Source organism: Pelophylax lessonae (genome assembly GCF_965119305.1).
Source record: "Pelophylax lessonae genome assembly, chromosome: 5".
NCBI lineage: Eukaryota > Metazoa > Chordata > Amphibia > Anura > Ranidae > Pelophylax > Pelophylax lessonae.
Window position 1 is genome coordinate 316,995,383 of NC_138772.1, and position 257,685 is coordinate 317,253,067.

At 42.4% G+C, this 257,685-nt stretch overlaps 2 protein-coding genes across 2 annotated transcripts; both read left to right on the forward strand.

Moving 5' to 3' along the window:
- The first annotated feature begins 13,853 nt into the window (after positions 1-13,853).
- On the forward strand, positions 13,854-58,957 carry LOC309555957 (leukocyte elastase inhibitor-like). Its single transcript, XM_082258184.1, has 6 exons — positions 13,854-14,029; positions 21,240-21,377; positions 28,274-28,391; positions 32,586-32,722; positions 43,729-43,896; positions 58,230-58,957. The coding sequence occupies exons 1-6, from the start codon at positions 13,862-13,864 to the stop codon at positions 58,623-58,625; spliced, it is 1,125 nt and encodes a 374-aa protein (XP_082114310.1). The 5' UTR covers positions 13,854-13,861; the 3' UTR covers positions 58,626-58,957.
- A 9,820-nt stretch (positions 58,958-68,777) lies between these two features.
- Positions 68,778-216,095, forward strand: LOC309556501 (uncharacterized protein). The gene is made up of 14 exons (XM_082258951.1): positions 68,778-68,910; positions 113,316-113,493; positions 119,615-119,752; positions 122,118-122,235; positions 124,234-124,376; positions 126,957-127,124; positions 130,019-130,414; positions 135,975-136,227; positions 167,557-167,732; positions 174,854-174,994; positions 180,379-180,496; positions 182,362-182,504; positions 190,018-190,185; positions 215,546-216,095. The coding sequence occupies exons 2-14, from the start codon at positions 113,326-113,328 to the stop codon at positions 215,948-215,950; spliced, it is 2,535 nt and encodes an 844-aa protein (XP_082115077.1). The 5' UTR covers positions 68,778-68,910; positions 113,316-113,325; the 3' UTR covers positions 215,951-216,095.
- Positions 216,096-257,685: the final 41,590 nt, after the last annotated feature.

Below are 257,685 nucleotides of genomic sequence, written 5' to 3' on the forward strand. Positions count from 1 at the left end.
CCTTAATGATACTAATATATCGCAGTGTAGCAGGTTTTCCAGGCATTGAGCCTGATGTGGGTCTGCCATTGTTACCGTTTTTTTCTCTGCAGCCCATGTGAGCTACGACCCCGGGTGTGAGAACTGCGACATCTATTGTAGATAAGGAGATGGGAGAAGGGAATGAGTGGGATACTCCTTAGGCTCAACTAAATACACTTGGGACTTTATACAAGAAAAATGTCTTTTAGCGCTCCCTTGACGCCAGCCGATGCTAGCCAACGCTCACTGACTCTCAGAACACACTGTAACTTGATAGAAGTGCTGAATCCTCGACTTTAACCTCCCTGGCGGTATGATTATGTCTGGAAGTTCATACCAAAAGCGGTACAATTATTTTCATGGAAATTTGGTGTTATGTATTATAGGCCTACAATTCTTAGTAATTACTGACTTAAACCTGAGCAAAACAAGACTCTAGTAGACATCCCAGATGTGATACATTTTGAAACACAAAATCATGAATTATAATCTCATAAATAATGTAATTTTATTCAATAATGCAGTAAATAAGGAAATTTGTCAAAGAAAGAAAATTCAATACAAATGCTGCGTGTGATAAATCTTGAAACAAGAAACTACACAAAGTCCAACGTCACAGTCAGGACAAAGGAACCTAGTTTCCTTTCGGACTTTCTTTCCATTTCTATCGCGTTTCGAGCAGCAAACAACACACATCCTGGTTGGTGCTGCCTTTTTTGCAGTTGGCGGAATATAGTCTGCAAAGTGACGGCCGGTCAGACGCTCTGGGTTGACCACGTCAACAGCGCGACGTCCAGGTCTATTTTCAACTCCTGATGGTGTCTGGTACTTTGCAAAAATCTGCTCAGCCACCTTCCAGACAAACTCGGAATGAGCAAGAGGGTTTTCACTGTTGGCTTTGTGCAGGATGTAAGCGTTCCATAGACATTGTTCCAGAAGATGTCTAAATATTTTTTTATAGTATTTTTTTTGCTGTTTTCGTACAGCGGGATAGAAGGTCATGGCCTGATCGGCTCTGTCCACACCTCCCATTGTTTTGTTATAGTCAATTACGACCTGTGGTTTCAGCACATCAGTCCCACGTTTTGTATGGACCGTGGCAGTGGAGGTAGTGTGAACAGTGCTCAGAAGACACACATCCTTCTTGTCTCTCCATCTCATTGCCATCATCTTTCCCTTCTGCCAGGCAACCATTTCTCTGGTTTTTAGTTTTTTTTTGGCAAAAAAAGATGGCATGTCTCGACGGTTAGGCCGAACGGTACCATATGCGTCGGTTCTATTTTGTAGCAAAACATCATATAGTTCCGGGGAGGTATAGAAGTTGTCCGTCGTCAAACAATATCCCTGGTTCAGCAAGGGGTCAAGAAGTGTCAGGACGGATGATGTGGCAATCCCATAGTCGCTGTACCTGGGGTTGAATTTAGTGCCTTTGCCGGTGTAAATTATGGAATTCCATATGTACCCCGTGGATGACTCGCAGAGCATATATGTTTTGATGCCAAACCGCGCTCTTTTTGATGCGATGTACTGAATCCAACTTAGGCGACCCTTGTAGGCCATCAAACTCTCATCCACGCTGATGTCCCTTTCTGGCACGTAGGTCCGCTGGAAATTTCCCACAATAAGTTGCCATACCTCCCAGATCTTTTTCAGTTTGGGCGCAGGATGCGTGGCCTCATCAAATTCCTCATTGTTTGTGAAGTGGAAATACTTCATAATCAGGGAGAAGCGATACTCAGACATCACGGTCCCAAAGAACGGTGTGGCCAGTAACCTGTTGGTGGTCCAGTACCATTTTTGGAACGGTTTCCCCACCAACCCCTGAAGAAAGAGGAGTCCCATAAACAGCCACATGTCCTCTTTCGTTACCGGTTCCCACCTTCTGCTTCGGGAAAGCCTGGCATGCAGCGTTGCCGATTGCTGCTGTTGGTAGCGATTAGTCTCGGGGAAAATTAATTCAATTACCTCCTCAGTGAGGAATAATTGCAGGTAGGCCAGAGGATTGTCACGCTCGACATCTACCTTCATCCCAGGTGATCCGGTGAAGGGAAATCTTGGGGGCGCTACCTGGTCCGCATCGCAATCAATAGCGCACCAAGTGCGCACATCGCTGAGGTCAGGGTCATCGCCGTTCTCACTTGCCAGATCCGTGTCAGTGTCAGTGTCAGACGACAAATCACCGCATGACTCGCTATCGCTCACTTCCGCGAGCACCTCTGGGTCGCTGCCGCTGTCACTCAGCTGGTCCAAAAGCGGTTTAGACTGGCGCTTTTTTGATGCCATAATATATATTTTTTTTTTGGGCACAAATCACAAGTTTACTGAAGAGAGGGGCACTGTAATGTCAGATCTGAGGTGATCTGTGGTGATACAGTGTAATCCTATCAGATTAGAGTGTATCACCTCTTTTATTTTGTTTCATTTTCAAAACTCCCGCCCAGTTCCGCTCCCGTGCGCCGCCTCTGCTCGCAGGGAACGGAACCAGGAAGTCAGATGCCGGTCACCCGGCGATCGGAGCGAAGGACATCGCTGGATCGCCGGGACAAGGTAAGTGGAATGCTTCTGGGAGCCAAGGGAGGCTCCGCTGGCACTCTGCAACTCTACCCCGAGCGTGACTCGGGGTTACCGCTCTTGATATGAAAATTCAACCCAGAGTCACGCTCGGGATTACCGCCTAGGAGGTTAAGTCCAGAAGATCCAGGACTGTAGATTGTAGAACTACTGACACTGCTGCACTGCAAAGTCACTGGCTACTTCCCCAGCCTTGCACTGGCTTGAGGTAGTTTGCTGCAGGTTCCTGTGTGGCTGCAACTCTCAACTGACACTCTGTACAATACAGGACCCAAACTGCAGGTGCCCCCTTTAACCTTGAACTCTTCAGGGTTCACTGACTATGTACCCCCTCGTTAACTTCAGGGTCCTCAACCTAGGTACCCCCTTTCCTCAGCTAGCTGGCACTGGATCCTAGAACCTCTTCCGGAGTGGTCCGCTCAGACCCCCATGGGCAATCCTCAGTACTCCCGACCTGTGTAGGCTTTCCTGGGACTGAACCCCTCTCACTCTCCGCAGGTTCTCGGCACACCGGATCTCCTCAGCTTAACTCAGCACTCTCTGGATTCTCAGGCGACACCCCGAGACATCCACTTTCCTCAGACAGGAGAAGAGACAGCCGCACTCTCCCTCCTGGGACACTGCTCCTACCAAAGAAACCATGTCACGCACTTCCCCCAAACTTATACCCACTCCCAGAATCCTTTGCAGCATAATCTGCCTTCTGATGTAGTTACAAGCTTGGATGTGTCCCCTGATTGGGCTTCCTCCACTGCCCTATGAGAAGCCTCTCATAGGAGCCAGTGGGGAGACTCCCCCCTCAGCAGGCACATCTGGAAGCCATGACACCCTAACTAAATAAATCATGGCCCTGCTGTTAGGCAGACAAGGCCCACTATACATTTGCCTAGGCTAGCACCTACCTGAAGGGTGCTACACCAGTATAAAGAGACTCTTGGATACAGTAAGTATCTCCCTCAGATGGTCATCAGTCACTAGGTCCCCTTTATAGTGCACGACTGGGTCCTCAGCACACTCCACTAATATACCCCTCCGCTCATGTAACAATAATGAAGGACATCCACATAGTGTAGTATGAAGGTAAAAAGGCAATTTATTGAAAAACGTAGCAACTTACATAAAAGTTGAATGCAAACAGTATGGATAGTATACCGCTGGTGTATATTATTTATCATCCTTGAATGGACACTGCTTGAGGCACAACTGACACTTTTTGTACCTTATGGTTTATTTGCTATATACCCTTGGTTTATATTTGTATTAGCGCGTTTTTTTATATAATTTTTTGCTATATATGTGCACCCTTTTTTATATACTGTATATTGGCATATACTTATTGCATGAATTCCTTGCTTCAGCACGTAGTCACTTTATATATTATTTTCCATTATTGATGGACACTGGTTGAGTCACAACAGACACTTTATGTACCTATGGTTTGCTGAATATATATTTTTACTGTTTACCTTTCTATAATTTATTTTTTACAAGGACTTATCCGAAACGTCCTGTTGTATATGCACATCAATTTTTTATTGGTATACACTCAGTACATTCTTTTTTTCCACTTAGCACCTTATCTACACATATGTGAGTCATTTTCTACCTTATCTTGCACCTTGAAATGCATTAATTTATGACTTACATTTTTTTCTGCGGTTGCAATATCTTTTATTATTTGTAATACTGTTTGTAATAGCACCTATCCACTCATTTGATTTATCATTCAGTATAGAGCCTCGGCTGACTGAGTCTGATAGCTGACAGCAAAGGCCTCTTGCACAGTGCAGCTTAAAAAAGGTCAGCACAGCGGAGCTAAAATGTAGCCCATTATCCACAAATATGCCTTTACACACAGGCACATAAACAAGCGCCCCGTATTCCCCAGCGATCCCAGTCAGTATTTTGCACCGGTGCATAGGAGCATAAATATGAATGAATTTTCCCTAGGCAGGCATTGTGCACGCAAATGCGTGAATGCGCATATATACATGCAAATACGCGCAAAACAAACACTTAATATTACGTCCAAAAAAGCAGAGGCTCAAACATCAGTACTGTGTGGAAAGAGGCCAAAGGCAGTGAATATACATTAGATCAAATGGACTTTTCTATCTCAGTGTGTCCATTTAACTATTTAGGCCTCTTGCACATGATACTCCTGTTTGAGCATCTACTTTTTCAGATGTAATCTAAGGCGTTTTTTTTTTTTTTCGTATGTATATGCGTGCATTTTCGCGTACATATGGTGACGCGCATTTACATGCAAACTTATTCTCAGGTTCTCGTTTCATACAATATTCACGCACATAAGGCGTAAGTTACTAACGAAAAATGCTTTTTTTTTTATACTGAAGAACGTGCAGCGCTCATTTACATGCCTGCGTGTGTATAAGCACATTACAAATAATGGGTTGTATTTTAGCTCACAAAAAAAAAAAAAAAAAAAGCTGTACTGAACTTTTTCAAGCTGCATTGTGCAAGAGGCCTTACTGTTGTCTTTGCCTTCTGAAATGCCTAAGGCCTGTGACACACTTAAAGTTTTTACAGCTGCCGTTTGGCTTCAGGCGTATTTTTCTGCAGCCAGTAAACTCCCCTACATGTTATCCTATGTGTACATGCACAAATAGGCTTTTACCAATGTTTTGTGACAGGGGCATTTTCTGGCTAGAAAAAAAAAAAACCCAGAGCTAGTAGGTTTAAGGAGTTATTTTAGCTGTAAAAATGCTCTAACTCTGAAGGATGCTAACAAAAAAAAAAAAACTAGACTATTCACCATTTATGAGCGTCTTTGAGCCATAAAGGTTTTGTAGGGGCTTTTTTTGTAATGGCCAGTGTGCATGAGGCCTAAGAGTGTGTGCTGGCGCAGTGAATGATATGCCTGCCCCTGTGGAAGTATCTTCAAATGTGCCTGCTATTGTTAATGTGCCAAGGTATTGCTAATGACTTAGGTAATACTAACACTGCTCTAACATCTGTTGCTAAGCCTAAACAGGGTGATGGTTTTTCTAGTGAAGTTTTCAGCAACCCCGTTCGCTATTCAGCTGCCCTAAGGGGCTCTTCAGGTCCAATGAGACCACAGGAACAGTGGGAAATGGCAGTGCCCATTTCAGGGGCTACTTTCAAAAGAAGAAATTTGGTGCAGTTGAGGTGGGTGGGCGGGTGAGGAAAGGGAGGTGGTCGATAGAATTTTAAAGGTTTTTTAATAGGCTTTATTTTTAATAGGCTTTAAAGCTGAAAAAATCTTTGCTTTTGTGGGGTTCTATGAGTATCACATGTTTGTTAAAAAAAAAAAAACACCTTTGCCCTTAATATCATTTTAAAACAAAATGTATTACTATTCCACATTCATTTGCGCCACATTGAGCATAAAGCAAAGTGAAAATCACACACTCGCTGACGTTGCAGAGGTTCTTTATACAGTAGCTCACTCACTACACTCACTACTTTACATTGTAGCAAAGTATCATTTCCTCAGTGTTGTCACATTAAAAGATATAATAAAATATTTACAAAAATGTGAGGGGTGTACTCACTTTTGTAAGATAATGTGTGTACATATATATATATATATATATATATATATTTACACACACACACGCACACAGTGCCTTGAAAAAGTATTCATACCCCTTAAAATTTTCCAAGTTTTGTCATGTTACAACTAAAAAACGTAAATGTATTTTATTGGGATTTTATGTGATAGACCAATACAAAGTGGCACATAATTGTGAAGTGGAAGGAAAATGATTTTCAAAATGTTTTGCAAATAAATATATGAAAAGTTTGGAATGCATTTGTATTCAGCCCCCTTTACTCCGATACCCCTAACTAAAACTGAGTGCATTCAGAAGTCACCTAATTAGTAAATAGAGTCCACCTGTGTGTAATTTAATCTCAGTATAAATACAGCTGTTCTGTGAAACCCTCAGAGGTTTGTTAGAGAACCTTAGTAAACAAATAGCCTCATGAAGGCCAAGTAACACACTAGACAGATCAGGGATAAAGTTGTGCAGAAGTTTAAAGCAGGGTTAGCTTATAAAAAAAATATCCTAAGCTTTGAACATCTTATGAAGCACTGTTCAATCTATCATCTGAATAGAAAGAGTATGGCACAGCTGCAAATCTACCAAGACATGACTGTCCACCAAAACTGATAGCCGGGCAAGGAGAGCAATAATCAGAGAAGCAGCCAAGAGGCTCATGGTCTCTTTGGAGGAGCTGCAGAGATCCAAAGCTCAGGTGGGAGAATCTGTCCACAGGACAACTATTAGTCGTGCATTTAACAAATGTGGCCTTTATGAAAGAGTGGCAAGAAGAAAGCCATTGTTAAAAGAAAGCCATAAGAAGTCCTCTTTGCAGTTTGAGAGAAGCCATGAGTGGGACACAGCAAACATGTGGAAGAAGGTGCTCTGGTCAGATGAGACCAAAATTGTACTTGTTGGCCTAAAAGCAAATGCTATGTGTGGCGGAAAATGAACACTGCGCATCACACTGAACACACCATACCCACCGTGAAACATGGTGGTGGCAGCATCATGTTGTGGGAATGCTTTTCTTCAGCAGGGACAAGAAAGCTGGTCAGGGTTGATGGGAAGATGGATGGAGCCAAATACAGACCAAACTTAGAAGGAAACCTGGTAAAGTCTGCAAAAGACTTGAGACTGGGATGGAGGTTCAGGAGGACAACGACCCTAAACATACAACCAGAGCTACAATGGCATGGTTTAGATCAAAGCAAATTCATGTAATAGAATGGCCCAATGTCCAGACCTAAATCCAATTGAGAATCTGTGGAAAGACTTGAAAATTGCTGTTCACAGACAATCTCCATCCAATCTGACAGAGCTTGAGCTATTTTGCAAAGAAGAATGGGCAAAAATGTCCCTCTCTAGATGTGCAAAGCTGGTAGAGAAATATCCAAAAAGACTTGCAGCTGTACTTGTAGTGAGAAGTGGTTCTACAAAGTATTGATTCAGGGGGGCTGAATACAAATGCACGTCACACTTTTCAGATATTTGTTTGTAAAAGATTTTGAAAATCACTATAATAACATATAATATATATATATATATACACATACACACACACTTTAATGATTTTTTTTAAAGCTTGCTAGCCTGTGCTACAAAAAATCAGTGCTTGTATCTATCTTTGTGCTGCTCTAGTGATTTGCCTTCTGTATACTAAAAACAGGTTCGATCACTTATCACCTCCATCTTTCACTATGCACATGTACGAAAAGATAAGTACCTGGGTGCAAAAAAGCAGTTAGTTAAGGCAGCTCTAGTGGCTTATAGTGTAAATGAAACAAATAAAATGAAAAACGACCTTTATTAAAGTTTTTTTTTTTTAAGTATAGACTTAGTATTTAAATTGAAAAAAATCCCCACACAGCACCCTTATACGCAATATTTAAACATCTAAACACAATATATCAAAGTGCTTGGATATACAAATCATAAAACCCAATGGTGGTGCTATGAATACTTAAAATTGCTTAAGTAAATTAGTGCCTCAAAAGCATATGTAATATATAGTTACATAGTTACATAGTAGGTGAGGTTGAATAAAGACAATAGTCCATCCACTTCAACCTGTGTAGGTGTGTGTGGCTGTAATCATCTCACATACCCCTAAATGTTCTGTTCCTTGAGATGTACGTCTAATAGTCTTTTGAAAGCCACCATACTACCCGCAGAAACCACTTCTTGTGGTAGAGAATTCCACAATCTTGTAGCCCTAACAGTAAAGAACCCCCCACGTTGCCTGAGGTTAAAACGCTTCTCCTCTAATCGCATTGTGTGCCCCCGAGTCCTCATGCAATCCCTTCAACTGAACAGCTTTTTTTCTAAGCTGAGATCCCCATTGAGATATTTAAAAATTGCTATCATGTCCCCCCTCAGGCGTCTCTTCTCCAGGGAGAATAAATCAAGCGATTGGAGACGCTCTTCATAATCAAGGTCCTCCAGTCCTAAATATTACCGCACAACCATTAAAGGCCCCCCATAATTGCAATACAAAACAGCAGCTAAAAAGAATAGCAATAATAATAATAGACAACGATCGGATCTATATCTGCTGCTGCAGTCACTGGTTTAAAATTAGCACATCAGTGGGTTATGTCATCAACATTGCCATATTAGGTTGATGTACAATATTAAAGACAGATGTAAGGGGTTCTTTACTAATGTTCAAAAGTAGTGGCACATATGACATCAACTTTCGCAAATGTATATCTTCAAAAGAAAAGCTGTGCTATTGTGATGTGGCCACCAGTAGATAATTATCTAATATATAAAAACTAATTTATATATGCATCCATATATAAAAGCAAATTCACTATATATGAATTGCAGATTATAAATGTCCAGTCAATAGTCATGTAGATGAGTAATATACAAAACATTATCCGAAATTAATCAGGATAGTTCCATACAAGGCATTATTGCATACAAGTAGACTGTAATAACAAATTGGTGCTGAAATACTAATAAATTGCATCATATGAAAGAGCAATCAAATGGATGTAAGGACACAGTTCAGCAAGTAGCAAAAATACAGGCAGTCAATGCAAGCTGAGCCATTGTGGCTACATATATGTAGGTTATCAAATATGCCAGTTAGCAGACAGTTAATGTGATGAAAGCAGCTTGCTGCATTACATAGCGCTGAAGAAACACTTATATGTCAGCCACTGTATAAGCTCTGTAATCAAGGGGATCCAGGTATTACTTGCAGTGCCGCTCTAAGCTGAGACAAATATCTCCCCGCCGGTTGCGCTTAAGGTGCCCATGCACCATTCAGGGGTGTAACAGAAGAAAAGGAACACCACTCACCGACCTAGTGCATGAATATGTGAATGAATGTGGCCTCCAGTGCTTCTCCAGCCATGCCCTCTGATATGTTTAGCCCTGCACACCGGGGCTTGATCAGAGGTTGGGAAAACAGCCAAGCACAGGTTTATATAAGCATCATTGGCCGTGAATGGAATCAATGCAGGTGTGTGTAATGCATATTGACGAAGACTGTGAAATGGTTGTGTGGAAGTGGAGAAAAGAGGGAAGAAAACCAACTAAATCATGGGAAAAGATCCGGTGATGAAATAGTAAAGAAAGTGATAAAAATGGATGTAGCACCCTACAAGGTAGGGGCTAGGTAAAGTATAGTGGGCCTTGGCTGCCTAACAGCAGGGCCATGATTTCAGCTAGGCTGTCATGTCTCCCAGGTGTGTCTGCTGAGGGGGGAGTCTCCCCACTGGCTCCATGAGCGGATTCTCATAGGGCAGTGGAGGAAACCCAATCAGAGACACATTCAGGCCTGTATCTAGACCAGAAGGCAGATTCTGCCTCAAAGGATTCTGGGAGTGGGTATAAGTTTGAAGGGAACGCATGACGCAGCGTCTTTGGTGGGAAGCAGAGTCCCGGGAGGGAGAGTATGGCTGTCTCTCCTCCTATCAAAAGAATCGGGTGTCTCGGGCGGCTTGCCTGAGAGTGCAGAGAGAGAGTTGAGCTGAGCTGCAGAAGGGATCCAGTGTGCTGAGGACCAGCGGAGCAATAGGGGCCTAGTTCCAGGAAAGCATTACAAGTTGGTGAGTACTGTGAACTACCCCTGGGGGTCTGCCTAGCTGTGAGGGGACCACTCCGGTGAAGGTCTGAGGGATCCAGGAGCTAGCTAGCGGTAAAGGGGGTGCCTAGTCAGAAGACCCTGAAGTGTCAGAGGAGGTGCCTAGTCAGAGGACCCTGAAGTGTCAGAGGGGTGCCTAGTCAGAGGACCCTGAAGTGTTAGAGTGGGTGCATAGATAGAGGACCCTGCAGTGCAGGAGTTGGTCCCTGAAGAGATAATGTGTACAATGTACAGTGTGAAGTGCACAGTGTTAAGAGTTGCAGCAGCACAAGCAATTACAAGGAGCTACCTCAGTCAGTGAAGGGTTGGAGGGAGCTGTTCACCGGACTTTTGAGCTAAACGGGGTGTCAGAAGTCAAATGTCCTACAGTCCTGGATCTTCTGAGTTAACCAGTGAGTTGAAGTTCTAGCACAGTTCAGCAGAACAGTATCTTCAAGCGCCAGGGAGCGTTGGCCAGCATTCAGTTGGTGTCAAGACAGTGTTAACAGGCATTTTTCTGTACAGTGTCCCAGTTGAACCTAGTTGAGCCAGAGGAGTATCCCACTCATTCCCTTCTCCCATCCCCATTACAAAAAAACAAAACAAAGATGGCAGAATGGTCATTATCTCATTTCTCACACTTGGGTTCACAACTTAAATGTGTTGGAAGTGTCACCGGTAACAATGGCAGACCCACCTCATGCCCAAATGCCTGGAAATATTGCTACATGGGCAATAAAAATAAATGTGAAAAGGGAAAAATGTGATGTGAAAGAAGGTTTTTTTTTTTTATATATATAAAAACATATTCACAGCCGATGATGCTCATATAAATCTATGTTTAGCTCTGTAATCAAGTTATACCTCGTAGAAAAGATTAGGATCATATACAGGATCCTTGCTGACATATACATATAACATAGAGCAGGCAAAGCTGAAAGGTAGGCAATATTAGTATGATGATAGAGATAAATATCACATATGTTATGCTGCATAAGATTCATGGATAAGACCATATGTCAAATTGTCCTGATTAGGGATGATCGAACGGTTCGGGTCCACCATCGGTTCGGCCCGAACATTGGGTGTTCGAGGTTCGGCCGAATTTAGAACTTTTTGCCCAAAAAGTTCGGAATTTGGCAACCAGAACCGACCAAAATGCAATGCTTCAGGAAATGGGCTTTACAGGTACACCTTTTAGACCCCCCAGATACGAAATCACACAAAAAAAGTTCTTAAAAATTGTAATTTTTGATAAAAAAAAGCCAATTATTGAAAAAATTAAAAAAAAAAAAAAAAAAAAAAGAGATTTGGATTTCAGATCTGGGGGGTCTAAAACGTGTACATGTGAAGTTTCAGCTCTGTAGCATGTCCAGAACCATAAAAAAAAAAACATTGTTTGTATTAGAACACTTTCAGCTCAGGGGGTTGGCTTCTCTTCTTGGTTTTCACACCTTGCCGGTTTCAAAGCAGGCATTTTTTTGGGTTCTTTGCAGTCAGGAAAAACATCTGAACTTGTGTATAGTGGTACTGTGCACAAGTTCTGATGTTTTGCCTGCCTAAATATATATAAATATATGTATGTGTGTATATACACCACTATACACAAGTTCAGATGTTTTGCCTGCCTCAAAAGAACCCCAAAAAATGCCCAAAAAAACGCTAGCGTCAAAAAAAAAAAAAAAAATGCCCAGGTGTGTTTTTGCTGGCATTTTTTGGGGGTTTTTGGAGGCAGGCAAAACATCAGAACTTGTGCACAGTACCACTATACACAAGTTCAGATGTTTTTCCTGACTGCAAAGAACCCAAAAAAATGCCTGCTATTAAACCAGCAAGGTGTGAAAACTCCTGTGCTGAAAGTGTTCTAATACAAACAATCTTTTTTTTATGGTTCTGGACATGCTACAGAGCTGAAACTTCACATGTACACTTTTTAGACCCCCCAGATACGAAATACAAAGTAAAAATCAAAAAATCTATTTTTTTTCTCTACAGCTTCATTCATTTAGGGATGAGTTATCCCCTGATCTAGTCTCCACAAGTACACATTTTTTCTAGCTAAGGATGTCCAATAGATTCTATTTTATATTATATTAATCGTTTTAATCTATGAATGTAATGACAACCAAGATATGACACATCTTAAAGAAATGGGGTTTATGAAAAGAACCAGTGGCCTTTTTAGACATCCTGCAGCTCTGCCATCCTATTACTCATCTACATGACTATGTGGGGGATTGACTGGACATTTATATACTGCAATTCATATATGGTGAATTTGTTTTTATTTATGGTCCCTTGAATAATTATATTCTGGTGGCCATATCACAATAACACAGCTCTTGGTTTGAAGATATATAATTGTTAAGCAGATGTCATATGTCCCACTACTTTTGAACATTAGTAAGGAACCCCTTAGATCCGCCTTCAACATGGCAATAATGAACATCAAGCTAATATGGGAATGTTAATGACATAAGCCACTGATGTGCTAATTTTTAAGCAATCACTGCACTGGTGGTGCTGTAAGATTGCAAATGCTTTTGAGCCACTAATGCCTCGTTTCCACTGAGTGGTACGGTACGGTTCGGTTCAGTACGGTACGGTTCAGTACGGTACACATTGCGTTTCCACTGCCAATAGTACCCTTTTCATGATAGGCGTGGTGTAGCTGGTCACAGCAGGAAAGCTGTGATAGACGATTCTCTGTCAACCAATCAAAGTTCTGCAGAGTGTAGCTCCACCCAGTTGGTACGGTACTAATGTTCTTGGTACCCCAACGAAAGGGTACCAAAAAGTGGTACGGTACGGTTCGGAATTAGGGTACCATTCATAATGGAAATGGCATAAATAGCATACCATACCGAACCAAACCAGAAAGCTCAGTGGAAACGGGCCATAAATTACTTGTGCAATTTTAAGTATCCATAGCGCCACCACTGGGATGTCCAAATATTTTGTTATATTGTTATTATGGTAGTTGTTTTTATTATTGGGCATAAGGGTGCTCTGGGGTAATTTTTTTGCAATTGAAATACTAAGTCTATACCTAAAAGCTTTAATAAAAGGTAAATTTTCATTTTTGTTATAATATTTGTTTAGTTTACACTATAGGCCACTAGAGCCGCTTAAAGTAACTGCTTTTTGCACCCAGGTACTAATCCTAGGGTAAATATGTAAAGAGATTCTTTTGGTTACAACGACTACATATAATCTGTGAGTTGGCGATTGAAACCCTGATGTTTGAATATTCTTATATGTGCGTAACCTCCGCCTTTCAGAAAAGGTGTTCCCTGATTTAGAGGAGGCAGAGAGGAGGGGCGGGTGACATTACAATCTCCAAGACATTCTCTGAATGGAGAAGGTGAGGAACAAGAAACCCCCTGTGTTCCATATACAAATGGCAAGTTGCTCGATCAGTACCCAGAAAAGACCAGTGCTGACTGTTTGTAGCACAGGTTTCTTCTTAAGTTAATTTCTGCATCCCCAATGACCCACCAGATGTGAGATATGAAGAATTAGATGCAACTAACCTGAACCAATGCAGGTTTTAAAAAACAATATTTCTGGTTTTCAGCTTTGCGAATTAAATTTAAAGTTGTTTAGCTTGAATTGATATATTATGTCATCATTGATTTTTCATTAATTCTACAGGCTTGAAAAAATGGATTCTCTCAGTGTAGCAAATGGCTCCTTCGCTATTGATTTCTTTAAGAAGCTGAATGAAAATGACAGAAAATGCAACTTGTTCTTCTCCCCATTGAGCATATCCTCAGCTCTGGCAATGGTTCATTTGGGAGCCAGAGGAAATACGGCAGCTCAGATGTCTAAGGTCTGTATATAATTTTTAAATAATATACCCAACAACAGATAATTGTCTGTTACAGAGTACAGAAACACATACACTAGTCACATTGGACATACTGGTTAGTAATTACAGAGTGCTTGTATTGGATTGTGTTTGTTTGGTTTTTTTTTTTTTTAAGTCTGTGTGTTCAGTCTGGATCCATGTGTCAGTTTTTTAGATGGATCCATGCTGAACCACATTGTATGTCTATGAGAAGGCAGATGTAAATCAGCAAACATCTCTTTTTTATTGTAAAATGTTAATAAAAGGGTATTATTAAAATAGTAATAACATGTGTAAAACTTGGGTTTTTTTGTTCTTCAAAGTATATTCAATTTAACTTTTACCTTTATATTGTTGCTCTTCTTTTTCTTTGTATAGCATTATGCAATCAATGAATGAAAAATACAAGATAGATCAGATAAGTCACTAGCAAGAATATGAGTCAATTTGACAAACTGAGTTTGGTCAATAGTACCCAAAGTGAGGTCTATTTTCGATAGAGTTATAGAAATTTTAATAGCAGGTGGACTGAGTTGACATGGTGTGTAACGACTGCCACAAGTCCTAAAGACTAAGTTCAGTACACATCTTACCAAATGAAGTAATTGATTGAGGAAGTCAAATGCCGCCCACGAGGTACATATCTATCTATTGAATTGTCATTAAAGTTGCCAAAATCCCCAACCATCAGTGTGGGGATGGGGAGTTTGTCAGAGAAAAAAGTGGCTAGCAATTTGATTACCTTGTTAGAGTAAGATAGTGCAATATATGCAATGGTAAATGATGCAGTTAGACTAATGCCCCATACACACCTGCAGATTATCTGCAGACTTTTGTCTGCAGACTTACCTTTTCTATGTAGTGCAAGGGCCTGCCGGATTGCATACAAATTGAAAGTGTTTAGGTTTGACCTCATATTATATGGTTTTGGTAAGTCTGCAGACAAAAGTCTGCAGATAATCTGCACGTGTGTATGGGGCATAAGTGGACAAATTGATCTTTCTGGACCTGCTTGCAGGAAAACGCACAATCTCTTGAGATCTGGATGCTCACCCCTCTAGCATAAGATGAGAACACATTATAATACATAGCTTGACTGCTGCATTTAGAATTTAGAAGAATATTGCATGTATTTGCACTAAGATGCATTTCCTGCAAGCAGCTTACAGAGGGACAGTGATGATTTAGGTGCTCAAATACAGTCTTTTGTCTGGTAACATCATTTAAATCCGTAAAACACTCCATGACAATACCTTAACAATATTAACCCTCACACTATGAGGACACTAGAGATAAGAATTATATCCCCTAAAAAACATTGCATAGAAATCGCAAAATATATGTCCACAGCCAGGGTGTTTAGCAAAAATTAAATGAACAGTTTGATGGAAAGAAGAAACAGAAAAAACTAGACCAATGTAGTGTAGCACCCTCCTAGGTAGGTGCTAGTGAGAGAGTATATTTTTTGGCTCTGTCTGCCTTTCAGAGGAGCAGCAGGCAAATCTATTCTGCTTTCTGCCTACCAGAGAGCAGGATCTGTGAGTTAGGTCTGCTCAGTATGCTCAGTATGTGATTCATTGGGTCTAGAGAGTGTTCTCACACTGGTCCAATTGGGAGGCATATTGGACAGTGGGAGGAAACCTGACCAATGGATACATAGGCTTTGATACAGTCCTGATGATTGGTAGAGACAGGCTGTCTCAGTGCATTCTGGGATACTGTATAAAAACCAGGAGCACATGTGCTGCAGGGTCTTTGACTGGTGAGCAGAGTCCTGGAGGGAGGGTGGCGGCTGCCTCCTCCTCTGTAGTGGTGGCACGTGGTCGCCGGCAGTCGGCCTGGAGAGCAAAGGAGCAGAACTGAACCCAGAGGTCAGGGAGAACTGACTAGAGGGAAAGAGACACTGGAGACTCTCGAAAAACAGTATCCTGAGTACAGGGGATTGTGTCAAGAGGCCTGACCTGAGGGGGGCCACCTCAGAGTAGGATATTCATAGGACGGGTGTCAGTGTGTCAAGTGAAAGGGGATACTAGGAGAGTATCCTGAAGAGAATTAGTTCGTCAAGTCTTCTGGATAGAGACTTAACCCAAATTCACCTAGTGGCAGGGTGAAATCAGCAGCCTGGCTGCATCATCAGACAGGAGTCCTCATATCATGTAATTCGTTAATCTGGAGTATCCCATTATTCCCTTCTCCCATCCCTTTTTAAAATAGAACACCAAAAACAACTGCAAACCCCTGGACTGATCATTGACTGAGCCAAGAAGTAAAGTGTTAAATTGTGAATACTAGAGTTGCCAACAGTAACCCAGGGGGACCCGAAAATGTGTGTTCCTCAAGGAGGCAGTGCTACAGTAGAAATACCAAACATCCCAGGGACCGGAATCTTCCAAACCCCAAGAATCAGCCAAAGAAACAGAATGCATCACCATGCAGAAGTGGAACTGGAGTGTTTTAATGCATGACAGATCATGTAAGCAATCAAAGCTGTATAATAGTCCAGACACGGTTGTTATAGTCCCACAACCTGCAATATTTCAGGGTTCGAAGAGCCATACAGCAACTGACACACAGAAGAAAGGATTTAAAAAAAATGTCAAGGCATGGCATGGTACTCCCAGGGATGATAGATTATAGAAAAAAAAAAGATCAATACTTTACTGCTCCAACAAGTCAGATGCCACCATACTCACAGGTGATCAGAGTGGAAATGCATATTAAAATTTAAAAAAAAATGTAAATGACATCTGTTTCAATAGAGAACCGGAAATAAAAAATCATAGTCACATAGTAATCCCACAACATAAAAATGGGAAAGTGCAGAGCCAAATGATATCCCTACAGGAAACAAATGGACAAAGACATTATGGATGTTGTCGCCTGCCAAACATGTCTATCCAGTCAATGGTCGCTTATGGCTTATCAAACAAATGTGTGTCCTCATTTGGAATGACTTCTAATTTTGGTATTTTGGGTATTGTGTATATAGCCAAGTGCTTGCTATGTTATTACCTTCACTCAGGGACACTCCTTCCTGTGCTATACATGGAGCTCCTTCCCCTAGTGCTGAACATGGGGGAATAATCACATCAAAACCATTCACTGATAGCAGAGGATTGTAGGACATTTGGGATGGTCACCTGGATTTACACAAGACTTAGTACTGTTTGAAACTACAAGTTCCAGAGTGCTAAAAGACCAAAGGAATTCTGGACAAGCAGATACATTTGACTGTCCTGAGCGGGCTCACTTGCACTCTCTTGGGACACAGGCTTCAGAGCTGTAAGAGCAGGAGGCTGTCAATCCAGGTGCCATTGCCGGGCACTAGGATGAGCTGGGACCTCTCATCCTGAGGACTGCATCGCTGGCGCAGGGTGGCTGTGGCTGCCACCGCGTCTGCTGTATTGCTGATCGGGTTCATATCCTCTGCACACCCATGCAATCATTGCTGGATCCTTGGTACTACAGATTGCCAGTCAGGCACCACACAACTTGCACCAGATATGCAAGAGCCTGCACAAGGTCATCCTGCCTCTCAGGACCAGTGTATTGGCCGAATTGGTGAGCGGGCAGAGGCCCATCTTATCTCTCACACTTTACCTAAAAAACACTGCACAAAGACACCTTTACACCTGACCAGTTGGAGGGTTTTTGCTGGGGAAAATGCAACATCCAGCCTCATTGGCTTGCTACTACACAGAAACATCTCTGGGCCGCACCATACCTAGCTGAAGATCAAGGTTAACCACACACCAAGGACCTCCTTTTAACAAAAAGATTCTGCTTATGAACCTGCGGCAGATTACAACCACCTCATTGATATACAACCTTTTTTTAAAGGGAAACTCCTACACAAACCTTAAATATTGTTTACTTCATATTTTTTGTGGCATCAGGGCCTAGAGGGAGTGGACTGACTAAAAGTCTTCTCTTCCCCCTCTTGTTTCTGGGGTTATAAATCTGTTACAACCTATTTATTATTTAAATTTGACTTATTGTTATTGCTATTACACTGTGTCTTCTGGTGATCTCATTGTACTGCAATATCACTCAGATTGGGTTATGCCTGTAACTTTTATAGTCCTGTTGACGTAACCTCCCAGTAAAGTGTTGACTTGCCAATCTTACTAATTATTGGTGTATTTGCATTTTATGTTTGCTTAATGTATGTCAGAACCCAGGGTGTCAGAGGTCTAAACTGTAAAGGCCTGCAAGGCCAGGGCAACCAATGGGGACAAGCAACTTCCAACGGCCCCGTGAGGGGGTAGTGCTATGTAGAATATCACATATTAATTTTTATGTCAGTTTTTTTTAATATCTTGAAATTTGGCCCCCTGTCTTTGCCCATCTTGTGAAAACTCAGGAAACAGCATGATCATGGAGCCATTCATAAAATGTCTTTCAATTTTCTGGCCCTTTGCAAAACAAAACCAGGAAAATTCCTGCTCAATTTACTGATCAGCCTGCAAACAGTTTGCGTTAAAAACAGGTGTTTAGCCTGCAAGCATTAGCAAACACATGCTTAAGGTACAGAGCCCCATCAAGGTACCCCGTTATTTTCTGTAGTCCTAACTCTAAATTTTGAGAGCCTCCACAATGAAAGCACATGCATTATAATGGATATATATAAAAGAAACCAGTGCTCTTGAAAATCCCAGGGGAAAAAATATCGTGCTGTTTTTCCAACACAAATCAGCGTTTAAAAGTGCTTCAAACAATTGCCTTCACTACATATATTCATGCCTCTTACCGGACAATGAGGATCTCAGGTTATAAAGATCAATCACGCTATGATACACATCCAACCAATGGAACCAGATCAGATCAAAGCGAATCTCCTCAGCTGTATCATCCAAAATACAGGATATAGAAATACCAGCTCACTGTGGTTCTCAAGCAGACATGGATAGAGGAGGACACTTCATAGTTCAGTATGTTTAAACCATGTGTTTAATTTGGTAAAAAATACACTTACACCTAGAAGATACAACAAAAGCGATTTCAGTACAAACACAGCCGAGGTCCTCACCCACCTGCTTCTGCATGATGACATCACATCACTTGACGCATTTCTCTGTACCAGGCGTCAACTGGGAAAGGAGGTTTGCCTGGGGGGACGTCAATAGCTCGATCTTATATTCGGGGCGGGCAAGAGCAGCACTGGAAGTTAGATACATCTATATGACCCGAATCGTGTCACCCAACACGTGTCATTGTTGGGTGACACAGCTCGGGACATATAGATGTATCTAACTTCTGGTGTGGCTCTTGCCCATCCCGAATATAAGATTGAGCTAGTTTCGTCCCAAGCGAGCTTCCTTTCCTAGTTGACGTCTCTTACGGAGAAAGGGTGGAGCCGCATATGTGACATCATCACGCAAGAGCAGGCAGGTGAAGACTGCGGCTGTGTTTGTACTGAAATCGCCTTCGATGTATCTTCTAAGTGTAAGTGTATTTTGTTACCATATTAAACACATGGTTTAAACATACTGAACTATGAAGTGTCCTCCTCTTTCCATGTCTGCTTGAGAACCACAGTGAGCTGGTATTTCTATATCCTGTATTTTGGATGCTACGGGTGAGGAGATTCGCTTTGGGCTGATCTTGTTTTATTGGTTGGATGTGTTTAATAGCGTAATTGATCTCTATAACCTCTATATAACTGTAGAACTCCTGACACTGTTGTACTGTGAAAGTCACTGAATACTTTCCTCCGCCTTGCCTGGCTTGAGGTAGTATATAATAGGATTCTGTACAGTGGTAACTTTAACTGGCACACTCTGTACAATTCAGGGCCCAAACTGCAGGTGCCCCCTTTGACCTAGAACTCTTCAGGGTCCACTGAATATGTACCCCCTCTTTAGCTTCAGGGTCCTCAACCCAGGTACCCCCTTTTACCACTAGCTGACACTGGATACCAGAACCTCTTTTCCGGAGTGGTCCCCTCTTTCTGCAGGCAGACCCCCAGGGGCAATCCTCAGTTTTCACAACCTGTGTAGGCTTTCCTGGGACTGGATCCCCTCAGCTCAACTCAGCACTCTCTGGACGCTCAGGTGACACCCCGAGACATCCGCCTTCCTATGACAGGAGGAGAGACAGCCACACTCTCCTTCCTGGGACTCTGCTCCTGCCAAAGACACCGTGCCACGCACTTCCCCCCAAACTTATATCCACTCCCAGAATCCTTTGCAGCATAATCTGCCTTCTGGGGTAGTTACAAGATGGGATGTGTCCCCTGATTGGGCTTCCCACACTGCCCTATGAGTAGCCTCTCACAGGAGCCAATGGGGATACTTCTTCTCTCAGCAGGCACATTGGAAGCCCTGAAACCCTATCTAAACAAATTACAGCCCTGCTGCTAGGCAGACAAGGCCCACTTTACATTTACCTAGCACCTACCTGTAGGGTGCTACACCATGATCAACTTTTAATTCCTTTATGTAAAACTAAAACTGCTTATAAAGTAGTAGCAGGAGATTGGCTTTAATTTGTTAGTAAATTTAAATCTACTAGTACATCTAACATTCCCCTCCCCCCAAGACTGACAGTGCTGCTGTCCAAAGATGCCCCTGTGCTCCTTCATCCAGAATTGGGATACTGTAATACAGGAGGTGTTACTTGCCAGATCACCAGGTGAAAGCAGAGGAAAAGAAGCCAAAAAAAAAAAAAAAATGAATGCAGCCGCTACATCTAATGATTGGTAAGCTACTATATATTACGTGTTGATTTTGGGATTGATAGCACTTTATTGTTGTTCTGTAGTTTAGAAGTAACTCGGAAAACTGTAGTTTATGTAATACGGTAGTAAAGCTGACTAAACACTGGTAGATATTCGAAAAATTTGTCCTATGAATATTTGTACGAACCTTTATATGCATATTGCTTGTATATTTTAATGCTTGGATGAGTGTTGTTCTAAAGTACTTCAACATTTAATTAATTTGCTTTTAACATTCGATTTTGAAATGAACTGTTATGTATGTAAATTCACTGTTAGAAACTTGCTCATTCAAGCAAAAATTTTCCTCCTGCTCCTTTAAATTTTCTCGTTACTGTAGTTGAAAACAAACCTCAAAATGGCCCTACTAACATTTAGAAAATTTGACGTTCTTAAAACGCAAAATTTCTAACAGTACAAATAATATTATGTAGTTTCCATGCTTTTGATGGTAACTTCTGTTTTTTTTTTCAGGTTCTTCAGTTTGAAAAGGCAAAACATGTCCATTCATCATTTCAGTCTCTTATCTCTGAAATCAACAAGCCAGGCACTAAATACATTTTGAGAACCGCCAATCGTCTTTATGGACAAAAGTCATATAACTTCTTTGACGTAAGTTTATCTTTAGGTAGTGTAATATTAAAGAAGTCCACCCTAACACTAAAATCCCTGCATCTACACACCTCCACGATCTAACACTAACCTATCTAGCCCTGTGAAGAAGAAATCAGTATACATACCTTTTTTGAATCCGATTCGACTCGATTCCATGCTGAGCTGTCAGCCACAGCTTCGCTGTGGAGGCGGGTGCAGAGGACACATCCGACAATGGAAGCCCCATAGTAAGTCTATGGGCAGTGGTGTATTTAGGTTTAGGTATTTCGGATTTAGGTTTGTGCTGCCCTATGCCTGACTAAACTCGTGCACCCCCTAATTTAAATATGACCCACCCCTTCCTGTCAAGGCCATGCCCCCTTCCCGTTTAAGACCCACCCTGCCATCTGTAAACCACACCCCTTGATCTTTAGGCTCCACCTTTTGTAACATGCAGGATGAGCCTTTAAATGGCTATATTCTCTACAATCTGATTGTACAATCTCCTTTTGAGCTACCATCAAATGTGTAGTACAAGGGCCTGCCTGATTTGATAAAGAGTGAATGTATGTTTAGCTATGTCCTTTTATTACATGTGTTTGGTAAATATAAAGGAGAATATCCAATCTGATTTTTTTTTTTGTGTTTGGTCAGCTTTATGGATATTGTTGGAGAAAGGGAAGAAGGGGTGGATGGATAGAGGGATTAATGGATGGATGGAAGTAGGGGTAAAGGAATGGAAGAATGGACAGATTTATGGATGGAGGAATGAATGGAAGGACAGATGGATGGATGAATGGAAGGAGGGAAAGGTGGATGGGGGGGGGGGGACAGATGTACGGAGGGATAGATGGAGTGAAGGTAGCTGTCACGCACTGACCTGGTTTTCTCTGGATCGGCTTCTTCCCATCCACTGCAGAAGCGGACTTTAGTTAACACCCCCAGACATGTCTCTCACACAGGGACCAGTCGTCCTTGCTGGGGGCTGCTGCGTCTCTTGGAGGTACAAACCCGGTCACTGTTGGATTCCCTTGCCTGTCTCTTCTGTCGGATGAGAGAGCTGGCTATAGCCATAGTCCGTGTGGGGAAGGCTGCAGGTGTGCTGAGTCCTCCCTCTTCTCCAGGATGATGGAGGGGAGAGAGATCAGAACTTTCTCATCACTCCCAGTCCTGGAAGATCCCAGCAGGTCACCAAAGCCTGGAAGACATCCTGGAAGATCCAGGAGAGAGGGATCGTCATAGGGTGGCAGAGGAGAGCCCATGTAATACGGCGGCACATCCCTGAGCCAGGAATCCTACATTCTTCTCCTATGGGGGGGACACATCCTGGGTCACCCAGATAGGAGCCCCCTGAGATCCATGTCAGCGGTGTCAATGTCAGATGAGGAGGACTGATGGAGCGGGTCCCAGGTAGGGAGCCGGGAGGATCGTCCACTGTGTACACAGCACAACCCTCCCCTCCCCTGCCGTCCTTGGATCTCAGCATGACATTAAAGCCTAAGTTCACTGGACAACCTCCCCTCCCCCCCCCCATTCCCCCTGTTTCAATATCCTGCGATCCCCCACTGTCAGGACCCCACTTCACAAGTCCGATGATTTGAAAACCCCACGGCATCGCCTACATCTGTAACTCTCAGCAGAAGAGGCATTCTGATTGGTCAGCACCATCACATGGACGGCGCTGGCCAATCAGATTCTATCTAGCCTGTCCTGTCAACATGCCGATGGCCCCCTCAGCGCTGGTGACACACACCACAACCAGTGGTTAGGACATGCAGATGGGTGTCACCCCTCTGGTGGGTGCCACCCGGGTGCTATCCACACCCCCCACACCCCCATAGCAACGCCACTGCTGGCACTACACTAAAAGTGTAGCGCAACCTGGTAGGGACTATTTTCGTTCAGGAGCAGGCTGTTTTTTCGTGCTGGGGAGCTTTTTTGCTGCCCCCCTGCAAAGTGCCGGCCTACATTGGTCATTTACAACTGTTTACAACTGTTGTCGGCTGTGTCCTCTGCAGAGCTTCTGTCGCTGGAGACCGGATCGAATCGCCTTCAAAAAAGATATGTCTACTGATTTCTTCTTTACAGGACTAGATAGGTTAGTGTTAGATCATTGAGGTCTATAGATGCAGTGATTTTAGTTTTAGGGTGGATTTACACTTCAAACTTTATCTGAGAATAACATAAGTGATTTAGTAAATGGTGCTTTTTGTTCCTATTTGGCCTTCAGACAGATTAAATTATCTAAAGTATATATTGTAATTTCCTTCTTATATTTTGTTTATTCAGACATTGTGCTATGTTTAGGCTGGCCATAGATTATGCAATTTCTTTCCTTCAGCCATGGGTTGAAGGAAAAATAATTACTCAATTCCCTGATCAGCACAGTCAGTGTTAATGGCAGAATCCCTCCATCTGCACTATTGTATTCTGAGAGCGGGAAGTTTCCCAACCGTCAGAATACAATGAGCACTGCTTGTGACTATAGCTGCAATGATCATACAAAAAACCCAACAGACTGGCTGTACTGAGAATGATCCATAGAATGACTTCAGTATGGCCAGCTTACCCATAGATTGCCATCCAACAGGCAACCAGGAGAGACAGCACTATCCTGATGTTGCTACTATCATGGCAGTTCTCAGGTAACGAATAGGCCGGTGGATACAATCATCCACCTTGTTTGTTTATTAACTAAGAACTGCCATGATAGTACCAACATCCGGATAGTGCAGTCTCTCCTGGTTGCCTGTTGGATAGTCATTTTCTACTGATTTTGACAGCCACACCAGATTGGTTTGTGACAATACACAGTGTGGCCCCCACAGAGTTCAGGGCTCAGAACTTTTGTTGTTTACATTGCCCATAGATGGATCAAAATTCAGCCATTTCCTCCTGAACCAGACAAATTTTGATTTGTCTATGGCCGGCTTTGGATTACATGCATGGACAGTTTGTATTCTCTGGAAATAATCTTAACAGACTTAAAAGCCCCATACACACTATGAGAAAATTGGGCAAATAATCAGCCGCCTTTCCTTGATGCTTCACAGCACGGTGGAACCAAGGATAGAAGTTTTCAATGAAAAATCTCAAATAACAAAGGCTTTTTTTGTTATTTGTTGTTTCTGAGTATGTGCAGTCTTTCATATTTATCGTATGCAAACAGTACACATTAAACGAAAATCCTTCATTCTGTTCCCGTACGAGAAAAAATTTGGAGTTGGTCTCTTCAGAAATTTTCATTCAGAAGGTCGGAATCAGCTGTTGAAAGTTGTGCACATTATCAGAAAATCGCACAATCATTCCTTAGGCAAAAATGTTCGTCTGATTTTCTCATAATGTGTACAGGCCATAAAACATAACTGAGCATCCCATTTCTGTAGTTATTGTAAAGGATCAATATAGGAAGTAAAATGGAGATCATGTTTTCCCCTAAACCTGCCTTACATACAGACTGTATCTCCCAAAGTGTCAACAAATGTTTTCAAAATGTGCACTACATGTATAAAAAAATGCTTTTGTTGTACTGACTTTTTGGAAGTTTTCGGTATAGACAACGACCTCTGAAGTTTATTTGTTACAATGAATTGTTTTGCACAGGCTTGAACAATGAAGTGCTGGCCAGGGGCATGTGCAATGTAATTTTTTCATTGCAATGCCAGACATTTTTGCAGAGGTAATACAAATAAAATTATGGTCGCACATCAGCATCAGCATCTGTGCAGTAGACACTTCAAGCTCTGTTTTTGTAAATGCTCTGGTCTCTACCAATATGCTACTGATCTCCAGGAAAATAGCAGAACTGCCATGCATGCCTGGTAGAAGCTTCTAGGATGATCATGTAGACATGCACATAGGTGCAAACGATCTCTCTGAATATTAGAAATATAACACCTCATTCCCTCATCCTCAATAGGTTCAGGGCAGGATTTACCTCAGGAGCCTATAGGCAGAAAAATATGAAGCACCCCCCACCCCCAACAAAAAAAAACAAAAAAAAAAACAGCACTAATCAACACACTCACCCCTAAGCTTAAATTCCTTCAGCAAGTTAAAATTCTTCCCAAACAAAAATCCAAAAAGTCCCCATCCTTAAAGTCCAAAACCCCCTTCCAGTTTAACCCCCCCCCCCTCCAAATCCCCACTCCTAGCACAAATCCTCTACCCCAAATACCTCCTCCTAGCTTAAATCCTTCCATCAAATCCCTACTCCTAGTGTAAGCTCTCCCCCCTAAATCCCTCCTCCTAGTAAAAATCCTCTCCCCCAATCTCCCCTCCTAGCACACATCTTCTCCCCAAATCCCCACTCCTAGCTTAAATACTTCCCAAATCCCCACTCTTAGAGTAAACCATCCCCTCAAATCCCCACTCCTCGTGTAAATCCTCCCCTAAAATCCCCTCTCCAAAAGTAAGTTATCTCCCCAAATCCCCTCTCTTAGTAAAAATACAATCGCTCTTCCTAGCACAAATCCTCTCCCCCAAAAACTCCCACCTAGCTTTATTCCTCCCCCTAAATCCCCACTGCAAGTGTAAATTCTAATGGAAGAATGGTTAAACATTCCCATAGACACACTCCTAAACCTTGTGGATAGCCTTCCCAGAAGAGTTGAAGCTGTTAGAGCTCCAAAGGGTGGGCCAACTCAATATTGAACCCTACGGACTAAGACTGGGATACCATTAAAGTTCATGTGGAACTGGCGGAACCTGGATTATGTTTGTTGTCTATATTGGATAGAAATAGGATTGCGGAAAATACTTTGGTTCTGATAGTCTTGCCCGTAAACTTATTGCACAAAAATGGATGGCACCACAACAGTTGAGGGTGGATAAAACAAGTTAAGGAGAATATACTTAAAGAGAAAATGACTTTTCTGCATAGAGGTTGTCCAGAGAAGTTTGTTAGAATATGGAAGAAATGGGTGGATAAATTGGATATCTCCACGAATTGAGGAAGGGGAGGGGTGGGGACAGAGAGGGTTTGTGATTTGTGTTTTTTTTTTTTTTTCTTTGTTTCCTGATGATATTATTTGGGGATGGGGGGTAACCTCATTATTATGTACATGAGATTGTGTTGGCGTGTTGTTGTATAGAATTAAATGTGCTGTATGTATGAATTTAAAAAAGGTTTAAAAAAATTACGTGATTTAACCACTTGCCTACTAGGCCTATTTTTGACATTTGGTGTTTGTAAGCTAAAATCTGTTGTTTTTGCTAGAAAACTACTTAGAACCCCCAAACATTATATATTTTTTTAGCAGAGACCCTAGAGAATAAAATGGAGATTATTGTAATATTTTTTATCACACCGTATTTGCGCAGCGGTCTTCCAAACGCAATTGTTTTGGAAAAAATTCACTTTTTTTAATTAAAAAATAAGAATCCAGTAAAGTTAGCCCAATTTTTTTTCCATAATGTGAAAGATAATGTTACGCCGAGTAAATAGATACCCAACATGTCATGCTTCAAAATTGCGCACGCTCACGGAATGGCGGCGAACTTTGGTACTTAAAAATCCCCATAGGCGACACTTTATAAAAATTTCTACAGGTTGCCATCTTAGAGTTACAGAGGAGGTCTAGGGCTCAAATTATTGCTCTCGCTCTAACGATCGCGGCGATACCTCACATTTGTGGTTTAAACACCGTTCACATATGTGGGCGGGGTTTCCGTGTGCGTTCGCTTCTGCGTGCGAGCTAACGGGGACAGGGCGCTTTAATTTTTTTTTTTTTTTTTTTACTATTTATTTTATTTATTATTTTTTATTTTTACACCGTTTTTTTTTTTTTTTTAAATAATTGATCATTTTTATTTCTAATACAAGGAATGTAAACATTCCTTGTAATAGAAATAGGCACGACAGGACCTCTTTTTTGTGAGATCTGTGGTCAAAAAGTCCTCAGATCTCACAAGTACACTAATAAAGATAGAAAGGAAAAAAAAATAAAAAATGACAAAAAAAAAAAAGGGACCATTAAGCCGGTTGCTCGGCAACGACATTTGCCGTTGCTCCGGTCCTCCAAGACAATGGAGTCGAGCAAGCTTGCCCTCACTCGACATCCTGTCTGTGAGGATCCGGGACCCGATCGTTTTCCCCGCTGCCGGCGGGTCCGGTAAGCGGGGAAAAGTACCGGGACGCGGTGGGAGGGGGGGGCACCCCTTCCGCCATTCCGGAGGGTGATTTCGCTGCGAATCCGCCGCTGGGACCACCCTTATCGGAAAGCCGATCGCCTGCAGTTTAAAAAAATACCAGGGTTATGGCAGCTATCTGCTGCCATAACACCGGTATTTAGCTTTAAACTCAGGACGTATATATACTATGGGCCGGTAGGAGGTGGTTAAAAAAAACGTTCATGTGCGTGTAAAGGCAGGTGTCTCAATACTTTTGACAATATAGTGTACTTTAAGCCAAAGCATAACAGTTTTGACCGTATAACAAAAATGAGTAGGTTTTTTTGGTTAAGTAGAAACAGTAACACGTTGAGAATATTGGACGAACGATTTGCATGCTAGACTCATATCGAAAAAATGAAGAGGTTACTAAAGTTACAAAATTGATGTAATCTGTTGTATTGTATTGTAATGTATTCTTTCATTTCCGAATCCGAGCATGCGTGGTCTTGCTCGGACAAATGCTGTACTGCTTAAAACGAAAATCATACGATCTGGTATTGTCCAAGAACAATTTTCATGTTTGTCCCTTCAGATGAACTGTTGTGATCGGCTCTCAATCTGTGTACTAACAATCAGATTATCGTACAATTGATTCGAAAGCTGTATTTTTCATCTGATTTTCTGATCGTGTGTACTAGGCAATACTTTTATTCTTGCTAGCTTTGCCTGGCAAACTATGACAATCTACAATAGTTTTTCTAATTCTGCTGTGTTGCCATTAACGCTGTTTCATCTTTCAGGATTTTCTGAGATCAACTAAGAAACACTATTATGCAGATTTACAGGCTTTAGACTTTTCTGGAAAGGCTGAGGACTGTACAAAAGAAATTAACACCTGGGTGGAAGAAAAGACAGAAGGTGGCAAAAAATACTTTTTTATATACATACATGGTTTTTTTTTTTTGCAACTCACCAATCCCCAAATGTTATGGCTGCATTTGTTTTTTTTAGGCTTTTTTTGCTTTCTCTCTCCTTGTTGATTCAGCCATTAAGTCTGTTAATTTTCAACCATCTTTAACAGACCAAGCTGTGCAGCAAAAGTGGCAGTTAGAGGGTTGAGACAAACCATTTACCAATGACATGTGCACTGAGAATGGTCAGCTTTTAATCATTTATATAAAACCTTTATCCTAAAGGGTAATACATTGTTGCTGTAACTGCTTAAAGTGTTAGCTGGAGTTCAGCTTCAATGTGTTAACCAAGTCCATCTAAATCTGCTAGTATATTTAATACTACCCTCTCCCCAGACTGACAATGCTGCTGTTCAAAGGTGTCTTCATTGCTCCTCCCTCTGGAATGGAAACACCCCAACACAGGAAGTGTATTACTGGCTGGTTTACTAGGTGAAAATAAGGGAGTAAAAGCCTACAAATACAAACAAATGCAATCACCACATTTAAAGCAGTAGTAAGCCGCTGTGTGTTTTTTTTTTATTTGTAACCTGCTAAGTAAATCCATAATGTGCTAGTATGCATCACATACTAGCACATTATGTGAAAATTACCTGAAAACAAAGCCATCCAGCACCACGCTGTCACTGCTAATACGGCTTACATCTTTACCTTGTCTTCCTTCCAGGTTTGTGGACTATGGCTGTGTGGGTGGCCAGGGCCAGTGCATGAATTTTTGTCTACTTAGGCAAAGGTGCATTTTAGCGCCCCCCCCCCCCCCCCCATCCTGCAGAGCCAGCTGTTTTGCTCTATTGGCAGCTGGGTGTAAACTGACTCCATTGTCTATTTACACCCAACTGCCCTCCGATCTGATGAGATGGAGGGGAACAGTTCCCCTTTCATTTGCTTTTAGCAGATCTGAACGGATTGGAGGTAGATGGGTGTAAATAGACACAAGCCTGTTTAAATCCACTGCTCCATTGAGGAGAATGGAGGGTCCAATTGGTTTTGTCTGAAAAATGGACAGGTGAACTTGATCAGACTGATCGTGTAAAAGGAGCCTAATGGGTTAATGATCATATAATGGAGAGTCAGCAGTTGTGTTGCGCTTCGTTATATGGAGGTGATACGAATGTGTAGAATCAGCATTCCTAGGCACGGATACATGGTGTATGTTGTTCCTCCTGTCCCCTGATGTCTCCCTGTTTAATCCTCTCCCCCTCCTGTTTTCCTTCTATGATGTGTGTGCCTGGGAAGCTGTCCCTTGTCTGCCCTGTGAAGAGCTCTCTAGCGGGCAAACTTTCAGTTTCAGGTGTGAGAAAGAGAGGGGGGGGGGTGACAGAGAGAGAGAGGGAGGATCAGAGAGATGAGGGGGTGGGAGGGGGGATGAGAGAGAGGGGTAAAAGGGAGAGAGAGGAGGGGTGACAGAGAGAGGGGATGAGAGGGTGGGAGAGGGGTGAGACAGCGGGTGAGAGAAAGGGGGGGACAGAGCAAGGGTTGACAGAGAGAGGGGGGATGATAGAGAGGGGGGTGAGAGAGGGGAGAATGGTGAGAGAGAGGAAGGGGTAAAAGGGAGAGATAGAAAGAGAGAGAGGTAACAGAGAGAGAGAGGGAGTGACAGAGAGAGGGGAGTGTCCGATAGAGGGGTGAGAGAGAGCGGGTGATAGAGAGAGAGGGAGTGACAGTGACTGAGGAGTAAGGGAAAAGGGGGGGTGACAGAGAGAGAGGGGGTGACAGAGAGAGGAAGAGGGGGGTCAGAGAGAGAGTGAAAGAGGGGGGTCAGAGAGAGAGAGAGAGAGAAGGTCAGAGAGAGGAGAGGGATGGGGGAGAGAGAGAGGTGGGTGACAGAGAGAGAGAGGGAGGTGGGCTGAGAGAGATAGAGAGGTGGGCTGAGAGAGATAGAGAGAGAACAGGGGGTGAGAGAGAGATAGAGAGAGGGGGTGAGAGAGAGCAGGGGGTGAGAGAGAGAGAGATAGAGAGGTGGGAGAGAGAGAGGGGGAGGGAGTGCAAGAGGGGGCTGAGAGAGGGGGAGAGAGAGGGGGGAGAGTGAGAGAGGGAGCGTGGCAGAGAGAGAGGGAGCGTGGCAGAGAGACAGAGAGAGATGGGCGACAGAGACAGATGGGTGACAGAAAGAGCGGGTGTGAGAGAAGATCAGAGAGGGGGGGTGAGAGAGAGGGGGTGACAAAAAGAGAGAGTGGGAGGAGTAAGAGAGAGGGCGCAGGTGACAGAGAAAGGGGTGACAAAGAGAGGGGTGAGAGAGAAAGGGGGTGACAAAGAGAGAGAGAGAGAGGAAGGGGTAAGAGAGAGGGGGCGGGGGACAGAGAGAGAGGGGGGTGAGAGAGAGGGTCAGAGAGAGAGAGGGGTGACAGAGAAAGAGGGGTGACAGAGAGAAGATGAGAGAGAGAGATAGGGGGTTAGAGAGAGGGGGTGAGAGAGAGGGACAGAGAGAGAAAGGGGGGGTGAGAGAGAGAGGGTCAGAGAGAGGGGGGGTAAGAGAAAGAGAGGGGAGGTGACAGAGAGAGGGTCAGCGAGAGGGAGGGTGAGAGAGCGAGCGGGTGACAGAGAGGTACGAGAGAGAGAGACAGAGAGCAAGGGGGTAAGAGAGTGAGGGGTATGAGAGAAAGAGGGTCAGAGAGAGGGGGTGAGAAAGAGAGAGGGGAGGTGACAGAGAGATAGTCAGAGAGGGGGGGGTGAGAGAGAGAGCAAGGGGGTGAGAGAAGGACAGAGAGAGAGAGAGGGTGAGAGAGGGACAGAGACAGAGAGAAGGGGGTGAGAGGGACAGGGAGAGCGGGGGGGGAGGGGGGAAGTACACAGACAGTGAGGGGGTGAGAGAAAGAGGGTCAGAGAGAGGGGGTGAGAGAAAGAGAGAGGGGGGCTGAGAGAGAGAGCACAAGGGAAGTGAAAGAGGGACAGAGAGAATGAGGGTGTTAGAGAGAGAGAGAGAGGGTGAGAGAGGGACAGAGAGAGAGAGAGAGAGAGGGTGAGAGAGGGACAGAGAGAGAGAGAGGGTGAGAGAGGGACAGAGAGGGAGGGTGAGATAAGAGGGATGAGAGAAAGAGAGAGGGAAGGTGACAGAGAGAGGGGGGCTGAGAGAGAGAGCACAAGGGAAGTGAAAGAGGGACAGAGAGAGTGAGGGGGTTAGAGAGAGAGAGAGAGAGAGAGAGAGAGAGAGAGGGTGAGAGAGGGATGAGACAAAGAGAAAGGGGAGGTGAAAGAGAGAGGGGGCTGAGAGAGAGAGCACAAGGGAAGGGAAAGAGGGACAGAGAGAATGAGGGGGTTAGAGAGAGAGAGGGGGTGAGAGAGGGTGAGAGAGGGACATAGAGAGAGAGAGAGGGTGAGAGAGGAGGGATGAGAGAAAGAGAGAGAGGAGGTGACAGAGAGAGAGGGTCAGAGAGAGGGGGGTCTGAGAGAGAGGCCAAGGGAGGTGAGAGAGAGACAGAGAGAGTGAGTGGATGAGAGAGAGAGAGGGGGTGACAGAGGGACAGAGAGAGGGGGGTGAGAGAGGGACAGAGAGAGCGAGGGGGTGAGAGAGAGGGGGGTGATAAAAAGAGAGGGGGGGTGAGTTAGAGAGAGACCCCTAGCCCTGTCTGCAGTTCCTCTTGTGCCCCCATGTCCCAGTCCCTGTCTGCCGGTAGGTGTGTGATGGTCAGTACAGTACCTTCAATGCCAGCAGGATGTTCATTTTTGTAGAGGTGCTCTGCTCCTCCTCCAGCAGATCTATGTGAGGTGGAGTGGTCCCTGACTCTGACTGCCTGCGCCTCCTGCACATCCTTATTCTCTGGTCAGCCTGTCCTTCTGAGCCTGTATGGTGCTATCGGTGCATACCTTCACTGCTCTTCTTCCTTGCAGCCTCCTGGACCGCCCGCTCGCACTGTGGAGCTGGTAGCTTGAGCCGGGTGATGGCATCCAGTCTGCACCTTGCTGCCTTCACTGTCCCGCTCCTCGCCCCTGCTGTCCCCAGACTGGGCCCCTCCAGAACCATTCTATTCGCTTCTATTGGCCCTGAGCCCTCGCTCAGTGCCCTGCAGCTCCATGAGCCCCCATGTTAATCCAGCTCTGGTGAAGGGGCATTTTATCATTATAATAACTATGTAGAAATACTGCACACCTTCTCTTAATGTACAATACTGATTTTGTTCCACTATTTTCAAATCCTATTTAGGTAAAATCAAGGACCTATTACCGCGTGTGGATTCAGCTACTATACTTGTACTAGTGAATGCAATCTACTTCAAAGGAAATTGGGCAAACCAGTTTGACAAGCTAAGTACATCAGAAAAGCCCTTCAAATTGAATAAGGTATGCATTTTTAAGCATAGATTATAGATGCTTTGTAACCCCAAGGAACTACTTGGAATTTCATTAATAAAAGCAGCTTAGGAAAGAATTGTTTTACTTTCCATTGCACCAATGGGAACTGGCCTAGGGCGCAGCCAGAGATGTAGCAAGGGAGGGGCAGCTGGGATGGTTGCTGAAGGGCACAGCAATTAGTCCCATGCCGTTGTGAGTGGGCTGGGTCCAATGCCCCCAGCCCTCCTGGTAAATTAAAGTAATTTTTAAGGAGCAGCAGCCGTGCTTAACAACCAGCTGGTTGTTAAGGAGGGGGCGGGCAAGCCAGCTGATACGTCCTTAACAGGGGAGTCATGATGAGAGTGTAAACAAAACAATTGGCAGCAATGAAAACTTTAGAAGAAAAAACAGTCTGGGAGCCGGTATGAATTTTTAAGGGGAACTCTATGCCAATTTTTTTTTTTTAATTGGTGTGAGGGTTTCTTCCAGAATTTATATCAGACCCTTATCTGAACATGCAGCCTGGCAGAAAAGGGGGGAGGGGACAAGCGAGTGCAATCCTCCCTCCAGAACCATACCAGGCCACATGTCCGTAACATGGGGGGGGGGGGTGCTTTGGAGTGGGGGGAGCAAGGGCCGCCAAGGGTTGTGGGGTCTACGAGCAGGGGGGCTTATCAGAATCTGGAAGCCCTTTTTCACAAAGATCCCAGATCCTGGCCCCCCATCTAAGTATGGGGTTCATTGTACCCCTAACTCATTCACCAAAAAAACCTGTCAAAAATAAATAAAAAACAGATAGCTTCTGACAATTCCTTTATTTTAAATAACATTGTCCCCCCCCAAGTAAATACAGCCCCGCTGACGACCCATTAAAATAAAAAAAACAGCTCTGCGCCCGACGTCCTTGCGCTGTTTCAATAACAACACAGAGACAGTTTTTGACATGTCCTTAATAAAAAAAAAAAGTACATTTGGCATTAATTTCGATGAATGTCGTCACCGGTTGGCCCTGCCCCTTCATTTATTTAGCGGCGGGAGGCAGAGAAGTTATCAGATGACAGGAGCAGCGTCGGGTGCAGGCCTTCTTTTTTTTTTTTGGATTGACGCTGATGCTGGGTTTACTTCAAGGACCTTTTTTTTTTTTTTTTTTTTCTTTTTTTTTTTTCGAAAACTGTTTGTTTTTATAGATTTTTGACACTTTTTTTGGTGACATTCTATACTCATTCAAATGGAGGGGCCAGGATCTGGGATCTTTGTAAAAGGGGCTTCCAGATTCTGATAAGCGCTCCCGCTTGTAGACCCCACAACCCTGGGCAGCCCTTGCCCCCCCCCCCCCACTATTCCAAAACACCTCCCCCTCTTGCCATGTTAAGGGTATGTGGCCTTGTATGGTTCGGGAGGGTGGATGCACTCGTTAGTCCCCTCCCCCCTTTTCTGGCCTGCCAGGCTGCATGTTCAGATAAGGGTATGATATAAATTTTGGAAGAAACCCCCACGCCACAATTCTGACATTCTGATGTCTTTCTGGCACATAGCTCCGTTGGAAATTCTGAAGAATCATTTGATAGACTTCCCAAATTCCACAAGCTATGTGCCAGAAAGAGACATCAGAATCATCTCTATCATCACCTACCTGATGACGAATTTTCACACGAATCGCTATCGCTCAGTTCTTCAAGTAACTCTGTTACGCTGTCACTGTTTTCCAGATCGTCTGAAAGTGCTTTTGCGCAAAAAAACGCTTTTTGGAAGCCATGGTCGTTAAAAATTTTCCAGGCATAAAGCAGTGGAAAAGCACAGGCAGGGCACTGGAAAAGTCATCAGGCGAAATCCTGTGCTAAAATGGTATTATACAGGTTGATCCGTTAGGATCACAGATTTGTATCATGTCATTTACTGTTTTTTTTTTTTTTATTTGCCGCCAGTTCCCCCCCCCCCCCCCTCCGTCAGAACGCTCGCAGGGAGGGAACCGGAAGGCAAGTGCCGACAACCTGCCCTGCACAGAGCGGGGAGAGACTGTGAGGAGGACGGCGGGGAGGGCAGCGGGGGAGCGCAGGAAAGGTGAGTAACGTTCTGGGGAAATCCCGGGTGTGGCTTGGGGTTACCGCTTTTGGTACTGAAAATTACCCCGAGCCACACTTGGGAATACCGCCAGGGAGGTTAAGAGCCCTACTAATGGCGAATAAGGCTGTGCAAGATGTGAGCTGGCTGTTTCTCTTTAAGCTCAGATCCTAGATCTAAAGAATCAGGTGGCAACAAGAAGCATCAACAACCTGGAAAGGAGTTTGGACATTGGTGCTGGCAGGGGCCATTATAGAGGGAGGTGGAGATATGGAGGTACAGGATGCAGAGGTAGGTAGCTGGATGACAGTTAGGAGGGGTAGAGGGAAGAGCCCTAGGGAGGCTAGTCCTGAGTTGGTACATCCCAACAAATACCATATGGAATGTTGAGGATATCAGCTCAGGTGTGGCACTGCTAGAGCAGCCTCTCTCCCGTAGCTGCCAGGGGACTGACTGCTCGGGAAAGGATACAGGCAAGGTAAGGCAGGTATTGGTGGTAGGGGACTCAACTATTGGGACAGATAGGGCAATCTGTCACAAAGACCGTGATCGCCAAATGATATGTTGTTAACCAGGTGCTCTGGTTCGACACATCGTGGATCAGATGGACAGATTATTGCAAGGGCTTGGGAGGACCTTGCTGTCATGGTACACGTTGGTACCAATGAAAAAGTAGGTGGAAGCTGGAGCATCTTAAAAAATGACTTCAGGGACTTAGGAGCTGCATTAAAGAGAAGGACCTCCAAGGTGGTATTCTCACAAATCGAATCATAGAACCCTTGCGCTATCATTATAGTGAAATTGATAAATGTAAAACAGACGGCAAACACCAATATAGCAAACCCTAGGCTATTCAATAATGTGCAAATAAATACACTGTTCAAATAAATTAAAGGAACACTTTTTAATCAGAGTATAGCATCAAGTCAATTAAACTCCTGAGATATTGGTCTGGTCAGTTAAGTAGCAGAGGGGGTTGTTAATCAGTTTCAGCTGCTTTGGTGTTAATGAAATTAACCACATGTGCAGTAGATGGGCAACAATGAGACAACCTCCAAAACAGGAATGTTTTACAGGAAGAGGCCAATGGCATTTTTTTCCCTACTTATCTTTTCTGACTTTCACTAGTTTTTCTTTTCGCTAGAGTCAGTGTCACCACTGGTAGCATTAGGCGATAACTGGACCCTATAGAGGTTGCACAGGCTGTCCAACTCCTCCAGGATGGATCAATACATGCCATTGCCAGAAGGTTTGCTGTGTCTCCCAGCAAAGTCTCAAGAGCATGGGGGAGATTCCAGGAGACAGGCAGTTACTCTAGGAGAGATGGACAGGTTAAGGACCTTCTACGGCCCTATCAGCAGGACCAGTATCTACTTCTTTGTGCAAGGACGAACAGAATGAACACTACCAAAGCCCTCCAAAATGACCTCTAGCATGTCACAGGAGTTAATGTCTCTGGCCAAGCAATCAGAAATAGACTTCATGAAGGTGACCTGAGGGCCCAATATCCTCTAGTGGGCCCTGTGCTCACTGCCACTGAACACCAGAATTGGCAGGTCCACCATTGGCGCCCTGTACTTTTCACAGATGAGAGCAGGTTCACCCTGAACACATGTGACAGATGTGAAAGGGTCTGGAGTGGCTGTGGAAAGTGTTATGCTGCCTGTAACATCATGCAGTATGACCAGTTTGGTGGTGGGTCAATGATGGTCTGAGGAGGCATATCCATACAGGGATGCACAGACCTCTACAGGCTAGACAATGGCACCCTGACTGCCATTAGGTATCAGGATGAATTCATTGGACCCATTGTCAGACTCTATGCTGGACCAGTGGGTCCTGGGTTCCTCCTGGTGCATGACAATGCCCGGCCTCATGTGGCGAGAGTATGCAGCCAGTTCCTGGAGGGGCAAGGCATTGATGCCATTTCATGACCCCCACGCTCACCTGACCTAAATCCAAAAGAACACATCTGGGACATTGTGTTTCGGTCCATCTGACGCCGCCAGGTTGCACCTTAGTCTGTTCAGAAGCTCAGTGATGACCTGGTCCAAATCTGGGAAAAAATACCCCAGGACACCATCCGTCGTCTCAATAGGAGCAGGCCCCGACCTTGTCAGGCATGCATACAAGCATGTGGGGGCCATACAAACATTACCATTTAGAGTTGCTGCAATGAAATTTCAGCACAATGGACTAGCCTGCAGCATTATTGTTTCACTTTGATTTTCGGGTTGTCTTTGAATTCAGTACCCTGTAGGTTGATAATTTTAATTTTCATCAAACGTTGTGGCATCCTTTAATTCCTACATAAAACAAGAAAGATAAACGGTACTTCCTGATCAGTTTACTGAAAAAAATAACTTCAGCAAAATTGTGAATGACCGACACACCGTGCTGGTGGTGCCCGCCCCTTCAAACTCCAGAACATAAACCAAACTGAAAAAGAAACGGGGAAAGGCCCCGGCAAAAGGAGTTCTAGTTAGGAGGGAGGGGACAAGGCACATTCAAAAAATACTTTATTGTTGCATAAATGTAAAAATTCCACACATCAAAATCATAACATAAGCAGACTACACATAAAGGGAAAAAAATTACAATGTTGCCATTTAAAGTGCACCTAAACCCAAGCATACAAGCACCAAATAGATACAATGAATGTGAAGAGAACAAGTGAAGTTCACATGTACTGATTTGGCTCCGGCAAGCTGCAGGTAACCTGAGTGGAGTGGTGTCAGCTGTGCATCAGCTGTACAGACACACCGAGGACATGCGCACCTGTCATATTGCCAGTAAACGAATCAAATATAAATTGCCATATATGTAACAATAAATGATCATTCCCTTGATAGAAATGTCTAGTCTGGATAACAGTTATATGCAATTACAAAAAATGGAATCCTCAGCAGGGTTGGACAGATGGCTGGAGCCGCCACCTCCACAGGAGAATAGCCATGAGTTGCGAGACCAAGGGCTAGTTAAACAGTTGGATACTCACATGTCCAGGGTGAAATCATTGAATCTGGAGTGGAGGTACAGCAAATAGGCTCAAGAAACACAAGATCCATGGGAAGTGGAGACAGATGAAGAGTGAAGAACTGAGGGGCGGGATAGCTCAGATCGGAACCGATGGGCTCCTTCGGTCAGCTGGGATCCCGTGGCATGCGCCGTCAATCTAAACTGGTGTCTCTCACACAGGAATCCCACACATGCTGAAAATGCTGGAGCCTCAAACGTATCAGAGGGTAGCCTCGGTAGAAACCAAATCCAAAAGTCATCAATATTGGGGGCCAGACAGTTGTGTAGGTATAGCCAGATTCCTTAAAGGTACAGGATAGCGTCCACAGGAAAATTCCTGAAGGGTGACTCCAGAATGACGAATCAAAAAAAAAAAAACGGATCCAGAAAAGGGATAGCAAAGGGTGCAGGGATGAATCTTGGGGTGCAGGGGGCACACACACCAGTGCGTTTCGTCCACCAGGTAGCATGGACTTCTTGAGGGTGTCATGCTCACTTGGCTATCCAGTTTATATAGCCTCATGGGGTCTCAAAAAACAGGAAGGGCTCTGAGGTCACTTCCTCCCAGGTAATAGGTAATTGAAAAATTAACCCCTTCATGGACCAAAGAGAGCAATGTGTGTGTGGACCAAGGAATCTGTGAATAGCTTGTGCATAAAAATAAAAATACAACATCACAGATAATTTAATACATATTATTCTCTCAGTACCCAATTTAAGTAATTGTGTACACATAAGTTTCACTATATCACCACTTGATGTGAAATGCATTTTTCAACATATTTACTTTATTAGGGAGAAAGAAAAAGTCATTTGACCAAGCACGTACGTTCATATCAAAGAATGTGTAGAAACACATTTAATAAGGGTGTTAGAAATACCTGAAGATTTAGTTAATTATTGAGTCCCTTTGGCACCATCGTTCCCAACCGAAAAATCCACCCCTTTTCTCTCTGGAGGAGAACGGTGTTGAAGTCACCTCTTCTATCTGAGAGTTTAAGGGCAAAAAAAACCCTTGACTTTAAGGCCTTGAGGGTTCCTATTTTGGTACCTGGCCAAGTGCTGTGCAATAGGTGTATCTTCATCCTTTTTACTCCTGATACTCGCTAGGTGCTCGCCAATGTGGATTTTCAAAGGGCGCTTTGTTTTGCCCACATATAATTTATGGCATGGGCATTCCAATATATATATAGTACCCTGGTCGTGTTACAATTAATAAATTGTGTTATAGGGTATGTTTTCAGTCCATCAGCATTAGTGAAGTTCGCAGACATTTACCACAGGGAAACATTACGCAAAGTGGAGGAAGATCGGCAAGCCAATTGCGGGGTGTAGATTTAATGAATTCTGATCTTACTAGTTCATCAGCTAGGTTTTTGGCTCTTCTGGCCACTAGAAGGGGTCTAGGGCACAAGATCTTGGCCAGTTGAGCTGAACAGGTTAGCAAATGCCAGTGCTTATTAAGAACACTACGCACTTCCTCCCACTGAGATCCATAGGTGGCAATAATCCTGACCAGATCTATGATAGCTTGTGTAGCCTGGTTGTTAGAAACTTCAGTTTTTAAGAGGTCAGTTCTAGTTCTTAATAATGCCTGTCTCTTAGATCTTCTCAGGGTTCTGTGAGGGTAGTTGCGCTCTCTGAATCTGGCATATAGCTGTGTTGCTTCAGTTTGATAATCTGAGTATAAAGTACAGTTCCAGGGTATCCGAATGAATTGTCCTGTCGGGATACCCTTAATAATTCACCGTTGTTTCTTTCCTATATGTCTTGGTGATTAGTTTACCCTGTTCAATTCTGATCAGGAGGTCAAGGAAGAAAATTTGAAAGTAGTCATAGTTGAAGGTGAGGTGAATATTACGGCTATTGACGTTGAGTTCCTCAATTAAACATTCAAGTGTTTCAGGGGTCCCCTTCCAGATTACCAAAACACATCATCTATAAATCTTAGCCATAAAAAGGACATGGTCATGGTATAGCTCTGAGCAATACACTACCTCCTCCTCTCGCCAGCCTAGATGTAAGCATGCATATGCCGGTGTCCATGGAGCTCCCATGGAAGTGCCAAGTATTTGTTAAAGTTTGTTCCCATAAACTGGAAACAGTTATTAATTAACGCAAATTGCAGAAGTTCCAGCATACATTAATCTTGGGCTCACATGGAAGGAAAATTGGAGTCTAGGAAGTATGCAATTGCTGATAGACCACAGAGATGGGGTATAGAGAGACTCTACGTCAATGCTGTCATTATGTCTGGAGGCAGCATCAAGTTATCAATTTTCATAAGTACATGTCTAGTGTCTTGCACAAAGGAAGGTAGATTGGTAACCATTTGCTTAAGAAGACCATCCAAGTATTTCCCAATTCTTTCCAGTGGACCCTGACCCTGAAATAATAGGTCTACCTGGGAGGTTTTCAATGGACTGATGAATTTTGGGAATGATGTAGATAGTGGGTGTATTATACTCTGTATAATATGCCAGATTCAGTTTGAAGTTTAACTCCTTTACTATGGTGGGAAAAGGGTTAATGTCAAGTCTCTCATATGTAGATCTGTCCTCAAGTTGTCGTCTAATCTCACCTTCATAATAGATTTCTGATAGAAATACTATTTATACACATACAATTTATCACTTTTTTTAATGATCAGGTTCGGTGCTTCTTTAAGTTCTCGAAGGGCAGTGCGTTCTTCACGATTCAAATTATCATCCTTCCATTTATCCCAATCCAATTGTGACAAGTCCTCCTGAACCAGATCTAGAAACACTCCCAGTCACTTCTTGCGAAATGGGGGCATCTTGGTGGATTTAATCTGGAGATTCGATTCTTGTCTCCAGGGATCGTGCATGATTGTTGAGGATGGACTTATGTCATCTTCTTCCTCTCTACACCAAAGTGCAGCCAGAGTTTCCAAGGCTAGCTGATCTTGGTTTTCATAGATATCCATGTCATTTTCTTCAGTAGTTGGTCAAGAGTGTACCAACTTAAGATAGACTTTCCTCAAGAACAAATGTACAGTATGTCTTTATAAACCTCAAATCATAGAGTTTGTGGGAGAAAAAGAGAGTCCCTTTTGTAGGAGTTTCACATGTCTGTCCTGAAGAGGAAAATCAGATAAGTTAATAATGGTATTATTTCTGAAATCTGGAGGAGTGATATCAATATTAGATCCGTCATTTAATTTTTTTTGGTTAATTGCAATTCGAGGTCCTTGTCATCTCTCATCTGACCATCTTGTCTTTTCTTTTTCCTTTTTCTTTTGTTTGATCTTGTTCCGCATTTTTTAATATTCCTTTCATTAGTGCAGTTGTCTCATTGGGCATTTGCTCTTCCCATAAAAAAGTAACATGGCGGTCTTCCCCCTAAAAAAGTAACATGACGGACTGACACTCTGATCCATTTTCTATCAAGGGAATGATCATTTATTGTTACATATATGGCAATTTATATTTGATTAGTTTACTGGCAATATGACAGGTGCGCACGTCCTCGGTGTGTCTGTACAGCTGATGCACAGCTGACACCACTCAGGTTACCTGCAGCTTGCCGAAGCCAGATCAGTATATGTGAACTTCACCTGTTATCATTACATTCATTGTATCTATTTGGTGTATGCTTGGTTTTAGGTGCATTTTAAAAGGCAACATTGTCATTTTTACCCTTTATGTGTAGTCTGCATATGTTATGGTTTTGATGTGTGGAAATTTTAAATTTTTGCAACAATAAAGTATTTTTTGAATATACCGCAATATGCCTTGTCCCCTTCCTCCTAAATAGAACTCTTTTTGCCAGGGCCTTTCCCCGTTTCTTTTTCCTAACACATTACCCAGTCCATATCAGTATAGATATCCAGCATGAGTTTTTTTTCCCTGTTCAGATCTGATGTGTTTTCAAAGTGTTCCTTTAAATTTTTGAGCAGTGTATATATAAGGTGCAGCACTGTGAAAATGATAATGAGCATAAACCAATAAATAAATCAATACATGTGAAAAACAAATTAATCAGACTAAATTGAGGAATCTATTAAGCTCCAAATAATAGTGATAAATTCCCATAAGGTGACTCAGTATATAGAAAGACTGAGATTAACATAAAAGCAAATAACTTTGTAAGACATGCATGAGATCATACATCAAAACGTGTCCTTCACCATGTGACAAAGAACTCAGTCAGGTTATAGCCAGACTGCCTTAATATTTTTTTTGGACAGCATACTGATAGGAATGCTACCAGCTGATTGGCGAAGGAACAACGTGGTACCAGTTTTTAAGGGCCGAAACATATACTACAGACCAGTCAATAGAACATCGAAACTATTGGAGTGGATGATAAGGGACTATATACAAGAATTTGCTGATGAAAACAGTATCATTAATAGTAATCAGCATGGGTTTATGAAAGATTGTTCTTGCCAAACCAATCTGTTAACATTCTATGAGGAAGTGAGCTGCCATCTAGATAAGGGAAGATCTGGTGGATCTGGATTTTGCAAAAGCATTCGTTACAGTCCCCCATAGATACTTAATTCACAAACTGTGGTCTGTAGACATGGACCATAGGGTTTGTACATGGATAGAAAACTGGTTACAGAGCAGGGTTCAAAGGGTGGTGATAAATAGCAAATACTCAGAATGGTCTGCAGTGGTAAGCGGGAAAACCCAAGGCTCTGTCCTGGGACCAATTCTGTTACATTTTTTCATAAAGGATATAGAGGTTGGCATAAATAGCTCAATCTAAGAGCCCGTTCACACTGGGGCGACCTGTCAGGCGACCTGGTCGCCTGACAGGTCGCCGTAGGTCGCATTCCATAGAGAAGCTGTGGACCCGTTGTAATAGGAGCGACACAAGTCGCTCCGACTTAGAAAAAGGGTCCGGAGCTTCTTTGGGGCGATCTGGAGTGACCTGCATTGACTTCAATGATATGAAGTCTGTTCCGGCCGCTCCGAGGTCGCGGTGCGAGCAGCGCACCACGACTTCACAGGTCGCCCCGGGAAGTAGCGTCGCCCCAGTGTGAACGGGGCCTCAGTGTTTGCGGACGATACAAAGCTAAGTAGGGAAATAACAACAAAGAAAACAATAAACAAAAAATAACAACAAACAAAACAAACAAACACAGCAAAATATAGTAACCTTACAAGAGGACCTCAATAAAATAATGGGGTGGGTACCTACATGGCAAATGAGGTTTAATGTCGAAAAATGTAAAGTAATGCACTTGGGGGCTAAAAATGGGAATGGAAGTTACTCGCTAGGTAGAGAACCTCTGGGGGAATCCAGGACGGAAAAAAGATCTGGGGGTCCTACTAGATCAGACTTAGCAATGGCATGCAATGGCAAGCTGCAGCAAGCAAAGCTAGCATAATATTAGCATGCATGAAAAAGGGACTTTACTCCAGAGATAAAATAATAATCCCGCCAAAAAACTCGTTCTGGTCAGCAATCCTCAGGAGGGAGGTGCAGGGAACTGGAGAGAGTCCAGAGAAGAGCAACCAAGGTAATAAGGGGACGGGAGGACCTAGTTACACGAAACGACTACAAACAATAAACGTATTCTCTCTGGAGAAGAGAAACTTGAGAGGTGATAAGATAGTAATAAACAAATACCTCAATGGTGATTCTGGCATAGGGAATAAACTATTCAGTCTACGGGGGTTACTCAATGGAATTGGAGAAGCGGTTTAACCTTAAACTGCGTAGGGGTTTTTTCACTGTAAGGATGTGGAATTCACTTCCACAATTGGTGGTGTAAGCGGGAAGTATTGATAGTTTTTAAAAACTCTTGGATGGGTATCCTAGCAAACACAGTATACAGGTATACGGGAAATGATTTTGAACACACGTACCTATACAGGTTGAGCTGGATAGACTGGTGTCTTTATTTAACCTTACCACTTATGTAACTGAGTTTTAATGTAATCTTGGCTTTCTGTTGTTAGAATGAAACCAAGCCTGTGCAGATGATGCAAAAAGAAGCTGAATTTCCAATGGCCCATGTGCGAGATTTGTTGACAAAAGTTATTGAACTGCCCTATGTGAATAATGAGTTGAGTATGTTTATACTGCTTCCTGATGAAATTCAAGATGGAACCACTGGCTTGGAAAAGGTAAGACACTTCTCCAGTGTAACCTCTGTTGAGGTGATTGACTTTCTATGAAGGTTTAAGGAGCACCTTCTAAGATTACATTTCTATTGGTTGTTCTGATAGGACCAAGTTAAAACTTTTTGGTTTTGGATAGAGTGCAGAGGAATTAGAACGCTTGTCGGTCTTTATTGCTGTCTGTGTCCCCGTTAGGGAGATTTCCCCCCACTCTATTTGTCCTGTTTACCATTATCTTTGAAAAGGAAAGTAAAAGGCAATAGAAAAGTAATAGAGAGGATTTCTTCCAATGGAGACACTAGTTCTGGTGACCTGGGGGTCCCCAAGGAATTCCCTTAAAGGGGTTGTAAAGGTTTTTTTTTTTTAGTTATACTTACCTGCTTTGTGCAAGGGTTTTGCACAGAGCTGCCCCGTTCCTCCTCTTCTGGGGTGCCCCACTGGCACTTCTGGTTCCTCGCTTTCATCAGGTGCCCCCACAGAAAGCTGCTTTCCATGGGGACACCCGTGCAGGAGCTGTTCTGAGTCCCACTGACACAGACTTGGCCCTGCCCCTCACTCCCATGTCACTGGATTTGATTGACAGAAGTGGGAGCCAATGGCTCCTGCTGCTATCAATCTGTCCATTGAGGAGCGAAACAGCGGCTGGAGCTGCTTATTGCTGGATCTGATCGGGCTCAGGTAAGAAAAAGGGAGGGTAGCAGCTGCAGCAAAGAAGGTTTTTCACCTTAATACATAGAATGCATTAAGGTAAAAAACCTTGAGACTTTACAACCACTTTCATTTGCAGGGATTTCCCCTCCCTTCCTGTTTGGCTATGGGACAAGAAGTGAAGGGAAATCTCCCCAATGGGACACAGATGGCGAAAAAAAAATCAGACAGGGGTTATAACCCTCCTTTGCTCTATCCAAAAAAAACCAAAATGTATCTATAGTTCTATTTTAAAGTAAAAGCCTAAAGGTTCCATATTAAATGATGTGCTTGTAAAACAACAAGGGCTGGTATCTGTATACAATTATACTATGCATATTCGGCTTCCTTTAATGTATCTTGTTGTACTGTGTGTGTTTCTATTGCTGTATATTTGCAGAGTTTGCTTTATGTTATGTCAAAGGTGTAGCTTGTCCTTTCATTTTACTAAATACCTACAATACTTTTTGTAATGACTCTAGCTCGTATAGACATTACTATTAAAAGAATGTAGATCGTGTTTAAACATTTAGAAAAATAACAGATAAATAAAGGAGAAGCATGTAATATATTATATGTCAGGATTGCTATATGCAGAAGGAGTCACTCATAAGAACATGCTGTCAACAGCAGTTTTGTAGTTAGCGAAGGATTATCCAGGTGGTGGGCTTTCCTCCATATGTAGCTGATCACACATGGTTGAACAATTGTCAGGTTAGTAAGCAGCTAAGGTACAATTACAGTGTGTTCAAAGTTTCAATTAACTATAGCAACAAATTAGTATTTATCTCAATATACATTCTAAATTGTTACCGCATCTAATACTTAGCACTTAAAGTGGAAGCAAACAGCTGCAGAATAAAAAAAAAAAGAGCTGTTAGACAATGGCATAATGTGCTAGTATGCATCGCATACTAGCACATTATGAAATACTTACCCCAGAACAAAGCCTTTCCAGTGGTGCCCGGTGACCATTGAGAGGACCGACACCTTCCCCCTGCCTTTTTTCTGGGTTTGCGGGCTCCAGCGCTGTGAGTAGCCAGATCCATGATATCACTCCTGTATGCCGGACCTGCAGGGCGCATGCGCCGGTGAAAGTTTAGGAGATATTCATTTTACCTACAGGTAAGCCTTATTATAGGCTTACCTGTAGGTAAAAATAACAGAGCAGGCTTTACTACCGCTTTAAGTATAAAAAGTGTTTATTATGATAAGACTGGAATTGTAGTAATGAACACTGATTTATATTGTGTAGGCCAATCAGTGAGATCTATTATTTTACAATGCAGCTGGCGGTGATAGAGAAATCTATGTGCAATGCTTCCCACTTGCTTCACCTGGAGAAACTGCACATTCCAGTCCTTGCTCAGTCATCATAGGCTATGCTAGATTATCACATTACAAAGATTACAAAAACGTGCTATTTTTTTAGTTGGTTGGAAAGCAATTATACGTTTGCCCTTTGGTTTTAATATTTCCCATGTGTTCTATACAGGGCTTTTTTTCATTATCAATTTGTGGTGCTAATTAATTTGTAAGGAATTTGGTAATGATACTAAGTAAAGCAGTAAAATAGATCCCCTGCAGCCAGTAACAATATAGCCCCACTACCAGCAACAATAGATCCCCCTAACAACAATAGACCGCCCACAACAAATTTTCCCCCCTAGCAACAATAGACTTCCGGAACATCTCCCTACATGTGTAGACTACCCATCAGCAAGCAACAATAGATCCCTCCCTCAACAGAAGACATATCCCAGCAACAACTGACCCCCAGCAATATAAGACCCATCCCCAACAACTGTAGGTCCCCCAACAGCAACAATAGACCTCCTCAGCAACAATATACCCCCCTGCAAAAATAAATCCCCTCCACCTTAAATAAATCTCCCAGCAGCCAGCATCAATTGATCCTGCAGCACACCCTAGCACCCCTTGCTATTACATACAGTCAGTGCTGGAGGCGCCAGGACTGCGTTCTGCCGCATTCCCGCTGAAAAAAATGTCCTGGTTTTATAGGAATCCCCTGAAACAAAAGATACCCTGTCATATACTCCCTCAGAATTTATTGCCCATCCCAGGATGCATTGTGGCAATGTCCGCCCACTGGGACAGCCATAAACCCTAGTGTGCTACTGGTCAGGTTTTCTCCACTGTCCAACAAGCTTCCTTATTGGATACAGTGGGGAGACTCCCTTAGACCCAAATAAATCACACCTGGAAACATGTGACAGACCAAACTAACAGATCAGGCTCCCCTGAGAAGCAGAAAAGAGCCACCAAATGTGTTTTCCTAGCACCTACCTAGGAGGGTGCTACACACCCATAAGCAGAGCCGAAGCATTTTGTTTTGTGGCCGGTTCAGTTCACTTTGAGAAACTGCATTTCGATCACTGAAATACTGAGGATGACTAAACCTAAAAAGGCCAATCTGGTTAAAAATCTTCTTGCTACAATCTCAAATATGTTTGAAAAACATAAGTCCATGTAATTGAGACAACATTAAACATTGGTCGCTAAACTTGTGAAAGATCTTTGAAAGACATCAAAAATATAGTTTTTTCATAAAATATTTCTGATGGCACTGGATAAAATATAAATGATTCCAAGCACAGGAAATGCATGTTTATGTTGCTGGAAATCATATATTTATCTTATGATGGAAAAAAAGACATAAGATAGGACTGGAAGTCTACAAAAGATCTTTCGTAAACCAGTCTTTAAACCATTTATATCTTCAGACTGCTGTCTAAGGTCTATGCGTACATTTACTTTTAAGGCCCCATGCACACGGGGCGTTAGAAAAAACGTGCGTCAAAGTTAGTTCTGACGCCGGAAAAAGCAGCTGTAAAAACGTGCTTTCAGTAGCTTTTTCCATTGGCGTTATTGCATGTTTTGCCACGTTGCTTTTAGCAGCGTTTTTTTCTGCCTCCATTCAAAATCAATGGTTCCCTATGGGAGCCTATTGATTTGAATGGAAGTCGCACCGCAAGTCGGATCAGGATGATCCGACTTGCGGCGCGACTTCCGCTGTGAGAATCTTGAGGGGGAACTCCACGCCAAAATGGGGAAAAAAAACAGCGTGTGGGTCCCCTCCAGGTTCCAAACCAGGCCCTTCGGGTCTGGTATGGAATTTCAGGGTAGCCCCACGCCGAAAAAGCCACCAATCAAGCAATAATTCTGAATGGGATAATGATTTAAAACCACTTTAGCAATGCTATGAATTGGATGAATTAGGGTCATTGACATACTAAGAAATGTGGAATTCATGCATTTAGTGCCTGAAAGTTCTGTCTGCAATGAATTACTTGACTAGGGTATAAAAACGGAAAATTCCTATCAAATACTTACCGTAATTTTCCTTTCCTGATAGTCTCCATGGCAGCCTATGTGTGGGTTAACCCCGCCTCCACTCCAAGGGTATAGGACCCCCCTCCCATAAATTTCAGCTCTCAGGTACAGCAGGTGTTCCATATCTTAGCCGAATCCAAGACGAGAGGGTGGGAACTCCGGCTGCCATGGAGACTATCAGGAAAGGAAAATTACGGTAAGTATTTGATAGGAATTTTCCAGACCCTCAGCTCTATAGGCCTGTTGGATAGCTGCCACTATCCATGATGCGATAGTTCTGGATGAAGCAGGTTTACCTCTGTTCTTCCCCCAGAACAGGACAAAGAGGTTGTCAGACTGCCTGAATGGTGCAGTTGCTTGAAGATAGACTTTTAAGGACTCTCCTACATCCAACGGATGAGGATTGGACTCATCAGAGGACCGGAAAGTAGGCAGGACGATCTCCTGATCCTGGTGAAACACTGAGGTGACTTTCGGATTTGAATTCAGCATGGGTATCAGTACTACCCGATCTGGGAAGAAAGTCAGAAATGGTTCTCTACAGCCGAGGGAACTTAACTCAGAGACCCTTTTAGCCGAAGTAATGGCCACCAGGAAGACAGTCTGGATGGTCAGATCCTTGATAGAAGAAGAGGATTCTATGCCCGTTTTTGAGAGGGCATTTAGGACAAGGGGTAGATCCCATTTTGGAAACCTAAGTCTTCTTTGAGGATTGAGCCTGACTGCTCCTTTAAAGAACTGTTGAATAAGTGGGTGTTGGGTCCACATGACCCCAGAGAAGGCAGACAATGCCGAAACTTGGACTCTTAGAGTTGCCACTGAAAGGGGCATATCCAGACCAGCCTGAAGAAAACTTAGTATTTCTTGAATCCCAGGGACTGAGGAAGACATACCTTCTGGATATGCAGACTTCATGAATCTTGACCAGATTCTGCAGTATACTTTATTTGTACTTAGCCGTCTAGCTTTTCATCAAGGTGGAAATGGCTGTAGATGGGCAGCCGAGCGATTCCAACCTTTCCCTCTCAAGAACCAGACCGTCAACCGGAGAATTGCAGGACAGGGGTGCACTGATGTTCCCTGAAGAAGCAAGTCTGGTCTGAGGGGAAGAGGGACCGGGTCCCGGTAACTCAGCTGTAGGAGCAGCGGAAACCATGGCCTGTTTGGCCAGAAAGGCGCCACCATCACTACTTCTACATCTTCCGCTTGAAGTCTCTGCAGAAATTTGAGAATGATGGGTACTGGAGGAAAGGCATATGCCCTGCTGAACTCCCACCTGTCGGTTAGTGCATCTGTCCCGTAGGCTTGATGGCATTTGCCTCTCGTGACATACTTCTCCAACTTGTGGTTGCAAGGAGAGGCGAACAGGTCGACTTCGGGAGATACTCCCAGCGACAGGATCTATTTGAACGACTCCACATGGAGAGACCACTCGTTGTGGTTCAACTGGACCCTGGACAGAAAATCTGCTTGAACATTCTGTGAACCTGGAATGTAGACTGCCGAGATATCGACTAGGTGAGCCTGGGCCCAAGACATAATTGGGTCTAACTCTCGTAGTAGAGAGAGACTCCGTGTCCCACCTTGTCTCTTTACATAAGACACTGCCGTGGTGTTGTCCATCCGAATCATTACAGATTTCCCTTCCACCAGGTGTTGGAAAGATCGAAGAGCCTGGTAGGCTGCTCGGAGCTCCAGTATATTGGAGACTGGTGTGTGTCTCTGAAAAGACCACTTTCCTTGTGTCATCTCCGACAGACAATGAGCCCCCCAACCTAAGTTGCTGGCGTCTGTTGTGATTATAGTCCATGAGACTGGAATCAGAGAGTGACAATTGAGCAGATTCCTGCGTTGCAGCCCCCAAAGAAGACTGGATCTCATGCTGGAGGAGATATGAATGTATTGATCCCTCTCTTCTGGGTTCCACTGTTGTAGGAACCCTTTCTGGAAGGGTCTCATACGCCAAAGAGCCCATTTGACCATTGGAGCCGTGGACACCATGGTGCCAATGATTTTGAGGCACTGAGAGGCTTTCAGCCGAGGAGAAGAAAGAGCTGGAAGGATTCTCTCCCTCACTATCGGTATCTTTTCTAATGGGAGAGAGATTGAATTCTCGACTGTGTCGAATTGCGCCCCAAGATAAACTAGGCGCTGAGTGGGCTCCAGCTGACTTTTTTGTAGGTTTAACAGCCAGCCAAACTCTTTGAGGGTCGAAATGACCTGATCTCTGTGTGTCAATAACTGATCTTTCTCTTGAGACAGCAGCAGAAGATCGTCCAAGTAATGATGTAGACGTATTCCTTTCAATCTTATGAGGGCCACTACAGTCAGGAGAACTTTGGAGAATACTCTGGGCGAGTTAGACAGGCCGAAGGGTAGGCAAATGAATTGAAGATGTCGATTCAGAACACAGAAGCGGAGATATTTGTGAAAGTCGGTTGCCGCGGGTACATGAAAGTATGCATCTTTCAAGTCTATTGAGGCGAGCCAGTCTCCTGGCAGTACTGCCTTCTGAATAGTTGAGAGTGTTTCCATCTTGAATTTTTCGTTCTTTATGAACTTGTTCAGGTATGTAAGATCTATAACGGGCCTCCAGGCTCCGTTCTTCTTCTGGACTAGGAAGAGGGGTGAATAAACACCTTGAAATTTTTCCTGTTCTGGAACCGGAACTACTGCTCCTTGAGCCACCAAAGCATCTACATAGGCGAGCAAGATTTCTCTTCTCTCTTCTAGACAGGGCAAGTGAGTTGGAATGAATCGTGGAACCGGATCTGCCAGAAATGACCATTTGTGGCCTATAGAGACCGTCCTTACGGTCCAAAAGTCCGTGATTGAGGCCGTCCAGACACGCTGAAAATGCAGAAGACGTGCCCCCGCCTGGCATGTCTGAACGGGCCCTATCTCAAAAAGATTTAGTGGATTCTTGTCCAGCAGGCGCTGGATTTTTGGATGATCTCCTAGTAGAAGATTGACCACCTCTCCAATTTCTCCGGAAATGTCTCTATTAGGTTTGTAAGAGCGGGCATCTCTCGATCTCTGTGTATTGCCTCCTAGATTGAGGCTTCTTCTGACCAAATAAACATTTATCCTGCGGGAGGAAGCCTGACTTTCCGCCAGTAGCCTTTGCAATGGCGCTGTCTAATTTATTCCCGAAAAGGGAAGTACCCTCGAAAGGGATCTTACACCATGCCTGCTTAGAGGCTGGATCCGCAAGGCCCTTTTTGCCGTCACTGAAGATAACATTGATCTGGACAGAAGGCGCAGAACATCAATAGATGCTTCTCCTAAAAATACTGTAGCCAACTTGAGTTCATGAATAGGAGAGCTCTCAACAGCTTCTTCCGAGATGCTTCCAAGTTTAGTCTCAATATCAGACACCCAGACTTCCAAGGCTTTAGACATCATTGCTAATGCCATAACGGGCTTGCAGGCCGCTCCGGCCGTCACATAGATCCTCTTTAAGTCTAGATCTATTTTTCTGTCCAAGGGATCTCTGAAGGAAACCACGTCATCCAGGGGCAAAGTAACATGCTTTGCTAATCTTGTAACTGCAGCATCCACAAGGGGAGCAGATTCCAGACGGGCGACATCTTCAGGTTTGAAGGGATATAATTTCCCAAGTTTGGAAGATAGGGAAGACTTACTATCCCCTTTACTCCACTCTTCAGTAATCACTTCTTGTAATTCAGAGAGGGAAGGGAAGTTGACACGCTCCTTGCCGAGGTGCTTGAAGAACTTCCGCTGCTTTTTCTGGGGAGACACAGCATCTTAGAGCTTCCTTAATGGCTCTGATCAGGGGAGAAACCAGGGCAAACTCAAAGCCGCCTACTGCCCCTTCTTCTTCCGAATCACTGTCACATGATTTTGCAGAAGTAATGCTCGGTTGAGAGGGGCCTTGATCTTCCTGCACTTCCGCTGGAGAACTGGACGTAGTGGGACCAAGTGCTTGGACCGTACCCCATTCTTTCAGGGACTGTTGCACTATTCTCTTCACTAGAGATTCCAATCCATGGTCCTCGTGCACCCTCTCACCGGCTGCTTGAGAAAAAACATAGCTCACATAGAGACTTGTCCTCCGGGACATGCGCCCCACAACCCCAACAGGCTCTCTGGTATGTGTGGTGACTCTGGTATTGTTTGTGGTGTCTGGGGGAGGAATTAGAGCGTCTCCCCTGCTGCCTACTCCCTGATGGAGATTCATGGCGCTTTGATCTGGAGGATGAACTCCCACGAGGTCTGACAGGGTCTCTTTCTTGGGATAAATCAGGCCTGGAAGAGCTGATGGAAAAAGAGAAAATCGGGGAGACACTGGATTTAGCCATGAAACAGGGACCAGCTAGCCCTCCCCCGCCCCCCCCCCCCCCTGAAAAATGCCAGCACCCACCTGTTGTGAGAGGGCTGGCCACAGGAGGGCAGTGACGCAGGATCCATACTTCAGGCCAACAACCAGACTGATAAAGAAAGGTAATACACATCAGACACCAAGATAGTGATACATTGTGAGGTAGCAAACCATCCGCCCCCCCCCTCCCCCTCTGCAGTCAAATATCCATTGCACATACCTGTAGCAAGGAATCCAGAGACACATGGAAGCTGCCGCAACGCCCACAGTACTTCCCGAAGTACAGGGGAACCGTCAGCTGCTTAAATCTCCCGCCGGAATGACGCCAGCGGTGATGCGGCCGTGATTGCTAGTGCGCATGCGCGAACCAAGCCTCGGCTTCGTTCGCGACGCAGTGCGCATGTGCGGGACTACGAAACGTCCACCGATTGGTCGCAGGAGGCAGAGGAGGAAGAGGAAGGGTTGCTGGAACGCAGGAAGCGTTCCAGCGACATTGGGGCCAAACAAAACGCTGCATAGTGACAGAAAAGGATACAAACAAGGTATACATAAATAACAAATACCGCTGCCATGAAGAGATGTAATGAGAATCTTCAGACCCATGTCAGAAAACGCCGGCCAGGCTTCAGTCAACCGCAGAGAGCAGGGGAATTTAAATGTCACTCACCCGCCCGTGGCTGGGCCCTGGACATGCAGACACCATCCAAAGTATCCTGAGGTAAGCCGGACAATAGTAAGACATCAGAATTGTAGGTCCTTGGAGGAGGACAAAAAAGGAACACCTGCTGTACCTGAGAGCTGAAATTTATGGGAGGGGGGTCCTATACCCTTGGAGTGGAGGCGGGGTTAACCCACACGTAGGCTGCCATGGAGACTGACAGGAAAGATGATTTTGTCTCTGTGAACTGCTTGACTAACCTCTCCCTTATTTCTTTACCCAAGTAAAATACTGGACACCATAATTGGAGTTTAATGGCCAAAGCAGCCTTTTATTAACCACCTGCCGATAGACGGCTACAGCGCGGACTCGAATTTCTGGGAGGCCGTCTTTAAACGGCCTCCCAGAGACAGGCTCCCCACGCGCTCCCACGAGCGCGCATTGGGGAAAATCTGTGTTGGCCATGTCCCTTGGACACAGCCAATCACAGATCGTGGTAAATGGCCAATCACAGCGGCCATTTACCACGTGATCGGACCGTGCAATGAGAGATGACTCATATGTAAACATATGAGATCATCTCTCATCGCCAGCTCTCTTCCTCACATAGAGACTGCAGTGTGAGGAAGAGGAGAGCCGTCAGCGGTAAGGGGAACACAGAGGAATGTAATCAGGGCCTGATTACACAAGAGAAAAAAAATGCCATTACTGCCCACAGTGCCCGCCATCAGTGCCCCCCATCAGTGCCCATAGTGCTGCCAGTCAGTGCCCATCAGTGCCTGCTCATCTAGGCACTGATGGGCACTGACTAGCAGCACTATGGTCACTGAGTGTGGGCACTGATGGTGCTGCCCATCAGTGCTCATCAGTGCCACCTGTCAGTATCCATCAGTGCCACCCATCAGTGTCCATCAGTGCCGCCTCTCAGTGCCCATCAGTGCCGCCCATCAGTGCCGCCTCTCAGTGCCCATCAGTGCCACCTCATCAGTGCACATCAGTGAAGGAGAAAAAATTATTTATTTTCAAAATTTACAAAATAGGAAAAACTGTTTTTTTTTCAGAAGTTTCTGTCTTTTTTCTTTTTTTTAGTAAGTAATAAAAAACCCAGAGGTTATTAAATACAACCAAAAGAAAGCTCTATTTGTGTGAAAAAAAAAATGATAAAAATTTCATATGGGTACAGTGTAGCATGACTGCGCAATTGTCATTCAAAGTGTGAGAGCGCTGAAAGCTGAAAATTGGCCTGGGCAGGAAGGGAGTATAAGTGCCCAGTAGGCAAGTGGTTAAATCAAATTGTATAAATAACATATATAAATCATACCAGCAACAGTAAGTACATTCTGAAATTTGTAGCCCCCAATGTCCTTGTAGGCACCACTATTTCACGTACCTGCTTAACCAAACTTAGGCCTCCAGACGCAAAACACTGACTCAGAGACAACACGACTATTGGCAGGTACAAACCAGACAAACCACAGGGAGCCGTACCCAAGACTGGTTCCTACCAATTTTTATTTATCAAATAGAGCACATACAAGGACCTTGTACCCCACCAGCTGCCTTTGACATACCACCCAGGAAAACAGCCCAAAATCACACAAGAACGTAACCACCAAACAAAAAGGGAAGTTGTTTCAGCGTTGTCTCTCTCATGACTGAAGACCTCTCCAGGACCCTCCTAGTGTTTGACCCCTAAAGCCCCACCTATTCCCTACGCTCCACCAATCCAGTAGGTTTACCTTACTATTTCCGTTTTCCCTCCTTAAATTGCCACTCCAAACCCCCTTTTAACCCTGTCATGTCAGCCCTCCGTCTAGGTTTTTCTTCCCTTACTCCGGGCCTTGCTTTCTTTCTTTATTGATGCTAGGGAAGGTAAGAAAATCAAAAGTCTTTGCATTTGATGTGCATAGAGTTTGGGGTGACCCTGAAGACCAGAGCTGAGAAAAGTCCTTTAAAATTAGGGACAGTTGGGAGCTATGCTTTATGGGCTGATGCACACTGGCCCACTGAGCCCTTTCATCTTTGCTGAACTGTCCTCCATTTTGGCCACAGTGTTAATCTTGCTAACAGTTGTGACGCAAAGAAACGCCTGAAAAACTCCTATTTGAAAACTTCCTTTGAATTCTATGGGGCCAAATACCTGTGAATCTGTTCAAAAAGAATCTCTTTTAATTCTTCCTGCAACAGTCAACATGCCACAAGAGACTTTGCGTACTTATGTGATCAGATGCAATTTAAATAAATAGATTTCTACTTGTTAAGCATTGTCGCTCATAGGCATACAACTTGCTGAGGTGTGAAAGGGGCCTAAATTAATTTGGCAGATATCACATTAGGTTGTATGTCTTACAAAATAAAATGTTTAATTATGTTTAAAGCAGTACTAATGACAAAATGTTTTTACCTTATTGCATTCACAGCATTGAGGTAAAAAAAATCCTCAGTACATTCACCCCATCCCCAAAAATAATCCTCCTGCCCTGGTCACGGCTGCCAGGTCCTCCATGATCCAAACAATTTCCCAGAAGTTCTGGGTTGCAGAGGGGATCAATTGGTTCCTGCAAGCTATCTATCAGGAGCTGAAAAAAGGAAGCAGGGTAAGGCTTGCCGGGCACTGTGTGTTTCAATAGATGCACATAGCCCCAGACAGGAGTGCGTACACACAGGTATCTTTCTTAAGGAGCAGCTAGCTCAAAGACACCTACAGGCAGGAGAGCAGGCACATTGGCTCTTGAACCAGCCAGAAAAAAATACAAGTTTTTAAGGAAGCAGAATATACATGATATGTAAGTCCAGACTTCCTTCAATGGAATGTAATAAAGTAAACATAAAAAATAGGGTTTATTATCACTTTTAACTGTACTGTACAAAAATTAAAAATTGTTTTGGTTCTAAAGACATTAAACTTATTGAGAGTAAATGAAGCAATGCATTGTTTGTACCTTCCCCATCATTGCCTGCTATGGCAGGGAGAGGAAGAATAGCCCCTGTTTTAAAAAAAATATTTTACATATATTTGAATCCCTTAACCACTTGCACTTTTACTGCAGCAAGTTTGCTATATTGCGCAAAAAAAGAAGTACATGTACGTAATTTTGTGTAATAGCCAGTGGGGGCGTGCACACTGATTGGCCAGAGGGGGAGCCAATCAGCAGGTCCAGCGAAAACAATGGCCACCGACCACCCGTGTTCACTCCCCATAGAGACAGAACGGCTGTCTGCCTATGTAAACAAGGCAGACCGCCGTTCTGTCACAGATGAACATGGGTGATCCTGTGTTCCTGCTATTCAAGAACACAGATTTCTAATGTTCATCTAATGAGTCCATCCCCTATGCAGTTAGAAAGCATTCCCTAGGGACACACTTAACCCTTTGATTGCCCCTGGTGTAAACAAATAGACTTATCGGGATTTTTTTTTTTACCAAAAATATGTAGCAGAATACATAATGGCCTAAAATTATGAAAAAAATTGATTTTTAAATTTTTTATATTGGCTGCTGTTTATAGCCCAAAAAATAAAAACTGCACAGCTGATTAAATAGCACCAAAATAAAGCTCTATTTGTGGGAAAAAAGGACATCAATTTTAGTTGGGTGCATCGTCGCACGACAGTGCAATTGTCAGTTAAAGTAACGCAGTGCCGTATCGCAAAAAATGGCCTGGTCATTAAGGGGGTAAAACCCTTCTGGTCCAGAAGTAGTTAAAGTGTATACAAATGGTAAAAAAGAAACAAAAAAAAACCCACATATACTACATGTCTGCAATACATGCATTCTGTTCCTAATTTTTTTGGTGTGTGCTGACAAAACATAAAATTTTTTTGGACTGAGTGGTGTCATCCCCGCCCAGTTGTCTTTTACTAAACTAATCAAATGTTGCCCCTGTCCTATTCTTTACAACATAAAGACGAATTGTTATGTAGTCCAGAGTTAAAAGCTAAGAGGGCTACTTAGACTCCTTGGGATGACAGAGGACAGCTCTAAATTTTTTAACCACACCAAAATATGGAGTATTTTAATAGGTACAGTAATGTTTGCTGTGTTACAGTCCATTGGAGTTACGATAATGCAATTGCAGTTTAGATGCAAATAGGGCTTAGCAGAGTTTCCTTAACCACTTGCCGACCGCCCACAGTATATTTACTGCGGCAGTCAGCCCCTCACAGGCAAAGTGACGTAGGACTACGTCGCTAGCCTGTGAGGCTCTAGGGGATGTGCTCGTTCCTGCACATCCCGAGCGTGTGACCGGCGTGTGACCGCCGGCCACTCGCGATCTCCCAGTGGAGAGGGAGAAAGGCAGGCGGCTAATGTAGACAAAGCCGCCTGTCATTCTCCTCTGTGTAAGAACAGAGATCATACGATCCTGCTATGTAGGATCGTATGTCTCTGTTGCTACATCACTAGCCACACCCCTGTACAGTTAGAATCACGCCCCTAGAGGCACACTTAACCCCTGCATCACCAATAAAGTGAACCCCTTCCCTGCCAGTGTCATTTTTACAGTAACAGTGCATATGTATAGCACTGACTACTGTAGTAATGTCACTGGTACCCCCAAAAGTGTCAAAAATGTCAGTCAAGGGTCCGATCTGTCCGCCACAATGTCGCAGTCCCGCAAAAAAAATCGCAGATCGCCGCCATTACTCGTTAAAAAAAAAGAACAACAAAAATGACAAAAATCTTTCCCTTAGTTAGTAAACACAATAACTTTTGCACAAACCAAACAAAATACGCTTATTGCAATTTTTTTTACCAAACATATGTAGCAGAAAACAAATTGGCCTAAAATGTTAAACAATTTTGATTTTTAAATTTTTTTGGGGGAATTTCATATAAAAAAAATGTGAAAAATATTGTTATTTTTGCAAAATTTACGCTCTTTTTTTGTTTATAGCGCAAAAAGTAAAAATCACACCAAAAGAAAGCTCTGTTTGTGGGGAAAAAAAGGACGTTAATTTTGTTTAGGTACAGCGTCGCACGACCGTGCAATTGTCCGTTAAAGTCACGCAGTGCCGAATCGCAAAATATGGCCTGGTCAGGAAGGGGGTAAAATCTTCCGGGGCTTAAGTGGTTAATTCATGAAAATAGGCACCTTTATAACCTTGTCTGTTCACATCAGCCAAGCTGACCTCACATAGCATAAAAAAAGCTAGTATTTTATCAGCTTGAGTCTCTACAGCAGGTTTTTAGATATGCTAATAATTGAATTTTATCTGCATTCTCACTGTGCTTGATCTGTTGAAATGCATGTTCTTCTCCTGATCAACTTCTGATGACATAATTCTGTTTGCTTCCAGCTTGAACGGGAACTAACCTATGAGAAGTTTGCTGACATGATAAATCCATCTAATTTGCATAAATCTAAAGTGAATCTCCACTTGCCAAAATTCAAGCTAGAAAACGACATTGACCTAAAATCTGTACTTGGCAGTCTCGGGATGACTGATGCCTTTGATTGCGCCAGATGTGATCTCTCTGGCATGTCTGTAAATCGTAACCTATTTTTATCCAAAGCCGTACATAAATCATTTGTAGAGGTGAATGAAGAAGGTACTGAAGCAACAGGAGGCACTGCTATTGTTGTTAGCAATAGTCCTGTACAACATTTTGTTTGTGATCATCCTTTCCTCTTCTTCATTGTACACAAACAGAGCTGCAGCATCTTGTTCTTTGGCAGATTCACTTCACCTTAAAGAAAAAAAAAAAAAACCTGCACACTACATTTTGATTATTATAGCACCAGAAATATAGCATCCTAGGGCATAAAATAATGAGTAATGCCACTGGTATTTTTCTAGTAGTATTTCTGGTAATGGTAAAACCAGACAGATATTACACTTAAGGCCTCATGTACACTAATCTTAAAAAACACATCCTGTAAAAGCCCCTCTATGTTAACCTATTTGACCATGCACACATAGGTGTTTACAGGTGTATTAGAAGAAGAGCATTTACAGTATGATTGATCAATTTTCAGATTTACAATATATACCATAGTTTGTGGACTCTATAACTTTCCTACAACCTAAATAAACACTGATGATAAATGAAAAATAATAAACTTTAATATTTTATTAATTTGATGTATGCTCCTTTTACTGGCCTGTACAGTCCGTCATTCCCCTCTTTTTCTGTTTTTTTACTTGTATACTTTACAGATGATGGCCATATATGTCACATTAACCTCAATTTCCACCAAAGAAATGTAACAGAATACAGTTTGGCAAAAATTTATGAAGAAAGATTATTTATTTGCAAAAGTTTATAACCGAAACAAAAAAAACATGGGGGTTTCAAATATATATTTTTACTTATTTAGCAAAAAATAAAAACCCAGTGGTGATCAAATACCACCAAAAGATATTGTAGCTCTATTTGTGGGGAAAAAAATGATAAAAATGTCATATGGGTACAGAGTTGCATGACCGCGCAATTATTCAAAGTGCGGCAGCACTGAAAGCTGAACATTGGCCTGGTCAGGAAGGGGTGAAAGTGCCCAGTATTAAAGTGGTTAAAATATAGCCATGTTGATTTAGTGCTTGTGTGTAAACATTTTGCTAAACTACTGTGTCATGATTTAACCTTTTGATAATCATCTCATTTACAAGAAAATAGAAATTTAGTCAAAAATGTAATCTGCTACATGTCTTTGGTAAACAAAATCCTGATAAGTGTATATTAACTGACTTATGTGAAAGGTATAGTCTACAAACTATGGTATATATTATTGAAAATGTATTAATTCTCATTTCTTGAGGCCCTAAAATGCTAGGACAGAACAAATCCCCCCCCCCAAATTGCACCTTTTTGTAAAATAGACAGTCTAAGGCATTTGGGAAAAAGCATGGTGAGTTTTTTGAAGTTGGAATTTTTTGACAATGTTTTTTGTCAATGAAGATTTTTTTTTTTTTACGTACTGTCACCAGTGCAGTACAGCACAGCGTCATCATATGACCGATGTGACAGTGATCAGGAACACTGACTGGAGTCAGTATGTTAAAGTAAATAAAAAAATAAATAAAATGTTATTCAATTTACTATGTTTTCACTTTTTACTATTTTTTTTACATACTTTCAGCAGAGTAGTTCAGTGTCACCATAGTAACACAGTACTACTTCAGTGGGAGGGATGATCAGGGATTTTATTTTACACTTTGTTTTCTGTTACAGTGAAGATCATTGTAACAGCAAAGTTTAACTGTCATGAATGGGTTACATTCAAGACAGCTGTGATCTGTGATTGACTACAGCTAATCACATGGTACAGGGTGCTGTGATCGGCCCTGGTACCATGTGATAGCTGCGGGGCAATCACAGCATAGGCAACACAGCTGTTATAAATTAATTCATTCATAACAGCTTTGTTGACATTGTGATTATGTGATCGCATAGCAATCACATGATCACCGGGCCCAAAGTACTGGGATACCAGACACATCAGTCGTGGGAGAGCGCAGTGTGCTTCTAAACCTAGAGCAGCCACATGATGTACATGTGCCTAAGCGTGCCGCCCTGCCATAGCATATGTACTGTGGTGGGTCGCCAAGTAGTTAAAAGTTAAGTTCGCCTTTGAAACATGTTACATGTTCCATCTGTATTTAGGGTGGAGCATGTAACATATTCCAACTCCTACCCTCCTCCCCCCAATCTCCCCGCCCTGTGACAGCGGGCGGGACTTTTACCCGCATACCCCCTGTCACTTCCTAAAAACAGCACAGCTGCATTAGGCTCTGCCCACACAGCCGCCTCATTCATTCATTCACAGATTCCTTTGAATGATTAAACTACAAGTACCGCCTGGTACCATGGCAGATGGACTTGTAGTTTTAATGAGCTGCATGGGTGCTGATGAGTGATCTAAAAGTCCACGAACAGAGGTATGGACAGCCTGTCTGCAGGAACCCTCATTGCACCCATGATCTACTGATTGTGGGTGCAATGCTTTCCAGGCTCCTGCAGGAAAAATAACAAAGTACACAATTTTTTTTTTTTTTGCAAAACTTTGCCAATAATTGTGCTCCAATGCCATCCCAGACTCCTCCTCCCCACTTCCCAGTTTGCGAGAACGGCGGTCCATCACCAATAGTCCAACAAACCCCTTGCATAATCACTACTCTTCATTCAGCAGGGAGTGTGAGCGTTGCTATTTGAAGAGCAGTAATTTTGGCCATACTGGGGGGAACAAAAAAGTAAGACTTGCTGTGTATTTGTCCTCATGACTGTTATCAATAAGAGAGAAAGTAGTGCAAATGGGACATTTTTAAAGTTGTCAGCAGAACAAGGAGTAAGGCAAAATCTTCTAATGAGAACACTGTTCTGATGACAACTGTCAAGATCACAACACCCCCACTTTGCAAAGATTTCCTCCCACTTCCTGTTGATTCTTTAAGACACCGACAGCAAAAATAAACTGACAGCAATTTGAACCCTTCCCTGCTTTATCAAAACTAAAAAAAAAATTTTTTGGCTATACATACACTTTACAATTTAAAGACAGACATGAAATCAATTTATATATATGTGAATATTTGTGAATGTAATAGACATGGCCAGTTTTGTACTCAGAATATACATGTTAATTATTAAGGAATCTTCTCTTGAAAGCCCACAAGGGCAAGGAAACAGTCATGGTTCAGTGACTCTACACTCCAAGACCAAGTTCTGGTACACAGACCTGCTATGTGTGCCTTTCTATAGGCCAAGAAGGTGCAAGCATCACGCCTATGGGATGCAGGAGGGTGCCTGAGCACTACTGGGATACTCAGAAAAAGTTAGGAAAATATAAATATATCAAGCTTGCTTGCATTTGGCCAATCAGGTTGCTTTGCTATGCATGACTATAACACATAGTTAATTAAGAGAACTTTGATTTAGAGTGATAAAACATATCTACTATTTTTTGTTTTGTGGCTATACCAATGTTGTTTTGATTATTAATAATAAAGAGACAATATAGAACAAACAATTCTCTTTTCATTCTTTTATTTTGACTTTGATTTGTCAAAAAGTGTTTCACCTTCAGAAATGTAAAGTCGCTCTTTCTTATAGCTTTTATTTTATAGTGAACATTGCTAACATACTATAGTATTTTTATAGTTTAGGGAACTTGGTAATAGCAAAGAAAATTGGCATGAAAATATCAAAGCCATGCTCAGGACCAAACCTGGTTTGTGAATTCAGCAGTATTTTATCTACCTCATATAAGGAAGATAAGAGCTCCTTCTGAGTTTAGTAGATACTGCATAGTCATTCTCTGAATCCCAGGTTGCGTATACTGGCTTCAAGGCAATGACATCCATTGTAGTACAGCTGAAAAGGTACAGCATTACTGTTTTAGATCTTGTAAGCAGCAGAAAGAAAATGGTGGCTTTCATCTAAGGGATCTCACATAGATGCTTTGTGTCACAACAGATTTACCCAGGGCTTTTTTTCTGCCGGGACGCCATTCCGGCACCTCTGGCAGCTCTCTTCTCAGCAGCTTGCCACATTACACAGAAGCCGGTAGAAGACGTTTTCGGAAAAAAGCGGAATGTAAAGGTGATGGACTGGCCAAGCATGTCTCCAGACCTCAAACCCTATTGAGCATCTGTGGGGCATCCCCAAATGGAAGGTGGAGGAGTGCAAGGTCTCTTACATCCACAGGCTCTGTGATGTCGTCATGGAGTGGAAGAGAACTCCAGTGGCAACCTGTGAAGCTCTGGTGAACTCTATGCCCAAGAGGGTTAAGGCAGTGCTAGAAAATAATGGTGGCCACACAAAATTAACACTTTGGATCCCGGGACAAAACCAGGGACAGACTTGGACCAGGGACAGTGTCCTGGAACTGCCCCTGGAAACTGGGGACGTCTGGTCACCCTATACTAAGAGGACAGGAGGGCATGGGCTAGAGCAGGGGTGTCAAACTCCATTTAATCGCGGGCCAAATCAGCATTATGGTTGCTCTCAAAGGGCCGGTTATATCTGTAGGATTAGATGTCCAGAGCACCCCATGTCCTGGGGGGGCAAAGAGGTGCCTTTCTACAGCTGCACAGAGGAGTGCAGGATCTGGCAAAGGAGTTCTGTCCTCTCTGTTGTCGACTACAGAGACAAGGTGGGGGCAGAAACAAGGGGGGTGCCACAGCTGCAGGAGAGGTGCAAGGGCCACATGAAATGGCCTGGGGGGCCGCATTCGGCCCGCGGGCCTTGTGTTTGACACCTGTGGGCTAGAGGATAATAAAGCGTTCTTAGTTTGGGGTTCCTAGATTGCTTTGTAAAGAACCTGAACACAAAACAGACACCTGTTCTACAGAATGGCTGCTTGTCAACAATATGAAGTCACATTTTTGCTGTCAAGTCACTCCCTTGTCTTTGCTCAGGCTGCTTCCTTATCACCTCAGGAGCTGCTCCCCCAGGCTGTTATCTGTTCTAATACTCACCTTTGTTCCTGTGATTGCACTGTGCCCCTCAGGAGTTGAGACTACTATTTAAACTATGATTCATAATAACATACAGCCATAGATTTATGACCGCTGACAGGTTAACCTCTTGGTGCCAACGCCTCCTGGCTCTTTAAGAGGTTTAGGATGCAGGGAGGTGGGGCGCGTTTTATGATCATGTGACTGCAGTGATTTTGCTGTCACAGCGGTCATATGATCAGAAAGCTCTCGATTGCAAGTAGTGATGGGGAACTTTCCGTTAGCCGCTGGTAACTGTGCCGTGAGCGCGCAGGGCGCACACTCTTGGCACAGCTGTATTTGCCTCAATTCCCACCTACCAAGAGGCCACATATTTGCGTGCGGCTGGCACCAAGTGAGCAACATTGGTTATCTTGTTACAATGCACACCTTCCAACTATTAAACTTGAGAATGAGGGCCACTTGAGGGAGGAAAAAAACCTGCGGTGGCTTTGCGAGCTGTGGCAAAAAAGTGGGTGTGGCTGATCTTTACAGTGGGAGAGGCTTAAATGGCATGGTTAAACAAAACCCTGTCTTTGGATATTTGTTGGGGGTGCCTTAGGAAGGGAGAGGACTTGTGCTAGAAGGTGGGGTGGAGGGAGGAATCTAGGAGGGGAGAGGACTTGTGCTAGAAGGTGAGGGTGAAAGGGGGTAGATATGTGCTGGGGAGGTGTTTTGGAAGGGGAGTGAATTTGTGCTAGAAAGTGGGTTGGGGGGGGGGGGTCAGATATATGCTGGGGGTGCTTTGGGAGGGGAGTGGGTTTGTGCTAGAAGATGGGGTGGGGGGATTTCAAATCCAACTCCCCCACCTTCTAGCACAAGTCCTCTCCCCTCCAACAGAAAATCACTCCTCAAAGTATACACCATTGTGAGCTGCCCCCCTCCACCCGTAAGTCTCAATCCATAATAAACTCATCAGTGCAGCTCATGCAGAACAGTGTCCCTCCTACCCAGCTTGTCCTGTGTACATGAGAATGTCAGCGCCGCTGGGGAGGAGGCGGCTTCAGTCTGCTCTGCAGTGTGTTGTAGAGGGAGGGGCAAATAGCAGAGTGTTGTACCCCAGACACCCTGCAAGAGATGCAGGATAGGTTTTCCTGGTGCCCCGTAAGGCCAGTTACTGGAGCTTAGTGCTGGAACTCATTCCAGTACTGGGCTCTGGGATTCAGCACGGATTCGCCAGGATGTAAATCAAATTTTGGGATGGTACCAGCAAATTCAGGATGGTTGGCAGGTATGAGCCCCTGGAAGGTACTAACACTGCAAAAAATTGCTTGTTCATGCTCTACAGGTATCATTCATCGCCCTTGTGAACAAGATGGTACAGAAAGACACACAATAGACATCACTTCCAAATCACTTATCCTGCTTTCAGCCGCAGTTTTGCGTTTGCTGACCTTCTGCAGATCCTGACGGATCAAGTAGACTGCTTCAGTCAAGTTACCAAATTGGGCCTGTAAATGATCCACAGAAGCATTGCACTTTTGGATTGCCCAAAATATATCAGCTAGGGTGGGCTGCTCCCCATCCTGCACCCCCACTGCTGTAGTATAAATAGAGGTGTCCATGGGCTCACTCCCTCTCTGTACTGAGGGCTCCACTAGGCCCAATTCATGCACCACCCCCGCACTCCCCTCCTTCCCCGCTGGAATAGGGGATTTCTGTGTAAAGAAACGCATGTCACATTGCACTTCCTTGGAGGTGGATTTAGGCGGCTTACTGACTTTCCTGGAACTCGCAGGCTTGTCTCCATTAATGGACTTCTGTGATAGACTCAGCGTGGCGGCTTCTTGGATTCCTGGCATTGCGGCTTCCTCCCGCTGTTTGCGGCGCCGCATCACCCAGTAAACAGACAGGTAAAGACTGCCAGGCGTCCGCGAGGCTATCGGGTATCAGTGGCTGCAGGGTAACCCGGCTGTGGGACCGGGAAAAGGATCAGTTTGGACGGATGCTGGCGGGAGCTCTGTGAGACACGTCTGCTCACATGCCGCTCTTGGCCACGCCCCCCCCACCGAGGGGGGCTATTTGGTAAGGTGGGGGGGCTATTTGCTGAGGCTGGAGAAGTGGGAGGGGCTATTTGTGGAAGGTGGAGAGGTTGGGGGGCTATTTGTGGGGGGGGGGGCTATTTGTGGAGGATGGAGACGTGAGGGGGCTATTCGATGAGGGTGGAGGGGGGGGCTATTTTTCAAGGGTGGAGAGGTGGGAGGACTATTTATGGAGGATGGAGAGGTGGGAGGGCTATTTGTGGAGGGTGGAGAGTTGGGGGGGCTTTTTGTGGAGGGTGGAGAGGTTTGGGGGGCTATTTGTGGAGGAGGGCAAGGTGGGGGGGGGGGCTATTTGTGGAGGATGGAGACATGGGGGGGCTATCTCATGAGGTTGCAGAGGCAGGGGAGGCTATTTTTGGAGATTGAAGATGTGGGGGAGGCTATTTGATGAGGGTGGAGAGGTGGAGGGGCTATTTATGGAGGATGGAGAGGTGGGAGGGCTATTTGTGGAGGGTGGATAGGTGGGGACTATTTGTGGAGGATGGAGACATGGGGGGGCTATTTGATGAGGGTGCAGGGGAGGCTATTTGTGGAGTATGGAGATGTGGGGGGGGGGCTATTTGATGAGAGTGGATAGGTAGAGAGGCTATTTATGGAGGATGAAGAAGTGGGAGGGTTATTTGTGGAGGGTGGAGAGGTGGTGGGGCTATTTGTGGAGGATGGAGAGGTGAGGAGGGCTATTTGATGAGGGTGGAGAGGTGGGGGGGCTATTTGCTGAAGGTGGAGAAGTGGGGGTGTCTGTTTGTGGAAGGTGGAGAGGTTGGGGGGCTATTTGTGGGGGGCTATTCATGAAGGATGGAGAGGTGGGGGGGCTATTTGCTGAAGGTGGAGAAGTGGGAGGGTTCTGTTTGTGGAAGGTGGAGAGGTTGGGGGGCTATTTGTGGGGGGCTATTCATGAAGGATGGAGATGAGAGGGGGCTATTTGATGAGGGTGGAAGGGGGCTATTTTCCAATGGCGGAGAGGTGGGGGGGCTATTTATGGGGGATGGAGAGATGGGGGAGCTATTTTTTGAATGTGGAGAGGTGAGGGGGCAATTTGTGGAGGATGGAGACATGGGGGGGGCTATTTGATGAGGGTGCAGAGGCAGGGAAGGCTATTTGTGGAGGATGGAGATGGGGGGGGCTATTTGATGAGGGTGGAGAGGCTATTTATGGAGGATGGAGAAGTGGGAGGGCTATTTGTGAAGGGTGGAGAGGTGGTGGGGCTATTTGTGGAGGATGGAGAGGTAAGGGGGGCTATTTTATGAGGGTGGAGAGGTGGGGGGACTATTTGCTGAGGGTGGAGAAGGTTGGGGGGGCTGTTTGTGGAAGGTGGAGAGGTGGGGGGGTATTCCTGGAGAATGGACAGGTGACGGGGGCTATTTGATGAGGGTGGAGAGCTATTTGTGGAGGGTGGGGAGGAGGGGGGCTATTTGATGAGGGTGGGGAAGTGAGGGGGACTATTTGTTGAGGATGGAGACATGGGGGGGGGGCTAGTTGCGGAGGAAGGAGAGGTGGGGAGGGGCTATTTTAATGAGGGTGGAGAGTTAGGGGGGTTATTTGTTGAGGGCGGAGAGGCTATTTGTGGAGGGGCTATTTGTTGAAGATGGTTTTGGCAGCAAAAAGGGGGACCTACTCAGTAGTAGGTGGGTGCTCATAAACTTATGGCTGATTGGTGTATTTTAGTGTTGTTGTTGGGCACTGCTAAAAAGCTAACAGAGCATTACATTATAGCATGATACTGCATTGGAGCCAGTGCTTTAAGTGGACCGGTACGCAACGGTACTCAGTACCGCCACTTCCGAAAATAGCTCTTGAGAGTACCACCACCTCTCCTTGTGCCCAGAACGTGATTTTAGCGTACTGGTACGCAGTGCAGGGCCGATCCACTGTTGAAAAGGGAGGACACCGCTCTGCAGACAGAAGTAAAACCCAATTCCCACATCGATGCCGGCCGCACCGCTGACCGCTCTGCCTCTGCTGTGCCTGTGCTTCCTTCCTGTATCACTGGTTGCTAGATCGCCTACCGCTTGGCGTCTAGCAACCAGTGATGTCATACGCCCGGCCCGCCGCCCCAGCATTCACAACGGAGGAGGAACTTATTCCTCCGCGCCTAAACAGTGTTGGGAAAAAAAAAAATACTATCTCACTTTCTGCTTTGTAATATTACACCAAGAGCGATACACAGATTAATTAAAAGTAGGGGGGCCAGTCTGGCCCCCCTACTTTTAGATTATCTGTGTATCTCTCTTGGTAATATTATATAGCAGAAAGTGAGAAATACTACTTTTTTTTCCCAAAATTGACGCTCTTTTATTGGTTTATAGCGCATAATCTAAAAATCGCATCGGTTTCTCCTGAAGAGAGAAAGTGGCGCCTCGGCCTCAAGTTCAAGCTCAGCCGCCCTCAGCGACAACACAGTACCCTGCCTGCCTGCCTGCCACAGCTGCGCAGCACATTGTGTGCTTCTAGGTGAGTCTAAGTCCCCGTTCACATTAGGTCGCTCCGAATTAGGGGGCGACCTGTGAAGTCGCGTGCAGCGCGACTTTGGCGCGACTTGCACGGACTACACATAATGGAAGTCAATGCAAGTCACCTCCAGGTCGCCCCCAAGTAGTACAGGACCCTTTTTCTAAGTCGGAGCGACTTGTGTCACTCCTATTAGGACGGCTCCTGTACTACACAGTGGGAGCGACGGTGCATGACTTGTCAGGCTGACCAAGTCGCCTGACAAGTCGTACCAGTGTGAATGGACACTAAGAGTCTAAGGTAGCTATATGTATTTGGTCATAGGTAGGAGTCATCAAAAAAAATAAATTATAGGCTATAATAGAGTACCGGCACCTCTTTTGGGCCACTTAAAGCACTGATTGGAGCTGCTTACAAACTCTCTCTCATGCTTTCCCTGAATACATTCCTTTGCCTCAGCCACAGAGTGTGCAACTACCACAGTGTAGGAGCTGTAATACTCCCATTTATTACTAGAGAAGAGTATGTAACTGACATAGTGTATGAGCTGTAATACTCCCATTTATTACTATAGACCATACACAGTACAGTATTATTAGAGAAGAGTATACAGCAGACACAGTGTAGGAGCTGTAATACAGCACTTCCATATATTACTATAGATACACAGTAGTACAGTATTATTAGAGAAGAGTATACAGCTGACACAGTGTATGAGCTGTAATACTTCCATATATTACTATAGAACATGCACAGTAGTACAGTATTATTAGAGAAGAGTATACAGCTGACACAGTGTATGAGCTGTAATACTTCCATATATTACTATAGACCATGCACAGTAGTACAGTATTATTAGAGAAGAGTATACAGCTGACACAGTACATCAGTTCCCACCTATTAGTCAGCAGTGAGGGGCGGGGTCATTGCTGGAGCCTGAGTCAGGCAATGATCACTTCCTGCCAGCGTCCTGATCTCTGTGTCTCTCAGTGTAGCTGAGCATCTGTCTGTGGGCTCTACCAGCATTACCCTCTCCCTGAGACTTCTCTGGACAGGTGAGCCCATTTATATTAATAGGGAGTTCCAGGTTACATATTGAAGGTGTATCTTATGTGAGACATGGAGCTCCTGTGCTGTGCTATTTTTCTTTAGACAGTTCTGCAGAATGAAGAGTCCCTCTCCTGTACAGGGAATGGCAGTTTGTTAGAAAATGTGAGCAGCAGGTGTGTTGAGGGTGAGAACCTGCATGACACACCTTTACTCCTTTATTATGGGTAGTATGCTTGGCACACTGCCATAGTATTTACTAGATGTTTCTCTTCTTGGCATATTGTAACAATGGGAGCAGGCACAGTTATTATATTACAATATCTGATGAGGTACATGAGGCAGGGTCATGTTTTCTATTATGCTAGTTATAGGCAATTTGCTAATTGAGTGGATGATTTATCTTTTAATTACAAATCACAGCATCATTTATCCTCACCAAACTTATTACCTTGGCGTCATGTGAAAGTACAGTACGATACTTTCAGGCACCGTGGCAACAGCCCAAAGCGGTGTGTTTGGGTGTGGAGGATTCAGTGACGGGGAAAAAAATGAATTCCTGTAAGCACATATGTCCACAATGTACCTATCTAGAAGTTAGCCTGAAGTGGAACTTTAACTAAAAATGTGCAGACAGGCAGTTTCTTTTTTTTAACAAATACATTTTTGAGTTTTTTTTTAGATAATAAACATGACAACTTGTACAAACATTTGAGCAGTCGGATATAAAACATGGCAATAACAGCATAGGCAGTTTCTTTATTGCAGAAAAGACATGCTACTTGGGAAGTTACTAAAAGTGGAACAACTATACATAACAACCAATCAGCTTTTAGCCTCAGCTTGTTCAGTTTAACCACTTAAGCCCCGGAAGATTTTACCCCCTTCCTGACCAGGGGGTATTTTGCGATTCGGCACTGCGTGACTTTAACGGACAATTGCGCGGTCGTGCGACGCCGTACCTAAACTAATTTGACGTCCTTTTTTTTCCCACAAACAGAGCTTTCTTTTGGTGGTATTTGATCACCTGTGCGATTTTTTTTTGATCATGCGCTATAAACAAAAATAGAGCGTCAATTTTGCAAAAATAACAATATTTTTTCACATTTTTTTATATGAAATTCCCCCCCAAAAAAATGTAAAAATCAAAATTTTTTAACATTTTTGGCCAATTTGTTTTATGCTACATATGTTTGGTAAAAAAAAAAATCGCAAAAAGCGTATTTTGATTGGTTTGCGCAAAAGTTATTGCGTTTACTAACAAAGGGAAAGATTTTTTGTCATTTTTGTTTTTTTTTTAAACGCGTAATGGCGGCGATCTGCGATTTTTTTTTTTTTTTTTTTTTTTTTTTTTTTTTTTGCGACATTGCGGCAGACAGATCGGACCCTTGACTGACATTTTTGACACTTTTGGGGTTACCAGTGACATTACTGCAGTAATCAGTGCTATATATATGCACTGTTACTGTAAAAATACACTGGTTAGTGAAGGGGCTAACTATATTCGAGAGGGAGGGGCTGTGTGTGTCCCTAGGGGTGTGATTCTAACTGTGATTGGCTGTGGCTTGAGCTGTAGGAACAATGATCAACGGTCCTACATAGTAGAACCGTATGATCATTGTTTCTACACAGGGGAGAATGACAGGTGGCTTGTTTACACTAGCCGCCTGACTTTCTCCCTCTGCAGCGACGATCGCAGAGTGACTGGCGGACATCGGGAGCTCGCTCCCCAGAGCCTCACAGGCTAGTGACGTTTATATACATCACTTTGCCTGTGAGGGGCTGACCGCCGCAGTATATCTACTTGCGGCAGTCGGCAATTGGTTAAGGCCCCTTTCACACAAGCAGAGGCAGACTGTTCAGATCCGCCTGTCCGTTTTTCAGGCGGATCTGAACGGATGCCCCATGCATCTCTATGGGGCATCAGATGTCAGCGGAGACATGTCCGCTGACATCCGATCCGTCAAATCTGGACAGATAGAAACCCTATTTTCCATCCGTTTGGCAGATCGGATTGGATGAGAACGGACAGACGGTCCGTTCTCATCCGATTCCCCCATAGAGAAGAATGGGGACCTGACAGCTCTGTCTCCGCACACAGCGCGGAGACAGAGCTGCCATCCGCCTGCTCAGCGGGGGATCGGCGGATCGATCCCACTGCTGAGAAAAACAGAGTCCGCCTGATGGACTCCCTGTGTAAAAGGGGCCTAAGGATGCATTCACCTTTTTAGAAAAAAATATATGCACCTATTTTTGCAGAAAATTCTTTCCTGCAGAAGCTTGGAAAACATTGCACCCACGATCAGTAGATCATGGGTGCAATGTGGACTCCTGCAGTGCAGACATGTCCTCAGGCTCTCAGCCCATACCTCTGTACAGCTTTTCTGTTTGAAAGCCAGAAGACTTGTCATTGGACTATGAAAGGACTCACCTTTGCTGCCCTTTGAGGGCTGGTTCACTCTTGTGTGGATAAAAAATGCAGGTAAAAACTGATTCGCATTCACCTGCGGTTTTATGTGTGTTTTTTAAACTCCTAAACAAATAAAAAATATTTTTTTTACCTGTGCACCCTGGATTAAAACAAACACTGCGAAAACGTAATAAGATAAAGTGAACCAAAATTTAAACAAAGTGAAGCAGCTGGCCTTGAGCCATATTAGGCCAAGTAAAGTGAAATGTAAAAATTTCTATTTTGTAGACCGCGCTCTCAACCACTCATAATGAATAATAGTGTTCTATTATATAATAATATGTGTATAAAAAGAATTAAAAGAAAAATTTCTATCAACACCAAAGTGCTTCAACATAATCATAGATAATCCAACTCTTCCAAGGAACCATGGACTGTGATAAAGTTTTCATCCACCACCATCAAATAAAATGCCCACTCACCAGAAGTAGGGTTTTTGTACGCTTATCCGATCAATAAGTCTCCTTCATGGAAATGGATACTTCCCACTTATGGCACTATTCCAGTGAACTCCAAGAATTTTTATACATAAGGTGTAATAAAAAAAAAAAAAAAAGAAAAAAAAAGAAGACCCTGCAGTGTAGTATTCTACCGTTTTAATTATTAGCGCATAATCATTAAAACGCTTACAAGACAGATGATTATCAAAAGCTTGATCATCAGCAAGGATGCCGTTCCACCTGAATTCCAGACTAGAGGAAATGACGTGTCACGTTGTATTACCCTACGCGCCTTTCGTCAGTACGTCCGACGTCATCAGGGGCCTACTTCTGGTAAGTAGGCGTTTTATTTGATGGTGGTGGATTAACACTTTATCACAGTCCCCACTGTTCCTTGAAAGAGTTGGATTATCTATTATCACGTTATCATGTTGGAGCACTTTGGTGTTGATGGACTATTTTTCTTTTTTTTTTTTAATCTTTTTATACACATATTATCATTATTATATAATAGAACAGTATTATTCATTATTAGTGGTTGAGTGCGCAGTCTAAAAAACAGCAATATTCACATTTCACTTTTTTAAACTCCTATTGCATTTTTTTTTTTTGTCTGAGTTTTGTATGTAAAAAAAAAAAAAAATAAATAAATAATCCTAATTTTTTTTTTTTTTTTATTCTATTCTATTTTTTTTTTTTTATAATTTTTTTTTTCTTTAACACTGACTAGAGCAATACAGTGTTACCATAGTAACGCTGTACTACTATGGGGAAGAGATCGGGATTATTCTTTTTTTTTTAACATATTATGATTGCTTCTACCAGTAAATTTGATTGGTATAAGCAACAATTTTTACTGAATGAAACTGGTTCATTCACAGTCTCTTGTTGTAATCAGCTATGACTGGCCAAAGCTATACACATAGTACAGATGGGAGGTGATTGGCCCTGTCTGTACCATGTGATCACTGTGACCAATCACAGCTAGCAACTCAATGGATGGCATGAAAGGAATTCATCCATTGTTTACAACTGTCATGTGATCTGCTGTGATTTGTCACTGGACTGGCAGCAGGCTGGTACAGCGATCAGTCATCGGCTGTGTCCAATGGACATAGGGGGTTACAGACTGAGCCACTGCGCAGCCACATTAGAGTTGTATTCTGGCACAGCATCATGACATCCTCCCAGAACAATGCTCCCGTCTGGCCATCATTGTACTATAGGTCAGGTGGGAAGGTGTTAAAGGTGCTATCTTGCAAATTTACAAAAAAAAAAAAGCTGCAATGATCACCTATTGTCAGCGTTAATCCCCTAAACTTTCCATTCTGAGTCACACTCCCACATTCTGGGATCCCCAGCTGTCTTTCGCACACCCCTGGTGAGAATGAATCATCACACAGCCTGGGCTTCCAGTACACCAGGATTGAGCAATAGCTACACGATGTTGCCACCTCTTGCAAAGGAAAAAATGACCCATGGGGGTTGATTTACTAAAACTGGAGAGTGCAAAATCTGGTGTAGCTTTGCATTGAAATTAATCAGCTTCCAGGTTTTTTTGTCTTAATTGAACAAGCTGAAGTTAGAAGCTGATTGGCTAAAATGCACAGCTGAACCGGATTTTGCACTCTCCAGTTTTAGTAAATCAACTCTATGGTGTCACCGATCCAGTCCTGAAGACTGCATAAAAAAATATTTACATAGGGTGAATAAGGTGTGAGACCTTGGGGATAGGGCAGGTAGGGGAAACTGGCATTTTGGTTTAAAAAAATTCTGGGTCTCTACCTTTTTTTTAGATTATAGAAACACAAGAGCTTAAAAAAGTTCCCTATATCACAATGACTTGTGTCCCCTAACCCTTATTGCTTGAACTGGGATTTGATCATTGAAATAAAGTAGTGCTTCTAGGGAACAAATTAAAATGTTTCTAAACCCATAACAGTAAAATCAGTCTGTATATGCAGTAAAGCATGCATGTTATACTCACTGTGGAACCTAAGGGGTTAATCCTGCGCATTGTGAAAAGGGTGTTTGATCCTGTCTTCTGTGATCCTCCCCTCCAATGTCCCTAATCCATCTCCTGATAGAACAGAGCCTTGTGGTAACAGATGAGATATTTTATAACAAAAAAATGACATAATTTATTATCTCCTGTCTGATCCAAGTCTTACTGCGATGTAAAAAAAAAAAAAGTTCTGATTACAGCTGTGACCTACATTTTTTATTTCATTTTTAAATATTTTTTTATGATAAACACATCCAATGTTGTTCTGATTGGTTGGTGTAATGTAATCAACCCCTAATGCCAGTTCACCAGGGAGTGGGCAACCACCTACTCCCCTTCCCACTAGGGCAGTGCTTCTCTCCTCCTGGGCATTTCTTGTGTGTGAATTTTGTTTGATGACAATTTCATACAGGTAAATATTAGGCAAATTTTGAATAAAGATAAACAGAAACCACTGTGATAGAGTGAATGTGAAAAAATCAAATATGGGGTGAAAGAAAAATGTGTGAAAGTTTAGCAAAACGGGGTCAGAAAACATGATTTGCACATTACTTGTACTAACCTGTAGTTATTGTAGCACTTCAGCTTTCTGAACTTTTACCCATTAGCCTCTGGGACTATTAACTACCAAATCTAAATTCCGTTGTATTTGCCCTTCTAGAGGATGGAGGTGGTGGGAGTGGGGGGTTATGATGTGGGGTTGTTTTTCAGGGGTTGGGCTTGGCCCCTTAGTTCCAGTGAAGGGAACTCTTAAGATGTCAGCATACCAAGACATTTTGGACAATTTCATGCTCCCAACTTTGTGGGAACAGTTTGGGGGTGGCCTCTTCCTGTTCCAACATGACTGCGCACCAGTGCACAAAGCAAGATCCATAAAGACATGGATGAGCGAGTTTGGGGTAGAGGAACTTAACTGTCCTGCACAGAGTCCTGACCTCAACCCAATAGAACACATTTGGGTTGAATTCGAGCAGAGACTGCGAGCCAGTCCTTCTCGTCCACATCAGTACCTGACCTCACAAATGTGCTTCTGGAAGAATGGTAGAACATTCCCATAGACACACTCCTAAACCTTGTAGTCTGCTTTCTCAGAAGAGTTGAAGCGGTTATAGCTGCAAGGGTTTGGTCAACTCAATATTGAACCCTATGGACTAAGACTGGGATGCCATTAAAGTTTTTATGTGCGCATTCAAATACTTTTGGTAATATAGTGTATCGGTACATTAGAAAAACTATCGGTACACGAACTCAGAGCCCATTCACACTAGGGCGACTTATGAGGCGACTTGTGTCCCCCAGGTCGCTTGACATAACAAAAGCAATGTTAATGAATGAGTGCCGTCTTAAAGCGGAGTTCCGGGCACAGAATCGTTTTTTTTTTTTCAATCTCCCCCTAACAATCACCCTTACACATCGATACATCCGCTAATCCTGGTTAGAATGGTGAAATAATGAGTTTGCAAGAATAAAATCTTACTTTATATAATTTCTGATGTGTGGCGCCATCTTTGTTGTGGATTGCCGAGTCCTTTGTGGGGAAATGTCTTCCCTTCTTCCTGATTCCAGTGGGCGTAGGCCTGTGAGTCAAGAAATGAGAACAGTGGTCGGCCGCCCATGTGACTGCAAAGTGCATCATGGGAGGGCCGAGGAAGAGCTCCCAGGACACATTGCGGCAGGAAGTGACGAGGAGAGCCGAGGCACAGGAGGGAGGAAGTCCTTTGAAAGGTGAGTATACAAACCTCTGTAAACAGGTAAGTGAAAAAAAAAAAAACTATGGGAATATCCAATTCTGACTCAGCGGAGAGTAAGGAATACAATGCAGTAATTATTAGAAATTGAATTTTGTGCCCGGAACTCCGCTTTAAGTGGCACTACTGAAGTCGCTCTGACTTCAGAAAAGGGTCCTGTACTACTTTGAGACGACTTGTGATCCGACTTGTCCCATATACTTCAATGGGAGTCGCCTCCTTATCTTAATTGAAGCGATTTGTGATCTGACTTTCCATAAAAATGGTATTGAACAAGAAAAAAAGAGCATTTTTTCTTATAATTTCTATTAGAACATTAATACAGGTCTAAAAAGTGTACCTGTGAAGTTTCAGCTCTGTAGCATGTCCAGAGCCCCCAAAAAATTAGCATTTTTTTTATAATTTTTATTAGAAAATTAATATGGCTTCTCTCCACCTGGCTTTTTTTCTAGCAGACATTTATCGGGCATTTTTTGAGGCAGGCATGACTTTTTTTGGATTTAGTGTCTGGGGGGTCCAAAAAGTCTCCCTGTGAAGTTTCAGCTCTGTAGCATGTCCAGAACCCACACTGAACCCACACTGCTGTATTTAATAATTATAAGAAAAATGTTTTTTTTTTTTGGTTCTGGAAATGCTACAGAGATGAAACTTCACAGGTACACTTTTTAGACCCCCCAGACACTAAATCCAAAAAAAGTCATGCCTACCTCCAAAAATGCCCGATAAATGCCCGCAAGAAAAAACGCCGGGTGCAGAGAAGCCGTATTCATGTTCCAATAAAAATTATAAGAAAAATGCTAATTTTTGGGGGGTTCTGGACATGCTACAGAGCTGAAACTTCACAGGTACACTTTTTAGACCCCCCAGACACTAAAGACATGCCTGCCTCCAAAGACGCCCAAAAAATGCCCGATAAATGCCAGGAAAAAAAAGGGAAATTAGGTCACAACACATCATATTCTGATTGGCCAAATACAAAGTCCTACAAAGTCGTCGCGCTAGAAGTCCATCCTCATGAGGCGACTTTAGTGGTCGCGGCAGTGTGAACCGGCTCTTACTCGGTTTAAAAAAAACTGGCAACTGTGCATCCCTACTCTGGATGGCTAAATATATAACTTGTCATAATGTTTTGTTGTAGTATATAAATAAAGTCATGCTTCCTAACAACTTGCCGACCACCCGCCGTATATTTACTGTGGCAGTGTGGTTCTATTGCGCGAAACGACTTACCTGTACATAATTTCATAACATAGCATCTGGATGGCACATTCGTGCCGCTGGAGGCATGATCGCACCGTGATTGGCTAGAGGGGAGGTCAATCAGTATGTCCAGAGGATCCGATGTCCATCAGCCACTCGGGATCCTTCCTGGGAGAGGCAGAACGGCGGTCTGCCTATGTAAACAAGGCAGATCGCCATACTGCAAAGGAACAAGATGGATATCTGTCCCCCCCCTCCCAGTTAGTAAGCACCCCCTAGGGACACATTTAACCCTTTGATCACCCCTGATGTTAACCCCTTCCCTGCAGTGTCATTAATGCAGTGACAGTGTTGTTTTTTTTTTTTTTTTTTCAGCACTGATCACTGTATTGGTGTCACCGGTCCCGAAAATGTGTCAAGTGTCAGTCTGATTTGTCGCTAATTTCCGCCATTATAAATAATTCCATAAAAATATTGCTTGTAGACGCTATAACTTTTGTGCAAACCAATCAGTATACATTTATTGTAATTTTTTTTTTTTTACCAACAATATGTAGCAGAATACATATTGGCCTAAATTGATGAAAAAAATTTGATTAAAAGAAAAATTAACTGGCTGTGTTTTTATAGCTGAATGTAAAAAAATATATTTTTTTTTTTTTCAAAATTGCCGCACTTTTTTTTTTTTTTGTTTAGAACGCAAAAAGTAAAAACCGCAGAGGTGATTAAATACCATCAAAAGAAAGCTCTATTTGTGGGGGGGGGGGGGGGGGGGAGAAAGGACATAAATGTTGTTTGGGTACAGCGTCGCACGACCACGCAATTGTTAAAGTAACGCAGTGCCATATCGCAAAAAATGGCCTGGACATTAAAGGGGAAAACCTTCTGGTCCAGAAGTGGTTAATGTTGGTTGGAGCCAATCACTTTTCAATGGAACTGTAGTTGTACAGAAGATAAACATGTATGTCAAGTTTGCTATAAAGACACAAAATTATGTAACCAGATAAATGGCAATATACAAAGTGCCTATATCAGATTTTATTTGTTAGTGTTCCATTTGTCTTATCAAACGCAATAGTGTCATCTATGGGTTCCTGATAATTTTATTTCTGTTTTCCAGTTTTGTAAAATGCAATATAACACTAACAAAATGTATCATGTCCTATCAAATTTCCAATGTGCCACTATGTTATCAATGGTCATACAAAACCCAATTTCCACATGGGCACTTTTACGACAATCTGCAACATACTAAATACATTTCTTACATCAACTTATGGATAAATTGCTGGAAAGGATATTCAGTGGGTATAGAAAATAATCACCCCCCCTCCCCCCTTCAAGTTTTTCACATTCTGTTGCTTTGTAGCCTGAAATGAAGACACACAGTTTTTGTTTTATCTAGCTGTATTTGTTAGTGCAGCTTATAACATCCAAGTGAAGGATAGAACACAACGTGTCAGTATTTTTTTGAGCCACCTTCTGCTTTAATTACAGTCTTTAGTCTATTGGGATATGTCTCTACGAACTTTGCACGTTTCTGCAATATTTCTGACATGTTGATGTTATATCTTTTTACTTGAGTCTCGGTTCACATTAGAGCCGGTTCACACTGGGGCGACTTGTCAGGCGACCTGGTCGCCTGACAAGTCGCCGCGAGTCGTCTGCCATAGATTAGCACAGGACCCGTTCTAATAGGAGCGACACAAGTCGCTCCGACTTAGAAAAAGGGTCCTGAGCTACTTTGGGGCGACCTGCATTGACTTCAATGATATGAAGTCTGTGCATGCCGCTCCGAGGTCACGGTGCGAGCTGCGCACCACGACTTCACAGGTCGCCCCGGCAAGTCGGGTCGCGCCTATGTGAATCGGCTCTTAGTGCGATGACAGACATCGCATGTGATTCGAAGCACGCTGCTCTGCAAATCACATGATGTCTGTGCAATGTGAATTCAGCCATACAATTGTATGGCTGAATTGGCATCGCATTCAGACAGAACACACACAGGACCCTTTTTTGGGTCCCCAGCAGAATTGGATTGCATGGTGGTTCACACCCATGTGACCCGTTTCATGTCCGATTCACACTGCGATATGCGAACTGATCTGGGGGTATTGTTAACTTTGTATTGACATACCCAGCGATTTGCATATGGCAGTGTGAACTGCCTGTGATTTGAATGCGATGTGGGAACCTGCAGTGGATTCGCAGAGTTCCCGCATTGCATATATGTGAACCGACACTTAATGTTCAAAGTTGCACTAGTAAATACAGCTGGATAAAACAAAAATTGTGTCTGTCTTCATTTAAGGCTGCAAAGCATCAAAATGTGATTATTTTACTTGCAAATGTTTTTTATTTTGTAAGACATATGTAGAATAATAACATACAATCTCAGGGAATATTGCATAAGTAAGGTATACAATGTGACATATACAGAGCCCACTTGGGAAGGGCCTTCGTAATGATAACAACAGCAACAATGCAAAACGAGATAGGCATGTTTACTAAATTGTCCGAAGACCATAACAGAGTCCCAGCCCGCTAACGAAGCATAGAAAAACAAAACCTAGGACCTCCATGTAAGTTACAATTGCCCTCTGCAAACCAGGAAGGGGAACCCCCCCCACCCTGAATCTTATGAACTGGGTTTGCATATAATCACCCTCCAAAGATATAGGTCCTGAGAGAGGCAGATGCCCTATAAGCCACAAGAAAGGAGGAAGTATGGAGTATCAGAAAGGAAAAAAAGGAAAGAACACAAGAAGAGAAAGGGGATAGGAGAAAGGATGGAGATGCTGGAGTGGATGCGAGAAGGGACAGGATGGAGAAAATACAAAATAACTCCAACCGCTCTTCCCGTCAGATAATTAGGATGAGGGAGGTGAGATGTACAGACACCAGGGTTCCCATACGGCTTCAAATTCCGCTTGCTTGTCACGGAAGATGCTAACCATCTTCTCCTGGGTCATGATCCAAGAGATTTTGCGTTTGGTCGCCCCCATAGAGACCGAGGGGGACGTCCACGCCCGAGCCAAGGTAAGCTTCCCCCCCAACAACATGAAGTGCATGAGCTTCAGCCTGGTTCTGGGCCCTTTTACACCAGAGCCAAGAAGCAGCGCTACTTCCGGGGTCCTGGGAGCTGGAAGCCCTGTGACTTTGCGGATCAGACAAAACAATTTATTCCAAAAACTACGGATATGCAGACACTCCCACCAAATATGGAGCAAGGAACCCTGATGTCCGCAATCGCGAAAGCAAAGAGGATCAGTGCCCGGGTACATTCTGGCTACACGGGTGGGAACAAGGTACCAACGAGTAATAATCTTAACATTAGCTTCTACTAGAGACATGTTCAAAATACCTTTAAAAGCCCTCCGGAAAATGGAGTTCCAGGTGTCCGGTTCCCACGATAGCTCCAGGCTTGTCAGGTGAGTCGATCAAAGCCCTATAAATCAACGAAATACCTCCCCTCTGGACTTGAGCTTGTGCACACCAGCATTCATAGGAAGTGGCCCGGGGTTCGACATCTTAACCTGCGACCATGGAAGATAGGAAATGTCTAATCTGGTGTAACCTAAATTTTTCTGAGGAAGGCATATCAAGCTTACTCATACAGTGTGCGACCGACAAGGGGCCTTGAGGTGAGAGGAAGTGTCCTATCCTGAATAGTCCCTTGTTGGTCCACCATCTAAAAGCACTTATGTTTAGTCCCGGAACAAAGTCCGGATTGTTAAAAATATGTGTCAGGGGTTTGTGAGCCGAGATAAGTGAAGGATGTGTATATAGCCTATCGCACAGCGCTATAGAGTGAGAGAGGGAAGGTGCCAATACAGGAGGTCTCCTGCGCGGAGGGGCCCAGACCAAGAAATCTATAGTGTGATTAGGGACCGCTTGTCGTTCCATATCAACCCAATCCGGTCTGCCCCCCATAGCATAAACTACTGAAAATTGTGCCAGTTGGGCCACCTGGTAGTATCTCCAAAGCAGGGGGACCCCTAGGTCCCCTTGTAAGCGGCTTCTGAAAAGGACCCTCCGTGGGAGTCTGGGTCCTCTGGTGCCCCAAATAAACTGAACTATCTTGGATTGAAGCTTCTGCAGTTTCCCTTTTAGTTATCTGTATCGGGAGTGATCGAAAGAGGTACAATATCCTGGGGAGAAAATGTGATTGTTTTAAAGGGGGTGACTCTATTCTATACCCAGTGTATTTATATAGCAAATGCCTAACAATAGCGGAAACAGGTTGTATCTGTTAAGTGCAGCAGGTGACTTCCTTTAAAAGCCCTTGAGCACAGTAGAAAGTAGAACAGTGCCTGTACTATACATTCCTCTATTGCAGTACAAGATGTACAGTGCCAACCACACCTCACATAAATCATTGAAGGAATAATAATACATCTGGGAAACGCAGCCACTATCCACAGACCTTTAGGGCACAACTGCTTTGGTGCCAACTATATTGAAAGCTGAAAAAGAAAATCACCAGACCTGGAAAGTAAACTGTCACACACACCCAGCAATATAATAGAAACATAAATTGAACCTTAACTTATGCAGGCCATACATGGATCGAATTCTGAACACATTTTCTTTTAAAATTAGACATTTTGTGCGTTTTGGGATCCGATGGTGCCACCATTGATTTAGAAATTTCACCAACCAAGCCTTCAATTTCACCTGCAGAAAATAATTTTTGTGACTGGGAATCTTCTTTCTTTCTGGGAATTTTCTTTTCTTGTGCTCCTGTGCATTTCTTTTTCAATGTTATTTCTCACACGATTCTCCGATTATTGATTAAAAATCAAGAGTTTTTCAAAAAATTTCCAACATGCCTGATCACTCAAATTTGATGGCAGCATGAAAATCAGCCATTGCTGCGGTCCACTAATGGTGCGAAATGCAAACTAAAATTCTTAGTTAAGATTTTCTAAAGAAAAAATTATTTTGGAATTCGACCAATGTATGGCCAGCCTTACCCCTTACCTATCACAAAGATAAAGCCATAAATTAAATGGGTTGAGACTTTTTTGCACCAAAATTCGAGATGCATGAAAAACATTTAGGATCTGACTCAAAAGTGTAGTTTCATATAGACACTCATTAGGTTACTTTTTATATCTAATGAAGGAAGAGCTATTATCCATGACTGCACAAAGTATTAGGAAGAACTCCCTCACAACTGCCTTTAGGTTCAGATATATTGGCCTGCACCACTGATTTATTTTCTTCATCATTGGCCGCTGATGGGAGAAGAAACCTAGCTGACTGAGGGTACTTTTAGGCTATGTGGCAGTTTTTCTTCATCTTTAATTTACATTTACTGCTTCTGCCTTATTACTCATAGTGGGAGGCCCATACTATATAAGAGTCAAGGCAGCTATGAATTTTGAGCGCACCCACAATGTGTTTAGCCTTTTGTATTGTTAATTTTGTATTTGGGACGGTGTTAATATATGCACATCATGCATTGTCTGTTTTGAGATGCATGACACAAAAAAAGCCATATGTGGTCAACCCTCATAAAGCACACCAGAGTGCAAAGTTTGTGCATGGCCTTAGTGAGTATGTCAGTGCCATTACCAGTGCCGGCTGGTGCTCAATTTTTGGGGGGGGGGCGCAAAAAGAAAAATGTAATAGGTATTGCTTCGCGGTAAATAATTGCGTGACTTTGAGGTCATGGTACAGGCATGTCACAGGTAATGGTACAGGAGATGATATAGGCATGGCACAGGTCATGGTAAGGGCATAACACAGGTGATGGTTCAGGCATGACACAGGTGATGGTACAGGCATGACACAGGTGATGGTACAGGCATGACACAGGTGATGGTACAGGCATGGCACAGGTGATGGTACAGGCATGGCACAGGTGATGGTACAGGCATGGCACAGGTGATGGTACAGGCATGGCACAGTTCATGGTACAGGAGATGGTTTAGGCATGACACACAGGTCATGGTAAGGGCAGGGCACAGGGCATGGCACAGGTGATGGTATAGGCATGGCACAGGTCATGGTACAGGCATGTCACAGGTCATGATACAGGAGATGGTATAGGCATGGCACAGGTGATGGTACAGGCATGGCACAGTAGGTACAGGCATGGCACAGTAGGTAGGAAAATCTCCTAAAGAAGAACTTTATATTACAAACAGGGCAAAAGGAGAGGTTGCCATTAAAGGATGTTTAAATTTACAAAGGCACTTTCCAGGCGCAGTGGAATGGCCAGCAGGGCAAAGTTAATTCTGGACTCCCTGGTTAAGGCATTGCCATGGGCTGGGTTAGAAGGCTGCATTGAATCACTTACCTCCTGCTCTTGGGCTCGGGCTGGCTCTCTCACGACAACCGGACCGGCTGCTGCTTTGCACTGATTGGGGGCGGCGCCCCTGCGCCCCCTATAAACCGGCCACCACTGGCTATTACTGTAGGATCAGCTCAGCTGTGCAACTACAATCCTATAGTTTCATAGTTTGTAAGGTTGAAAAAAGACACAAGTCTGTCCAACCTGTGTGGGCGTATGAGTCTATATGCATTTGTCGGTACCAATTCCCATATCCCTCCATTATGTTTTTCACTAAGATGCCCATCTAAGAGCTTTTTGAACTGAATGAAACTCTCCACTGACACTAACCGTAAAGAATCCCCTACGCAGTTTGTGATTAAACCGCTTATCCAACTTCAGTGAATGGCCCCCGTGTCTTCTTAAAGCGGAGTTCCACCCTGGTTATACATTTTTTTTATAAAAATACCCCCGGGACAGTCAGGGCTAGCACATTCCACAATGGCTAGCCTCTGATCTGTCCCGGGTTGCACTTACCTTTCAGGAGAAATACTTACCTTGAAAATGTCTTGTCCAGCGCTGCCATCTCAGGTGTGGGCAGCTTGAAGCCAGCGCGATCCTCTTCCGCGTCCTCTTCGGTCCTCTTCCTTCTTCTTCGGTCCCACGATGCACTGCACTGGCCCCGACGTCACTTCCGGGTCGCGCGCGTCATCCCTCCACAGCTTCTGGGCATGCCCAGAAGCTGTTTAGAAGGGAATGACGCACGCGCCCCAGAACTGACGTCGGGGCTGGTGCAGGCGCAATGATTCCTGGGAGCGATGAAGTTCAGCTCCCAGGAATCATTGCAAAAGCCAGGAAGTGACGAATCGCCGTGGCCGCCGAGGGGAGGAAGAAGGAAGTAAGGTGAGTATATTTTCTCTAAAAGGTAAGTAAAAAAAAAAAAAATTGCGATTATCCATTTGTTTTTCAGGTGACCCGGAGCGAGAAGATGGAGGTAAGTATAAATTTCGGGTGGAACTCCGCTTTAAGTGGCCTGGGACTGAATCGTTTTTTTTTCCCTATGTTTGGATCACCATTTTAGATATTTTGTTTATTGCAAATTATGTCTCCTATTAAGCGTCTCTTTTCTAGGGACAATAAGTTCAATGTATATGTTCCTCATTATGCGGTCCTCCAGTCCCCTTATCAGTTTTGTTGCCCTTCTCTGGACGCTGTCCAGTTTCAGCACATTCTTCCTGAGGACTGGTGACCAGAACTGGATGGACTATTCAAGATGCTGCCAAAGTGGAGTCCTGTAAAATGGTAGAATTATAGTTTTGTCTCTCGGATCGATACCCTTCATAATACATGCTTATATTTTTCTAGCTGCAGCTTTGCGTTGCATGCTGCTGCTGAGCCTGTGCTCTACTAGAACTCTCAGATCCTTTTTCCATCCAATTTTTAACCCCCAAATGCATTACTTTATATTTATCAATATTAAACCTCACGTGCTATGTAGTTTCCCACCTCTCCTTTTCATTGAGGTCTTCCTGTAAGGTTGCTACAGTGCCTTTTAACCACTTTAAGACTGCTCACTGTGCTGCTACTGTTGAAACCTGAAGAAGGAGGCCATGCCTCCGAAACGTTGTCTTTAGCAACCCCATGAATGTCATGTCCTGGGTCCTGATCGGGGATCTCTCCTCTGTGTAACCGCACTGTCGGCTACAGTATCCAGCTCTTGCAGAGTGTGCAGCGAGCGGCTGGACCGTGCGCAGGCGCACTGTCATCCGAGGTGGTTGTCTTAGCTGGACGTTATCCACGTACCACTGCGGGAATGAACAGCTGAGCCACCGGCAAGGAGGAGAGTACCTTACACACATCAGATCGGGGATATAATTTCAATGCATGACACTATACTTGTTTGTGAGTACCTGTTTTTATGGCTTTAATCATTTTCATTAAATGGTGTTACACTAGGGCGGTGTGCGCTCTCTTTCTTTTGTTTTCAGCCTAGTTTCCCTGTCTCATATCCCATGGAGGGTTAAGAGAGCTGCCACGCTTTTTCTCATGTGTTTCACCACTGGCCATACTACAAGGTTCCCCAGCTTGAGAATTTATCTCCAGGATCTGCGCAGGGACTGGTAATGTGTTTTCCTTTTGTGTTCCAATAGTGCTTATAACTTTTATAAAGGTTTTATTAAATAAAGAAATGATCAATTACACTCACAAGCTTCGGTGCATCCATGCACCTGATAGAATGCCATATATTGATAACCAATCATCAAGCCGATACCGTGGTGGTGTAGTGGGAGACGCCGCGGCTGTATGTATCCTCCTATGCTCGCACAGCCCGACAGTCTCACTGAAAGTGAAGCGCTCTGTCCGTCCTTGCCCCTCCCCTACGTGTGACGACGCAGGGGACCACGTGTCTTCATCAGGACACGTGGTCCCCTGTGTTGTCACGCAAAGGGGAGGGGCAAGGACGGACGGAGCGCTTCACTATCAGTGAGACTGTCGGGCTGTGCGAGCATAGGAGGATACATACAGCCGCCGCGTCTTCCACCACACCACCACGGTATCGGCTTGATGATTGGTTATCAATATATGGCATTCTATCAGGTGCATGGATGCACCGAAGCTTGTGAGTGTAATTGATCATTTCTTTATTTAATAAAACCTTTTTAAAAGTCTAAACCATTCCATTGTGGCTCTGGCTGTATGTTAAGGGTCATTGTCTTGCTCGAAGGTGAACCTCCACCCCAGTCCCAAGTCTTTTGCAGACTCTAACCTGTTTTCTTCTAAGATTGCCCTGTATTTGGCTCGACCCAATCATCACATCAACTCTGACCAGCTTCCCTGTCCATGCTGAAGAAAAGCATCCCCACAACCTCATGCTGCCATCACCATGTTTCATGTTGGGGATGGTGTGTTCAGGGTGATGTGCAGTGTTCGTTTTTTGCCACACATTGCATTTTGCTTTTTAGGCCAAAAAGTTCAATTTTGGTCTCATCTGACCAGAGCACCTTCTTTCACATACAGTATCTCACAAAAGTGAGTACACCCCTCACATTTTTGTAAATATTTTATTATATCTTTTCATGTGACAACACTGAAAAAATGACACTTGTACAATGTAAAGTAAAGAGTGTACAGCTTGTTTAACAGTGTAAATTTGCTGTCCCCTTAAAATAACTCAACACACAGCCATTAATGTCTAAACCGCTGGCAACAAAAGTGAGTACACCCCTAAGTGAAAATGTCCAAATAGGCTCAAAGTGTTAATTTTGTGTGGCCACCATTATTTTCCAGCACTGCCTTAACCCTCTTGGGCATGGAGTTCACCAGAGCTTCACAGGTTGCTACTGGAGTTCTCTTCCACTTCATGACGACATCACAGAGCTTGTGGATGTTAGAGACCTTGTGCTCCCCCACCTTCCGTTTGAGGATGCCCCACAGATGCTCAATAGGGTTGAGGTCTGGAGACATGCTTGGCCAGTCCATCACCTTTACCCTCTGCTTTTTTAGCAAGGCAGTGGTCATCTTGGAGGTGTGTTTGGGGTCGTTATGTTGGAATACTGCCCTGCGGCCAAATTTCAGAAGGGAGGGGATCATGCTCTGCTTCTGTATGTCACTGTACATGTTGGCATTCATGGTTCCCTCAATGAACTGTAGCTCCCCGGTGGCGGCACTCATGCAGCCCCAGACCATGACACTTCCACCACCATGCTTGACTATAGGCAAGACACTTGTCTTGGTATTCCTCACCTGGTTGCCGCCACACACGCTTGACTCCATCTGAACCAAATTAGTTTATCTTGGTCTCATCAGACCACAGGACATGGTTCCAGTAATCCATGTCCTTAGCCTGCTTGTTTTCAGCAAACTGCAGGCTTTCTTGTGCGTCATCTTTGGAAGAGGCTTTCTTCTGGGACAACAGCCATGCTGACCAATTTGATGCAGTGTGTGGCATATGGTCTGAACACTGACAGAAACATAGAAACATAGAATGTGTCGGCAGATAAGAACCATTTGGCCCATCTAGTCTGCCCAATATATCTGAATCCTCTGAATAATCCCTGGCCCTATCTTATATGAAGGATAGCCTTATGCCCATCCCATGCATGCTTAAACTCCTTCACTGTATTTGCAGCTACCACTTCTGCAGGAAGGTTATTCCATGCATCCACTACTCTCTCAGTAAAGTAATACTTCCTCATATTACTTTTAAACCTTTGCCCCTCTAATTTAAAACTGTGTCCTCTTGTGGTAGTTTTTCTTCTTTTAAATATGCTCTCCTCCTTTACCGAGTTGATTCCCTTTATGTATTTAAAAGTTTCTATCATATCCCCTCTGTCTCTTCTTTCTTCCAAGCTATACATGTTAAGGTCCTTTAACCTTTCCTGGTAAGTTTTTTCCTGCAATCCATGTACTAGTTTAGTAGCTCTTCTCTGAACTCTCTCTAGAGTATCTATATCCTTCTGGAGATATGGCCTCCAGTACTGCGCACAATACTCCAAGTGAGGTCTCACCAGTGTTCTGTACAGCGGCATAAGCACTTCTCTCTTTCTACTGCTTATACCTCTCCCTATACATCCAAGCATTCTGCTGGCATTTCGTGCTGCTCTATTACATTGTCTTCCCACCTTTAAGTCTTCTGAAATAATTACTCCTAAATCCCTTTCCTCAGATACTGAGGTCAGGACTGTGTCAAATATTCTATATTCTGCCCTTGGGTTTTTACGTCCCAGGTGCATTATCTTGCACTTATCCACATTAAATTTCAGTTGCCAGAGTTCTGACCATTCTTCTAGTTTTCCTAAATCCTTTTCCATTTGGCGTTTCCCTCCAGGAACATCAACCCTGTTACATATCTTTGTGTCATCAGCAAAAAGACAAACCTTACCATCGAGGCCTTTTGCAATATCACTTATGAAGATATTAAACAAAATTGGTCCCAGTACAGATCCCTGAGGTACCCCACTGGTAACATGACCTTGTTCTGAATGTTCTCCATTGACTACAACCCTCTGTTGTCTGTCACTCAGCCACTGCCTAATCCACTCAACAATATGGGAGTCCATGCTCAATGACTGCAGTTTATTGATAAGTCTTCTATGTGGGACAGTGTCAAAAGCCTTACTAAAATCTAGATATGCAATGTCTACTGCACCTCCACCGTCTATTATTTTAGTCACCCAGTCAAAAAAATCTATAAGATTTGTTTGACATGATCTCCCTGAAGTAAACCCATGTTGTTTTTCATCTTGCAATCCATGGGATTTAAGATGTTCCACAATCCTATCCTTTAATAGGGTTTCCATTAATTTGCCTACTATTGATGTCAGACTCACTGGTCTATAGTTGCTCGATTCCTCCCTACTACCTTTCTTGTGAATGGGCACGACATTTGCCAATTTCCAATCTTCCGGGACGACTCCTGTTACTAATGATTGGTTAAATAAATCTGTTAATGGTTTTGCCAGCTCACCACTAAGCTCTTTTAATAATTTTGGGTGTATCTCATCAGGACCCTGTGACTTATTTGTCTTCACTTTAGACAGCAATCTTAGAACGTCTTCCTCTGTAAAGACACATGCATCAAACGATTCATTAGTCATCCTTTCAAGTGGAGGTCCTTCTCTTTTTTCTTCTGTAAAAACTGAACAGAAGTATTCATTAAGGCAGTCGGCTAGCCCTTTATTCTCTTCTACATACCTTCCGTCCTTTGTTTTTAATTTAGTTATTCCTTGTTTTAATTTCCTTTTTTCATTTATATATCTGAAGAATTTCTTATCCCCCTTTTTCATAGACTGAGCTAGTTTTTCTTCTGCCTGCGCTTTAGAAGTTCTTATAACTTGCTTGGCCTCTTTCTGCCTAATCTTGTAGATTTCCTTATCTTCATTGCTCTGGGTTTTTTTATAATTACAAAATGCTAGCTTTTTATTTTTAATGATTTGGGCCACTTCTGCTGAGTACCACAGTGGTCTCTTCCTTTTTTTGCTTTTACTGACAAGTCTAATGCAATTTTCTGTTGCCTTCAATAATGCACCTTTTAAGTAGTCCCATTTCTCCTGGACTCCATGTAATCCGTACCAGTCTGATAAGGACTCATTTATGACTAATTTCATTTTTGAAAAGTCTGTTTTTCTAAAATCTAAAACTTTTGTTTTTGTGTGGTGTGACTCTTTCACAGTTCTTATATTAAACCACACTGACTGGTGATCACTGGATCCCAAGGTTTCGCCTACAATGACATCATATACCGAATCCCCATTTGTGAATACCAGATCCAAAATGGCCTCCCTCCGGGTTGGCTCCTCAACCACTTGTTGCAGAGACAACCCCAGTAGGGAATTTAGAATATCTGTACTCCTGGTAGAACTTGCTATTTTGGTTTTCCATTTTATATCTGGAAGATTGAAATCTCCCATAATGATAACTTCTCCTTTCATTGTCATTTTAGCTATTTCTTCAACTAGTAGATCATCTAGTTCTTTGACTTGACCAGGTGGTCTATATATCACACCTACACGAGTTACTGCATGATTAGCAAACTGCAACGTAACCCAAACTGACTCTATGTTGGCTTCACCAACTTGTATTAGGTTAGATTTAATGCTATCTTTCACATACAGGGCCACTCCTCCTCCTTTCTTGCCTTCTCTGTCTCTTCTGTATAAAGAGTACCCTGGTATGGTTATGTCCCAGTCATTTCTTTCATTAAACCATGTCTCCGTAACAGCCACTAAATCTACATTCTCAGATGCCATAATTGACCCAAGTTCATTGATTTTTTTACCTAAACTGCGAGCATTTGTAGACAGGACTCTGACAGGCTGACCCCCCTACCCCTTTAACCTCTGCAGCAATGCTGGCAGTATTCATACGTCTATTTCCCAAAGACAACCTCTGGCTATGACGTTGAGCACCTGCACTCAAAGCCTTTGGTCGCCCATGGCAAGACCTATTCTGAGTGGAAAATCATTCATAGATAAATTGCAAAATGCAATTAGCAGTGCAAATTCCTGAAACAATATATAACGTATTAATCCCAGTGCTAAAAAATTGTGGATTAAAAGATCATAACAGTGATAAAGTGCTCTAGTGCAATAAAAATGTACAAATACAGCTAATAGTGCAATAGTTAAATATATAAAGAAATGTGCAAATTCAGTCCAAATAGATATATATATATATATGAAAATGTGCAAATTCAATCTGAATATATGTAACTGTGCAAATATAGTCCAAATGGGGGCTCACCCAAGGGGAATTAATGGCTCCTTTAAAGTTCCAACAAGGTGAGCACACTCCTCAAAAGTACAAAGTGCTATTTGCCCAAAGGAATAGTGATGCTGACACCCTCCATATTTTGCGGGTTTAGAAAGAAATCAAACTCACCAAATGTTGTTAAACTCTTTTTCATTATGGCAAACCGAGATCAAAAAGCATTTGTGAGATCCCCGTGATCTTTGGTCCGGCAATCCGTACGTCCTTGTGGAGGAAGTTCCTGTATGCGGGTCTCAGGGGAGACGGACTCCTCATGGTGTAGTATTCAAAAAATCTGATTTATTTATAAAAGTGCCCCATGAGGCATAACCACAATAAAACTAGTTTGCAGCATGTGTACAATAAAACAATTCCCTCTGTCCCAAAGTCCAAGCTCCCGTGCGGTTACCCACACACTCTTCAGGGAGCCGCACAGCTCCGGAAGTGCCTATACTGGCTTGCATTCCAGGCTGTGCTCAGAAATGAGGCGACGTGCGTACCAGCTTGACGCGTTTCATCATTGAGTTGACATCATCGGAAGCTGAGTGGAACCTGTCCTGTTAAACCACTGTATGGTCTTGGCCACCGTGCTGCAGTTCAGTTTTAGGGTCTTGGCAATCTTCTTATAGCCTAAGCCATCTTTATGTAGAGCCAACAATTCTTTTTTTCTGATCCTCAGAGTTCTTTGCCATGAGGTGCCATGTTGAACTTCCAGTGACCAGTATGAGAGAGTGAGAGCGATAACACCAAATTGAACACACCTGCTCCCCATTCACACCCGAGACCTTGTTACACTTAACGAGTCACATGACGCCGGGGAAGGAAAATGGCCAATTTAGACATATCACTTAGGGGTGTACTCACTTTTGCTGCCAGCGGCTTAGACATTATTAACTGTGTGTTGTGTTATTTTGAAAGGGACAGCGAAGTTACACTGTTATACAAGCTGTACACTCACTACTTTTCATTGTAGCAAAGTGTAATTTCTTCAGTGTTGTCATATAAAAAGGTATGATAAAATAATTACAAAAATGTGAGGGGTGTACTTACTTTTGTGAGATACTGTATTTGCTGTGTCCCCTGCATGACTTTTTTTTTTTTTCAAATATAACCTTTATTGAAGTACGAAGTGAGTACTACAGTGAAACATACAACAGTAGCATAAACAAAGTAGGATATTTCCTGACAATATACAAAAAGCATAACAGAAGGTCGAATAATGTCCGTACTGTGTCTGTGCGACCTACACCTCAAACTATTTTATCTGTATTATTGAAAGGGAGGGCGGAGCAATGGGGTGGGGGGGGGCAGTTGAAAGAGCAGTTGAGCTTGTTTATCTGGCTGGACCCAGACAATGGGAATTATGCTGCAAGAAGAGCTAAACCTTCAGCGAAAAGGACAAAAAGATTCCACACAGATCCTAACTTTTGGAGTATTATTTTTTGCGTTTATGTTGGGCCGTGAGGGCGAGGTCCTCATCCTATCTCTATTTATCTCTTCTACTTTCTGTAACCAGTGTGACAAAGTCGGGGGCGAGGATTTTTTCCAGTAAAGAGGAATACAGGATTTTGCAGCGTTCAACAAATGTCTAATGACTGATTTTTTTGTATTGCGCAGACGGAATATCAGATAGGTGTAGGAGAAAGAAAGCTGGGTCATTTGGTATGATGTGTTCTGTAAATTTTTGTGTTATCCTATGGACCTCTGACCAGAAATGGGTCAGCTTGGGACAATCCCAGAAAATGTGTGTAACAAGGTTCCCTTGCCTATCTGATACGACAGCAACGGTCTGATGTGTGAGGAAAGCATCTATGGAGTCTAGCAGGAGTTAAATACCACCTTGTCTAGACTTTAAAGTTAGTCTCCTTCATTTTGGTACATATCAAAGAACCTAGCGCATAATCGATCATGCATTGCGTTTGTTTTGTTGAGAAGGATCGGTCTAGATCAGACTCCCATCTGTGTAGCCAGGACAGAGGAGGTCGTACCGACGGTGTGACTAACATGCTATACATCTTGGAGAGGACCCTCACTCAGTAAGACCTCCGTATCAGAGCATAGTTATTCGAACGGCATCAGTCGGCGGTCGAAACATTGAGGGTTAGGAATGGAGTGTAAGAAGTGATATAATTGCATCCTACTCCAAAACGGGAGTTTGTAGGCGTTCAAGGAGTCAGTCTGGCTGGAAAATGAGGGCCAGTTACTATCTACCAGAAAATGCGAAGCCTGGAATTTTCCCAGGCTTCCGAGTCCCATATGGGGTCATGGATCTAATCCCAGGGGGAATTCGGGGTTCCCCAATACTGGATACAAGGGGGGAGTCTAGGGTAGAGAGGGAAGCCTGTTTGCACGTTCTCATGCATATACGAAGCGTGGAACCAATTAAAGGATGTGATTTCAAGTCTGGAGGTAAGAGTATGAAAGCACCAAAGGGCTCTGTGGAGGGAGATCTTTGTTTGCTTTTGTTCCAGTTTAGCCCACAATTTTATGTACACATGTCTACACCAGTCTATGATTTTACTGAGATGTGCCGCCAAGAAGTATTTCTTGATATCAGGGAACGCCAGGCCTCCAAGAGATTTAGGAAGCGTGAGACTGGAATGGTGAAGACAGTTTTTTCTTATTGGCCCATATACAAGTGGGACTTCTTCTGGCTTTTTTTTCAACAATGTCTTTCTTCTTTCCACTCTTCCATAAAGGCCAGATTTGTGGAGTGCACGACCTGTGAACAGATTCTCCCACCTGAGCTGTGGATCTCTGCAGCTCCTCCAGATTTACCATGGGCCTCTTGGCTGCTTCTCTGATTAATGCTCTCCTTTCCCGGCCTGTCAGTTTAGGTGGATGGCCACATCTTGGTAGGGTTGCAGGTGTGCCATACTCTTTCCATTTTCGGATGATGAATTGAACAGTGCTCTGTGAGATGTTCAAAGCTTGGGATATTTTTTTATAACCTAACCCTGTTTTAAACTGCTGCACAATCTTGTCCCAGACCTGTCTGGTGTGTTCCTTGGCCTTCATAATGCTGAATGTTCACTATGGTTCTCTCAAAAGCTGTATTTATACTGAGATTAAATTACTCACAGGTGGACTCTATTTACTAATTATGTGACTTCTGAAGGCAATTGGTTCCACTAGATTTTAGTTAGGGGTATCAGAGTAAAGGGTGTTGAATACAAATGCATACCAGACTTTCCAGACATTTATTTGTAAAAAAAAAATTTGAAAACCATTTTATAGTTGGCCTTCCACTTCACAATTATGTGCCACTTTGTGTTGGTCTATCACATAAAATACATTTACGTTTTTGGTTGTAACATGGCAAATTGTGGAAAATTTAAATGGGTATGAATACTTTTTCAAGGCACTGTATATCTCGGGCCTTTTTTTTGAATGTTGGTACTACGTTAGCTTTTTGTCAGTCAGTTGGTACTTCTCTGAGTAAGCTGTCCCTATAGATTAGGAATAATGGTCTAGCAATTACATGGCTAAGTTCTTTGAGAACTCTCGTGTGTAAGCCATCTAGTCCTGGTGATTTTATTCTTTTTTTTTTTTCCAGTCTTTTTTGAACACTGGCTTCTGTTTAACTATACGAGCACATTGTGTGCTCTGTTCATAGCAATATCATCTTGTCTATTATACTCCCTCCTCTTCCTTAAACCTAAAAACCGAGAAGAAGAATGTATTTGGGCCAATTCTGAAACTTCGTTCCTACCTGTAAAAAACTTTTTTATTCACCCCAATTTTTTGTAATGTGAAGGATGATGTTACGTCGAGTAAATAGATACCTAACATGTCATGCTTTAAAACTGTCCTGCCCGAGGACTGGCATCAAACTATGGTGCTGAAAATTCTCCATGGGTGACGTTTTAAATGTCTTTACAGGTTACTAGTTTAGAGTTAAATAGGAGGTCTGGTGCTAGAATTATGGATCTCGTTCGCAATCAATACCTCACGTGTGGTGCGATCACCGTTATACTTATTTATTTTTTATTTATTTTATACTAGAGCTTCACTATTCTGGATAAAATGAGAATCATAATTTTTTTTTGCTTAAAGATTACGATTCTCGGCGTAACGTTTTAAATTATATGGAAAATTGGGCTAACTTTACAGTTGTTTTTTTTTTTTTAGGGTCTCTCCTAAAAAAGATATGTTTGGGGGTTCTAAGTAGAGCTGCACTATTAATCGTTAATAAATCGTGATCTGAAGTCACCCCCCCCCCCCTCACAATCTTATGACAGCAGAGCTGTTCTCTGCTCACTCACAGCTGTCAAAAAAAAAGAGAGCCTCCAGCAAATGTTTATCAAGATGTTTATGGGAGATAACTGTAAGTGCCGGTTCACACCAGGTTGCTCCGACTTAGGGGGCGACCTGTGAAGTCTATGCAAGTCGCCTCCAGGTCGCCCCGAAGTAGTACAGGACCCTTTTTCTAAGTCGGAGCGACTTGTGTCGCTCCTATTGGAACGGTTCCTGTACTACACTATGGGAGCGACGGTGCACGACTTGTCAGGCTGACCAAGTGGCCTGACAAGTCGTACCAGTGTGAATGGGCACTAAACACAATGTTTTACAATTTATAATTTCCTTCTTTTAGATCAAAGGAATGAACTTCCCTCTTCTGTAAGTGAGGGCAATTTAACCTCTTAAAGACTAAACCTTTCTCTGACACTTGTTGCTTACAAGTTAAAATCAGTATTTTTTAGAACCCCAAACCTTTTATATACAGTATGTGTGTGTGTGTGTGTGTATATATATATATATATATATATATATATATATATATATATATATATATATATATATATATATATATATATAATCTCTATCATTTTTATTTTTTTGTATAATGTGAAAGATGATGCTGCGCCGAGAATCGTGATCTTTATTCTAAGCAAAAAAATTGTGATTTTCATTTTATCCATAATCGTGCATCTCTAGTGTTTATAGCAAAAAAAAAAAAAAACTGATTTTAACTAGTAAGCAACAAGTGTCAGAAAAAGGCTTTGTCTTTAAATGTTTAAATTGACCTCATACAGACTGAAGTTTATCCCTTTGATCTAAAACAGGGGTGGGGAACCTACGTCCCGTGGGCCGCATGCGGCCCTCAAAGTCATTTGGTCCGGCCCCCCCATGCAGCTGAGTCTGTGTCTCTCAGCTGTTCTGTCAGAATGGAGCCGATGCTTCCTGTATAGTTTTGGCTCCGTTGTGGCTCCGTCTGAGTGAGTCACAGTGGAGTAATATGAAATGCTCTCCGCCTGTGACCAATACAGGAAACATCGCCTCTTCCTCCAGCGCGGCGCTGCTGCTAGCCAGAATTTCCCGCCAGCAGCCAGAGTCAGCAGTACCAGCCAGAGTCAGCAGTACCAGCCAGAGTCAGCAGTACCCACAGCAGAACCAGCAGTACCCACAGCAGTACCAGTCAGAGCCAGCAGTACCTACAGCAAAGTACCAGCCAGCAGTACCCACAGCAGTACCAGGCAGCAGTACCAGCCTGAGCCAGCAGTACCAGCCAGCTGTACTAGCCAGTAGAACCAGCCCGAGCCAGCAGTACCCACAGCACAGTAACAGCCAGCAGTTCCAGCCTGAGCCAGCAGTACCCAAGGCAGTACCAGCCAGCAGTACCTACAGCACAGTACCAGCCTGAATCAGCAATACCCACAGCAGTACCAGCCTGAGCCAGCAGTACCCGCAGCACAGTACAAGCCAGCAGTACCAGCCTGAACCAGCAGTACCCACAGCAGTACCAGCCAGCTGTACCCACCAGTAGTACCAGCCAGCTATGCCCACCAGCATTACCAGCCAGCAGTTCTTTTCAAAACTTGCCACCACAAAGTCGACTGTGCTCCAGGCTGACCGATGCAAACCTGGAAAACCAGTTGCGAGTAGCAGCAACATCAATACCAGCTAACATCACACACCTTACCAAAGAGAAGCAGTTGCAGCCATCACATTAGGGGTGAGTTAGTTAAATGTTTGACCAAATATAACAGGCACATTTTTAAGTTGATCATTTTGTGCGGCCCCCGAATGATTTTATAAATACCCAAATGGCCCTTGGCAGAAAAAAGGTTCCCCACCCCGATCTAAAAGAAAAAAATGATACAATGCTTCTCCTTATGTCCCAGTGCTTAGCGATGTTGTGTTTTTATTTTATTTTGTCAGCTATGAGCAGAGAAGGGCCCTGCACTGAATCGTTGAAATGCCGGTATAAGATCGTGAGAGAGGTTGAATCGAGATCACAATTTTTTAACGATTAATTGTGCAGCTTTTTTTTATACAAATTTTTCTTTTGTATACTGTTTTTTTTTTTTTTTTTTTTTTTTTATTACCTTTATTGCTATTACAAGGGATGAACAACATCCCTTGTGACAGCATGGGCAGTGGAAGGTCCTCTTTATGGAGAGGGGGGTGTGACCCCCTTCTGTCACCCGCAGAAGTGTTTTAAGTGGCTAATTAGCCATTCAAATCATTTCTGATAGAAAGATATTCGCCGGCTGAAAAGATCCATACCGGAAGATGCCTGTTGGTGCAGGTATCCTCTTGGTACAACATCTGAATCCGAGGGCGTCCCATGGACATCCTATAGACGGCAAGTAGTTAACACCGTTGCCTTGTCACTTGTAACCAAACTTCCCTGTTTATCTTTTATGGGGCTGATATGCTCCGGCTTTGCCATTTTACTATATATATATATATATATATATATATATATATATATATATATATATATATATATATATATAAATTTAGATTCTTTATACTCTCCTCTATTTTGTCTTTCGTGTTTTTTTTTTGCGGCCCTGATTGCACTCTAACATTTCTTATTGCATTGCTTGTCGTGTTGGAATGCTAACACGACCCCTTGCCCTTTTTTTATTTTTAATTTTTTTTCTCTTCAAGTTTGAATTTAGACATCCAGGTTTGGCTTTAGTTCTATTGTACTTGTATTGGAAGACGCTTTTATATTGATGCTCTTAAATAATATATTCTTAAAGCACTCCCACTTTTCCTCCGTGTGTTTTGTGTCTAAAATTCCTCACATTTGATGTGTTAATATTGATATGTCTTGAAGTATGGAGCACGGTTTAATAAAGTTAGCTCTCTTGAAACTCAATGTTCTTGTTTCACCCCTGTGTTTCCTTTCTTATGATTTACGATGAGCGTAATTACCCTATTATCACTGTTTCCTAAGTTACCTCCATCTCCATGTCTGCAATCCATCTCTGCATTGTTTGTACAAGGTCAAGCAAAGCCGTGTTTCTAGTTGGGGCATCCACCAACTGACAAATGAAATATTCCTATTAGACATTCAAATAATTACGAGTTTTTCAAAGAGTATGTTTTTTTTTTTTTTTTTTTTATTATTGAGTTTCAGAAAGAAAAAGTAACAAACCAAACACAACAATACAGCATTGTATATCAAAAAGGCCAATCTAGCATTGTCCTACGACAAAAGGATCCTGACAGCACATGCAATCGCAGCAAAAAAATGTAGTACAGAGGATCAAGTGACAAATTAAAAAGCTGTAATCATCAATTACATAGAAGGGGAAACCCAAAATAATAATAAAAACATAGACCTAAACCAAACCACCCTTTTCATCCTGGTGAATGAAGAAGATAGCAACGTTAAAAAATAACTTGAGACGAACTTAGAATGGTCAGATTCAAATAGAAAAGCCTCCAATTTGGATGGATGTAAGGATACCTCCGTTGTCCCAAACTGTGCCGCCACTGCACAGTTTACACTGTAACTGTAGATAAAAAAAAAAAAAAGGAAAACATTTGTTGGGGACCTCAGACTCCAATTGTAATGACAGAAAGGGTTTAAACTTGTGGCCCGAGAATAATTGATTTGCATATTTTATACCAATGCTCGCCCATTCGGGATCTTATAGATTTCTGATAACTGTGGGTTAGAAATGACAAGCTTTAGTTGACTAAGCAATTCCCTCTGCCCTGTCAATAGCCAGATAATTTAAGTTCCCATGATAATTAAATTGCCCTGCCACCTTTTTTATCTGTGGAAGGAGATCAGCCACCTTTCTCCTTCAGGTTGGGGGGCCTATAGCATACACCTATTACTAATGTCTTATTTGTTTTTTCCCCCTTGAAGCTCCAGGCACAAAGATCCACCTCCTCCCTTGTCTCATATTCACTGTCAAATCACTCTTGACAGACATGCACACCCCTCCCCCTCTTCTACCTACCCTGTCCTTCTGATAAAGGTAGTACCCCTGGACAATCATATGAGCTGTCAAACCAGGTTTCCATCTGTCTGGAAGATCGGATGAAAACGGACAGGTGGTACATTTTCATCTGATCTCTCATAGAGGAGAGCGGGGATCTGACAGGTCCATCTCAGCACAGAGAGCGGAGATGGACCTGTCATTTGCCTGCTCAACAGGGATTGACGGATTGATCCCCGCTGAGCAAAGCCCATGTGAAAGGACCCTTGCACTATCTAATCCTTGCTCACTGCCTGGAATAGCTTCCTCTGCTCGCTTTCCCCCACTACTTAGTTTCAAAGTTTTTCTAGCTTTTTGGCCATCTTCTCCCCCTAACTGAGCTGCACCCTCCTCATTTAGGTGTAGTCCGTCCCTACTATACTTCCGGAAAACGACTGAAAAATCAGCCCAGTTCTCCAGAAAACCAAAACCTTACTTCTTCCAGGAGTACCTCAGCCACTTGGTAAATTCCCTAATTTCCTGCTGCCGCTCTGGTGTGGCTTGAGGCACAGACAGTAGTTCTGAGAATACTGCTTTGGAGGTCCTTTTCTTTAGTTTATCTCCTAAGTCCCTGAAATCCTTTTTTAGGACACTCCATCTTCTTCTAACTTTGTCATTGGTACCAATGTGTACCATGACACCTGGGTTCCCCACCAGCCCCACCCAACAACATGTCTATCCGATCCGCCATGTACCCAACTTAAACGCACAGTTAACAACCTACTGTCCGGCGATCATGGCCTTTGTGACAGATCTGTCCTTCTAATAATTGAGTCCCCTAACAGCACCTGTCTATCCTTTCCTGTAACCTCGCCCCCATGCTAACTGAAGGAGTAATTTCCCTGGCAGCTAGGGGAGTAACTCGGCTCAGGCAATGCCACCCCTTGACTAACATCCCCAACATCGCAAACTGGTTTAGGAGTGGCCTCTCTAACACTTTTCCTTCTACCATGTCTTACTGTCACCCATTCCTGACTTTTGTGTGCCTTACGCACACTCAGAATTGGAAGGTAATGCGACATGTATGTGAAATTGCATACACTGAGGAGATGGTTTTATATGCTGACCAATGGTTTTCCCAGCAACTGATTAAAATACTGAGGGAGGGGGGGGGGGGGTGGGGGGTTTAGAACAAGGGAACATTAACATCTCATTACAATGGAACCTGAAAGTGGGTGGGATATATTAAGCAGCAAGTGAACATGTTGACCCTGAAGTTCATGTGTTAAAAGCAGAAAAAATGGGCAAGCATAAGAATTTGAGTTACTTTAACAAGGGCCAAATTGTAATGGCTAGACGAATAGGTCAGAGCATCGCCAAAACTGCGTCTCTGTGGGTTGTTCCTGGTCTGCAGTGGTTAGGACCTACCAAAAGTGGTCCAAGGAAGAGAAAACCGGTGACTGGGTCATAATGGCGTAATGGGAAAAAAGTGGCCTGATTTGATGAATTCAAGAATGGTTTGAGGAACACAATGAGTTTGAGGTGTTGACTTGTCCTCCTAATTCTCTAGATCTCCATCCAATCTAGCACTGGGATGTGCTGTAAAAACAAATCCGATCCATGGAGGCCCCATCTCACAACTTACAGGAATTAAAGGATCTACTACTGGTAGCTTGATGCCGGATACCACAGCTAGGGCTTTTTTTTTCTCAGAAAATAGGTACAGGAACTCAACTATGACCCCCAAAAACTCCCCCTCATTCCAAACTGCATCAAATAGCGGGAGTGGTCAAATTAACTGTGGGAGGGTTTCAATTAGGCATTAAATACCAGGAGTGCATTACGTACAAAGTGCAGAGTTTGGGGAGGGGGGTTACAAATAGAGTGCAGAGTTTGGGGGTGCGCTGCATACATAGTATAAAGTTCAGCCTTCTTCCACAGCTGCTTACCTCTGCATTCCCTATCCACATCTCACTTTCATCCCTCTTCAGCTTTCATCTCTGCATGAATCCCCCCCCCCCCTTCTCCAATGCCCCCATCTTCTCCCCATCTCTGTTAAAGCTCCACCATCTTCCCTTTCTTACTTTTGTTGCTATATTAGGCAGAAGCACCCAGCCGGCTCTAGCACTTGCCCCGCACACTGTAGTTGGCTCTGCTGCTCTCAGATCATCCACTGGGATTGTCGGCATCTGCACTGCACCCTGGGCACCTGCATCTCCCTTGTCCCCATCGGGCACTCAGTGGGTGCCACTCAGGAGATCAGATCTGTGGGAGCTGATGGGAGACAAGCTGTCACTTGTAAACACAGAAGCCAGACTTCTGTGTTTACAAGTGATGGGAAATACCAGGGAGCAGAGGGCCTGAGCCAAAGTTGGTGGAATTGAGTTCCACCAAGTTCCAGCTAAATAAAAAGCCCTGACCACAGCATACCTTCAAAGATCTAATGGAGTTCATGCTTCGACGGGTTATGGTGGGTGGTCATAATGTTTTGGCTAATTAATGTATGTAAATGTATTTAGGTTTTTAATGCTCAGGAGAGTTCTTTAAAACACAACCACTGTAATTCTGTACTGGTACATTCACACTGGTGTCTATGGGAAAGAAACATTTTTGGCTGCATCATTTTACAGATGTGAGAATTTAGATTGATCTATTAGAGAGAGTTTTCTGTTCATTTAGTATGAATATCAGTACTGTCATCTGCCTTGCCCCGGGGTGTGGCTGTAGTAACCTTTCACCATGAAAATGCCTTAGTAAGCTCAATGCTAACATAGCTTAACAACAAGTTTAACCAGCTATAATAAAAACTTGCATGATTTAAAGGAAATGTACTGATCATTTTAGGGGAAAAAAATTGAATATCTGCTAAACCTATAAAAGCAAAATGCTTAATGCTATTAATATTTGAATATGCAATATTCACTCCCTCCTGGAATAATGTTTTATTACATTTACGCCTTGTTAGGGCTTTTTCACACGGGCGGTCCGATCAGATCCGCCTGTCAGTTTTTTTAGGCGGATCTGATCGGATGCCCATTCAGCCCTATGGAGCAGCGGATGTCAGCGGTGACATGTCCGCTGACACCTGCTGCCATCCGCATCCGATCCTGTCCGTGAAATCCGGATGGATGGAAACCCTATTTTCCATCCGTCCTGGGGATCGGATCGGATGAGAGCGGACAGGCGGTCCGCTCTCATCCAATTCCCCATAGAGAGCAGCGGGAGCTGTGACACCTCCCAGCTCAGCGGGGATCACGGATCGATCCCCGCTGAGCAGCACGGATCCGCCTACGGAGGCGGACCGTGTGAAAGAGCCCTTACTGTAATGTGTCGAATTGCTACTTTGTCAACTTTTCTACTTTATTATTGTTCTTTGCTATGAACAGGAAGGTATAGACAGGACCAAAAATATCTTCAAGTTCTAAACCTTTCTTACCCTACTGTGTTTTTGTCTGTGTTCCTTGGTTGGAAGGATTTCTCGTTATTTCTGGTCTTGAAAGGACGTGAAAGATAATGGGAAGCAAATGGCAATAAGGATCAAAAACTTAAAACGAGAAACCACACTAATTTTGAAATAAATATTATGTGACCGTTAGCTGCAAGCATGCTATGCGATATTTGCCATAGCATACTAAGTAGTAAACAATATGCTGCACTTTAAAAATATTAAAAACCCCACCATGCTAGATAGCAGTATAAAGAAAGTCCACCTTACAAATCACAATGATCCCAATGTATAAAAAGTTTTAAAAAAATGACAAAGTCCACTTGAATACAATAAAGTGTATCCCATGCCAGTGAGTCAACCTCCACTGCAAATACGGTATTTCATGTGAGGCTTACCAGAACTACGAGAATACAAGGTTGGGATTTTTGTGGTCTGTAACGTGGAATTTCTTTACACTGCTATCTTGCATGGTAGCGTTTTTCATATTTATTAAAGCGCAGCACATTGTTTACCAAATGGAAATAAGAAACACACTGGAGGCTCTAATCATTTTTTCATTGTATTCAAAAAAAAAAGTTGTGGCTAGAGTTGGGCTTTAAAGTGGTTAAAAAGGTTGCATTTCTTTTTTTTTTTTAAATTACAAACATGTCATACCTGCCTGCTCTGTGCAATGGTTTTGCACAGAGCAGCCTGAACCTCCTCTTCTGGGGTCCCCTGCCCGCACTGTCTGCTCCTCTTCTCTGTCTGCCCTCATAGCAAAGCATTTGCTATGGGTGCAGACGTGTGCTTGAACCCAACCTGGGCTGTGTGCTTCTATAGACACACATAGCTCAGCCCTGTCCCCTTGATCTTCCTCACAGGATTTGCTGATAACAGTAGAAGCTAATGACTCCCACTACTGTCAAGTCTCCTATGAGAAGAGAGGGGAGAAGAGCAGCAGCAGACTGGCACAGCGCTGGATCAAGATTGGGCCAGGGTAAATGTTTGGGGGGGGGGGAGCAAAAGACGTTTTTACCTTAAAGTGATTGTAAAGTCTTTTTTTTTTCCTATAAAAATAACAAGCATGTTATACTTACCTGCTCTGTTGCAGTGGCTTTGCACATAGCAGCCCAGATCCTTATTTTCTCTGGTCCCTCCTCTGTGATCCTGGCCCCTCCCTCCTGTTCAGTGCCCCCACAGCAAGCAGCTTGCTATGGGGGGCACCCAAGCCGAGTCACCATTCCGTGTGTCCATTTAGACACTGAGCCCCACCATCTCTCTCTACTGATTGGCTAGCTGACTTTGATTGACAGCAGAGGCAGCCAATGGTTCCGCTGCTGTGTCTCAACCAATCAAGAGGGAGAATTTCAGATGGCTGAGACACTCGTGAACATCACTGGACAGATGGACCTCAGGTAAGTATTAGGGGGGCTGAGAGGGGCTGCTGCACACAGAAGGCTTTTTTATCTTAATGCAAAAAATGGATTAAGATAATAAAAAACCTTCTGACTTTACACTCCGTTAATGCAGAGAATGTGATAAGACTATAAACAAGCTTTTGCCTTTATAAACACTTTAAAGCGCCGATAAACCCACATCCTAAAAACTCTCAACAAATGCCTCATTACATGCTATTCATACCCAGTCAGTCACTTTGAGATTTGTTTTCTGTATTCTGCAAGCAACCTGGTTGATCCTAGTGTTCTCTATCACCCCTGCTGTCCATGCCCCCACTGAAGTTGGCGATTTTGCAGAGCAATGTTGGCAGCTAGTGCACATGTTCAGTTTTAAGTGTATTTTCTACCCTGAGCATTTCCTCCCTATCACATCTGAACAGCCCATGTGACTATAGAGTCACACATGTGGGCATATACACCGTGATAAATGACAGTCTGCTCCCTCCCTCTTCATTCCCACTAACCAGCTATAGACAATGAGAGTGGGACATTACATCTTGATTGATGGTGTCTTCACCCCCTGTTGTTCTAAGACACAGGCTAGAGGGGCGTGACAGTCTGCGACTGGAAGAAATCTGCCCACTCCATTGTTATTAGTAAAAAAATAAAGTTTTCATGTCAAATATATATTTGTACAACAATTTTTAAAACCGTTTATTGATAAAAATTATTTTTTACTTTGTATCATGTTTTTTTTTTTTGTGTTTTTGTTTTTTAATATGTGACCATCAGCAGAGGACTAGAAGCTCCTCCTGCCACTGTTTTCCTACAGAGAGGCTTGGAAAGGGTCATGTGACAGCTGTATATCAATTAGAAAAAAAGGTATTTAGAAGATTTTTTTTATTTTTTATTAAAATAATTATAGTCCCATCATCCATATACAGAAAGATAAGGGATCATGTAAATTAAGCCGTGTATGTTTAGTATCACTTTAGAGTTAAACATTTGAGTGTTGGTCCAGGTTGTTGGTACCCCACATGCATTTATTATTATAATAATGCAAATTTTAGTGAATCCAAAATTACTTTTTTTTTTTAAAATCATCTTAATTGAGTCTTATGAATTCCCTATAAACTAATTTGAACATGATTAGCCTAAAGAGTACAGGTACTGGTAATCAGTATTTTTTACTGTGGATATGTAATCATGAGGAGCTCCAGGTTCCCCCCCCCCCCCCCCAAAAAAAAAAAAAAAAAGTTGGTCAGTGGCTACAAATACTGTAAATACTGTAGCTGCTGACTTTTAATAATAGGGCATTTGCATGTCCAGGAATCCAGCGGTGTCCTCACCCCAACCGATTTTTCAATTGGCCATTGGGTGTTGGCGCCGCCATCTTGACAAAGGTAAACTGGCATTGAAGCCTTGTGGCTTCACTGCTGGTCTACTACTGCGCATGCGCACTGCGCTTTGTGAATGGGCCGGACACGAGGGAAGGGGGCGGTAAACTGAGCTGGAAGTGGGAGCAAATACCTGTCAAAACCAGGTACCTGTCCCCCCTCCCCCAAAAGGTGCCAAATGTGCCAGCAGAGGGGGAGAGGAGGCAGACAAGCGAGCTTCCCCTTTTTGGTGGGGTTACGCTTTGAAGAAAGTACTGTTTCATTAAAAGTTTATACACTGTTAAAGAGGGCAAACGTCACCATCAAAATAGCGGCATCTTAAGCACAGAATGATTACAATGCCCCATCCATTTGGGAAACATTGAGCAATTTTGTTTGGTGACAAAGTGAAGTGAAAATCACACACTCTGCTGAAGTTGCAGAGGTTTCTGTACAATAATTACAACTTACCAGGATAACTCCTGCTTCCCTGAATCGTATGAACTCCAGCAGTTTGCCAACATATCTGTACACTTTTCTAGAGGATACCTAGCAGAACATAAGCAAGGATCTCTAAATGTGCCTTACTCAATTAGCTGCATGCTGTGAAAGTAGATCATGGTTGTGGAATGTGAGCAGACAAAACAGAATGGCAGTGTGGCAGCAGGGCTTTTCTCTAGTTTTGCAATCTAGAAAAAAAGCCTGGACAGACTAAGCTATGTCCTTTACAGGGCTTTGGTTTTTTTCTTTGCTCTGTTGCATTGCGTTGGGAGAAAATCCAACAGTCCCACTCAGTAGAATATAGTTCTTGAAAGTCAGAGTGGTAATACATATTGCTGTGCCCCACTGCAGGCAGGCAAAAAAAATGACCCCTGGATCCCACCCCCTACCCCCCCCCCCCCAAACAAGCTGAGGTCTAACTGCGGTGTTTGTGTGTGTTTTTTGTTTCTTGTTTTGTTATTTTTGCTCTATAGATTTAGTGAGGTAACTTACCCAATATCCCATGTTCCGCAGGCTGGAGAATCTACACTGCTAGGGTGCCCTGTGGATGAACTTCCAGTATGCAAGGGGTTAAAATATTTGGTATGAGCTGCTATGAGGAATCACCCACTCTTTCTTCCATTGGAAAAAGTTAACTACTTAAGCCCCGGAGGATTTGGCTGCTCAAAGACCAGGGCCCATTTTGCGAATCGGCACTGCGTGACTTTAACGGACAATTGTCGTGCGACTCTGTACCCAAATAAAATGGACATCCTTTTTTTCCCACAAACAGAGCTTTCTTTTGGTGGTATTTGATCACCTGTGCGATTTTTACTTTTTGCGCTATAAACAAAAAAAAACGACAATTTTGAAAAAATAACACTATTTTTCAAATTTTTTTTATATGAAATTCCCCAAAAAAAATGTAAAAATTAACATTTTTTAGCATTTTAGGCCAATTTGTTTTCTGCTACATATTTATGGTGAAAAAAATCGCAATAAGCGTATTTTGATTGGTTTGCGCAAAAGTTATTGCATTTACTAACTACGGGAAAGAATTATGTTATTTTTATTGTTTTTTTTTTTTAACTAGTAATGGCGGCGATCTGCGAATTATTATTTTTTTTTTCTGACTGACTGACATTTTTTAGACTTTTGGGGGTACCAGTGACATTACTACAGTAATCAGTGCTATACATATTATGCACCGTTACTGTAAAAATGACACTGGCAGGGAAGGGGTTAATTTTATTGGTGATCAGTGGGTTAAATGTATCCCTAGGGGCGTGATTCTAACTGTGGGAGGGTGTGGCTTGTGATGTAACCACAGAGACATACGATCCTACATAGCAGGATCGTGTAGTCTCTGCAGTTACATTAGGGAGAATGACAGACGGCTTTGTTTACATCAGCCGCCTGCCTTTCTCCCTCTCCAGCGGGAGATTGCGGGTGGGCGCGGACATCGGAGCCGCCGGTCACTCGCGTGGGGATGTCAGGTAATGAGCGGGGAAGGGAGCGTGCCTCCGGCGGCGCGCGCTTGCCCCCTAGAGGCTCCTGGCCGAGCGACATAGCCCTCCGTCGGTTTGCCCAGGAGAGGCTGACCGCTGCAGTAAATAGTCGTGCGGCGGTCGGCAAGTGGTTAAGTGAGTGCTCTTACTGCCTGTAATTGTCCTTTCACACAGGCGTTCCGCCCGACAGACTCCGCTTTGCTCAGCGGGGATCGATCCGATCTGTTGATCTCTGCTGAGCAGGTGGATGACAGGTCCATCTCAGTCACTGTGCAGAGACAGCCCTGTCAGAGCCCCACTCTCCTCTATGGGAGATTGGATGAAAACGGACCGCCTGTTTTTATCCGATCCCATCCGATTCCATCCAGATGGATGGAAAATAGGGTTACCATCTGTCTGGATTTCACGGACAGGATCAGATCGGATAGCAGCCGGTGTCAACGGACATGTCACCACTGACATCTACTGCCTCATAGAGGTGAAAAGAGCATCCGATCAGGTCTGCCAGGTAAACTGACAGGGGAACCTGATCAGAAAGCCCCTGTGAATGGGGCCTAAGGCTGACCATGCATGTATAGTTGAGAAAAGCCCAACACGATCTGTAAATAGGGAAGAATGACAAGTTACAGGATCCGCCCCCCCCCCCCCCCCCATTCAGAGATTGTTTTAGGTCGGCCATACATGTTCAATCCCCTTGTACAATTTTCATTTTAGATTTACCAAAAAACATACAATATGAGGTCAAAACTAAATAACTTTTAATTGTATCCAATTAGGCAGGCTCTTGCACTACATAGTTTAAGGTAAATCTAAAGGAAAATGTAACATGTATGACCAGCCTAACACAATCTCTGAAAGGGGGGGAGAATCCTGTAACTTGTCACTCCCCCATTTACAGATCGTGCTGCATGCAGTGTAATCAATGTATGGGCTTTTCTCAATTGAGGAGGAGTAATACTTTATTCCTCATTTCCAGAGGCTCCCTTCATCTGTGCAACTGGTCCCCTGATGCCTCTTCTCTAAGACACTCCAGCTAGGTGGTCACACTCTGACCTCATCAAGTGCAGGGCCAATAGTCCTACGTAATAGTTGTACCTAAGGGCAATAAGGGCCTAGGTTGGAGAGAAATGCAGAGGGCAGATGTTAGGAATAAGGTAAGTGTTACACTGTATTCCTTTACCCCGATGGCAGATTTTTTTTTATTTTTATATTCCTGGAGTTCAGCTTTAAGGCTCAATCAAAGTCACATATATGCATAAAAACATACAAATATGCAGTCAGATAGGAATTGTACTAACAAGCTTTAAAAAGTCTCACCTCTGTTTTCCAAAATATGACTGTGCAGCTCAACAGGCATCAGATCTAGACCCACTGCACTTGCTGACAAATAGTCTAACATCTCTCCTCTACAATACGGGTATGACCTCTTACCCCTCTATACAAGCAGAGAGCGCTTGTGAAGAAGGGCAGAAAGTAGCATTTTCAATGAGAGAAAGCAATTTCCAGGCAACAAGCAAGGAATCAGGACTTGGGAGAGAGACTTCATTTGGTCTTAAAGAATAAGTTCACCTTTTGTAAAATAAATAAATAAATGCACATCTTTTTTGCTTTGCAGGTAAGGAAATGTTCATTTTTTTATTTTTTTACTTGGAGCCTGTAAAGCATTGCACCCGGATGCCTGCTCATATGGGCAAGCAGATACACACTGAAGGAAGAGACCATGAACTGCCAAAGCGCTCAACCGCGCCATGGTATTCCATTGAGAGATACAAGCCGACAACCACAACGGCTGTTTTACAGAAAACTGCGAATAAATGACGGGGCCAGGGGGGCTGCGAGTGGGGGGGGGAGAAGATCCCTTGCTCGCTGCCAAAACATGCTGATTTGGGTGCAGAGGCCAGTGCATTCGTAACATGTCACATGTTACATCCTGAATATGGGTGTAGCATGTTACAGAAGGTGAACCTGTCCTTTTAACCACTTTCCATCCTTGGGCCATTTACAAACAGCCTAAGGTTAAAGTGGTTATACTGGGATCATGACTGCAGCTACAGCTATAGTACTGTTTTTAGCCCCAGCGATTCTCTTTCCAGTAAATGTAATCTGAAATGCTGTACAGCTGCTAGAATAATTTTGCAGAGGGTGGAAGGACCCTCCCCTGTTGCCACCTTTACTGGTCTCTCCCGTGTGATCGGAGAGTCCGATAAGGATGTGCCAGACCTCTTGTGTAACTCTAAACTGGTAACCTGTAAAGGCTTTTAAAGCGTAATTTATGGAGATTTTTAGGTACTGTAGTTTGGCGCATGGGCATACGCAATTTTAAAGCCTAAAATGTTTAGTATCTATTTACTTGGCATAAACTCATCTTTTATATTTTACCAAAAAATTGTGTATTCTAATGTGTTTTTGTGCATTTAAGTTTAAAGAGGAGCTCTAGGCTTCTTCAGAAAAATTCTGTAGCTGTTGACTTTTAATTATAGGACACTTACCTGTCCACCAGGTGTGTCTTCACCCAAGCTGATTTTTTTTTCAATCGACTTTCGGGTGCCGCTGCCGCAATTTTGGGTAAGGGAAATCAGCAGTGAAGACTTCACAGCCAGTCCCCTACTGCATGAAGCGCGCAGTGCTTTGTAAATGGCCCGGAGGAGGGGGGCTGAACTTCCGGATGAGTTTGCCTCGGCAAAGTCAGCTGGAAGTGCGAGCGAGCACCTGTCAAATCCAGTTAATAAACTTCAGTGTGCATGAGGCCTTGCATAAGTGTTTTCAATTCAGAATATCTAATGGCTGTATTTCATTGACCGATTTGTTGATCTTGTATTTCCCACAACAGCCTTTTTCATTCAGGGTGCCTTGAGGTTTCTTTAGGGGTGCCTTGGCAAAATGCCTAAAAATTGTTAAAAAATTGTATACAAGCAGGTGGATGCAGTCTGCCTTTTATTTACACAAAGCCACAAGTTTTCATTATGCACCATTAGGATTACACACTGGCATCCTAACAACCAATGACGTCATTAGATGCTAAGGAGGATGTCTGTTGCCTCCACAGCATCCTTGTTTGACCCTCCACTGTCCCTCTCTCCCAACACTGGAGTCATATTAGCTGACTGATGGAGAGAAATTGAGAGAGAAGAGAAACATTTGTCTAGTCAGTACCAATGTGAAAAAGTGTATTTGCTTTGGATGAATAAATCACCTCTAATGTTGGGTGTCCTACGTGTAGATGTTGCTGCATTGCGTAAAACCATTAGAATAGCTTTTTACGTCTTCGAATGGGGTGAATTGAGACTGTCCATAATTATAAAGGGCACCTTAGCTAAAAAAAGGTTGAGAAACACTGCCCTACAACATTCCTACCAAACAACTGCTGTGATGAAATCATGGAGTCTATTTTTTTAGTCTATCAAGGCATAATCTTAGATCTACATTATGAGAGGATTAGAAATGCAAAATCACTCGACAGTGCAACTAGGCAGGAAGAACAGCATGTATATATGAGGAGCATATATGGCTGCCTCTATGCACATACAATGTTCAAAAAAAAAAAAAAATAAAAAAAAAATTATATATATATATAGTTAAAAGTATTGGGACACCTGCCTTTACACACATGAACTTTAATGGCATCCCGGTCTTAAGTGCCATACACACTATAAGATTTTCTGAAGTCTTTTTCCTTCAGATGTACCTTTTTCTATGTAGTGCAAGGGCCTGCCAGATTGCATACAAATTGAAAGTGTTTAGGTTTGACCTCATATTATCTGGTTTTGGTAAGTCTAAAGCCTCGTACACACGTACCGATCGTCGGCCGATCGGCCGTCTTTTGTCCAGGGCTGTCGTGTCTGCACACTAATTTTGTCGGCCAACAACAGCCGACTGCAGAAGTGATGTCATGTAATGGTTAACTTTCCGTGTCTTTTTTCTTTTCTGAGCATGCCCAGTCTTGCAAATCTGCTGTCTGTCGGCCGAAATCTGTACTGACTGGCGAACAATCGGCCGTTCTGGTGTTGGCCAACAAAAATTTTAATGTCTGCACACCCAATTCTGTTCGGCCGAAAATGCGCTGTTGGTTGCCGGAAGCATCATACTAACAAGGTGACAATCGGCCGATCGTTCGGCGGCCGAATATTTACGGCCGACAATCGGTATGTGTGTACGGGGCTTTAAGGAAAAAGTCTTCAGAAAATCTTATAGCGTGTATGGCCCATTAGTCTGTAGGGTTCAATATTGAGTTGGCCCACCCTTTGCAGCTATAACAGCCTCAACTCTTCCAGCTCACAAATGCACTTCTGAAAGAATGGTCAAACATTCCCATAGACCCACTCCTGCCAGATATGCTCATCATATATGCTATCATATAACGATCATGATTCTCGGCAACATCTTTTACATTATATATATATATATATATATATATATATATATATATATATATATAATATTATTGTGCTAACTTAACTGTTTTTTTTTTTATTTTTTTTAATTAAAGTGTATTTTTGTCCCAAAAAACTGAGTTTGAAAGACTTCTGCGCAAAGACAGTGTGACATAAAAGATTGCAACAATCCCCATTTTATTCTCTAGGGTCTCTGCTTACTGCTTAAAAAAAAAAAAAAACTGTATGTGTGTGTATATGTATGTATGTATGTATGTATGTATATATATATATATATGTATGTATGTGTGTATATGTGTGTGTGTGTATATATATATATATATATATATATATATATATATATATATATATATATATATATATATATATATATATATATAATGTTTGTCGATTCTAAGTAATTTTCTAGCAAGACATACTGATTTTAATTTGTAAGCAACATATGTCAGAAAAAGACTTTGGGCTCTTTCACACGGGCGGTCCGATCAGATCCGCCTGTCAGTTTTTTAGGCGGATCTGATCGGATCCTCCATGCAGCTCTATGGGGCAGCGGGTGTCAGCGGAGGTCACCTCCGCTGACACCCGCTGCCATCCGCATCCGATCCTGTGCTGAAATCTGGACGGATGGAAACCCTATTTTTCCATCCGTTCAGTAATCGGAGCGGAGCGGATCTGATGAGAGCGGACAAGCGGTCCGCTCTCCTCCGATCCCCCATAGAGGGCAGCGGGGGCTGAGACACCTCCCTCTCCGCTCTGCAAGCGGAGACGGAGCTGTCATCCGCCCGGCTCAGCGGGGATCGCGGATCGATCCCCGCTGAGCAACACTGATCCGCCTGCGGAGGCGGACCGTGTGAAAGAAGCCTAAGTCTTTAGGAGGTTAAACTGCTTTTACTTAGGCTCCATTCACACCTGGGCGTTTTTGAGTGTTTTTCAGCTCCAAAAACGCTCAAAAAAAGTTCCAAAACGCCCAACAAGTAAAACCCCATTCATTTAAATGGCCCCTGTTCACATCTGAGCATTTTGCAAAACGCCTGTAGCTGAAAAAAGTACATGAGCTTCTTTTTGGGCTGATTACCAGCGTTTTTGATAGATGTCAATGCCTGCCTCCAAAAACGCCTGAAAAACGCGGTAAAAATTGCGGTAAAATCGCGGTAAAAAATGCGGTAAAACACTACACTCAAGTGTGAATGCAGCCTTACAGACGGAAGTTTGTTCCTTTGATCTAAAAGAATGAAAAGCTACATGGCAAAACACTGTGTTTTATAGTTATCTAGCAGCCTTAACAATGTTGAAAAACATTTGCCATAGCTCTTCTTTTTTTTGACAGCTGTGAGTGAGCAGAGAACAGCGCTGTAAGAATCGAGGGCACACTGTTTTAGGATCGCGCGGGGGGGGGGGTGAATCGAGATTGTGATTTTTTTTTTTTTTTTTTTAACTATTAATCGTGCAGCTCTAATATGCATGCTTTGCTTCCTGCCATACTTTTGACAATATAGTGTGTATATGTGTGTTTATGTATGTATATATGTGTGTGTATGTGTGTGTGTATATGTATATATACATATATATATATATATATATATATATATATATATATATATATATATATATATATATAATTATACATTTTTAAACTGAGCTCCAGGAATGATCTTCTTTTTTTTTTTTTTTTTTTTTTTTTTTAAACTTGCTATGGTCCAGCTTGGTTGATCTAAGTCTAAATATGTCACACCCAGAGGTCTTATGCAAGGATTCACTGTAGTAGTCTGTGCTACATACAATTAGTGCTTGTCTCTTATTTGTCCTACTCAAGGAACTTGCCTTCTGTATACTGAAAACCGGTTTGCTTGTTTGGCACCTCCGCCTTTCAGAGATGGTGTTCCCTGATTTAGAGGAGGCAGAGAGGATGGCGGCTGACATCACAATCACCATTTCATACATTCAAAGAACATCTTGTACTCATTGAAAAAAAAGATACAAGATCCACTCTGAATGGAAGAGGTGAGGAGCAAGTGACCCCCTGTGTTCAGTATACAGGAGGCATGTTGCTCGATCAGCGCCCGGAAGAGACCAGTGCTGACTGTTTGTAGCACAGGTTACTTGAGTGAATATCTGCATCCCAACGGCCCTCTAGATATGAGATACAAAAAAAATTGGATGCAACTACACTGGACCATTGTAAGTTTTAAAAAAGGTTAGTTCAGCTTTAACTTTTAAAGTTGTTTAGCTTGAATTTATAGATTATGTCATCTTTGCTTTTTTATTGATTCTGCAGGCTTGAAAAAATGGATTCTCTCAGTGTAGCAAATGGCTCCTTCGCTATTGATCTCTTTCGGAAGCTGAATGAAAATGATAGAAAATGCAACTTGTTCTTCTCCCCATTGAGCATATCCTCAGCTCTGGCAATGATTCATTTAGGAGCCAAAGGAAATACTGCAGCTCAGATGTCAAAGGTCTGTATATAAATATGCAATAATATACCCAGCAAGTCTATTACAGAGTACAGACACACATGCACTGACCACACAAGATATAATTGCTCTACAGTGTAACTACAGTGGGCTTTTATTGGATTGTGCTTCTGGTTTTGAAAGGACACTTTCACACAGGCATTCAGTCTGGATCCATGTGTCAGTTTTTCAGCTGGACCCATACTGAACCACAATGTATGTCTGAGCGGGCAGATGTAAATGGACAGCACCAAGTCACTTTTGTACAGACTTGTATAAAGTACTCGAAATTTCTACTTGAGTAAAAGTACAAGTGCTCGATCAAAAAGTGACTTGAGTAGAAGTGGAAGTGCTCGCAGAAAAAGTTACTTAAGTAGAAGTACTAAAGTATTCAACATTTTTTTTACTTAAGTATTGCAAGTAGTTTTTTCAAAAAATTTGCTACTTAAGTACTAAAAGTAAAAAGTACCAGTAGTTTTGAAAAAAAATTTCTACTCAAGTACTGAAAGTAGAAGTACAAGTACTGTGTTATGTAGTTATTAAAGAAAGAAGTCAAAAGTTTGAACATCATATTGTTTTTTATTATTTCAAATGATTTATTCAAATGATTAACCTGTGTTTGTTAGTAGTTTCTTGATGCACTTTAAGCGCTGTAGCACCATTTATTTGTTTGTTTCATATTTTCTTTTTATTGGAAAGATTTGGTATAGCAGCTTTTATTATACACAGCCTTTATTTTCATATGCGCTGATTTACAAATGACATTATACACATTTTTTTGAGCTTTATGCAACCTGCCATCTACTGTTCTGGCAGTGGTAATTTTTTTAAAAGTAACTATGCAGCACAAAAAAAAAATACTTGAGTAGAAGTATCGAAATCATCGAAAAAATGTAGTGAAGTAAAAGTAGAAGTAGGAGAAAAAAATTCTACTCTAGGAAAGTACAGATACCGCATTTCGGTACTTAAGTACAGTACTTAAGTAGTTCTACTTCGTTACTATACATCTCTGCTTTTGTATTGAAAATTTTAATTAAAAGGTACTGTTAAAATAGTAATACCATATATAGGAAACTTTCAGTTTTAAAGAATAAGTTTACCTTTAAAAGCATGTTACACCTATATCACCCCAGATATGGGTGTAACATGCCAAATACTCCTATGCACCTGCCACCCGAGCTCCCCTCTCTATGACATTTGGCAGGGAATCTTCTCCCTGCACCTGATGACACATTTTGAACATGGTGCTCTGCTTGCCCATCCGCGTCATTCATTCACATTAATTTGTGAATTAATAAACTGAAGTTCCATCTGCCACTGCTGCAGCTTGACTTGTATTATCATTAAACTGCAAGCACACTGATCAGCACGCTAATAGTTTATTCACACTGCTTACAGCTCAGGAACTGTCTGTCTGTACAGAGCCATGGGCAGACAGCTCTAGGCAGTGGCTGACATAGCACCCACTGATCATGGGTGCGCAATGCTAATTTTTTCCTGCAAAAATACATGCATTTATTTTTTTTCCACAAAGGAGAACTTATGTTTTAAAGTAGAACTATAGGCAATGTTTTTTTTTTTTCTTCCCATTTTTGATAGAGTAAGGTGGGTTATATCCTCTGGTAGTTCTCCAGAACTAGTGTGCCCATTGAAAAGATTTTCCCTGGTAAACAGGACAAATGGAGGGGGTGAATCTCCCTAATGGGTGTGAATACAGCAATAAAAACATAGTAGGTGTTCTAATCCCTCTCTACTATATACAGCGTGTATGCCAATTGCACGAACGAAATGTAAAATGAGCTCCTGCTTGTAATATTCTATTACATCAGAACCCAAGACTATGGTTTTCTAGCCAGCAAGAACAAATATTGGCACACTTCTTCACTTCTTCTCTCAACTTCTGTTATGTAAATTCTTTAGAGCAAGAGCTGAAAACATTATTTCAGACAATTCACTAAACAATGATGGGGCTTGGGCCAATATCTTTTGCGAAAATGTCATTTTTTTAACAAAAATTGTTCACGTTACATCCTCCACAGTGTGATGATCTGTATAAATATACCCTAAAATACAAGTAAAAAGGTTACATTTTTATTTTCAAATTATTATTTTTTTTTTTTTTTAAAGTACCAAATATATAACAAATGCTGATATTTTGCAATTAGGTACAATGATAGAACACACATATAAACAGAAAATGTAGGCATTAAGAATAACAAACAGATCTATAACTACAGGCTATTGTTGAAGTAGGTACTTGGAACAATAAGGTACTATTCATTCCATTGGGACCATACTGTCTATAAGGATTGCTCCTTATCTTAAATGGGGGGAGGGGGGACCAGAAGGTAGGAATAGGGAAGCTACTTTTCGTGATTCAACATGTAGATAGAGTGAACTCAGCACTTATTAAGGTTTCAAGAAGGTTACATTTTAAATGTACATACATGGAAAATCTGATTGATATGTTGGATTACTCTGATCAAGTAATTTAGGGTACTTTCAGAGAAAATGCAGTAGGTCTTCTTGGTCACTGTTGAATTGAATAGAGCAATGATCTTCCAGAAAGCCCAAAGTATTTAACAGCAATAGAGATAAGAATGATATCTGCCAAAAACAGTGCATAGAGATCTTAAATTATATGACCACGGCCAGCAAGTATAGATTCAAAGTAAATGTCAAATGGACAGTTTGATGGACAGAAGAAACAGAACAAACTAAATCAATGTAGAAATGCCCATTCTCCCAAGGACCAGAATCTTCCAAACCCCAAGAATCAGCCAAAGAAACAATACATCACCATGCAGGAGTAGAACTGGGGGGGAGGGGGGGGGGGCTTTAATACCTGACAGATCATATAGTTGATCATAGCTGTATAATAGTCCAGACACTGAGTATAGGTGACCTAGTTCCAAGAAACAGAACTGTCTCACAACCTGCAGTATGACAGGGTTAGTAGAAGCATGCGCCATCTGATGCATAGAAGAAAATAAATAAAACAATGACAGGGCATGGCATGGCATGGCACTCTCCAAGATGATATATTAAAGAAAAGAACTTTCAGTAATTTACCACTCCAAAAATGTGAAAACCTTTTCAGTAGTAACAAAAATTATTTAAATGGTATCTTTCTCAATAGGGATCCATGAATAACCAGCCATGGTAGCCCCACAATATAGGAAAGGGAAAATGCAGGGATAGTGAAGATCCAAATGATTTCCATCCAAGGAAACGAGTTTACAAAGACGACATGGATGTTTTTGCTTACCAAACTAAATTGAGTGTCCCCATTTGGAATTACTTTTTAATTTTGCATGGTATTGCATAGAATATTACATGGTAATTGTATATAGGAGTTTATTACCTTGAAATGTGGCCCTCTGAATTTGCACATCTTGTGAAAATCAGGAAAGTACATGATGATAGAGCCATTCATAAAAATATTCTTTTAATTTTCTGGCCCTTTTGCTGTATAGCTTCTATGTCTCTATGGTATAAAGTATAACTATAGTATGGTATACAGTAGCCATTTGTCTTCAGTAGGACAGGCCTAAGCAATGCAGACAGATTGTAATTCTGTAACCCAGTAGCTGAACAGGGCTATGCAGAGAAGTGACCGATGTCCAGAGCTCAGGTGGATGACCTCACATGGTGCAAGGAGAAGTGGGGGTTGTGGCAACTCGTTTCAGGATGGGTCTGGCGCCTTGTCGGCTGCACTAATCGTGCTTGGTCACTTCCCTGACAAGTTCTGCAATACACCACCAGTCTCCATTATATCATATGCCAACAACTATCAACACAGGAAGGATGGACACCACAGAGGCTTCTGCTTTAAATATTAGTTTCACTACTACAGGGAGCGCATACATTACTTGGGGACACTTAATCAGTGGCGTCCTATCTTTCTTGTTTTTGGCATATTATATTGTGCTCGATTGCACTAAAATTCATTCAAGTTGTTAAAGTGACCCTGAAAGCACAGAGTCACTTTGTATGTTAATGCATACCTGTAATTTTAGACACATGTTTGGGGAGCAGGTGACAATGTGAGTGTTATCTGCTCAGGTGCTGATCAAGCACAATGGAATTATATTCATACAATGTCTACATCAGCACATTTATCATTTTGTGTCACTGGCTCTATGTGCAGGACAGGGGCATTGACAGGAGCAACTGCAGTGTCACTTCTGTCAGCAGGGCTTTTTGTATCATGAGCGTGGTGTTCTCTGTATTACCACCTCCGACACTAGCCCTATGTTCCCTGCTGGCCACTGTCACTTTTTGTGAATACAGAAGTGGCTTCCTGTGCAGATTCTGTGTTTACAAATTACTAGGGGCCTCAAGGTATCCTCCGTTCAGGAGGAACAGCTGCAAGGACAATTAAGCGCTCTGCAGGACTGGGAATTAATGGTAGAGCACTGTACAGGGGAGGGGGGGGTTTGGATTAGTAGGGAGCAGTATGTACAGGGGGGCTAGGAGGTTGGGGGAGCTCTGCGCTGGGTGGGAGGGAGGAGAAGCTAGCTCTGTACTGGGAGGGGAGAGCTTTGTACCTGAGTGGGGGGCTAGGGGGTGGGAGGAGCTCTTTGTACTGGGGGGGAGGTGGGAGAGAGAGAAAGCTCTGTGTAGTGGGGGAGTGGGATGAGGAGGTAGGGCTATTCTGGCAGGGGGTGGGGGTGGATCTGTACTTAGGCTGGGTGGGAGAAGAAGGGATCTTTGTTCTGTGGGGGGGGGGGGGGGTTGGAGGAGGGGAAACTTTCTATATACAAGGTGGCGGGTTGTAGATCTGTACTGGGAGGTTGGAGCTCTGTACGGGGAGGGGGATGAGGGTGAGCTTTGTAGTGAGGAAGAGGGGGTCGGAGTTGATGGGAAGCTTTGTAGTAATGTTTCCTCATATGACACCAGCAATGAATGTAGGGACAATGTTTTTCCTTTCAGAAGAACCATGGGCATTTTTTCTTTTCAGTGATGCCGCCAATGCAGGGCCATTCTTTCCTTTTAATGACACCGCCAACTCAGGGACATTTTTTTCTTTTCAGTGTCCCCACCGATGTAGGAAACCTTTTTTTCCTTTTAGTGTGGTCTCTGACGCTTTTTTTCAATGACACCACTTACTCAGGGACCTTTTTTTCATTCTATTCACATCACTAACTTGGGGACATTTTTAATTTCAGTGACAACACTGATGTAGGGACATTTCTTTCTTTGCCACAAATGTTTACTTTTTTTACTGGTACTATTTCATTGCATGCCACAAACATTTTGGCACTCACCACTGTTGTCCTCAAGACCATGCAACCTACCCCAACTGCTAGTCAGGTCTGTAGACCTAGATTCTACATGTATATCCATCTAAACTCATTGACCCTTGTATACTCACATTAAGGTTTCTGAGTAAAAGAGATACCATTAATACCAGACAGATGCAGGGGAAGGAATCAGAATGACATTAATCTCCCAAGATGCATTTGGACATCATAGGCAACAAGGAAGTCTTGGAGATGCAATTTTTTTTATCCTTCTCTTCACAATGCTAGATTTTATTTTGCACAGATCTAGTGCTCTTGGGCCACCAATGTGATTTGTTTTTTTTTTTTTACTTTTAGTAAAAGTAGTTTAGTTAAAGTAGTGGACTAAGACACAATGCAGATAAGCCGCTCCGGTGAAACTGCTTGATCAGGTGCAGGTCAGATCCGTAGTCCAAGGCAACAGTTTCAAACACAAAGCATGGACCGCACTCTGATATAAATGAAATAGTAAAAATGTATTCACCACTTTCAATCCAGCACAAGACTTGAAAACACCACGGACAGATTGCAGAGGTTGACGCGTTCACAAGATTACACTTGCTTACTCATAACCACACTAAAGTAGTGGACTACTTTAGGAACTTTCTAGTGCTTTTACTGACATTGAATTTTTCAAGACGTAGTAATATAATGCACAGAATCAGCTGCTAAATGTTTAAAGTGGTGTTAAACCCAAAAGCAAACACGTATTATATTGCAGCTCACCCTTAATTAGATGTGATGGCTGCATTCGTTTTTTTTTTTTTTTTTTAGGCTTTATTACTTTTATTTTTACCTGGTGATCCAGCCAGTAAGTGTTATTTTTTCTTTTTTTTCAGGTTCTTCAGTTTGAAAAGGCAAAAGATGTTCATTCATCATTTCAGTCTCTTATCTCTGAAATCAACAAGCCAGGCACTGATTACCTTTTGAGAACCGCCAATCGTCTTTATGGAGAAAAGTCATTTACCTTCCTTGACGTAAGCTTATCTTTAGCTAGTGTAATATTACTTCATTTTATTTGATAAGATACGTGAGTAAATGTTGCTTTTGTTTCCATTTGGTCTTCAGACAGATAAATGATCTAAAGTAGATATTGTAGTTCCCCTCCTCTGTTTGTATGTTTGATCTGACATTGTGCTATGGTTTAGATCAGCGGTCCCCAACCTTTTTGGCCCAGGGGCTGGTTTCACAGAAGGCAATTTTTCCATGGACCCAGGGGATAAGGTGGTATAGCCTGCCACCAGTCATCTTCCCTGCATTCATCTTGCCTATCACTTCATAAGGTTTTCATAGGGGTCTCTGTGCTCTGTATTTGCAGCCTCTCCCCAGTGCTAGCATCATCTCCTCAGCCTCCGGTCATCAGGCATTAGATTCTCATAACCAGCGCATGCAGTTTACAGTAAGGTTCGTGCTCCTATGAGAATCTAATAACGCTGCTAATCTGACGGGAGGCAGGGCTCAGGCAGTAATGGAGCGACTGGAGGGATAATTCACACAGTGTTCTGTGACAGATGTTTTGCTGCATTGTAAAACGTCTGTCATCGCAAGGACACATAGGAAACCATTCACACTGCAACGCAGTCTATGGCTGCACTAAATCACATGGTAATGCACAGCAGTGTACAAAGCCATGAATGAAGTGTACGTTATGTACACTTCAAATAATGTTTGTAAAAAAAAATTTGAGTACTGTCCGTGATACTTTTTCTATTTGCACTAATATACAATTTTTCAGGACTAGCTTTTGGGGTGTGTCCCCTTCTTCAAGGTCCCAGCAGTTCTAATGCAAAAAGTTTTAGCAGAATGTTAACAAGACAATCTCTAAGAGAGAGAAAAAAACACAAACCAATGTACACAGCCAAGGTAATAAAGCTTGGATAGCTGGTGAGATACAGCAGAGAGCCCCCTATCCAAGCCTCATTACCTTTTGATGTGTACATTGGTTTGTGTTTTTTTTCTTTAAGAGATTGTCTTGTTAACATTATGGTGAGGAAGGGGGAATAGGTGGGACTTTAAATAAGGCAATGACCGGTTAGAGTCATATGCCTCCATCTCTGCCATGTGCTTCATTTTAACGTCCCAAATTTCCCTCCTCTTCTATTTGTTAACATTCTGCTAAAACTTTGTGCATTATTACTGCTGGGACTTTGAAGAAGGGGGACACACCCCGAAAGCTTGCTCTGAAAAATTATGTTAGTGCAAATAGAAAAAGTATCACGGACAGTACTCAATTGTTTCTGTCACAAGTGCACTTATATGGCAACAATCACCTCATACAAAAAAAAAAAAAAAAACCTGGGAGCCGCGTGATACGCTGAATCACGCACCACACTGCCCCCTACCGCAGCTGGTAATGAAAAGCTGCTGGAGCAGTAAAGCACTCCGACAGCTCTCCATTATTATGTGAATTCACTAATACAGATCAAGTCTCCTGCTGTGCATCCTGGTTCTTAACAGGCTGCGGCCTAGGGCTTGGGGACCTCTGATTTAGATAACATGTATGGGCAGTTTGTATTCTCTGTAAATAATCTTGAATAAAACATATCTAAAGGTTTTCCTAAAATATATTTTCATAAAATCCATTTGAATAATCTGGATCCCTCAACGGCAGTAGAGACAAATATTTTTTTGGTATTCGAGATCAGAAAAGTTTCAACCACCACCAGCTTTTTTTTTTTTTTTGTGTCCCTGCTGTATATATTCCCTGCCTTGTTGTCTGCGATGCCATGGTCACTATGACTGTAAGTAAGGGGCAAACTCTCTAATGCAGCTCTGAATAGCAGTATAAGCCAGGTTCTAAACTTTCCTCGCACTAGCCAAAAAAAACTTCCCACTGCACATATACTTTAAGCCATGGGTGTCCAACCTTTTGGCTTTTCTGGGCCACATTGAGTGTAGAGACATTTTCTCAGGCCGCATATAAAATATATACTATAGTTAAGGTATATAAGTAATAAAACGTTGCCGCGCCCTTCCTTCGCTGCTGCGCCCCCCCAGCACTAATTTAACACCACTAGTGGATGATCCCCTCCGAGGCAGCCTCTGCCTACAGTTAGTTGGAAGCCGATGTGGCCGTGCCCCCGACTCGACTTCCTTCCTCCCCAGCAAAAAAATAAATAGTCAGGGGGCAGTGGGCCGCATTGCCTGCGGTTCCGGGCCGCAGGTTGGACATGTCTGCTTTAAGCCAAAGCATAAAACATTTGACTATGAAAACGCATTAGTTGTTTTGGTTAAGGGGTAACAGTAACTTTAATTCTTGCTAGCTTTTCCTAGCAAACACCGACTATCTACAATCATTTTTCTTCCACATTGTTGCTATTAATATTGTTTTGAAATTTTCAGGATTTTCTTGGATCAACTCAGAAACACTATCATGCAGATTTACAGGCTGTAGACTTTTCTGGAAAGCCAGAGGACTGTAGAAAAGAAATTAATACTTGGGTGGAAGAGAAGACAGAAGGTAGCAAAAATACTTTTGTGTATATATATATATATATATATATATATATATATATATATATATATATATATATATATATATATATATATATATATATATATATATATATAATATATGTGTGTGTGTGTGTATAAATGCATATACATACCTGTGTTACAAATTGTCAGTTGCACAAACCTTTGTTCATTATTTGTTCGTAAGCAATATTTCATTATGTATCAGTATTAAACCTAAAGACAAAAATACATTGTTTTGCAGCTTACCAATCTATAAATGTGGCGGCTCTTTATCTTTACTTGTTGATCCAGTGAGTAAATCTGTTAATTTTCAAGTATCTTTAACACAGTGTTTCTCCAACTGTCTTTCAGTCAAGGCACCCTTTAGAATTATGCACATTCTCGGGCATACCTGTCTGAGGGCTCATTCATGCCAGGAGGTGTATCCAAGTGCTTGTTCTTTTTTTGCACATTCCCGCACATTGTGTTTAATGGGCTTATCTATGCAAATAGGCATGCAAAAAGATTCCAGCATTATTTTTAAATCAGGCTGCACAAAAACACATGGTACTGTGGTACTATGCATTTTAGTGGGTGTGACGCACATGCATTTGCTAGATGCATGGGGTGTCGTTAGGAATTATTGTCACCTGTGCACCTCAGCAAAAGGCATCACATATTTGTGAGGTGCAGGAAAATGCATGATTTCTCATGCATTGCAGCACTGCTTCTGGTGTGAACAAGCCCTACAATGTAGTTTGTGAGGCAGAGTTAAGTGATCTGTAGGCTGTAAATCTCCCCCCCCCCAAATCTCCCCTGCTAGCGCAAATCCCCCATTTCAAAATACCCTTTCCTAGCACAAATCATCCCCCCTAAAATCCCCCCTTCTAGCACAAATGTGGGCTGTGCTCTCCCTCCTGTCTGTATACAGGAGATGACATAGGAATGCTGTTGGATCAGGACTGTCTAAGGTTTGATACAGTCCAATCTGATGTTGTGTTCTGTTTAACTCCTGTATACGGACCAGATAGAGCACAGCCTGCCGTCATCAGTTGGTAGGATGCAGGCAGGCGACCGGTACAGCTTTCTAGGTTGTGGACAGGAGTACAGATAGAAGCAAAGAGGAGAAGATAGAATGGAGGAGGTGCAGGCTTTGCTCTTTCACTTCTGTCTTTATACAGGAGTTAAAGTGATACTAAAGTCTCTCTCTCTCGCTCTTTTTTTTATGCTTAAAAATAACAAACATGTTATACTTACCTGCTCTGTGCAGTGGTTTTTATCAGACTAGCCCATTTCCTCCTCTTCTCGGGTCCCTCTTTGGTGCTCCTGGCCCCTCCCTCCTGATAAGTGCCCCCACAGCAATAAGCTTGCTGGGCTCAGGTAAGTATTAGAGGGGTTGCTGCACACAAAAGGTTTTTTATCTTAATCCATAGACTGCCTTTACAACCACTTTAAGACAAAACACACTCCAATCAGAATGTTCAGTCAAATTTTGTCCTTTTGATTTGGCACCCCTGAGGACTCTTCTTTAACAGTCCAAGCTGTCCAGCAAAAGTGGCAATTAGAGGTTTGGGACAATCCTTTATCCTAAAAGAGAAAAAACATTTTTTCATTTGATAGTCAGGTCCATCTAAATCTGCTAGTACATATAACACTACCCCCTTCCCAGACTGATAATGCTGCAGTCCAAAGGTGTCTCCTTTGCTCCCCTATTCAGAGTGGAAATGTGCTAGTAGCTGGATCACAAAGTGAAAAAAGCCCAAAAAAAGGTAAAGAATGCAGCTACCACATTTAAGAATAGGTAAGCTGCAGTCTATTTTTTTTGAATTTCGGGTTTTCACCCATAGATTTTTTTAGCACTGTATTTTAGCTTTGCATCTTTTCTTTTGCGTCCTCAAGAAATCGTTTTTACTAACTTAATGAGTATGTTTAAATACAATTTATACGCCTTCTCTTACCGTTTGATACTGATTTTATACCATGATTTTTAAATCCTATTTAGGTAAAATCCAGGACCTGTTACCGAGCGGCAGCGTGGACTCGCTTACTAGACTTGTACTAGTGAATGCTATCTACTTCAAAGGAAATTGGGCAAACCAGTTTGACAAGAGCCGTACATCAGAAATGCCCTTCAAATTGAATAAGGTATGCATTTTAAGTATTGATCGTAGAAACTTTCGTACCCCCAAGGAACTACTTGGAATCTTATTAATGATAGCGGCTTAGGAAAGAATTGTTTTAGTTCCCATAGTATCAATGGATTTTTCGGAAATCAACTGGAAAATGAGGGGCCTGTTTATAATGGAGAGTGAAGATCACTATCCACTCTGTGCTAATTCACATTCATAAACTGCAAACCACGCTGTGGCATCTGCAATATGTCATTTAATTCTCTTTTTTACATGATTGACCCTGCCTTTTTTTGTTTTTGTTTTTATAACTCCTTTATTTTAATAGCTCTCCAAAGTTCTGAAGCCAGCGAAGCTCTAATCCACATTTTGTAAAGTTAATCTCTGTCACCATCGTAAGGCCACACCACTATTTATTACATTGAATCCTGAGTGGTTGCAGTGAGGTAACAAAACTGCAAGACTTGCACTATATTGTAAAAACTATTGGGACACCTGCCTTTACACGTACATGAACTTTAATGGCATCCCAGTCTTAGTCCGTAGGGTTCAATGTTGAGTTGGCTCACCCTTTGCAGCTATACCAGCTTCAACTCTTCTGGAAGGCTGTCCACAAGATTTAGGAGTGTGTCTTTGACCATTCTTCTAGAAGCGCATTTGTGAGGTCAGGACTCTGTCCTGAGAAGGCCTGGCTTGCAGTATCCACTCTAATTCATCCCAAAGATGTTCTATCAGGTTGAGGTCGGGACTCTATGCAGGCCAGTCAAGTTCCTCCACACCAAACTCACACACCCATGTCTTTATGGATCTTGCTTTGTACACTGGTCCAAATCATTTGGTGGAGAGGGGGTTGTATGTCAGGGGTTGGACTTGGCCCCTTCATTCCAGTGAAGGGAACTCTTAAGGCATCAGCATACCAAGATATTTTGGACAATTTCATGCTCCCAACTTTGTGGTAACTGTTTGGGGATGGCCCCATCCTGTTGCAACATGACTGCGTGCCAGTGCACAAAGCAGAGTCCATAAAGACACGGATGAGCGAGTTTGGGGTGGGTTAACTTGACTGGTCTGCACAGAGTCCTCACCTCTACCTGATATAACACCTTTGGGATGAATTAGAGCAGAGACTGCAAGCCACGCCTTCTCATCCATCATCACTGCCCGACCTCACAAATGCGCTTTTGGAAGAATGGTCAAACATTCCCATAGACATACTCCTTCTGGGAAGGCTGTCCTTGTGGACAGCCTTCCCAGAAGAGGTGACGCTGTTATAGCGGCAAAGGCTGGGCTAACTCAATATTGAACCCTACGGACTAAGACTGGGATGCCATTAAAGTTTGTGCTTGTCAAGGCAGGTGTCCCAATACTTTTGGTAATATAGTGTACATATGTGAAATCGGATAAAGAAAGACCTACACTCCAATGTATCCATCCATATACCATATATGAATATTTATCGATGGTAGACTTTAATCCCCTAATCAGGCATTAGATCAACAATCCAATCTCTAGATCAGGAGTCTCCAAAATTTCCAAACAAAGGACCACTTTACTGTCCTTCAGACTTTAGGGGGGCCAGAGTGGGCAGTGGAAGAAAACTAACTTTATAGCGCCTGTAGGGTGTAGGAGGAGAAATAATGCCTCCATTGAAGGAATAGTGCCCTATCATTGGTATTAGTTGAAGGAGCAGTGCCCCATCATTGGTGTCTATAGAAGGAAAAATGCCCCATTGTTGGCCTCAGTAAGAAGAACAGTTCCCCAATATTGGGGTCAGTGGAAGGATTGGTGCCTCTTGACTGGGGTCAGTGAGAGGAATATGGGTCCTGAGGGCCAGAAAAAGGCTAGCAAAGTGCCACAGTTTGGAGACCACTGCTCTAGAGCCTTCCAAACAGCCATAGATCTTTTTCCTATTTTTGCACCAGTATCCCCACTTTGCTACAGTTTTCCTCCAAACTGATATGGCTGTTATGCACAGCCACATTATGAGAGATAATGGCCAGATAGGTATGGAAAGGCAGTTTACTTTTTCTATTGCATAGGAGATGAGCAAATCTAAGGTACAATATTGTTCCACAATGTGGACTAGGGGTAGGTTAGGTATCTTGTAACTGGGACAGCTGGCAGAATGTTGAGAACTGTAACTGGACAGAAAAAAAATTGAATGTTTGCAAAGGTTTGTAGAAGAATTTGAAGGCTTTGTATTTTTTTTTTTTAATTGTGTCCATGAATAATACAGGAGTTAAAATTGTTATTTAATAAAGTACAAATTCTGCCAAAAGAAAACTGTCATTTTTGTGCAAATACACAAAGCTGTAATCCATCTATTATCTGAATCTGAAAACTGTAAAATGGCAAGTTTTACTCATGAAGATATAAATTACCTCTGGTCATTAGGGTGTCTTATACAATATCATTCTGCAGTATAAATCCTGTAGTTTGAGGCCATTTATTAAACATCGCCTGACATGGTTTATACCATTTTAGAAAGTTTTGCTTTGTTTTTTCCTGGTTATTTTGCTTGGCTGTAGCAGTTAATTATGTTGTTTGAGATTATGCTGACATTAATTGTAATGTATTCTTGGTTTTTTATTGTTAGAATGAAACCAAGCCTGTCCAGATGATGTTTAAAAAAGCCAAATTTCCAATGACCTATGTGGGAGATTTGTTCACAAAAGTTATTGAACTGCCCTATGTGAATAATGAGTTGAGTATGTTTATACTGCTTCCTGATGATATTCAAGATGGAACCACTGGCTTGGAAAAGGTAAGAAACATATCCAGTGTAACCTCTTTGAGGTGTTTGACTTTTTATGAATGTTCAAGGGGTATCTTCTAAGTTCACTTTTTAATTGCATGTTCTTTTAGGACTCCTATTGTACAGGTTATAGTAATTTAGCTGATGTGCCTGTAAAACAAAGACTGTTATTTATATACATTTAAAACTCTGTATAATTTGCTTCCCTTAATTTATCTTGCTGTACTTTTTTTGTTGCTATAGTATGTTTGCAAAGTTTGCTTTATTATGTTAATTTTACTAGATACCTACTCTACCAATGTAATAAATCTAGATTGCATAAATACTTTTAAAAATACATAGAAAATATTTATAAATGAGGAGGAATAATAGATAAAGGATATGTGTGCATGATAGTATATGTCCGGAGTGCTATATGCAAAATTAGCCTCTTATAAGAACTTGCTGCCAACAGCAGTGTTGTTAGCTAAGGATTATCTGGGTGGTGGGCTGTCCTCCATACATACCTGATCCCATATGGTTGAACAATTGCCAGGGTAATAAGCTACTAAGATACAATTAGAGTGTAGTAAAAGCATAACGCGTAGCAGTTGCCTATTGCAACTAATCAGAATGTATTCTGTTTAAAGTGGATGTAAACCCTCACATATACCTAGTGAAGTGAACAGCTTTAGATGATACACAGAGATGAAACAAATCTCCCTACATAAAAGTTTTACATGCACATCTGTTGTCTTCAACTTTATTTATTCTTTAGAAAGTGTACATTGTGTTAGAATTTTCTCTTCCTGTTCAGCAATGGGAGTGTTGTGTTGGTATACACTGTGTGACAGCTGATTGGAGGAAAGGCACACACCCCCTTTCCACATAGGCAGAGGAAGAAAGGAATGTGCTCTGAATAGACCAGCTCTCTGCTAATCTATTTATAGCACCAACCCCGACACAAAGGACTTTGGAGAGAGATAAGAAAACACTGCAGATATATATGTGCCTAGGTCAAATTTCATGAATCAGGTTTACATCCACTTTAAGCGAGACTAGCACAATATACATTCTGAATGGTTTGCTGTTGTTTCTTACATCTAAGACTTGGCATTCAAAAGAGATATACAGCCAAAGCTCGTTTGGTTGTACATCTCCTATGGATCACAGGAGTGCAGTACGTTCTCTACTCCTGTTACCCGTTTTCAGCATAGAGTGGGCTGAAGTCCACTCTCTGCTGACGTCACAGATGTCGGTCCAGGCACCGCGTCATCATGACCATGGAGTCGGGATCTGCCAGGTGCCTGGACCAACACCAGGCTCAGCCTCTCAGCGAGCCACTGAGAGCCTGAGCCAGCCATTCCCTGGCCCTCCACAGCTCAGCGCTCCAATGAGCGAGGAGAGGGAAGAGCAGAGAGCTGCTGACTGTCAACCGCTCTCTGCTTTGGAGCTGTCAGAACCGAGTGATCGGACTGATGCTGCGTCCACCTAGTTAAGTATGCATGGGGAAAAAAAGGAAAACCCATACTTCTCTTTTAAGTATATGACATGTTTAATAAATAAGAATGTAATTGTTGTCATGAACACTGATCCTGATAGTGTAGGCCAATTAGTGAGATCTAATATTGGAAAATGCAACTGGTGGTGATAGAGAAAAATTAAAAACATCTATGTTGTAAAAGGAATGCTTCACCTGGGGAAATTGCACAATCTAATCCTTGCTAAGTAATCATTGCCTATGTAAAATAATTCTGCACTGTATGTTAAGAAAGAAAATGCAGCTAACACATATAAACTGTATATCCAACTTAGATTTGATAAGAAAAAGAAAGTGTAGCGCACTTGATATAATCAAACGTATGTATAATGTATAAAAGCAATAATGAAAAAATGAAAGTCCATGCATCCTGATGTCATTAACGGCAATCATCAGTGATCTGACAAAGAACATCCGTGACAAGTAAAGGCAAGGGTGCAGCAGCTGCTACAAGTTCTCAAGACTTTGGACTGCAAGTTGGAACCTGCTGCGGTGATCTGGCAGAAGATATCCACTGTTTTGATATCCAGAGTGGCTCACATAAGTGCTTTTGAGGCTTTCTTGCAGCTTTGACATCTGGTGAGTTTGCAATCCTTCTGTTGGTGGCAGTGATACATGATTGAATATCATTTATCTGCACTTTGAAGTGGTTGCCATATCACTGATGAGGATGCATGGACTTTCATTATTGATTTCATACATTTTACATATGTTTGTTTGATTATATCAAGTGCACTACACTTTCTTTTTCTTTTCTAATCATTGGCTATGCTAGACTTTGGCAAGTATCACATTGCAAAGGTCACCAAAAACTTTTTTTTTTAGTTGGTTGGAAAGCAAATAAATGTTTGCCTGTTAGTTTTATTATTTTCCATGTGTTCCATATGAATCCCCTAAAACATGAGGCTTAGGATTACCAACCTCAACTTTAACTGAGCCAAAGTTTGCAGAAATAGCCACTCCTTAATAAAAAGCAAAGCATCTTTAAAATTTTTAGGAGAGGTGAAGAGTCGCAAGCTCTCAGAATTCTAGCTCAGCGTTTGTACTGCTCACTCATACACAAGCTAGCCTCTGGGAGATCAAGAAATGGTTTTAAAGAGGAGTAAAGATAAATGCAATGTTCTTCACATTATGGCGTTTTGTAGCACTGAAATCACATAGTTGGCTTATGTGAAAGGCTTTCGGGTTATTATTAATTTTATTATTCAGGATTTATATAGTGCCAACTGTTTGCACAGAGCTTTGCAATATAAAGCTAGCCAATACAATTCAATACAGGTGGGTTAGGAGGGTCCTGCTCCTGGGAGCTTACAATCTAATAGGTTGTTTAGTAGTGTACTGAATTAATTTTAAATTAATTGTTACAATGTTTTGTTCTTTTCAGCTTGAAAAAGAGTTAACATATAGTAAATTTTTGGAGTGGACAAACCCAGAAATGATGGACATAACAGAAATGGAGTTGTTTGTACCAAAGTTTAAGCTAGAAGACAGTTTTGACCTGAAGTCTGTACTTAGTGACATGGGGATGGCTGATGCTTTTGACCGAGGCAAATCGGACTTCTCGGGAATGTCTAGTAATAACGAACTAGTTCTTTCTAAAGTAGTCCACAAATCTTTTGTAGATGTAAACGAGGAGGGTACAGAGGCAGCTGCTGCCACCGCAGGAATTATGATGATGCGATGTATAATGATTGTTCCAAAGATATACTGTGACCATCCCTTTCTGTTCTTTATCACCCATAGGCAAAGCCGTAGCATTTTGTTTTGTGGCCGGTTCAGTTCACCTTGAGGAACTGCATTTCATTCACTGAAATACTGAGGATGACTAAACCTAAAAAGGCCAATTTGGTTAATAAGAGCTTCTTCCAACAATCACAAATATTTTAGAAAAAAATTAGTCCTTGTAAGTTGAGGCTACACGTATACATTAAACATTAATCAGCAGACTCATGAAAGATCTTCTATACACATCAAAAAAACTCATCTGATGGTGCTAGATAAAATGTAAATAATTCCAGGCACAGGAAATCATAAATTTATCTTATGATGAAAAAATAGACATGCGATAGGACTGGAAGTCTACAAAAGATCTTTCTTAAACCAATCTTTAATCCATTTATATCTTCAAACTGCTGTGCACACTTACTTTTATTAGTTCAGTCATAGCAAGCACATCTGCAGAAATTACATTAACTTTTAGAGGCTTATTCAAGAATCCGCAATGAAATAACTCCTAGCTACCAGTCAGAATTCAGCTTTAAGTGATCTGACTTCAGTAAGATAAGATCTGGTAGGTATCTATGGGTTTCTGCACTTCAGATTTGCTCTTTGTGTTGCATTTTTTCATAAGCTTGTATTATGCTCTCAATTTTTCTATACTTCTGTGAATATTGTTTTACTTTTAAAGTGCCTTTTTAGGTTTAGTTTTCCTTGGAGGTCTCCTAACCTACTAAACATTTGCTGTCTCAAATAAGCAATATATTCATATACTGATATTTTACATATAGCAAACCATTTTTAATTTACAATAACCGTCCTGAGACTAATAATAAAGAAAAGGCTCACATCTATATAGTTTGTTGTTTGTCCCACTTTAAATGTCCTTTCTAAGTGGAAACTACTACCTACAATTTTTTGATTTGTAAAGTGTATACCATATAATTTATCCCAGGGAAAGGTACTTTAAACACTATATACAATGTGTAATTGGCTTAATATAATTGCCTAAATGGCTAGTACAAAGTTACGATGGTTAATTCTTTATTGACCTTTTATAGGGTACATTGTCAGACGTGAATGTTTTACTTGTATATATTGCAAAGTTGGATGGTAATCCTGTGAATTCTTCAAATAATTGTCACTTTGTGAAATTGAACACAGGGGCAGTTGAACTTTGCAATGGAATTTGCCCCATTGCTTAGTTAATGTGGTGACATTTCACTTGCAAAGATTATCCAAGCAAAATAAAAAAAAATGTTTTGCACATTGTTGAATAGTAGAAATCAGCAGAGCTTCACCTCATTCACTAACCTCTGGTGCAAATTCCCTTGGGATGAAAAGCCTATTTACCTTTGGACAATCAACCCCATTGAGGCTGGTTCATCATGCTTATGCATATAATGCCCAAAAGATGATCTGTGTTCCCTACTGCAATCAATTTCTTTCTTCATTGCTGCTAGGGAAGGTAAGAAAATATAAAGTAGCAGCTGACGGTTGCTATGGAGTAACACAGACCATTAATCTTGTAATATTCCCATATGTGAATGTTGATAGGTTTATTTCTAGGAGACCATGAACATATTGGTTCAGTATGACCTTTTTATATGTGGCATGTTCATTTTCATAGTTATATGTATGTTAAGGACATAACACCTTTTTGTCTCATGGAATAAAGCAAAAGTTTATGAAATAAAGCAAAGTCATGCTATGTTCATTATCATTAGTTTGTATTATATTTCATTTATAAAACAAAACATAAGCTGAAATGTTTATATCACCAGTGCCCAAAGACTCCCTTGAAGTACATGTTTTTTAGATCTTTTCACAAAGGGAATAGACAATATTGTAGGCCATTTAAATAAGTTTCTCAGATTTTACCTGTGCTCATTGTGGAGACAGGAAATATGTATTGTTTCAATGATAGCATGTGTGCATTGGATTTAGTACAGGTGCAGCATTTGCTAGAGGTCCCAATGTTCATACTAATGTGTGGTGCCTGCTTTGTTAAGTAGTTAAAAATGACAGTGACCATTTTCTGTTAAAAAAAAAAGACAGTGACCACATTATTCACAGATGCTGTAGACTGTGTTAAAGTGGAATTAAAGGTTTGGCTTTTTTTTTTTTTTGTGTAAATAACAAACATGTTATACTTGCCTGCTCTGTGCAATGGTTTTTTACAGAGCAGCCTCTTCTTCTCAGGTCCCGAAACAGCGCTCCTGGCTCCTTCCCTTTGACCAGTGCCCCTAAATAGCAAGCCGCTTGCTTTGGGGGCACTCGCTCCTGAGCCCTGCTCTATGCATCCATAAAACACATGGCCCCGCCCCACCTTCCCTCCTCCTTGGCTCACTGGTGCAGAATTGTGACGTTTCCTCGAATTTGTGGCATTAACACGATCCCTCCTGATTTGAGAGAACTATAAAGGTAGCCACCCCCCTCAAACATCATACAGTTTAGGTGATCGGATCAAGGTACACATATGATACTTTTGCAAACTCTAGGGCTGTCCTCTTTCATCCTTGCGTCGTTGTTTCAGCCCTCAACCAGATCTAGAAGCTAGCACTCCTGAGCTACATAACCTATCCAGATCAATAACTCAGTATTCTGAAAAGCAAGAGTAAGTATAGTACTCTGCTCTTTTCTTTGATGCACCAGATTGTAAATGAAACCTCGCTATCCTCATCTATTGTATGTAATGTCACACTGTGGCCACCAGCCTTAGAGAAGAGGCTTTTGGGGTTTTTCTTTCCTCGTGCCCGAAATTGGACACCACATAACTTCGGGGGCAGTTGCATCTTATATCATGTATATCAAAATGCTTTTTCTCCTTGTCAGCTAACAAATACTAACAAATTCTGCTCACATTGTTGTATATTAGAATTGTTTTTGGCACAAGGAAGAAATAAGGCTTTTACTAGGTAAGCATGTATTCGTTACAAACATCTAAAGTAAACCTGTCAGTAAAAATGGTGCGAACAGTCTCCGGCACTATAATGCTGGCACTTGGCACCAAATTTTGCCTCCTTCTTCTTCTTCTGTACCTTTCAATGCACACCTCCATTCTTTATGTTCCTGTTGGCCTGTTAGGTTTCCTATCTAAGGGACTGACTAATAGACTGGGCACCTGAGCTACAGAAGATTACAACTAAATGTGTTCTGGAAATAATCCAGTGGTCCAACATTCCTCACTCTTAACTGTGCTGTTAATTGGAACAGTGTGCAGACTGGGGTATCAGACCCTTGGCGACATGGGCTGTTGCTTGTGTGAGAGCTGTGATTCAACTCTCCAATGTGTTGCTAGCACAGCATATTATAGGTATATATATATATATATATATATATATATATATATATATATGTGTTACTAAACCCAGGAGCCTGCATTCTCTACATCTGGTCTCCCATTGTACACAGAAGATGGAAATGCAGTTATTTGTAACTATAAACTGCTTAATGCCTTTTCTCATCAGCAGTATATAGCAGTCTGGTGACTTCTATCAGTGTCTGGTTAAAGCTTGTATGAGGAGTTTTCATTCTCCTATGACCGTCCTATAAGGCTGCATGACCTCTGACCCTCTGTGTTGACAGTGCTGATTGGCCTTGTGCCGATCACATGCACTCTCCCAAAAGAAAACCTCTCTAGCAATACACACCAAAGTGAGTATGTTCACAGTGCCCCCAAGGCTCTGTACTATCAGGAAATGGATTGCGGACTGTGAAAGAAGGTGAGGATCAGAGAGTACAGGGTTAAACAGCTTTTTTTTTTATACAATGCAAAGAAATAACCCCTTAGGTTCCACAGTGAGTAGAACAAGCATGCTTTACTGCATATGCTGACTGATATTACTGCTGTGGGTTTGATAACACTTTAACCCTTGCTGCAGCACTTGGTATGTACAATTACACAGAAAAAAAGATTGTGTTTGTTTGTATATATGCAGTCAGACTGCATTAACAGTGAAAAATATTGAGGGTTCAATTAGGTTTTAGGATTTTTTTATTTTAGGATTACATATCTTAGCTAGGTTTTTCTCTTTAAATTTGACACCCGTACTGTTTGAATATTGTCACCTAACATACTAACATAGTTCATTTTTTAGAACTGGAAGAAGTTTGCTACGTTTAGAAATGGTAAGATCTTCTATACAGGATGTTTTATTTTTCTGTCTTTTTCACAGATTCTGGCCTAATCACCAACAATTTTTCTAATGATCCCTACTTTTTAATTTACCTTTATTTCAATTTAGCAAATTTCTAAAATTTGAATTGCGTTTAATAATTACTGAAACAATTTTGAACTGATCCTTCTCTCTCGGAATGTGATCCTGTCTGTTATAATATTTAAATCTGAATATGTGCATTTTAATTAAGTGTTCTGTTTCCCAAAGGGGAAAATGTCACTGTGGTGGTAATCTTATGTTGGTCGCACATACAATGATCTGATTTTAAAATATCTGGGTTCTGAAATCCTATTATTAATATTCCCACAGTATGTGTTAGCTGGCAAAGTTTAGGATTACAACAAATTTTATCATTTTGCAGTGAAACATTTAAGGATACACTTTAAAAGGGAAGTTACACTGTTCTAAAAATGTACTTGCGTCAAAGTATATTTGTGGGGGGGGGGGGGGGGCGCAGGTGAGGAAAAAAACGTACATATTTTAAATATACACTGCCTGGCCAAAAAAAAAAAAAAAAGTCACCACCAAAAAAAGGTTGCACATGTTGGACCGCCTTTAGCTTTGATTATGGTATGCATTCGCTGTGGTATTGTTTCGATAAGCTTCTGCAATGTCACAAAATTTATTTCTGTCCAGCGTTGCATTCATTTTTCACCAAGATCTTGTATTGATGATGGGAGAGTCGGACCACTGCGCAAAGCCTTCTCCAGCACATCCCAAAGATTCTCTATGGGGTTAAGTTCTGGACTCTGTGATGGCCAATCCCTGTGTGCGAATGCATGCCGTAATCAAAGCTAAAGGCGGTCCAACATGTGCAACCTTTTTTTGGTGGCGACCTTTGTTTTTGGCCAGGCAATGTATATTTAAAATATGTACGTTTTTTTCCTCACCTGCGCCCCCCCCAACAAATATACTTTGACTCAAGTACATTCAGCCGATGTGTACTGCAGCCGGTGCGACAGAAGCTGGCTGACTGAAAACAAATCTGCAGATCGGCTCCTGACCAGCATCCTCAGCCAATGGCTGAGAGTGCTGACCGGAGTGTTTTGGTGGGGGGGGGGGGATAGTTAGTACAGTCCCTCTTCCTAAGCTGTCAGGTTTTTTCATTCAGCCCTGCTGGGTTGAACAAAAAAAAACTTGTAGTCTCTGCCAGGCTTTTCAGTGCATGAGTCGGGTTAATGCAGTCAGCTTAGATGCAAATAGTGATTAGCAGAGTTCTAGTCACCTTTTTAACAGTTTGTTAACATCAGCCAAGTTGACACCACATGACAGAGGAAATCTAGTATTTTATTATCAGATTATATCTATACAGCAGGTTTTTAGATATGTCGACATTTGGAGTTCATCTGCATTCCAATAAGGAACAATTCTCTCTGTGCTTGCTCTGTTGAAATGCATGTTCCTCTGATCAGCTTCTGATGCCATCAATCTATTTGCTTCCAGCTTGAACAGGAACTAACCTATGAGAAGTTTGCTGACATGATAAATCCATCTAATTTGGAAAGAACTGAAGTGGAACTCTTCTTGCCAAAATTCAAGCTAGAAAACTTTTTTGACCTGGAGTCTGTACTTGGCAGTCTTGGAATGACTGATGTCTTTGATATCGGCAGATGTGATCTCTCTGGCATGTCTGGAGATCGTGACCTAGTTGTATCCAAAGTCGTACACAAATCATTTGTAGATGTAAATGAGGAAGGTACTGAAGCGGCCGCAGCCACCGGTGCTGTAATCATGCTTCGTTGTGCACGCTTTGTACCAAGATTTGTTTGTGATCATCCATTCCTTTTCTTCATCGTACACAAACAGACCTGCAGTGTCTTGTTCTTTGGCAGATTCACTTCACCCTAACATGCATTAAGAAAAAAACCCTGCACACCCTACATGATTATTTTAACACTAAAAATATACCATCCTGGAACATAAAATAATGGCAATACTCCTAATCAAACCAGGCAGATATTAAAGTTTATACACCTTTACTTTCTTAAAATACAGCCGTGCTGGTTTAGAGATCATGTGTACATATTTTGCTAAACTATAGCGTCATAAGTTAACTTCTTGGGAATCCTGTCATTAACAAGACATTGCATTTAACATTCTGCAACTATAGTAATTAGCAGCAAACAATTGGAAGCAATGCAACACATTGGGATAGGACCAAGTTCTGGAATTGCTTTGTATTCAGCTAAACTGAACACCCAGGAGTACTGCTTATAGGGTTAATGAACTCTAAAGGCAGCATTGGAGTGGTCTGCTCCAATTGTGTTTAAGAATAGTTAAAACTCTCATTGGTACAGAACAGTTAAAACACCCATCAGTCTTCTTTTGCTGTCTGTGTCCCTCTGAGATCTTCTTTTCAATTTCCTGGCCTGGAGAACATAACAGAAAGTGAAAGGTAAAGTCCCACCTTTTGACCATCTTTTTTTTTTTTTTAACAGGAACAGAGATCCCCACTGGAAGCTTTTCTCTTGTACTCCTGTTCTGGAAACAGTTGTAAAAAATTGGGATTCAAATCCCTCCTTACTCTATCAAAAATAAAAAACAAATGTGGTCTGTAACAGCAATTGTAATTCAGAAAAATACAGGACTGCTGTTTCTGACCTCAATCAAAAAATGGGGATTGCCTGGCTGTTATGCCAAGTCACTTGGTTACAGATTCAGAGCACGTATAGTGATGAGGAAAAGCAGATAAAATTAGGAGTTCTTATCTTTATGTTCAAGTGTTTTGACTCACAATACTAAAGCAAGAGTATAGACCTAATAGCCACGCAACCATCACTTTAGAGGACAGCAATGATTTAATTCATAACTGATTCCCTTCAAGTTGCAGCTAGCTAACAGCATTTGATAATTCATGGCTGCAGTCTTCTTGAAATATCATGGTTTTCTACATATTTGTAATAAATCATTTTTCCTGTTCATAACATTTTTAATGCATACATTACTGCTATGCTTTGCTTACTACTTTGCTTTTAAAATCAGAAAACATCATTATTATATGCTGTATAATTTAAGCAAAATTATTTTCTACAATCATCTTTTTAAGAATTCCTACAGATGTAGAATATTAATTTTACTGAATTGAAATATAATTCTCGGTCGGGAGAAGTTTGTTACATCATCTTTCATACCTTAGTCAAATTACATAAATTAAACATTACTTTTTTTGTTCTTTAAAGGCTAAATTCACCTTTATAAACATGTTAGGCCCCTTTCACACATACGGTCCGTTTTTCATCCATCCCTTGACGGATGAAAAACGGACATCAATGCATCTCTATGTAAAATCGGATGACAACGGATAAGCATCCTTTAACATTAGTTTTCATCCGCTTCCGTCAATGTCCGTTTTTTGGAATGGATGAATGCCCTATTTTTCATCCATCAAAAAAACGGATCGGATGTAAACAGACAGGCCCCTGTTCAGTTCATCAGTTCAGTCACGTCAAAATGTATCAGTTTTTCATCCATTTTTGCATTGGTAGTGGATGTGAAAAACAAAAGAAAAAACGGATGAAAAACTGATACATTTTGACGTGACTGAACTGATGAACTGAACAGGGGCCTTACATGCTACACCCGTATTTAGGGTGGAACGTGTAACCTGTTTCAGCTCCTGCCCCCTCTCCCCCAGGCTTTGCCCATAGAACTGCAGGACTTTGCCCATAGAACTGCCTCCTTCATTTCCAGAGTCCTGTGAATAAACAAACTAAAAGTACAATTTTCCACTGCAGCAGATGGACTTGTAGATTTGATGGGCTGCTGGGGCGCTGATGAGAGCTTTTGTAGTCCTCTGGCATTTTCTCCAGCTTTCAAACAGAAGGCCCTTACAGAGGACGTCTGAAGAAGCAGAGTTAGGGTGCACTACTTTCCAGGCTCCTGCAGGAAAAAAAAAAAAATCAATGCACATTTTTTTTTTCCCTGCAAAAATGTGTGTATTATTTTTTCTTTAAAGATGAACTTGGCCTTTAATAGTGCTTCAGTGACATCCCAGACTTCTCTTTCCCAACACCACGCTGAAGAGAGAGTCATCTTCCCACTTTGCAAGAACGGCGGTCCATCTCCAATAGTCCAACATGCCTCTTGCACAACTACTACACTTCATTCAGCAGGGAGTGTGAGCAATGCTAATTGGAGAGCAGTAATTTTGTCCTTACTGGTGAAGGGACCTATGGGGTGATGCTAAAGTGCTTTTAAAGAACAAAAAAGTAAGTAAAGTATATGTAGCCATTATTTTTACATTTCCACAGATTGGGGTAGTATTAGAAGCCAGGTTTGTATTACATTCTGTGTCCTTGCTGTGCATTTGTCTCTGTGACTGTTATCAGTAAGACAGAATGTAGTGCAAATGGGACATTTTAAAAGTTGTCACCAGAACAAGGAGTAAGGCAAAATCTTCTAATGAGGACACGTGCTCTGGTAACAACTGTCAAGAGCACAATTCCCCCACCTTGTAAAAATTTCCTCTCACTTCCTGTTGATTTTTTTTAACACACAGACAGCAAAAATAAACTGACAGCAGTTGAACCCTTCCCTGCTCTATCAAAACCAAAAAGAAAAGTTTTGAGTATACATACACTTAAAGTTTTTATGCACCCTGGGTAACGAACTGAAGGTAAACGGTACTAATGGACTTCAAATATTGCATATTAGTGGATTTATTTGTAGAGAGCAACTGATTTAAGCTATCGTACCAAAGTAAGAACAAGTTGGGAGTGTATTTGTTACAATGCCTTTGAGGAATAGGTTGCATGCTGCCTAGTGATGGTTCCAGTAATGCATGCTGCTAGCATTTAAAAAAATGTTATAATAGTATATGCACTATGATTAGATTTAAAAGTGAATGCTTCCTGACTGAGGGACCTATAGTAGTACATCTTGTGACATTCACAAATATGGATGTAAAGTTTTCAATACCTATGCAAACCTGTACTTTTACTTTATATTTTGATAATTCTTGTTTAAGGGCTGCGTAAACTGTTGACGCTATATAAATCCTGTATATTAATAGTAATAATTAAGCATTTGCAGTTTTGCCTTAAACTCTACATATTCATGTGAAATGTGCCTTTCTGTAAATTCCTTTAACTGACTGATTTAGAATTAGAACACTCGTGGATTACTGTTTGCAGACAGAAAGTAAATCACTTTACATATATATTTGTGAATCTAATAAAGACAAGGCCCCTTTTGTGCTTACAGTATACGTGACATATAATTAGAAAATGTAGGTCTGTGTGGTTGATTTACTAAAGGCAAATATACTGTGCACTGTAAATGCATTTGCTCTAGATCTGAGGGGAAGCTCTGCTGATTTCTATCATTCAATCATGTACAAGCAAAAATTCCGTTTTTTACGTTCCTTGCATGTGATTGAGTATTCTTGGCAAAGTGAAGCTTTACCTCATTTGCTAAGCTCTGAAGCAACTGCACTTGCAGTGCACAGTATATTAGCCTTTAGTAAATCAACCCCAATATCTCTTGAAAGGCTATGAAGCAGATATGGCTCAGTTAGGCTGGCCATAAATTATAGATATTTCTTATTCAGTTTCCTTTAGATTTACCTTTTAACTATATAGTGCAAGGGCTTGCCAGATTGCATATATATTGAAAATGTTTAGGCTTGTCCTCATATTATATGGTTGTAAAGTGATGCACAATCTGTTGACGCTATATAAATCCTCTATAACAGGGGTATGCAAACTGTGGCCCTCCAGATGTTGTAGAACTACAAGTCCCATGAGCATAGCAAGACTCTGAAAGCCACAAGCATGGCATCCAGAGGCAGAGGCATGATGGGACTTGTAGTTTTGCAACAGCTGGAGGGCCACAGTTTGCACATCCCTGCTCTATAATATAATACAATTTTCTCCATCAGCTCATCCCTCACAGTTATTGCCTTCTGTTTCACTTGAACCTTCTTTCTAGATTGTAAGCTCTAACAAGCAGGGCCCTCTAATTCCTCCTGTATTGTCTTCCCTCATATTGTAAAGCGCTGCGCAAACTTTTGGCGCTATATAAATCCTGTATAATAATAGTTTTAGTAAATCTAAAGGAAAATTGTATAATGTATGGCTAACCTAACTCTTCTCTCTAAGCTCTTGTGCACAGCTCTGCTATGTGTGCCATTCTATAGGTCAAGAAGGTGCAGGCATCACATGTTTAGTATTCAGGAGCATGCCTGATCACTACTGAGATACTCCGAAAAAGTTAGGAAAATTAAAAATGTTTCAAGCTTGCTTGCATTTGGCCAGTCAGGTTTCTTTGCTATGCTTGACTATAAGACATAGTTAATTTTGAGAACTTTGACTTAAAGTGATAAAACATATCTTCTAGTTTTTGTTTTGTGCCTATACCAATGGTGTCTTGATTAAAATAAATAATAAAGAGACAATATGGAACAAACAATTCTCATCTTTTTATTGTGACTTTGATTTGTCTTCTCCTTCTCCCTTCAAATGTGAAGTTGCTTTTTTTATTTTATAGTGGACATTGCTAACATATTATAGTTATAATTAATAAAACTTGTTAACAGCAAAGCAAATTAGCCTGAAAATACTAAAGCTATGCTCAGGGGCAAACCTGGTTTGTGAATTCGGCAGTATTTTATCCACCTCCATAAAGAAGATAAGCGCTTCTTCTGAGTACATACAGCATGGTCATTCTCTTACTCCCAGATTGCGTATACTGGCTCCAAGGCACTGAAATCAATTGTAGTACAGCTGAGTCGGTCAGCTTCTCTGTCTCGGATCTAGTAAGTAGGAGAAAGAAAACGGTGGCTTCTAAGGCGTCTCACATAGATACTTTGGCTCACAACAGATTTATTTAGGAGTCCTAGCAAATAAAACCAGACCTCACAGAGCTGTAAATAGGAAATGTTTAACTGGCTGCAATAACATTACAGTTTATGACTTAGAAGAGGGCAGATGCGGTTTATAGCACTATGCAAACATTGACTCATTTCAGCGATAATCTTTTGGCTTTTGAATGTTGTGGAAAGGTAGTTAATAGAGATGAGCAAAACTGTTTCTTTGCTATCGGGTTAGATTTTTGGATGACTCAAAGATTTCAAATGAATGAATAGTGCTTGGGGAAAATAATGCTGCTCCAGGTGCTGTATGTTTGCTGTATTTACAAGGAATTCCCTTACCTGCATGAGAGAATTTAGCACATTTACTGACGTTCTGCGTGTACTTATATACAACTGTAATAGAAGTCAACTAAGAAAAGAAAACAGTACATTCACTACATGTTTTTATAATAAACAAAAAAAAGAGCGCCAAAGTATAATCAGTTTCAGGAAAACATAAGAGGGCTTAGTAAATAACCAGTTATTCAAAATCAGTCAATCTTGCATGAGTGTCTAGTCAAGAAAGACAAACATGCAGTATTTTTTTTTTTTCTTGTGCTAAATTTACACGTAGACGTCTTGCATGTATATAAACCTACAGTGTTGTGTCCCTTGATAGAAAATGGAGAAAAAAAAAAAACTTTAAATAATTTCTCTGTCGCTCATTGACAGACGCAGGACTGATATCTTGATATCCATAGGATTATACTGCCCCCTACAGGAGTAGGACACTAGGCAGGAAAAAAGCTCTGGCCACACCCATGGGCAGTCCCAGGGGGTATATCCTCTCTCTCCCTGCCACAGGATGTCAGTTTTTTTTCTGCCTAGTCAGGAGTAAGGACCTAAGTTCCTTGCTGGGATCTCTGGTCCTGGCAAGCTTTTTTAGATAAATCTTCTTCCAGAGGCCACTGGCTACTCATTCTCTGGTGTGCAATTTCATCCAGGGGGTGCGGCATCTGGCTCCTCCGGTGCGCACGCCCTTGCCACCCAGGGATCTTAATTTAGTGTTGTCGGTTCTCCAGAAACCTCCCTTTGAAAATATTAGGGAGATTCCCTTGCTTACCTTATCCCAGAAGGTGGCCTTTTTGGTGGCTATCACTTCTGCACGCAGGGTGTCGGAACTGGCCGCGTTGTCCTGTCGTTCCCCATAGCTGGTGGTGCTATTGAATGAGGCTATTGTGTTACCTTCCCTGTGCCCTAAGCCCAGTCATCCTCGGGAGTTTGTGTTACACTTCTTGGATGTGGTTCGGGCGATCAGGGTGTACTTGGCTACTACTGACTCTTTTCGTAAGGCTGATTCACTTTTTGTGATCACGGATGGCCCTAGAAAGGGGTTGCCTGCGTCTGCCGCGACTATCTCCAGATGGATCAGACAGACGGTGGTGCAGGCTTATTCTATTAAGGGTCGGGTTCCTCTGTTCCCTGTTAAGGCGCACTCTACTCGGGCTCTTAGTGATTCCTGTGCCTTCCGCCATCAGGCGTCGGTGCTTCAGGTTTGCAAGGCGGCTACCTGGTCGTCGGTTCATACCTTTATGAAATTTTATAAGGTTGATGTGTTGGCATCGGCGGATGCCTCTTTCGGCCGCAAGGTTTTGCAGGCTGCTGTTTGAGGGGACCTTTGGTCTACCTCAGGGTTTTTTTTTTTTTTTCAGGTGGGTCTCATCTGCTTGGTTCAATGAGTCCTCTGTTCTTCTGGTTGGCTCTGTTTTGGCCTTCTGGAGTGGATTTTATTTCTATTATCCCACCCCTCATTTATGGCACTGCTTTGGGACGTCCCTACGGATATCAAGATATCAGTCCTGCGTCTGTCAATGAACGACAGAGAAAACTGGATTTTTGACTTACCGTAAAATCCTTTTCTCTTAAGCTCATTGACAGATGCATGCCCGCCCCTCTATTTTGAGTTGGTAGGAGTCTCTGACACTGCTTTGTTACATAACTGACATCCTGTGGCAGGGAGAGAGAGGATATACCCCCTGGGACTGCCCATGGGTGTGGCCAGAGCTTTTTTCCTGACTAGTGTCCTACTCCTGTAGGGGGCAGTATAACCCTACGGATATCAAGATATCAGTCCTGCGTCTGTCAATGAGCTTAAGAGAAAAGGATTTTACGGTAAGTCAAAAATCCAGTTTTACTCTGTTTCATCCCTTCTATTTGATTCTGTCTTGGGTGGCTTGTTGCTATTATTTATTTTGTTGTATGTTTTGGGAAGGCTATCACCTTCTGCCACTTTTCCTATTTTATTACTGCTTGCTACAAGTGGCTATACAGCAGATGCAGGCCCTTTTTATATTTGTCTTAGTGTTCAATCCTCCATGTAGATAGCGATATACCTACATGTATATGAATTGATTATGCCATATCCCTCAATCAATATTACAACTTGTATCCCTTTGATCTGTTACATCTATTGTATGAAAATGATATTCTTGATTTACAGTGTTTTATGCAAAAGTCAATTCATAAAAATTATCGCACGGGTTATTGCGCTTTTAAAATAATGCTGGCTTCCTATTAGTATGTATTGCAAGATTCTGTCTGCAGTGTTTAAAAATGCAGAAAACTGGACCATTTAGGCTAAAATTCAAGTGTTACTAAACCCAGGGCCCTGCATTCACTATATTTGGTCTCAGACAGTACACAGAACATGGAAATGCAATTATTTTAGTAAATATAAACTGCTAAATACCTTTTCTCATCAGCAGTATAGTCACTTCTATCAGTTTTTTTGTAAAGCTTGTGGGAGGATTTTTCATAAAGAGCTGACTGGAACCCAAACGTCATTAACCACTTGCCGACCGCCGCACGACTATTTACGTGAGCGGTCAGCCCCTCACAGGCAAAGCAACTTAGATCTACGTCGCTAGTCTGTGAGGCTCTAGGGGGTGAGCGCGCGCTGCCGGAGGCGTGCTCCCACTCGCAGACCCCCCCCCCATGTCCGCCGGGCACTCGCGATAGACCGTTAGAGCGGGAGAAAGGCAGGCGGCTAATGTAAACACAGCCGCCTGTCATTCTCCCCTGTGTAAGAATGGAGATCATACGGTTCTACTATGTAGGACCGTTGATCTCTGTTCTTACACCAGTAGCCACAGCCAATCACAGTTAGAAACCCGCCCCTAGGGACACACTTAACCCCTCCCTCTCCAATAAAGTTAACCCCTTCCCTCCCAGTGTAATTTTTACAGTAACAGTGCATATGTATAGCACTGATTACTGTAGTAATGTCACTGGTAAGCCCAAAAGTGTCAAAAATGTCAGTCAAGGGTCCGATCTGTCCGCCGCAATGTCACAGTCCGGCAAAAAAAATCGCAGATCGCCGCCATTACTCGTTAAAAAAAAAAAAAACACAAAAATGACAAAAATCTTTCCCTTAGTAAACGCAATAACTTTTGCGCAAACCAATCAAAATACGCTTTTTGCAATTTTTTTTACCAAACATGTAGCAGAAAACAAATTGGCCTAAAATGTTAAAACATTTTGATTTTTACATTTTTTTTTGGGGGGGGGGGGAATTTCATATAAAAAAATGTGAAAAATATTGTTATTTTTGCAAAATTGACGCTCTTTTTTTGTTTATAGCGCATGATCAAAAAATCCCCCCGGCTCATAAAATATCACCAAAAGAAAGCTCTGTTTGTGGGAAAAAAAGGACGTGAAATTCGTCTAGGTACAGCGTTGCATGACCGCGCAATTGTTCGTTAAAGCAACGCAATGCCGAATCGCAAAATAGGCCCTGGTCAGGAAGGGGGTAAAATCTTCCGGGGCTTAAGTGGTTAAACAAGGCACATAAGAGGGCCAGGAGAGTGTTAGGGAACACCAGGTAAAATGGATGCAGCTCCTCTCAAATTAGGTCTTGAAATCCAAATGCACATTGAAAAAATAAACACAAGTGGGTCCCTCCAACTAGGTGTAGCAATTTATTAAAAAAGCATAAAAGATAATAAAAATGCACTCCCTAGATAAAAGTGGATCAAGGCTGGTCATAGAGCCATATAGACCTCCAAAGGATCACTGTGAGGCTGCAGAGCTCAGCAGGATTGTGGCTGATTGAAGCAGAGTTCTTGATGGCTGGGTGAGGACAGGAAGTGGAGGGGATGTGGCTACATGTTTCAGGGCAGACAGGAGGGCCTCTTTATCAAACCATAGGGCCCTCCTGTCTGCCCTAAAACATGTAGCCACATCCCCTCCACACATCCTGTCATACCCCAGCGAGAAATGTGCTGTTTGGAGCCACAGCCATCTTGCCACTTCTGGAAGCTACTGATGCTTATGTTCCAGCCTGAATCCTCACAGCTGCACTTCCTTTAAGAGCTTTTCTTCAACTAGCCACATGCCTGCTGAGCTCTGTAGCCTCACGGTGATCCTATCAGGGTTCGTACGGTCATGAAAATCCTGGAAAAGTCATGGGATTTTGACATTTTGACACTTTCCAGGCCTGGAAAAGTCCTGGAAAATGACTAAACTTACTAAGTTTTGGAAAAGTCATAGAAAAGTGTTATGCAACTATCTAATTTTGTCTCTGGCCCCCTGTATTCTGTGGGAGCGGGGACAGTAAGTGGACTATTTTCTCTGTTTCAGGTTTAGGCGGATTAATCTGCCGCAGCGCACAGCTGAAGCCTGATCACTGGTCTCTTCAATATGAATAGACCGTGACAGGCTGGGAACTCTGGGCGGATCAATCCGCTGAAACCTGAAACTGAGAAATCGTGCATTTACTGTCCCGCTCTCAGGGACGTACCAGCGGGGGGGGCGTGCACTGGGGGGTGTCAGGCCGACTGCTTCTCTCCCGTGCTGTGGTATGTGCTATGCAATGTAGAAGCCGACTGCCCCTGTTGTGGAATGTGTTGTGGAATGTGTTGTGGAATGTAGAAGCGAGTGCCCCTGTTGTGGAATGTGTTGTGGAATGTGTTGTGGAATGTGTTGTGGAATGTGTTGTGGAATGTGCTGTGGAATGTGCTGTGGAATGTGCTATGGAATGTAGAAGCCGACTGCCCCTGTTGTGGAATGTGTTGTGGAATGTGTTGTGTTGTGGAATGTGCTGTGGAATGTGTTGTGTTGTGGTATGTGTTGTGGTATGTGCTATGGAATGTAGAAGCCGACTGCCCCTGTTGTGGAATGTGTTGTGGTATGTGCTATGGAATGTAGAAGCCGACTGCCCCTGTTGTGGAATGTGCTGTGGAATGTAGAAGCCGAGTGCCTGTGTTGTGGAATGTGCTGTGTTGTGGTATGTGCTGTGGAATGTGTTGTGGTATGTGCTGTGGAATTTGCTGTGGAATGTAGAAGCCGACTGCCCCTGTTGTGGAATGTGTTGTGGAATGTGCTGTGGAATGTAGAAGCCGCCTGCTTCTCTCCCGTGCTGCAGAAGATATTCTCTCTCTCCTTAATTATCAAGCAGCAGCCTAATAGACATATTAAAAGTTACCTCCAAATCAATATTACCCCTCCATCTTTTTCGCCTTAAAAAGAAAAATAAGATTGCAGAAATAATTAAGCCTCCCCCCACACACAGACACACACATATCCCAGATTAATGAACCCATTCAGTGCTGTAATAATTGGATTGGGGAGCTATTGGCTCCAATGGTTAATGTGCAGGGATGACGGGTTGTTTATGCTGTTAATTACAAACTTTTATCAATTCAGTATCTTTTCATTATTATTAATTATAATTATTAATTCAGTATCTATTCAGTATCAGTGAGCTGCATTAGTGCAACCAGTTTTAATTAACACTGACACTGGTGCCACTAATGCAGCAGAAAGGGGTTAATTAACTGCCACTGGTCGGTCATTAATGCATCAGTGACCAGTGGCAATACATTAACCCCCTCATGCTGCATAATACAAATACCATGGGTAATTAACCTTGCCTACTATTTTAAAAATAATTGGGGGGAAAAAAGTCATTTTTGGTTTCGGTGCTCTTTTAGCCCCCCCCCCCAGTGCTCTTTTAGCCCTTCCCTGCTCTTAGCCCCCTCCGTGCTCTTATTCTGGCTCCCCCAGTGCTCTCCACCCCCCTGTGCTCCCTGGCTCCCCCCTCGGTGATTTCCTGTTCCCCCCCCCAGACAGTGCTCTCCACTCCCCTGCGCCTTTCAACCCCCCTGCAATGCTTTCCAAACCCTCCCTTAATTCTCTCTATTCCCCCCCCCATGCCCTTCAGCTCCTCCAGTGCTCTCTGCTTCCCCTGTGCTCTCCGGCCCCCCCTAGTGCTCTTCTATCTTCTATCATGTCCGGAGTCTCTGACCTTCTCTTCTATCATGTCCACAGTCCCTGACTATTTCTTGTATCATGTCCACAGTCTCTGACCATCTCTTCTACCATGTCCGCAGTCTCTGACCATCTCTTCTACCATGTCTGCAGTCTCTGACCATCTCTTCTACCATGTCTGCAGTCTCTGACCATCTCTTCTACCATGTCTGCAGCCTTTGACCATCTCCTGTACCATGTCCGCAGCCTTTGAAAATCTCCTGTACCATGTCCGCAGCCTTTGAAAATCTCATGTACCACGTCCACAGCCTTTGACCACCTCCTGTACCATGTCCGCAGCCTTTGACCACCTCCTGTACCATGTCCGCAGCCTTTGACCACCTCCTGTATCATGTCCGCAGCCTTTGACCACCTCCTGTATCATGTCCACAGCCTTTGAAAATCTCCTGTACCATGTCCGCATCCTCTGACCACATCCTGTACCATGTCCACAGCCTTTGACCACCTCCTGTACCATGTCTGCAGCCTTTGACCACCTCCTGTATCATGTCCACAGCCTTTGAAAATCTCCTGTACCATGTCCGCATCCTCTGACCACCTCCTGTATCATGTCCGCAGCCTCTAACTACCTCCTGTAACATGTCCACAGCCTTTGACCACCTCCTGTAACATGTCCACAGCCTTTGACCACCTCCTGTACCATGTCCACAGCCTCTGACCACCTCCTGTACCATGTCCACAGCCTCTAACCATCTCTTCTATCATGTCCGTAATCTTCTGACCATCTCTTGTCTTTTATCATGTCTGGAGAGGAGTCAAAAGTGGGAGTGCTGTCGGGATGGGGATCACAAGAGAAGTCAGACGTGTGTGGACTGGGGAGAGGAGACTACAGGATAAAACCAGAGCATGGTGCACCTAAGAGGAGGTCAGTGACAGTGCTGCCCGGCCAGTCTGAGGGGGGGTCACTGATGTAAGGGGGCACTGTTATAAAGGTTCCTCCTTATATCAGGACCCCCCCTCCCTTCCTTAGTGCATTCTCTCTGTGGAAAGTGGTCTCTGGTCACCAGAGTCCCCCCTACATCAGAGTTCTCAGCTTTTTCTCCCGTGCGCCTGAAGTGACACCCGCTCCCAGCTGCGGCAGTGGTGCTTCCATCTCATCCACTGTAAATCAAGGGACCATTTTGAGTTGCGCTGTATCCAGAAACGAAACCCTAACTGCAGAGGTACTGTACACTACAAAGATTGTCATTTATTTTAGTGAAAATATGCTGGGTGTGACATGGATTTTCTTCTTATTTAACATGTATACATAGACATTTCATGAAACTTTAGGTCATGAATATTTACGTGAAGTCATGGAAAAGTCATAGAATTTTCTTGGTAAAAATGTGTATGAACCCTGTCCTATGGATGTCTATTAGTAAGTAGCGATGTTATCTAGTGAATGCATTTTAATTAATTGCTACATCTAGATGGAGGAGCCCTACTGTGTTTGTTTTTTAAAGGAGTTTCCATACTGCACTGAGCTATCCTATCAGGATCTAGGGCCCCTCACCCTCTGTCTGGACAGTGCCGATTGGCCCTGTGCTGATCACATGCACTCTCCATAGAAAATTTTAGCACTACACACCAAACTGAGTATGTGCAGCCTGACTCCAAAGGCTCTGTCTTATCAGGACATGTTCTGGAGTCAGTGGATGAAGAGGAAGATCTGTGCATACAGAATCACACAGCCTTTTTACACAATGCAGAGTAATAACTCCTTAGATTCCACAGTGAGTATAACAAGCATGCTTTACTGTGGGTTTAGTAACACTTTCAAACTTCATTAAACATAAAGGCTTCTAATAACTGAATGAACTTTGACTTTCAGAAGTAGTCCCCCACTATGAACAATTCAACATTGTGTAGCACTACATCCTACAATTAAAATTGATTTATTATGATTTATTTGATATACACAAATTATTATCTACAATGTATTCAGAACTATTTGCAAACCTAAAACTTCAAAGTTTACATTTGTGTTCACCCTTCTTTTTTCTAAGTGAAACTAAAGCCCCGTACACACGTACCGATCGTCGTCATACAAACGTCGGCGGACGAAAGATCTGCCGATTGTACGCTTGTTAGTATGGTGCCTCCGACAGCTGTCTGCGCACATTCTGCGGACAAGAGTCTTTCTTGCAAACATGAAAATTTTTGTATGCCGACACCAGAACGGACGATTGTTCGCCAGTCAGTACAGAATTCTGCCGACAGACCGCAGATTTGCAAGACTGGGCATGCTCAGAAAAGAAAAAACACAGGGAAAGTTAACCATTACATGACATCACTTCTGCAGTCAGCTGAAGTCGGCGGACAACATTCTTGTGCTGTCTTTGCACTTTTCAACAGACATCGACATCCCGGGGAGAAAAGACGAACGTTTGTATGACGACGATCGGTACGTGTGTACGGGGCTTTAATGTCAAATAGTTACTTGAATGGAACTCAGTGGTGTGCAGTTAAAGAGTCAAATGATGTCACATGATTCTGGAAGGCAACAATAGTTTTAAGAACATCTATAACAATTTGCATCATGAAGAGCAAAAAGATAAAATTGTCACCATAGTTTTTTCCCTCATCTTGAAAACAAGGGGGAAAAAAATGGGACTTTGAGGCAAGATGGCGTCTGAAAAACTGGTCACGGTTTAAAAGCATATGTTTATTAGATAGTAACAGGTACAAGACATATACTGATGGTAACATCCATATGCTGTTTACAAATGCATAACACACAGCAATACAGTAGACAATCAAGGTAAAATGGTACAATGTATAGGAATAGGGATACATAGTGAGAGCCCATTGGGTAATAACAGAGACATAGCATCTAATGCTGTTTATACATGCATAACATAAAGCATAACAGTGTGCCATTGTAGTAAAGTGGTATAGTATATTAAAATTCAGATGCCTCGTAGATCCCTACGCGTTTCGTGACAATCATCACTTCTTCAGGGGCGAATGCATTGTAGATCTACAATAAAACATACTAGAATAACTTATAGGTCCACACACTGACAGTGCCCTGCGACTGACGGTGCCCTGCGACCGACGGTGCCCTGCGACTGACTGAGCGTACTCTGCGACTGAGTACCTGGGAAGACTGGTGAGTATCTTAGCGACTTGTGAGTACTCCAGGTTTAGTACCAGGGGAGGTAGAGGTAGTGTAGGTAAGGAATAGCAGGTCGTTACCATTATCCCCATAGAGTAGTGGGTAATAATGTCCGACAGGATTGCGGATGCCATGTATGCGTTCCTTGATGAACCAATCGAGGGCAAATACTGCTGTTCAGGATGTGAGCGACTTGTTGCTCTGGAAGCCCAGATCCTGGACCTAGAAAACATAGTGGCAACACTCCGTAGCATCAACAACCTGGAAAGGACATTACCCATCAGGCGCTGGCAGGGGCTGGCATAGAGGAGGGAGGAGTAGAGGAGACGCAGGCATCAGAGGTAGGCAGCTGGGTGACCTTTAGGAAGGGTATGGATGGATGAGGGTCAGGGAGGCCAGTCCTGAGTTGGTACACCCTAACAAATTTGCTAAGTTGCAGGTTGAGGGGGATATCAGCTCAGGGGTGGCAGTGCTGGAGCAGGTGCCCTCCCCCAGCTGCCAGGGGAGTGGCAGCTCCAGGAGGAAGGGGGGCCGAGATTCAGGAAAGGTTAGACAGGTTGTGGTAGTTGGGGACTCAATCATCAAGAGGACAGAGAGGGCAATCTGTTGAAAAGATCGCGGTAGCCGGACAGTATGTTGTTTACCGGGCGCTCGAGTTCGGCACATCGTGGAACGGGTAGACAGATTATTGGGCGGGGCTGGGGATGACCCAGCGGTCATGGTGCACGTGGGCACTAATGACCAAGTAAAAGGAAGGTGGAGGATCCTAAAGAATGATTTCAGGGACTTGGGTAATAGATTGAGGAATAGGACCTCCAAGGTGGTTTTCTCTGAAATACTGCCTGTACCTCGAGCCACACAGGAGAGGCAGAAGGAGCTTAGGTGTCACGGTTCTAGTCGTACCCTCCAGCCGGCTAGGCGTGGCCACCGCACTGGTGCCTTTCAGAGGTATTGAACCTGTGTCCTTCTGGCTTCCCAGTCTGCAAACTAGCCTCTGAGCCACTTCAGGACTTTGGATAACCCCTGTTTATTCCTGTATTGCCTGCAGCACTAGGGGGCTGGACTTCACCAGAGGCTCAGACCTGTCAGTAACTCTCCAGCTGTATTTGATACCTAATTAACAAGGTATAAGACACTGCCCCTCCCTAAGGGCAGTGTCAGTTCATTGACTCTGGTTTCCTGGTTTGGTTCCTGTTGTTTGAGTTCCTGCATCTGACCTCTGGCTTCACCTGACGGTTCTCCTGCTCTTGTCCTTGCCTGTATTTGGACCTGGTTATCCTGAACAGCCCCCGTGCACAAACTCACAGGCCAGGTGGCTTCTTATCTTGTCACCCTGGTCTGTGTTTGTTTGCAAGGGTGAGCATAAATCTCTGCCTGAAGGACTCCCAACAAAGGTAAGCCTTGACATTAGGGAACTTAACAAGTGGCTGAGGAATTGGTGTAGGAAAGAGGGGTTTGGGTTCCTGGAGAACTGGGCTGACTTCTCAGTCGGCTACTGGCTCTTTAATAAGGATGGGCTGCACCTTAATGGGGACGGTACAGCTCTTTTGGGGAGTATCAGGAGTATTCTGTCCAGTTCTGGTTGCCAGTCCTCAGGTGGGATGTGTTGGAGCTGGAGAGAGTCGAGAGTAGGGCAACTAAACTGATTAGGGGATTGGAGGACCTTAATTATGAAGAGCGTCTGTAATCGCTTGATTTATTCTCCCAGGAGAAGAGACGCCTGAGGGGGGACATGATAGCAATTTATAAATATCTCAATGGTGATCTCGGCTAGAAAAACAGCTATTCAGTCAAAGGGATTGCATGAGGACTCGAGGGCATACAATGCAATTAGAGGAGAAGCGTTTTAAACTCAGGCAACGTGGGGGGTTCTTTACTGTTAGGGCTACAAGATTGTGTAATTCTCTACCACAAGAGGTGGTTTCTGCGGGAAGTATGGTGGCTTTCAAAAGACTCTTAGACATACATCTCAAGGATCAGAACATTAAGGGCTATGTGAGATGATTACAGCCACACACACCTACACAGGTTGAATTGGATGGACTATTGTCTTTATTCAACCAAACCTACTATGTAACTTACATAGCCACTGTATATGAGACGGTAACCCGTCACACAGGGGGGGGCGCCCATGAAGTCTGCAACGGGAGCTGTAGTATAGGGACTAAGGGTATGAGCCAAGAGTGCATTCGGCACCTCCAAAAAGAAAAAGGAAGGGGTATGTAAATAATGGTAGTGAAGAATGAGCCCCAGCAGTATGATCAATATAAATTGGTAACAGAAAAGGTAGCAAATAATTGTAACAGCTCATATAATCATATAATACAGCTAATGAAGGGACCCCCATATCCAAGAGAAAATGGTAAGAAGGATAAAAGAATGAAAATATATATGGAATAGGATGTGTGAAGGGATATAGTGGAGATTATTGAAGAAAGTCCCATTTTTTCCCCCCCTTGTTTTCATATTGATCCAGGGATGGAGACTTTTCCACTATATGTCTCATATGAAGTCCCAAACTTTTCTCCTTTTCCTCTATTTTCCCTCATCTTGTCCCCTAGGGTACAAAGTGCATATAGCATTTTGTCCTGTTTCTGTGGCCACTGTGGATTTAGAGTTTGGGTGGTCAAACGCACATTACCCCCTCCTTCACCACTGTCTGACCACACTGCTCTGTAGGAAACAAATCTCTAATGAGCACTAAATGATAGCAAGCAGAGGGGGTGGTGACAGGGTTTGTCTCGGGCAGCATTCTAGACACAAGCCACTATTAGGGATGGGCAGAACGACCCCCTGTTCTGTTCGCACCAGAACTTTTGAACATTGCGAAAGTTTGGAACCAAATATTGAACCCAATTGAAGTCTATAAGATTCGAACTGGAAAAATCAAAAGTGCCCATATGTAAGTAATTGGACATACAATGGTTATGGGGTGCGGGTACTGCCCTGGGGAACATGTATTAGTGAATAAACATCATTTTTAAATGAACAGTGATTTTACTGATACTTAATCACTTAAAAGGACTGCCCACTGTACATATAGACTGCGGCAGGGCAGCCCTTAAGCCCAAAATCAGGTATATGATACGATTTTGCTTTAAGGCTCTAGGGGGCACGCGCGCCGCTGGAGCCGCCCTCCCGGTGTGATTAGACACAGCGGGAGCCGCAATTGCTGCAGGCTTTCCGCGATTGTCAAGGAGACTGACAGAACAGCCATCTGCCTATGTAAACAAGGCAGACGGCTGTTCTGTCAGACAGGAAGGGAGAGATCGTGTGTTCCTAGTAATCAGGAACACCAATCTCTCTCTTAGCAATCAGCCCACTCCCCCCACAATTAAAAAACATTTCTTAGGAGCACCTGATGTTAACCCCTTCCCTGCAATTGTCATTTATACAGTAACAGTGCATATAATTTAGCACTGATCATTGTATTGGTGTCACTGGTCCCCAAAAACTGTCACCAAAGGCCCGTACACACGTACCGATTGTCGGCCGAAACTGTTCGGCCGATTTTCAGCTTGTTAGTATGGTGCTTCCGACAGCCGACAACGCACTTTCGGTCGAACAGAATCTGTCATGCAAGCATTAAAATTTTTGTATGCCGACACGAGAACGGCCGTTTGTTCGCTAGTCTGTACAGAATTTAGCCGACAGACAGCAGATTTGCAAGACTGGGCATGCTCAGAAAAGAAAAAAGACAAGGAAAGTTAACCATCACATGACATCACTTCTGCAGTCGGCTGTTGTTGGCCGACAAAATTCGTGTGCAGTCTTTTGCACTTTTCAACAGACAAGACAGCCCTCGGACAAAAGACGGCCGATCGTTCGGCCGACGATTGGTACGTGTGTACGGGGCTTTAGTGTCAGATTTGTCTGCCACAATGTCGCAGTCCTGCTAAAAATCGCTGGTCACCGCCATTACTAATAAAAACAAGTCAATAAATCTATCCCATCGTTTGGAAATGCTACACATTTTGTGCAAATCAATTAATAAACCCTATTTGGGATTTTTTTTTTATCAAAAATATGTACCAGAATACAAATTGGCCCAAACTGATAAAGAAATCAGATTTTTTTTGTTGGGAATATTTTATAGCAGAAAGTAAAAAATATATCTTTTTTTATTCAAAATTGTAGGTATTTTTATGTTTATAGCACAAAAAGAAAGAAAAAAGCAGCAGAGGTGATTTATTTGGGTACAGCGTCGCACGACCGCACATTTGCAGTGCCGTATCGCAAAAAATGGCCTGGTCATTAAGTGGGTAAAACCTTTTGGGGTTGAAGTGGTTAAAGTGAAAGCATCAAAATGAGAAATAACAAAAAAAACGAAAAATTACTTTAAATAAAGTGCCTGAGGGGTCCCCTTAGTCTACCTTTTAAAATGGTACATCTGTACTGTGAAGAGAAGCTTATGCAGACATATTTGCATTTATAAAGCCAAACAAATTACATTTTCCTTGCAAGCTTTCTTGATAAGGCCACAATGTAATGCACTGGGAACAAGACGATTTTTTGGATAAATTCTGGTGTCTCTTCCGCAGACTTTGGATACAAGTAACAGGTGCAGAAAAATTGTTCTTGGGGTGTCTGTGGCATCTTCACACCGTAACCCTATAGAGGTGCTCTTGATGAAAGCAAGAATTAGCCTTGCTGTCAAAAATTGAAATATGGTGCGAAAAAACTGGATTTTTGACTTACCGTAAAATCCTTTTCTCTGAAGTTCATTGACAGACGCAGCTCCATATTCTTCTTAACCATTGGGTTATGCTGCCCCCTACAGGAGTAGGGCACTAGGCAGTAAAAAACTTTACCACTCCTATGGGCCAGTCCCAGGAGGCATACACCCACTCACTCTGCTATAGGATTCAGTTTTGTTGCAAGCAGTGTCAGAAGTAGAAAACCCCAACCCATCTAGAAATAGAGGGGCGGGTGCTGCGTCTATCAATGAACTTCAGAGAAAAGGATTTTACGGTAAGTCAAAAATCCAGTTCTCTCTATTGTTTGACAGACGCAGCTCCATATTGTTCTTAACCATTGGTACATCCCAAAGCAGCATTTGCATGAGGGGTGGGAAAACAACGCAGAGAAAGAACGTAAGTCCCCAAAGGCTAAACTTAGCCAACCAGGTAACATGGAGCTGAACCAGGAACAACTGGAGCTCATCTAGAAACAACATACACCCTTAAAGAGAAAAATTGCTCTTTTAAACAGCAGCCTGCATAACCTTGCGGCCAAAAGAAGCATCCGAGGATGCCATCACATTTGCGTTGTAGAATTTAGTTAACATGTGCACAGACGACCAAGTTGCCTCTTTGCAAACTTTTATTACTGACGCTTGATGGCGAAAGGCCCAAGAGGCATTTAGTGCCCTAGCAAAATGCGCCTTCACTGGGAAAGTTGGAACTTGACAGTGAACACGCCTGTACCACCGTCTCCCTGATCCATTTCGATATGGTCACAGCAGACGCAGCCAATCCCTTCCGAGGTCCTTCCATGAGGACAAAAAGAGTCTGATTTCCTGAAAGACTAGGCAAACCCTAATTGTCCGAACCACAGCCAAAGAATGCAACGCAATTTCCTTGGGATGCTTGGGCTTAGGACAGAGTGAAGGCAGCACAATGTCTTCATTCAATGGAAATCAGAAACCACCTTGGGAAGAAACATCTGATTAGGTTAAAGTACCACTTAATCTCTGTGGAGAAGAACGGCAGGACAGAGTGGGCAATTCAGACACTCTGTGGGCAGAGGTAATAGCCACCAAAAAGGCTACCTTCTGTGACAGTGTAAGCAGAGGAATCTCCCTAAGTTTTCAAAGGGAGGTTTTTGAAGAACAGACAGTGCCAAGTTAAGATCCCACGTAGGTAAAGAGGACCGTATCAGAGGAGCCACATGAATAACTCCCTGGATAAAAGTGTGAATCAAAGAATGTGTAGCAAAAGGGCATTGAAAAAACACTGCCAAAGCCGACACCTGGCCTTTAATAGTACCCAAGGCAAGCCGCTGTTTAACCCCTCTTTGGAGGAAAGCCAATATCCTAGCCACTGAAAAAGAACGAAGGTGCACCTTAATCGATTCACACCATGAGATGTACGATTTCCACATATGATGATAAATCTTCCTGGAGGCAGAGTCAGAAAGACCCCAATCCTTCAATACCTGGCTTTCAACAGCAATGCTGTTAAAGCCAGTGACTGTAAAGCAGGATGGAAGATCAGCCCTTGAGACAACAGATCTTCCCTGAGAAGAAGTCTCCAAGGAGCATTGGTGACCAACCTTACCAGATCTGTGTACCAAGACCGGCGAGGTCAGTCTTGGGCCACCAGAATGACTAGAATCCCTTCTACCTCTAATAAGTGCAGAAGCCTCGGCATAATTTTTCAGTGGAGGAAACACAGAGATCAGCCGATACTGACCCCAAGGAGCCATTAGTGCATCTGTGGCGTCGTTCAGAGAATCCCGAGACCTGGCTACAAACCGCTGTACATTCTCGTTGAGCCGAGAAATGAACGAGTCTACATCGGATGTCCCCCACCGGACACACAACAGGTGAAACGCCTCCAGGTGCAGGGACCATTCCTCCTGATCCAACACCTAACGACTCAAGCAATCTGCCTGCCAGTTCTCCACTCCGGGTATATGCATGTTGGAGAGGGCTGGAACTAAATTTTCTGCTCATATTAAGCCCTCGGCCACCTTCCAGGCCGCCAGGAGACTCTTGGTGTCCCCTTGATGGATGAAATCCACAGCCCTTGACATTGTCTGATTGAGTCTGAACTGGACAACCCTGCAGACGATTTGTCCAGTGACTCCAGCAAACACTCTGAGTTCCAGAATATTGATCGGAAATCTGGACTCTTTTAGAGTCCAGGTCCCCTGGACACACAGCTTTCCAAAGCCAAGGAACAGAGCCACCACAGAAGAGCACTTCTTGCATTTTAACTCAACCGAATCAGATTTTCCAAAGATTTTGGATCCTTATTCCCCTTGACAAGGAAACCCCTTTGCAGAGGTCTCGTGTGGAACTGAGCAAATGGAACCGCCTCGAAGGTAGACACCATAAGGTCTAGGGCTCGCATGCAATTCCGCAACGAGAACAGAGTGCTGGATAACAGCAACCAAATCGCCCTCTGCAACTTTTTTAGCTTTTCCAGGGGAAGAAACACCCTCGCAGAGGCTGAGTCCAGATTCAGTCCCAGCTAATCCATTTTGGAGGCTGGGACAGAGCAGATTTTCTGAAATTGATGGTCAAACCGAACTCTTGCAGAGTCTGTACAGTGATTGACAGATTTCCCACCAGAACTGAGTGGGAGTCTGCTCTTAAGAGGAGATCATCCAGGTCCCCTAGTCCTGCAATCCCCCGCTGTCACAGTAATGCCAATACCAGGGCCAACACATTGGTGAAGACCCTGGGGGCGGAGACGAGACCAAAGGGTAACGCCACAAATTGATGATGTTCCTCTCCCACAGTAAAGTGAAGAAAATGCTGGTGTCCAGCATAAATAGGGATGTACAGATATGCGTCCTCGATATTGATAGAGGCTGAAAAGTACCCTTGGTGTAGGAACGCCACTACCGTGCGAATGAACTCCATTCAAAACCTCTGTACCCGCACAAAGCGATTCAGAGCCCTGAGGTCCAGAATTGGATGCACTTTCCCTTCTTTCCTGGGAACTGTAAAAAGGTTTGAATAAAACCCTTGAACGTGTTCCCAAGGGAACCGACACAATCACCCTTTGCGACAGCAGCTCTTGTACCGCCTCTTGTAAATCCCTTAACCGATCTGAAGATAGGCTTAGATTGGACAGGAAGAATCTGTCCGATTGTGGGGACCTGAATTTGAGCTTGTAACCCGATCGGAGCAGCTCGTGGATCAATTTTGTCCTGAATCAAGGAGGTCCCTGGTTCTGGACAGAAAATGTAGATGCCCCCCCACCTCAGATACGGGTGAGGGCATCCCTTAATGCAGACAAAGATTTGTCCGCAGATCTGGAGGGGCCTGTTCTCGGCTTTTCTAACCACGTCTTCTTGGAACCCCCAGATGACCTAAATGGCTTGGGTCCTTTCTCCTGAAGGCACGAAGGGGCGGCCTGTGTGCTGAAAAATAAGGGCCCCGTCTATTATGCTGTGACTTGCCCTTAGTGGATAGAGGAAGAAGAATACTCTTCCCACCTGTGAGTCCTTTGATCAGTTCATCCAACAAAGACCCAAAAAGGCGGTCCCCTGTAAAGGGGAGATCTGATAGAGCATTTTTAGAAGCCTGGTCCACAGACCAGCTTTTTAGCCACACCATGCGTGTTTACCATTATTGCATTTAGAACAACTCCACTCATTCGTGATAATTTTGTCACAGTAGGAGGGAAAAGGAAGTACCTTTGCCCCTTTTAGGGGTTCTGCGGGCCCCGAGGGGACTGGCGTCCCCCATGTTAACATTTTCTGCACCAATACAATCAGTGCATCCACCAGCGCCCTTGCATGCGCATGTGAAGTAAAAAAATAAACATCCTCACCGCAGAGACATATATTACTATACACTATAAAGGGTAAGAGGGGGCCCGCTGTGTCACAGACATGCAGGCAGAGTACCCCCATACAACAATGCCCCCACGGCGCCCCCTGGTTCAAGGGGGGCGCCAAGCAGTCCATATGTTCATCCGCCTGAGGGGGGAAGGGCAGGCGCCCATCGGCTACTCTATAACCCTGGTCAGCAGCTTAAACAGCCTGATCAGCAGCTCAGTCAGCAGCTTGGACAGCCAGCTGCAAGTAGGCCGCAAAGCCGAGGCCTAAATTTGGGGCCCGATCCGTTCGCGAGTCCGCCATCAGCTCTGGCAGCTTGATCAGCAGCTCGGACAGCTTTGTTAGGAGCTTAGACAGCCTGGTCAATCATCCAAACAGCTTAGTCAGTCACTCCGACAGCCAGCTCCATCAGCCACGATCCGCGACCTCAATTTTTGGACCGATCTGGCTACGTGAGGCGATCCGTCAGCATCCGCCGGTCAGCTTGGTCAGGCACCTCATCTTGGTCAGCTTGGTCAGGTACTAAGTCGGCTTGGTCAGATACCTGGACAGCCACGAGTAGGCCGCAAAGCCACAGACTAAATTTTTGGCCTGACCCAGACACGTGAGGCGCAGACCCACCGATAAAGAAACATCTGTTCCCCCCAAGCCTATAACCACCACAGGGAGCCCAAAGGATATCCCTGCCCTAGTCACTAACCCCCAGGGAGCCAGGAACTTGCTCAAAGACCCCCGTGTGCGATCCAGACAATCCATCCATCATAGGCTCTCCTCCAGCACCGCTATCCTTCATCATAGGCTCTCCTCCACCACCGCTATTTTTCCCCATAGACTCTGCTCCACCACCTCTATCCTTCATCATAGGCTCTCCTATGGATAGTGGTGCTGGAGGAGAGCCTATGATGAACGTTAGAGGTGGGGTAGGAGAGCCTATGATGAAGGATAAAGGCCTAAGACAATCTTGCTGCCGAATACAAAAAGGGAGCACAGGATTTTCCCCCACATTCACTAAACTAAGGGAAAAGGCTATTGCAAAGTGAAAAGTCTATTTTTCTTATACGAGAGGTAACAATATTTTTTCCCCCTAATAACAACACACAGTATATGATTAAAGAAAGAAAAATTCCCCTTCATATTGTAATTCTCTTTTCACATCGTGGGCCGAACACATGGGGGGGGGGGGGGGCAATTTTTATCTTGCCTAGGGCACCAAAAATCCTTGCACCGGCCCTGACTACACCATACTACAATACACTGCCCACTGCACTACACTGTCCACTACACTGCCCACTACACTACATACACTGTCCACTGCACTGCCCACTACACTACACTGCCCAGTGCACTACCCACTACACTACACTACACTGCCCACTACACTACACTGCCAAGTGCACTACCCACTACACTACACTGTCCACTACACTGCACTGCCCACTGCACTACTTTATACATAGTGAGGGCTTTCCACTCCATTCTAGGCTGCTCCCCTCCCCCTTCCTCTTCCCTCAATGCCTGCCAGTCTGCAGTCAGTGTTCTCCAGTCCAGGCTGCTCACCCCCCCCCCCCCAACGGTCGCACCTCTCACAACGGCTGGCTGAGTGTCACGACAACAGGGAAAGATAGATAGGTGAATGATTACTGACTCTGTGACAGTGCCAGGCTGCTGATTCACTCGCTGAGCTGACTGAGCTCTAATGAACATGCGGCCGATTGTGAGGAGAGGCGGGGCTTGGCTTGCAACATTCCACATGCGCAGCAGCGCCACTCCACCCTACTCCAATGGATAGGTGAGGCACAGTCCAGCTCCGCCCCACCATTTTCATCCATAGGGCGCCCGCTGGACATCTCCCAACCTAAACATTGCGGCAACCACAGACAGCGTGTGATACTGTGTCAGACAGAGTGACACTGCAGGAATGCGCCCCCCCAGATGTTGCGGCCGGCCCCCCCTGCACTCCCCACGCTACGCCACTGTATATATATATATATATATATATATATATATATATATATATATATATATTGCAAAATAAATACACTAAGGTTTACCATTATTATAGATGTTGCCAGAGTGCCCCTTTAAGGCCATTTGCAATGGAGGATCGGCTTCTTCCGGAAATGTACGAACTGGATTGTGGGAGATGTAGTCTAGGACTGAAGGCAGACTGTTGTTGGAATTGCCAATGGAACTATACTCCCAGAGAGCCATGGGAGAGTTAAATATGATGGGAGAGTGGATATATCTATCTGCTTCACAGAGCGTGCGCTTTCTTGCTTCCGGGACTCAGCGAGGAGAGGTCAGCCTGAGAGGTGTGTCGGGACACTGTTGGTGATGGAGGCCCAGGGCGTGTGGCCTAGAGAGAGAGCGGAGCCCATCCTCAGCGGTGAAGATGCTGGTAATCACACAGCGGTGATAGATACAGTGGAGCTGAGTAGATAGCGGGTGAAGCTGAACTGACTGACCGGTACAGCTGAGTACCAATCACTCCCAGTGACGCAGGAGCATGGGGGAGCACATCGCCCGGGTTACAGGATAATCACAAGTGGACACTGACAGACGGAAGAGTGCCTGGTGAAATCCTAATCGCAAGTATACAGTAAATCATCTATGACACACTGACTGCAGATAGGATCAGACATACACTATAATCCTGGGATTACAAATATCATGCTGAATAGTGATAAGAGCTCCAACTGCCGGCGAAGACTTAGCAAGGCTTTGCTAGGAGAAGGATTTCAGCACCTGCTGTCTTAAAGGGGACCTGTTATAATAATATTGGATTATTAGTGAGGATTAGATATTGCTGGACTTGATTCCAGAGGTTTTCAGCTAAAGTCATGAGCTAATATATGATGCCATAATCTTGATAGTTAAAGCTAATGCTATAGTAGGGTTGCAATATCCCTGTGATTTATTATCCTTTCTTTTGCTGTATATTCACATTCATGGTGTCAGTTCATTGAGCCTCCTTGTGTTAGGGTTCGGCTGACTGATACTGCTACACTTCATTATTGTTAAGTCATATTTGTTATCAATAAGCTATATTGATTTATCTTTCAAGTAAAATAACCAAACCGTATTCTAATTGCGTCAGTGTATCCTTGACGATTATATCTGAAATGTCAAAATCTAAAGTGTCCAGTGGGTTGGATAATTCTCAGGGTCAGGTGAGTGCAGAGGAACACCTGTTAACCAGCAGCCCCCAGGGGGGCGGTGCTACATGAAAGATGAGGGGCTATAAAAAACAAACAGCCATAAACACCTATTTAAATGCAGCATCAGTCCTATACTGCATCTGTCCCCCGCCACCTAGACTGAGAACTGGGTAATCTAAGACTGCTGATTGCTCAGTTCTTGATCTTCAGTGAGCACAGACCTGGTGACTGTCAGTCACTGGCTCTCTGCTCTGCCCCTCCAGTGCTCACTGGAGTGCTGGGCTGTGTAAAAGGGTGGGATTGGCTGGCTCAAGCTCTCAGCATCATTCTGAAAGGCTGAGCCAGCTGCCGCTCCGGCATCTGGGTGGATAGCAACATTAAAATCGGGATCGCTCCAGAGCCTGGACCAGCTCTGGGACTTCAGCTGACAGTGGATTTTGGCCCACTGTCAGCTGAATACGGGTCACAGGAGTGCAGAACTACAGTAAATGCACTCCTGTGACCTGCAGGAGAGGTAGGGCAAAAAAGCTTGGCTCCAAAAGTGTGTTTAAGACCCAGCAATATATATTTTTTGTTAAGCTGCATTTTATTACATTTTTGTTATTGGGTTTTGGAACACATTATGGGCTTGTTGGGTAAATAGTGAACTGTAACTTGCTTTGCACTGCGTGAATGTTCAAACTTTACTTACAAATGGCAAACTTCAATTATGTTTGCATGGAGGATTTATTCAAACAGCAGTGTTATTTGCAAGTCAAAAAATAGCCAATGCAGGGACACATCACATCACGCATTTCCTAACTGCCAAGGTCTTGGTGCCAGCACTTACCCCCTGAAGTGTGTAAATGATAGCTCAATTTATCTACAAAGAAGAACTAAGTATGAGTATGTGATTTGAGCACCTAGGGAAGTTTGAAAAAAATGGTGGCCCACAAAAGCAAAATGTGGTGGTGCAGTGAAGTACTGTATATGTTATGCTCCTGTGTATATACACATTCACATGTGTCAAGCAAGGAATGTTTGGTAAAAAAAAAAACTTCATTGAGCTGATAAAGGAGTTTTAGTTGGAGAGATGAGTTTTCAGGGTGCTGCTGATTGAAAGATCAGATAGGGAGAAGATTAAGCACTTACTGTGCGCCACACTGATGAAGAGGCTTGATGGGGGGACTGGAGAGCAGCATTTGCTGTCACATCTAATATAGCGGGACATTTTGCATGACAGATGAAATCACAGGCAGCCCAGGAGGTTCCAGGTCATTTAACAGCTACCTCTGTAATACAAGAATGACACCAGCTTTATGAAAGTGAAGTGGGTAAGTGTCAGCCTATAGTGGCAGTAGGACTCAGTAACCATCTTGTTTTGAAAGTGGCATTCAAGCTTTTACACTCCTTTCTTTTTTTTTTTTTTGTGTATTCATAAATGTTCAGCTTGTGGTGTTGTCCTTTAAAAAGTTTCATACCGCTACATAATTTGCGTTTTCACATAAGAAATCCTGTACATTGATCTTGTCTTTCTCTAGCTGAAATCCCTCCCCTTTCTTCTTCCTCTTACGCTGTCTTGTTACAGTTTCACAATCAGTGGGAAAAAGCTGCAGCAACAACCCGTCACCGCCCAGCTCTGGGAAATATACAGCTGAAAGCTTTTCAGAAGCCTGGAAAAAAATACAAAGGGTAAGGCATATCATTTTCAAACGTTTCCATAAAGTATCAGAGCAGGCTAGAACAAAGTATTATTTCTATGACTGCTTAACGTAGAACGCCACCCAAAAAGGCTTTCTTTAGTTTTTGAATGAATTGATTGAGTTTGCTCTCCTGGTGAGTCCTCACCCTAACCGCACAGCAGGACAGTAAAAAATGGAAATGTTTGCTTAAGAACCAGAATGGGATTGACATATTGTTATTGCTTCAAACCGCATTGTATGTAAGATTTTTGTGTTCAAGTTTACATTTTGTATGGCCCCATAAATAAATGCACCATGCCACAACATATGGCTTGATTTGTTCATGGTATTGAAATGTAAGGCACAATTGCTTTGTGAGCCTACACTTGTGTGTAAGAGGGTGTTGTATACATGCAGCATTCTTTCGGTTTCTGTTACTGAGCCGAGAACCAGAAATAAGGTGCCTATTAATATACTGTAGTTCAACATATATTCACAGGTAGCAGTACTACATGAGTCTAGCTGCTGACTTATGATCCATGGTGGATCATGTTGTCAGCAGTGGCTCGCCCACTATTACCAGGAAATCAGAAGGATATATGCCACCTCCCACATGTTTGTTCAAAGAGGGATTACCCACTGACATTCCTCTTCACCATGCCACAATCAAGTCCCTTGTATGTAGTTGCGGTGTAGCTCAATTCACCTCTATGGGGTACATTGCGGGCTGAATCTTCTGCCAAACACAACGTGCCCTATTTTTTCTTTTTTGTTGCCCCACCTAGTACAGATTTGGAGCTGCAGCAATGTATATGGCTAGAAAGAGGGGGTATGATGGATATATGGATCAAGCCAACATCCCTATTGGGTAAAAGAGACAAAAGGAAGAACCCCCCAACAGGACTTTAGCGGCCTGTATTAATTATTACTTAAAGTGGAGTTCCACTTGTTTTTGTGTTTATTAAAAGTCAGCAGCTCCTAAAAGTGTAGCTGCTGACTTTTAATAAACACACACTCACCTGTCCCACTGTCCAGTGATGCGGCCGCCCAAACCCTCTCTCCTCTTGTCGGCGCCGGCATCACTAGTGTGGGCATCCGGCTGTGGCAGGGTGTGCACACATGCGTTGTGAATGGTTGGGCAATCTTTTGGGACCTCTGAAGTGTCCCAGAAGATTGCAGGAAGGGGGAGAGGAGAACGGGGAGGTAGTTAGGTACCCCCCCCCCCAAAAAAAATAAATAAATGCCAAATGTGGCATGTCAGGGGGTCAGGAGCACATTCAGCCGAAGTTCCACTTTCGGGTGGAACACCGCTTTAAACCATAATAGGAAGTAACTTAACAAAGGGATATTAAATGTTTAATACAAATTTTATTAGGAATAAATCATTAAAAACACTGGAAGGCAGATGTGCAGCTATAACAGTTTCAACTCTTCTGGGAAGGCTGTCCACAAGGTTTGGGCTGGGTTCACACTTAATCGGATGTGGCTCACAGCAGCGGTCTGGTGTGTCCCTGTTGTCCATTTCAGGGATGAATCAAGCCCGAGTTTTTACCTGAATTGGGACCTGAAACGGAGCCAAAGACGCACAGGACACCTGTGCAATCCACTCCACACCTGCTACGGAGATGTGTGAACCGGCTCTCCTGTCATGCGAATTTGGATGCTGGGAAACCCGCATTCAATTCACACTAGAGTGAACCCAGACTTAGGAGTGTGTCTATGGGAATGTATGACCATTCTTCCAGAATTGCATTTGTGAGGTCAGGCACTGATGTGGATGAGAAGGCTTGATTCGCATTCTCCGCTCTAATTCATCCTAAAGGTGCTCTATCAGACGAGCTCAAGACTCTTGTGCAGGCCAGTGAAAATTCTCCACCCCAAACTCACTCATCCATGTATTTATGGACCTTGCTTTGTGCACTGGTGCACAGTGATGTTGGAACAGGAAGGGGCCATCCCCAAACTGTTCCCACAAAGCTGGGAGCATGAAATTGTCCAAAATGTCTTGGTAAGCTGACACCTTAAGAGTTCCCTTCACTGGATCTAAGGGGCCAAGCCCAACCCCTAAAAAACAACCCCACACCATAACCCCCCCTCCACCAAATGATATGGACCAGTTCACGAAGCAAGGTCCATAAAGACATGGATGAGGGAGTTTGGGGTGGAGGAACTTGACTGGCCTGCACAGAGTCCTGACCTCAACCCGATAGAATACCTTTGGGATGAATTTAAGCTGAGGCTACGAGGCAGGCCTTCTCATCCACATCAGTGCCTGATCTCACAAATGTGCTTCTGGAAGAATGATCAAACATTCCCATAGACACACTCCTAAACCTTGTGGATAGCTTTCCCAGAAGAGTTGAAGCTGGTATAGCTGCAAAGGGTGGGCCAACTCAATATTGATCCCTACGGACTAAGACTGGGATGCTATTAAAGTTCATGTGTGTGTAAAGGCAGGCGTCCCAATACTTTTGGTAATAGTGTATGTCAGCTTACATGCAGAGAGATTGGATTTTTGGTGCAGATCGTTTCTCTACCCTAAGGACCACCTTGCACCCTGCCTGTAAACTTTAACACTAACCCTCTCTGTAAGTTTAACAGTAACCATAACTTTAAGTAAACATAACCCTTCCATACTCCAATACCAGCATCAGCACCCTCACCATAATTATCAGGTACTCACATTTTTCCTAGATCAGTCCTTACTCTTTCATCCTGGCTTGATAATTAAACTAAATTACAGCCTTACCAATTCATTGCAAATATATCAGAGGTCAACTAATGAAGGCCTCTTGACCCCTGTAGGGAAAGAGAGCCTTGACTGATGGGGGCATGGCCAGAAGTTGGGACCAAGCAGGAAGATACATGGATCAAATGGATTGGACGGAGCCTTGGGTATGGGGATGGGCCTGAGCTCAGTTAAGAGGACCTTCCCAAGGAATTCTGGTCCTTTTGAGAAGAATCGCGGTGAAGAGCTGACCACCCCCCCACCCTGACGTTCGGTCGGTCTGTCACAGCTTTCAGGGCGGTTTTGACCTTGCCAGCGCTAAAGTTCCGGTAATGAGTTACGCCATTGTATATAAATTGGGGGGTAGGCTGTCTGTCAAGCACTGATGGTAAGGACAGCCCCTTCCCCCTTACCCCTTTTTGGAAGTTATGTTAATGACTAAGAGTGCTCACAGTAGAACTGTTACTGGCACTGGTCTAGACGTGTTCTGGTTTATTAGTGGAAATTAAATAAAGCTGTGGCCTTGCCCTTTCCAACTTAATTGTGGTAAGAGTGGTTTTTTTATATGGGGAGGGGGCAAGGGGGTGTTGGGTCATTATGTTAACTTTGTTTCTGGGCCTATGCGCCTCAGCAGTCAAGCAATTACTCCATATTACTTAAAGGCTAAAAATTTTTTTTAGTTTTAGACGTGCATTTGACTTTACAGATAATACATAAACTAATCGTAATGCTATATTGTCTTTACAGGAACCAAAATGGATGCACTGACTTCTGCTTGCACTAACTTTTCACTTGATTTATTCAGAAAATTAAGTGAACCTAATTCCACAAAGAATATTTTCTTCTCTCCATTAAGTATCTCAGCTGCACTGGCCATGATTTCCATGGGAGCTAAAGGTAAAACAGCCGAACAAGTATTAAAGGTTAGTATTAGCAGCCTGATTAGGAATAACAGTACTTAATTTATGTAATGGCATTTCTTTATATGGAATCTCAAACTATGCAAAATGTTTTAGGGGTTATTTCTAATATTAACAAGCACATGTTGTGCTAACCCCAACCACAAAATAATGTGAAAAAAATAAAATTATTCATAGATAATAATGGCAAACAATTCATAAGTCCAATGTGAAAAAATCCAAGTTGAAAAGAATAAGTGAAAAGTGATCCAGAAAATGTGATATGGATGATATTCCCCATGGTAACAATTAAATGAAGAAGGTGCTTTGAAAGAAGATGGCACAAAGCCCTCCACCTAATAGTATCCATCCGCTGCCCTGGAAGATGTCAGGTGTGACAAAACGCATAGGATGGAGCCTGCTGTGATGTCATCACATTGACGGATGTTCACCTGCAGCCATTTTGCCTATCAGCCGAAGTGTATGTATTGAACGCCAATTTATCCCTTTTTAATGTCTGTTATACTTTTATTATTAAAAAATCGATTTTTATTGGTACACACTATGAAAATGTTATATTTTGGTATGAATGCATATGATCTTATGATTGAGAGTTCTCAGAGGCACCTTATACGATGAGTAATATTATCCCAGCATCCAACGGATCCAGGCTGAAAGATTGAGAACAGCCCTTTGGGCAGATGCGCTGTCTGACGTTCCCATTATAAGAAGGTCATGGCTATTGACCTGTAGAGACCCCCCAAGTTGTTTAAGCCTTTCTGGATACTATTAGGTGGAGAACTATGTGCCATCTTCTTTCAAAGCACCTTCTTCATTTAATTTTTACCACGGTGGATATTGTCCACATCAGACATCACATTTTCTGGATCCCTCTTCGCTTATTATTTTCAACTTGGATTTTTTTCACATTGGACTAATGGTTCGTTTGTCATTATAATTATTATCTATGATTTATTTGAACTTTATTCACATTATTTTGTGGGTGGGGTTAGTACTACATGTGATTGTTACTATTTTCATGACTATTTTTATATCTCATAGTATCTTTGCTGCTCCCTGCCAATAATTCATGATACACTTTATCATATTAGCAGTTCAGTTTTAGGAATAATTTGATTATTTATAATATTGTGAGAGTTAATGCAGGAGATATGCAATGCAGATATATATTGTGTTTTCTTTATTCCTGTAATATTGTTTTAGGTTCCCATGCAGAACAAAGGAACCGGTTCTCTTTAATGCTCACTCTGCCCACTCCCCACCTTTTCTTCATTCCCCCCCCCACTACACTATATTCAGTTGCCAAAGAAAAGGGGGGGGGGGAGCCCCTTTCACTGTGCATTATAGGAGAGGACATAATTCATAAAACTTTTCATACTGGAAGTACTTAGTCATACTGTTGCTCGCCACTGCTGAATGGGACACAGTGGGATAGAAGGGCCAGTTGCCGGAGGGGGAAGTTTGATCAAAATCAGAGTTATCAAAGAGCCATAGATCCAAAAATGTCATTTCTTTCAAACATATACTTTTTTTTTTTACATGATAACAAAAGATCTATATATTACAATTGCAGGCTGAAGTTACAATCACAGGCTGACCTCTTTCTGAAAATGCTAGTTGCTGGATTGTTTCCACCCTATTACTTTCAGTTACAGACCCAGAATAAGTATGCAGTCAATGAGGGTAGGGTGAAGACCTGCAACTGGCATTTTCTAGAAGGAAAGGTTAATAATGACAGCCTGCATATTTATTTTATTATAAAGCAAAAACTCCATGCTATGAAACTATTAAAACTGTGCCAAACAGAAATGTAACGTGACAATCTCTGTACTAATCCATTTCACTGCTGCCACCATAAATGTAAATACAAACAAAGAAAAAAAGTCACAGTGTATCACTCTAACAGGTAGCACTGTTATAATACAAACAAAAATGCAAAAACTTAAAAGCAATAAAAATAATAATAGTAGTTAAAAAAAGTCCATATAATGTAAAACACTCAAGGCTGTTCTTCGTGCTGATAGTATAATGTGCCAATGCTCTATATACATATAATAGGGGAAATTCTCCTTTTTTCAAGTCTCCACTTCCAAACAACACCTCACGTGCAATTGGTGATCCCTCTCCCTTTGGATGAAAAACTCACCAGCTACACATGCCTTCCACTCTCACGGTCGGCAAACCAGCTTTTTAGTTAAAATCATCAATTCCAGGGCAGGTGTAAGAACACTCACTCCGCACAATGTAGTATGTCAGATATCATGTGAAAACAAAAGGGAAACTTCCAATGGTATAGTAACCAAAACCACCAAAATGTATTAAAAATAAAAAAGAGCTGCTCACATTGTTTAAGAACCGTTTAGGCGTTTACAGTTTGGATCACATAAAATACTGCTATCGTATCCTGTCTCAACACTGATGGACGCTGGCAATGTACATCCCGCTGTCTCCTCTGATTGCCGTGTAGCCCTTCCCCGCTGCGTTTCATCACTTCCGACCCCCTGTGACGAAGTCGGAAGTGACAAAACGCGTCAAACGTGGCTACACGGCGACCAGAGGAGATACCAGGATGTACATTGTCAGCGTCCATCGGTGGTGAGACAGGATACCATAGCAGCCTTGGGTGTTTTACATTATATGGACTTTTATTTACTATTATTATTATTTTTTATTACTTTTAGGTTTTTGCATTTTTGTTTGTATTATCACAGCGCTACCTGTTAGAGTGATACACCAACTTTTTCTATATTTATTTATTTTTATTTTATTTCATCTCGATCCATATCCTTACATAAATAGCTTATTTGAATAGTAAATTGTCCATACAGTTTAACAGAATAAAAGTAACAATCCCTGATAAAACTTTACATCTTTGCACACCGGTTGAATCTTATTGCTAAATTTTATGTTGTCATAGGTCAAGTACCTCTGAAATTCCAAACTACCAAGATGATAATAGGTCTTATCAGTATGGGAAGGTCCTAGACTGAGTCACTCTATAAAAATGAATGTCAGGGTAATCCTTACTGCAAGCTATGTACTTTATTACAGTTGTAAAGTTATTACGCCAGGTGTTCTTTGTACTTGGCAACAGTGGCTAACAGAAACAAATTATATATATTTTATATATAGATATGCACATCAAAGGTGGATTTGGTTTGGCTTAGTTTTAACATTGGAGGAATTCCAAAATAAATAGCAATTTGTGCGGTTGGGAGTGTTTACCAAAAGATAGTCACTTCCAGGCTGCGCCCTTTCCGGCCACCTTACCTAAATCATATGTTATGACATTCTGCAGTTGAGTTGACCTGTAGAGACCCCCAAGTTGTTTAGACACTGCCTGGCCACATAACTGGGGTGCTCAGTCCTGCAGCTAGATCTTTTCTAAACAATGAAATACTAATAAAATGAAACCCAATTTGTACTCTACTCTAGGTCTGTTTTTTAAGGTTTGATTATTTACTTGTATTCTGTCCATGAATGTCAGACTGTAAGGCTATTCTATCTTCTCCTTGTGTTTGGTGCTCATAACAGACATTTGAAAACTGTCATAAGAATGGGACTGCCAGGATTACATAAAAGAAAAAGTTTTGTAAATGTACAATCCTTCCCCCGCTCCATCTATAATTAGATAAAAACTGTTTTTGCTGGACATAGACTTTAAGAATAGAAATTCGGATTCTTAAAAATGCCCAATTCTAACTGGATAGTCATAACTTTAGTTGTAGAACATATTAGCTCTTTTAAAGTTCACCTTTAAGAAAAAAAAAATACATGCATGTATTTTGCAGGAAAAAAATGTATTGCATTTATAATTTTTTCCACAGGGGATTGCAAAGCATTGCACCTGCGATCAGTGGATCAGGGGTACAATGTCAGGCTCCTGCAAACAATTCCTCCAGTTCTCGTACCAGTTAGAAAGTGGAAGGAATCATCAATGGACTATGAGTGCGCTAATCAGCGCACTCATAGTCCATTGAGAACTGCAAGTCTGTCTGCCACAGTGGCAGATGGGACTTGTAGCTCATTCCATCACAGATCTCGGTGAATGTATTATGCAGTGTGTGGGCAGAGCCAATTTTAAATGTGATAGAGGCTATGGGGTAGAGGAACCCCCACCTGATGTAACAGGTGATGGGACTCTGTAGACTGAATCTAAACAATACAATGTTTATGTTGGCCTGGACATCTGATGACAGAAGTCCAGGCCAAGGTGTGAGGGTGCTCAGGAACATGTAACCTGTTCCTAAATGTGAACTTAGGAACATCCAGGGATACCAAGCAACTTTACATCCCACTACCATCTTTTTTTTTTTTTTTCATCAGATGTCCAGGCCAAGGTAAACAGTGTATTGTTTACAATCAGTCAATCAACAGCCTTCACTGTAACTGCAGACCAGGCCTGAGAATAATCGGGAAGGCATCTATTCTGCATTCCTGTTTGATTCCTGTGACAACAGAGATAGAAAAACCAGAGGCAAGCATTTATATTTGAAAGGTTTCTAGGTGTGCCTGGATATATTATAAAAGCCAGTTTGTTTTAGAAGTGCAGTCATCCTTTAAATGTAACCTGTAATACATATGAGGGCTGCCAAAGCTGAGCTCACTCTTGTAATGGGAATGTGTGCTTTGCCCCAGCAGCATTGCTCCACACAACAAAATGGGGCAGTGAAAGAGCGAATGACAGATGGGTATATTCTGTTGGAAGGCTGAGCTTTAAAGCAAACCTGTTCCAGTGGCTTTTTTTTTTTTTTTTTTAATCAAAAGCTTGAACCCCAAATCCATCCTCTTAGAAAATGCATGCACTGAATATGCACTATACTTTCTCTTTAAGATGCTGGCTGCCTGACCCATCAAGTTTACTCTTACTTCAGTACTCTGAGTCACTGACCTCTTACATTTTTGTGACTCACCAGCTTAAATTTTCTGGAATCACAAAGCAATCTATCCTGCAGACCACTGGATTGTTGCTCAATTTAGCTAAACATGCATGTGACTAAACGGTATACTCATCTCATATTATATTATAACATCATTTCATTAGATAGTCAATATTGCATTAACATTCTACAAAACTGCCAGACTAAAAGTTGGCTTTTTTAAGTGCACCTCAAAATTATTTATAGAGATGACATGTTACCTTTTTGGACTGTGTTAGATGTCAAAACGGGGTGAATTGGACATTGAGGTCTACAGGGAACCTACCCACACAGAACAGTACCTGAATTTTGACTCCCACCAACCACTGGAACAAAAACTGGTGGTTAATAGAATAACAAACACGGGGAGATTTACAAATCCTTGGTACACACTAATAGCTTTTTTTTTTTTTGTTCAACCCAGCAGGTTGAATGAAAAAAACCTGACAGCTCCGGTCGGAGCCTCTGTACTAACTATGCGAAGGTAGTATAGCAATCTCCCCTGCTGAGCTGTTCCCTGGGCCCCCCAGCCAGAACACTCTGATCAGGGCTCTCCACTATTGGCAGAAAGTGCTGATCGAGAGCTGGTTGGCTGCTGGTTTTCCAGCATGCGCGTCAGGCAAAAGCCAGCCAAACGTCCAGCTTCTGTCGGAACAAGTGCCTTACACATGAGCCGAATGTTGGCCGGTTTTCATTGAACCGGCCAATGTCGCCCAAAATTTCACCCGTGTGTGCGGGGCTTAAAACTGGTGCACTCAATATCTGGTTCAGCTGTGCATGGTAGCCAATCAGCTTCTAACGTCAGCTTGTTCAATTAATCTTTGGCAAAAAAAAAACTGGAAGCTGATTGGTTTCTGTGCAGAGCTGCTCCAGATTTTGCACTATTTGTAGTAAATAAATCCCACAGAGTCTAAAGACAAAGAACACCAATATCTTAGGAGTGCTTTGAAAGATTTTAGCTACCCAAACTGGTATTTTGTGTTAGTTCAGAAAAAATTAAAAGGTAAACAAACACCGTACACCCTCCCCATCTTGTTAGGTCCCACTGTACCTACCTCTGTGGGTGCCTAAAGACAAGAGTCTAAAGACAAAGAACACATATCTAATGAGTGCTTTGAAAGTTTTTAGCTGCCCAGACTGGTATTTTGTGTTAGTTAAGAAAAAATGAAAAGTAAACCAACACTGTACACCCTCCCCACCCCACTAGGTCCTACTGTACCTACCTCAGTGGGTGCTGAGTTGTCAGTGCCCACGCAGTCCGTGTTTCAGTCTGGGGATTTGATATCCCTACTCTTCTCTCTCTTCTCTGTGCAGTGCTTCCAGGACCCATCAGAGCAATTTAAAGTCTTAGACCGTTGCTTTGATCTGTCCCGGAAGTACTGCAGAAGGAACAGAGAAAAGAACGGGGATTTCAAATCTCCAGACTGCTGCACGGGCTGTGTGTGCACTGACAGCTCAGCACCCATAGAGGTAAGTACAGCGGGGACCAGGGAGTGGGAGTGTATGGTGTTCATCTTTTTATTTTTTCTAAAAAGGTCAACTAACCCTTTAACATTTCAAGCCCAGCAAAACATTGAGACAGAAGCTTGTACATTCAAGAAACAAAACAATCAAACACAAGCAACGCAACTTAGCTTAACTCAACCAGAACAACCATCCTTAACCACTTCCCACCCAGACACTGTACATAAATGGCCAGTGGGACAAGCGCTGTTCTGAGTGGAGGTACCTGTACATCCTCTCAGAACCGTACCAATGCATGCCCCTAGGACCCATATCAGTGAGATCACGGGACACAGCGGATCACTGATCTGTGTACTGATTGGCAAGGCTCCGCATTGGTACCATGTGATCATTGTGACCAATCACAGCAATCACATGGCCAGTAGAAAAGATGGCTGCCTTTGACGCAGCCATTTAGAACTACTGTGAGCTCTGTGATTGGTTAGTGCGATTACATGGTACAGGTCAATTACAGATGATTACAGTGTTCTCATGGCTGAAGGAATGCAGCCGAGAACTGTCAGAAATGATTGTTTATACAGCCATCACAAAAAATGTTCCTGACAGAAAATCATTTTTATGGACAGCTGGCAGTCTTTGCATACATGTATATTTTTTGTGAAATGTGATTATTTTACCAGATACATTAACTTTAAGGGTCCAGTTATAATTATTTTTATTTTTGTTCTTTTTTTTATATAGGTTTTACATTTTGACGCTGTTAAAGATGTCCATTCCAATTTCCAAACACTGAATGCTCAGATTAATAAGAAAGCTGGTTCTTCATATACACTGAATCTCGCTAATAGATTATTTGGTGAAAAGACATTTGACTTCTTATCTGTGAGTATTCTCTTTCCCCAGAAAACAATGAAATGAGTAATTATTAGTTTATACTTTTATTGAACTGTGAGTCAATCTCTTATCATAATACAAGCAGACTGTCACAGTACAAGAGAAAAAGCACAATTCAGTTACCCATAGGAACTAAACAGGTGATTAGCACTGCTGTAACTGAAATCTGATCAGCTGGCAAAGATTACTGCATATAATTGCTTGTTCCATCATGCTTGTAAAGAAGATAGGTATCTGTTAGATCATATTACAGACTTGGTTTTCCTGGTAGCGTTTCTAAAAATGTTACTGTTTTAGTGTAGGTGGTACAGGAATTTTAGTATTACAAACCACCTGTTGTATGAACTTGTCACCTTAGCCAGTTCAGTTGAAAGAGAGGAAGAAGCTTCTAGAGTCTCCATGGGGCCTTGATGAGTAAGACCAATGGCACTTAAGCTACAGCTGCTGTTACTAAGTGAGCATAAGGGGCAAAAATCTCACATTTCAATCTATCTGGGATTTTCTGACAAGTAACACAGATTCAATTTAAATAGAAACCTGCAAACTGTGCCAGGGTTGTTAAAAAATCTGGCCCTGGGGAATAACTGCATATGATTCAAGAAGAATTATTTGTCGGTGTTGAGTAAACTATTTTATATACAGCTGCATCAGTATCACCAAATGCATCATCAGATCGATAAATCTGCCATTTATCCATAAATCATGTAAAGGTAAGTCAGTGTGCTCTGACACTGGGCATTTTATGCATTTGTACACGATGATAATAGCCCATCTTAATCATATTTTTCCAGGCAAAAATACAATTCAGTTAACATCCAACTCCAGGCAATACTGAAATTGAAATAGTGCATTGTACATAATTTACCTTACTCCTCAGTCTTGATTGCAAACACCTCTTCCTAAGCCATCCCACAGTGTACAGATTCAAAGTCACAGTTTCCTCTATGAGCTAAGCTAAATTCTTGCCCTGGAGAGCAGGAAATTTTCCCTGCTTGTTATCTTCTTGGTCACTGGTTCCCTCCTTGCCCCTTGTGTTCTCCTGACTATGGAGGCTATGATAGAGGACTTGGCCACTGGAAATGTACCTTCCGCCAATAGGAGGTGTTCACATCATGCACACAGTGATGTGGACATCTGAAGAAGAACCCCAAGAAGTAAACAAAAGAAACAAGAATAATTGTCACATGACTGTAGCTTCAGGTAAGTAAAATGGGCATTTAGGTATTTCTTTTTATATCAGCAGGTAAAGGTTGGGGGGGGGGGGTGAGATAGGTTGCTACTATCCTGGAGTTGGGCCTAAAAAGAACAAAAAGATGCTCCTCAGCAATGTTCTGCTCATTAAAAAAAAAGTGTCATAACACCCACTAATCCTTAATCCTCAGTCTTGCAACAGCCAGGATCCCTTTGGTCTGTTTTTCAGTAATGGAAAACAGGCCGCACTTCTAGCAGCACACATGACCCATCCTGATTACTTGGATGCTGGTCTTGCACTACAGTGCAGGTGTAATGACTTCAATGACAGGCGAGGTAACCGGTTGAAAACTAGCATGCAAGGCAACTTCAGCAGCCTGGTCATCAAAACCCAAACCACCAGGGCAGTAGTTTGGTGGACCATGATCTACTTAAATTGTTTCTCATACCTGAAGGCCTATGCAAACTTTTTATGTTCCAGAGCATCAATTTTGTAAACTGATGTCTAAGTCTGAACAGCATATTCAAATAAGTCTTGCTAATGCTTGGCCAACCTTACAATTGGCTCCTACAACAATGTAATTTTTAATGCAAGAAAATAGCTTGCATACCCTTAAGAGCTGTAGCTTGGCAGAATTCTGATCTAGATTGTTCTCCATCATTTCACCCAGTTTTAACTCCATCCCAAGATCATACAATGAATTCACATTTTTAGCTCTTTTGAATCTTTTTATTTTGTGTATTCTGGGAGTCTGCCAGGCTAAATTCTGGTCATTGTGTTCATTTTCTTGGGCTTTTGATCAAGTTTGAGTTACCTGGGCTCTGTGAAAAATGTTGTTGGCATAAAGCTAATACCTCATGTATACTCAGTAAACAGCCAATTCAGCACACAAAAAGTGTAAATAAAAGATGAGGTCAGGCCAGGTAACATAAAACAGTGGGAGAAAACATGCATGTAGAATAATGATAAAAGCTTCTGGCAAAAAATAGTTAGACAAACTATATAACAAAATATATCAAGGGGGAACCCTGCGCTAAATGTGAACAAAAAACAAATAATAATATTAATTGAAAAAATATTATTTGAAAGATTATTAGTGTGCCAAAAGTACAAGCAGCTAAACACTGGACCTATAGAAATCCAACAAAATATATACCAAAATAGTGTAGCGCTAAAAAACAAACAAGAATGTGTATATGAGTGCCACATAAATCATAAAAACACGTGTTGTGACAAAACAAAAACAATAGAGTCCATAAGAAACGTGAGTCCCAGAATAGATAATGGATGGAAAGCTGTAATCCAAAGACGGAATCCCAATAGATGGTGAGGCAGGATAGTTAGATATACCAAAGCATTTATTAAAATCACACTTACATTATCGTAGACAGATACAGGCAAACACCACGCTGACCATGCCCCTCTGAACGCCGGCTTGCTACAGTTCTGCGGGATGCCGCGGTTTTTATTGTTTGCCTGTATCTGTCTACGATAATGTAAGTGTGATTTTAATAAATGCTTTGGTATATCTAACTGGATTACGCTATGTTCTCCTTTAATCTTCCTTCCCATGTGTACGATATCATACACTGCTGGAGCTGTATTTGAGTCTATCGCTTCACCCTCTTACATTTGGAGTCAAGGTTGATTACTGGCTTATGGATCCATGCTCATATCCCTGTGTATGTGGAGGCAAGATTTTATGTTGAATTTCTACCAAGTCTTTTGTGGCCTGTCCATTAATTTGGGGGCCCATATATTCTGGTAAGCAGCCATCTCTCACTACCTATCATGGGTGTTCTTTCCTCCTGCCTCACCATCTATTGGGATTCCGTCTTTGGATTACAGCTTTCCATCCATTATCCATTCTGGGACTCACGTTTCTTATGTACTCTATTGTTTTTGTTTTGTCACAACACGTGTTTTTATGATTTATGTGGCATTCATATACACATTCTTGTTTGTTTTTTAGCGCTACACTATTTTGGTATATAAACTATATAACAAAATGATATCATATAAATTGCCACGCTGAATGTGTACAAGCAAACACAACTTAAATATAATGGTATAACATTCTGAATCTAAAGTCCAAAGCAAATATTGAAAGCACTGCTGTGACACTTGACAAAGGAATAGTGTTCAATCCACTTTTGTGACCACCACGTGAGCCATCACCAATTCTAAGAAATGGGCTCTTACCAGATTGGAATGACTCCACTACAGAGTCAAATCAGCCTGTTAATAACAATCCCCTCAAGGAGTGATCCGGCTCATAGTAATTAGGTGGAGTTCCACAGTATAGCTCACTCTCCAAAATGTGGTAAAATCAATGGTAACCATATATTGCATGAATTTCCACATAAAATCAAAATGGAAGAATCCACATAGTGTAAATCTGACTAAAGATTTTATAAAGCTTCAAAGTACAAAATCGACTCACCTGGTTAAAACAGATAAGCACTTTATATATAAAACATTGCCGGGCTGCGTGGTAAGGATTTTAAACAATACTTCCAAATTTTCCAGTGTAATGAGGGGTGGCGACATTGCGTGTGTTAGCTCTGCCCAGTGCATTTTGTCATAAATGACATCAATGGGGGCATCCAGGTAACATGCAGACTTACATATTAATACAGTCTTACTAAGCATGCATGTTTGGGGAAAAAAAATCAGAACTATATATTAATCATCCAGCAAATACAGTTTGAGGAGGAAGGAGAGAAGGGCCTGCAATACTTTATTGGGAAGGAGGAAAATAAATGAGGCAGTGTGAACACATTAGCGAGGATAAGGGATGGAAGAGAAAATAAAACTGATTTATGGAGGAGGAGGAGAGAAGAGGCATCATTCCTGCATTGAGGAGGAGAGGGAGGGAGTCTGGATTGGGGAGAGAGAGAGAGAGAGAGAGAGAAAAGTAAGAATGACCAGACTGGAGAGTAGGGTAAGAGAAGTATCAACAGGACCAAAATGAGCAGAAGGGAGAGAAAAGAGGCAACAAGACAAGGGTGGGGTAGAGAGGGCGAGAAGAGAATGCATTATCATATCGGGGAACAGGAAAAAGAAGAAAAGAGATAGCCAGATGGATTGGGAGAGGGGGGAGTAGGGGGAGAGGAGGCAGCATAACACTGGGGAGGAGGAGGAAAAAAGAGTCAACAGGACAAAAGTAAAGATGGGGAGGAATAAAAAAAGGCAAAAAGACTGGACTGGGGAAGAGGGGGAAAAAAGAGGTAGAGCAACTGAATGGGGGAGGGGTGAGAAAAAAGACAGTGTGGGAGAGAGAGAAGAAGCATTATGACTAGGGGGTCATGGTAGGAGGCAGAAAGAAGAGTCAGCAACAATGGAGAGGGAAGGATGGGGAGAAAAGAGGCAATGAATCTCTGAGACCAGAGCTGAGAGTCAATGGAAGTTAGTGATAGACTGCCCACTGCTGGAGTGCTACACTGGTTACTTGAACCAAGTACCTGCACATATCTACAGTAATTGCGAGTGACAGGAGTAAGTATCAACTGCAGGTGCTGGGAGATCGTCCTCACACAAACCAGCCTAGTCGGAAAACATCCCACTGTCCCCCTGCCCTCAACAGAGAGTAGTTCACAGAGCTGAAGCATAGTGCAGGAGAGAACAGGGGCAGCAGTGATTTTGGAGCTCAATGCCGTCTTCACATTTAAAACAATACCATGGTCAGTGAGGCACTGCCTTCAGTCCTAGTATAGTCAATGGCAAGATGGCAGCCCTTGTGGAAGTTAGAAGGTGGATAGGAATTTTGAAGAAACATGGAGACACAGCTTCAAAGATTGTTTCCTACCTAAACTAAAGGAAAATAGTAGAGTTAGATAATTTCAGCATAGGTTTTACAAGAAATAAACAGTGACAGAGAAGACTGCCAGAGACTGCACTTATATAAATAAGCCAGCAATGGCAGCTTCCATATTTCTGTTAAGGTTCCTGTAAGAGAGCTTAAGGAATTGGAGCTCCTAAATGTTTACCAATGTAATGAAGGTAATTTGTGTTCTCAGTCCAGAGCAGTGTCTTGCCAGAAAATTCAGGGCCCTCTGTATCAAAAAAGAAAACATGTATTGTGCTTTGCTTTACATCATCTACTACATTCCATTATACTTATTGATCATATGACATGCATGAATAGAGTTTAACATAATAGATTGCTGTTTCCTACCAGGGATTTTTATCTTCGTTACAAAGTCTGTATCAGGCAAATCTAGGCACCGTTGACTTCTTAACTGCACATGAAGCTGCTAGAAAAGAAATCAATGCTTGGGTTTCGGAACAAACAAAAGGTTAGTATGACTTTTAAAAACTACACTGAAACATATTTAGTAGAACAGCAAGATTTGCCCCAGAAAATGGCCTATATCTAGATCAGTGTTTCTAAACCTTTTATTAGTCATGTTACCCTAGAACAAATCATGCGCACAAATTATGCGCAATCTCATGGCACCTCATTCTAAAATGTTAACAAAAACTACTACATAACACAGCAGCATTGACACACATAGGACCTATATTAGAGGTGATGTATTTTTACAATGCAAATATACTTTTTTACCAAAAATATTGGGACACCTGCCTTTACACGCACATGAACTTTAATGGCACCCCAGTCTTAGCCAGTAAGGTTCAATATTGAGTTGGCCCACCCTTTGCAGCTATAACAGCTTCAACTCTTCTGGGAAGGCTGTCCACAAGGTTTAGGAGTGTGTCTATGGGAATGTTTGACCATTCTTCCAGAAGTGCATTTGTGAGGTCAGGCACTGATGTTGGACTAGAAGACCTGGCTCATAGTCTCCGGACTAATTCATCCCAAAGGTGTTCTATCAGGTTGAGGTGCAGGTCAGTCAAGTTCCTCTACCCCAAACTCGCACATTCATGTCTTTATAGTCCTTGCTTTGTGCAAGGTCAAAATCATTTGGTGGAGGGGGGATTGTGGTGTAGGGTTGTTTTTCAGGGGTTGGGCTTTCAGTAAAGGGAACTCTTAAGGTGTCAGCATACCAAGACATTTTGAAAAAATGTCATGCTTTCAACTTTGTGGGAACAGTTTGGGGTTGGTCCCTACCTGTTCCAACACGACTGCACACCAGTGCACAATTGCTGTCATGCCGAGGCAAAATGGCACCACATTTAAACCACTGGCACTCCTGCTTTTTTGGCTGCAACATACCATTTAAATTGTCATAACCTGCACTTCACTGTAGCCAAAGCATTGGGGCACCAGCATCCAGGGACAGAGAAAGGCTCAGTAAACCCTACCATGACAAATAGCTTTTCAACTGTGTGCATACCACCAAAGGGTTTTCAGGATCCCATCCAGGATCATGTGCTTAAAGCAAAGTTACAGGCTGCCCCCCCCCCCCCCCCCCATATTCTTCAGGATTCACACTGGATCTTGAAGCTGCATTGGCTTTGGTGCGGCCCGAAATCTTGATAAAAGAAGTTTAAGAGAAACCTCCACATAAAAGATATGCTTTTTTAGGTAGACATGGATGAGTGAGTTTGGGGGTGGAGGAACTTGACTTGCCATCACAGAATCTTGACCTTTGGGATGAATTAGAGTGCAGACTGTGAACCAGGCCTTCTCTCCAACATTAGTGCCTGATCTCACAAAAATGCGCTTCTTAAAGAATGGTCAAACATTTCCCATAGACACACTCCTAAACCTTGTGGACAGCCTTCTCAGAAGAGTTAAAGCTGTTAGAGCTGCAAAGGGTGGGCCAACTCAATACTGAACCCTATGGACTAAGATGGGATGCCATTAAAGTGATTGTAAAGGCAGCTGTCCCAATACTTTTGGTAATATAGTGTATATACTGTATATACTGTGTGAGTTATGCTGCAGTTTCAATTCCATGGCATTTGATTAATTTTTGTTGAGTCTCTATTGTAAAAGTACCCCCCCCCCCCCCCCACATACAATAAAGTGCCATATGGAATGATTCTGCCCATATGGTTACTCTGTTTCTTATCAATCTGCATGTTGCAGCTTTATTCTACTGGGAATTTGTATGTATATTCCATTTATGGTATTACCGCGCAAACCAATAATAGTCAATTATATATACTCTGCTCATGGTATGCACTGGGTCTATTTGCATACTATCGTTCTGATTGTATAAAACTTATTTTGTATATAATTTTATTTGTTCAGGAAAGATTCCAGAAGTGTTGTCTGAAGGAAGCGTGGATGCAACAACCAAATTGGTGATAGTGAATGCTTTATATTTCAAAGGTGATTGGGCTGAAAAATTTAATAGTGAACAAACAACTGAAGCTCCATTTAGGCTAAGCAAGGTAATGTCAAGTTACCATATGTGTCATAGATACTGCTGCTGTTAATCATCTATTTCAAATGATGTCGGGCATTGCAAAGATAAACACTGGTGTGCATCAACCATTAAAATTTGACCTTAAAGCACTAGGTACAATGAGTTCTAGCTGCTCAGTGGTTATTTGGTATAGATTGCCACACTTCATGTTCATTGTTGTTTTAGTCCTTGAGAGTTATTCATTTTTTAAAGTACAACGTTTTTTTACCTTAATGTGGCCTTTAAGGCTTGCTATGGGGGCACATGCAGGAGAGGAGGAGCAGACAGTGGCGGCGGGGGACTCCAGAAGAGGTAAGGGGCCGTACTCTGCAATATCATTACACAGAGCAGGTAAGTATAAACCTCTTTTTTAATTTTAATTATAAAAAAAAGGTTTCAAAAACTTTAATGGTGTATCAGTAATATTGTTTTATTTTTTTGTTTTATTTCCAATATTGAAAGGTATTACTTTAGAATTTCTCCTTGGTTGTAATTATATTTTTTTTTAACATCAGGGCTTGACAAATTTGCCTGAAATCTAGGAGCCAGCTAAAAAAGTTAGGAGCCAGTTGTTTTTTTTTTTTTTAAAGTAACAACCAAGCTTTAGTTAATAAAACGGATACTAAATTTACACATAAATACGACTAGAACCCCACTCTCCTCTATAGCGCAATTGGATGGAAACAGACTGTCTGTCTCTTTCCATCCGCTGCCATCTGATCTGATCCACGGTCGGGATGGATAGAAAATAGAACAACCATCCGTCTGTTTTTGGCGGACAGGATCAGATGGCAGCAGATTACTGCTCCATAGAGGAGAATGAAGGGTCCGGTCAGGTCTGCCTGAAAAACTGACAGGCGGACCTGATCAGACAGCACGTGTGAAAGGGGCCTTCGGCTGTGGCATGGCGATGAGGGGAAAAAAAAAAAAAGATTTTATATATATATAATTTTTTTAAATAATAATTGAAAAAAAAAAAAGAAGAAAATTATTATTATTTTTTTTTTTAATTTAAAAAATAAATTAATAATAATAACCACACTCCCTGTCCACTTACCTTTAAGCAAAGGTAACTGGATAGGGAGATGAAGTCTGCAAAAACTTCCCTCTCATCTCCTCTTGGGAAGGAGATGGGAATGCATTGAGAACAGGCAATGGAAAGTCATTACTCCCGGCCACCACAAGAGGGCGCCAGTTCCCCATTGGAAGCCTCTCTCACTCACAGAAATAGGCCGAAAAGCTGGGGCCTCAATTTTCGGACGTCCGTGCACTCGAGGAGGAGGTGGGGGCGCAAAAGGGACAGGACACCTCCTGCAGGGCACCCCAGGCGCCAGGTCGCTAATTCTAGTCGCAAATGCGACCTGGCGCCCGGGGTTTGTCGAGCCCTGAACTACATGAGAACAAATATCCATTAAATATATATTTTCTTGATTTCTGCCACAATATTTCTTTTAGAAGAGGTTGTAACCCGAAAAATGTATTTTTTAAAGCAGGTTAAACAGCATAGTGCTGACTAATCTGTCCCTATCTATGCTGTATAAAAAACCTGGTTGACCCTGCATGTTCCTGTGTCCCCCTATGTAAACTGACCACTGTAATAATGGCTGCTGATCCATCATCCCACAATCTATCCTCTCTATCCCCATTCCTCCCTCCCTGCCTGTTCGCTCCTATGTGTGAGCGATCTCTTCTCTGCCCTGTCCCTCCCCTCCTGCCGCTATCAGTAGCTGCCAGCAAAGTCAGAGTAGGATTACTGCCAGCCACTCTGTTATACCACGGTATACTACACAGTGTAAATGTTTGTTTAAAATGATCCCACTAAATACCTTCTTTCAGATTGCCTCTTTGCAGTCACGTGACCTCCCGCTGCTCTCCTCAAATCTAAGGGCTACAGCGGGAGGGGCTGAGCAGACAGCACAGTGGTCACATGACCTCCTGGCTGAAATCAGAGGAGAATCTTACTGTAGCCCTTAGATCAGTGGAGGAGAGCGGTGGGAGGTCACGTAACTGCACAGAGGCGATCTGAAAGAAGGTATTTAGTTGCATAATTTGAAACAAACATTTACACTGTGTAGTATACCTTGGTATAACAGAGGGGCTGCCAGTAATTCTACTCTGACTTTACAACCACTTTAACTCCCCTGTTAGGTTTCAAAGGCTATTTAAGGCGGAAATACACTGTATATGGACTAGAAAAACATGTTTAAATAAATGGAACTTCACTCTCTCAATCAACATTGACTATATTTAATCCTTATGCCGCTAGCATTAGTAAATAGATAGGAAGGTATATTATAAAACTTTTTTCTTTACATTTCTTCAGTTACTTCCTGTTTTTTTCTTTACATTTCTTCAGTTACTTCCTGTTTTTTTCTTTACATTTCTTCAGTTACTTCCTGTTTTTTTTTACTTTACATTTCTTCAGTTACTTCCTGGTTTTTTCTTTACATTTCTTTAGTTACTTCCTGGTTTTTAAGTCCAGGCAAATTATGTCATACATCCCAATAGGCTTCAGGAGGGAAGGAGGGGTTTTCCCAGCAAAGCACATCTCCCGTTTGCATGCCTGAGCTAAGGGCAGATGGACCATAAAGTAAATGCTACATGAATCACCTGCCCTGACTCAAGGTGGCCACAGACATAAATTATAGGGTTTTTTTTTTTTTTTTTATAAAGTAGTGCTCAGATGCAGTGTACCTTTGCTATAAGCCCTTCTCAAAATTCAAGCCAACAGCGGTTCTGGTCGGTAAAGCCGACATGCATGTTGAAGCCGTCCAGAACAACTGTTGGCTTGAACTTTTGGAAGCGCTTAAGATTTCTTTTCACAGTTTTACCAATAAAATGTTGTATGGATTCAAGCTATTGTGGGCATGTTTTTTTTCTTATCCATATACGGTGGCTATAACTGTGAGCCGGGGTTTCAACATCTGATATGCCAAGGAGGAGTTGCACTGGATGGCAAATACAAACAGGCTTGTCGTGACCACTCTGTAATCGGGGGTCACAATGTTGGGGTAACCCCCATAAGGACTGCTTGGAATTCTCTTTTCAGCTGGATTTTTATTTTCACAGAAGTGGTTGACTTTTTTTTGTCACTTTAATATACGCACAATTTGGACTTTGCTATGTATGTTCACTTTCTTCTATTTTTAAGCTATATTGGCATATGTGTATTGTTTTTCACTACAATAGGATTCACTTTATGCACAGCTGATATTGCATGTTTGTACATGCATTGCACTAAACGCATGACTTGTTCCTGATACATTGGATTTATTTGATTTTTGTATTTTTTTTTTTTTTACATGTGTACTGCTTGTTATGTACACGTGTACTGCTTATTATCATTGGTTGCACTTTAAGCATAGGTATTTATTGTATATGTACTGTATGTACATGTGTAGTATGGAACCCATGAATTGCTAATGACCTATAGGATTTATTTCATTTATTGAGGGGATTTAGCGCTGCCTTAAATTTATATTTTTCCTTTTTTGGGGGGGATTTAGCGCTGCCTTATAATTTTTATGTTCCTTATCAAAACTAATGGCATGAGGCTCTGTCTCATTAGTTTCCTTGTTGGGAGCGCATTTGGTTTTTTACTTTTTTTTTTGTAAATTCGTTTATTGAAACAGAAAAGGCATATGACAAGTCACTTTTTTTTTTAAACACACTGCTAAACAACCTTTGGGATATTTGGAAGTCAGAAATATGCATATCTGAAAATGTTATAATTTTTTTTTTCATGAAATAACTTTTATTGTAACTAGAATCAATTCATTTCTTATATACCAGTACACACACACACATATACAGGTGCATCTCATTAAATGTGAATATCAAAAAGTTCATTTATTTCAGTAATTCAATTCAATTCAAAAAGTAAAAATCATATTTTTTATAGATGCGATACACACAGGGTAATGTATGGCAAGCATTTCTTTCTTTGAATATTGATGCATATGGCTTACAGATAGTGAAAACCCAAGATTCAGAAAATTAGAATATTACATAAGACCAATAAAAAAAGGATTTTCTAATAGAGAAATGTATGAAAAGTATGTCCATATACAGTATAGTATGCACTCAATACTTGGTACGGGCCCTTTTTGCATGAACTACTGCTTTAATGTGGCATGGCATGGAGGCGATTAGCCTGTGGCACTGCTGAGGTGTTATGTAAGCCCAGGTTGCTTTGATAGTGGCTTTCAGCTCATCTGCATTGTTGGGTCTGGTGTCTGTCATCTTCCTCTTCACAATACCCCACAGATTCTCTATGGGGTTTAAATCATGTGAGTTTGCTGGCCAATTAAGCAAAGTGCTGCTGGAAAATGAAATCAGCATCTCCATAAAGCTTGTCAGCAGAGAGAAGCATTAAGTGCTGTAGATTACATGGCTCCCCAAATCATCACTGACTGTGGAAACTTCACACTGGACCTCATGCAACTTTGATTCTGTGCCTCTCCATTCTTCCTCCAGACTCTGGGTCCTTGGATTTTCAAATAAAATGCTACATTTTTCACGGTCTGTGATGATTTGGGGAGTCAAGTCATCTTCTGGTGTTGGTCCACTGTGTTTCATCAAGTCCAAAGTCCGCGCAGCCCTCTACCAGGAAATTCTAGAGCGACTTATACTTCCCTCTGCTGACCAGCTTAATAGAGATGCTGATTTCATTTTCCAGCAGGACTTGGTACCTGCCCATACTGCCAAAAGTACCAATACCTAGTTTAATGATCGTGGTATCACTGTGCTTGATTGGCCAGAAAACTTGCCTGACCCAAATCCCATAGAGAATCTGTGGGTTATTGTCAGGAGGAAGATGAGACACCAGACCCAAGAATGCAGATGAGCTGATAACCGCTATCAAAACAGCCTGGGCTTCCACAACACCTCAGCAGTGCCACAGGCTGATCGTCCCCATGCCAAGCCGCATTGATGCAGTAATTCATGCAAAAGGAGCCATGAACAAGTATTGCGTGCATACTATACTGTATATGGACATACTTTTCATACATTTCTGTATTAGAAAATCTTTTTTTATTGGTCTTATTTAATATGCAAATTTTCTGAATCTTGGGTTTTCACTATCTGTAAGCCATATTCATCAAAATTCAAAGAAAGAAATGTTTGACATACATTTGTCTGTGTGTAACGCATATGTTTGAAATACTATAAATACTATGCATACTATACTGCACATGGACATATTTTTAAGTAAGCCAACATTTCTGTATTAAAAATCATTTTTTTAATTGGTCTTATGTAATCAAATTTTCTGAGATACTGAATGTTGGGTTTTCACAAGCTGTAAGCCCTTATCATCAAAATTAAAAGAAAGAAATGCCTATAATAAATCACTCTGTGTGTAACGCTATTCTATTGATGCTATTCTAATTTTTGAGATGCACCTGTATATATATATATATATATTGTATATCTACAGTATCTCACAAAAGAAAGTACACCCCTCACATTTTTGTAAATATTTTAATACATCTTTTCATGTGACATCACTGAAGAAATGGCACTGCTCTACAATGTAAAGTAGTGAATGTACAGCTTGTATAAGTGTAAATTTGCTGTCCTCTCAAAATAACTCAACACACAGCCATTAATGTCTAAACCGCTGGCAACAAAAGTCAGTACACCCCTAAGTGACAATGTCCAAATTGGGCCCAAAGTGTCAATATTTTGTGTGGCCACCATTATTTTCCAGCACTGCCTTAACCCTCTTGGGCATGGAGTTCACCAGAGCTTCACAGGTTGCCACTGGAGTCCTCCTCCACTCCTCCATGACAACATCACTGAGCTGGTGGATGTTCGAGACCTTACGCTCCTCCACCTTCCGTTTGAGGATGCCCCACAGATGCTCAATAGGGTTTAGGTCAGGAGTCCATCACCTTTAACCTCAGCTTCTTTAGCAAGGCAGTGGTCGTCATTGAGGTGGAGGTTTGGGGTCGTTATCATGTTGGAATACTGCCCTGCAGCCCAGTCCCTGGAGGGAGTGGATCATACTCTGCTTCAGTGTGTCACAGTACATGTTGGCATTCATGGTTCCCTCAATAAACTGTAGCACCAATGCAGCCCCCGGACCATGACACTCCCACCACCATGCTTGACACACTTGTCATTGTACTCCTCAACTGGTTGCCGCCACACACACTTGACACTATCTGAACCAAATAAGTTTATCTTGGTCTCATCAGACCACAGGACATGGTTCCAGTAATCCATGTCCTTAGTCTGCTTGTCCCTATCAAACTGTTTGCGGGCCTTCTTGTGCATCATCTTTAGAAGATGCTTCCTTCTTGGACGACAGCCATGCAGACCAATTTGATGCAGTGTGCGGCGTATGGTCTGAGCACTGACAAGCTGACTTCCCCACCCCTTCAACCTCTACAGCAATGCTGGCAGCACTCATACGTCTATATCCCAAAGACAACCTCTGGATATGACGCTGAACATGTGCACTCAATTTCTTTGTTCGACCATAGCAAGGCCTGTTATGAGTGGAACCTGTCCTGTTAAACTGATGTATGATCTTGGCCACTGTACTGCAGCTCAGTTTCAGGGTCTTGGTAATCTTCTTATAGCCTAGGCCATCTTTATGTAGAGCAACAATTCTTTTTCAGATCCTCAGAGAGCTCTTTGCCATGAGGTGCCATGTTGAACTTCCAGTGATCATTATGAGAGAGTGAGAGATATAATACCAAATTTAACACACCTGCTCCCCATTCACACCTGAGACCTTGCAACACTAACGAGTCACATGACACCGGGGATGGAAAATGGCCAATTGGGCTCAATTTAGACATTTTCACTTAGGGGTGTACTCACTTTTGTTGCCAGTGGTTTAGACATTAATGGCTGTGTGTTTAGTTATTTTGAGGAGACAGCAAATTTACACTGTTGTACAAGCTGTACACTCACTACTTTACATTGTAGCAAAGTATAATTTCTTCAGTGTTGTCACATAAAAAGATATAATAAAATATTTACAAAAATGTGAGAGGTGTTCTCACTTTTGTGAGATACTGTATGTCACAAACATATCCACAATAGTAGCTTAATATACTGTATGTATTTTCCTTTTCACATATCCGCTTGCATAGTATCAATAGATGCATTTGTCTGAGTCACACTCTAGATGTGGTGGTTTCTGTTTTGGCTTTAGATGTACTTTACATTCACCCCCCTTCATCAAATAATCTTGCAGAACCCCCCTCACCAGTTTACATGGGGTGACATCAATACAAGACTACTTAAGGGCAATAAGAATTAGTTATACGTGGGAAGCTGGCAAGTAGTGGCTGTGCAAATGCGTCGTATCAGTGTTTTAGAGGGAAGTGGATGATAAAGCGAGTAATGAATTTTGATGTTTTGGATAACACACATTTTTTCATATACTTCTGGTTTTAAAATCATTATTTGTATTTGCTTCAAAATTAGTTCCTAGTATTTTAATGAGTAACATTATTATATATTGTATTTGTTTCCTCTAGAATGAGCAGAAGACAGTAAAAATGATGTATCAGAAGAAAAAGTTTCCCTTCAACTATGTCCCAGAAATTAACTGTCGTATTCTAGAGCTTCCATATGTGGATAATGAACTCAGTATGATTATTATATTGCCTGACAGCATCGACGATGATACCACTGGTTTACAAAAGGTAAAAATATTCATAAGTAGCAATAGCAATTATTTTAGTAGCTAGTTGGCCAGTTAATGGTGGTAAAAGAATGCAAAGTATAATTCTGCAAAACGAAAGACTTAAAGAAATGATCAAGTGGGTTAAACTTCAGATCAGTTCCTTATAGTTTTATGTATAGGTTTAGTTTCATTATATTCTTCCACCAGTCCATAGAAAGCTTCACAAAATGTTAATTTATGATAAAAGAGCAAAGCGCCTAACAAACATTAACATATGGAAATAGAATGTCCCTTCTAAAAGTGCATTACAATTTGAATGGCATAATAGGAAACAGATAACTTAAAAAATGCAATGTTTGGCATAGGCCATCAGTTACTAGATATGCGTTTAGGAAGATTCATTCTGCTACAGTTTAAAAGAAGAAAAAAAAGATGGGTACAGAGGAATACAGGAACTATCAATTCTGACTTTCTTTAGCAAACTCAAAGGTTGTTGTCTTTCTTTTACTACTTGGTGAGCCACTTACCCAGACAAGTATGTGTATATTAGGTGTTGAGACAATGAATATGCATATACTCGTTCTGTGTCAATGACTCAGCAGTGAAGAAAGGATAGATACAACAGCCCTGAACAAAGCTTCCAGAAGGGAACAACTTTGTGTACACTATCCTAAGACATGGGAATGTAGGCTGCACACTTGACTCAATAAAATATTGACACTCTGAAGAAATAAACAAACTTACAAAGAACTGATTATGTCAGAATGTTTATACTGCTCTGATATAACAGTGTCTATTTATGTAAATAAGCAAAGATCTGTAAGTTAGGAGATTCTCAACTTATTTCCATAAATCAATAAAAATGCAAGATCGTTTTAAGTGACGCTAAACTGAAGATAAGGAGGATACAATTCTGTGCAAATATATATATATTTATTAAATACTTCAGTGCAAAATAAAATGTCAAAAATATAATTGGTGATAAACACAAAGTTTAGAATAAAATGCAATAAAATATATCACACAAATAATATGAGAATAAAATCAAAGAATATTATCGCAGAAAAATAAGTTAACCATAACCAGTGACTTCTAGAAGATGATTAATAGTCTACCAGGAATACATAAAAGATGGCAACCAATTTGACAGATTTGACACGTGACTTCTCTTATCCAACAGATATTCATAATTCTAATATTTTAAATAAAGTTACATGGATATAAATTGTTATACCATGTACTGGGACTTATTAAAAGTCCAAAGATATTTGGTAAAGAAAAATTCTATTTAGTCAATCTACTACAAAGAATATCATCATAATTGAACCATTTACTAAAGCCAAAATTAGCTTCAAATCCCAAGATAAGAAGAATGAAACCAATCATACTGCAGTTAGAATGATTTAAATTAAAATCTTGATGATTGAGAGATTAGGTGTGAGAATGGATCAATTAGGATTATATGTATAGGGCAATACAGAATTTATACTTTACCAAACTCTGGAGAGTCTGTTGAATGGGATGTCACGTTGCCCTGGCTTTCAGGATCAAATGTCAACCATCAGTGTCCCAGAGCTTTCTTCCAAAAGTATCTTACTCCTCTTACGATCTCTTAAATTCTCCCCCTCTCTCTAGCTGACTAAAACTTTATGCCCCCTGAAGTGTGGGCGGGGATCTCATTATCATATAATTTCTATGTCACTCAAAGCATATAATTTCTAATTTTTAATACTAGAACCCAAAATTAAGCAATCACCAGAGGGCAGTGTTGTATTACTATTAGATTCGGGATATAGAATATAATTACATTATTTTCCCACAGATAACCCTTTGACCTTAGGCTGGTGAAGAGCTCTAAATTACCAAAACTCTGTCAAATAATTCAGAATAGAGAATTTATGGCAACTATAAAAACTTACAAGACCTTACATAAATATAACTTAAAAATTAAGTAATTAGCTCAACTTAAGTAAAATTAGTACTTAGCAATGATATGAAACAAAATATAGTATACAAAGCATTCCTAAACATGTACGTGTGTTATACATGTATAATGATATGGTTGCTAATATTTTCTCACACATAGTTATAATATTTATTTAAAACTTATTTTAAATGAGCCTTACAGAATATACTGAACTATTGTTCATTGTTACACACAGATAAGATTATAACACTAACATTATTAGCATCTGGTATGGTGTCAGGCTAACTGAGTCTTATCTAAAAGAACGTCAGTTTACTACTTATTTATTACTAAAGAAAACAGAATTTTCTGTTGAACCCATAAGACCCTCTGTAAGAGACATCTTGTTTAAAAGAACATTTGAACTTTCATTCACTTCTAACAAAATGGATGCCAAGCTGCTCAAAATTTCTATATAGAACTGAATATATATGGCCTTTATATAATTTCATTTTTCTTTTATTTAATCTCCCCAATAATCCTGACAGTACCAAAATGGCCGCAGTTTCTTTATTGTTATATATACTTTAGCAATTACATTTTATTAACCATTTCGGGACCACCCACCCCAGTTTTACATCAGTAGTTAGACGTTAAATACCAGGATTATAGCAGCAGATAGCTGCCATAACCCCGATATTTTCTTACAGGGTGGGCAGTCCTCTTTCACATAAAAGTGGTCCCAGTGGCGGAATCCCCTATGGGATCACTTTTATGGGCAGCGGAAGAGGTGCACCCCCCCTTCTGTTGCTTCCCAGTCATTTTAGCCCCTTACCGGAGTCCATCCATGTCCCAGGCAGGAAGTCGAGTGAGGGGCAGGATGGCCCCCACTCGACTCTATGGTCTTGGAGGACCTTAGCGACATCATATGTCGCTTCCTCCCAATGGCCTTCGAGGGCCCATTTTTTATTTTTTTTTTTGCTTTTAAGGATAGATGTGAGATCTGAGGTATTTTTGACCCCCGATCTCACATTAAAGAGGACCTGTACTGCTTATTTCTATTACAAGGGATATTTACATTCCTTGTAATGGGAATAAAAGTGATCAAACATTTTTTTTTTTTATATGGGACAGTGTCAAAATAAAAAATAAAAGGTAAAATAAATAAGAAAAACAAAATTTTAAAGTGCCCTGTCCCTCCGAGCTCGTGCACAGAAGCGAACGCATACGCAAGTCGCGCTCACTTATGTAACCACACATGTGTGTAAACCACACATGTGAGGTATCGCCGCGATCGTTAGAATGAGAGCAACATTTCTAGTCCTGGACTTTCTCTGTAACTCTAAAATGGTAACCTGCAGACATTTTTAAAGCGTCGCCTATGGAGATTTTTAAGTACCAATGTTCACCTCGAGCGTGCACAATTTTGAAGCATGACATCTTGGGTATCTATTTACTCGGTGTAACATTATCTTTCACATTGTAGAAAAAAATTGGGCTAACTTTACTGTTTCCCTATCTTTTTATTCAAAAAATTGTATTTTTTCCAAAAAAAATTGCATTCGTAAGACCGCTGCGCAAATACGGTGTGACAAAGTATTGCAACAATCCATTTTATTCTCTAGGGTCTCTGCTAAAAAAAAAAATATAGAATGTTTGGAGGTTTTAAGTAACTTTCTAGCATAAAATACTGATTTTAACATGTAAACATCAAGTGTCAGAAATAGGCCTTCTTAAACATAAACAAACAAAAATTCTAAACTTAAAAATATATATATACACAGTATATATAGCTCAGTCATGGTACTAGAGTGAACAACATCAAATAAATCAATTCAGGTCCCCACCAGCCGATTTTTGTTGCAAACAAAAAACAGCCTACCCCAACACCGGGGCCATTTCAATGATATTTTGAAGACCCAGATTAAAAATGTCCAGGCCTATGTCAGACAAGTGAACGCCATGTTGTCTGTAGAGACCTGGAAAACTGCTTCAAAATCGGACTGAAAGAAAAACTGTCTAGCAAAGGCATGAATTTTACAATAAAGTGGTTAACACGTCTCCTAATCTTCTCAAGAGGTTTTCCCTCCGAAGAAGATACCCAAGTGAGACGAGGCACCATTTCTGAAAAGATAACCCAAGTACCTGGAAATGAGAGTTTAATTCGATGCAAATCACATTTGATCATAAAGATCAAATCCAATGTTTTACATCTACCTACGTCATTTCCACCGAAATGAACTATCAAGATAGATAGAGACGGCCACATTTGAGCTAACTTAGGAAGGGGAAAGAAGAGATTAGTCCTTTGAAGATCACGAACGCCAAAGGACATGAAAATAATCAGGAGGTAAAGACAAATTAGATGTATAATAGTGCTGGCATGCTTGTTTTTGAGCCCAATGAACAAAGGAATGCCCAATGATCCACATGTAAGGCTTGGGACCTAAGATAATCAGAGAGATAAGTTAGGACGAACATAAAGATTAAATCTTTGAAATTCCCACCTCCCCAACTTCATAAGAGCATCATAGAGGCATGATCTAGCAGCTCCAATGTCAAATGAGTGGGAAGAAAATTTGACACAAGAATTGAAATTTCGTGAGGGGGGAGCCATTCAAATGAACCAAGAAATTACCTAAACAGGAAAGCCTAGCAGAAAGATATCTATCACTGCATAAGGGCAGATGATGGAGTTGCCACAAGCAAGTAAAGTGAGCCAAAGACCTTTAACGGTTAGATCCATCTTTGATCTTCTTATGAAGATCTGTACATTACTTTGTGAAAGAAGAACTTCATTATATCTCAAACCTGAGTCGCCTTTATGTTTGTTTGGAACCATTTCGGAAATACGAAACGCAGCAAAGAAAATTGGAACAAAGGCTGAATGAAATAACAATGCTTTGTATTCAGAAACAGCAAACAATAGAAGTCGATAAACACATTTTTCTAAAAATGTCTAAAGAAACTGGGTCTACACATACCTGGTTTAAAAGGTAATCTCTTATATCCCTTAAGAGCTTAGAGGAACCAAGAAAAAGCTAGCAAATGATACAGTTTAAGGAGAAAATAAATCCCTACCAAAGTCTTATTAACCACTTGCCGACTGCCTAACGCCGATCTACGTCGGCAGTCAGCCCCTCACAGGCAAAGTGACGTAGGGCTACGTCACTAGCTTGTGAGGGTCTAGGGAGCGAGCGCGCGCCCGCCGAGGCGCGCTCCCGCTCCCGCGTGGTCACGGACCCCCCCCCCGCGCGTGTGACCAGCGGACCCGATGTCCGCCGGTCACTCGGCGATCGGCGGGGGAGAGGGAGAATGTCAGGCAGCTTGTGTAAACAAGCTGCCTGTCATTCTCCTCGCTGTAAAGACACTGATCAAACGGATCTAGTATGTAGATCCGTTGATCAGTGTCCTTACAGCTCAAGCCACAGCCAATCACAGTAGAAAGCACGCCCCTAGGGATACACACAGCCCCTCCCTCCCAAATAAAGTTAACCCCTTCACAACCAGTGTATTTTTACAGTAACAGTGCATATGTATAGCACTGATTACTGTAGAAATGTCACTGGTAACCCCAAAAGTGTCACAAATGTCAGTCAAGGGTCCGATCTGTCCCCCGCAATGTCGCAGTACCGCAAAAAAAATCGCAGATCGCCGCCATTCCGCGTTAAAAAAAAAAACAACAAAAATGACAATCTTTCCCTTTGTTAGTAAACGCGATAACTTTTGCGCAAACCAATCAAAATACGCTTTTTGCGATTTTTTTTTTACCAAACATATGTAGCATAAAACAAATTGGCCGAAAATTTTAAAAAATTTTGATTTTTACTTTTTTTTTTGGGGGAATTTCATATAAAAAAATGTGAAAAATATTGTTATTTTTGCAAAATTGACGCTCTTTTTTTGTTTATAGCGCGTGATCAAAAAAATCGCACAGGTGATCAAATACCACCAAAAGAAAGCTCTGATTGTGGGAAAAAAAGGACGTCAAATTCGTTTAGGTACAGCGTTGCACGACCGCGCAATTGTCTGTTAAAGTCACGCAGTGCCGAATCGCAAAATACCCCCTGGTCGGAATGGGGGTAAAATCTTCCGGGGCTTAAGTGGTTAATAGGATTGTATGAAAATTTCACTTGAATGAGAGAACAAAGAAAAGGCAAAACGGGTTGTTCCGTAGGAGAATAACCAGAAAAACCAATGTATTCATTAAATAAAAGTCGCCTCCTCCATGCAACCGAATAATTGGTCCATGTTCTAGGAGCAATTGAATTCTAAATAGCAGATATAACTGGAGTTAAATTAAAGGGGTTGCTAAGGCAGTGCTCCCAATCACTGCCAGACCCTCTTCTAAGGTAACATGTAGTATACACCGTATGCCATTTTGTAAAATTACTTTTCTAAATACCTTAATCCTTCTCCCCGATCAGCCCATCGTTCTTTCTCCGAAGTATGTACTACAGAGGGAGGGGCCGAGATCTCCCTCTGACGATGAATATCACAAAACAGCATACAGTGTATACCACGCTATCCTAGCAGAGGGGCTGGCAGTGATTGGAAACAGTAATGTTTGCACTGCTCGGAACAGTGTTAGAAAGGGGCGGCTCACACACAGAGCGTACAGACAGGGAGGGGAGGGGGGGGGAGGACACAGGAGACAGAGAGGAGAGCTGCGGATGAGGGAGGCACGTAAACTGACCACAGTGTCAGGGCTCAGCATCCATGATACACCATGGTCAGTTTACAGGGGGAGGGCAGAAACTGGAAGGCTCAGCCAGGTATTGCAGGCGATAGAAGGGGCCAAATGACACAGCACAAGCACTGTGCTGTTATTCATGCTTTAAAGGAACAGGATCCTTTCATAACAAGACAAAATAACGTAAAAGCTTGATAACCAAAACAAATATTAAAGAGAGACAGTTTATTGCGAAAAGCACTCCCTTGTTATCCAAATTAATAATTATCCTTTTATTAGCAGAAAATTCTGCCCAGAGTTCGAAAGCCACTGTTATGGAAAAAAAAGTGCAAATAAAACTATGTTACTAGTGGCTTTAATAGCCACCCAAGGAGACCAAAAACCACAGCACCAGTGAGTGCGCCAGACTGCTGCAAAACCAAGAGAACCAGCAGCATCAGTGTATAACTCCATGTCTGCAGAAAAAACAAAGTCCTCCTGGAAAAAAGACCGACCATTACAGTCGATAAGAAACTGTGACCAAACTAACAAATCGTCTTTAAGGTCAGAATTCTTCTGGAAAAGATACTGCCAACCGTCATGATCCGTGACCCAAAAGCAAGTAAACCTAAAAAAAAGACTGAAGTTCCTTTCATAATACTTTTTCCCAACGCAGAAAAAAGGATATTAAAGATTGAAGCCTAGAAATTTTTATCGTGGGGACGCTGATACTGAAACAATACAGTAGCAATACTAATCCCTAAGAATTCAATAATTGGAGAAGGAGAAACTGTATTTTCCAATGCAATAGGAATGCCCAAAAATTTTGTAATAAGCAAAAGTAAACGTAACAATAAAGAACAAAGAGGAGAATCTGAAAAACAAATAAAAAGGAAGTCATTCAAATAATGGATTATCCCTTTACAGCCCGATTCTTATTCCAAAACCCATTGTATGAATGTTGCAAATGTTTCAAAATACTGACACGATAGGGAGCACCCCAAATGAAGGCACATCTCATAGAAAAAAGAACCTTCAAATCAAAAACCTAAGAAATTAAAAGATTCCAGGGCAATAGGTAATAACTAGTGTTGAGCGAACACGGACTGTATTATTCGGGTTCGTACCGAATAATTGGATTTTTGTTACCTGAACACGGACCCGAAAACTTTACTGTATGTTCGGGTTTAAAATCCGTGTTCGGTCATTTTATTTCCTGTTTTGTATGTTATTGCGCGCTTTTAATGGCGGGCTTTCAACAGCCAATCAACAAGCGTTTAACTGGTGTGCCTTAAGCCATCCCAGCCATGCCTACTAATGTATTAGTAGCTGTGATTGGCCATCTGAATCATGTGACCTATGTCTTTATAAGTTCGAGTCACAGCGCGGTGTGTCATTCTGCTGTAGTATTAGGGAGAGAGCACACATCATACGTGCTGGCTGCTGATTAGGGACAGACAGTGAAAAATTGTGTCCGAAAAGAATGCAGGGACGGGTCGGAGTGTAGGCAGGGAAAGTTATTTGAGCATTTTAGGGACAGGCTGCAGAGATTAGGCAGGGACAGTCTACATCAATTTTGCTGTGTGGGGGGTGGTGCAGTGAAAAATCTTTTGAGCATTTTAGGGACAGGCTGGAGAGATTAGGCAGGGACAGTCTACATTGATTTTGCTGTGTGGGGGGTGGTGCAGTGAACGATCTTTTTGAGCATTTTAGGGACAGGCTGGAGAGATTAGGCAGGGACAGTCTACATCGATTTTGCTGTGTGGGGGTGGTGCAGTGAACAATCTTTTTGCCCTCACTTGAGCCCACTGAGGAGGAGGAGGAGGAGGGGGGAGAAAAAAAAATCTATTTTTATTAGTCAGTTGTGAGCAGCGTTCATCAGCTATACTTTACTACAAGTTAAAGGGGAATTTTTTTTTTCCCCCTTCATAGCCTGCTTGCTGCTGACTCTGAACTGACCGTGACATAAGACACTGCTGTGTTCACATGTGCTATTGAGTGATTTTAAATTTTATACACTTTTTTCTATTCCACTATTCAATATACACCCTTTTGGGTTAAAACATATTAAATTGTGGCATAGTCTGTACTAATCTATTTAAAAATAACAAACTTAAAGGGGAATTTTTTTTTTTTTTCCCTTCATAGCCTGCTGCAGAGCTGACTGTGACATAAAACATAAGACACTGCTGTGTTCACATGTGCTATTGAAAAATCACCAATTTTATATCATATTTTCTATTCCGCTATTCAATCTACACCCTTTGGGGTAAAAATAATTAAATTGCGGCATAGTCTGTATCGGTACGTGTGAGATACACCTTCCAAATTTTTGGGGCGCATCTTCCACCGCCGAGGATTGCAGGGTGCTTCAGTTTGCCTCCTGTTCTGAACTCCTCCTCATCCTCATCCTGCCTTTAGGGTACAAAAAATAGTAATCGGGGCCTAGTCTGGGTCTGTACGTGTGAGATACACCTTTTGATATCATATTTTCTATTCCGCTATTCAATCTACACCCTTTGGGGTAAAAATAATTAAATTGCGGCATAGTCTGTATCGGTACGTGTGAGATACACCTTCCGAATTTTTGGGGCGCATCTTACACCGCCGAGGATTGCAGGGTGCTTCAGTTTGCCTCCTGCCTGTTCCGAACTCCTCCTACTCCTCATCCTGCCTTTAGGGTACAAAAAATTGTAATCGGGGCCTAGTCTGGGTTTGTACGTGTCATATACACCTTTTGATATCACATTTTCTATTCCGCTATTCAATCTACACCCTTTGGGGTAAAAAGAATTAAATTGCGGCATAGACTATATCGGTACATGTGAGATACACCTTCCAAATTTTTAGGGCGCATCTTCCACCGCCGAGGATTGCAGGGTGCTTCAGTTTGCCTCCTGTTCCAAACTCCTCCTACTCCTCATCCTGCCTTTAGGGTACAAAAAATAGTAATCGGGGCCTAGTCTGGGTCTGTACGTGTGAGATACACCTTTTGATATCATATTGTCGATTCCGCTATTCAATCTACACCCTTTGGGGTAAAAAGAATTAAATTGCGGCATAGTCTATATCGATAAGTGTGAGATACACCTTTCCAATTTTTTGGGCGCATCTTACACCGCCGAGGATTGCAGGGTGCTTCAGTTTGCCTCCTGCCTGTTTCGAACTCCTCCTACTCCTCATCCTGCCTTTAGGGTACAAAAAATTGTAATCGGGGCCTAGTCTGGGTTTGTACGTGTCAGATACACCTTTTGATATATTTTCTATTCCGCTATTCAATCTACACCCTTTGGGGTAAAAGGAATTAAATTGCGGCCTAGTCTGTATCGGTACGTGTGAGATACACCTTCCAAATATTTGGGGCGCATCTTCCACCGCCGAGGATTGCAGGGTGCTTCAGTTTGCCTCCTGTTTCGAACTCCTCCTACTCCTCATCCTGCCTTTAGGGTACAAAAAATAGTAATCGGGGCCTAGTCTGGGTCTGTACGTGTGAGATACACCTTTTGATATCATATTTTCTATTCCGCTATTCAATCTACACCCTTTGGGGTAAAAAGAATTAAATTGCGGCCTAGTCTGTATCGGTACGTGTGAGATACACCTTCCAAATATTTGGGGCGCATCTTCCACCGCCGAGGATTGCAGGGTGCTTCAGTTTGCCTCCTGTTTCGAACTCCTCCTACTCCTCATCCTGCCTTTAGGGTACAAAAAATAGTAATCGGGGCCTAGCCTGGGTCTGTACATGTGAGATACACCTTTTGATATCATATTTTCTATTCCGCTATTCAATCTACACCCTTTGGGGTAAAAAGAATTAAATTGCGGCATAGTCTATATCAGTACGTGTGAGATACACCTTTCCAATTTTTGGGGCGCATCTTCCACCGCCGAGGATTGCAGGGTGCTTCAGTTTGCCTCCTGTTTCCGAACTCCTCCTACTCCTCATCCTGCCTTTAGGGTACAAAAAATAGTAATCGGTGCCTAGTCTGGGTCTGTACGTGTGAGATACACCTTTTGATATCATATTTTCTATTCCGCTATTCAATCGACACCCTTTAGGGTAAAAAGAATTAAATTGCGGCATAGTCTGTATCGGTACATGTGAGATACACCTTCCAAATTTTTGTGGCGCATCTTCCACCGCCGAGGATTGCAGGGTGCTTCAAATTGCCTCCTGTTCCGAACTCCTCCTACTACTCATCCTGCCTTTAGGGTACAAAAAATAGTTATCGGGGCCTAGTCTGGGTCTGTATGTGTGAGATACACCTTTTGATATCATATTTTCTATTCCGCTATTCAATCTACACTCTTTGGGGTAAAAAGAATTAAATTGCGGCATAGTCTGTATCGGTACGTGTGAGATACACCTTCCAAATTTTTGGGGCGCATCTTCCACCGCCGAGGATTGCAGGGTGCTTCAGTTTGCCTCCTGCCTGTTCCGAACTCCTCATCCTCATCCTGCCTTTAGGGTACAAAAAATTGTTATCGGGCCTAGTCTGGGTTTGTACATGTGAGATACACAGTTTTATACAATTTTTTCTATTCCGCTATTCAATATACACCCTTTTGGAGTGTAAAAAATTACATTATGGCATAGTCTGTATCGGTACGTGTGAGATACACCTTTTAAATTTGTTTGGCGCATCTCCTTCCACCGCCAAGGATTGCAGGGCGCTTCAGTTTGCCTCCTGTTGAACTCCTACTACTCCTCTTCCTCATCCTCATCCTCCCTTTAGGGTACAAAAAATTGTAATCGGGGCCTAGTCTGTGTTTGTACATGTGAGATACACCATTTTATAAAATTTTTTCTATTCCGCTATTAAATATACACCCTTTTGGGGTGAAAAAAATTAAATTGCGGCATACTTTGCATATTTGACTGTGAGATACACCCGTTGTATTTGTATACTGTTTTTCTATTCTGCTATTTAATAAACACCCTTTTGAGGTAAAAAAAATTAAATTGCGGCATAGTTTGCATATTTGACTGTGAGATACACCCGTGCGATACTGTTGTTGTTTCGTTCCGCTATTCAATAAACACCTTTCTAGGGCAAGATCATAAATTACAGAAATATGAGGAGACCGTCAAATAGGGGCCGTGGCCTGGATCGTGGTTCCAGGCCATGGCCCCTGTTGCAAGGAGAGGACGTGGTCGATCTGTGCCAGCTACACGCACAAGTGAAACACCTTCCTCAAGTGTGAGTAGGCGACAGAACCTGCAGCAGTATTTGGTAGGGCATCATGCGCCTCTACAAGTGTTGAGGCCAGAACAAGTAGAGGCGATAGTAGATTGGTTTGCTGCTGACAGTGCCTCCAGTTCCTTCACATGGTCTCCCACCCAGTCTACTGCAGAAAGGTCAGAGTTGGCACCTGCAGCCGATGTCCAACCGTCTTTCACCTCACCCCCTTGCAAATCAGGCAAGCAGTCTGAGCCCCAAGTCATGCAGCAGTCTCTTCTTCTTTTTGATGACTCTGTCAGCAGGGTTTCCCAGCCATCCACCTAGCTCTGCCCCAGAAGTGGAAGAGATTGAGTGCAGCGATGCCCAACCACTTATTTCTCAAGATGAGTACATGGAAGAACCATCGCAGCACGTCTGCGATGATGACGAAACGCAGGTGCCAACTGCTGCGGCACTCAGAATTGTGGAGACCGACAAGGAGGGCAGGGGTGAAGACTGGGTGGAAGATGATGTGGAGGACGATGAGGTCCTCGACCCCACATGGAATGAAGGTCATGCAGGTGACCTGAGTAGTTTGGAGGAAGAGGCGGTGGTCGCACAGAGCCACCAGCACAGCAGAAGAGGGAGCAGGGTGCAGAAGCGGAGCGGCCGTGCCCTAGACACTACGCCTGCTACTGCCCAACGCAGCAAGGGACCGAGCGCACCAAAGCCAGCTCAAAGGAGTTCTCTAGCGTGGAAGTTCTTCAGAAAATGTGCTGATGACAGGACACGAGTGGTTTGCACCCTGTGCAATCAGAGCCTGAAGCGAAGCATAAACCTTCTCAACCTGAGCACAACCTGCTTGATCAGGCATCTAAGTGCAAAGCACGAGCTGCAGTGGAGTAGACACCTTCAAAACCAAGAAAGGTCTCTGGCTCCTCCTGCTTCCTCTTCTGCTGCAGTCCCGGCCTCTTTATCCACCTCTGTAGTGATACCGGCACCTGCCACCCCGCAAACAGACAATCTGTCAGCAACACCACCACCTGTGTCACCAACCATCTCCACAATGTCCCGTGGAAGCGTTCAGCTTTCCATCTCCCAAACACTTCAGAGGAAGAGGAAGTACCCCCCTACCCACCCGCGATCCCTGGCCCTGAATGCCAGCATTTCAAAATTCTTGGCCTTTGAAATGCTGTCATTCTGTCTGGTGGAGACGCACAGTTTTAAAAGCCTTAAATGTCGGTGGCTGTCCCACAGTACGTCATGCCCAGCCGCCACTACTTTTCCAGGCAAGCCATCCCTTCCCTGCACAACCAAGTGGGGGAAAAAATCAGGTGTACACTGCGCAATGCCATCTGTGCCAAGGTCCTCCTAACTACCGATACGTGGACCAGTAAGCACGGTCAGGGGCATTATATCTCCCTAACGGCGCACTGGGTAAATGCAGTGGCGGCTGGGCCTGAGGCGGATAGCAATTTGGCGCATGTCCTTCCACCACCGAGGATTGCAGGGCGCTTCAGTTTGCCTCCTGTTCCTAACTCCTCCTACTCCGTTTCCTCATCCTCTACCGCCTCCTCATCTGGTCAGCGTAACACCTTCACCACCAACTTCGGCCTGGTGGTGTGCGATAACGGGCGAAATCTCATAGCAGCTCTGGGCCTAGCCGGTTTGACGCACATCCCTTGCCTGGCGCATGTGCTGAATTTGGTGGTGCAGAGGTTCCTTAAAAATTACCCCGATATGTCAGAGCTGCTGCAGAAAGTGAGGGCCGTCTGTGAGCACTTTCTGCGTTCTCACCCTGCAGCTGCTCGCCTGTAAACGCTGCAGCGTAACATCGGCCTTCCCGATCACCGCCTCATATGTGCCCTGCCCACAAGGTGGAACTCCACCTTGCACATGCTGGAAAGACTGTGCGAGCAGCAGCAGGCCATAGTGGAGTTCCAGCTGCAGCACACACACGTGAGTCGCTCTGTGGAACAGCACCACTTCACCACCAATAACTGGGCCTCCATGCAAGACCTGTGTGCCTTGTTGTGCTGTTTTGAGTACTCCACCAACATGGCCAGTGCCGATGACGCCGTTGTCAGCTTAACTATCCCACTTCTATGCCAACTTCAAAAAACGATTCGGTCGATGATGGAAGAGGATGTGGCACAGGGGGAGGAGGAGGAGGATGAAGAGGTAACATTTCCAAGGCTTTCAGGGCAGTCATTCGCAAGTGGCTCCGAGGGTGGGTTCCTGCACACACAAATGCCAGGTACACAATTGTCCAGCAGGGGCACAGTTCTGGAGGATGAGGAGGATGAGGAGGAGGAGATGGAACCATGTTCACAGCAGGGTGGCACCCAGGCCAGCTCATGGCCATCACTGGTGCGTGGCTGGGGGGATACAGAGGACACAGACGATACACCTCCCACAGAGGACAGCCTTTCATTGCCTCTGGGCAGCCTGGCACACATGAGCGATTACATGCTGCAGTGTCTCCACAACGACCGCCGAGTTGCCCACATTCTAACTTGTGCTGATTACTGGGTGGCCACGCTGCTGGATCCCCGTTACAAGGACAACGTACCGTCCTTAATTCACTCACTGGAGCGTGATCGCAAGATGCGCGAGTACAAGCGCACGCTGGTAGACGCGATGCTGCTGGCATTCCCACCTGACAGCGGGGCCACAGTGGAAGCACAAGGCCAAGGCAGAGGAGGAGGAAGAGGTCGCCAACGAAGCCAGGGCACCGCCAGCACCTCAGAAGAACCTTTCAACTTCTAGGTCTCCAAATTGGGCACATGGCCTGAGCTTGCCCTTTACGCCTTGGAGGTGCTGGCGTGCCCTGCAGCCAGTGTATTATCTGAACGTGTATTTAGCACAGCTGGGGGCGTTATCACAGACAAGCGCAGCCCCCTGTCCAGAGACAATGTGGACAAGCTCACGTTCATTAAAATGAACCAGGCATGGATCCCACAGGACTTTTCCGTACCTTGTGCAGAATAGAGATGGATACCGACCTTACCCAGCCATTGTTATATTTTTGATCTTTCTCACTCTTTTGGGGTGTACCCTCATTTAAAATGACTGAAAAAAAGCAGTGTTGGCTACCTCGTCCCCCTCCACCGCCGCTTCCACCTACACCGCCACATCCACCGCCACCTCAACCTCCCTCCTACTCCATATGGGCCTCGTCCTTCAAAGATGAAGAAAATTGTTTTATTTTTCTGTTTTTTTAGTTATTTCCCTATTTGTTTGCAGAGCACTTGTCATGCTCTTAACTACGTTTTGCTGCCATTTGCAGCACTCTAGCCCTTTCCATTGGTGTTTTAGAGCCATTTTAGTGCCTGAAAGTTTGGGTCCCCATTGACTTCAATGGGGTTCGGTGTCCGGGTAAAGTTCGGAAAAAGTCCGGGACACGGACCCGGACTTTTTTTTCAAGTTCGGCCGAACCCGCCGAACACGGACATCCAGGTGTCTGCTCAACTCTAGTAATAACCCTAAAAGCACATTGAATGTCAGATTTTCCTAAGAAAGCACCATGACCAAATTTCTTAATAAGCCGGATTGCGTCACCAAATGAAGAAATCTCTTATCAATTTTTCCCTAACCACTTGAATATGCATCTCAACTGATTTTAGTTTTTTTTTTTTTACCATATTAAAACCGAAACCTGAAAAAACACAGGAAGCTTAAAACCTGTAAAATACCCATCAATTAAAATTTGTGCCTTCTCCTTGTCTGGGTAAAGAAGTAACCAAGGCTCCATTCTTTCCAGCCTCATCGGTGTGCAGGCTTTTGGAATTGCCCCTTGTAACTTGTGTACGAGAGTAGGTCCTTTTAAAACATTTAGATAATGGGTACGTGCCAAAACAAAAAGAACACTCATGCCTATAACGGCATGATGTTGACCATTTGCATTGGGATTCGTTATATGCATAACATACACCTTTCTTATATACTGAAGAAATATTTGGATTCAATGTAGGCTGATAAGATTTAACCATAAATCAACATCCTTCTTTCCCTATTTAAGATTGGGATACACAGAAATTTTCTTTCGGAATGATTAATCATAGCTGAACCAACCAAATCTGCCAAAGCTTTTATAAGCTTCAAGTATATGTTCCAGATGCTGGAATAAGCCACAACATTTTTCAGGGAAGTTTTCACCCATTACCGCAGAAAAGATGAAGAAGGCCTGCAACCAGTTATGAAAAGATCTATGAGCTGGTTGACGCCTGTCTTCCATAATGTCCTCAGATCTTTTCTCACTTTTATTAGCAAATTCCTTACTAGGAACTAGGTAACGTACTAGGCAATAACGATAATAACTCAACAAACTCCCCTTTCCATATTTTTTCTTTGGTTGATTTTTTCTTTGGTTGAGGAAGCCAAATGAAAACCCAACAGGGACATTTCACATGGCCTCTTTATAACAGGTGCCAGGAAGAGGTGAAACAAGAAATTGTTGTATCCACTTCCCTTAAAAGGTTAACATTAGGTAAATTAGTAGTACCATGGGGGACAGAAGGTACAGCAACCTTAGGAACAGGAGCTGACCATACAGCAGCAGGAGAGGAAACCGGTACAGACAATAACTGAGGGGTAGATAAAGACTCCGTAAACTTGCATAAAGAAGTGATCAACTAAGTAACTGTTGTGCTGACTCGCCAACCTGAGGGGGTTCCACAGATGCAGGAACATCTGGAATGTTGACACCCTGTGTATCCAGACCTGCAGCAATCGCACTCGCAGGAGACTGACAGCTGAGGAGCCATCGCAGTATGCAGCCTGAACAGCCTAGACACCATGGACATCGTTGGCCTGGAAAACGGGGAAGCCTGCCTGTAGCCTTCCGACATGGAGGGAGAAGCTGCTCTTCTAACAGGCAGCGATCGCTGCGCCCACCCACGTCCCTTACCACAACCCCTCTCCTCTCCTAAAGCTGCCGGCTGGAACACTGAGTTGCTGTGATGACACCAGCCTCCTCCTCTCATGGGTAGGACTCTTCTACCTGATGCAAAGCTGCCGAGGACCCCGGGCGTTCAGGTGGGAGGCTCCGCTGTGGCCTGCAGGCTTGAGAGCACTGACTCCTGATGGGGCATGCGGGCGAAGGTGGGACACGCTCAGCATCCACCCCGGACACTTGCAGGGTCGCAATCAGATCTTCAGCCTCCAAATTCAGCACCGGCTCCTCATCCATCCCTGCCAGGCATCGCCACAGCCACTTCTCTCCTCCCTCAGACACGGCTTTCTCCAGGACCCTTCTGATCAGCGTCTACATGACATTTTCACGGCAAGCGAGCTCCTGTACTATAGCTCCTGAATTATAGCCTATGGAGCTCGCCAAACCGATCCAGGTCAACCGCGACGGGAACCTTTATGCGGTGTCTTATATAGCCCTCATTCCACATGCGGATAAGCTTCCTGGAAAGACTTGTGTCTTCCGCCTAAAGGCCAGATGACAAGCATGACACAGTAACTAGCCTCCCCTAAATACATACCTGAGCCTGATCTGGAGCCAGTGATGTGCATAAGAGCTGAGGCTCCCTTAGCTCTCTCGCTCCTCCATTGGATCAGATACAGCAGCCGGAGCCAATGGAGCTACCGCTGTGGTCAATCAGAGCCAGTAAAGAAAAAGTGAGGCCAAGCCTTACTCTGTGTGTCTTATGGACACACAGAGGAGCGGGGCTCAGGAACAAAGTATGCACAAGTGCCCCAATAGCAAGTGGCTTGCTATTGGGGCAGTCGACAGGCAGAAGAAGCCAGGAGCGCGAGCGGGGGACTCAAGAAGAGGAGGATCAGTGCTGCTCTGTGCAAAACCATTGCACAGAGCAGGTAAGGTTGACATGTTAATTATTTTAATTTAAAAAAAGCCAAAAAAAAATAAACTTTAAATTTGCTTTAAAAAGCAGTCCATGATCTTCGGCCATGTGACTTTCCCTAGGTCTGAAAGTGTCAGAAGGATGGAAGGAAAGCAGAAGGAACGATTTCCCAGAGCATTCCTTCTCTCACTCACTAAAACTTTCTGGTCCTCAGAAACTCAGAGACAGTAGCAGAGTGTACACAAAACCAAGAGCATTCTGACTATTGTCTGGCACTATAATTTACATGATTGTCATTGCTGACCAGCATCTTACTCCATTGATCACATGATGGCTCCTGATGCTGCTTGGCAAAGATTGGACTGTCCTTCTTGGGGAAAAGGAAAAAGAAGGCATTGTCAGCAGGAGTACGGTGAACTGTCTGAGAGACAATAAATACCTATAAATTATTATGCTCACACATTAGGCATGTACATAAAATAAAAAAACGAAAAAAAAAAATTAACTGTATCGCATATGCCTTTAACAGGCAAAATGACACATACCAGAAGATTTCTGTGGCTACATTTTTGGATAGCTTACAGTAATAGGAGTGTAATACTAATATTAGTGTTACACAACCAAAACAAAACATGATTTATGATTGGATATCTAAAGAAATTAAATGATTCTGTAGTAAAAATTGATCTGCAACTAGGAGAATATGACCAGGGGTAGGTGCTGTGTTTTGTACACAAATTTCACATTGCATTCTGTTTAGATATGGAGTGCTTATGTCCCAACACAGCTTGTCCCTGTGACATTTTGACTTGAAAACAGGAAAGGAAGGTCATATTCCCCAATTGGGCACAGATAGCACTGAAAATATGGCAGAAATTTATACCTACCTGGATTTGTAAAATTCTGATTCTGGCACAAAGCACTACAAAGTTATTTATAAATGAACTAAAGGCAATTTTTATACTTTTATGCTGATAATGCAACACTGAAAATATTACTGAACAAAAGAGATAAAAATGAAAAATAAGTTTAAATATTAATGGTTAGAAAAACAGAAATTAAAAAAAAAAAAAAATCGGCAGGTAAGTAGTTGAGAAAAATGTTATGTACTTTATCTGTATGTGATTTTAATAAACGTAATTGTTAAAAAAAATAAAGAGAGAAGAGGAAGAAAGTATTAATTAGAGATTTGGGAAAACTAAGGGGTAAATAAAAACAATTTTAAAAAATCCCCCCTCCACCAAATGATTTGGACCAGTGCACAAAGCAAGGTCCATAAAGACATGAATGAGCGAGTTTGGGGTGGAGGAACTTGACTGGCCTGTACAGAGTCCTGGCCTCAACCCGAACACTTTTGGGATGCATTAGAGCACAGACTGCAAGCCAGGCCTTCTCTCCAACATCAGTGCCTGTCCTCACAAATGCGCTTCTGAAAGAATGGTCAAACATTCCCATAGACACACTCCTAAACCTTGTCGACAGCCTTCCCAGAACAGCTGAAGCAGTTATAGCTGTAAAGAGTGAGCCAACTCCTACGGGCTAAGAGCGGGATTTCATTAAAGTTCATGTGCGTATAAAGGCAAGCGCCCCAATACTTTTGACAATATAGTGTATGTGATTGTACAAAATATGTACAAACTTTTAAACAGGAAAATATTTTAAAAAAAAAACAGTCCATTTAAATTATACTTAATCAGGTTGGCCTTTGCATTATTCGGTTGTTGGTAAATATAAAAAATTGTACACTACAGATTTTAATGTACAGTATATTGCCATTTTTACATTGGTCAGTTAAAGTGTTACTAAACCACAACAGTAAAATCAGTCTGTATATGCAGTAAAGCATACTTGTTTTCTCTATTGTTCATTGACAGACGCAGCTCCATATCTCTTAGACCATTGGGTTATGCTCCTCCAATCAGGAATAGGCACTAGGCATGAAAAAGCTTTACCATACCTATGGGGGCTGTCCCTGCCGGCATAAACCCACACATTCTGCTACAGCAGCCAGTTTGTTTCTGCCTTGTTTAGGGAATAGGACCTAGTTCTAATTCTAGTATTAATAGGGAAAGTTTTTATTTTGTGATTTTTTCACTAGTTAGAGTTCCTGGAGAACTACAAGCAACAGCCGGCTGTGGTTTACGACTGGATATTCTAGATCCTTACAGTCTCCTAGCCTGGCCTCGCCACGACAGAGCCCCGATGGATGGGGAAGAGTCTGCGAGTGGACTAGTCCCACCGGGACGTGATCGACCTGGAACGCCCTGAGTCGCAGCTTACCCCCTGCCTGGCGGCACCCCCACCCCGGTTGGTAGGTGGACTGTTCGGAGTGGCGCCCACCTGGTACCATGGTATGGTGAGTAATACTGACCCCCCCAATCCTCTGGCGGTCTCGGGGGTGGATGTGGGCCCCTCCCTGAAACAGTTGGACCCTTGGGGCTCCCTTGGTTCTTCTGGCCCCTGGGATGTTAGGCCTACCCCCTCCAAGCATTTTCCCCTCTGATGCCACTTGTCTGGGACCCTTTTGGGGGGACATGGCATCGTGGGGGCAGCCATTTTGCTGTGAATTCATGTTTTATTTTCCCCATTAGAATACATGGGCAGCCATTTTTTATTAGTCCCCATAGGAATGCATGGGGCGGCTATTTTCTTGAACGGCATGCGACACTAAAGATCTAGCAGTGAAGGAACTTTAATTTTAACAGAGCCTGTTGCAGTCTCCTGAGCGGTCTAGTAACGTTTTTCTGGGGTCCCCTGCAGGTTTTCTCACCAACTCTGCTTGCAGATTGTATTGGATTTGGATAAGGTATACCACGCAGTTAGCGGTAGGGCCGCGATTTATAAAGCAAAATTGCACTATTTTCTTTTTTGGGTAAATTGGAGTCCCATTTCATCTACAGACCCCCTAGGAGTGGCTGCGGAACCTTCTGGGTCACAGCCCATGTCTGCGCTTACAGCAGTCTTGGAAAGCCTGGTGTCAAAGGTGGATTTTGTATGTAAAATATTGCCAGCCGCAAATGCCCTTTGCCTTCACCCTCCTCGGTGGTGTCCTCAGATTCTGAGGCAGATATGGCTGCCACAGATGCACCCCACCCTGAAGGGTTGGTGTCTTCGCATTCTGATGGTGAAGAGGACCTGTCCCAGTCAGCCGCTGGAAGCACTTATAGTTTCAGTACGAGAAACTTTAAAATTGGCTGATGAATCTACAGCGTCGGGTTCACAGTTGTCTTTTGGCTCCCGTAAATCCTGAAAATCGGGCAAAGTGTTCCCTTGTCCGGAACTTTTTGATGATATTGTCAATGAACAATGGCAGCGCATTAAGCACATGCTAGTGATGCCTAAGCGCTTTAAATGCCGTTATCCCTTCGCAGATGCAGTTTCCACTAGGTGTACCGTGCCACCTAAGGTGTACCATCCGGTTTCCAGGCTAAATAAGGCTACTGTGGTTCCAGTGGAAGAATCCCTGACCTTCACGAACCCTATGGATAGACGGGTGGAGTCTTTGTCCAGCCATCTCCACGTGCTAACGGGTTTCATTTTAAAACCAATATATGTGAATGTGGTGTCACAGACGGTTACTGAATGACTGAAGTTACTGAAAAGTAACTTGGAAGCTGGAGCTAATGGACCAGATGGCTCAAGCCTCGGTGTTTATGTGTGATGCATCTCTGGATGCGGCTTCCCTAGTGGCCAGAGTGTCGGCAGTGGGGATTGCGATTAGACGCATGGTGTGGTTAAAGAGCTGGTCTGCGGACCAGGCTTCCAAAAAGGCCTTGACGGATCTTCCCTTTTTGGGGGAGAGGTTGTTTGGATCCTGAGTTGATAAAAGGCCTTACGGGTGGGAAGAGTACTCTTCTTCCTCAATCCCCTAAGGGCAAGGTGCCACGTCAGCGACGGGGGCCTTCTTTTGCTGCTCATAAGCGGATTTTTCGTACCCCGGGTCACAAGACAAAGGAAAGCCGTTTAGATCTTCTGGGAGTTCCATGAAGCCATAGTCAGGTAAATCAAGGACCGGCTAGTCCGGATCTGCAGACAAATCCTCGTCTGCATGCAGGGGTGCCCTCATCCGCTTCTCGGGTGGGGGAACGTCTTTCCTTCTTTCTTGAACCTTGGACTTCCTTGATTCAGGACAAATGGGTTAACAAACTGATCCAATCAGGGTACAAGATCAAATTCTGGTCTCGTCCGTCGGACAGGTTCTTCCCTTCCAATCTGCGCCTATCTCCAGATCGGTTAAGGGATCTATGGGAGGCAGTACAAGATCTGCTGTCGCTAGGGGTGATTGTGCCAGTTCCCTCTCAGGAATGCTTTCAAGGGTTTTATTCAAACTGGTTTACTGTGCCTCGGAAAGAGGGCAAAGTGCAAAGTGCATCCAATTCTGGATCTCAAGGCTCTGAACCATTTCATGCAGGTTCAGAGGTTTCGTATGGAATCCATTTGCACAATGGTGGCGTCCCTACATCAGGGAGACTTCTTGGCCTCGTTTTGCCATAGCAGAAGAGCATTATCAATTTGTGTCATTACCATTTGGTCTAGCCACCACTCCCAGGGTGTTTACCAAAGTACTGGCACCGGTTTGGCATTGTTGCACAAACAGGGGATAGCGGTACTGGGGTATCTAGATGATTTCCTGTTGAGAGCAGACTCTCATTCAGCTCCGATGAGCGACCTGACGATCACTGTCAGCTCCCTGCAGAGGTTCGGATGGAACATCAGTTTCAAGAAATCTGCCCTGATACCTTCCTTGAGATTGGATTATTTGGGCCCGATTCTAGATTCAGCCTTGGTATCAACCTTCCAGGCAGTTCCGTTTGCTCATTTCCACACCAGACCGTTACACAAAGAGAGATTCTTGTCAAATGGAACAAGGATCGAACGTCCTTGGACACCTTGATTCAGTTGAGCCACACCACGAGATCTGCTCTGTTATAGTGGCTTCATTCCATGGCACTGTGCCAGGGCAAGTCCTTCCTTCCGTTGTTTTGGATGGTGGTGACCACGGATGCCAGCCTGTCGGGCTGGGGCAGGGTACTGGGGAAGTTTTGTGCCCAGGGAACCTGGTCAGGAGGAGAGTAAAAACTGCCCATACATGTGTTGGAGCTCAGAGCAATAAAGCTCCGTCTGAGCCACTGGACGACTAGTCTGCAAGATTGTCCGGTTCGGATTCAATTGGACAACGCCATGGCTCTGGCTTACATCAATCACCAGGGGGGCACCAAGAGTGTCTTGGCGACCAGGGAGGTGGCCGAGATTTTGGCCTGGGCGGAAAAGTTTGTTCCAGCCCTCTCTGCTGTGCACATCCCAGGTGTAGACAACTGGCAAGGGGATTACTTGAGTCATCAAGGGGAGTGGTCCCTACCTCCGGAGGTGTTTCATCACCTGTGTGTCTGGTGGGGGACTCCAGAGGTCGATCTGTTTGCTTCTTGTCTCAACAGGAAGGTGCAGAGGTTCGTAGCCAGGTCTTGAGATCCTCTAGCCAACGCCACAGACGCACTGGTGGTTCCTTGGGGGTCAGTATCAGCTGATTTATGCCTTTCCACCGCTGAAGCTCCTGCCGAGGCTTATACGCAGGGTAGAGGTGGAAGGGATCCCGGTCATTCTGGTGGCTCCAGACTGGCCTCGCCGGTCTTGGGACGCAGACCTGGTAAGGTTGGTCGCCAATGCTCCTTAGAGACTTCCTTTCAGGGAAGATCTGCTGTCTCAAGGTCCGATCTTCCATCCTGATTTACAGTCGCTGACTTTAACAGCATGGCTGTTGAAAGCCAGGTGTTGAGGGATAGAGTTCTTTCTGACTCTGTGATTCCTACGCTATTGAAGGCTAGGAAGTCGCTCACCAGGAAGATCTATCATCATACGTGGAAAGCGTAAATTTAATGGTGTGAATCGTTGAAGGTGCACCCTCGCTTGTTTTCAGTTGCTAGGGTTTTGGCCTTTCTGCAGAAATAGGTTGAACAGCGGTTTGCTTTGGGCACTATCAAAGGCCAAGCTCGGCTTTGCCTGTATATTTCCAACGCTTCATTAGCTACGCATGCCCTGCTTCGCACTTTTATTCAGGGGATTCGCCACATGGCTCCCCGGGGGCGATCCCCGCTACCTCCGTGGGATCTGAATTTGGTCTTATCTGTTCTTCAAAAGCGTCCTTTTTGAGAACATTCGGGAGATTCCTCTGCTTCATTGTCTCCGAAGGTTGCATTTTTGGTGGATATGTACACAGAGTATCTTAATTGGCGGCGTTGTCTTGCCGCTCGCCTTATTTGGTGGTCCACAGAGATAAAGTGGTATTCCGGCCAATCAGTCTTTTCTCCCTAAGGTGGTTTCTGATTTTCATCTGAATGAAGACATTGTGCTGCCCTCACTCTGTCCCAAGCCCAAGCATCCCAAGGAAATTGCCTTGCATTCTTTGGATGTGGTTCGGGCGATCAGGGTTTACCTGGCGATCACTGAGTCTTTTAGAAAATCAGATGCTCCTTTTGTCCTTACGCAGGGACCTCGAAAAGGATTGGCTGGGTCTGCTGTGACCATTTCCAGATGGATCAGGCAGATGGTGGTTCAGGCTTATTCACTAAAGGGTCAGATTCCTCCTTTCCCAGTGAAGGCGCATTCTACTAGAGCGCGGAGTGCCTCTTGGGTTTTTCGCTATCTAGCATCAGTGATGCAAGAGTGCAAGGCGGCGACTTGGTCGCCTGTGCATACGATCACAAAATTCTAGAAAATTGATGTGTTGGTATCCTCGGATGCTTCTTTTTGCCGCAAGGTTTTGCAGGCTGCTTTTTAAAGAGAATCATGTTTTGTTCTCTTTGAGGGTGTTTTCTAGGTAAGCTCCAGTTGTTCTTGGTTGAGCTCCATATTACCTGGGTAGTTACGTTTAGCCTTTGGGGAGTTACCTTCTTCTTTGCGTGGACTTCTCACCTCCCATGAAAATACTGCTTTGGGACATCCCAATGGTCTAAGAGATATGGAGCTGTGTCTGTCAATGAACGATGGAGAAAACTGGATTTTTGTACTTACCGTAAAATCCTTTTCTTTGAAGTTCGACAGGTGCATAACTCACCCCTCTGCATTTGAGTGAATGGGGTTTTTTGTTTTCTAAACACTGCTTGCAACGAAACTAGCTGTTGTAGCAGAGTGTGTGAGGTTATGCCTGCAGGGACAGCCCATATAGTCGTGGTAAAGTTTTTTCCTGCCTAGTGCCTATTCCTGATTAGAGAAGCATAACCCAATGGTCTAAGAGATATGGAGCCACGTCTGTAGATGAACTTCAGAGAAAAGGATTTTACGGTAAGTACAAAAATACAGTTATACTCACTATGGAACCTAAGGGGTTAATCCTCTGCACTGTGTAAAAAGATGTTTGATCCTGTTTTTTCTGACCTTCGCCCTCTTCCACTGTCTCCAATTAATCTCCTGATAGTACAGAGGCTAGGGGAAAAGTTGCACATGCTTAGTTTGGTGTGTATTGCTAGAGTTTTTTTTTTCTTGGGAGAGTACATGTGATCGGCACTGGGCCAATTATCACTGTCCAGACAGAGGGTCAGTGGTTCTGAAGTTTTAAAGGACAGTCATAAGAGAATGAAAAATCCTACAGGCTTTAACCAGACATAGAAGTCGCAAGACTGCTCAGCTATAGTGAATGCAAGGTCCTGGGTTTAGTAACACTGTAAGTACACAACAGACATGGTAACTCCCTTACTACACCAACATTTTCTGGCTTCACATATTGATTATATTTATTGGTGACATGCTTATTTTTTAAATTATACTTATTGTGTCATTTTTATATGAAACTCAGATCTTATATTTTTGCACAAATCATTTGTATTTTGTAGCTTGAAAGTGAGCTGACTGTTGAAAAGTTCCAGGAGTGGACAAAACCAGAACATATGAATCATATTGATGTCCATGTACACCTACCAAAGTTTAAGCTGGAAGATAGTTACAACCTGAAATCGGTATTGTCTACTCTAGGAATGGTGGATATCTTTAATGCTGGTTGTGCAGACCTCTCAGGAATGTCGGGATCCAAAAATCTTTTCTTGTCTGAGGTTGTCCACAAGACATTCGTGGAGGTGAATGAAGAAGGCACAGAGGCAGCTGCTGCTACTGCTGGCATGATCATGCTGATGTGCCTGCTACCTGAAGAGCAATTCAATGCTGATCACCCCTTTCTCTTCTTTATTCGTCATAATATTACTAGGAACATACTTTTTGCTGGCAGATATGCTTCTCCTTAAAATTGCAATAAAACATTTTAAGTGTGCTTCTGTTTGTTCTGTCAGAAATCACAGAAGGATATAGAGACAGTCACTCATTGTTCTTGGATCAATATTTTACTTTGCTCATTCTGCAAAACAAGTAATAAATCATGTGTTATCAGAAGTTTGGATGGGTGTGATGTATAAGCATATTTTATAGGTAAACCTTTAACAGGAAAATAAATTAAATGTGAATAGTCATACTATTGTATTGGATGGAATTAGACAAATCCCCAGAGCAGTGTTTAATAGTAAGCTAGTCAATAAGTGCTGCTTAAAGGGATTCTCTTACCTCTCTCCCCCCTGCCCCCTCAAAATCAATAGCTCCCACCAATAGAAGACTCTGTATACTTACTATATCTGTTTTGGCTGGTGTAGATTCTAAAATGCTCATTCATTCGGCGCTGCAGCCTCTCCAGTGTTCAACACTTCCGAGACAAGGTTATCTAGTACCCAGGGCAAAGATGCCAAACTGTTCACCCCCCCCCCCCCCCACACACCACCAAGATATATGACCCATTATGTGTCGACAAAAATCCCAAAATCCACTCCCTTCCCCCTCGACCCAAAAAAATTGAGCACTAATCAATGCACTAATTCCCCCTACTAGCAGAGAGCTCTACCCCTTATCCTCCCCGCCAGCTCAAATCTGCTCAGTTCCCAAATCACCCCTCCTAGCACATCCCCCCACAAATGACCCCCAAGCACAAATCCACTGCCCCTTCCCTCCCAAATATCCCCTCCTAGAATACCTCTTTCCCCTGCAGCCCTTCAAATTCTCAATCCCAGCACAAATCCTCTCCCCCCAATCCCCTCAGTACAAATCCCCTCCGCCCCTATTCCCAAGCATAAATCACCACCCCTTCCAACCCACTCACCTAGCACTAATCCACCCCCCATATTGTGTCCTTAGTGCAATTCCCATATTCCTCCCTCAAACACACAGATCTTGGGTTCAGCATGGCAGATGGCTGTGGGATGTTCTTGCTCCCAGGCTCCTTCTTATTTGGACACATCAGAGTTGAAAAGGAGCCTAGCGGCAGCTGAATTGTAACCCTTGACAGACAGCTAGGAAGAGAAGCCGTCCGCTGCAGGGGTATGGGATCATGGCCCAGGGAAACCACTTGCTATTAGATTGGGACTTTATGGATTTTGCTTACTCGCCCCCTACCCACAGTCTTTGCTGCCAGGACAGAAGAAAGGAGATAGGGGGAAGGTAACCAGACCCTGCAGAGCCTTGATCCAGTAGCACTGCAGTAACAGGAGGGAGTAGCTTGAGGGAAGGAGAGCACAGTCCCCTTCTCCTCCTCCTGGCTCTTTTATTCTGTTCAGATTTGGCTTGCCACTTCCAGCACTAACCTGACAGAAGTAGTGATGCTGCTGTTGCTACTCCTGTACTAGCAGAAACTCACCCCCCCCCCCCTTCCCCAACCTCACATGATACTGCTGCGTCCAGGGCAGCCGCAACCTCCCAGCCCTGCTTCCAGAAGTGTTAAAATGCCTGGTCCCTTGCACTCTTGCTCTTTCCTCTCATCCTTATGTCACTTCATGACTCAGCAGTGATGTAGGAGCTGGTGGGAGGAACCACAGCATGTAGAAGGAAACACAGGCATTCAACACTCCTGAAAATGTCTGGAGGACATAGGAGTTCAAATCCAAAGTGGTAGGTATTCAAGTATGGTAAGTATTCATAATCATGAAGGGAACCATTGTTTATATTTTTAGTGGGAAGCAGTAGAGTCATTCTAATTTCCCTTTTGCACTATAACAGTAACCAATTTTTGTAGCCAGGACACATATTTCCAGATTTATTTGGTCCATTAGAGTAAATATAGGGGGCTATCATTACTGTCCTACTTCTGAAAATGCTAATTGCCTTACAGTTTTTTTTTTAATACACTGGTTTCCTGAACTTTGAACAAGTATGTCTAAAAGGAAAGTACAAAAAATGTAGAAGTTCTAATCAGCATGCTCATTCTGGGATTGATACTCAAAGTTCCTGAAGAAAATGGATCAGCATTACCTCCATACAAGAAGCATTTGCAGAAGAAGAAATCAGTAGTGCCAGCAACCTCCCTTTAGGAAAACATGCCCTTAAAGTGAAAATGTTTTATAAAAAAGCATGGGAATTTCCAGTCATTACTTACCAACCAGCCAGCGACCAACCGAATTAACCTGTCTAGCAGTATGCATTAAAAACAGGGGTTTAGTTGCACACAATTGCAAATACATGGGTAAGCTGCAGGCCACGGCAAGGCACCCTGATATCTGCAGACCCCAACTCTACCTTTAAAGAGTCTCTACAATGGGAGCACATGCATTCTGATGAGATAGATGGAGGACAGGTGACTGGAGGGAGCCCATCCCTCCTTAAAGGCGCAGGGTCACATTGAACACCCAGCATATTGCACAATAGCAGCAAAGGTGTCAGTGCGTTGACTGACCAATAAAAACGATATTGCAAAAAGTGGTCACCTCCCCCACCTATAACTGGTCTTAACAGTAAGAAGCACTGGAAGGGCAAACGCAGATAAAAAAGGAAGGGAATTTCCAGTCACTACTTACCAACCAGCCAGCGACCAACCGAATTAACCTGTCTAACAGTATGCGTTAAAAACAGGGGTTTAGTTGCACACATTTGCAAATACATGCATAAGCTGCAGGCCACGGCAAGGCACCCTGATATCTGCAGACCCTAACTCTACCTTTAAAGAGTCTCCGCAAAGGGAGCACATGCACCAATATAAATGATATTGCAAAAAGTGGTCACCTCCCCCACCTATAACTGGTCTTAACTGTAAGAAGCACTGGAAGACAGGTTCATTTGTTTGGTAGCTGGCTGGTTGGTAAGTAGTGACTGGAAATTCCCTTGCTTTTTTATCTGCGTTTGCAATATCGTTTATATTGGTCAGGCAACGCACTGACACCTTTGCTGCCATTGTGCAATATGCTGGGTGTTCAGTGTGACCCTGCGCCTTTAAGGAGGGATGGGCTCCCTCCAGTCACCTGTCCTCCATCTATCTCATCAGAATGCATGTGCTCCCATTGTGGAGACTCTTTAAAGGTAGAGTTAGGGTCTGCAGATATCAGGGTGCCTTGCCGTGGCCTGCAGCTTACGTATGTATTTGCAAATGTGTGCAAATAAACTCCTGTTTTTAACGCATACTGTTAGACAGGTTAATTTGGTTGGTCGCTGGCTGGTTGGTAAGTAGTGACTGGAAATTCCCTTGCTTTTTTATCTGCGTTTGCCCTTCCAGTGCTTCTTACTGTAAAGACCAGTTATAGGTGTGGGAGGTGACCACTTTTTGCAAGTATATGTTTTACCCTGATTCTTCTTCTTCTCATATCACTCACAAATCAGGGAAGTACAAGCCAAAAATTTGGATGTGTCAGCTAGTTTAGGCAGCGAGTTCAGTGGAACTAGCTATTTATATGTAGCACCCTACGTAGGTGCTAGATAGGAGAGTATAGTTTTGTCTCTGTCTGATAGGAGCAGCAGGTAAATTCTATATTGCTCTGTGCTTAACAGGGAGCAGGATCTGTGAGCTAGGTCTGCTCAATGTGCTTAGTGTGTGGTTCATCTGGTCTGGGGGAGTGTCCCCACTGGTCCAATGGGGAGGCACAGTGGAGGAAACCTGGCCAATTGGTACACAGGCTTTGATACAGCCCCAGTGATTGGCACAGACTGGTTTTCTCGGTGCATTGTGGGGTGTGGTATAAAAGCCAGGAGCACATGTGCTTGGGATCTTTGGCTGGTGAGCAGAGTCCTAGAAGGAGGGTGGCGGCTGCCTCCTCTTCTGCAGCAATTGATGTATGGTCACAGGCAGTCGGCCTGATGAGCCAGAAGGAAATAGATGAACCCAGAGGTCCAGGAGAGCTGACTAGAGGGGTTGAGACACTGGAGAACCTGGAAAAAAAGTATTGTGAGTACAGGGCATCGTGTCTAAGGGTCAGAGTCAGAGGAAGGGTGTCAGCTGGTGGAGAGAAAGGGGGTGCTAGGTGAGTACCTGAAGATAGTGTGCAACCAAGTCTTTTGTTCAGAGACTCAGTATTTACAATGCACCTAGTGGTAAGGTGAAATTCGCAGCCTGGCTGCATCTTCAGATAGAAGTCCTCAGAATTGTGCAAAGTTCAAGTTCCGGAGTATCCCACTCTTACGTTCACCCATCCCTTTTTAAAATAAAACAACAAAAATAACAACCCCTAGACTGTTCATTGACTGAGCCGGAAAGTAAAGTTTTGAATTTCTGCATGCAGTTGCTACTGGTAACCCAGAGGGATCTGAAAGGTGAAGAATTCAGCAGTCCTCAAGGGGGCAGTGCTACATATAATTTACTGTTAACATTGGTGATTCAGTGGCTGTGACATGTTTCCATGCATTAGAATGCATGTTATAAGGAGATACAGATGAAATTTGATCAAATTATAAACCAAACAATGAAATTAGGGAAGTAACCCTACTCACACAATCAAATTCAAGATGATATTATTAAAAAAGTGTATTTGCACTTAATTTAGGATTCAAAATTTGCTGAGTAAATAAAAATTGGATTAGTGTAAAATACTATATAACATAAATTCTTATCATATAGTTCAGCTAAAGAAGCAGGAATTTGGATGCCTAAATAAGTAATCATTGATAATTGCCCTATCAATGGGAAATATTCTTTACATTGAACTATCATTGAGGACAAAAGAGATATGTTAAGAGCATGGCATTTAGAGTAGTTGATTTTCAGGTTCGATTGGGCACCAAACTGCAAGTAAGGTGGATAAAGATATCTAGGGTGTTTGGAGGAATAGCATAAGATCACCTGCAAAGGGTGCTACCTTGTATTCTGTATTGGCCAGGGTAATCCTGGTAATTTGGATATTCGGAATGGCTTTCATTTTGTTCAAAAAGGGTTCTAAAGCGAACTCAAAAATTAAGGGGGACAGCGGGCAACCCTGACGAGTGCCATTGATAATAGGAAGGGCATTTGACAGTTGGCCATTGACCCTCACTCGGGCAGATGTATGGAACTACAATGCAGGGACATTTATTAACATCCATGGGCGTAGGCCAATAGCCTGAAATGCTTCTCCTAGGCCACTCAGTCAAACGCCTTGTCCACGTCAAGGGAAAGGAAAAATAGAATTGAATATTCAGCGGAGTGGAGTTCTCAACAAAAAGAGGCCCTTTATCTTGATCCCTTATTTTGCAGGACCTATCATCTACTGTTTGCCCAAGGTACACAAAAATGCAGAGAATCCCCCGGGTCGCCCGGTTGTTTAACGGGATCGATTTGGTCTCTGCTAGACTTGGACAATACATTGACCATTATCTTCAGCCTGTTGTCCAAAAGACAAAATCATATCTGAAAGATACGAAACATATAATACTGACCCTCAGTACCTTATCCAGCACATCAGCAAGTATATTGGTTACGGCTGATGTTGGATCGCTATATACAATCATCAGCCATACTGATGCGTTGGAGGTAGTTAAATGGTCCCTTCCAGACTCTTTCTTGGAGACATAAGAAGTTTCTCTACCGTAGCCTCAGATTTTGTTTATGCAAAAATTATTTCTGGTACAATTGTCGATACTATCTACAAACAAGGGGGGTGGCTATGGGAGCGAGGTTTGCTCCCAGTGTGGCCAACCTCTTTATGGCCCACTGGGAGGAGGACATCATCTTTAGCAACCCACCCCCCCAGTTAGCCTGTTACAGGCGATATATCGACGATCTGTTCCTAATCTGGGAAGGTGACCTGGATAGTCTTCAAATGTTTATGAACCAAATGAACAATAATAATAAGAATATTATCTTGACTTGGAATGTACAACCAGAGAAAGTAGTATTCCTTGATCTAGAGGTGTATAAAGAAGACGGCCGGTTTAAAACCATTATTATTATTATTTTAAACCAACTGATCGCAATGCCTACATACCGCTTGAAAGTTGCCACCATAAATTATGGCTTTGCAACATCCCCCGGGGTCAATTTATGCACCTGAGATGGAATTGTACCACCGATGAGGATTATACATCTCAGTCAGCGATATTGGCAGGCCGTTTTCTGGAAAAAGGTTACACACAAGAAGACATTCATAAGGTCATCAAAGTTGGAAACATCAATAGGGATACTCTGATTAGTAACAAAAAAGCTGAAAAGGTCAATTCTGATTTCCGTATTGTGTTGGATTAAAAATATCCAGCACAAGAAAGTTGAGCGCATAATAAAGAAACATTGGGAAATCTTGAAACATGACAGAGTCCTTGGTCCGGCTATATCAGAACATCCCAAATTCGTCTATTGAAAGGCACCCTCGTTGAGGGATAAAATCGCACCAGGTGTAGTGGACCCCCCTGTAACTAGAGAAAATCGCCTCTTCTCATTTTTATCCGGGTTCTATGCGTGTGGCAAATGTGCCGCATGCAGGAACTGTAGGAGAAATGTGAAGAGAAGAAAGGAGTTTATGTCCACAGCCACACAGAAAACATATAACATTAAGAACTTGATTACTTGTACTACTCAGGGGGTAGTTTATATGTTAGAATGCGAATGTGGCCTATAATATATAGGTAGAACGTCAAGGGCCCTCCACGTGCGAGTCGGAGAGCACGTTAATAATATAAAAAAGGGTCTTATTACCCATAGTGTCTCCCGACATTTTAAACTTTTTCACCAAAAAAATCCCATTGGATTCAAATTCTGGGGGATAGAAAAAGTCAATCGACATTGGAAAGGAGGGAATTTTGTTCGCCAATTAAGCCGCCGTGAATCCTTTTGGATCTATGAAGCCAAGGTGTTGACGCCATTAGGACTTAACGTGGATTTTGACCTGAATTGTTTAATTTCCGATAGATACATTTATTTTAGTATTTTTGCGTTTTTTTTATATAATACATGTATATATAATTTAAAAAAAATTTTTTTTTGAGAATATGTGTAATATATTTTAAAAAATATTTAAGAGTTTATTAGTGGCTTAAATTTAGTCACTTTTATTATATCGCTGGTTTTATTGACGTGGGCTTTTGACTATGTATTTTTAATATTGTATTTGTATGTCGTTTTAATATATGCATCCAGAGGTTGAGGTATTCCTGCCATCTAGTGGTTAATCCTGGGACAGCTAGGGTTTTGTGGCAAATTTATTTAGACAATTTAATATTGGTAATTGTTATCTAGTTATAACTCTTGTCCCCTTATGAGCTTTCTCATCTGGAGGGCTGATAAAAATATGTATAAGGTTTCTGTAATAAAAAGAGGAATATTGTATTTACATCTCAAAACACTACTTGCGTGCCATTCCGGATGTGGAGGAGTAAGGGTGTCGCTAGGATACCGAGACACTTTGCTCCGTGCGGTAGTGACGTCCTATTTGCCAGCTTCCGAGGTAGAAGGTGAGCGGGTGGTTGCCAGGCGACTGCTAATGCAAATTAGCACATGGGCGGAGTTAGACTAATAAATGCTGGGTCCTCATTGGTCTTCCCTATCCCCGCTGACGAAGTCCCGCCTACCGGACGTAACGCATACGGGGAAAGCCACATGACCCATCAGCTGTCCCGGAAGTGTGCGAGAGAGAAGCAGGGAGACGCCGACCTCATCGCTACCGATGTGTGACCACTTGAGATGCATTTAACTGTATATTCCAATTTAAGTGCAATGAGTTTTATTTAATAAATGTGTGTGAATTAAACAGAGAGCACTTAGATCTGCCTTTATTGTTTTCCATTATACTTGTTGTGGAGTTCTGCTATATCTGGAACCAGAGGAACCAAGGGGAAAGCAGGAGGTTCAAGTATACCATGTTTTGCTCAGAGACCCTGTAGGGTCGCTTACTGGAGGTGAGAGGCAGAGAGAGCTGTGGTGGTGGGATTAAGCACATTTTCATGTGTGTTACTGCATGATTCCAGTTTTTCCAGCACCTGGGCTTCTGAGTGTCCAACAAGGATCTGCCTGTCACATTTGTCTTTTTGATGTATTGGACTCTCATACATGGACTTATTTGCACTACTTCGGAATATTATTGTAATTAATATTGAGATTGCGCTGCACTCTGTTTTTGAAAGGAAAAATAAAGCCTGTGTATTACTTGTGGTTAACCAGTGATTTAGATCGAGAGCCTCAATAGTATTATCATGTTTTTTTTTCCCTGGGATGAACTCCACCTGATCCAAATTTACAAGGGAGAGCAGAAGCAGGAGCAATCTGTTTGCCAACATTTTGGCATAAAGCATGATATCAAGGTTTAGGTGCAATATTGGCTTGTAGTTTTCAAACCCGTGAAGTGTCTTTACCTCCTTAAGAATCAGAGTGAGTTGAGCTTCCAAAAAATTTGCCAAGGCTGATATGTTATTAGGCACAGCGTTTAGAGTAGCTACCAGTCTTGGAGCTAAAAGTTCTCTAAAACATTTATACAGAGTTGTATAAAGTACTCGAAACCCATACTTGAGTAAAAGTACAAGTGCTCAATCAAAAAGTGACTTGAGTAGAAGTGGAAGTGCTCAATAAAAAAGTGACTTGAGTAGAAGTACTAAAGTATTCAACATTTTTTGTACTTAACCGGTTGCCGACTGCGCACAGTATATTTACTGCGGCAGTCAGCCCCGGCCAGGCAGAGTGACGTAGGTCTACGTCGCTCGCCTGTCACCGGGTTTTGAGCCAATAGCGGGCGAGCGCGCCCCCGCTGAGGCGCGCGCCCGCCTCGGCTCGTTCACGGAGGAGTGCGGGCGTGTGACAAAAATGACAAAAATCTTTCCCTTTGTTAGTAAACGCGATAACTTTTGCGCAAACCAATCAAAATATGCTTTTTGCGATTTTTTTTTTTACCAAACATATGTAGCATAAAACAAATTGGCCGAAAATGTTAAAAAATTTAGATTTTTACATTTTTTTGGGGGGAATTTCTATAAAAAAAAGTGAAAAATATTGTTATTTTTGCAAAATTTACGCTCTTTTTTTGTTTATAGGGCATGGTCAAAAAAATCGCACAGGTGATCAAATACCACCAAAAGAAAGCTCTGTTTGTGGGAAAAAAAGGACGTGAAATTCGTTTAGGTACAGCGTCGCACGACCGCGCAATTGTCCGTTAAAATCACCTAGTAAAAAATCGCAAAAAAAAAACCTGGTCAGGAAGGGGGTAAAATCTTCAGGGGCTTAAGTGGTTAAGTATTGCAAGTAGTTTTTTTTTTTAAATGTTGCTACTCAAGTACTGAAAGTAAAAGTACCAGTAGTTTTGAAAAAAAAATTGCTACTCAAGTACTGAAAGTAAAAGTACAAGAACTGTGTTATGTAGTTATTAAAGAAAGAAGTCAAAAGTTTGAACATCATATTGTTTTCTATTATTTCAAATGCAGATTTTATTTATACATACAGTAGCATTTATTTTCGTATGCGCTGATAATACACATGTTTTGAGCTTCATGAAACCTGCCATCTACTGTTCTGGCAGTGGTAATTTTTATAATAGTAACGAGTAACTATGCAGCACAAAAAAAAAATATCAGAGTAGAAGTATTGAAATCATCGAAAAAATGTAGTGAAGTAAAAGTGGAAGTAGGAGAAAAAAATTCTACTCTAGGAAAGTACAGATACCGCCTTTCGGTACTTAAGTACAGTAGTGAAGTAGTTCTACTTAGTTACTATACATCTCTGCATTTATAATACTGTAAAGGTAAACCATTTGGCCCAGGACTCTTCTTGCCTGTCTTCATTTGTTTCAAAGCCACATCCAGTTCTTCTAGAGTGAGGGGATGCTGAATGTCCTGAGCAGCTTGTGGAGAAATAGATTTCGGGCTATATTCAGCCAAAAAGTCCCTCATTTTTTTTTCATACGAATCTTAAGTGTAGGGGAAGCTCACTTGCCACCTCACAAATTATAGAACTCCCTGTAATACATTATTTTATAATAAACAATGAGTTTACAGTTGAAGTTTAATTCGCCTATGTTTTGCCTTCCTAAACAACATGCTAAAGAAATGTTTTAAATAAAACCTGTTTTCAATCCCGGGCACCCTATTTTTGACTTGGTGTCATCATCTCTGGGCCTCTGTGCTTCTCCATACAATGCAAATAGATTATAATTAGATGCAACTTTTAATGCACATTATGTAGTGAATACAGAATATACAATTACAGAAGAGGAGAAGAGCCTGTACAAATATACAAGACTGAAGCTAAGACTGGAATTCAGCTTTGACTTGCTATTAACAGTACAACTATGAGTGAAAAAAATTAGTTCAGCCCTGATGCATGCACTTCAGACCTCAGATCAGCCCCAAACTCTTCAGCTATAGGCGTCTGCTTAACCCCAAACCCTTTGCTTTTGGAAATATAGAGTACCGCTGTAGGCATGCGAGCAGGATTTATCCACACAGCATGCTGACCACCTCAGCCACTGGTGGTGTTTCAATGACATCAGGAAGATGGGCAGGCCAGCAATGGTAACTGACACTCAAAGTGAGCTGTAAATTACAGTCAATGACACCGAGCACCAGCTTAGGTAAGACTGCCATGGGATGCAAATGCCTGCACTAGTTCACTCATTTTCAGAACAAAATTACCATAAAAATTTCACCTTTTACACATTTCAGGCTTTACAGTTCTTAGTTATAGCTATGATATTTACACAAGAGCTACACTTATTTTAAGATATTTCACCCAAAACATCCACATTACTTCCTGCAATCTTAAAGCTTTTGTTACTCCAACGCTTCATATTCCTGATATGTGCCTGCTGTACCATGTACTTGTATGAGAAAGTATCCTGTTACCTTTGTATTGCTTCCTTTTTGTGAAATCTCTGGTGTTCCTGCTTGTCCGCTTGGTTTCCTATTAAAAACTGACCACACTAAGCAGAAGACCACACCGTAGTCAGTTCTATAGCTATGCTGGGAACTTATCGTACTCTCCTTCAATGATCAGACTTGTCCTGACGCCCCCACTGCACAGCCATTCACTGGGAAGCTCAGTGTGCATCTGTTTCTCCTCTCCTAGCTCTTATGCAGCTGATAAAAAAGGGAATGTGATCACTTATAAAAAGGGAAAAAAGGTATTCATAAGGTTTTTTAAAGCTATACAAAAATGTTTTGCCTTTCATTTCTATTTTAAACTGAATGGGTGATTTTACAATGTGAGCGTTTACAATCACTTTAAGTTCTGAAGGTATTCACAGTATCAACAAGAATAAGATCGAACGTTCTATAATCATCCCATAACATAGTAAGGCAGTATAATGCCAGGAAGAGAACTTTGAAAGATGAACCTTTAGGCCCCTTTCCCACTTGCGGACCGTTTAGATCCACTGACATCCGATCCTGTCCGTCAAATGCGGATGGATGGAAACCCTATTTTCCATCCGTCTGGCGGATCGGATGAGAACGGACAGGTGGTCCGTTCTCATCCGATTCCTCCATAGAGAAGAGCGGGGACCTGACAGCTCTGTCTCTGCACACAGCGCGGATACAGAGCTGCCGTCCGCCTGCTCAGCGGGGGATTGGCGGATCGATCCCCCGCTGAGAAAAACGGAGTGGGCCGACGGAGTGGCAAGTGTGAAAGGGGCCTTAAAGCGATTGTAAAGTCTCGTTTTTATTTTATTTTTTAAATAACTAAACTTATACTTACCTGCTCTGTGCAGTTGATTTTGCACAGAGTGGTCCAGGTCCTCTTCTTCTCTGCTCCTGGCCCTTCCCTCCTGTTGAGTTCCCCCACAACAAGCAGCTTGCTATGGAGGCACCAGAGCCAAGTCACAGCTCCCTGTGTCCTTTTAGACACGAAGTCGCAACTCGGCCCTGCCCCCTCTTTCTCCTGACTAACTTTGATTGACAGCAGCAGGAGCCAACTGCGCTACGTTGCTGTCTCAGACAATGAGGAGGGGAGTCCTGGGCAGTTGAGAAACTCCTGCAACATCGCTGGATAAAAATGAGCTCAGGTAAGTATTAGGGAGGGCTGCTGCACACAGAAGGTTTTTTAACCTAATGCATAGAATGCATTAGGATAAAAAAAAACTTCTGCCTTTACAATCCCTTTACCAAAGAGGTCAGTAATTGCAGCTCGCACAATTCTGTCCATACATGTGCCCTTCAGCCCCCGTTCACATCGGGCCAATTTGACATGTCAAATCCCATGCCAAATCTGATCCTATTGCCGGCAACGGCACTGTCTGAATAAGTGCGACACTTTGCCGTGCCGCACCGATTCCCAAAAGTAGCTCCTGAACTACTTCTGGCAAGTTCGGGGGCAATTTCAATAGACATCTGTGCATGAACCCACACAGATGTCTCTCAAATTTTTTTTCTGATTGGTCCGTTGACCAATAGGCGTTTTTAGTTGAATCGGGTTGCCTGGCAACCACTCTACACTTAAGGAAGCGGAATTGATGTGGCCAGCGCTACTCCTGATGACGTCATACGACGAAACATGTAGAGTGCGCACCGCATCACTTCCGCTTGCATTGTATTGATCGGCTTGGGACACAGCTCCGGTCGGGAGAACGCTTACCGTTCATCACCCCACCGCCAGAGAGGACCTTGCGGCTCCTAAGTCCTGAGGGATCGTTAGCATTGTTTTTATGTGAGTACCTGCTTTTATCTTGGATGTTTTAATAAAAGTCTAGCGGTATTTCACCATTTGGAGGCATCTTTCTTTATTTATATACATGTCCTGGAATGGCTTGGTTGGAGCATTAATGTTGGAACACCCCTACTAACACGCCAACTAGTTGTGACTCGGGCAATTGGAATATTAGAAGTGGACCAGGTGACCGGACCCCTCTGCTTTGGGAGCGATCCCTACAAATATCGACCTGCGCTCTACCCCTGTAGGGGTAGTACTTTCTGGTAAGCTCGGTATTTACTAGAAAGGGGAGCACCGGACCCATTGAATAGGGGAGCACCATAGTCTTCACTCTAAGAATCATCCAACCGGTCGCACCTGTGATTTTGGCACCTCATCACCATTTTGGACTGTTATACCTCTATGCGCTTTTTAAGGACTCAGTGGATGTTTTTTCTTATGCATTTTTGACCACTTTCTTTGCGCATTTTTTCACTAGCACACTATTGATTTTGAGATATTTTGTGTAACAATCACCTAGCCACCATTTTATATTTTTTCAGCATTTTCTATTATTAATTTTTTGGATTTATTTTCCTCCATCTGTGGCCCACCCCATTGTCATTTTGGGGAACCATATTGGGCACTCTCTCTTCCCAGGCTTGGGATTGAGGTTTCTCTTCCTTTTTTGCACACGTCACTTTCTGGTCACTCAAGTCACTGTAAAATAATTTATATTTACTAATTTTTTCTACTTTACCTTTTTATTATCACTTATACACCTGTGTTACATATCACCAAATATTCACTGCACTATAATACCATTTTTGAATTTATATATTTATTTATTGTTTTAACACCACCACTTCACCCTCACTTGAAGGGCACTATATATATATATTTTTTACTAGAGTATATTGTGGATGTATATGTCATCTTCTATTTATTCATTTCTTGCATACCTATTTACTTTTATACATTTAAATATTGGGTTTTAGGTTTTATGCTCTTACACTTTATTCCTGTTTTTACCTCATTTAATACCTCACTTATTTATCTAACATCCATTTTTTCAAACGTGCATAATATTTATAATATTTGTGACATCTGTGTTGTCTATACTAGTTTCTACCTTCCACACTTCTAAACGCATATATTGGCAGCGCCAAGCACTTCTTCTTTTTTCCTCTATATATCTAATATAATCTCTAGTGGGTTATATTCTGAAGTGGGCTGCAGCCAATCGCTTTTTTCTACCCCCTCCCTTCGATATTATCCTAAGCGCGGATTCTTTTCCACTCTTGATTCATGTCTCTCAAATCGCCCACAGTCGGACTGAAATGCCGGTTTGAAATCGAGTTCAACTGAACTTGCACAATTTCAATCCCGCAGTCAGTGTGAACCTAGTCTTATGCACAGATAGCTAAGATGACACATCTTTCTTACTTTTATTATCTAACAGCACTGATCAACATTTACAGCCGGAAATTCAATATTCTACATAATTTTAAACCTCCAAACACCTAAAATATTAGCACATTAAAATTCACACTCCAGTCCTGGCTCACATTGTAGATGATTTAATAAAGGCAATTAGGCTGTTCACTCAGCAAGGGAATTTTCACACACGTTTGGGTTTTCTTTACCACATTTTTACTACATTCACTAATTTAAGGGAAAAAACACTTGTAAAGTAAACAGCCTATTTGTTGTTAGTAAATCAAACCCATTGTGTTCTTTCATGGCTTAAAAATGCATATGCTCCTGATAAAAGTCAATTTGCCAAATATTTATTTTGCAAACTATATAAATGAACCGAGCATGTAATGTATGATAAAGGATGATTCTAGCTTGCCAAAAAAGTAAACAGGTGAGGAATTTCCATGCTGCTTATTGAAGATAACTGTAAAATCACTGCATGCATTTCCTTAGTGAGGATGGCCACACCATAAAATGTTACATTTTAATGCCCTGTAATCACAGTAGAGATACAGCCTTGTTAGATATATTTGGCACTGTCAGTGAAGACAAAAGATTTTTTTTATGCACTACAGTTGGTCAGCAGTTTGTGGCGGCTTAGGAAAATGACAATACCAAACAAATAAACAGCTGACCTTTACACACTTCTGTGCTTTATTCTGCAAAGCATCTCATCCCTTCTCTTTTTTTATGTCAATTTGTTTTGATGTGCTTCTGTTCAGTTCACAAAAAATAATGTCATTAGACAACAATATTCACAGGGTAGAGTGAACATTACATTGTTTTGTCTCGTTCTTTTCCGAATGAAGGGACTTTTTTAAGCCCATCAATGTGATTAGTATTAGACAATGACCAAAAATACAATAAAATTCATTAACCCTGCTGATACTTTAACAAATGGGTATTAGGAGAAATGTGACTACTGTATTTATGAGGATGAAAAAGAAAAGCAGGTCTAGTTAAAGTTTTTTTTCACTAACAGAGACGAAGCAATAGTATAAATTTTTAGAAACAGATGCTAAACATTTTTGATACCCACGGGGGGGGAATTGGAGGCCAGCCAATACAATGTAATCTGCTAGCTTTATACCGTATCACAGTTTCCTGAACTGTGCACTGGTTATATATTACATGGCTGCCAATTAATTTGCAGGATTTGGGAAAAGCACAAATGATTTCTCTTTTAGTATTCAGCTTGGTGCAATAAAATATTTTTTTAAACTAACATTTTTTATCGATGTTGTGGCTTTTAAAGAGGGTTTGATGTCCAACAAAACAAGAACATAACTGTGACAGTGCTAGGTGTAAATGCTTCACCAGAACTACTCCTGATTCCAACACTATGTCCTGTTTTATCATGTTTTAATTAACATTTTCATTACATCAATTAACATGTGTTCATTTTTTCTTTAATTAAAAAGGGGAAGCTACGCTTGTTTGCACCCTCCCCCTCCACTGCCGCATTTGGCAGTTTTTGGGGAGGGCGGGTACCTGGTCCCACTTCCGGGTAAGATTGCAATCTATGAGGATTTCTGGCCCCTTCGCCTTCTACCCGCTGCCTCCTGGGACACACACAGGTCCCAGAAGACAGACGGACCATTCATAAAGCACAGCACAACTCACACATGCTCAGTGGCAAACCGGCTTTGAAGCCTGAAGGCTTCACTACCGGTTTCCCTTACTTACAATGCTGGTGCCTGCAGATCGATGAATTGGCCTCAGAGTGCTGACATCGCAGGCTCCCTGGACAGGTCAGTGTCCTTTTATTAAAAGTCAGCAGCTACAGTATTTATAGCTGCTGACTTATTTATTTATTTTTTTCCCAGACTTGAGCTCAGCTTTAAAATACCTACTGAAGCTCTTTTATACTTACTCAACATTTCTGTCTCTGTCCCTTGCTGGGGCTGCTTCAGAGACTGCCTAGAGCTACAGTCTCTGCCTTTGCCGGCTGGTCATCTCTTCATGATGTCATCACACAAAGAACCCCACTACAGGACAGCCAATTGGAAGTATTCACTTCAAAACTGGGCAGTGACATATACTGTGCACTCTAAGAAAGACTCTTCTTCGTATTGAAGAAAATCAAAGTCTCTGGACCTGGCATTTCATGTGACCACACATTTAGGTAAATGGAGACTTAGGATTGGAGGGGGAGCCCAGAGATCAGCTTTAATGAGTGTTTCTTAACATCGATCCCACCACTGTCACCAGAATGTGACAATGACAGTCTCAAATCCCACTGCTGCCACCAGAATGTGAGGAGATTGCACTCCCAGCCTCACTCTGCACAAAGATTTTTTAGCTTGTGGGACAACAATTTAAGCAAGAGCAGACATATAGAGTTAACCACTTAAGGACCAGGCCTATTTCTGACAATTGTTTACTAGTTAAAATCAGTATTTTTTGCTAGAAAATTACTTCAAACCCCCAAACATTATATATATATTTTTAGTAGAGACCCTACAGAATAAAATGGAGATTGTTGCAATACGCGAGCAGCGCGCCGCGACCTCGGAGTGGCCGCCACGGACTTCATAACATTGAAGTCTATGGTGGTCGCCACCGGGTCGCCCCAAAGAAGCTCCGGACCCTTTTTCTAGGTCGGAGCGACTTGTGTCGCTCCTATTAGAACGGGTCCGCAGCTTCCCTATGGGAGGCGACCTGTGAGGCGACCAGGTCGCCTCACAGGTCGCCCTAGTGTGAACCGGCACTAGCTGTCACGATACTTCAGGAAAGTTGTTTATTTTCTTAAAGTAAAGCAAAACATACAAAACAGAAAGGTTTCATGTGTCAAAATGAGAGAGAGAGAGAGGTGTTACGTGTCTTCAGAGTGTAGGATGTTCTTTTCTCATCTCTGCTTGATCTGTAGATATAGTTGTCTTTTAAACTATATGTAAAGATGATGTCAGCAAAAAGTGTGTCCTAAGACGGTAGTAATTCTAAATATAAAAGGAACACCCACTCTTGCATATATGGCTTGAGTCTATAGTTAGACACATAACTCCACCCAACATACTGACATAAGGTTCAAAAATAAATATACATACATAGCAAAATGGCTTCTCTGTCCTTGAAAGAGACACATTGAAATTACCTTCAAAACTAACATCATTACATTATGACATTTATATATATTTCAGAGACTTTTATTATTTAAACTCTAAATCTCTGACACACTGCCTTAACCCTCTTGGGCATGGAGTTCACCAGAGCTTCACAGGTTGCCACTGGAGTCCTCTTCCACACTTCCAAGACAACACCGCGGAGCTGGTGGATGTTAGATACCTTGCTCTCCTCCACCTTCCATTTGAGGATGCCCCACAGATGCTCAATAGGGTTTAGGTCTGGAGAAATGCTTGGCCAGTCCATCAATTTTACCCTAAGCTTCTTTAGCAAGGCAGTGGTCATCTTGGAGGTGTGTTTGGGGTCATTATCATGTTGGAATACTGCCCTGCGGCCCAGTCTCTGAAGGGAGGTGATCATGCTCTGCTTCAGTATGTCACAGTACATGTTGACATTCATGGTTCCCTCAATGAACTCTAGCTCCCCAGTGCCGACAGCACTCACGCAGCCCCAGACCATGACACTCCCACCACCATGCTTGACGGTAGGCAAGACACACTTGTCTTTGTGCTCCTTGCCTAGTTGCCGCCACACACACTTGACGCCATCTGAACTAAATAAGTTTATCTTGGTCTCATCAGACCACAGGACATGGTTCTAGTAATCCATGTCCTTAGTCTGCTTGTCTTCAGCAAACTGTTTGCAGGCTTTCTTGTGCATCATCTTTAGCAGAGGCTTCCTTCTGGGACAACAGCCATGCAGACCAATTTGATGCAGTGTGCGGCATATGGTCTGAGCACTGACAGGCTGACCCCCCACCCCTTCAACCTCTGCAGCAATACTGGCAGCACTCATACGTCTATTTCTCAAAGACAACCTTTAGATATGATGCTGAGCATGTGCACTCAACTTCTTTGGTCGATCATGGCGAGCCCTGTTCTGAGTGGAACCTGTTCTGTTAAACCGCTAAATGGTCTTGACCACAGCTCAGCTCAGTTTTAGGGTCTTGGCAATCTTCTTATAGCCTAGGCCATCTTTATGTAGAGCAACAATTCTTTTTTTCAGATCCTCAGAGTTCTTTGCCATGAGGTGCCATGTTGAACTTCCAGTGACCGGTATGAGAGAGTGAGAGCTATAACACCAAATTTAACACACCTGCTCCCCATTCACACCTGAGACCTTGTAACACTAGCGAGTCAAATGACAGCGGGGAGGGGAAATGGCTAATTTGGAAATTTTCACTTAGGGGTGTACTCACTTTTGTTGCAAGCGGTTTAGACATTAATGGCTGTGCGTCAAGTTATTTTGAGGGGACAGAAAATTTACACTGTTATACAAGCTGTACACTCACTACTTAACATTGTAGCAAAGTGTCATTTCTTCAGTGTTGTCACATGAAAAGGTATAATAAAATATTTACAAAAATGTGAGGGGTGTACTCACTTTTGTGAGATACTGTATATATTGGTTAAGTATAACTGAGAAGAGGTATACAGTATTTCACAAAAGTGAGTACACCCCTCATATTTTTGTAAATATTACATTATATGTTTTCATGTGACAACACTGAAGAAATGACAGTTTGCTACAATGTAAAGTAGTGAGTGTACAGCTTGTATAAAACTGTGTAATTTGCTGTCCCCTCAAAATAATTCAACCCACAGCCATTAATGCCTAAACTGCTGACAACAAAAGTGAGTACACCCCTAAGTCAAAATGTCCAAACTGGGCCCAAAGTGTTAATATTTTGTGTGGCCACCATTATTTTCCAGCACTGCCTTAACCCTCTTGGGCATTGAGTTAACCAGAGCTTCACAGGTTGCCACTGGAGTCCTCTTCCACTCCTCCTCATGGAGCTGGTGAATGTTAGAGACTTTGTGCTGCTCCACTTTCCATTTGAGGATGCCCCACAGATGCTCAATAGGGTTTAGGTCTGGAGACATGCTTGGCCAGTCCAGTACCTTTACCCTCAGCTTCTTTAGCAAGGCAGTGGTCGTCTTGGAGGTATTTTTGGGATCATTATGTTGGAATACTGCACTGTGGCCCAGTCTCCGAAGGGAGGGGATCATGCTCTGCTTCAGTATGTCCCAGTACATGTTGGCATTCATGGTTTCCTCCATAAACTGTAGCTCCCCAGTGCTGGCATCACTCATGCAGCCTTAGACCATGACACTTCCACCACCATACTTGACTGTAGGCAAGGCACACTTGTCTTTGTACTCCTCATCTGGTTGTCGCCACACGCTTGACACCCTCTGAACCAAATAAGTTTATCTTGGTCTCATCAGACCACAGGACATGCTTCAAGTAATCCTTATCTTGTTGCCACCTCACATGCTTGAAACCCTCTAAACCAAATAAGTTTATCTTGGTCTCATCAGACCACAGGACATGCTTCCAGTAATCCAGGTCCTTAGTCTGCTTGTCTTCAGCAAACTGTTTGCAGGCATTCTTGTGCATCATCTTTAGAAGAGGCTTCCTTCTGGGACGACAGCCATGCAGACCAATTTGATGCAGTGTGCGGCATATGGTCTGAGCCCTGACAGCCTGACCACCCACCCCTTCAACCTCTGCAGCAATGCTGGCAGCACTCATACGTCTATTTCCCAAAGACAACCTCTGGATATCACCCGGAGCATGTGCACTCAACTTCTTTGGTCGACCATGGCGAGGCCTGTTTTGTGGAACCTGTCCTGTTAAAAGGCTGTATGGTCTTCGCCACCATGCTGCAGCTCAGTTTCAGGATCTTGGCAATCTTCTTATAGCCTAGGCCATCTTTATGTAGGGCAACAATTCTTTTTTTTCAGATCTCCAGAGAGTTCTTTGCCATGAGGTCCCATGTTCAACTTACAGTGCCGAGTATGAGAGAGTGAGAGCAATAACACCAAATTTAACACACCTGCTCCCCATTCACACCTGAGACCTTGTAACACTAACGAGTCACATGACACCAGGGAGGAAAGATGGCTAATTGGGCCCAATTTGAACATTTTCCCCTAGGGGTGTACTCACTTTTGTTGCCAGAGGTTTAGACATTAATGGCTGTGTGTTGAGTTATTTTGAGGGGACAGCAAATTTACACTGTTATACAAGCTGTACACCTACTTTACATTGTAGCAAAGTGTCATTTCTTCAGTGTTGTCACATGAAAAGATATAATAAAATATTTACAAAAATGTGAGGGGTGTACTCACTTTTGTGAGATACTATATAATATGCAAAAAACTAACATCTCGTGTCATTTATATTATTATAATTTTATTTTTATACACATATATATATATATATATATATACACATGCACAGTCAATCCGGAGAGTATTCACACCGTTTCGCTTTTTCCACATTTTGTTATGTTACAGCTTTTTTCCAAGATGGATTAAATTCATTATTTTCCTCAAAATTCTACAAACAATAGCCCATAATGACAAAGTGAAAGAAGTTTGTTTGAAATCTTTGCAAATTTAGTAAAAGTAAAAAACAAAAAAAAAAACTTACATGTACTTCAGTATACACAGCCTTTGCCCAATACTTTGCTGAAGCACCTTTGGCACCAAATACAGTCACACATTTTTTTGAGTATGAATCTACAAGTTTAGCACACCAATTTTTTGGCAATTTCTCCTATTCTTCTTTGCAGGACCTCTCAAGCTCCATCAGGTTGGATGGGGAGCGTCTGGCTGGGGTACTCAAGGACATTCACAAAGTTGCCCTGTAGCTACTCCTTTGTTATCCTTGCTGTGTGCTTAGGGTCGCTGTCCTGTTAGAAGATGAACCTTAGCCCTAGTCTGAGGTTCAGAGGGCTATGGAGCAGGGTTTCGTCAAGGATGTCTCTGTACATTGCTGCATTCATCTTTCCCTCAATCCTGACTAGTCTCCCAGTTCCTGCCATTGAAAAACATCCCAACAGCATGATGCTGCCACAGCCATGCTTCACTGTAGGGATGGTATTGGCCAGGTGATGAGCAGTGCCTGGTGTCCTCCAGACATGACGCTTGCCATTCCGGCCAAAGACTTTAATCTTTGTTTCATCAGACCAGAGAATTTTGTTTCTCATGGTCTAAGAGTTCTTCAGGTACCTTTTGGCAAACTCCAGACGGGCTGCCATGTGCCTTTTACTAAGGAGTGGCTTCCGTCTGGCCACTCTACCATACAAGCCTAAATGGTGGATTGCTGCAGAAATGGTTGTTTTTCTGTAAGGTTCTCCTCTCTCCATAGAGAAATGTTGGAGCTCTCTCAGAGTGACCATTGGGTTTTTGGTCATCTCCCTGTCTAAGGCCCTTCTTATCCCAAACACTTAGTTTGGCAGGGCGGCCCACTCTAGCAAGAGTCCTGGTGGTTCCCAACTTCTCCTATTTACGGGTGATGGGGGCCACTGTGCTCATTGGGACCTTCAATGCTGCAGAAATGTTTCTGTACCCTTCCCCAGATCTGTGCCTCCATACAATCCTGTCTTGGAGGTCTACAGACAATTCCTTGGACTTCATGGCTTGGTTTTAGCTCTGAAAAGCCCTGTTAGGTGTGGGACCTTATGAATGTTGTTCCTGCGAGCTAAACAGGTCTAGCACCTTATTTGGGGGGATTGAAGCGAGCACAGCACTCTCTCATAGGTGTATGCAATTAAATAAATGAAATAGTGCCGCACAATAAAAGTGCTCAAATATATATACAAAGTACGTGAAAGATATTGAATATTAAAACAGATATTGATCAAAAAATCGATAAATCAATTATATGATCTTAAAGTGCAGACGTGATCAAGGGTATAAATGTGCAATATATAATAAATACCAATAATAGATGAATAATCAATAAATATATATAAAAAATTTGACAATTAATAATGTGTTGTAAGAGTGCAAAACATGCCAACGTGATCCACATATAAATAAGTGAATAAACAAAATTCTGAAATTAGTGATAAATAATTGATGTGAAAACGCATATGTAAATATAATATTATCTTCTATTAACGTGATAAAGTGCTAGTGATAACCCTTTGTGGTATAAATATTGCACTTCCCAAAAAAAAGGTTTTTATAAAGTCCGTTTTAAAGTAACCAAATAGTGTATCCAGTGGTAACTTCCAAAGTGAGACGTGCCTTCACCGCAGCACCCTATGTGACTGGGTTCTCACCTCCTCTCCTGTGACCTAGCGATTAAGCATAGGTCTCACAGCGCAGTTTCCCATTTAAGGGTCGCCTTTCCATGAGTCACAGATGGTATACCAGCCCTTCAGGAGAGCGTCACACTCTGGATAACTTCCCTCATAACAATTAATCGATATGACTCTGGGTGACTTCCCTCATAGTAATCGATTTGACATAGAAAAAAAGGGGGACTCCAATAGTGCTTATATCTTCCTAAAAATCATTTTTATTATAAAGAAAAGTACCCACATTTAATGGGTGCTATAGTGCACCAAGCATGAAACAACATCAAATGCAATCTCACATGACCGTATGTGATGGCAACAGGGTAGGTATGGAGTATCTATCATTAGATAGATACCGGTCATTGGGACCTTCAATGCTGCAGAAATGTTTCTGTACCCTTCCCCAGATCTGTGCCTCCATACAATCCTGTCTTGGAGGTCTACAGACAATTCCTTGGACTTCATGGCTTGGTTTTAGCTCTGAAAAGCCCTGTTAGGTGTGGGACCTTATATAGACAGGTGTGTGCCTTTCCAAATCATGTCCAATCAACTGAGATTACCACAGGTGGACTCCAATCAAGTTGTAGAAACATCTCAAAGTTGATTAGTGGTATAAGGATGCACCTAAGCTCAATTTTCAGTGTCATGGCAAAGCTGTGAATATTTATGTACATGTGATTTATTTTTATTTTTTTATAAATTTGCAAAGATTTCAAACAAACTTCTTTCACGTTGTCATTATGGGGTATTGTTTGCAGAATGTTGAGAAAAATAATCAATGTAATCAGTTTTGTAATAAGGCTGTAACATAACAAAATGTGGAAAAAGTGAAGCGCTGTGAATACTTTCCAGATTCACTCTATATTTTGTTCCTCTGCATCCTTTTTCCCACTGGCCCAATCCCACTTCCGTTTTTAACCACTGATAAGAATTGTCTTAATGTACATCACACAGTCCCTTTGTGTCGCCCTATAGTCCTGAGAAACGGGGGTCATCTGAACCCTAGAATTGTGTCAGCTTGTTGCTACTTACTACCGATATTGTTCTAAAAAAACATTTGTTTGAAAATTTTGGTTCTGAGCTAAACGTAGGCCTGATTATATGGGGCAATCAAAACCTCTTAAGTCTGGCATTTTTTCTCATAATGCTATTCCAAAAACAAGCACATTTGCTGTGTGAATTCTGGTAGAAATACTGCTATACTGCCATCTAGTGGATAAATACAGATACAGCAATTTTCTTTCCATTCTATAACCACTAATAAAAATAGAATAATACATCAAAATGTGTGGAAATAAATTGATACCTTACACAGCACAGTGACTTAGTAGCTAGCATTTCTGCTCTACAGGACTAGGGTCATCAGTTGGTATCTCAACACTCCCCTTTTCTTTTCCAGGTACTCCAGTTTTCTCCCAAACTCAAAAGAAATGCTGGTAGGTAATTGGTTCCTGTTTAATTTTGCCCTAGTATGTTTATGCATTTATGTGAAGCAGAGACCATAGATTGTAAGCTTTTTGAGGACAGGGACTGATGAGAATGTACAATATATAGTTTATGTAAAGCACTGTGCAAGTTGTCAGTGCTATCTAAAATACATGTTATGCATAAATACACTGCTGTGAACAAATTGAAAGGCTTACATCACATATTCTATTTTATTTTAATCCTTAAAAAAAGAGAAATGTTGAAAAACAGTATCTATCTATACACAATTATACACACACACACAGTAACAGTACAGTCACTGAGGATACATGACTGAGTTACATGTCTTGGCATCCGCTTCTGTTCTTGATATGTCAAGTACACAGTAAACAAAAATTCACTAGTACACCAGTAGCCAAGAAAAAGTTTAGGGCAAAAAAAAAAAAAACACCAAAAAACTATGAATGCCTCTTTTTGTGATGTGATTTTTTTGTTTGTAGGACTATAAAGTGTATCTATAGCCAGAAAGATTAGAATACCGGTTGGGTTTTACTGTCATTGAGTCTATCCCCAGGACAGAAAGTGAGGGAAATCACTTTAACAGCAACACAGATAGGAGAGAAAGTTTTTTTTTTTACTATTTCAGATTTTCTCCTATTTCCTGTCTGCTAAAAGTTTGTTCCTAAAACAGAAAGTGAGGGAAAATCTCTGTAATGGAACCCCAAATAGCAGCAAAACCTGATAGCAGTTCTAAACTCTCCCAATTCTATCCAAAACCTAAACAAAAAAAGTCTGGGGCATATACAGTATATACAAACCATTTTGCTAGTTTCACCATTTCACTGGCACTTTCACATACCTGGTGGAACTAGCAGTTTCTAGCACTTTCAATTTAGTAAATTTAACAAGGAATTATAATCTGTATGTTATTTCAAAATGTGTATTTTTTTTTCTAAATACCAAACCATAGAAAAATTATGTAAGGCTGATTCTGCAAAAACACAAGAGAGTGATAAAGGATTATGTAGACGGGTCACATGGCTGTTATTGTTATTAAAGTTCTGCAAAGACAGTGCCTTTTGCATTATGGGAGATGTAGTACGGGAGGAACCAGGATCATAGACTGCTGGGAGAGAGAGACACTTCTCTCAGGGAGCAATAGGAGGCGCGGAGCTTGCTGGGAGTGTCTATATGAAGGGGGCGGGACTCCACTTTGCTCTCTTGCCTCGAGGACAGCGTACTGAAAGGAAGGGGAAGAGCTGCTGCGGATCGCAGGAACTTCGGCTGAGGCCTAGTGGCAGACACCGGAGTGAAGCTGGCGGTGTGAGTGAGCAGAGGAGTCTCGGTGGCGTGGTGGAGCGGAAGGTTGTTGACAGGCGGATGGAGACTCTGAGAGAAGCGGGACCTGGTCGGAGAGTAGAGCGGAGCTCCCGGTTTGGGTGGGAGACATCCAGTATATAGAAAACAGCAAAAGGGCACAAATTGACCCAACAAGTAGGCCAAGTTATGCCCTGAAGAAAGGGGGGATTTAAATGTGCCTCTATAAATCACTAGATATGCATATGTTTATATAGGTAGTCCAGTATATACATCTCCATTAAACACAGACCTAGGCTGAACCAGGGCAGTACAACTAAACTGTGTACTTTCATAAGGCCATACTGACATTCAGAAAACCACTGGAAACTGCAGATATACATATAGTGCGAGGTGGGTGAACTAGGACTTAAGCCCTTTATCCGGTCCCAGGCTGTTAACCTGTTGTGACGCATTAGGATTCATTATGTTTGCTTCTCTGTGGATTACAACTATTGATTGCCTTGGGGAATACAGTTCATCATCTTTACCTTTATTTGGATTACAAATACTTTCCTCGGATTGTTGGGAATTCCTTGCCGGTGAAGACAAGTGAGGCCTCACTCTCCAGGAGACTCTTGCAATCCATCATAAAGGGGGGCCCCCATTAGTACACAGAGTGTACTCTAATAGTTGTTCTAATATTGTTATATTGCCTACTTTGCATTCAAGCTACCAAGTGTAGTCACTTTTATCTGTGGTCACTCTCTAATAACACCAGAATATTTAAAGTTTTGTTATTGTTGCTGAACGCAATCCTCTAGCACACATACACATTTATTTGTGTATATGTATGTGCGGCCTGTGTTTTGGATCCTGAGTGCTGAACTAAAAGGCCTAAATCCTTGGTTGGGAATTCAGGATCTATCTCGGTAGCAACATTTGTGTTATTTCTGATTCTGTTTGCATATTCTTGTTTTTCATCAAAAGTCAAAAGCAGTAAATTGATTATTCACTGCAATACTTGTGGTCTCAATTATTCACAATGACAGAACTAATAGTGTCAGACGGGTTGAAGCAGTCTCAGGGCGCAAGAACTGAAGAGGATACCCATGCAACAAGGCACTCCCTCGGGGGCAGGGCAACAGTTATATAAAGGAAATCTCTCTAATGGGGACAGAAACAACAAAAAGAAAAAATCGTTGCATGGGAAAGGGTTAGATACAGGTGTCTTACTGATAAATAATGTTCAAGGGTCGGTGAACTGTAACTGGCTGACACTTGCAATCAAGCCAGTAGTGGTTAAACACCTCATGGAGGTGCAGTTCCTGGACAGGGACAAAATGGATACAATAAGTGGCCATTGGAGTGTAACTTCTATTTATTCGTTTTCTTGGCTAACACTGAACCATAACAAGCTGCAGGTGTTTGTATTGCAAAGCCTAACATCAAAGTGGCAGGAGCCTTATCCAGCTGGTTTAAACCATGGGAATATGTCTTTATTGTTCAGACCATGGGCATGATTCTAGACTCTGACCTATCAATTAAACAACAGGTATCGGCTCCATCAGGTCTTCCTTCTACCATCTCAGCAATTTTAGAGGAATCAAACAACCGATTCCAGCAGATGATCTGCCAAAATAAATCTATGCTTTTGTTTCATCCATATTGAATTACTGCAGCTCCCTCTTTTATTGTGTCCTTGAAAAAGAACCACATAACTTTGCAACTGGTACAGAATGCAGCAGCCAAGCTATTTACCCTGTCCTGTAGCTGCCACATTACCGCAATTATTCATGCCACACACTCGCCTCCAATTAAATGAAGGATATCCTTCAATATGAGTCTACTTACTTATAACTTTGGTCCCACCTATCTGACAACTTTTGGTAACCAATACTCCTCCTACACGTTCTATCTGCCCCTCAGAGAAAGAAAAATACACCTGTAGAGAGCTGTCTTAAAGTCTTTTATATCTCAGGCATTTTATCATGTAGCACACACAATTTGGAGCTCACTGCCATCCACTGTCCTAGACACACCCCTCTAAATGTTTTTAACACAAATTCAACCGAGCTTAAAGGCAACACATGACAATTATTTCTCTTCAAAGATCCCAACACAAATTACCAAAATTCCCAGCTGTTATTAAGCAGGGAGAAGAAACCGCCAGACCACTGTTATTATGCACACAGATTTCTGTATAAATAACGAATTGGTAACCCAAAAGAAACTGCGCAAATGGTGATATTCGATAATAAATTATTAGTCAAATGTTGATTATATGTGAGGAATTGCTTCCATAGTGCAAGCTGCAATAAAAACGTGTATACGCATAAATAGTGAAAAAGGGTGAATATATTGCGCTTAAACACTTAAAACACAACCAAAAAAGTGCTTGTGTGCATAAACATACAAATAAATAAATATATATATACTAGTGAATAAATATATATGAATAAATAGATAAATAAATATATATGTTGTGAAAAAGTCCTTAGTGAAATATATCAACAGTCCTTAAAGTGCCCAGTGCAATACGGATCTCTCAGCAATGACTGAAAATCACTTTAGCTTCAAGTGAGGGACCTCCACCATAGGGACTTTCTCCACCCAGTGCTCAGGGTAAATACTTCTTACCGAAGCTGGTGGACCCCTTAATTACAGGGGGTCTAAAACAGCATATAAGGTCCACAAATGCCTCCAAGCTATCCTTCAGGTCCCTTAATATGGCTCAGCTCGCACAAGGAACTCCAAGTATTTCCAGGGTGGTATGGGGAAAAAGATAAGGAAACTCCGATAGTGTAGTATGTTCTAATATTGGGGTTTATTAATAGAAATGCACTTACTCAAACATCATATACAGAATGCCTTCATGGGGTAAATGCAGCATGGGTTCGGTGTACGGGACGCTCCTCTGTTCCTGCGTATCACCAACCCGGAACTCCACGGTCTCACGTTCCCGACGCACGTTCCGTCAGACGCGCTGACGTCATCAGGGGATCATGTGACCGTACGTTTCCATTCACAATAAATAGAAATATCGGACTGACAACATCCAATCGCTGGCCAGCGGTTACTGAACCGCCTATTCCTTCCGGGATGCTAGGTTCTCTCCTCCTACCAGGAAGTACTCCGCGGCCATATCTTATTTGGGCAACTCGCCAATACTTTGCTATAGTAAGCCTGAATAGACAATCGCCAATATTAAAAGAGATCCGATTGTCATCCTAAAGATTAAAAATATATTCAAATGCCAATCAATGTATACCAAATAGGGCGATGGGATGCTGTTTACAGTGAATGATATGAAAAGTTTAAATATATATATTACCCTCAATACAATTTATAAACCAAACTACATACACTTTATTAAAATTATTAAAACATTTAATATATTGATTTAAACATATCCCTAAAATTAAATTAAATTTATTAATGTAGTGGATTTAATGTTAAAAAATATTGTTAAATTCATTATTGTTGATTATTAATAACATTTATTAAAATTAGTACTAAGAAGTAAAAGATGAAGTGCGCTAAATTGTTATCTGTGTTAGATAAAATTTGGAAATATTTTGGAAAATGAATGAAAATAATTTATAATTCTCAAAGGTATATTTGCAGATAAAATTAAAATTACAGATTAAAAAGGATATAATAAAGGGTTAATATTAATTTTAAATTTTAAAAATTCGAGATGTAACAATTAAGGTCGATATCAATATTCATACCCGACGGCTGTAAAGTTTGCATTTTGTAGATCCATTGGGTTTCATTCATGGAGATCTTTTTAGTCATATTTCCCCCTCTCCAATGACGATCTACTCTATCGATACCACAAAAAGTCATCTGAGATGGGTCCTTGTTGTGGTATAGACGGAAATGATTGGAAAGGCTATGCTTGGGAAATCCTCTCCTTACATTTCCTACATGTTCATTGATCCGGATAGAAAGTTCTCGTGTGGTCCTGCCTATATATTGTAATCCACATGGACAACTTATCAAATAAGTCACATGTGTGGATCTGCATGAAATTAGTTTTTTAATCGCATATTGTTGTCCTGTAACTTTCGACTGAAAGCTGGTGATTTTCCTAGGATTTTTCCTTGTCATTAGGCAGGCATTGCATTTACCACAAGGAAAAAAACCTTTAACATCCAAAAAAGTCGGTTTATTTTTTGGGGGGTCAGGTATGTTTGGTGCCAACATATGTCTCAGGTTTGGGGCCTTCCTGTAAATGAAATGTGGTCTTTCCGGAAGGACCTTATTCAAAGTTTTGTCCTTCAATAAAATCGACCAATGCTTACGCACAATTGCTTCCACCTGCTTGTAATTTCTGTTAAAATCTGTTAAAAACGCCAGTTCCCCTTTAGTCTCTATTTCCTTCTTTTTAGTTTTTAGTAACTCACTCCTAGGCATCCGATGTACCTGGTCTCTGATTTTAGTAACCTCTTCTTGTTTGTAGCCCTTTTCTACAAATCTTTTTGTCAATAGATTTGATTGGGCTAAAAAGTCTTCGTCATTTTTACAATTTCGCTTAATGCGCATGTATTGTCCTTTTGGGATGGCACCCAGCCATTTGGGGTGGTGGCAACTGCGGGTAGGGATGTAACTGTTTCTATCTGTTTCTTTAAAGAAACTTTTTGTGGCGATAGAACAACCCTGTTTTACCAATGTTAAATCTAAAAAATTTACAGATACTTTGTCCCATGTGGCTGTAAATACAAGGCCATACTGATTCCTATTCATGTCGTCAAGGAATGTTTTTAGAGATTCCTCTGACCCATTCCATACTAGTAGTAGATCGTCAATGAATCTTTTGTATAGAATGAGTGACGGATTCAGATTGGCAAAAATCTCTTTTTCTTCCCATTGCCCAAGAAGGATATTCGCCACACTAGGGGCATATTTTAAATATGCCCCTAGTGTGGCGAATATCCTTCTTGGGCAATGGGAAGAAAAAGAGATTTTTGCCAATCTGAATCCGTCACTCATTCTATACAAAAGATTCATTGACGATCTACTACTAGTATGGAATGGGTCAGAGGAATCTCTAAAAACATTCCTTGACGACATGAATAGGAATCAGTATGGCCTTGTATTTACAGCCACATGGGACAAAGTATCTGTAAATTTTTTAGATTTAACATTGGTAAAACAGGGTTGTTCTATCGCCACAAAAAGTTTCTTTAAAGAAACAGATAGAAACAGTTACATCCCTACCCGCAGTTGCCACCACCCCAAATGGCTGGGTGCCATCCCAAAAGGACAATACATGCGCATTAAGCGAAATTGTAAAAATGACGAAGACTTTTTAGCCCAATCAAATCTATTGACAAAAAGATTTGTAGAAAAGGGCTACAAACAAGAAGAGGTTACTAAAATCAGAGACCAGGTACATCGGATGCCTAGGAGTGAGTTACTAAAAACTAAAAAGAAGGAAATAGAGACTAAAGGGGAACTGGCGTTTTTAACAGATTTTAACAGAAATTACAAGCAGGTGGAAGCAATTGTGCGTAAGCATTGGTCGATTTTATTGAAGGACAAAACTTTGAATAAGGTCCTTCCGGAAAGACCACATTTCATTTACAGGAAGGCCCCAAACCTGAGACATATGTTGGCACCAAACATACCTGACCCCCCAAAAAATAAACCGACTTTTTTGGATGTTAAAGGTTTTTTTCCTTGTGGTAAATGCAATGCCTGCCTAATGACAAGGAAAAATCCTAGGAAAATCACCAGCTTTCAGTCGAAAGTTACAGGACAACAATATGCGATTAAAAAACTAATTTCATGCAGATCCACACATGTGACTTATTTGATAAGTTGTCCATGTGGATTACAATATATAGGCAGGACCACACGAGAACTTTCTATCCGGATCAATGAACATGTAGGAAATGTAAGGAGAGGATTTCCCAAGCATAGCCTTTCCAATCATTTCCGTCTATACCACAACAAGGACCCATCTCAGATGACTTTTTGTGGTATCGATAGAGTAGATCGTCATTGGAGAGGGGGAAATATGACTAAAAAGATCTCCATGAATGAAACCCAATGGATCTACAAAATGCAAACTTTACAGCCGTCGGGTATGAATATTGATATCGACCTTAATTGTTACACCTCGAATTTTTAAAATTTAAAATTAAAATTAACCCTTTATTATATCCTTTTTAATCTGTAATTTTAATTTTATCTGCAAATATACCTTTGAGAATTATAAATTATTTTCATTCATTTTCCAAAATATTTCCAAATTTTATCTAACACAGATAACAATTTAGCGCACTTCATCTTTTACTTCTTAGTACTAATTTTAATAAATGTTATTAATAATCAACAATAATGAATTTAACAATATTTTTTAACATTAAATCCACTACATTAATAAATTTAATTTAATTTTAGGGATATGTTTAAATCAATATATTAAATGTTTTAATAATTTTAATAAAGTGTATGTAGTTTGGTTTATAAATTGTATTGAGGGTAATATATATATTTAAACTTTTCATATCATTCACTGTAAACAGCATCCCATCGCCCTATTTGGTATACATTGATTGGCATTTGAATATATTTTTAATCTTTAGGATGACAATCGGATCTCTTTTAATATTGGCGATTGTCTATTCAGGCTTACTATAGCAAAGTATTGGCGAGTTGCCCAAATAAGATATGGCCGCGGAGTACTTCCTGGTAGGAGGAGAGAACCTAGCATCCCGGAAGGAATAGGCGGTTCAGTAACCGCTGGCCAGCGATTGGATGTTGTCAGTCCGATATTTCTATTTATTGTGAATGGAAACGTACGGTCACATGATCCCCTGATGACGTCAGCGCGTCTGACGAAACGTGCGTCGGGAACGTGAGACCGTGGAGTTCCGGGTTGGTGATACGCAGGAACAGAGGAGCGTCCCGTACACCGAACCCATGCTGCATTTACCCCATGAAGGCATTCTGTATATGATGTTTGAGTAAGTGCATTTCTATTAATAAACCCCAATATTAGAACATACTACACTATCGGAGTTTCCTTATCTTTTTCCCCATACCACCCTGGAAATACTTGGAGTTCCTTGTGCGAGCTGAGCCATATTAAGGGACCTGAAGGATAGCTTGGAGGCATTTGTGGACCTTATATGCTGTTTTAGACCCCCTGTAATTAAGGGGTCCACCAGCTTCGGTAAGAAGTATTTACCCTGAGCACTGGGTGGAGAAAGTCCCTATGGTGGAGGTCCCTCACTTGAAGCTAAAGTGATTTTCAGTCATTGCTGAGAGATCCGTATTGCACTGGGCACTTTAAGGACTGTTGATATATTTCACTAAGGACTTTTTCACAACATATATATTTATTTATCTATTTATTCATATATATTTATTCACTAGTATATATATATTTATTTATTTGTATGTTTATGCACACAAGCACTTTTTTGGTTGTGTTTTAAGTGTTTAAGCGCAATATATTCACCCTTTTTCACACAGATTTCTGTGTTTTTGTAAACACAGAACTCTGTCTGTCATTGGAAAGTGCCGATTAGCTGATTTCAGCCGAAATCAGCTGAAATCTACTACCAAACTCGTGCTGTGTCTAATCACAGCATAAGTCGCCGGGCACGCGTCCTGAACATGGAAGACAGGGGACGACATTCAGGTAAATTGTCTGGTCTGCCTGTGCTGCTAGCCTGCAGTATAAATACTGTGGGGAGAGCGGCAGATAGGTAAAATAATATAGGGCACAGGATCATGCTAATACTTAGGTGCAGTGAGTCAGTAATGACAAAAAACTTAAAACAAGCTTGGAAACAGAAAAGGCATAGAGAAGTTAAAGCGGAGTTCCACCCATAAGTGGAACTTCCGCTTTAAGGACTCCTGACCTACTGACATGCCACATTTGGCATGTCCTTTTTTTTTGGGGGGGGGGGGGAGCGGGTACCTAGATTTGACAGGTACCCACTCCCACTTCTGCTCGGACCCCCTAGGCGACTTGAGCAGAAGTTCTCCTCTCCCCCCTCCCTCCCTGCAATCTTCTGGGACACATCACAGGACCCAGAAGATTGCCGGGCCATTTACGACGCGCAGTGTGACTCACGCATGTGCAGTGCGCACCTGGCTGTGAAGCCGCAAGCTGTCACAGCTGAGTACCCACACTATTGATGCCAGCGCTGCCAAGAGAAAGAGAGGAGAGAGTCTTCGGGCGGCCACATTGCTGGATTGTGGGACAGGTGAGTGTGTGTTTATTAAAAGTAAGCAGCTACACTTTTTGTAGCTACAGACTTTTAAAAAAAAAAACACAAAAACTAGTGGAACTCCGCTTTAAACAATGACAATGTAACTGCAAAATCATGTTATCCTTATAGTCAAAACAAATTCTCCGTTGGCTAATCCGTTAGTGCCCTGAGTGAAGTATCATGACAGACAAAACAACCCCTAACCATGCCTAATCAACCCACCGTATCCCTTTCTGAGCAGCCCAACAGTCAGCACAGAGAGAAAATAAAATAAAATATAGAGCTCACCAAGAATAAAGGATTTAATAGAAAGCTATACAATCGCTCTACCAGCAGCCTCTTCTAGGGCAGTTTTACCGCTATGTCATCTGTACCAAATCTTTTGATATTTCTAGGGGTTAGGTAATTTGTTAGTTTTTTATGCAAGCTATACCCAGAAGTTTTAAACCATTTCGCATTCTATCAAAAACATTTTCCGTTTGCACTTTAACCACTTACCGCCCGTAGGACGTCGTATAACGTACTGAACTTTGAGTGGAGATGTCTGAGTGATGCCTGCCGCTGCAGGCAACATTCAGATATCATTCTTTTTTTGCCAGCGATTCCCTGCATAGTAAAAAAAAAATTTTTTTTTACAGGCAGTGGGAGGGGACGTCCCCCCCCCTTCCCGACGCCCTCCGGTGCTTCTACCGGCTCGCCTGTGTGATCAGGTGAGCTGGAGAATGAATCTGCTGGCGATGGAAGTTCACCATGAAGCTGACGGAGGACCAGATGGTCCCTAGCCATCTCTATGACTCTTGGAGGCCGGGTGCAAGGTTATGATGTCACTTCCGACACCGGCAGATATAAACACTGCTGTGTTTTCGGCTGGGGAGGCAAAGATATATATATATTTTTTTGATCCCAGGTTTTCCAGCCTAGAGGAGAGATATGGGGTCTTAATGACACCAGATCTCATTGTGGAGAGGACCTGTAATGCCCTATTCCTATTACAAGGGATGTTTACATTCCTTGTGATAGGAATACAAGTGATAAAACAAAAGTTTAAAGGGAAAGTGTAAAAATAAAAAAAACAATAATAACATTTTTTTTTAAAGCGCCCCGTCCCAGCGTGCTCACACGCAGAACCAAACACATTTGTATGTGGCTCCTGCATAAGTAAACGGTGTTCAAACCACACATGTGAGGTATCGCCACAAAGGTTAGAGTGAGAGTAATAATTCTAGCACAAGACTTCCTCTGTAACTCTAAACAGTTAACCTGCAAAAAATTTGTAATGCGTAGCCTATGGAGATTTTTAAGTACCGAAGTTTGGCGCTGTTCCACGAGTGTGCGCAATTTTAAAGCGGGACATGTTAGGTATCTATTTACTCAGCGTAACATCATCTTTCCTATTATTCAAAAATTGGGCTTTAGTGTTTTTTATTTTTTTTTATTTCAGGCAATCGTTTTTTTCCAAACAAATAGTGTTGAAAAAATTGCTGCGCAAATACCGTGTGACATAAAAAGTTGCAATGACCGCCATTTTATTCCCCAGGGTCTCTGATAAAAAACATATATAATGTTTGGGAGCTCAGAGTAATTTTCTAGCAAAAAAATGATGGTTTCTACATGTAGGAGAAGAATTAGCTTGGGCTGGAAATGGTTAACATACTGTATGTTTTTCCAGGCATTTCCAGACCAGTTGTTAGGCATACTTTTATATTATTTAATGATTAAAAAGGTTGTGAAGGCGCCCAGCCTTTTATCACTTTAACACTTTAAATTTGTGAGCACAATAGTTATTGATCTAATTTATGCACCAGGTTTGCGGTGTTATTGATCCTTTGTGGATGCACAAGTAAGCACTGGTTCAAAAAAGTTTTTTAATTTTTTTTGCACGGAAGTTTGATAGCACTTGCACTTTATTATTTAAGATATATTGCACTATTGATGCCCTTATACTTTGTGAAAAATATTTCAAGTTATTTTTATAAGTATTTACACACAGCACTTTAAAGATTACCAGCGCCTTTTTACCATATACCCAATACTTTTATATTAAAAGTTACATACAGTATACCGTTTTTGTACACAAAAAAAAAAAAAAAAAAAGTTCTTTAGGCCTAACTCCAGGTTTACTGTGACATACTACATACAGTATACAGCACTGTGTTATGGCAGCGGGATGGGAAGATGAATGAATGAATGCAAAGCCTCCTCCGATTGGCTGAGGCAGGCAAATGAGGCCACAATCTCTGCCTCAGCCAATCACAGGAAGCTTTGTATTCATAGAATACAAAGCTTCCTCTACATGGCTGAGCAGCATTCAACCCTGCAGGATTTTGTTCTGGGAGCAGGACAGGAAGTTCCTTTACTGCTGCCAAAACACAGCGCTGTATACTGTATATTGTATGTAGCTTATGCTATATACAGTATGTACAGCATGCCCAGCAAACACATCTGCCCAAACTATTTAAACTCACAGTAAACATGAAGGTAGACTTTAAGGCATGGCTCCCCTCACATGACTACAAAAAAAACCAAAAAAAAACATTAAACCATTTTATAGAAAGGGCTTACTGAGCATCGGAGTAATAATCATCATTACTATGATTCACTTTCTAAAAATATTAATCCAGCTTGATTCTGGAACTCTCCCTTTTCTTTGCTCTAAGGCCCCTTTCACACAGGCGGACCGTTCAGATCCGCCTGTCAGTTTTTTTGGCGGATCTCAACGGTCCCCCCCATGCATCCCTATGGGGCATCGTCCAGCGGATCGGATGAGAATGGACCGACGGTCCGTTCCCATCCGATTTCCCCCATAGAGATGCATGGGGAACTGACAGCTGTGTCTCCGCACACAGCGCCGAGACACAGCTGTCATCCTCCTGTTCAGCGGGGGATCGGCGGACTGATCCCCCACTGAGAAAAACGGCATCCGTCCTACGAAAGAGCCCTAAAAGTGATTACAATCACCAATAAAAACACAGAAAAGGAAGGCTTGACTCTTTAACCATCTGTTCAACTCTACTAATATAAGCCGCTAATAATCATGTCTGGTTTTCCATTCTAAAGCTGCAAAGAGCGTTAACAGGCAAATAAGCTGGCCTCCCAAAATAGTCACCAAATTTATTTGGAGTCAGATACATGCAAGCAGTTACACATTTGTATATAGGAATGCGTGCTCTGACTCATGTTAGTCCAGCTTCACACTTTTATGGTCCTTTGTAGTGCACCAATACACAGAGAATTCAGATAGCTCATTCATTATAAACTGGTTGCCAATGCATGGCAATGGGCTAAAAAATTATGACATTACTTTTTTAATGCAGAATACCACAATGGTACATTTATGGTGGTGCAGTGCTTCACGGGTAGATTACTTTTATTTTGAATTGCTGTGCGATTCTAATTTAATGGCAATATACAAAATGCTTTGCATAACAGTAATGTGCAGGCAAAATGCCCATTTTACCACATACCACCTAAAAATACAAGTCTAAAAGGGCCCTTAGGGATGATCTCCAGCATAAGTACAGGTGTAGTGCACACTGCTTTAGTTTACGAAACCCAAATGCTGCATGTTCTATTTAGGTGGAGAAGTTGTATGTGATTGAGTGTCAAACTGCCTTCACAACATCATAGCTGATGATTTTGAAAGTGACCAATAGCAAGTTATTCCAAAGACAACCTAAAAATCTGAGCAATCACAATCCAATTCCTGGTGTTCTAAATGAGTTTTGAAGAAAACCTTTTATGTTCAATCACAGATATTGATCTGCAACTGCGACAAACTTTTGAAAGTTTACAAGCATATGAACAGCACTCCATTTGTACACTGCACCTTGAGTGTTCAAAAAAAAGTTTTACTACAGGACATTCAAAGCGTGTATTTATGGATTAATCTGGTTGTAAAACATACTGGATGGTTAGATAACATTCTCATTATTAGGCTCCTTTATTAAAGCTAAAACATTGTTTAAACCAAATCGAAGACCCAATGGATTTTTATAGCACACAGCCCAGCTTTATAGAAAAGTTTTGTTTAATGAACTATTTTTGTCAAATGTCCAGAAAATATATATGATTGTAAACACGTTTTATGAAATAATCTTGTGTTTACTTTTGCTTTCTCACATTTCAGCACTGAAATACTTCTACTGAAAGAGATACTCTCTCTATAATCGCAAACCACTAGAGTAAATTCACACGGTCCAAAAAGGCAAGGGCAGTTCACAAGGGCTGGAGCTCCAGTAACACTTAGAGACTCAAAGGATACTGGCATGTCTTTTTATAATTATAGACATTCCAGTATGTATCATTAGTGTATCAATCAGAACTTAGCAAAGACAGCTTCACTCACTATGCAGCACATGCAAAAGTAGTAGAACTAAATTAGCTTTAACGACTTGCTACCTTACAGGAAAAATAATTATAAGTCATGTATAACACCTGGCTTGGTACACTTTTAGAGGGCTAAATACAAACAAATATCCTGAAGAAAGACAGCATAAAGGGAATTGACTGGCTACAATTATATGAAAACATAGGAACATTCCAGTAATCAAAATATTTCTATAACTTTTGTAGCCCTCTTTTGGGGGTTATGAGAAATGACCCTCCCTAAACCTGTAGGTAAATAACACAACTAGAATCTTCACTAAGTGGAAGAGCAGGTTTGATAATAAAGTTGGCAGTATCTCCACCCAGGACAGGGCCTCTGTGAGCAGAGGGGATTTCCCTCATGGGAAACGAACTAGAAACCTAGTCAAAGTAATAAGTAGCAGATGAACTACTTCGGCCTGCATATAACATTAACCATAGGTTTTAGATGCACTCCAGTATGCAAATAATCTAACCTTTATATAAGAAAAGATTAATAAACAGTACAATAAATGTACAAATGAGTAATATCAGCAAAGGGCCCAAAAAGAGTCCTGGTGGAATTATGCACATATACCCTGTGTCACGATCAGGGTCAGGCTCAAAGACTAATTGCTATAGCAGTAGCGGGACTACCACCGACTAGCAGGATAGGTACACAGGCAGTCACCCTGGTGGATGATGAGAGCTTACCTGAGGTACGGAGTCTAAGTACTAGTTAGTGTTTACCAGAGCTCCTGCTGGTGGAGATGGATTTTGTTAGTACCAGGTAATGGCCCCCCTTGGTGGGATTGCCCCACCAAGGAGGTGAGCAAGCTGGGATACATAAGAAGTTAAGCAGGTAAGGATCATACAGAAGTGTAGTCAGTAAAACAAGCCAAAGGTCAGTAATGAGTAGTTGCAGGTTAGGATCAGGCAGAAGCGTAGTTTAGGAGAACAAGCCAAGGGTCGACAATGAGTGGTAGCACAATATGTCTGGCAGCAGGGAAGACAAGAGCAAGATACTGGCTGAAGAGAGCACAATAATCTGGCAAACAGGAAGTGCAGAGACATGGCTTAAATCAGGAAGTTCATGGGAGGAGCAGAGTTCAAGTTTCAGCAGAAGTAAAGTCACAAGGCGGGGTTGTCTAATGGATCAGATAGGGTGCTTTTCAGCATCTCAGGTAGCTCAGCGAGAAGGGTTTTCGCCAGAAACAGCAGACGTCCCAGGTTCAAGTCCAGCTCCTGACACCCAGGTATATATAGTGATTAATAAAGATGCCCCCAGATAAATGTTGCAGCAAAGTTAAGTTGCATGGGACCCTAAGGATGATCGTGATGCTGCATATGTTATGGTATTGAAGACAAGATCAGCGGTGATGGAGAAATTGTCCAAACAGCGTGGAATGCAGCTTCTCACCAGCAGGAACTGTGGTGTGGCACTGGAACTCAGGGTCAGCCTATCTACTCTGCAAGTCCCTAGTCACTTCTAATCTTTCATGCAACTGGATCTCTCACTACTGGAAGTGGCTGTTGGATGCCTAGTTGTAGCCTATGCTGGTTATTGAGCTAAAACTAGCTTTAGAATCCCAGACCAGAAGGGACAGGGTTAACTAAAATAACAAAAGCTGCATATAAACTATATTGCAATCAATAGATTTACCTACTAATTTACTAGAAGGTGGCCACTGCACACATACAGTAGCACAGTCTTAAGATATACAGTGTGCGTGTGTATATATATATATATATATATATATATATATATATATATATAGCGAATAGAGATGCATGCAGAACAGGAAAACTTGAATAAACTTTTAGGACTTCCTAATGTCTCTAGCTGCTAATAACGGACTTCAAAAGTGCAGCAAGTAAAAGTTCCAATATTGAAGGTGGAGGTACTGCTCCTCCCAGGAATGCATAAGCACCTGTCTACTGCTGTTCCAAGCTAGAGAAATGGGGTTGCTTCTGGCTGCTTCGCACTGGCACTAAGCTGTCCCCTGGACCTGTAAAGTATTGCAGCCTTACTATCCTTTCTATTCAGGCTTGGGCGTAGGTAGAAGAGGAAGTTACTCACTCAGTCTCTTTAAGGGAATCCTGGAATCCAAGTTGCTGCTGTAGAGGCACACTGCTGTACAGACCTGGACTTGATTTCAGGGTGTCTCCAGCTAAGCCTAACTGAGGCTGGTAAAGGATGTGAGGCTTCCATCTACTCCTGGGCTGCCAAATAATATTATTGGTACTCCAATAGGTCTGCTTTAAACTACATACAACCCCAATTCCACAAAAAGGTAAGAAGTTGTGTAAAATCAACATGAAACAGAATGCAATGACTTGTAAATCTAATTTACCCATATTTTACTCACAATAAAAAATAAAAACATATCAAATGTTTAAACTGAGAAAATGTACTATATTAGTAAAAAAAATAAGGTAATTTTGAAATGGATGTTAACAACATATCTCAAAAAAGTTGGGACAGCGCCATGTTTACCACAGTGTAGCATCCTCTCTTCTTTTAACAACGCTCTGTACGCATCTGGGAACTGAGAAGACGAGTTGCTGGAGTTTTGGGGGCGGAATCTTGTCCCATTCTTACCTGAGCATAAGCTGCTCTAAAACCTGGATATATATGTTAGCACTGATGGTGCCCTTCCAGATGTGCAAGCTGGCTATTCCATACGCACTGATGCATTCCCATAACATCAGAGATTCAGGCTTGTGAACTGAGCGCTGATAAGTAACCAGAAGGTCCCTCTCCTCTTCAGTCCAGAGGACATGGCGCTCATGGTTACCAAAAAAAGAAAGTAAAATCGACATTCGTCTGACCACAGAACAGTTTTCTACTTTACAAAAGACCATTTTAAATGAGCTTTGGACCAGAGAAAACGTGGCCTTTCAGAATCATGTTCAGATATGGCTTCTTTTTTGCATGATAAAGATTTACCCCCCTTCATGACTAGGCCATTTTTTGCAATATGGCACTGCGTTACTTTACCGAACAATTGCGCGGTCATGCAATGCTGTACCCAAATAAAACGTATGTCCCTTTTTCCCCACAAATAGAGCTTTCTTTTGGTGTTATTTGATCACCTCTGCGTTTTTTTTTTTTGTTGCACAATAAACATAAATGACCAACAATTTTGAAAAAAAAAAAAAAACAATATTTTTTACTTTGTGCTATTAAACATATCCAATAAAAAAAATGTAACAAATCAAATTTCTTCATCAATTTAGGCCAATATGTATTCTGCTACATAGTTTTGGTAAAAAAAATCCCAATTAGCGTATATTGATTGGTTTTTGCATAAGTTATAACGTCTACAAACTATGCAGTATTTTTATTTATTTTACTAGTAATGGCAGCGATCAGCAACTTATAGCAATATTGTGGCGGACAGTCAGGACACTGACACTTTTTGGGGACCAGTGAGAATAATACAGTGATCAGTGCTAAAAAATATGCACTGTCACTGTACTAATGACACTGGCTGGGAAAGGGTTAAAATCAGGGGCAATCAAAGGGTTAAATTTTTTCCTAGCTGGCGTTTTACTAAACTGTGGGAGGTGCTTGTACTAGGGGAAGGCATAGATCCGTGTCCCTGCTTTGCAGGAACACAGGATTAATGTCCTCCCTGCTGACAGAATGGCAAACTGCCTTGTTTACATATGCAGACTGCTGTTCTGCCTCTGTAAAAACAATCAGCGGGTGCCTGAGGACATGGAGTGCAGGGTACCCACTGTGAATATCCACAGCGGGCCAGTGTACCCCCAACTCAGAAGTGCTGAATCACATCGGCAAGCAGCTAGCTTGCAATATTGGATGGTACGGCAAGCTGAATTCACAGACAGTGATTTTGGAAGTATTTCTGAGCCCATGCTGTGGTGTCCATCACATAATCATGCATGCTGTCTGAGAACCCAAAGATCGCAGGCATCCACTATTGCGTTTCAGCCTTGTCTCTTGCGCAGAGATTTCTCCAGATTCTCAGAATCTTTTGATATTTTATACTATAGATGTTGATATACACTGTATCAGGGGCGGACTGACAACTCATGGGGCCCCCGGGCACTAGGGGTTCATGGGGCCCCCAGGTTTAAAGATGGGAACCACACGGCAACCATCTTTCTGCTGCAACATTTAAGTGATTGTAAAGTCTAATT

What these genes read in the sequence shown, in the direction of transcription:
- LOC309556501 (XM_082258951.1), top strand. Translation starts at nt 113,326, where the DNA reads ATGGATTCTCTCAGTGTAGCAAATGGCTCCTTCGCTATTGATCTCTTT. An exon ending in GAACCACTGGCTTGGAAAAG is followed by an intron (nt 127,125 to 130,018) that starts GTAAGAAACATA and finishes TGTTCTTTTCAG; the next exon opens with CTTGAAAAAGAGTTAACATA. An exon ending in CAGCCGAACAAGTATTAAAG is followed by an intron (nt 167,733 to 174,853) that starts GTTAGTATTAGC and finishes TTTTTTATATAG; the next exon opens with GTTTTACATTTTGACGCTGT.
- LOC309555957 (XM_082258184.1), top strand. Translation starts at nt 13,862, where the DNA reads ATGGATTCTCTCAGTGTAGCAAATGGCTCCTTCGCTATTGATTTCTTT. An exon ending in CGGCAGCTCAGATGTCTAAG is followed by an intron (nt 14,030 to 21,239) that starts GTCTGTATATAA and finishes TTTTTTTTTCAG; the next exon opens with GTTCTTCAGTTTGAAAAGGC. An exon ending in GGTGGAAGAAAAGACAGAAG is followed by an intron (nt 28,392 to 32,585) that starts GTGGCAAAAAAT and finishes AATCCTATTTAG; the next exon opens with GTAAAATCAAGGACCTATTA.